This window comes from Hypoxylon trugodes (assembly GCF_022578975.1).
Source record: "Hypoxylon trugodes strain CBS 135444 unplaced genomic scaffold F4822scaffold_1, whole genome shotgun sequence".
Taxonomy (NCBI): Eukaryota; Fungi; Ascomycota; class Sordariomycetes; order Xylariales; family Hypoxylaceae; genus Hypoxylon; species Hypoxylon trugodes.
Window position 1 is genome coordinate 1,549,653 of NW_026250016.1, and position 258,967 is coordinate 1,808,619.

A 258,967-nucleotide genomic window follows, 5' to 3' on the forward strand; every position below is an offset into this window, starting at 1 on the left:
ATGGATTTTGACAGGGGAGTTCAAACCAAACCATGGACGAACCGCCTAGGGTACCTAGTAGAAAAAGGTTCGCCGACGGAGGAGATACACATAGATGTCTCGCAGTCTTTTTGTATGTGGCAAATAGAGAGAAAAAAGAAAGGTAGCGACTCATGTCATAGAAAACAAGTAGGTAACACGTACACGAAGGACACAGACACGAGGACACGAGGTGGTTACATACTGAATACACATAGTTAGCCTATGCGACCATTGGAGTCGCCGCATCGTGAGGCACATATGATCGCTGTCAGTCAAGCACCGTGCCATTGGCTCGCGGACGAGAGAAGTAGGGGAAGTCTTAACCAGGGGTTTGGGCACAACGAATGACTTTGAGAATGCATTGGATCTAGTAGGCCGTTGTGGTAGTGGGGAAATAATGGAATAAGGCTTTGAGATGGCGGGAAAATTGCTCATTTGGATGCAAAGTAACGGATTAGTCAACAATAATTACCTAAGCATGTACTGTTAGGTCCGTTCGGATCTCGTGTTCAGCCTGTATCGATGCACGACATAATGTCATACATGACAGAGCGTCAAAAGGACGGAAGATGTGTTTGTTCAAGAGCACCTATCTGCATACGGATTCGTGTGTGTGTAAAGAAGAAAGGCATTGGAGCTGCGGAGTCGTGGGGATGCTATGTGGGGGTTAAGGGGGTTAGGGGTTAGGGGGTACGTACACCCCGTAGAACTTATTAGAAGTTGTAAGGAACGATGCGGATAAATCGCGGAATCATGTAGTGTACAGGAGGAAACTACGGAGCTAAGTGCGGAATGAGAGAAAAGGAAGTGCCCAGGTGCTACCTACCTAGGTAGGTACCTAGGCATATTTAATAGTGAAAGGCAACTACCAGCCACAATCGGAGTTCCGACGGATGGCACAACCCACGACGGCCCCGATATCTTAAACCGTACATGTACTCATATACTCACTCATGAAGAAACCAATTAAAGCACATAAATGTTCTGTACGACAAAGTCAATCTCGCAGCTCTTTAGATTTCTTTTCCGTTTTTAAATAACATATCCCCGCTCAATCGCCATCGAATAAGCAAGGTTAAGTTCAATAGCACTTTTGTATATGAGCTTACATACATATATCCGCCCCATGTATGCGCCTGATGTCGTACAAGGCGGATCTATTCTTCACTGCAGTTCCCTAGGATCATCCATGTTGCCTTAATCTTTGAAACATAAGTCGCAATCTCGAAAGCCATACAGAAAGAGAGGACGGCTTCTCGTCGAAACGTTGGGACAGGACTAATAATGTTTCTCGTGGAACTCAAGATTATTAACTTCACAATATTGACATCGAGTCTAGAAGTAGGCACATAAATATCAGGCTAGAATGCAGTCGATATACATGTGATTGCTTCTTGGTGGCTTACCGCGCTCCAACGGGATAACCTCGAAAAAGACGTTGGCAGGGTTGAGGATGTGACAAGTGAGGAGATCAACGTGACGGAAACCCGGGAACCGGGTCTGCGCCATGGATCCGGATTCATTGACCTGCAGCTGTTCCGCTGTCGTTGTCTCTCCTTTTGTGCTCCCTCGATGCAATTGGACAAACGTCGCGCACACCACGTTAGGAAGCACAAGGCGCTTGGCCGGCGCACGGGATGGTTCAAGTCGACCACCCCAGCTTCTCGGGATTACGAAAGTACGGCCCTTGCTTAAATGGGGAAAGAGATCTGCAATACTTGGCAAACCACAAACTCCAGATCGTACCTACCTAGGTAATTTGTTGCTTGGGACCAACCGGATCGAAAAATCTCAAGCGCCCTAAACATCCGCGAAAAAGCCCACACACACCACACCAGAAAAAAAAAAAAAAAGGCGTGGGACCACTGCAGCAAGTAGTAGCTGTAATCTGATGAGATGCCAGGGAACTAGTTCACCGTGCCGAATGTGCGTGCGGTGAAAGTCCGCAGGAACCGACCTGTTGGTATTCAATGTGTTCCAACCCTCAAGTTTGTAAATTGAGCAGTGGCAATGGTGGCTTCTAATGTTGGATGCTACCTACCAATTGCATTGCTGTAACGTTTTCTCCAGACAAACAACAAATTTGTATCGTATGTTCATGCGCACTAATTGTCCGTATGGGTTGGATATAGAAGATATGCCTGACTATAATACCCGATCGCTAGGCCTGAAAAGCTCGTGATGCGGTAACATAGAGTTCGATAATTTCTGGTAACAATCATGAAAAGGCAAACTTCGTCGAACTCCACATTCATAAACTTGGTGTGGATATTATTCAGGTAGTAGAGAGGCTGGAGCAATGTTTTCGACGCTCTGTAAACTGTTTTCATTTTCGTGGTCGAGATGATCAAGATCTCCTCGTGACTAATTGGCATGACTCGAGCCTGAGCAAATATCATATTAGCGAAAAGCCGACACGATCTAGTACTACCCCTTATTTAGAAACAAAAATCTTCTATCATCTAAAACCTGTATAGTATTGTTCCCTCGATGTAGATTTGTTGGGGGCGGGGATGCTAGCGATTCAGTGCGAGGAGTTTGACAGTTGGTGAGGGGTGTATGGGGATCCAATCGCAATAGGCAATGGCTTGGAGGCATATCACGGCTCGGCACCGATCTGTCTTGCAGCTTTGGCTGGTGCGGATCGCCCACTGAGAACGGGGATTGGGGGGGGGCTTTTGCCAAAAGCATGCTAAATCCAACGAGGTTTGACAGCCGGCTAGAATGACCGCTCTAGAGGGGATCGCCGCGTACCCATCGGGGCGGGTGCCACTAGGGACACCCATCCCGTAGCATATAGTGCGCGCTATGCATTCCCGAATTGTTGTCGTCGCCGTCCTCTAACGGCAGTCTACCTTAGTTCGGGTAGAGAAAGTGGAAGACGCTATTTTGTGTTTCCATTTCCGCCATCATGTATGACTCGAGATCCCCCTGGTGATCATACCAGTTACCAAGACAGCGGAACGCATCTAGCATCTAAGTTACTCCTAGCCTCATGCAAGTCATGCTTGTCAATGCTAGGAGACACCCGGGCTGAGCTGTTTGTGTTTTTAATACCAAGGAATAGAGCGGCCATAATGTAGGGCGGTCTCAAATACTACGGCATTGCTTTGATCAGCGCTCGGTGTTTATTCTGAAGGCAAACCGCCACATGTCATTAGGGCTTTTCGCTTATGATTCTCCCTGAACTCTGCTGGACGTTTCCGATCCGCCGTGTGCATAGCCTGATTGGCTCCAAATCGGATCGTCATAAGATGTTTAAAGACTCGTCTTAGGCGGCTAGGTATCTATACTTGTAAATTTCAAACCCTGGCCAGTGCTAATTTCTACAACTTGTTTCGAGAATATAGCCTGAGGTCAGCCGTAGGTGGATTTTTATTTTTATTTTTTATACAGGATAAAAATTTGCACTGGCAAGGAACCGTAACGCTGGAGGGCCCACAGCATACGTGCTAGGTACCTAGGTAGGCTTGAAGCTACATTGCTACAGAACGTGCCCCTAAGCACGAGCGCCCAAGAATAAGACCTAGGCATGGGCTTTCAAACCACATCCGACAACATCCAAACTTAGCACCCACGGACTTTTTCTACACTTAAAAACTCCCGAACTAAACTAATAAGGCAAATAGCGGTATACAAATGCCGTATTTCATAGAATATATATACCTAGGTATCTATTGTCCCTGTCTTAACTTGACTTAATATCTGTGTGTACCTAAGCTCAAGGATGGGGGGGAAGGGGTCCTTGGCAAATTTCCCTCGGCTTTTAGATGGATTTTGCCTAACCAAAGCTCAGGGACAATACAAATTAGACCTGTCAGCAGCCCGTCCAATGGGTATTTACAGCGACATCTGACATGATTCAACACCCCTGGAATTTATCATATCACGACTCACTGACCCCCAACGCCATCGGGGGTATATTGATAAATACTGAAGAAATCATGCTGTCCTTAATTAGCTAGTGAAGAACCGTCCCCGTCTTAGCTTCGATTTGTATAGCAGTGAGGATCTGGATAAACCTTTATTGGGTAAAGGGGGCGATCAAAAAAAAGGGCAAGCATCACACACATGACGACATCCATTTTTGTTTCTTGCTCTACCGTGTGCTCAACGTCTTCTTAGTTCCAACTCATTCAACGTGAGTTATGGTCTGATTTTTGGATCCCAACACACAAGGCTCACCTATGAGGCTTATAGGAAGTAGACACCATTTTACCTTCCAAACAAAATAGTAACTTTTGGACGGTGCCAATTCCCCGGGCGCATCTGCGTCATACCATATGGTCTGAAGGGATGTAATGGGCCGATTTGCAGATGCGCGGAAACCTTCTTTTGAGTCGGCAAGATACATTTAGGTAGCTAGCCACTATTCTATGGCTTTAATAGCATCGATGCTTCAATTATAAAATAGCAATGCCTTGCTTCCTCCCTGTTGCGGGGAGCTTCAATCGCAACATTGATAGATGACTAGTTGGCTAGCATGTTTAAGCGGCACTTCCACATCAATCCGCAATTATACTTGTGAGTGAACGTATGCTAAAATTCCCGGCGTCTTCCATCTTGTCGTGAGTTGGTCACCAAGCGCCTCTTCTGCGCTGAACGGGTCCGGTCCCCATTATGTAGATCATCCTGTTTATAAGTAATTAGGTACCTAAGTACCTAGGTAGCCATAGTGAGATGGAAACAAGCTGCCAGGAGGGAATAATTCGATCCCGCCCTCTCCATAGTATGTATGAATGCACGTATGTATGCCAATGGTACGTTATGGTGTACCAGGTATGTAAGGTCCACCCCGGTACCATCTTCCTTTTCATCGGGCAATTTCATCTGGCACCAAAGCAATAACCGTCACGGTCCGGGGTCTGAACCCCTGTCTGCATATACTACACCACCAATGTACGTTGATACTACCACCGACGCTTTTGCCCTTCCTACTGTGGTCGTGTCACTCTGTTCCCCTACATCGAGTGCTCCATTACTATTGAGCCAAGCCTGTCGTCAAGAACCTAGACACTTAGACTGGCCAGACCCTTTAAACCATGTGCGCTCTCGGTAACCCAGTAAGTGACCTTAGTACATAGGGGTGGCACACCCCATAGAGCTACATCTGCTACATCTTTATGTATGTCGAATCTTTTTCAGTCCGTCGCCCGCAAAGGCAACGCCACACCATCAAGAGACTTGTCTGTGGGGAGGTGGGTACCAGACTAACCTGCGATATACACTAGGCCTCTCTTCGTCGTTCCCTGAACGCTGTCCTAGCATCTCTATGTCATCCTTGCTCATTCTTCGCGTCCTGGTCTCCTTACGGTTTAGTCAGTTCATCGAAACCACACCTCCACACACCTTCCATAGATCCAGTCTGTTATGTATCTTCGACATACATAGATGAGCGTTCCGCCTCCTTGTTCACGTTTCTTTGATGGCCTTCCGATTTTTTGGATTTTCCCTCATCTTTCAACCCACATTCACACGTTGTCTTAAGCTTATCTTCTGATACTTATATCATTTTGTCAAAACGCCACCATCTTCAAGATCGACTTTGGGAATTATAAGCACTACCCGTCGGCTCAAGCTAGTAATACTTTTGATAGGATACCGGATACCTTATGCAAATAGTCGATTGGCATTGAGATCGGAGCCGTTCCCTACGAGAAACTTTTTTCAACTTTGTCGTCGCTTCACCCCTATCTCTCTATCCGCATAACCGGTTCGACATAGCATTCTAGTATTCCAAACCATTAGGATTATGGCCCTTCAAGGCATCCAGATATAACCGTTGCCAATATCTATGCATCCGTTCCTCGACTAGGTATATATAAGTATCCCGTCATCCCGAACGGTTGCGTGAAGGCTAGGAAACGAAGGGTTTATTAGAACTTATAGTGCAACCCAACTAGTTGAGTTCCACTACTCATTTTTGCACGGAATATTGATCTCTTTTTATGTGCTTTGGAGGTAGGATAAGTCAATCCATTAAAACTTACGCATTGTTCGTAATATTTGCTAACTTTTGATAGACGCCGTTACGCCCAACCACTTGCTGTCATAGCGTAACTATTATATAAAGATGTCTACCCTCGCAATGCCTTCTCCGCCATACCAACATGGGTTTGCACACGGAATGGCTTGGCAAGATGTCCGACCTGAACCATCATCCAGGTCACGAGATAATAATATCGCTTTACCATCTATCAGACAGGTAGGACAATTCGCATCATCTTGAAGATTTCTTCTGATCGAAGAGCTAGGCATTTCCAGAACTTCAGCTACAAATACAAGAAGAGAAAATATCGCCTTCATCCAGTTCATTGTTCGAAAAGGGATCCAATAGTTGCGTAGCGCACAGAGATTACATTCATTCACCAACGTATCAAAAAAGACGTCGTTCGTCAATTTGGGATGGAGTGGAAGTTGAGAGAGTACATCCAGCCCCGAGACATAGCCGCCCCGGCTCGGCCAGCCATCGACCCCCTTCGCCATCTTCTTTCCTGCATACAGCCCCCAGAAGCACATGGACTACCCCGGTGGACCGAAGGAGATCCCCTTCTAGGACGTTTGCACTATCTTCCGGGCCGGGACGGATTGGACATGTCGAAATTCATCCAACTTTACCGAGCATGACGACGTTAAACTTCGGTCGAGGCTCCGGAGAGGATTATCCCCAGGAACAATTACGAACACCCAGCATTACGAGCAGCAACAGTTATGGGACAGACGGAGGTTCGCCTGCCTACGCACCCTCAAAATTTGGACAAGATTTTCATCACCCTAGCCGAATACAATCCCTCTCAGTAGGGTCAGCCCACCCCTTTGAAAGAACACGATTCTCACCGCCGAATTACTCACCGACAGCACCATACGGCCACCACCAATATCACGAAACATTTATGCGCATTCGCGATTACAGTATGGGGATGAATGGAGAAGGAAAACAACGGAAACGCCGCGGGAATTTACCAAAGGAAACTACAGACAAATTACGGATGTGGTTCCATGCCCATCTACACCACCCCTACCCGTCAGAAGAAGAGAAGCAAGACCTGATGAGAGAAACAGGTTTACAATTGAGTAAGTAGTGCCTTCTTGAATACATAAATCTGGTGTCTAAGGCGGTAGTCTATATGTATACACACTTGCTAACTTTCTACTTTCAAATAGATCAAATATCCAATTGGTTCATCAACGCAAGACGACGACAACTACCCGCAATGATTAACAATGCTCGCGCTGAGTCTGATGCCATGACAGTACGTGGAGAAAGCAAGTTAATACCATCGACGGAACGGAGCGAGTACGATGTGGACAACAAACCCCTCAGCGATAGCGAAGGAAGTACTTTCCAAGACTCCGAAATAGATTCGATAAAACGACGTAGGGTCACCCACGTCAACCGCGGCAGCATATGAAGTGTGGGAAAAAAAATCATAAGCATATCTGTATTACTAAGGGTGGTAATGTTTATGATACATAAAGCTTTTCGAGATTATCATTCGAATTATTGGTTTACTCTTTTGAAGATCACATATGAAATGGGCGTACGACATCTTTTTTTTCTTGTAACACTTTCCCAGGCAATTCAAAAACTGGGCATACGGGTCAAACCTGGTTGTTTCACGGTTCAGGCGTACAAGGGCATTAGATTAAGAGCTATGACGGTTTGGAAATGACCATCACAAGATACTGGACGGGATGTATATTACCCAGAATTGATTAGGGGATAGACTCATCAAAGCGAAGGGGTACGTGGATGTAGTTCTGTATGTGTAGATTTAGCCTCAACTGAAAATTGCACTATCCGGATGATACAAGATGTTGATTCTTAATATCGTTTACCGGGCCAAATACTTGCATCTACCTCCTTAGCTTCTTAACGGATCGTTTCCGACCCAAAGTGAACTAGGGATCCTCCAACCACAAGCCGGGGTCCGTTCCGAATGTTGTAAAAGAGATCTGCTCTTCACATCCAAGGTAGCTGCAGTAGCCCTCGAATTAGCATTTAAGAAGAATATATTGCTCTGCATATTGCCCCTTCCGATCGATAGATTAACTGCAGATGTCCGCGGCGGTGCAAAGCTGCCTTACTGGAAATCCGTTGGCTACCAAGCCCATCGTCATGACCACCTAATCTCGCCGCATCGCACAGTTTCATCAGTTAGGCAAGATTACAATTAGGTGGCGGCCCCATTCCATTAGAGATGGCGGATGACGACAGAGCTTGCAGAACAGCTGATGTGCCTTTGGTGCTTTGCTCCAGACTAAAAAGCTGTGAACCCGAAAAATGAGCTCACTTCTTTTTTGTAAGCAAATGTCGTGCCATCCCTTCGCCTTGTCGGGCCAGTCACGAAGTAGCCAAAGTGCCACTGGCTCGGTAGCTAGTTGTCCTCTAGCAAGTTTAGAGGACATAGAATAGACTCGTGATGGAACAGAGTGATAACATGGAATAAACTATAGACGGGCGCTTCCCGCTCCGTGTCCACGAATCTCGTCTGAGAGCTTGTGGCTAGATGCTTCTCTATCCCACCGCGCGTACTGTGATACACGGTCGCCTGCTACGGAGGTTGCCGTCTAGCGCCTAGGTGATCGAACCAGTCAATACCATATGTGGACTGGTGTACGTTAGCATGACATTTCAGATGTCTTAGTCTACAAGATAGCGTTGCCTCCCCTCCCTAGACTTTGTCTATTGACTAGAGTGTAAAATAATACGCTAAGAAGTATCTGACATCTATCTCGCCCACAGTCCACCTCGGATAAAGCTTTGCACAAAAGCCTTGTTTCTCCCATTTGTGTCTGCCAAACGTATCAGCCGTAGCACGGATCTCCGGCCGGCCTGCCCTTGATTTGAGACAAAATGGCGTTTTTTATTCGGACAAAAATCCGAGTCAATGTCTTTGGCGCTTAGGGAAGGGAAAAAAAGATCCCCTCTTTTTTTCAGCTAGTGATGTCTTGAAAGTTCTTCGATGGGGTCTTAGATATTGATGATGACATCTGAAACATCTCACTTGAGCCGCGCTGGAGAAAAAGACGGTTATATGTGTCGGTTATATGTCTTATCATCGTGTACCCCTGAAAGATACTTTGGCGGCAGCTTCATGACAATGCAGTCCCCTTTCTCCCCAACCACTCATAGCGCGGATGATATATATTAGATTCTTCGCTTGTGCCCCCTCCCCACCGAACTGAATATATTCACAATAAGGTGTTTTAAGGTCATAATGGACGAACTAGTGGCCTTGACTGATGGGCCTAGCAAGAGGTTTCGGACCAGTTTGAATTTAAACTCAAGATTTTGTCGTCTGAGGGTATTCATTATTATACAAAATATACGCCATAGCACAACGCCAGTCAGATGGATCAGACCTGGGTGACACGCTAAGGGGACCATCCGACACGAGAAACAAACTATATCCCATTGCTCGATGTGTAACCCAAATAACGTCTTCTCCTAGCATGGCAGTCGGCTTTGGAGTTTCCTATCCTAGACATCTACCTATCTAGGTACCCAAGGCAGTTCAATAAACCTTCACCAGCATCACCAATCAGTGACAGCAGGGCACAATTTAACGAGGGATTGTTCCTCCGGGGAAGTTGTTGATGAAGCTTTCTTGGCTAGGTGTTTCTTGCTCAGGCTGTTTGCTTTGACGTCCTCTATCGTCAAATTAATCATCAATCGGCACATAGGATATTGCGTGGGGGTTGGCGAATCCGTCTAGACACCACAATATCCAATTAAGTAACTATTTTATGATGGTTCTACACCGGTTATGTCGGCTTGCTTATTGCACTTACCGTGTGGGTGGGAGTGCCTCACGGCTTTAGAGGCGAAATAGTCTATATGACATCTGTATATGCCATTTAACCTAGTAGACTAAGGCAGCTTTGCTTCCCGTGGTCTCATTCATACTACCTACCTACTGAGACACGGTGGGCTAAGCAAGTACAAAATAGTAACTTTACACTTGGGGGCCAAGTTCTCCGAGCCAAAGAAAGACTTGCCTAGATGATGCCACAATCCGTTGTTAGAAGTTTTACTTGACCTTTGTAACGAGCTCTCTTGAATCGTGTCATCACCTTTGGCACGCTATCGTATACCCTATTTTTAAGCTCAAGATCAAACTGGAGTATAGCGGTAGAAACCGTTCCCCTAGATGGCGATCAGGTCTCTAAATACAGTATGGATTTCACAGCAGTCATGACTCGGAGGGGGCCGAATATGCGGCCGGATCATTGCCCCGGGAGCAAATAGCGGGCTTGTCAAAAAGAGAACCCCAAAGTCTCCAGACTATGTGCCATATTAGCTTGCATCTCTGTGCCGAGAAAAGCCTTCATCCTCCACACCACCCATCTAATCCTTCGAGACCACTTTAGACTCTTCAGAATTACCTACAACGGCAGCTCGACTGAACGTCCGTTACAAAACTAAGGTGACGACGGCGCCTTTGCCACTAAACTAAGCTTTAGCCAGCATAGGCACCGGCTTGTCTTCTAATTCGTTCCCAAAGTTCCCAGTTGTGGTCGCCGATCTTTTGATCTAAAACGATCTGCGCTTGTCACCCCGTCAGTTGCCTTTTCTTTCAGTCGAGCTATCTCCGGTTTGGCTTAGCAAGTAGAAGCGGGCCCGTCGTCAACCGTCGACTAGGGATACCTGGGTAGTTTCCCCTACTAGGTGGCAACCTTTTAGGAATTGTACCAGCCTACGTGCATTGGTGCGAGAATCGTCAGCTACTGTACGTGGTCGACAGCCTGGACGCCGCTTAGTCCCATCAGACTAGAATTTAAGTCTATTCGGCAACCCAGACACCCGGGTTTAGACGTAATCCGCGCTACTATACTGAACAATTAGTTCAGAATTTGATCTTGAGTGACTCCATACGGGTTCCTTTCAATGAATGACTGCATCGTAAGGCTTCAATGCATGTGTTTTTGCTTACGTGTTATGTACCTTGTGATCTGTAGGCTCCGTCGTGTCTGATACTGTATACGAGACGTGGATATCATATCATGGGTGTATACCTAAAAGTATGTGATAGGTCGTTTACTAGGCATTTTACTATGCTTGCAGGTTTCCATGTTCTGAATCGTAGCGTACCAATGTGTGGCTATTCCTGTAGGGAATACCTGCCCCTTTTAATAACCTGCCCTTGTGAGGAACCAAACATGTAGGATTGTTCATCTCCGTGTTATTTTTACACTACTGTACAAGGTTGTGAGATAGTGCTTGCCAAGAATGTGTTGGATAAGTCTACTTTATGTACAGACTCAGGATTTTGTTTTTCTACGGGAAAAACATATAAAATAGTGTAAGATTTACAAAGAAAAGAATATGAGATTGTAAAGATAAGTGAAAAATAGAGGAGTATAGGATAAGATCTTGACTTTTTAGTATTTATATAAACAAACATGCGTGTAAGCGAGTCCGGACCTCCGGGTTTATTCAGTTAAAATATTTATGCTACAAGTAGGATATACACAGTTATGCATGCCAAGATCTTATCCATATATCTTTTAACACAAACAAAAATTGTATTTATTCTCTGTTCTCTACCTAGGTACACTATAAAACCCCAAATGAATTAAACTATAATTTGAATAGGAGGATAAGAGACCATAAGACTAAGATAATTCTATAGAAAAACGCAACTATCTTACATCAGTATAATAAGACATGTTTCTATCGGAGTACGGAGTAATTACCATCCGATGGCGCTGCGTGATTACGTAGGTGGATACAAGTTGTAAGTGCGTACCTAGGTACCTAAGTGGATGCCTACCTGTTTGAACAAGCCTCTCCTTAAAGATTCAACTTGACATATACGGCTAGAGCACATGGAGGCACTTGAAAGCTGTGGCTACAATATCATTATAAAATAATTTTACCCCGTGGGCATCATGCTCGAAGATGGATCCGTAAATGAGGCCTCAGGCGCCCATGTCGGAGAGATTTTGGTGATTTGTAACCCCCCCCTGTTCACAACATTCAACCTACTAATGTTGGTAATTAAACAGTCGTGTGTCTCGTGCAGGTAATTGTTGGATTCACCTACCGCCATGGTCCCCGCCATTCTGGCTCGGTAACTGATTTCATGCAGAAATCGAAAACTTAAATGTGATCGTACCAAACCTCGTTGTAACCGTTGTGAGAAAGCCAAGGTTGAATGTATCTTCCCTGAGTCGCGGCGGAAACCAGCCTTCAAACGAAGAAATGTGAGAGAACTTGAGGCCCGCCTTGGTAGGTACCTCACTAGACTCCGTCGATTTAGACGGCATGAACTGAGATGAATGCGCAGCGCAAGTCGAAGTGCTTCTGTCGGAAGCGACCCAGAACAAACCCAAACACAATGAGGCCCCTGAGTCCGTCAACTTCAAATCCCCTGAGGTGGCCGACGATGTCATCTTTCAGGAGATGGACTTCACTGACCCCGAGATATCCTTCGATAATGGTACTGGGTACTCATATCAACAAGACCCGGGGGTGACGTTCTCGGCCGAGACATCAGATGTGCACGACCAGGAACAACCGTCTTTCTATGGCGACCTTATGGACCTCGGTGGGATATACGAGAGTTTGCCCCCTTTTGAGGTGATGGAAGAATTGTGAGTGATAGCAACGCGAAAATGCTTTGTACGGTCGCTTATAACGAACAGGAATCGAATCTACTTCGAGCGTCAGCAACATATGATACCTATAATTCACCCAACCCGTTACTTGCAAGCCTTTTATTCCGCCCCGCATATGAAGCCCCCTATGTGTCTTCAATATGCCATATGGGCTCTCGCTGCGCATGGTAGTCCGAAATATCAGGTCTACCACGAAATATTTTACCGACGCGCCCGGCAATACATCGAGGCGGATGAGATGAAGGTAAGTCCCATAATGTTGCATTCTCGCACTTTGTGTATCTGTGACTTATAAGTCAAAAGGGATATGGCGAGCATTTCATTACCGTTTTTCATGCTCAAGCATGGTGTGTAATATCTACATATGAAGCTAAGTCTATGTTGGTCACTCGAGCAGCTATGACTTCTTCTCGCGCGGTTCGGCTCGTGCAAATGATGGGTCTCCATCGGCTCGATGGTACCACAGAGGTATGTGACATCGAGGGATTTCGATTCATTTCGGCTCAACATAGGAGTCAAAGCTTCACGAGACCGCCAAACGGCAATTGCTGATACTCGATCCAGGAGACATGTCCAACTTTACTCCCCGCGAAAGATTGGACTGAATTGGAAGAACGACGTAGAGTTTTCTGGGGAATCTTTTGCATTGATAGCCATTGTTCTATCTCAACCGGATGGCCATTCCTTATTGACTCAGCAGAGGTGAGGCAGGATTATTGAAAAGGCAGGCTTGACTCTGAGCTAATGCGCTTTACAGGTTACAACTCATCTTCCGGCTGTAAGCCCTCCTTTCTGCATGTCATAAGTCTCCTCTACAGCCCCCTTTTACTAACTCTGATTCGAATGTGTAGCCAGAATCTGCGTTCCATAATGGCGAGGAGGTAGAGACATGTTATCTCCACGATGCCTTCAAGGGACACCAATATTCATCATTTGCTGGCGCTGTATTAGTATCCCACATGTAAGGATCCCGTCAGTCTCACTCAATCGCCTCCTACTTGCTAATTCATATCAAGATTCAATCAAATCCTTAAACATATCCACAAACCTAAAGCCAACGATAACACTGGCGACTATGAGTACGGTGAATACTGGAAGCGACATCGCGATATCGACAACAAACTTTCGGCCGCGTTCATGTTCCTACCGGAGTCATTTCGATTACCCGAGAATTATCGTAACCCGATTGCCGTACATACGAATCTCAACTTACATGCATCTATCATTTGCTTACACCACTCCGCGATTGACAGGATAGAGACCTACAAGCTACCAGAAAGCGCTAAGAAAATCAGCCAGGATCGTATGACTGCAGCGGCACAAGAAATTGTCAATATTATCAAACTGACTAGCCATGTCGGTTCAAACCCCGTAAGTAGTGCTTTCGACTGACAATAAATGGAATGTTACTACCAACAGACGCTGATACTGTCGCAGAAAAGCCCTCTAGCCGCATTGGCATTATATTGCGCTGCTTCAGTCTACGTCTACCTATGTACAGAGGTGCATACACCAAGTATCATCGATAGCCTTGAGTTCATAATCGCTGCGATGGAAGCCCTTGGAAGAGATCACGCAATCACCAATGCTTATCTACGCCAAGTTGTGGTCGACATCGAGCGGAATGATATCCGACATTTAGTCCGTCTACCTCGTCTCGACAACGACCCGACCGCCGAATTCACAACCCACCTCGCCCACAACATCCCTCTATTAGCCCGCTCTAAGATATCGCGGCACTCAAATCTACAACCACCCCTACCAGGGCGCCTACCGCTTGGAAAACCCCTCGGTCGTGTCGTCTTTACCAACGGCCACGACTGCGAGTACGGCACTTGGACATCCGATAGCCGCAGTCGGGGTTGGACAGTACAAGAATTCCAAATGCAAGCCCAATCCAAAGCTCAAAGCCAATCTTCCACCTCCTGCGAAAACCCCAACCACAAGAACCACAAAAACAAACGAAAACGCGCCTCCCCACCACACGGAGCTACCAGCACATTAGACGACAGTACTCCAGAAGCCACCGACGACCCGTCGCCCTCCTGGCCCTCCCAACCGGCAGACCACGTATCAACGAACCCCTCAACCCACCCCTCACCCCCCGACTCCCTAATGGCCGCTACAGCCACCCACGGCCCGGTATTCATGGGCGCAAGTTACGGCGTCGCACCGGGACAACCGCGATTAAAACTAGCACATCGCACCAGCTCGCCCCAAGTCAGTGCCGCCACATTAAAACAACAGACATCATTCCCACCGCCTTTCCCGGCTCCCTCTCCGACGTATTCCGTAGCGGATCACCAGGCTAGATGTGGAGCTTGGGGTGCAAGTGGAATGAACTCTCAATTTAGCGGGAATGCGAATGGAAATGGGAATGGGAATAAAGGCGTACCTTGGGGTTTCGTGGGTGGTGAAGGCCCGGGTGTGGATTGGGATGCGCTGGGTGCAAGTTTAGGGATAGATCCTCAGATCGCTGCGGATGTAGTGGGTTCGGGGGCGCGGGATGTTGGGGTAGAAGGGGATGGAGGGACGGGGTTTGATGTTAATGTTGGCTGATTAAATCGGTAAATATTTAGACGGGCTTCTGTGCAAATTGTTGGATATCGGTTGGTATGTGTGTATTTAAGCTATGATATCCCCTCAGCTTACTATTACGTGATATACAGATCCATTTAGTCTATTCAACTATGAAGTCAGAATGAATTGTGGTTTATCATATAAGCTTGCCTAGTAAAGAAAGAAAGAACCGAAGTTCATGAAAGAGTTCACTTGTTTACTTCCTGATGCGTGTATTCCCGCATCGGCGGTAGAGGCGGGTAATGCACGACGCTATATATGCAAATGCTAAAAGATATCAACTCATAATCGTCCAAATATCCCTGCTTCGATATGCTCCTATCCGGCCATGTGCGCATTCCTACCTAGGTATTCCTTGAATACCGTGTAATTACCGCGCTTTCACGCTTTCACGCCTTCACGCCCTAACCCCCTTTTACTCCCCCTATCCTTCCACCGTTCACGTCGGCGCTGTCAACACGGGTATAACAGGCTCAAAGCTCCAGTCAAAATCATCCAAGAAAGTCCAATCAATATTCTGCAACGTCTCATTCCCATTCCCAACCCCCGACAATCCAGCCGGCGTCTCACTTCCATTCATCCCTACACCCGCACCACTTGTCCCAGTCCCAGCACCGTTCCCTCCACTTGCAGTATTACAACCATGCGTAGCAGCCCCATTACTCCCCAGACACGTACAATGCGCCAGAGGCTGGTTCTTATACCTACAATTATGGACATGATCCGTCTTCCACCTCGTCATACAATCATAAGTTACACTCGCACTCAACCGATGCGAGAAACTCGACACAGGTTCCTCATTCCACTGCACCGTCGTCGAAGCTGCGCGTAACAATCTATCCGACCAAGATTCCAACAGATTCCCCAATCTAGTCGGTAGATCCGCATCGGCTACTTTAGCGCGCCTAGAAGCAGTAACCGCGTCAGAGGCAGATTTCTCGGCTTCGGTGCGGTCGATGAATTGCATGTATGAAGACCGTAGGAGGCGGTACACGACACAACCTGCGGCTAGGAGAGCGCGGAAGTAGAAGTGCGGCACGTGCCGTAGGAAATCGGTTTTCCGGTCGAGGTCGAGCGCCGAGCGCATGACGGCGCGTGCTGTGTTGTAGGCACGGAGGATGTTGCGTTTTAGGGCTTCCGGGTCGTAGCCTGGGAGGGGGATCATGTAGTAGGTCTGGATTTCGAGTTGGACTAGCAACGCATTGAAGCGGTCGAGCTCGTCTGGGGCCTATCAGTATACTACGGAGAACTGATGCTAATGGAGAAATATTAAAGGGAATAAGACACATACCTGCGCGTTCGGAACATATCAGGCCCCTCACAGCGTTCCACTCATCTTCCAACAGCTGAACTACTTGTGGCGAAACCCCTCGCGACTCTTCCAGGCACGCCGCCATCATTTTTGTCACATGATTAGAGAATTTCTGGCATTCTAAGAGAACGCGAAATGTAGATGGAACTTGAAATGGGGTTCGGCCATCGATGATATTCTGGATGGTTTGGTTGAATAGACCACCGACAGGTGGGATACCTAAAGATGATGATATCCTTTGGGCAATGATATTATATCCAGCCCAGGTGAAGGAAGCCTCTTCATCTGTGAAGGTGTTCTGGAAAACACCTTGACTGTACTCTGGATGATTTCCTTTCCCGCAGTGGATCCCCAGCTGAAGGGACGCATTCATGCAAGCCCCAGAGAACAACGCACTTGGATCGTTTACAAACCGTACTTCAGGGAATATCCATGCGCAGAGCAATATAAGGGCATTTATTGAAGAAATAGACAGAGGCCAGTTAGTGATAGCCGTGAAGGCATCTTTCTTGACCGATTCGGATAAAAAGGGGAAGACCGTAGAGGTCTTGGCATAGCGACGTGATGCTATGTAGATGATGGTCCAGAATAAGAATGGACAAGCTTCATAACACTTATTCGGATCTTTATGCCTTATGATTGGCATATATGGATGATAGCATTCGAAGTATCTAAGTACCAAGTATCAGAATTATGCGAATTTCTTCATATTTCAGGGACAGTTCAGCTCACTTATGAAAATAGTAATCAATATCTTCACCCGAGAACGGCTGTGACCCTAAAGCCCTAGGGAATGTGGGTTCAGTCGTAGGGGTCTGGCCAAGCGTGGTACTTGCGGGTGTATGTATTACGGAAGAGGGAGCAACTGTGGCGTTCACTGGCGTTGCAAGAGGAGGGGGGCGTATCTCTGCAGCGGCAGAGACGCTTGCCGGAGAGGGTACTCCAAATCGTGGCGTACTGTGTTCCTTAAAAGGGGTGAAGGTATCATTTTGCTCGGCACGTCCCACTGTCACAGTCGGGGATGAGGGATGTCCACCAACACTCTGCTTAATAGATTGGATTTCTTGTACTAACTCATCCAATTTACTATATGATCATTTAGTTTATTCAACCTATAAAATAGGCAGGGTGTTATACCTCTTTCGGCTTACTCTCTTATGAGTTTTATCCACCAGACACGTTAAGTGAAGCTTTGCGCAACGCTGGCATGGCTGAGAAGGATTCTGGCTCGGATTACACCGTACCTATCAAAACTGTCAATATACCATGCATTGAAGTGAAATATGGCATGATAAATAACTACAATAAGTGAGACATACCTTAGCATCACGGCAACTAGTACATGCAGTATTTCGCTTGATGCGACTAGATGGAGCCGGCGTGGGCGGCGATGTCTCTCGATTGGTATCCGGCATTGACATGAATGGTTCCTACGGCACCGATGGCGCGCTAATTAGGTGCGTTCTCCGGGCCCGAAGGGATACATGTGCATATATTAAAAAGTAATGTCGCCGTCGCACGAAGTCGACCTAGATGCCTGTAGAGAGAAGTGAATTAGAGGGAGTTAGCCGGTCGGCTACGCCATCGTTTATATTTGACCGATAATGGAATGCGGAGGCTTACGCCACGGGAAGTTCGGTGAGATATCGGTGCCGATCCCTGCAGCTTTCCACAGCCACATCTTGCTGAAGAGTCCACTCTAGGAGGTATACATTCTCCGAAGATACCTAGGTACATATAGATACTTGGTAAGGTACCTAGGTACTTACATATATATAAGTGATTCAAGGTTGTATTAGAAAAGAAAAAGAAAAAGAAATGTTACTTGAGGTCGATTCGAATTCAGTATCTCAAGAGCCAAAAAATTCAAACAACAGAAACAACAAATTCAGACAAGCTCAAACAAATTTTGAACACGCTCCAAGACATTGATTGCCTACACCAGTTCAGTACAGCAGTGCAGACACTCCAAAACGTCCCGAAGGACAATAGGCGGTTAGTTATGAGCACCTATAAACTCTATACAATTGTTACTAGCGCTATTAGGAAACGTTGTGTAGCACAATATGACCTTATGACATAGGTAAATTAGTAGGGGGTAAATGAAGGGGAGTGTTTGGGTTCCGAGGTTATCCGATAGAGAATCGCTTCGTTTACTTCTATATTTTCTGCTTCCATCATTAAGAGCTACATCATAATCTTCTATCTTTTACCACTTCCTCTCTGCAACACCTATCCACATACCCCATGCCAGGACCTTACCAACAATAGCTTCTCCTATCTGTTCTCTTGTGGTGGTCGCAGTCAACAAGCTAGGGTCTAATGGTTCTTTCAGAGCTACGACCTCGAAGAAATCTATAGAAAGTTGAGTTTTAACAACGTTGACATGATACTACAGTAATGAAAAGGTATGGCTTACATCTATGAGGTCCGTGGTTCAGAAGCGGCCTTGGTGGAATATATACATTACTATTCCTCGACCGACCGTAATGAAAACCACCCTTCAATCTTGCTTTGCTCTTATCCTCGATCTCGAAGTCAGCAGCATCGACACCTGTCTTTGAAGGTGCGATGCCTCCATAGATCCTACCATAGAAACAACAATTTAGTCATCAGTTCCCCCCCGGTCGGCAGATACGAACATAAAGGTATTGAAATATGCTCACCCGTGACAAATAGGCGTAGGTAACGGCGCGTCCGGATCCTCTGAAACCAACAGCCATTCCCTGACCTCCGTCGCGATATGTACTGGTGCTTCCCAGCGCAAAGAAGGGAATTTGCCTACGCCGTCGGCCGTGTACTCGACACCGAGTATCGAGTTAGTGGGGCCGCATTCGGGTGCTGTGACGGTGATCTCCTGTTTGTCCTGCAATTCAGCGAACGCAGGTCCCTTAAAGAAGCTCTTCGCATCGCGACCTTTGGCGTTTTTAAATAGCCAAGATAGAGTTACTTCTACGAGGGCGAGCATCTTCGTTTATAATATGGTTGCGGCGATCGATTAAGATATATTAGGTGGCTTGGCGTCAATCAGTGCAAAGTAAGTGAAGAATTTCATATGATTCCCTCCTTTTGAATCCTATGGTATTTAATATCGTATTTGAAGATTCCGGCATTACGAGGCTACGAATAGGATGATTCTAATGTTTGAAATTAGTAAAATTAGTTCCTCGAGAAAAAGAGTAAGCAAAACAGTATATCAATCGAGAACCCCGGTTCACGAACCTCGGAGCCGATCGCGCATATTCCCCAGGCAACGCCAAGCCGAATCCATCTTATCGACAACATCACCCCTGACCGCTTCGACACGCGCTATCAATCTACCAGCCTTTGCCTTCCCGCGACGCGATATATAGCACAATTGAACATTCGAGCGAATGTGGATCATGGATTATATGGATTTTAGTTGGTGGCCGTTATTCGGCAGGGAGGCTGAGATCGAGCCCGAGAACCTCGTACCTTCTCATCCGTATTATCCACTAGGTGTGAATATTACGGGATATGCGGCGAATGAAGCAACGGTCCCAATGCTTCTGGCATCCTTAGGTGGCATGCTAGGGTTTGCGATTCTGGGCGCATCTGCATTCGCTTTGAGATTCAATTCGAATTTGACAAAGTCGAATATTGCTCTGTTGGGTTGGTTTGTGATGAGTGAGTGGTTGACAATATGCGCACATGTGGCTAAGGCCCGTTCACTAATTCACGTCTGCAGACGGCTGCTTGCATTGCTTCTTTGAAGGTATCTAACGATTCTACTAAGACTCGTTCATTATTACACGTTGTTGAAGACTGCAGCTAAATTAGTTTAGGATACTTCGTTCTGAATCATGCTACCGTCGCCTCGTCACAGAATGTATTCGCACAGCTGTGGAAAGAATACGCACTGTCCGACTCACGATATCTGACTTCGGACTTCTTTATGCTTAGCGTTGAGAGCATCACGACAGTGAGTAAATTACGCCAATCAGAAGACTAAACCCCTTACTTTCGGTGTGAGCTTCTAGGTTGGGTGAATAGACGCTGATCTTGACAGTTTATCTGGGGACCTCTCTGCTTCGCCAATGCTATAGCAATCGCTCGAGGTAGTCCTTCTAGGCACGTACTGCGTATCATTGTTTGCATGGCCCACTTGTACGGTGTTGCGCTATACTATTCTACAAGTCTATGCGAAACCTATTTCACTGGCCGCTCTCATAGCCGGCCCGAGTTCCTCTACTTCTGGGTCTACTATGTTGGTTTTAACCTACCATGGGCTATCGTCCCAGCAGGTGAGTTATCTTTAACTTAGCCCCTTTTTCTAGAAGAGCCCAGAGCTAACTTCTTATAGTTCTCCTATTTGATAGCGCAAGAACTCTTACGAAGGCAGTAAGAGCCTTAGACAAGATTGATATCACGCTAGCGGCTCATCGCAGGACTCAGGATGCGTCAAATGGGACCATTGAGCCTAAAAAGACGAAGTAGGGATATAATTATGGGCGTATAAGCCGTAGAATGCGGCGATATTTCGTGCCACTATATACACCTCAATATAACCATTCCCATACCCAGTACTGTTGGTTAGATAATTTTGCATTTTAAGTAAAGCGAAGCTAATGTTGCTCGCAGAATCAATGTTGTTTTGAGGTATATGCTAAGGGCACCAATCTATCCTAACTCCAACGCAATGTCATTGATTACCCCCTGTCGGCTTCAAATGCGATATCATCAGCGGAATCACTACCAACGTAGCCTGATAGTAGGAAAAGCATGTGGATCGAGAACCATAACCAGCTATTCCACTCCGATCGCAAGATACACCTTTCTTCGTCCTCAGCGGCGCTTGAGGTCTAACCGGTTTATTGAATGTTCGATGAGAAGCCGGTGAGAAGCCGGTAATCAAATAATACTTCTGAATTATTCCTCCTAGCAAAGTAACATTCCCTGTGTCGTACATCTCATCTTACGTATTTGTTCATGAATCGCTTGTGGAAATCCGATCGTAGAAGATCGTTGATGAACTCCTTTTTCTTGCCCTTGTCTTCGGTCCCTCTCGCCTGGTTCTTGAAAACGACATCGTCGTCCCATCTGTCATAACCTAGTCAGCACAATACCAACGTAGTTCGCTTCATTTTGACGTACCTTCGCCTCATGTTGAAATTCTTAGGATTCAACAGCGGATTGCCCAGCGCAATATCTCGTTCTCGCTCCTCTTCTTCCGCCGCAGCTCTCTCTCGTTCTTCCTTTTCACGTTTCTCTGCTCGCTCGCGCCTGATCTTCTCAAGCTCCCGTTGCAACTCTGCCTCCTCATCTTCGTCGTCATCACTATCTTCTTCACTATCATCATCATCCTCGTCTTCTTCTGAATCCGCGTCTATATCACGCGACTCCTCTAATATGCGCCGCCGTTTGGCCTCCGGATCTTCTTCACCTCCGCCATCACCATCCGATTGCGATGTCAACTCTAGAGGTCGCTTCGCGGCGTTGGTAGTAGGTTCTGTCTCATCGGCAGCATCGGGTAGTGCACCGCCGTTCTGCTTCGCGAAGTGTGCGGCTTCAGCTGCGAGGAGTTCAGCACGTAGATCGCGTGGCTCGTCGGCATCGCCTCCTTGGCCGGGTTGACGGAACTTTAGCTTCGTGTGCGCTGGGAGGAGACGTTGGTGGTAGGCTGGTCCTCGGAGAGCTTCTTTTCCACGTGCCTGTTATTTCGTTAGTATGTGATGGTATTGGTATGGGTATTGATAGGATTATACTTACGGGATCGAAGGTGGGTCTGTGAGCGGTAGTCATCTTGAATTACCTCAAGATAGAACTACTAGATCATATGTGAAGAAATGAAGGTGTTGAATTAGAAGGTTAAGTAGAAAGTGTTAATTGAGATTGATGTTCTTAATAAAGTGTAAAGCTGGGATGGATGGATCCATGGATGCGACCGTTAAGTCGGTGTTTTAGTGCTCTAAAATGCCGACCTTGCAGGAAGCTAGTGATTCACCGCCCGGCAGAATCTGCAGTGGGAATTTTGAAGCTTCCATCATGAAATGTACACACCCCACCATGCCATCAAGCTATTGCACCTACTACCATTAAGACGAATTATGCAGTGAAACAGGAACGTATATCATTTCCACTTCTAATTTCTCTCTCCTATCATGCCTCGAGAGGCCGAGCCTTCACTCAATGAGCGCGCATTCGTAGTGCAGGCACTACAAGATGGCTTGCGTGTCGACGGCCGCGCCTTCGATCAATACCGAAAGCTCGAGCTCAAGTTTGGTGATCAATATGGAGTCGCAGATGTCACTCTAGGGAAGACAAGGCAAGTTATAATGTTATATACACACATGCATATTATATATAGCTTTGCTAACCGCAAATAGGATACTCGCGAAAGTATCAGCCGAAGTCACAACGCCTTACACTGATCGGCCGTTTGATGGCATATTCACCATCACAACCGAACTTAGTCCAATGGCATCGCCTGCCTTCGAAGTTAATAGACCCACAGAAACCGAAATCCTACTATCGAGATTACTAGAGAAAACAGTGCGCCGATCAAATGCTCTCGATACCGAATCATTATGCCTCGTTGCGGGTAAAAAATGTTGGTCTATAAGGGTAGATTTACATGTCCTCTCGCATGATGGCAACTTAATCGATGGATCTTGTTTTGCTGTCGTAGCAGCATTGCGCCACTTCAGAAAGCCAGATACCAGCATAGAGGGAGAGATATTGACTGTATACACACCCGCGGAAAGAGAGCCGGTTCCGTTAAGTTGGCTACATTCGCCATTCTGTGTCACATTCAGCTTCTATGGAGAAGGAGAGATTGCATTACTAGATACAACTCTCCTGGAGGAACAGTTAAGGGTCTCTAGCTGTACCATCAGCCTTAACAAACACGGAGAAATCTGCCAAATTGCGAAATTGGGTGGCACACCTGTAGACGCGGCTGCACTGCTTCAATGTGCAAGCGTTGCTCTTACCAAGGTCAAGGAGTTCTCCACGTTATTGGATCAGAAACTAGCCGATGACTCCAAGCGGAGGAATAAGGGCGGGCTCTTAGCAGAGCTATCCGCGGAGAACGAAAGATAGCAGATGAAAACTGCTGTTCATAGATGACCAAAAAATGATAAGATACCCATGCTCAAGAGGCCAGCCCTCCAAATGATCTCGAACTCGAACTCGAACTCGAACTTAAACTTGAACCGTGACTCCCAAACCCACAAACGCCTTGTCCATGACGCTGAATGCAAACCCGATCCCTCTTTATAACCAATCAACATAATGTAACGTAGAACCCTTTCTCCTTACTACCTCATCACTGGTGGCCTTGATTCCTTATTCCATTTTACCCTTGATCTCACCCAGTCAATTGCTTCCCTCACACCCGTTCCCGTCAACGCGCTCACAGGCAGTACTCTCGAGTCGCGAATACTCGACGCCTTCTCGCCCTCAAACACCTTCTTGACTAGACCCTCCTTTATGCGCACAACCTCAACACAATCCTCGCGATCCTGCTTATTGGCCAGTATAAGCAACGGCACACCTTCCGTCTCCGAATTCTGCAACACATCCTCAAGCACAAGTCTACACTCCTCCAACCGCCCCGAGCTATCATGCTCCAGGTTACCATCGCCGATGTCGGTGCTATCGATAATAAAAACGATGGCATGGCAGCTAGCATAGTAACTCTGCCATAACTTGCGCAGACTCAACTGGCCCCCGACGTCCCAGATTTTGAGATACATGTCGGGAAGGGTGAGTGTAGATACATTCTGCCCGACCGTAGGTACAGTCTTAAGTTTCGGGTCCGGGTGCTCGGGGAGGCAGAGCGATTTCGCTTGCTCGTGGAATGTGGTCTTGCCGGCGTTGTCGAGACCGAGGAGGATCACGGAGTATTCTTCGCGCCGGCGCGCCAGCAGGTAGAGGGATTTGGCTAGATGGTACATTGTTCTTTTTGAGGTGTCGCGAGCATCGGATAGGGGGGTAATCGGGAGATTTGTTTGTAGGTACTTGAGCCGGCGATAAGAATAGGTACCGTAGTAGTGGTGGCTTGAGGTGATGTTTTAGATGGGTTGACCAATGATTCGTCTCGTGGTTCGTGGTGTGTCAAATCAATTCGAAATTAACCTTGCAGAAGAGTCTAGTCTGCTTTGGGAATGGTCTATTGAAACGCGATGGTATACTTCCGAATTGGGTAATTACATTTAGCACGGATTTCTAGGAAGTTGTAATAGAACGTTACTTTATGTACCTAGGTATCTATTCTCGTTATTATTCTATCAGAAAAATCACATGTCTTATGTATCACAATAATTCAGACATTTAATGAGACTTGATATAGTGTGACAAATATTAAAGGTTGCTATATCATATTCTGTCGTGTTTCTGAATTCAACATGAAGATACATGCACCCAGGTATCGTGAACAATTCGGGCACCTTCAATTTTGGTATAGGTATACACACAAAAAGAAAGGGGCTGGGAGTTATCACTTCTATTTTTCTATAATATATGACTGGTTCTTTCCATAACGCCATGTCTCACTCTCGAACGGGAGCCTGCATGAAGGATAAATACATGTACATATACAATTAATGTCCAACAGAATTAATATAAAGAAGTTCTTAAAGTATATTCTTTTATACTATTCATAAGTGTTTTATGAAGCGACGATAATATGTTAATAAGTAAGGTTTAATCGCCGAGTAAATCGTTCTTGCCTTTTTACTGTTTCACCAGGAGCCTATCCGACGATAGCAAAAACATGACGTCATAACTATTTAGCGCCCAATCAGCCCGTGTCATCATCTTCTCTCCCTACCACCACTTACCACTTACCAAATTCCCCCCAGCCACGCCGTAACAAGTTGCATGTTCCCCCCTCGCTACCCATACCTTACCAAACTTCATACATACAAGCATCCATGCATTCTCATCATTACCTATCCTTGTAAATTCATCTAAAGTCTATCGTGTACTCCGTGTTATTCCGTTGTTTCGTAGATCTGTTATAATACGCCTGCCCTAATAGTCGATAGCCCAAAATGGCTCCGGTGCCATTTCAACATCCAGTTAGGTAGGCCTTGTGAAACGTCCATTCACTCATCAGCAGCCAACTCAATAATATCAAATACAGATACATCCCACTAGCTGCGGTTGGAACTCATCTCATATCGGTGGTATACTTGACATATGCTATTATTGCTAGCCTCTATACATCATATAAGTCATTAGGACCAGCTCAAGATACACGATCACGCCTTGCCCAGCGGAAGAGATTGGTTCCGGTTTTCGTCGGGTTAGCCGTTGCTGCTTTTTCGGTGGCGGCTTATACATCTGTGGCTTCAGCCATCTTGTCGTATAAGACGTGGGCATACGAACATGGTGTCGATCGACCGGAACAGTATGAACAGTATGGATGTTTCATTACTCTACATAATTATTAACCACATAGTGGTGTATATCTAACACAGCCTTAGATTTACCACCAAAGATGAGCTCTTCCCACCGCCCGAGAACACGAGGAGACTCGACTTGTCCTTTATTGCTCACTGGCTGAGTGACACACCAGTCTATTTCGATGCTCTTGAGATTGTCGCTGAGAAGGCTCGCCGCTTCTGGTGGAGCCAACAGATTGATGTTGCAACCGCGGCATTCAGTATATTATTATCCATCGAGGGGAGACGTCGAAAGATTCCCCTGAATGCTGCTTTCCTAATCCTGGCACATCTCGTGAACCTGTCATTCGCCCAGAATTTGTTCTACATCGCTCTTCTCTTGACCCCTACGCCACTATCATCTAGTAATGATGGTCTCGATTTACCAGTGGCGCCTAGGCGCCTCTCGGTATTCACTTGGATCCGTAACAATCTTGTTACGCCGAAACCTAGGAATTGGTATCCGCACCCGTCTCTACTTGTTACGGCCCTAGCCTTCAGCTACTCATCCATACTCTTGCTTCCCTATGCTGCGGAAACGCCGTCGTTTAGAACAATAGCCTTTCTTGGTCGAGCCTCAACTTTTCTACCCGTGATTCTTCCCGAGGTTGTACCAGTAAACTGGGGTAAGGTCCATTCACACCCCCATGGCGCCTATCGCTCACTCATAATAATATTTCGGACTGTTGCCGCCGCGTCATTTGCGATTCACGTCAAATCTAGCATTGCGGGATTGGCCTACAATGTTCCGAATTCAAGTCACCATCGTCATAGTGTCTTCCTACCTTGGGATGTAGAAGAGCGGACCACTTGGGAACGCAGTACTACAGCTCTTGTTAAGGTCTTGGGTTCTATAAACGACCATCCCGCCGTAACGGCCGTTGGTTGGGATGTGTTACTATGTACATTGAGCCTCGGCCTATGGGTTGCTACTCGCGCTACAAATGCTCAGGATGTCATTCAGTCAATCTTTCCAATTCCTAACTTACGCCGTAAGGTTGAACACTCGATCGAGGGGGGGATACCGAGCACCCCCGTCAAAGCCGATCCTGAGCCTGTCGAGGATATTACGCCGGAACACCATATGGTATTGAGACGCCGTGGCCGGTCAGCTAGAAGAGTAGGAAGCGTCGCAAGTTCAAGCGGACCTAGTGAGGATGGGTTTAGAACTCCCGCAAAGAGAAGAGGCCGGCCAAAAAAGTCCAAGCAACCCGAAGAAGAGAAATCGTATACGCCGTCTTCGTCGGAAGCCAGAGATTTGGTGGAAGGGGACGTCTTGCCTGCTAAGGAGTTGGACTGGGAAGATACTGCTCTGACTTGGGGCCTCGCCGCATTGCTCGGGCTTGGTTCCGCTTCTTCTAGTGTTTTTGGAGGGGAATGCATTTCGAGATAAGAAAGGGGTTGTTGGGGGAACAGAAAACAGGGTTAATGAAGCATAATCAAAAGCGGGAAGTTGAAGATTGATATGACGGCGTTGGGTGGGCAGCTTAAAACGCATATAGGACTTATAACGGCGCTCTTGGCGTAGCGACTCATACCAATCAACTAATAATGAGCGCACTGGTTTACTCAGTTTTATACATCTAAGTGACCGCGGGAGCTATCGTCGTCAGGACCCGCCGAGATCCCTTTATGTTTGTAGGCCCTTCAACTTTTTACCACGAACGCGTGGATCCGCTTATGTTCTGTTCCCCCGGTACATACTCCTCGTCTCTTTCCTTCTTAATCAACTAGTTCGTTGTCTGGAACGACGACATCATCTGACGAATAACCCAGTGCGCATAACCCTTTACACGCAATTTTTTTTTCATCCCACACAACCTAACAAACCATTTTTAGATTCCGCGTCACCAAGCCCTTTACTTTTCTTCCCAACTTCTTTCGGTTTCGAAGTATTACAACAATAACCGAAAAACATTTCAACAGATCTCTGGGTGGTAGTTTGCTCCGATCTACCACCGCCCCGTGGCCCTGAGGCTACGACGCGAGTCGATAACGTTGTTACTCTCATCAATAACCGTATGTTCTCGTCGATTATGAATTTGTTTGGGCATTGCTGACATCAAGGAGGGCATCGTGAAGACATCCCTCTGCTACTCGTACAGCAGCCATCAACGATCCGGTCCTTGAGGCCGCAAGAAATACGACTCATCCATTTACAAGAGACTTCTCTTCTCCCGAGAATCCATTCCTACTTCTATCTCCGCCATTTTGCCATTCTGGAATCAAGGAAAATACGCAAAAAACATCATTCAGTCCTCCCAAAGTTTCGAGCCCCCTCTACATATTCAACACACCAAACCACATTCCAGCTTAGCATTAAGCGTAACACCATCATCATGCCGACAAACTACACGGAGCTCGTAATCTGGGATTTCCAGGAGCGTTACGAGATTCCCCTGGTCGTCTGGGACATCCTCCGCTACTACGAGTATCTCGAACTCAACTACGGCACGGTTGATGTGCAACAGCAGATCGCAGCAGTGATTGGACGTGGCAATGGTCCTGGGTCAAACAGACACTGTTTTTTGTGGACGGCGGCTCGCTTGAAGGGCATCGTCCAAGAACGTCTCGCTGAAAACCCTGTTGTTAACGCCGAGACGGCGATCATTGCGGACTGCGCCTTTTTGATGTACGAGCTGTACATCTTGGGAGAAATGGCCCCTTTCTAATAAGGTCCCTCTTCACTTCACCGGGTTTCGAGATGTCTAGGGGTCTTGTTTTCGGGAGCATAGGAGTATGGGCGTATGAGAATAGAGGAGGAACAGAGTCATGATAGCTTTTAAAAGCTTCATGTATAAGTCCATAGGACGACAGAATTCCTCTTAATAAACCGAAGCTAACGCTGAGTAAACCATTCGCCTTGTAACCTACGCTGTGATAGCCATGCTATAACAAACCTCCATAAACGTAAACGTAAACATACTACCTTATCCCTTAAACGCTTACCTAGAGACCATTCATCTCCCCCTTCCGTTCAACTCCCCTATCCTCTCCCTACCTCCATCTACCAAGTATACACCCAATTCGCAACCCACAACACCAGCACAAACCCCAAGAACACCTTCTCCGTCATCCACCTCGCAAAAATCCCCGTAGCCCTATGTCCCAACGCCGCAACCCCCCCAAACGCCAGCGTAAACAACCCTACCTCCACCAATCCCCCCACCCTCCCCTCTAACGCCCCAATCCTCAGCTTCGCAGTCGCGTTCGCGCCAAGCCAAATATGGTACTGCAAGACATACGTCTCCAGCGCAACCCCGCCCAGCCTAGCAGGCAGTATCAAATACGCAGTTTTCGCCCTCCCCCTCAAGACCACGAAAGCCAGGACCGGGATCCAGGATATGTAAGGATGGAGGTTGTTATACTCGGATTTGGTGGGGAGGGTGGTTTGTGTTACGATGAGGAATTCTAGGATGCAGGCTGCGCATACGGAGTAGAATACCACGCGCCATTTCGGGGAGATGGGTGGGAAGTAGGGGGTTTGGTTTGGGGGGAGGATTGCGTGGGTGCGATGGTGGGATTCGGTGTGGATTAGGACGGCGACGGCGGAGCTGAGGAAGAGGATGTACCGGTCGAGACGCAGGCGGAAGCGCATTTCGGAGGCGTCCCAGGAGAGGCGGAAGATTGTGTGGGAGAGTTGGGCGAGGCTCTCGAGGATTCCTGGGGTTGAGAGGAATATGTCGGTTAGGATGGCGCTAGTTATGAGTTTTAAGATGAGCCAGCATGGACGTCGGTTCAGGCGGTTGAAGTATGCTAGGGTGCCGTGGAGGACGAGGTAGTAGAAAGATATCGCCGAGGCGAAGTAGTATGAGCTGTAGGTTGTGCCCATTACGTATGGGAGGAGAGCGCTGAGGAAGTTTAGACGGAAGAGGACGATCATCACGCGTCTGAGGGAGAAGTCGTTTGTCTTCAGGAGATAGAGAGTGTGTCCATACCCCGAGAGGTAGAAATAAGCGGATATGAAAACCCGGATGATCTTGTACACCCATAGGGTTTGGGAGGCGTGGTGATAGTGGTAGAGTAATATGAAGCCTTGCATCAGCCCTTTGATCTCATCGGAGTGGTCTCTCGACAAATATCCCGGCCCACGATAGCCCGGAGGATCTCGTTTAGTTTGATTCGTAGACCAAGAAAGGCCATCCGCAGTCTCACGACTTCTATGTAACGACAAGAAGCTAGCCACCAGCCATAGGAAGCATACAGCGAGGAACTCGTTTTGTTGATAGTGCCGTTCGACTTTTGCTATGAGATGTGTCCCGTCGCAGAAGCAGCTCCATATAAGAATGCCGAGGATGATTCTACTCGCTTTGACTGATTCGACTCGCCATCGGGGTAGTGCAGCTCTAATTCTATGGCGAAGGTACCGAGGGATAGTTATCGCTGTAAGGCTCCATACCCATAGGGCCATTTGGAAGGGGAGGTTTGGTGGATTCGCGACGCAGCAAGTGCCTCTGAAGGATCGTGACTTGGCTTTCGCTGCGGTATTGCAATGTGCATTGAGTATGACGTCGAGCTTATGTCCAACCGCAGCATTGGAAACATGTAAGCCATCGCTGCCATGATCTATCGTCTCCCGAAGCCACATTTTATTGAATACCCAGAGTATATGCGACCACTGGTCGAGTGAGACTTTCGAGAGGTAATCATTCATCTTTTCAATCTTCTCTGGTGTGATTGTCTTAAACCGATCAAAACGCATAACATCGTATTCAGGTCTATGGACTGGACTTAGAAGAACTTGGTTTGCAGCACCACGGAGGCCACGTGCTTTGCGTTTTGACGATGATGCCGCATCATCGTTTAAGTTTGACGAGAGGTACGGAAGGACGCCATTGATTCCACGCTTGAATAAATCCATATAGTCATCCTCCCCATATCGAGCAGCCCAAAGTCCTGGGGCACCTAGAACGATGAGCGTCGTAGGTAGTTCGCCCTTATTGCTAACATTTCCTGCGTTTAGGGTGTGGAAACTGTGCAATGTGTTGTTTAAAGTAGTAGTATTCAGCCAAGGGTCCCAAATATATTCGATATCGACATCATTGTCTTTAAACGAGAGATCTGTATGTTTGCCCTTAGTTGATCTCAGCACTATGTCCAACATCTCACTTTTCGCATGGATAGGATCAATCGATTTCGCGAAAGCCCAGAAAAGCTGCCGAATAGTAGAATCGCCTGCGAGGATGACCTTCCGGTGGGTTAGACAGTCGCGAACAGTTTCCTGAGAGTATTTCTCCATAAGGCAGTCTTTCGGTTCCCATATTTCGGCACTGAGCTCAGACAAAGGCGACCATTGCCCATCGTGTAGTAGAGCCTGACACCCGTAAGGATCATACTGTCCTGTCTGGTAATTAGAATTAAAGCAAGCCGAGATGGGGCACATCCGACCACTCAAGCTCAATTCTCATACCGATTTTATATTCTTGATATTGCTGGAGACCGAAAATCGCGGCAACAGCAAGTATAGTGATCCTAGTGATAGAGTGAGACCAAGTTAACGGTCTTAGTAGCCCTGGCATGGTGACAAATTTGAGACGATAACTAGGTACAATTTGGCTAGACGACACAAAGTCAAGATGGCGGCCATACTAGATGTCAGTCTAGAGGCTTGAATAGATGGAAGGGTGTTAGCATCGCATCAAATGTTCCTGCATACATAATGCAGCATTCTAAGGTATCTACAACCCGAACCTATAATTGAGCACCTACATGAAGGTAGTCTCAACTTCCCCAGCAAGTCAATCTTGGGGAAATAGAACCCCAGCAGCATTCTGCAACTTGCACCCATATCTAAAAATATCGAAGATAACATTGATATTGCCATAAAGTTATGTTAGAGAAAATGGAAGACTTGTAATAAACATTCATAACCTGCCCAAATAGGGGTTAGGGGGTGGCTCGAAGCCGAGATGTGGCTGTGCACAGCAAGCCCCACGATCAAATTTCGCCCAACAAAAATTCTCGTCGTTTTTTACAATTTCCTTCTTTCTCCCCATCAATCAATCAATCACTCACTCACGGCATCGGTGGTCTAATTGTCTTCAATTAACATCGCTTCTTTAAATCGCCACGCATCTAAATCGAAATGCGATGTAGATTAATTCTTCGCGTGCAACCAAAAGACGGCGTTTGCATCGGTAGGTGATTTGTAATTGCTGATTGTAATTGAGCTTTGGTGTGTGAAGCTATCGTCAGTCGAAGTGCTTTTTTGCCAGACTGGAAACCTAAACTTACATAAATTGTCTTTTGCCATTGCTCGACCAGGCTCGAACTTCAACACCTGATCTTGAGCCGGATACCTCATACGAGTGTATAAGACAAGAGTGAATTCTGCAACGATCTTTGAGTACGGGACCTCGTGGCCATTGGCATCGAGGCTCTCGTAATTTATCTGTTGTAACATTTTAAATCTTCACATGTAGCTTAGCAAATCTGGGAAGCTTGCTTTGTAAAGCTGTTTCTTAGCTTATATTCAATTAAAGTCTATCGAACCCTAATCGCGTTACAGTCTAAGGGCCTTCCATCAATAATCCGAAAAGGAAAAGCCTTCAAAGACATATTGTCGGCAGTGACTTCTGACTGCGATCCATAATACAAAACAATTACTAATCACACATCATTTAAAACCATCACATCCTTCAAGCGTACCATTCACCTGCAAGCCATCTGCTGTACAAGTCGAGGGAGCCCTCGGGCTGGTTGAACGGAACCATGTGTCCGGCTTGGTACACACGCGCGAATGTAAAGTTGCCACTGGACTTGATCTCACCGTACTTGTTAGATCCGGTAGTAAGATCATTGGTCTTAGCAGCATTGAAGTCCTTCTTGCCAGGCCACTCAAGTGCCTCGGACCAGGCCTTGTTGCCCAGCCAGTTGCAGATGAAGTCAGCGTCACCGGCATAGATTAGGACGGGGATCTCCTTAATGATATCAGGGACAAGACGGTGGAAGGGCTTGGACCAGTCACCCTGGAATAGGAAGTTTCGGTTGATATCCGTGTTGCAGCTCTCAAAGCCATCGACTTCAACACCGAGGGCCTTGAGGACCTTCTGTTGGTTTAAGTAATCGGCAATCCAAGCGGTCTCAGTGTAGCAGAGGTTGGCTTGGTCTTTGCACTTCTCCCGGATGTCGTACACGTTGTATCCGGTGCGTTGGTAAGGGCCCATCATAGCGTTGTTGCAGTAAATCGCACTAGGAACACATGACCACACGCTCTCAGACTCGTAGCAGCCAGAGATAAGCGACTGGCAACGCGGAAGAGCGTTGTCCATCGCTTGGCATTCGCTCTCATCGAGGACTGCGTCATATCCACCTTCACCACAGGCCATTGGGCGGTACTGAGCGTACTGAGTGTAGGGGTCCGTTAGACCATTACCGATGGCGACACTCTGCAGGTTGATGTTGCGGTTCTTGTGGGATAGAATCTCCGAGGTGAAGACTGGGATGTAGTGTCCGGCGTACGACTCGCCAGCAATGTGGAATGGTTGTTCGGCATACTCGGGGAAGTTGTGGAAGAATAGAGTCAGGAGAGCGTAGATATCCTTGCCTGCCGCGACGGTGTTATAGACGGGGTTGCTGCTGTAGGAGAAACCAGTGTTGACGGGTTGGTCGATGAAGATAACAGATGCATTGTTATTCCAGGAGTATTCGTTGTACTTGAGCGAGCCGTCCTTGTTGACGCTAGAGGGACCTAGTTCCATGAATAGTCCCATCATCGAGGAACAGCCAGGGCCACCGTTGAGCCATAGTACGACGGGGTCGGTCTTTGGGTTGTTTCGTGATTCAAAGAACCCTAGATGCAATCTGTTAGTGGATGCCAAATCTGAATCTTGATGAGCTCTGTTGCTTACAGTAGAATAGATGCTTATCGTTTGCCTCATCGTCAAGGTACCCACTGTACTGCTTGACCTTATCTACGCCGAGCTCGGATGGGTCGACCTTCTTCGCTCGCAAATTGTAGGCTTCGAGAGAACCTCCGACTTTTCTGTGTTTAACACCGTCGGTCTCAACCCACATACTTTGCACATCAGCGCCCTTGACGACGTGGTCCCATTCGCTATCAGGGCGACGTTTATGACTCTTGGGCATGGAGATAAGGCTGGCAGCCTTTTGGTAGAAACCAGGGACTAGCATGCTCATTTCATCCCAGAGAGCCCTAGCAGCAGAAGGCATCTCATCGTGAAATGTGCTGAGATGCTGCTGGGGATTCTTGACAGCATCGTTGTTACCACCAAGAACGTGTTGATCTTGCGCAAAGACGGCCGTGCTGGCGCCCAGTAGCAGGGCGGAGCTAGCTATTCTCATGATGGCGGTAGGGGATAGTCGGCTGAATTATCAAAATTCAAGACGACTATAATGTTGACGATGATAAAAATGGATGGTTAAGAGAAAGAAAGGATAAGATGGAATGGGATGGGATGGGGATGGGAGGGTTTTAAGAATGGGATTGGGGATGATGACGATGATACAAATAGGTAACAATTAGAAAGGTTGGGGACCTTGGAGCTCTAAGGTATGCGCTATTAGGTACCTAGGGACGCCGCTGCTAGGTACGGTATGCAGGCAGGTCCACCGGGTATTGCATGGGGGATGAAACGGGAAAGAGGACCCGGTTGGCTACTGTCCAGCCAACAGTCATGAGGCGTTCCGTTCGGTGCCTGAGAATAAGTAATTCCTTATTGCTTATTTCTATTATCTTCACGTTTTTAGTACGGTATTTAGACCCACAAATGTTAACACACGACTTTACCCAACCAATTCGCCTTGCTTAATGCAGATCCGATTACGCCAGCTGTTTATGCTATCGATACGGCTAAGCTGCGTGTCGTGTGATAGATGGATGGAGGGGTCCCATTAAGATAAGCCTCATCGGTCATTTCTTCTAATAGGTTGTATCCATGGATACCATTTCGGGTCTCGGGTCTCGGCTTGAATAGAACGAAATACATTCTTATCAGCAGTATTAATAAATTGGGATGAAAGCTCAAAACTGATTCATGTACTTCCGATATTTGATGTGAATTGGATACTCGATAGTTTTATCTAGGCTGGTGCCTGCAGAGAAACAAGCTAGGGGATGTACAGAATTCCACCGTATTATAAGTTAGGTTACGGGTGCAGCAAGATAAAGTGCAATGCTGAGTTGTTCCTGCGTCCCGTCCTTGCGTTCATGTGTCAGTAAGAGAGCGGAAGTACCTATGTTAAGTCCAGCAGCTTATTAGGTACATACCACATGCTTTCATTCTATGTGGGGAAAGGTGAAGCTTATTTCTCTGGAGAAACTACGGTTTTATGAAATTTTATACTGGGATGTGCATGTCATATCTGCAACATCAGAACTTTGTATGCACTCAACCAAATAACCGCAACAACATCTCGACCCCAAGAAAGCAACATGTCGCGACAAATAAATCAACCTGGTGCGTATTCTATTACCTCACCCGCCCTTTTTATTCTCTGGTAAACTGCACATGTACTAACTTCTCGCAGTATGTAATTAGACCCATACCCTCTTCTGCGTCTCCCCGCCCTCTTTGTGACGATCTATGCGCCCACGAAGACCCTGCGCCCAGACAAGGGAATGCTAACATAGCCATACCATAGTCCAACCAAATAAAACTCACCAACGTCTCCCTCGTACGTCTAAAGAAGGGAAAGAAGCGCTTCGAGATTGCCTGCTACAAGAACAAAGTACTAGAATGGCGATCAGGCATCGAGACTGACCTAGACGAAGTCCTACAAATCCCTAACGTCTTCCTTAATGTCTCAAAAGGACAGACAGCGCCATCCGCAGAGCTAGCGAAAGCGTTTGGCAAGGACAAGCCAGTCAACGATATCATCCTCGAGATATTGAATAAGGGCGAGCTACAAGTAGGCGAGAAGGAGCGGGCGGCGCAGTTAGACAGAGTACACAATGAGGTCATAAGTATAGTCGCAAGTAAGCTGGTGGATCCGCGGACGAAGAGGGTTTATACCACGGGTATGATAGAAAAGGCGTTGGATATGTTGAGTTCACAAGCACATCAGCAAGGCGACAAGAAAGCAACAGACACAGGAAGCGGCACGGGGACACCAGCAACGGGTGACGATGCAGAGGCTAAGCCGAGGGCGAAGGAGCATACATGGACAGGCGTAGTCACGACTAAGAGCGCAAAGAGCCAGGCACTAGAAGCTATGAAGGCTTTGATTGCGTTCCAGCCCATCCCGGTTTCGAGGGCGCGGATGCGGCTCCGGATTACATGCTCGACGAATGTGCTGAAGCAGGCAGTGAAGGCACCGAAGAGCGCGGATACAGAAGGAGAGCAAAAAGCACCTGGAACCGTGAAAGACAAGATTCTGAGTTACGTCGAGCAGGTAGAAACGCAAGACGTTCTCGGATCAGAGTGGGAGGTTGTTGGGTTTGTTGAGCCGGGTGCTTTTAAGGGTCTATCAGATTTCGTGGGCAACGAAACAAAAGGTCAAGGAAGAGTTGAGGTTCTTGATATGGCAGTTACCCATGAAGATTAAATACCCAGCCTTGTATCTGGCGTTCATGATAATGAACTTAATAATTATGCAACGACCTAGTAGAGTGGTGATGGACTCGGAAAATGGCATAGACAAAAGATACCCTAGAGCCAAGAATCTCATGGCAGAGCCAGCTTATTTTGCACGCATATAATCACGGAAGATCTTCACAATGAACACATATTAGAGTGTTGGTCACAATAATGTCTCTTTTTTCTCTAGAGTACACCTGCGACTTTCCGAAACCGATGAGCAATGTCCCCAAATCGCAAAGTAATTCAGTGAAAACGTTGATGCAGTAATTTCAGTCCAGCCTTCACGCCTGTCCATCCGCAATGAATGATCTGAACCAATGAAACCATGCCTCCACCACCATGTAATTTTTTAACCACCCTTCTTCTTGGAGACACCAACAGTCCGACCGCGACGACCGGTCGTCTTGGTGTGCTGACCACGAACACGGAGACCCCAGTAGTGTCGGAGACCACGGTGAGCGCGGATCTTCTTTAGGCGTTCGAGATCTTCACGGAGCTTGGAGTCGACACCGTTGGCCAAGAGTTGCGAGCTCTTGCCGTCACCGATATCGCGCTGTCGGTTAAGGAACCAGGTAGGGATCTTGTACTGAGTGGGGTTCTGGAGGATGGTGACGATTCGCTCAAGCTCTTCGGAGGTGAGTTCACCAGCGCTATGTCGATAATCAATTAGCCTACGATCCTCCTATTTCCATTTATGATAGTATAATCGTACCGCTTGTTTAGGTCGACATCGGCCTTCTTGCAGACCAAGTTGGAGTATCGTCGACCAACACCCTTGATTCGGGTCATGGCGTACATAACCTTCTCCTTTCCATCGACGTTCGTGTTGAGGAGACGCAAGATCTATTTGTGAGGGTCTGGTTAGCTAGGATTGTCTCGAAGGATGGTTGCGAATGCGATAGAGATCTTCAATAATTGATGATCAATCCGCGAAATCAAGAAGCGCAAGTATGTAAAAAATCAATTAAGGATATACTTACGAACTGGAAGTTCGTCTTCTCTCCCGAGACGAGCGACATGATGGGCAACTGTGTTGTTGAGTTGTTGCCTTGATGTCGTTCAGATTGGTTGTATCGTGAGTTGAAGGAAGAGAAAGATTGAAGGTTTGATTTTTCTGGTAGGCTCGCTTAATTAGGGTACACGCGGAAAAAGTTAGGGAGGGGTGCCGATTTCCATTTGTGCACTCGAGTCTCCAGTTTTATTTTGTGCGGACTTTCTAAGGGCCGAGCTAAAGTGCGCGCACGGACCACAAGTGCACGTGTGCTTAGCTCCCTGGCAGCAGTAAAAAATTTCTAGCTGTGCTCCAAACTTCTCAACTTAAACTTCCTCCATTATGCTGAATATTTCGACCTGCAATGATCATTCAGAATCGCCATGGCCTTGTCCGTTTCTTACAATTTGTGAGGCCATTGGAGAGATAGAGATCACTTGTCACAGGTTTCACTTGGGTTTGTATAGTCGTTGACTCCGTGACGCGAGGAAGATTTCGACCAACTGTACATTACGACCAGACTCAAGATTACCTACCTGGGTAGGTGCCATTCACGAGCAGGCCGATTATCATTCTATCTTGGCAGCTAAGATTGCGACTCGTTCACATCATCTACATTTGAATTATCTGGGTGTCTTCTGCCCAAGGTAGGTAACGTTTAACCTCCTTCAAATATGCCGGAATACCCGGTTGACGAAATGAGACATTATCAAACATCGATGAAGAGTTAGGTATCAATGTTTATATCTTATTTTCAACTACATATGGCCAGTGATGAACGATCTTACACAGTCTATGAGGATTTCTCTCTATATTGAGATTTCTCCAATGAGTTATCATTTACACTGAAAATTCTGAGGCCTTGATATTATTTCTGTTAGATCATAGCAAATATAACGCCGCTTCCGAGCGATTTCTTATGCGAACCGCCGCCAATATTCATGGCTTTTCCCAAACCTGTCAACCAATGTGTTTTTCCAATACACATATACCGCCAAACGCCAGTTGAAAGAGGCAACCCTCCTCAAAGGTATCATTACATTCGTCTTGTCGTTGCCCTAGCCCAAATAACCCAATTCCCAACATCGAGGAGCTCAGCTACTACTCGTCTGCTTATTTCTCTGACCTTTCTCGTGGGTCTTCTTGAGGTGGTTTGTGGACCAAAGCACTGTCGAATCGAGGATGTGTGTGGCCATGGTCAACGCTGGTATTCCTGGAAGCGCTGGGGCTTATGCCACTCATGCTACTTTGACCACCGTGGCTTGACTTCCGCTTCCCGAAGTTCCACTCAAAAGCATTCAATATCTTTTGATGTTCTAGATTTTGTTGGTTAAAGGGTCTGTTTAGATAGGCCAATTCATCCCGCTCGATAGATTTCTTGGGCTTATGGGATTTGAAACCTCCAGTCAAAGTCCGCATTAATCGAGATGGTGTCTTGGTAAGTTCTGAGGATCCATTGTCGGTTGGTGTTGTAGTGCCGTTTGAGCGGTTACCGCCTGAACTGGCTGAGGATTGTTTTCTGCTGGTGGGAAAGGTCCATCGTCCCAAAGCCATTATGAAGTGGCGATGTGTGATATGTGTGTCTTTTAAAGCTTTGTGCTTGAGCTGCTCCCAAATATCTGGGTACTCGGGACTCGTTCGTGTTATGATTACCCTATTCTTGAAGGGTATAATGATATTATCGTCACGAAGGATGAATGATATAGAAATCCAAAATGCAATAGTAGAAAAAGTCCCAGCAATCTGGTTATTCCTTTCGCTTTATTAGTTTATGAAACGGCTTTGAATGGCACAACGGTGGTCACACCCACCTACCTATCACATTACAATGGTGCTATGTACACTAGTATATACCTCTTAGGGCACTGCTAGGAGTACCGGTTAGGGGGTGTATGGGGCATATACCGATGCTTTTTTAGTCGATTTCGCGGGGTCGCCGGGGTCTAAGATCTGCTATAACCTTCTAACTCTGCGTAGCTCCATGTCCCCACGACGTCATCCTACCGATAAAGAAAGTCGCCGAGACCACCACTACCAACCACTACCTAACTAGAACCTTTTCTAGGTCGATTCTCTCCATCTTAGGACCTACATCTTTTCTCACCTTTTTGGTCACAGGCCAGTCTGGAATGCCTCGTGAGCTCTAGTACTCTCGCATCAATTTCTACATTGAGCATCGAGTGTGTTTACGGACGTTAGTACATCTTTTTTCCTTTGTTCGTACCCCAGACATACCCCAAGGCTTAACCGCAATTCGCAACCCGGGGCTGTGTATTCCCATCCATCCAGCCATTGTTTCCGGGTTCTTTGTCTATATACGTACGTACAGTACATATGGCAATGTCTCGGAATTTTGCTTCTCGGTGGCAATGCTGCATTGTACCCAATGTACACTGCCGAAGGAAGCTGTCTCCGTCTTTTCTGTTGGTCAGCAAGCATCCCGCTGTACGGCGACAAGCATCGGTGACCAGGTAGTGATCCTCTTAGTGGAGCGTTTTGTTGAGAGACTCGAGTAAGTAGAATACTCGAAGTCTTTTCGAAACAGTACCTAGATAGAATCGGACTTATCCGGAAACACAATTCGCTCTCACAATAAGTACTGCGATCGACAGAGGCGTTATTTGTACGAATTAGATGTCGTCGGTATTAATTTACTATGTAGCACCAGAGCACCAGAATAACCAACCCCCCCTTCACAGCTTCTCCCGCGTGCTACGAACATTGACAAGATTTCCCTCATCGTCAATTTCCATCACACATAGGATCAACGTATCTTTAAGTGCGCCAAGTCGGTATTTGTGATTGATTTCCTGATAGTCTTTATTCGCCGCCATGGATGCGAAATGCTGTACCGATGGATAATGCACGAATGCCACCTCTTCCCATCCGTGATCCTGCGCTTGGCCACCCGCCACCTTGCCGACTATTTTCACTCGTCCGCCGTGTTTCGAGCCTACCCTAGCTGCGAATTCGGTGCCGTATTTCTTATAGTCGTCTAATTTGCCCGAATTGAATGCGAGTAGATTTAGCATTGATACAGGATGACTCCTAATCTCAACCGGTAGCCCCGCGATCCATTCATTTAGCTCGGCGCTCCCTTCCAACTTCTGCGATGTAGCCGAGGGCGATACCTGGTGCGGTTCCGGCGGTGCGACCGATCCTGGAGCTGGGCGTAGCAGCTCCGTGTTTATAGCCGCATAGCCCGATAGCGCTTTCGATGAGACGCCGCAAGATGCGCTGAATATACCTTGGATGTCCGCTTGTGCCGATTGTGGGATCGAATCAGCCTCCTTCAAGATCAGAAAGAGATCCCAGCGGAGGTTCCGACTCAATAAGTGGCTGGCCGATAATTCTGTAGGTCGAATCATCCACCGGATGGCTCGCGCCTGGACAACAGGTTTGATGCCATTCTGACGGAGCTTCCTTAGGAATGAACCGACTGTAATACCATCTTTAAGGGAGATGATATGTAGGTGACAGAGAACCATTTGGATTATATCCCGTTCTATCCCTTTGGTTTCGTTAATCTGTTTACAGCATCGATCGCTACATAGATTATAGAATAAATAATATGTCAAGAGTCTTAGACGAAAGACTCCACCTCTGTTGACATATTAGATTATCCCGAGGTATACTAAAAGGGAAAGACAACTCTACCCCACCTAGTCCTATACGACAATGGAACAATCCTAGACCTACTATCGGACATCTGAGTGTTCCTCAAGATGAGGTATGACTAAAGCTACAAAGCTAACCCCAGCTACAGCTTCGAAGGTGAGCTTTAGAGCTACTGGATCATGCATGAGCACCGCGAGGTTGTAGTGCTACCTGAGTACCTGATTCTAGCTAGCACCGGGTACATCAGCGACACCATTGTACCAGAACCCCCTGCGTTTCAAAGATCAGAAACTGAACAACAGGTTTCAAGCATTTACACCATGACACCAGGCACGACAAGAGCAACGTCATTACGTCGATGAAAATGGTCTTAACGTATTATCATTTTCCCTTCAAGTGTCAAAGGACGCTAGACAACCCGAGGTCTCGATTCACCTCATCTTCAATGCTCCAATCCTATCCTGAGGAGAGCTTACATCATATGCAACTCCTTTTTTCAACTCATAAAAAAATGCAGGACGCCTAAGCCGAGATAGCTTTGATATTTTTGAACAAAACAATATACATGAACGTCCGCTGTGGGTATCTACTTTCTTAAATACAAGGAACAACAAGCGAGTGTCCCCGCGAGACTGGCTCGCTCGACATAATATGACTACAACTACCGATATTATTTATTCGCGCGGGTTTCCTATGCACCCGGTGCTTTTGGAGCAGCTGGTTGAGCAGGTTGAGCAGGTGCTGCGGCCGGAGCGGCAGCTGGCGCCGGTGCAGGTGCTGGTGCTGGGACAGGCGCAGCGACAACATTCGTCTCTTGCTTCTGCTTCACGATGTTAACCTGTCCATTGGCAACAGTAATCTGTTCAAACGACGTGAACGACTGCGAAACCAAATTGGCGAAAGCGTTTCCATTAGACTGATAGAAACCGCAATCTTGCAAGAACGAATCAGTGCTCTCGACGAACAAGTTCTTCTGGTTAGGCAGGATGATCGCAGCAGGATCAACGAATACGAGGTCGATAGCAGGCGCCTGCGCGCCGATAGGTAGGATCATGCTCTGGTTCACTTTGCCGAACGGCGCGGCGGGGTCTTGGCCCTCGATGGCGGGTGCGGCTGTTGGCTTTGTTACGGCGCTGGCGGCTTCGACACCGGCGAGGTCAACGGTTTGCGAGGCGCCGATGGTCATGGTTGCTGCGTCGGAGACCATGACCATGACTTGGTTGTCGGGCTTGCCGTTGTCGGCGACGAGTTGGTTGACCATGTATCGTTTCTGGTTACCCTTTTCGGCTCGTGCGTCGATGAGGGTTGATACGGTAACAATTACGGTGTTCTATTCACTCGTTAGTCCAGTACGAGCAGAATCGGATACCATGGCTAACTTACCACCTGTGCGAAGCGGGCCTTGAAGTGGTTCACCCGAATGTTGTTCTTGACCTCCTCTAGCTGGGTGATGAGAGCAACCTCCGCTTGTACAAGCTGAGCAAATTGCTGCTCAGCTAGTCTCTGCAGAGCGTCCAATTGCGCCTTGTTATCCTCCACAACGATGATGTTCGTCTCTTGAACTATCTGTTGGATAGTGAGAGGAGCACGTCGTGACCTCCACTTCAGACCCCTTTCGGGTGCTGAGAGTGCCTTATCGGTCGGTGCTGGGCAGGTTGTTAGTCGATGGTAGCCTTTGAATAGGAGCGCGTGAGTCTTACCTGAGGCAACGAGCGACGACAGACCCATCAAGGCCATACAAGCTTGCTTGAACTGCATTTTGATGAGTTGGCTTTCCAGAAGCAAAAAAGAATGAATAAGAAAAGCCTTTCAAAGGACTGTAATGAAGTTATAATTATGTATAAAGAACGGAATATCAAGACTACCTCTAGGGCGTCGAAGAAGAGAAGAAAAAATGAAAGAAAACGTAGAACGAAGCGGATGATCTACCAGTAAACGATCATACGAGTACTCATAAGGCGATCATTTTCTATGCGAAGGAAATCATTCTCTATCTATATATGCTTCCTACCTAGACGGCGATCTAACACCATGCTCTTTGGTTGATGATTCTCATGATCCCCTCTTCCCTCCGGATGGTCGACCATCCGGACAATCCTCAAAGCGCCAAGATCTTTAACCTCTCCCCTGTCCCAAATACCGCATCTCACAACCTGATTCGTCCGGCTGAGGCTCTGGGGTTGAGGCTCTTTAGTTTAAGCTTATCACTAAGGCGTCGGTTCTAGACTTGGCTCCTGAAGCTAAACTGCTATAAGGAGTCAAGGACCTGGTTCGGATGTCCTGTGCACTGTCTATCTAAGTCTTAAGAGGTTAACGTCTCTTACCGCACCCCAGATTCCAGCATAGCCTCAAAGAAATCCAGCAAATCAACAAGAGAACAATCCGACTTTTGAGATGACAAGCGGTGACAGGTGCTCCAGGTAGTTACCGAATATAGTGTGCCAAGAGCCAATCAGGAGGCGGCATATTCCCCTGCTTCAGGTGTGGTATATGGGGGCCTGTGCCATTCGAGACCCAGACGAAACGTCACTCGTCTTGGAAGAACTTCTCAGGGGTCAACGTAGCAACCAAACCTAAGACGAGTTTTTCTCTCAACGATTAAACGAACCCTTCACGGGGTAAGATGTCATGATCTGCTAAATCCCTTAGTGCGATCTCTTCAACCATGCGAAATGACTTCCGAAATTGGTTGGCTTGCTGTATGGTTAAAACTTCAATATCATGAAGTCCTACTCCAGAAGATGTGACACTACGCCAAGCGCTGTCACGTTGGAACTAGATTCTTGGTCTACTCCATACCAAGCTAGTCCTGTAATAGGACGTACTGTAGCGTGTTTATCATCGCGATATTCTTCACTATATTACAGCGGCTCCTGTTAGTGTTTTCGCTGTAGAGCCAAGGCAAAATCTTCATATTCCAAGGATTGATGCGCGTTGGCGTCTTGCATCGGATTGTTTTGCCGATTCCACAACGTTTTTGTTTAAATTTCCGGTATCCTAGTAGCTTTCTAGAGAACAGCCATGCCCTGGTTGACCGATCGACATGATCACCAAGCTGCTACTAACCCATCCCATCTCATCAGCCGTTCAGCCGTTCTAATGAGCAAACCTGAAGTCTAGTCTCTGCATACCCTCATCCTTGGTAGCCAGCACATAGTTTTCCTGCTCCTCGGATGTCATCGCATTCCACTTCCTATCTCTCAACTTATTCCGCCAGATATAAAACCCCTTCACAAAATAAAACAGCACAATGTTAAACACCGTAATACCTAGCAAGATCTTATTTCCGCGGCGGTAGAGCGGTTGGTCATCGTCGCGGTAGATATTACTCGAGATAATATTACCGCTCTGCACAAACATATTATACAACGCCGCAGATACCGCGCGTGTGCGCACCGCGTTGCTATTCTTTGCATTCCAGCCGACGAGGATCGCATGGCAGTACGGGTACGAAAGGAGACCCGTTAACATCGCGTAGCGCACCCAGGGAGATGCATTGTCGGGGAGTAGGACAAGCGCTAATACCCACGGGAATATCCATATGTTGGAGCTTGAGGATATGATCGAGCGCTCGTTAAAGCGGCGCGATACCCATGTTATGATGAGCAAGTTAACGGCAAAAAGGAATTGTGAAGGAATAGCGAGGAGGTTGGCGTCGAACACCGAGAATCCGATTTGCCGCAGGATATACGACAGGTAGTTGGTAGGTGCTCCTGGTGGAATGTATGTCGTTAAACCGATGATGTAGAGCGGCCACATCTCCCAGTCTTTGACGGCTCTAAAGAGCAGCGTGGGTCCGACAGCTTGCCGATTATTCATATCGCCCTTGCTCGGGTCATCGCGGAGGAGTCGGTTGACGAGTATCAATTCCTCGTGATCGGTGAACCAGCCGTTCTTACCCCGAAACCAATGTCGAGTCTGCGTAGGACCTGGCGGCATCAGACCCCATGAGAATATACCGATAATCAACGTTATTAGGCCTTCGATCAGGAACAACCACCGCCAACCGCTCCACCCGTTAATACCACGCATCTGGAGAATACCTGCGGCGAGCAGTGATCCGATGATGTTCACCGCACTAAGAGCCGTCCAGAACCATGCTAAGCGAAGGGGAAGTTCTCTACTCTTGTAAAAGTAGGTAAGCCAAAGCACGATATCGGGGATGAACCCTCCCATAAGGAGGCCAAGCAGCGCTTTAATGGCGTAGAAGCCAGCACGACTCTTGAGGAAAGCCTGCGATAATGCCACGACCGACCAGCACACCATAATTGTAGGAATCCACACATCGGCTCCAAGCTTCTTACTTATTAGTCCACTAGGTAATTCCGCGGCGAGGAAGCAAGCTAGGAATATCGTCTGCCCGTAATTAAAGTCGTTCGTGTTCATGCCTAAATCAAACGAATTCGTTAGCATTGCATACTTCCGCAAGAACCTCCCACCATCCATTATTCCCCCACAGCTAACGAACCATCCCCAATCAACGGGTGAGGGTGGCCTACCAATTTCCGGCAACATATTATCCGAAATAGCCCTATTTATATTCCTCCTATGCATATCCAACGCGCAAAACATAAGCCAAGCCCAGACCATAATCCGCATATCGATCTTCCGTACCAATCGTCGTTCCTCTTCCGCCGTCCACCGGTACTCCGGGTCGAAGCGATGTCGGTTCTCATATCGCGCCTTCTCGTACTTTAAACGCCAGTATTCAGCCACCGCCGGGTCGGAAAATACATGATCGTCGCCCGATCCATAGTCTTCGTTTTGACCCTTCGGTGTATCGCTTGAGTCCGTCGCGTCTTGCGAGTCGGTAGCGGTCTCCTTGGTTTCCGCTGGGTCTCGGTCCGAAATCTCGATGTTGTGCTTCAGCTCTTCCGCCATAGCTTTCTACGTACCCCAACACTCAAATCACAGCAATTGAGCATACAAGAAGAAAAAAACACCCAAAAAGGCACCTAAGCAATCAAGTAACAGTCCACAGCAGGAATCCTACTACAGTCTCACCACGCAGCATCTATCCATAGCACCACTCAATCTTCTCCGATTCCTACCTACAAAGGCATTATTTTATAAGGTACATACATACACACGCCCAGCTCATTCAACGCCTCCGATCGCCGCGGACGCATTCCGATGTAGTAGTACCGAGGCGCCACCTCCCAGCAATCACGTCATGCGGAGAGACGGACACTGGCTGCTGCGAGCTTATCTATTGCGCCATTCCAGGGGTCGATTGTGCGAGCGGATGGTCCTGCAGCTATGAACCCTATCAAGTACCCGAGACATCTACGCCAAGACTTTGAAAAAGTAATTTTCAGGTCTGTATCACCAGTTATGAATTTAGAAATTACCAATGCCAATACCTAGTAGCTGGTAATGATTTCCCGGGAATGTGTAGGCTGGCTCCGTCTTGGTTTAGTTTTGCGCCGGTTAGGGGCCGTTGGCGGCGGAGCGGACCCTTCCCGCTAAATCCACTTCATCGGTATCTAATCGGATTAGGGAAGGCGAAATACATAACTACCGGACGTATGGGTTAAAATAACGGCGACGTTCTAGTTAAGAAATCACTTATGGCGAATTGGCTCCTAGCTTGAGCTGGCTGAAGCATTAGTAAAAATGTGTAATTTTGCGCAATAGCCACAGAAAGAGTAATCTACGGACTACCCTTCCCTTAAGAAGCATCTTACTAAAACTGCTTTCGCTAGCAGTCCTCGCTGATCGTGACTGCGTACGGTTCCTCCCTATCGATCTGTCGACAAATATTAGGTTCCTTGCCCGCCTTAAAAGAGACTGCAATACAGTCAACGCCGTTGATGAGAAATGCAATATCCGAAAACTAAAACGTATTAACGTCCGCGTGGACGTTGATATCTGACCTTCGGGAATTCTAGCGGCAGCGCCAAGACCGCCACTTGCACATGTGTGCCTTTCTCTGCTCCCTTTGCATTTTTAACCTTGCCACCAATCTCGCGGAAGTATTGAGCGAATTGTTTCTCGTCAAGTCCAAGATCATATCGGATGCTAGCTGTATCGAAGCTGAAATTGGCTAAGACTGCCGCAAGGGCACAACAGTAAGTGTATGTTAGGTCGGTGTGGAATTTCCTCATCTCTCCATTAGACGAGAACTTGCGTCTAATATTCTCGACGACAGGTTCTGGTGCTGGTTTTAATATCTCTCGTAATTTATCCCTCGGTGGAATTCGCCTAGTACCTCTCTCCTTTCCTGGCCTGCTGCTCTTGGTAAATTTGATGAGGAAGTCTAGGTATCGAAGGGCTCGTAATCTGTGTACCGGATTCGGCCCTTCGTTGATAGGCACAAGTCGCCTCGCAATGAATTGAGTTGGCATTGGCACGCTTGTTCCCTTCTTAAGCTGATCCCGCCAGTCTTGGATGGGAATGGAGTTCAAGATCTCGCCTCCAATAAGCTCTTCGAGTGTGTATACGTCCTGGATCTCTTGAGCTTCGAAGTTTCCAGGGGGTACTGGTTTCGCTGCATCAGCGGCTGCTTGAAGATCTTCTTTAGACGCCATTCCTGATGTGACATCGTTTATAGACTCCATTAACGCTTGGGAAGAATTGCTAAGTTTCTGAGGGTTTCTGCCCGCCTCGGCCACGGCTCTCTCCGGAGCGATTGCATTTTCGGTAATTGCAGCAAGAGCCTTCTTTGCCTTCTTGGTTCCGAATGCCTCACCAAGATTGTTACGAAGTTCCATCATTGTCTGCGCAATAGTTAGATTTCCCTGATATAAAATATAGAAAGATGGTATTTGTACCTTAGAAGCCTGTCTTTCTGAAGTGTCTTCCTCGGGAGGTTTTTGTGTCCGAACTACACCTCGGACTGCCATTTTCTTGGCTTCTATTACAGCTAACTTGCCATTGCTCGGATCGAAGACTGCAATGTAATGCTTGAGATGCGACTCTCGACCACCAGGACCTTCTTCCTTTGCTGTATAATCTAACTTGCTATGAGAGGAGGAATGTAACATGAGGTTTAGAGGTTCGGCTCGCTTGCTTCGTTTTGCACTGGAGGGTTGTGGTTTGGTATAGGCTTGGAATTTCACAGAATCGGGAAGACAAAGACCAGGCGACGTTGCTACAGCGAGTTAGTGATGTTGGTGCGGATCTTGTGTTATAATATTGGGAAACCATACCTATCACCGGCGGGCATGTCTTCGCTTGCTGGATAGATGAGACCTTCACGATGCTAGATTGTGTCGGCTGTGAATCTTGAATAGCTACCTTTTTCTTCGGTCGCGAATTAGCATCCTCGCCACGTTTTCTCTTCTTTTCTTTGTGTTCCGCCATGATCGAGTCGTATTAGCCAAACTGGCTTCGTTTATTATGTTATCGGGATTTATTACGATTTTCTCGGCGTGGACTTAAAATTTTGACTGTAGGAATTGAGTCTGAACAGGATAAGAGAAAAAAAGAATATTTTGCCGTTCATGCAAGCCAATGGCCGATCAAGGAAGGCGGTGAGCACATACCCCACGGTGGGTACATAGGTAGGTACCCTTCAGTGCATAACTGTGGGCGTTAATCAGTGTCGCACAGATGCCCGTAAGTACCTAACCGCAAACGGTTTGAACGCTTTTAGAACACACTTGGTATGTACCTGGGCAGCTTGCTTGAACCTTTGCATGCCAACCGCCGTCAGCGACCTTTTTGTGCAACTGGGAGAAAATAGATAGCCCGGGAGAGCTACCAAAAGCTATGAAGAGGGGTAACCCTACAGACGTCATTGATACCTAAGTAATCTCGCTACTCGAACACCACACAATTACGAAGTCACAATTCATTAGAAGGCAGAGTAAATGGGATCAGACTTGCAAATCTATTGACTAGCAAATTGATCTTTTCTTCGTGCAATGATCATGAACTTATTCACAGTAATTCTGCTACTTCGTTCCGCGATGCGTAAACACAATCGTTGGTCCACTCGATGGTGATTGACCAGCTATCCTCCTTGTCCGGTTCATTGCCATCATTTCTGCCAAGCCTCCACAGTTCCAGCTTTTCTCGCGATGTTGGTTGTTTTGTTGTCTGTAGACATCGTCTAGAGTTGAGTTCCGAGTGCTAAATACGAACGTGTCGAGTGGGAGTAGTGATTGTCATGTGGCTTTAAGTTCTAGCGGGAGAGGCGCTGAGATCGAGTGGGTGATGCGTTTACTTGCTGTAAAAAGGAAGATCAATTAGTATCGGGCTGGCATACAGCTGTGTGGGAAAAGGATGCGATAACTTACCTGCGGGCTCTCATCTTTCTTCTCTTTCGCTTGAGGCGACGAACTCTCTTCTTTCTCCACTTAGCTCTCATCTTGGCGACTTAATCTGTTTATTGTTAGCTATTGTTGCTCTTATAATTGTGGTGGTGGTGGTGAATGATGGGTGCTAGGTGTTGGTGGATTATGGTGGCGACTGCGCGGGGAAGCTCGTGCGAGTCAACTATGCGCACAGACGAAAATACCAAAAACAATGCAAGAACAAGAGTAATCAATTGTTCTATGCTTCTTACAATTGAAATGCGAAAGGGGATTGAGCTATGTGAAGCTTTGAAAAGTACTTACAAGTTGCTTTGGATGAGTTGCTTTGATGATGAAGCTGTGGAAGAGGAAAGGAAATTTTGGGAGTGGCACGAATTGATGAAGTATGGTCGGGAAATTATGTTAGGGTTGTGACCGGCTAAAATTCGGGTAGAATACAGTGGGGCATTTGACATTTTACTGTGGTCATTGCACTGGTGCCTTCCTCGGTCAAGTTTGAAAGGAATCACATAGAACAACAACAAACTTTCTTGCATCCACAATGGCACTCGCCTAGCCTTTTAACGCGATTTCCTTAAAAAATAACATGCAGTGATTCTTAATATTGTCGCAGGTAGTGGTTCTTGCCTTTAGGCAGGACTTGTCCATATCAATATGGATTTCGAGGTAATCGCGATTCCTCATTTTTCGATTGACTTTTCATGTTAAAAAGTCAATTTTTCCACTGAATGTTCTTAGGTATCACGCTCTTCTCATAATACAAAGTTTTTTTTATTAGACAATGGAAGCCTATTGTTTATTCATCGTCTTGTTAGTGCAATTGTAACCCCTGATGCACTTCATATTATTGCTTCAAGGGGTAGTATCTCTACTACTGTCGCCTACAATTGATGAATTATTCACACCATGTGTCGCCCAGTCGCGTTGGTATCTTGCTGGGTAGATGCCAACCCACCACAGGATTGTGAACCTCCAAGTAAGGACTATAAATACTAAGCTACCTACTCTCATGTTCTATCGCAGAACCTAACGCACGTTTCTACTCCTAGGAGGTTTCCACGTAGGAGCGTCGTTAGTCGAAAAAGCTAGTCATCATAACTCTCAACTCTTCACAGATTTACCCCTATATCCTGGGCAGAACATTACCGTCGGAAGAGATCATCACGAGAAGTATGTGAAACATGCACATCGCTAATATTCATCTTCTTTGCTAAATACCGAAAGTGCTATCTCAATCAATCATCCCTATGTTTCGAAGAAGCATTTCGTTATTTATTCAGTCATCTATGACTTGGAAGACACCTCAAGTCAACCTCCTCAGATATATGTCCGAGATTGCCAGTCTTTGGACGGTACATATGTCGATGACGTCTGTATTGGCAATAAGAAAAACCCCTCAACAGGATTCTACCTTAGTCGAGATGTGGAAGTCACTATCAAACCTCATTGGAAATTCCGCATCTCCCTTTTAGATCACCCCGATCTAGAATCACCGCTTAGTGCAATTCAACTTCGAGAGTCCAGTGTAGGTTCAGCTAATAATCAAAGGTGCCCAGACAAAGTTAACCACGAAAACTATAGCTTTTTAATGATCGGTACATCATTACCAACCGAACGTTAGGTAGTGGGTCGTTCGCATCGGTTCACCTGGCTGTCGATGTAAATACAGGCAAGCAAGTTGCTTGCAAGATACACAACCTCGACCGCCTTCGTGAGTCCAAAGGCTCAGAATACTTAGTCAAGCGCGCAATAGACGAAACTGACATCCTCGGGAAGTTGAGACACGTAGGTGTTATTATTCTAGATTTTAAAAAGCAGACTGTTAATAATGCTGCAAGCCAAATCTGCCCACATTTGAGTATGCGTTTCGTTCTTCTCACACCCTATACGCCCTCACCGAGCTCGCAACTGGGGGAGACCTCTATTCAATGCGCCTTAAACACGGAGTCTTCGAGGAATATGATTGCAAGCCTATTATCCAACAGATAGTGAGCGCTATTCAATATCTTGTACGTTATATCAGGTGTCGATGCCTTCCATCCCTGCCCATGCCATTAAACGAAGTGAAACTAATTGCGCCACGGCAGCACAACGGTAACATCGCACATCGAGACCTAAAACCCGAGAACATATTGTTCATGATTGGGCCAGAATTGAACGGTAGACTAATCGTTGGAGATCTTGGCTTTGCAAAATCTCTGGCCTCGGGCAGAATGACTAGTCGAGTAGGGACTACACATTATATAGCGCCGTAAGTTTATATTATTCATTGTCCTAGGTTTTTGCTAACAGTTTATTAGTGAAGTCGATGGCCACCCCACGCATGGTTTGGCAGTAGACATGTGGTCTCTGGGAATGGTTACTATGTTCCTTGTAGTAGCGGACCACAATGCAATACCTAGCAGGTTCGCAACGATAAACCAAGCGGCCATCGACGGATGGCTTGACGCTGTGTTTAAGGATCGGTACCACGAGGACATCAGTAGTGAATGCCAGGATTTCATTAGGTCGTGCTTGATGTTTGAACCTCGACGAAGAATGAAGGCTTCTGATGCGATGCGTCATCGTTGGCTCCGCCGCCTAGGTAGAGGAGGGGCTAAATCATACAAGAAAGGAGATGCTGATACATGGAAGCCACCACATACAATATCACCACCCGTACAAGAACTTCCCGAGGTGGAAGATATTGAGGACAATATCCAACCAAGAGGGGACGACGCCGCCTACACGCCACCAACCACTAGGTCAGGTAAGAGACGATTCGCAGATGCGGGTGTGAGTGTGGGAAATTCTCAGAATCCGCAAGAATCGCCCTACTTTGAAGGGTCACAGCCACAGGTCCCTAAGCGACTAAAGACATCCGTCAATGAAAACAGATCCCTTCATGGATCTGAACGATCGGAGCCGTCTATCTATACAACTCCAAAGGGGCAGCGTACGGCTATAATAAGGGATCCATACTCCATTGATCAATGAGACCGGTTTTAATACGCTAGTCGTTACACCTGGACTTTGTCAACCCGAGGTACTACTAAGGGTATGCCGAGTAAGTCAAACAACCGCTTTCTACCAGCCAGCTTGTATCATCTTATTGTCTACCTGGCTTGGGAATGTAATTTAAAGAAGAAAAAATTAATTGTAGATTGCAAGTTATTGATCTCTTTCGCCGTTTCATTCCAATTCCTTTGTTCGTGAACTCGCCGAGTCGGCGTGTTTGTACAACACAAAAACAAAGACTCTGTTCCCATTGTCTATTGTTGTCTTGGATGCATACGAGGACAGATAAAAGGCAGGCCAATTCCAATATGCCACTCACCATCATCAGCATTATTCTCTACTGTATTCGAGTCTATTGTAAGTCTATTACACCTGGAAACACATAGTCATAATGCCGTCAGCTCAACAGCAAGATCTCGCCGGAATGAAGACCGAGCAACCCGCGAACACTAAAAACGTCGTGGGCAAGTCTCAAGAAAAGCCCTCTACAGGCAACGGAAATCCTCAGGAACCTCCAAAGCCGGGTGAGGAAGAAAAGGAACCCCCTCGGGACTCACTCACAGGTCGAACACTGGCCGACGATGGCGGATGCTGTCTAAGATGTACCGAAAAGGGGCTACGATGCACCCTTATGTTCCTCGGAATCGGTGGAGAGGACAAATGTTCGGCCTGCCGTCGCAACAAAGCCAAGTACTGTTTCCGCCTGCAGGCACCGTCGCGCCGAATTGGTTGGAGAGGTCCGCCTTGGAAGAACCCGAACTTCTTCACCATCGGTGAGCAGCCTACCCGCGAGGAAATGGAGCAGATTCTTCGAGACCACTACCTAGGCGAGGAGACTTGGCGCCATGGCATGTACATCAACGAGGCGGAGCGCAACTCGCTTGCTCTCCCTCCTTACAATGGCACCGACAGACCACTTGACGAGAGACCGGAGAACTGGAAGTCTGTGAATTGGCAGCATGTTCTTCCAACTTGGGAGAATCGCAGTCTTAAGCCTCGTCCGTTTAACACGGGAGAGGGGGAGTTCGATGATGGTATTCCGATTGATCATGGATTCCTTGTTGATGGTACGCTTGAGTACATGCGCGCCCGTAGGGGATATGAGCCCAGGACTGAGCATTTGAGTGAATATATGGATCTTGGAGAGACGTGGTGATGGTGATAAGATGATGAGATGAAAATTGGAATTAAAAAAAAAGGAGTTGTTAGAGGATAGAGGATGAGTTATTGTTTTATGTTATTGTTTCTTGTTAGGAGTACATAGTCACTGCATCACCAGTCTTTAATCCAAACCCCGTCATATCACAGATAGATATTTCAATTTCTCAATACAATCCTTGTTATATGTAATTGTTAAAGCCGTCTGGCTTCAATGCATTTGTTCAATCGAGTCGGAACAAGGTGTCTTTGTTAGTGCACGATGTAATGAATTGAGGATATGATGTCATAACCCAAATCCATCCATACAACTACCTAGGTACCTACTTAGGTACATATATAGGTAACAACCTAAAAAAATACATCACTATCGTCTCGCACCTTCCAAAGGTTAAAAAACACGTGATATACACGTGTTGATTACACGAGGCCATCGTGAGGCCAAACAAAATGGTAAAAGAAACTCCCCCGGACAGGTTTGAACTGTCAACCTCCTGATGGACTGAATTCCTACTGGAAATAACAGTCAGACGCTCTGCCAATTGAGCTACGGAGGAGAAGGAACGAACCAATCGGGGATTGGCGATGAATTCTCGGACTCTTAAAGGTGTCTATAATGTTTGTGTGGTGGGGTGCTATAGTGCTAGAATTGAGAGGTCCGTGCTTGTTACAGTATCCGGGCACAGTAAAACTTGTATGGGTTACTGTCTCGCTAGAAACAAAAGCAGTAGTACAAGCCAAGTTACAACCCACTCTTCTATCTATATTTAGAGCATCACCATGGTCCTCACGCTACAGATCGATACTATACAGGTTCAACCTTATATAAAACTCCTAGTAATGATACTTCTATATATTATGTAGAGCCAGTTTCTTCAATTGAGTAGTTACTTTCAATGGCTGACCTCGTCGGAATAGAAGAGACCAAGGCTCGAGAACTATCAAAGAAACATCAACCATAAGGAACCCAGAACCGAGTGAGCCGGTGAAGGATAAATTTGCTCCTACTTAGACTCTAGTAACAATAGTTTCATCCCATCTCTTCTTGAGAGGCTAGATCTAGTTGATCACGCGGAGAATCGTCAATGGCTAAATACACGTGTATTTCGGCGAAGAGGATCTCACCTCGACCATTTACCCGTCCTTGGCCTGGATATCGTTAATCTGAAAGAAGTTCACATACCCCACAACTAAGATGCGGAGGTGACATTTCGTGGAGCTTAAGATGACGACCGCATGGTTATCGAGGCGAACCGGTTACTCTCCACGTGTTGGAGGCGCTATATAGTGCTTTATAGTATATGCAGATGTCACCGTTAGAATACGGCAACGGTCTAGACCGAGGCATACAAATTTGTATGGCCTAGCCGGCAAATATCCATCATGCTGGCTCCTTTTCTATTTTGGGCTGTTCCATACTCTTAAAAACTGAGGAACGCCGGGATCAAATTGTGTCAATCATAGGTCTTTATTGAGCTACGAGGATAGTTTTAGCGTAACGAACATGAGGCTCACAGATCTTCTCGCTATCGTCGGCACCCTACCGCTGGTATCCGCGGCGCCATCATGGCTCCCGCTCACCCGCCGCCAGTCGGGATCGACCATCACCGTCGACTTGACCAAGACATACCAGACGATCGACGGCTTCGGGGCCTCGTTTGCGTTCCAACGGGCTAATTTGATCACTAACATGTCGGACAAGACCAAGCAACGGGAACTACTCGACCTACTCTTCAACACAACAACCGGTGCCGGTCTATCCATCATCCGAAATGGTATCGGTTCTAGCCCCGACAGCAGTTCCGACCACATGAACACATTCGCACCGAAAGACCCGGGCGGCCCAACGGCAGAGCCCCAGTATACCTGGGACGGAAAGGATTCTGGTCAACTCTGGCTCTCGCAGGAGGCGTATAATACCTACGGTATCCGTCAGATCTATGGTGATGCTTGGAGTGCTCCCGGATACATGAAGTCGAATGGTAACGAGGTTAATGGTGGCACGCTTTGCGGTGTTAGTGGGACGAACTGCCGTAGTGGTGATTGGAGGCAGGCGTATGCGAATTACTTGGTTCAATACGTGAAGTACTACGCTGAAGCTGGTGTTCCTGTTACGCGGTGAGTTTTCTTCTTCTTCTTCTTCTTCTTCTTATTTATCTTTCTTTCTTTCTTCTTGAAAAGAGGTGATTAAATATTTACGCAACTCTCGATCTGATATGTCTCTAGTATCGGTTTCCTCAACGAACCTGAGTTCTCCACGAGCTACGCCTCAATGAACTCCAACGGAGCACAAGCAGCCGACTTCATTAAAGTCTTACACGCTTCACTTGAAGCCGCAAACCTGACATCGCAAGTTGGTATCGGATGCTGTGAGTCCGAAGGTTGGGGTAACCAAGTAAACATGGTAAACGCTATCAAATCAGCAGGAGCAGAAGACCTTCTAGCCATGGTAACTTCTCACACCTACACCGGCGGTCCATCCGGTCCCATGAATACCCGCGTACCCGTCTGGCTCTCCGAGCAATGCGATCTCCAGGGCCAATGGAGTACATCATGGTACGGCGGTGGTGGCGCTGGTGAGGGCCTGACGTGGGCTAACAACATTTACAACGCGCTTGTTAATTATAACATCTCGGGATACCTATACTGGTATGGATATAAACCCAGATCTAAGTGTTGATTTTATTGGATACAAGTACTAACTGCAATTCTAGGGAGGGTGTACAATGGCCCTCACCAAACACAAACGAGAAACTAATCCGCGTCGACCAACAATCGCCCTACAACTACGTCGTCGCGCAACGTCTATGGGCCTTCGCCAACTGGAGCCGTTTCGTGCGTCCCGGCGCCATCCGCATCGGCAGCAGCGGTGGGTCAGGCGTTAAGAGCGCCGCCTTCAAAAACCTCGACGGGAGTATCGCGGTCGTTGTCATCAGCACAGGTGGATCGGCTAGTAATGTCAACATCAGCTTTACTGGTCTTGAGGGCAATGCGACTGAGGCTACGGGCTGGGTCTCGGATCAGACGCATAGTTGTGAGAAAATCAATGTTACGGTTGCGAATGGTGCGGTTAGTGGAAGTGTGGCTGCGCGCTCGATTACCACGTTTCATATCGTGAAACCGACGGTCCCGTTGGTGGAGAGGAGTGAGGAGAGTAAGAGAGGATGGCGGTTTGTGTAAGTTTTCAGGTTGGTAGGGTTTGTAGGCTTGAGTATCAAAAGTTTAGGTTGAGTTGCTAGCATATACTTCATGAATTTATGAATAAAAGTACATCTCCTAAGTAACCCTTGATGCAATGGATTGGTTGGACCACTGTCTTAGTCTAAGTAGATGGATCCCCAAGCAGTCCCGCAAGTGCGGCCTTTGTATCAGCACCTGTCTCCTTGACTAGCTTCGCTATCTCCCTGAACTCAGGAATTGAGGCGTCGCCCATGCACTCGTACAGCCAACTCTCGCTCGTCGTGACAATCGCCCCCTCGGAACGTAGTCGTGCCAGAGCGATAGGTATTTCCTGCGGATTACAACTACTCACACCATCTGCTAACACATACACTTTGTGTCCACGTGCCACTAGAGATGAGTGTTAGTAGCCTAGGAAGGGGAGTTAGGCGAGGGAAAGGGTGGGGTCCGAAATGCTAGGAATATCACATACGTAGATCTAGCGATGTCTGTGTAACGCATATATGTGACTCAATCCCTACAATCACAATCTCGTGCCCAGGGACGGGAAACGCCGAGGAGATCTCCGCCGCACCTAGCATGCTGAAGGCCGTCTTGTCGGCCTCGGTATAAGGCACTGCGCTAGCGGATATCTCCTTCTGTATCTCTGGTACTGTGGCCCCAAGCTTGGCCGCGATCTGCGTTGTCGCGAACACGGGGATGTTGAGGATCTTAGCTGCACGGAGGACTTTTTGCGTCGTTAGGACGCTAAATCAAGGGCGATACTTTCGTCAGTACCCATGCCTTTACCCAGATGACACTTAGTTTATAGTAGAAGACATACACTTTGTCGAACTGATGGATGGCATTGCGAAATTTGTCCTGTAAATCGCAGACACTACACAGTGCTCCAAGTCAATTCCACACTATTCAGCGAAACAACGCCAGCACCCTCTCATTTCTAGGATGGACTAACAAGATTGCTGGCTTTTCTGTAGCAAATCATCAGTTCCATACGCCTTTCCTGAGGGATTTATGAAAATAATGTGGCTTACTGTGGCGTAATCGTGAACCTGATTCCATGGTAGTAGTGGCGTCGATGGTTACGGACCTCCGATGGAGATAAAGAGATGAGGTTGTAATTGGACGTGGTCGAAGCCCCCTTGCAAATGCGAATTTACCGAATATTTTCGCGGAGCTCATGAGCGGTTGCTACGTGTACCGATATCAAAGTAATGACAAAGATGGGAATTCCGAACTTTGAGCGAAAGCCGATGAGAGCCAGGAGATATAAATGTGAATGCGGATGCGGGGAGCGGGAAAGGGAGCGGGAGCGGAAGTGGGGATGGTGTCAGGTACATTAGGTACTTACGTACCTAGGTAGATACTTAAGTAGGTACATGTACATAATGTACTTTCTCTTGAAATCATGAAGAACTTGATTGATGATATTATAATTGAGTTGGTATAGTGAATTTTATTTTCAAGGTACATCGTAATTGTTGAGAGATGAATACAATTATATCAAAAAGGAGGGAATTACAGCCCAGAGTGTGTACCCAAGAAATCTACCTCTATCCGTCATAGTATTAAGATATCTGGTATTCAAGATACCACCGAAACCTTTGCCCTCTTCAACCATCCTTGATCTCCTTTAACTGTGGCTTTTCTTACATTATACAATTCGTCGATAAATGCCGGGACAAAGGTACCTGGTCCTTTCACATCATCCCGTTCCGCTGCAATTTCCGCTGCGATGCTATACTGAAGCAAACCTGTTATCACTGCTGCAAGTTTGTCATTTGGGTGCGCCGCAATCATAGCAGAGATAGTTGTTCCAAGGCAACATCCTGTACCCGTTACCATGCCCAGGTACTCGTGGCCATTGTCTACGGCGTATACCGTGTCTCCAGCTGTGACTAAATCTGTCTTCCCGGTCATCACAACAACATGTCTACGGAGTTTGGCCAGCTCCTTAATTGCGGGCCCTAACTCCTTAAGGTTCTGATTACCGGGACCACTATCGACGCCTCGTTGCTGAATCTTGGATCCACCAGGTGTACAAGATAGAATTTCCGACTGGTTGCCCTTCAGAACATCCACGAAGCCACCGCCAAGGATAGTCTTAACAGCTGATCGCCTAATGGCAGTTGCTCCAGCACTGTTCGAGTCCTGTTAATTTACAATTCAGAGTTGGGAAGATGGGATGATAAGACTCACCCGACGGGATCGAACACCACCGGCTGCCCAGCATCGTTATACGCCTTCAGCGCCTTCAAATAATTCGTCAATCCATCCGGTGTAACCGTGCCCATATTTATGACTAGAGCGCCGCCTAACTGTGCTAGGTCCTTCGCCTCCTCTCCGTAGTTTGCCATGATCGGGCTCGCACCTACGCTTAAAGCCACATTTGCTGCGAAATTCTGTACCACCAAATTCGTCATGTTATGCGATAGCGGTTTCTTACCGTCTACGGATTTGATTATATATGGCACCAGGGACAAGATCTCCTGTGGCGACCTCGATTGCTGTCCTGGCACAACCGCAGATTTCGCAAATGCGGGAGGTGATTTGACGAGCTGAAGAAGCTCTTTTGAAACTGCTTCAGGGTCTTTGGCTGCCATGATAGCGCTCACGACCGCGACACCATCGAGTGATTTGCCGTTCCCTGCGCTCTGCCATACCACACGCGAGACATTGGATGCATTGATGCCACCAATACATACCGTTTTCACGGGCCATTTTTCAGCTGCGATCTTGAGGAGAACCTCCTGAAGACCTTCTATGCCAATGATGCTTTTTGTGTTCTCTTTTCTAAAGCTGTATTAGCGAATTATACAAGAGTGATGTTTCGAAGCTGGTCTTACGTAGCCGTGGCAAACACCGTCCCAACACCCAAGTAATCAGCTCCTCCTTTCGCTGCCACTTCTGCCTCAGCGACACTATTCGCCGTAACACCAATAATCTTATCCTCCCCTAAAAGCCTCCTTGCCGTCGGTAAATCTGTTCATCACCGAATTAGCGTGTCAATTCCTGTATTACTCCCTCACATACACCATCCCGCCACATCCTCCCCTACATATACATTACGTCATACCCAACCCTCCCCGAACCACCAAACCATCAAAGTAAACAGAAATATCTTAACTCAAAACTCACCAATATCATCCTGTCCAATATGCACGCCCTCACACCCAACCGCGAGCGCAACATCCACACGATCGTTAATCAACAGCGGAACATTGAACCTCCTCGTAATACCATGCAACTTCCTCGCTGTACTAATAAGAATCCCCGTATCACTCGTCTTATCGCGATACTGCACACACGTCACGCCGCCACGCAGTGCCTTCTCGACGACATCGCATAGATCAGCGTTACCTAGGATCGCCGGCGTCGAGTCCGTTACTAGGTATAGTGTATAGTCGACCTGTGGTTTTGGCATTTTCTCTTCTAAGATTACCCCTCACTTATTCACTTCTCTTTAGACGGATCGAGACGGGGATTAAAATATTAGATTAGATATAAAAAAGTGGCGAGGCTTTTAGCAATACGGAAACATTCCGTTTATACATCCATGATCTAATAAAGTTGTGCGACTTATTCCACCGCACCGTACTAAGCACGCAACTAGCGGGGCTAGCAGCTGTCCCCACGCCGTCGGATTTGACGTATTTTCTACGTTAGTTACCAAAGTACCTATTGCTAGTGAACATTAGGCTCAGGTACCCGACTTACAGAATACATCATAATACTGTAAATCCATAATGAAAACACACTTAAAAACGCTTCGTGTTAAATATTATTATTTTATTGAGCTTTGATTTTTATTGGCTTTTTCTTAATCATGTTCTACCTACAACAAGGTATAAGTAGAATCTCGCTGCGACTCATAATACGAGTCGACACGATACAACACGACAGAGCATCATATCAGAACATGAAACTCGGCAAACCATCATACAAGCATTACTCCATTCATCATAGTTGCGTGCACATTTCTGCAGGACCACCTAAAGTAAGGCATTCCTTAGGGAAGTACCCAAGGTCATTTACTCGGCCGCTGCAGTTGGCGTTCTCGGCTTGTTCGAAGAACTCATCCATGAGAAAGCCGAAGCGCTACCAATAGGATTGGTCGACGTACGAGGTGTTCCTGATACGCTCCGGGTCTCGCGGTTGGCTTGAGTTGGCTTCGTCTCCGCGCCTCCAATCGGCGTTCGCTTCGACTCCCACCGAATTGCAGAGCTGCCGCTGCTAGCGCTATCGGCTCCAACCTGGCTTTTGCGTCGAGGTTCGCCACTGCTTCTAGGTGGTGGCGCCGGTTCGTAGGATGCTCCCGTTCTCGCTGAAGATGACGTTGTTGATTTCATCGGCTTCAGAACCTTCATGTTCCGTCCTCCCCGTCCGGCAGGTTGATAACCACTTAGAAGAGCGTTTTCTTTTGGCTCATTGCCATTAACAGTAGGTCCGTGACGCCATGAATTCCAGATGCTTCCCGCTGCCGAAGTTCGACGTGAAGTATCACTCGCAGCATCATTTGCTTGAGCTTGGGAGTCCTTCGCGCTAGAGTCCGACATACTGGCTTCCTTATATTGTCTTTCGCCCTCACCGCCGTTTTCCGAGACACTGCTCGCTCCTGTGGTTGCAGCTTGTTGGCTTGCTTGTTCTGAGGCCGGTGATGCGAGTACCCGAGAATCATCGTCATCGCGCGACTCCTTCCCTTCGGCTCCGTCCGAATGCGCCGTAGTTGTCGATTGTGGCTTGCTGTCGCCCAAGATGAATGGTCGGGCGTTGGCATTCAGCTTCGGTTTCTCTGGGAAAATGGCCATTGTACGAATGTGTTTGAAAACACTATTATCCTCAGGGCGCACGAAGGGGACAGATAACTTCTCACGTTCGCTACCGTAAAGAGTCATCCGGTTCTGCGAGAACAGTACGTCGGCTGAATGCTCCCTTAGTGTCTCACTGCCTAGAAAAATACGGATCGCCTTTTTAGCTTCAACGTTCTCAGGTTGATCCATCCCCGCTACCTCAAAAGTGCAAGTAAGGCTCGGCATCTGTGGCGCTGGGCTCATTCCCCGAGAATTCGGTTGAGATACGGTTGCTTCCGTTAGGTACACAGGCAAACGAATCCGATGAATACCGTCCAAATCGCGATGAATATCGTCCACCAGGTCTAATTCCTTGATTAAAGAAAACTCGACGACCGACTTCTGCGATCCGGTACACACATCGGCGTAAAGCAGAGTATCGTGTGCAAAATTCGCTGTTAACCAACATCGAATAATTGAAGGCACAGATCCCAGTACGAACAAGCTCGGCGGTGGTTCCGGGATCCCGATCGGTGAATCGTCCTCCTGAGCACCGGGTGTGAACGTTGTATCCAAACCCAAACTGCTCCCACGACCGGAAGCAACGGAGTGGATCGAATGGATCGAATGCACCGAATGGCCAGCAGAACTATGTCTACCGTCCGATTTATGAGACAGCGAACGTTCCATCATGTTATTGTTGCCGAGAACACTACCGGGTCTGATGGGACCGAAGTCACCTGAATGCCGGCCGTTTTGTGCCCAACTCGAACCCTGAAGAGCACTTTCATCAAAGCGGACACTATTCGCTCTAGAAGCTGCACCACGTCTAGTAGGTTCGTCTTCGGCATCGAGGTGTAAGCTTCCTAGAAGGTTTTGGCCCTGCTCTTCGAAATCGTCGAATATCTCGTTCGGAGGCATCTGAAGTGGACCTAGACAAACACTATTAGTACAATCATAACGTCACAAATAAGTTGGTAGAGAACGAACCATGTTGCGGTGTACCACTCAGAGCACTAGGAAAAGGTGAGTTCCAAACAGATTTGATGGCAGCATCGTCAGCTTGGCGTTTCTCTAACCGGGAAAGTCTCTCGGCGTGATTGTTTTGTATCATTTGCATCTGTTTGACGTCCATATGGACATTGTAAAGCTCTTCACGAGAAACTGCAAAGCGGGAATCCATGCCCGTTGGGTTGACAAGCATACAGATCGAGAAGGCGATGTCGACGAAGGATTATGCACAGCTAAGAGCAGTATCGAATAGAAGCACGAGAGAGGCAAGCCGAGACGCTTGCGTTGTAGGTCGGAAAGGACGGAGTCGAAGAGTTGACGTCGAAAGAGCAAGGATAGCCCACTCGTAGCATTGGATGAAGACCCTTTACAAAGTTATAGCCCATCGACTTGATGTATAGACTCCAAAGAACGGTGCTTCGCGATGTGATTAACTCTCCCCGTTTGAATCGCTGTGGCCTCTATCCTTGATATATGAATGACAAGGTCCACCACCACCTCCTCATTGCAGAGGACCTAATGGTCACTTTGCGAAGCACCGTTCGGAAACAATTTTTTTCTAGCAATCCGAACGTGGTAGACGCTGATGATTATTATTATTGGGACTATTCGAGGTCGAAACACAGTGGCTTCCGGCGGACGTAGGGAGCGAGACGACGACGCGGCGGGGCAATGCTAACTCGGAATATCGGTCAGGCAGGTAGGCAAGTTTTGTGGTCGTGGGAATATAATATTCCAGAATGCTTCGCGGTTGAGCTGGAGCGAGGCGACTCTCTTGGCACCAAGACGGTCGGGATAGTAGCAGTATATTATTACGATCACGAATACAAGTTACAACTCCAAGCGAACTGTCTTTTTTTCTAAATGGACGAGGACAGGTTTGGTTTGGGTGTCGGAGGTGGCGACTGGAATTCGAAAGGGATCTACAGGTATACGACGTTTAAGTAATCGAGGTCGACGTCAGGGAAAAAAAAGCGACTGGGATAAAGAATAGGATAGCAGCAATTCAATCGACGTTCTAAGGTTTCAGAATGGCATCCGAGATCGATATATTGGTGGGGTGTGAATGTGAATGACGGTGGGAAGTATTAAGGCATTAATTTTACCTTACAAAGTGGAAGTGAGAGCAGATTGTATAAGAAAGAAGAGGAAGGAAATGTGCGTTAAGTTTCGTCGTGGATGTAGAAAAAATAATAAGCTTCTGAGAACAGGCGATTGCTAAGAATCTAGGTGATGATGATTTGGTTGTAAGTTTATGGATTTATGGATTCTCACACTATTACGCTCTTCACACAAAAAATGGTTGGTAGTACATAAGGAAGTACCTGCCTCTAGGTCGTAACGGTCGTTCACGTTCACAGGCACTTATCCACCATTGGATTCCCTTAGCGTGCATCAAACTTCAGTACGTACCACGCTATTGATAGGCAGGTATTTTCCTAAAGCACTGGCCAAGGAGCTGCCGCCTATAAAGAATGCCATACATCCTAGTAGTGACCCCTAGCTTAAAACTAGGATCTCCAACTAATACCTCACTTAAGGAACTTAATGAGCACTACCAGGGCCCATTCTTCCCCAATGCAACTGTGTATATAGAGGTAGGTACCTGATTGACACGGATACTTCAGAAGGATTCGCCTGCGTTAGTGTACTTCACTCCTGCATCGTTATGTTCTACATAACAACAATTAACTCCATCCATTATCGGTTGCACACTTCTCACATATACAATTGAATTAATTCGGAGGAGCAAAGGAGTCATATATATGAGTAACTTGGCTTTTCTATTTTCAGAAATCCTCCCAACCGATAGCATCTTGTTGTTTCTATGCTAGCTATGAGCGATTACAATGTACCAGGATTCAACTCCCGCCAACGCGGGAAGACTTCCTTTCCTTCGGGGAACGGATCGATATGTGGCTTGACAATATCAAAGAAGACCTTGTAGGCTTCTCCGCTCATGTGTAACCCATCTGGTAAAAGTTGTTCCAGGGCACCTCGCTTGCCTCCAGGATGCCCTAAAGGAGAACCATTCGCGTCGAAGTCCGGAGTCAGGGAAATGGCTTTATCCATAATTGCCTTTTGCAGATCGATAAGCACCACACCGGGAACCTCGGCGGCCACTTTTCGGGCAGTCTCAGAGTAAGCAGCGCTCACAGCCGCTTGCCTCGTCGATTGCGGGTGGCCTACGGCCGTGTCAAGAGGAGTAAGTCGAATCTCATCTAGTGGAGGTGGCGTGACCAGTAGGATCTTTGGATTGTGAGCTTTTATGTGATCGTGGGTGATGATCTTGATTAGGTTCTCTTTGTACTGCTCAATTGGAACCCCTTGAGTATTGGTCGGAATTGGGAGAGCCGCATCGTTCGCACCCAGTAGTACAAGCTATGCCATGCTGCGATTAGAATCCGGATACATTTCGACACCAAATACACAACAATGACACGACACGTAAGCTACCATTACTACTTACTAGGTATTCTATCTGAGGACCCGAGGATGATGGTGGTAAGAATATTTGGGGAAGGTATTCCAAGGCATTCTTAGTATTATAACCAGAGAAGCCCCTATTGATCACATCTAGGAATCGTATACAGTCTGCGAATTGATTAAAAATAATCGTACTTATTAATCTTATAGGGGTAGGGAACGTACGATGCTGTAGCGCTCCATGAAACGAGAAGCCACCTTGAACTTCACTGGCGTTTTGGAAGAGCGAGTCCCCAAATAGGACTATCTGGTTATATGGCTTCTATTTCGCACGTTAGATTAGATTTCAACTTATGCTACATGAGGAAGGGATATTTGGCATTGGAATACTCACAGCCATGGTTTCGAATGAGGATCCAGAAGGGGAAGTTGGTTATCTCGGTGAAGACTAGGAGGAGATTAGGACGGGTCACCCACAACAAAGCACCAGACGAGTTGGGACTAAAATAGTGGACAAAGTAATGAGGGGAGTTTTACTCAAAATTTCGTGACACATGCATGTCCTCATACTTTAGGTAGATAGGCACGGCCCGATCAATACGGATGTATTTCTGCCGAAGGTGTTAGAACAAGTTCCATGAAAGCGGCAACCAATCAGAGACTATTCACGCAGGAATTCCGGCTTCTTTCCGAGCATCGCCAGATCTCCGACATCGTCGTGCTGAAGAATTTACGTCTATTCATATATGTATATACTCTATGTAGATTGCTTATTTGCTCAATCATGTACCGGAAGCATTCGAATGGAACCTCTCTTAATTCTCTTAATTACCCTTCTGGAACCCTGTATGAACCGAGGGTTCGGGATATGGAAAGTTCATACCATCGAGACTATATCCTAAAAGTAGACTAGGCCTTTGCTATTACTTTACGGCGTTAACCCAGGAAACCGCGCTTAGATCGTTAGCTTAATAGGATACTTGGGTAGTATTATTTTCCTGCGGCGCGAGAACCAACAAGCCTGGAGTTGAAAATTAAAAAGGGAGACTCGAAGAGTTGACAAAGACGAGGCTATGAACAATAGCTGAGAAAGATTATCTATCGCTTTTGCTCTGAATAGAATAATTGTAAACATATAGTTGAGATTCACAAGTTATACGTCATCGAATTGGGGGTTCTAGGGTTATCAATTAACGTTTAGGATGCAGATAGGTACATGTAGTTTTCAACTAGAACATGCTGAAGTTAACTGAAGACGTTTTTTTTCCTGTCCTACCCGAGACTTGCGGTTATCTGCGCTTAAATCCGAGATAGTAGCATCCATGGCCTTGGGGATTTTAGTTGCTGATAATAATGGGCCTCTTTTTATCCAAGATCCGTGATTGGACAAAGATCTTATCGACAAATGCTACTGCTAAGAAACTTTGCTCCCCGCTAAAATTTTGGGAGAAAAGTTCAATTGCTTCCACCAAAATTCACGGCGCATTCTACCATTACAAGATGTTCTAAAGGTCTAGAAGACCATTTTCTAATGGAATTACAGACGCCAACACCACATATAACAAGATGACAACGGCATTGTCTGCGCAACTTGCGCAGATTGCTGCGAATTCGAAATCAACACTTGATGTAAAAGCGCAGAAAGCCGCCCATTCAAAGTCGTTGATCTTCGAGCCTCGAGTTGCCGCGTCGCAAAACTTCCAGACTTTATATGGTATCTGTCGCCAAGGATACGAGGAATTATGCCAATTAGATTCTCGATTTGTCCCTTATGGGACGACGATATTCAGCGAACAGAGCCAAGACGAAGATAGGGGGCAGATGACTGCTGCCGAAAATGAAGAGCTTAACAAGAAGATCGAATCTTTCCTCCGTCTCGCGGGTGCGCGATTGAGACTGATGCCAACTATCAAGGCTATAGAATGGCTCATCAGGAGGTTTAGGTATGCTCTTTAGGCACATACTACGGCATCATAGTTCTGACTTTGCGATAGGATCCACGAATACAACACTGCTATACTTATCTCGACTTTTCTACCATATCATACCATACCGGCGTTCGTGACACTCTTATCTATCCTCCCCAGCGACCTACCACATGTATACAAATTCTTAAACCCGTACATACAATCCTTAACCCAACTTCCAAGATCTATACTTGTCCACCAAGCTATACACCATCCCGAATTCCTCAGTACCCTCTCGACATATACGTTAGATGCCTGCAAGAATCAGCAGCACTACCCTGCTCTTATATCGTTCTGGGGTGGTATCGTGACCGAAGCAGTGAATGGGATGTTAGACAGAATGCGATCCGGCCGTCGTACTATCCAACGAAGCAACGACCAAACTCTATTACACCAAATAGGACCAACTCTCGGTGATGCTTTGGTCATGCACAAGGTTCCTGGTCTGCAAATAGCTTGCTATATGGTGATCTCCGTGTTCGTTGCAAAGGGCGATCTTGATGATGCCGCTATCAGTGCCTTGATGGAGCAGCTTGTAGCTGGATGGACAGCCGAGTCTCTGCGCCCCGGTCTTGTATGCCTCTCGATTCTGGCCCAGTACCGTTCCGCGAAGCAAATGTCTGGAAAAGTAACAAGGGCACTGCTTAAGGTACCCAATCTTTCTGACCTTCTTGTTGAGATTGGAAGAGAGCATAACATCGGGAAACTAGCAAACGGTCTCTCTCTAGCCTTGGTGGAAAGGGCGCACAAGAAAGGTGATATAAAGGGCTTATCAGTGGTTGAATCGCTTCTCTTGGGATCAATTCTCAATGATCAACAGTCAACGGTTGTTTTCAAGAGTTTATTACTAGCAGCTCACAAAGTTGAGGATAAAGTGGACGTGCAAGGAGAAGTGCGAAAAGCTCTCGCATCTATAATCATCAAGCTTTCGCAGTTGAATACAGATGCTGGGAAGCTCTTTACCCGAGCGATTGACGAAACCGAAATCGATGTGGATACCTTGGAACTGAGACTCGGAATTGACCTACGGCCGAACCTAGCCATAATAGAGCCCGAACCAGATGTCCCTATGGCGGATAATGAGCCTACGACAACGGCAGTAGACACATTCCTGTCTGCTCTTCAGCGAGTTAGCGGCATCACCACCTCGCCGTCAGATTCATGTCTTCGAGCCGATTCATCGAACGCGTTCGCTGATATCTGTTCTGTTTTCCTTTTTAGTGTTGCAGAGCCTGATAATCTCAGGTCTTTCGACAAACTTCCGCCTCTCCAGTATAGCTCAGCGAGTGAAACGCCTTTTTACTTTACGTTCCTCGTACGAATCTGGTGTGGTCCCTATCCAACTTTAACTCGTGTTGCTGCTCTGGATTTGGCAAAACAGCGTTTAAAAGAAGCTGACTGCAAGGCCGTTGATTTCCAAGCTCTTTTGCCATACAGCTTTGCAGCGCTAAATGATCCATCAAAAAAGGTTCGACGAGCTGCCGCAGACCTGATAGCCGTCTTAGAAACCTCTTTCTCAGAATTGGACAAGAAATCTGAGGACCATGGCCGATGGGCCAGTAACCATTTATACACCAGCGCTGATTCGTTGGAATGGATGCCCACAAATATTTCCCATAAATTATTGCGGAATGTCGTTACCCCTAGCCTTGAGGAATGCGTTCTAAATGCCGATTATATTATCGAAGTCTTACAAAGCGCCTTAAATGGTGGTTCGAAAACTAATGCTGATCAGGACAAGGATAAGAAGAGCCATCTTTCTCACGGAACGCGACGCTCTATTTTAACCTTCCTCGCTTCCCATATAATCTACACCCCGCTTTTACTCCTGAAAATTCGCCTTCTCGCCTCATTAAATCAGGTCAAGGGGGTATCGGGTACTACTCGTACTGAACTACTTTTACCCTTACTGAAATGGTGGTCATCGTTGTCTTCCGACGAGGCTACCCGCCTCTGCGCCGAAGAAAAAGTCGAAGAGGCAGCTTTGGATGAAAGCATCGCCCAAATAGTGCTTCCCAATGACAAGAGTGGCCTAGAGTTCTCATTGAATGTCGTGGGAACTCAGCAACTTGTAATAAGACCTAATCTTCTTCATGTCATCTTCTCGCGCATCCAGAATCTATGGCCAATCATGAAGACCGAGGCGAGGTACCTAGTCTCCAAGCGGATGCTTGAGCTATCACAAAAAGACCCGTCTAGTGATGGTGGAGCTGTTTCTAGCGAGGCTGGTAATCTCTTAAGAAACATTGAACTGTCGACGGATATACTCCTATTCTTCCTCGAGTCTTTACAACCTGCGGCAAAGATGGCTACGGAACCACCGTCAGGCAAACGTAGGAGAACAAGTTCCTCGGAAGCTCACCGTGGGTTCGGCACACAACCAACGCCAGAATTGACTGCGATGCTAAGACAAGTGACGTTTGTGTTGCAATTGGTCGAAGGATCTGATCCTGAAAAACACCCGGAGTTGCTCAATGCGCTATTCAACGCTCTATCCGAACTTCAACATTTTAGAGTGTTGGTTGGTTCGGAGCTCGGGTATCTTCAAAACCTCATTCTTCGAAGTCTGTTGGCTATGGTTCCTGCATACAAGAACAACCAGTCTCTCAAGATTGACAGCACAGGCGGGCATGGCGACCTCCTTGTTAACTGCATCCAGAAATCCTCTAGCCCCTCTGTACAAAACACCGCACTACTTCTTGTCGCAAGGTTAGCGAATGTTGCTCCCGATTTGGTGCTCAACAGCGTGATGCCCATTTTCACGCATATGGGGGGCTCGGTGCTTCGGCAAGGTGATGATTACTCGGCCCACGTAGTCAATCAGACGGTCAAAGAAGTTGTACCGCCGCTTATCCAATCACTTCGAAAGGGTAAGATCAGTCCACTGGCAGGAGCTTCTGAGCTTTTGCTCAGTTTTGTGACCGCATATGAGCATATACCATCGCATCGAAGGCTTGGCCTCTTCGTGTCTTTAGTGGAAACACTAGGTGCCGAGGAGTTTCTTTTCGCACTCTTGGCTATGCTTACACATATGTACGGCATTACCGACCAGGTATTGTCGTTTGCTACTGAAGTTTTCAACCACTTCACCGTCGAAATTCAGCTCCAGTCCTTGATCAAACATTTTGATCTTATTGGCGATGTCTTCCAGCCGAGACCTAGCCTATCTTCCGTTCTCCTTGGCACCAACGAGCAAGTTGATCGAGATCCTCAGAAGATTGGATTCCGTCAATTAAGCTTGATTCCCCAACTTCTATCTAGCAAGAAATTGATGTCGCAAATCGCCAAGCTAACTGAACGAGATGATATGGAAGCCTCAAAAGTCCGTGAGCTTTATTCGACGCTACTAGAAAATCTCCTAGTTCTGGCGGACTCCTTAAAACAACAAAAGAATCTCTACAACCGCTGCGGCGATGCGCTTTCGAAGCTTCTAAACCTCCTCTCTATTGGAGAGTTTATTAAAGCAGTTGAAACACTCTTGGATAAGCCCGATGTTGTCTTACGTCGGAAGGTTCTACGAGCCGTTGAGGTCCGAATCGATGAAGAGAGCCAGGCAGATGCCACTTCTAGAACGGCTCTACTTGCGTTCTTGCCACACCTAACGGCCATTATAAGGGTATCTGACGATATGGCTTACAAACACATAGCTGTAGGCTGTGTAGACAAGATATCCGAAAAGTATGGCAAGAAGGATCCAGAAACCGTTACCGCGGCCGCCTCGATCATTGCTAGCGATAAGTGCTTAGGTCAAGATGACACTCAACTTCGCATTATGGCGTTGCTCTGCCTGGCTTCCTTGGTTGACGTACTACAAGATGGCATTGTACCTGTTCTACCTTCTGCTATTCCAAAGGCGCTTGCGTATGTAGCAGAAAGCATTAAAAGCGAAACTCCAGGAGTGGAGCTCCATAATGCCAGTTATGCATTCATCGCTGCATTAGCACAGTATCTCCCTTATATGCTGTCTGGATCCTATTTGGGGCAACTCTTGGCAGTTTCTGGTGCATCTGCAAATTCTAGCCTAGGCAGCGATGCCAACGACGCGAGAGTACAGTGTCTACGACTACTTGCCAAGCAGGTGGACGCGAAAACGCTGTTTTCCGCCCTAGACCAGAACTGGGTCACAGCCACAGACTCAGGTTCCATTGTAAGTTGCCAGAACACAGCACATTACTATAATAGTACAACTAACATAATAATAGGCCACACGAGAGTATCTTGACGTCCTTGGCATCGCAATCGACAAGCATTATAAGGCAGACATTTCTAAGAATGTTGCTACCCTTTCAACCATATTCCTCAACACCTTCGATCTTTCTCGGCTGCTACATTCTAAGGGCGCTATTAACGACGACTTCGCTAGACAATTACCTCGCATCAAAGAAACGACTAATGAAGTAGCGCTAAAGATGATATACAAACTCAATGATGCCGCCTTCCGTCCTATCTTCTCGCAACTAATGGAGTGGACTATTTCATTACCGAAAAAGGATACCGAAGGCAGAAATCTTCGACTTCTCAGTGTTTACGGGTTTTTGCTCACTTTCTTCGGAAATCTCAAGTCTATTGTCACTAGCTACGCCTCTTACATCATTGACAGTGCTGTTGAGGTTCTCCGTACAGTAGATCCGAAGAAACCTGTGCAACACGAGCTTTGGCAGAAGGTTCTACAAACTCTCGCCAAGAGTTTTGAGCATGATCAGGACGATTTCTGGCAAGCCCCGGCCCACTTTGGCGCCATAGCACCCGTCCTTACCTCCCAATTTTCCCACGCTTCTTCTATTAAATTTGACTTGACGCATGATCTTGTACCTACAATCGTGGAACTAGCTGCCGCTGCCGACTCCCAAGAGCACCAGAAAGAATTAAACGGTGCTCTACTAAAGCATCTGCGTTCGGAACACACAGCCGTTCGTCTTGCGGTTGTAAAATGCGAGCAAGCCCTCGCAAGCAGGCTGGGTGAGGAGTGGCTGGCTATGCTACCGGAAATGCTCCCGTACATAAGCGAGCTGCAAGATGACGACGACGAAGACGTGGAGAGGGAGACAAATCGCTGGATTGTAGCGATAGAAGGCGTTTTGGGTGAGAGCTTGGACGCTATGTTACAGTAAGATACTAGATAGAATTGGGCTAAATAAAAAGCAAAATGTATTGTACAACCACACTTTGTTCAAGTGGCTTGAGTGATTTTTTTTCATCCCCACCGATATGCTGTCGGGGCCCGTCCCGTCTTTAGGATGTCTCTACTTTTACTATTATTCAGAATATCACATACAATTCAGGTCTCACGATAACATTAATAACCACAAGCACACAGTAATCCACGAGTTTATCGCATCATTGTAGATTGCATTATAGCTAGCCTAATCTGCTAGGTACCCTGATCTGATCTCATAACTCCATTTCGTGATTTCGTCCTAAGCCTAGCTTTTTTTTCCGCGCGACTCCTAATACACCTGCAAGAATAAAAATAAAAAGCAATTCATCCGAGATCATGTGGCTAACTCATCGGCCCTTATAACTCCGGAGTCGAAGAATCGGATATATCGTAGCCGAAATCATTCCCTGCTGTTGTTGGTCGATCCGCGATCCATGGCTGAAACTATCCGACAGGTAGGTCTGGAGCAGCGATGGAAAATGTCAGGCATGAAGGGTATAAGCGGTAGACGACACTCAGCCAAAATCCTTGAGCGGATATGAACGAACTCTGGCTTAGATGACTAAGGCGAGGGAGATTAGGGCTACGAGCATGACTACGCAGGATACGCCGGAGTAACCGTTGCCGTCTAGAGCCGGACCGTCGGATGTCATGGCTATGCTCATGGTTGGAATCGCGCCAGTGCTGGAGGCGGTGGCGTAGTCGTGTAACGCGCCGGTGCCGGTTGCGTTCATGGTGCTGTTGGTTGTGTTCCAGCTCATTGGGAGAGGGACGATGGTTCCTGGGGCGGTCGGGCCTAGGGGGAGGGTTTCTGGGATGCTGGTGTTGGTGTTGTTTACTCCGAAGGGGTAGAGAGACGCGGTGGCAGAGGCACTGAGATCGCTAACGCTGTGGGTGTGGAAGTGTTGTGTGGTCAGCGTGGTGATGATTGTGCTAACTACGATGCCGTAGCTGTCGTCATCGGATGAGGTACTGGACGCGGACGGAGGGGCAACGGTTACCGTGTAAACATGGGTTGAGTTGCATGGGGTCGCAGTCGTTGTGTTGAAAGGTATCGGGGCGACGGTGACGGTGTAGACGGGTGTCCCAGTGCAGGAAGTTGAGTTGCTGGAGGCAGTTCCGGTGATGCCGTCGACTGATCCAGTGCTCTTGGTGCCAGCGACTGTGGCTGTGTTGACACTACCAGGGATGACAACGGTGTAGGTGCTGATTGACTCAGAGGTGTAGATCTTGGTAGTGCTGTAAGTCAAGGGGACCGTCTCAGTGGTGCTAGAAGATGAGACTGAAGTCGACTCCGTAGATGTGCTGGGTGAACTAGACTGGAGGTAGACGGTGGAAACCACAGTGGCAGTTACGGTCTCGGTAGCAGGTGCACCGCTGCAGGCCTCAGTGGGAACAGTGGTCGATTGGGACTTGTGGATGACAGTGTATGAGGTACCAGTTGTGGTGTAGTAGAGGGTAGTGTCCCCTTCTCCGTAAATAGTTGTTGTCTGATCAACCGTAACAATCGGGGCAACAGTCTCTATCTCAGTAGTGGTATAACTGGTCGAGGTAGAGGTAGCACTACGGTTGGCAGCCTCAGTACTGTATGAGATATGTTAGCTTACATCTTGTTTAGTACGAAGGGGGGGTTGTTACTTACGCAGCAGTCGATATGACGATAGGAATGGCACTAGTGTGGGTGCAGTTATCCTCAGGCGTGACGGTTGCAGTAGTCGTAAAGTAGACGGTGCTGTGGGCGGTACGAGTGGTCGTGGCGTTACTGAAGATATACGAAAAGTTCGACTGAGAACTGGTAGTGGGAGCCGTTCCAGTGATACCATCAACGCTTCCAGTAGTCATAATCGGAAAGGGGGAGACCGTGATAGTGACATTAGCCGTCATATTCTGAGTGACGATACTGGTGGGCTCAACAGTAGTAGTGCTATTACCAAAGAAGTGAGTGGTAGAGATATTCATAGGAATTCCGGTACTAGTGCTCATGGTAGAGTTGACGTAGGAGGAAATAGTGCCGTTTGAAGAGAACACAGGGGCAACAGTAGTCGAGGCGCCAACTGAAGTCTCGGTCATGGTCATGTTCTTACTAACGGTAGTAGTCTCCAGAACAATAGTACTGTTGAAAACCTCGATGGTGTTGGTGCCAGTAGCCACAGATGAAGTCTCAGTGGTGTTGGTTCCGACCGAGGTAATCTTAGTAACAGAAGACGAAACAGTAGGGGTAACAGTAGACGGGACAGTGACCTGGGCAGTAGGAGTAACCGTGATGTGATCAATGACCGAAGAGCTGACGTGAACCGGGACAGTGGGATACTCAGTAAGAGTGATGGTAGGGTGCTCTTCTCCGTATGAATAGGCCTGACGACCCATGACCTTGGTACCAACAGCGTCATCGGGATGCTTAGGGGGGTTCTGGCCGTGAACCTCAACGTTGACTAAGAAAATGATTAGTTAGGAAATGATCCCCCGTAGGTTAAAATCAAGGGCATTTAATTTAAGTACTCACCGACAAAGCAGGTAGCGATGCCAACAACAATTAGAATCGCGATACCAGTGATGGCATAGCTGAACTTGTAGATAGCTAGGACTACCAGTTAGCTATTTCAATTGAACAATCTATGCATTTTTTTTATTGCGAAGGAGAATTAACTTACCAGAGCCAGCCTCTTGCTGATAGTCGCTGTCGGCGTCGTTCTCACTCTTCTTGGGAAGAGGGCGAAAAACGTCGCGGACGCGCTGGGCGAAGGGCTTTCCCACAGGAGTGGGTTGAGCGCCCTGCTTAGTCTCCGCAGGAGCAGACATCGTGAGATTGATCACAGTGATGAATCTAGACAAAGTTAGTCAATGTTTAATTTTTTAAGAGGTGAGTAGAGTGTATTGCGAAGTTCGTAGGAACTCAGTACAGATTTGTGGTGTTCGGAGAAATAATGGCATGAAGGCGTGGGTTCGATGGCGAGGAGACGGAGAAAATAAATTCGAGGTCGAGCAGGAAAAAAAAGGTAGGAGGAGAGGTAGGATAAGAAAATGGGATTGGGAAGAGATGAAGAAGAGAAATTTGGATTTGAAGTTGGAAAGAGATAGGGTGATGGGACGGGCGATGAAGGCGTGGATATAATATTTTCGACGCATTAATTTAGGTGGTGTAGGATGAGAATGAAATAATTACTTACCAAAAATTGTCGAACGAATTGGACTTTAGAGTCGTACTGATAGATGGAAAAGTTGAATTAGTACGTTGTATGTGATGTAGAAAATAAAAGAGTGTGGGAAGATGGATGTGAGAAAATGAGTGTGGAAAAACGAATGTGAGTAAAAACGAGTGTGGGTGGTGGGAAAAAAAGATTGAGGGATCAGGTTTGGTGGACGTAAAGAAGAGTCGAAGAATTTTGTAAGAGTGTAAAAGTTTCAGAAATGACAGTTGAATCAACTTGGTGGCCTATGCCAAATTGGGGGAAGAATTGGTTTTATATAGGAGGCAGGAGGTAAGGAAATTGTGAGTTTGGTAGAGGTGCAATAAAAAGGGTGATGGTTACGGATGTGCTAAATAAAATCGAGAAGAGACAATGAGGAAATATGCTTACAAACTTGACGAGTACTGGTGATGATTCTTCAAAAGTAGCAATAGAAATAGAGGAAGAGGAAAAATCCAAAGAGTTGGCGACGAAGATGTTCGGGTGGTGGTTTGGTAAGGAACGATGATGGTGATATCGAAAGTGGTTGGTGTTGATGCGAGAGAGGAAGGAGAAAGATCGAAACGAGACGAGATTAATATGTGCACCTACTAACCAGGGTGATTCTATTATCTAGGTAGAATCAGATCAACCAGTAATTCCTCTGAAAAAAATATTGATCAACGCTTCTGGTTGGCCGTCTATCTACTTAGGTAGGTAGTTTCCCCTAAATGAAGTTGCAAGGTTGACATCTATGGCTCGTCGCCCACCATAGTACACGTAATCAGTAGATACAATACTTCAACTAACCCTACTGCGTAAACTAGGACCGTACCCAGTTAATTATTTGACCAATTGTATTTTTACTTTATTCCAATTGATTCCTCTTTCGTCCCGTGCAAGTGACACCGCTCGGGTAAGTAATAGTACCTAGGTAACACTGGCAAACATAGAAACCAGCAAACCTCACTGGCCAGCCCCTTATAGCACAGGTACAAGGCCATATCATTAGTGAAAGATGATGCTGGTTTTAGCGTTTTTAAAACTGATACTATCCTGATCTGGACACATCTAGAGATTGCAATATTCAACATCCCGTCCTAGAGGCACAAGAAGCAACGGGAGTGCCGTGAAGTTTTAATGAATTGAAGATATATGTGTCTTCAAACTATATATACATAATTAGCTACCTTCTAGACATTTCGTGTATTATTTCAAATGGAAGTAGGTGCACTTCTTCTCATGATCACGCTCTTGATATTTAAGGAACCTATGATGCAGTTTCCCCTAACAACTACGCCTGTAAAAAAACAATAAGGTGTACTATTTCAAAGAGCCTACGGGATATAGGGCGTGGGCGATCATTATACGTGTAGTATTTTGCTGGAAGAGTAGGCGTTCAATTGTAATTAGTGGACGGTGTTGTCGAAGATGGTGAAGTGAGGTTCAAGGATCGATAGAGCCTCAGGTACGAAAAGGGGTACAAATCGACAGCGGGTACGACTGGTTGTAGCATAATGTACCTCCGAAGCATTGACGGAGAGGTGCAGGTACCTAGGTATCTAACTGCTCCGTGCGGAGATATCACACCGAAATCTATTGGTCCAAGCTTCTCTGTTTGGATAGCTAGGGTAGGTACCTCGCTAGTTCGTCCTTTCTCTGTACTGTTTTAGCCCCACACTACCGATTGTTTTACTAAAATCACCCTAGTGTGAAGCGCGTTGAAAATAAAAAAAAGAAGGTATCTAGGTATCCACCTGGGTACTGTATTAGTACACGCGACGCTTATGAAATTGATTGATTGATTGACCCTGTAGTAAAGCCAGTCGCGTAACACCTGCCCCGAGAAAAGACCATTTTATCGTCAAGTCCTTCCGGCACTCATTTGTCCCACCTTCTTTCCCTCACCTTCATTTAATTATTCGTTTGGGCGGGTTAACTTTTAATCGGCTGCCTCAAACCTTTAATTTTATCGATTTTTTACACTTTCTCTTGACGCGCGCCTGAGTCCATTGTCACGAACTCGCCAATCCGCCCCGCTTCCGACGAATCGAAGCCATACACCTCAAACGACACAACAACAAAATATTTCTCACTTGTATCAGCGAAGCATCTACAAATAATATAGAGCGATAAGCACCGACGACTTCGGTATGGCGCGTCGCAGGGACGAGGCCCCGGAGGAGGAAGATCAAGAGATGGAGGAAGAAGTTGTGAGCCTTCAATTTGACGAGCCTTTATCATGGCGCGCAGGAAGGCCAATTGCGACTGGCGAGCTTTTACGACGCCTCGAGAAGCTTTCGAAGGAATTGGTCGATCTAGACCAAGAAACAATTGAAAAGGAATCGTTGACCCATGTCGCGAAAGAGTTGGCTTCTCCCAATCTGCTTGCTCATAGGGAAGCGGGAGTAAAGGCCTATGCCGCGGCATGTTTAGTAGACATACTAAAATTATGCGCTCCCGAGGCACCTTTTACTCCAAAGCAATTGAAGGTTCGTCTGAGATGCTATCTCGATCATTGTAATTGCATTGATTCTGACAATTCAATCTTCACTTTAGGAAATCTTCACTCTCTTTGTAAAGACGATTCTCCCCGCACTTTGGGATCCGAGTAACGCATATAATACTCAACACAAATACGTCTTAACATCACTCGCCGAAGTCAAAAGTATCCTTTTAATTAACGATGTCACGAATGCGGAGGAACTTTTACTTCACCTATTCTCGTCATTTTTCGATGGAATCTCGCGTTCTTCGAAGGCGGCATCGGGAGAGCAAGTGGCGAAGGATGTGGAGTTCCATATGACGGATATTCTGGTCACGTTGGTCGAAGAAAGTCCCTCTCTTTCCCCGGCTGTGCTAGATGTCATAATGGCTCAATTCCTAAGAGCTGCCCCACCAGGAGGACACAAGGAAAAGGCAGACGCCAACGGAAAGCAGACGACGCTTTTGCCAAAGGAAGAGCCAGAGGCGTATGTGATGGCAAAGACTGTGTGCAATTCGTGCCCCGAGAAAATGGCACGTTACGTGGGCCAGTATTTCAGTGAGGTGATCATGGATGTCTCCGGAAACGCTGGACATGGGAACGGCCATAAGGATGACGATGGCTCAGACGATGATGAGGGTAATGGGGGTCCTTCCGAGTCGGATTTTAGGGAGTTGCGAAAAGCACACCAACTCTTACGCGAACTTTGGCGGGCAGCACCCACTGTCTTGCCAAATGTGATACCGCAAGTCGACGCCGAACTTTCCGCCGATAACATTCAATTGCGTTTGTTGGCAACTGAGACATTGGGGGATATGATATCTGGTGTTGGTGCTGCCGGACCACCTCCGCTCCCAGAACTCGACCCAGCGGCGTATCCCCCCCTAAAGTTGAACGATGAAATTCCGGATCATCCAGCAACGAGCATCCTCACTACGCCCATTTCACCCTTATCCTTCGCACAAACGCATTCCCAAGCATTCCACAATTTTGTCAGCAGGAAAAACGATAAGTCACTCCTTATTCGGGCAGCATGGACAACGGCAGCCGGTTACATTGTCTCGACCTTTGCGGGTGGTATTGGGCTTAGTCGGGAAGACGAGTCATTATTTGTGAATGGTCTACGCGACAAATTGAATGACAATGATGAGAAAGTTAGATTGGCTGCTGTGAAAGCTATTGAAACTTTCAGCTTTCGTGATATTATCACAAAATTAGCCGCTATTGGAGGTGCGAATAAGGAAGGGTCGGTCTTGTTTACACTCGCCGATCGTTGTCGAGATAAAAGACCATCCATCCGCGTCGAGGCTATGGCTCTTCTGGGGAAGCTTTGGGCTGTAGGCAGCGGTGAACTGGCTGCTGGGCAAGAATCGGTAGTTTCGGCATTATCCGGCATCCCGACTCGAATCTTTAATACGTTCTACGCAAACGATCTAGAGCTCAACGTATTGCTAGAGCGTGTGATCTTCGAATGCCTCGTCCCCCTTACCTTTCCTCCCCCACCCAAGACTAAGGGATCCAAGCCCTCGAATGGCAATTCGCAATCTCAGTCGGCCGTCGATACAGGCTACGATCAGGATAGGATCCGCGCTGAACGAATCCTTCTGCTCGTTAAAGATCTGGATGCGACTGCAAAGAAGGCATTTAATGCATTATTGGCGCGACAGCCACAGTTTTCTAGATTACTAGAAAACTTAGTACGCCAATGTGACCTATTCAACGGAGGTAACCCCGAGGGTAATGCGGACACGATCAACCAGAACTTGAAAAAGACGATCCAATACATGTGCCAATTCCTCCCCGACCAGATCAAGGTTGAAGCAGATCTACACAACTTTGCCAATTGGCATGATCGCCGCTGCTATCAACTTATTAAGTTTGTCGTATCTGCGGAGAGTGACTTTAAGACAATGCACCGAGCTGTCAAAGAATTTGTTAAAAGGGTCCAAGGGTCGCCTAAGCCTCACATGTTGGATACACTTTTACCTCTAATATACCGCTCGGCGTATATTATTTTAAATAAAAGTCACCTCTCGGCTTATATGGATTGTTCAAAGAGCGACAAGGATGGACTGGGACTTGCGGCCCAGGAGATCACCACCGAGATCTCCCAAACCAACCCCGATCTATTCAAAACTCACGTTGGGCAGCTTTGTAAAGATTTGGTAGATGGTGCGCCAAGTACTGACAAGGCGAACGAGGCTGTAATGGTCGAAACTCTGAAGGCTTGTTCCTCATATTCCAAGAAGTACCCCAAGGAACTTCCGGATGACAGGAAATTTATCCAAGCACTAATGAGTTACGCCTTGTATGGAAAACCAGCCAAAGCGGCCAAGTACGCGGTCAATGTCATAATGGCTAGGAAAGATGACAAGAGCTTGGTCTCGGCTACAGACCTGTTGCAGAGGACGATGAAAAATTGGAGTTACGATTCCCCTCATTTTCTCACCAAACTTGCCGCCGTTAGTCAACTAGAGCTTTTGACATCTAAAGTGACAGCCGATGCCAACGATCAAATTGTCGATACGGCGTTGGAGGATGTACTCCTTAAAGTCCGTACACCCGCCAAAGAGACGGATCCTGAGTGGGTTGATGATTCTGAACTTGACGAGGAATGTCAAATCAAATGCTGGGCTCTTAAGCTGGTGATAAATCGTCTTCGGGGCACTCAAGATGTGGAAGAGGCAAAGGAATTGGCGAAGCCAGTTTTCAAACTCCTACGAAGTCTCCTGAAGCACTCTGGCGAAATATGCAAGGTAGCGGATACGCCGAAGCACCACCAAGCTCGCTTGCGATTGCTCGCTGGACAGCTCTTCCTGAAGTTGTGTACTTCGAAACACTTTGAGGAGATCTTCTCACATGCCGACTTCAATCAACTTGCCTTCCTAACACAAGATCCGAGCGCCATGGTTCGTCGGCTATTTATCGAGAAGCTTCAGAAATATCTGGTGCAAAATAAGTTACGACCTAGATTCTACACCATGATCTTCCTAACAGCATTTGAACCTGACACCAATCTCAAGAACCAGATCGAAACATGGATACGGTCACGCGCTCGATTCTACCGAGATGCTAAGCACAGCGTTATGGAATCGACAATGGGCAGATTAATTTCCTTATTGGCGCACCACCCAGATTATGGGACCTCAGCGGATGATTTAATTGACCATGCAAGATACCTCCTCTACTACGTTAGCAACGTCGCCACGGAGGCTAACTTTGGTATGATATATAAATACGCCGAACGCGTAAAACAGACCAAGGATGGTATCAACCCTGAGGAGAGTGAAAGGCTCTACGTGGTTAGTGATTTGGCCCAAAATATTCTCAGAAGGTGGCAAGAAAAGAAAAATTGGATCTTCCAGGCGTATTCTGGCAAGGTTGGCTTACCTATGGGCTTGTACACGGCACTTCCTAGTCATGATGTGGCGCAAGAAATCGCAGAAAAGCAATTTCTTCCAGAGGGACTTGATGAGAAGCTTGATGAGCTGTTGAGGTCGGTGGATAAGAAAAAGGTAAGTTACATAATATTGCATCGCCCTTATTAATATTTTGAACTAACATGATTGGTTTCTAGAAGCGCCGGAATGTAGAAGAACGAGGCGAAGGGCAACCTGCCTCGAAGAAAGTCAGAACGACTGTGCCCAAGCCCACCAAAGCGAAAGCAACGCCGAAGGCTGCAAAGACCTCAAAGAAGCCAGCAGTCAAAACTTCGAAGATTTCGTCAAGAGCCAAGAAAGCTGCTACCTCATCATCACCTCCCGGAGACTCCGCAGATCGCAGGCGTAGCGGTCGTTCTAAGAAGAACTCGTCCTACATCGAGCGAGACTCTTCGGAGGATGATGAGGACATGTTGGAAGGTGTAGCAGAGTGGGATTACTACGATAACAGGGGTAATCGTATGCAAGAGGACGACCCAGAGACATCAGATCTCTCCGAAGTTGAGGAACAACCTCCGTCTGCAAACGAGGAAGACGACGTTGAAGAGGACAAAGCGGAAGTTCCCGAAAAAGCAGCCGAGGAGAGTGAGCTTAGTGATATCGAGGAGAACGAGGAGAATGAAGAAGAGGTTGCACCTCCATCACCGGCACCGAAGTCGAACGGGCGAAGAACTCGTACAGCCAGTTCCCCACCTGCTGCTAAGACGAAAACCTTAGTCTCGAGACCTGCTGTTAAAGCCAGCGCCGCTAAAGGAAAGTCGTCCGCCGCTGCAGGCAAGGCAAAAGCAAGGCCTACTCCAAAACCGACAAGAGCTGCTAGTACCCGTTCTACTAGGTCTAGGCGAGCGGTAACCCAAGATAAAGAGGAGGAGGATGCATGAAGCAGCGGGTCTAGATTGGGCCAGGCTTGGGCAACTTAGCACGATTTTGCGTTAGGTATGATGGCGTAAAGGATGCCAGGTTAGGATATTTGAACGTGGAATTATTTTATTGAACACCCTTCAACTATGGAAGGCAAACAATCATAGCAGAGGCAGGACGAAAAAAAAGACCTATGATAATGAGCAAGGCGATGATGGTTGGGCAAGGGGAACGCAGTGGTATTTGGTGGTCGTTTTGGCTCTTTTTATTAACTTCACCATTTGTTACTTTAGGTAAACCTATAGTTCTTTTTATACCCTTGGTCGTCTTATGGAGAGAATTACAAATACTCTTATCTACTTCATGAAATTTCCGTGGTGAATAGTTTTTTTTATAAAGCTACGTAGAAAATGGGATAAACCAGATGGTAATTTCGAGTAGTATATATTAGGGAAGAATCAGGTTTAGATAGATTCGCTACCTAGGTATTATATCACGATTTACTAGTCATCTATTCACGCATTAAAGCTGAATACGTATAAATTAGTAGATTTGATTATCCTGCGTATATAGCAGGCAAAAGCCAAGGTAGCTTAAAACAAATTTAACTCTAATGAAAAAGGAAGAGGTATCGAAAGAATCTACCTTATGGAAAGCCGATGGTATTCAGTTCCCTCCCTTTTTTCAATTCTACACAAACGCCATGAACCCATAAATTTCCTGGTGGGAACCCGCCGATTTCCGACGGCCTTTTGGATGAGTGATCCTGCTCTTAATTGTTATCATATCACCCCATGGCCATCTATTTGGTCATGACGAATATCCTCCGCTCAATATCACTTCCGGGCCTTATCACGGGCCTCGCGTGCCTTCCAATTATCTCTTACGTGCTTACTATGATTAAGCAACTCCTCGCGAGTAACCGCGTCCTTTATACTCTGAATCACACTGTTCACGACGGATATGTGGTTACCATCGGTTTTGTCGTCGCGGAATCGGTAAAACCGCCAACGCTTCTGGCTATCCATATACACTTCCACGATACGCTCGTCGAGAGCTTCACCTAAGGTCTTTAATATCTCCCACTCGTCGTCTTCGAGATGTAGGTTATCGAAGTAGCGGTAGCTGTTACTGCCGTAGTTGGCGAGGAGCTCGACGGGGGGTGTGCTGTCGTAGTCGATAAACGGCTCTGTGATGCCTTCGGCGCGCTCTTGTTCGTCGGGTTCCACTAGCGGAAACTTCAGGCGCCACATGAAGTCCACTGTGTTCTCGTCGGCGTCCTTCCACTTCAGGATATGGGGGTCGGTGCCGGGTTTGTACTCGCTATGGAGAGCCGTGAAAATGAGTCCGTCATTTTCGTGTTTCAGGTTTTTAATAACGTCCTCGAAGATCATACGGATACCGTAAGCCATTTGCATAGCCTTGAGGTCGATGAAGAAAGGCTGGTATTGGCGCTCCTCGGGGAAGTCGTCTAGTAGCTTCTTGTATGGCTTGAAGACCTGCTCTTGGAAATATCCTAGTCGCTTGGATAGCTCTCGCGACATCAGTGATTGACCGTCCATCGCGAGGCAATCGAAAACTAGGTATCGGGGCTCTTGGCGCCCGTCGGGTAGCCTGTCTACCACTAACTCTCCATCTAGTATTGTGCCGCGGTGGAAGGCTTGGTGGTTGCCGGGTAGGGGGAAATGGAGGGAGCCTGCTTGGATATACCAATATTCGTTCTTACGATCGATCAGGTAGTGAACCTCTTGGCCGTTCTCGTCGGCGGCTAGATAGAGTAGGTAGCGAATGCCATCGGACTTCTCGCAGACGTAGTAGCTATAGCGCAAAGCAGCGGTTAGCAGCTAGTTTCGTAATAGGTAATATGTTGATACGAGATAGAATCCGCCCACTTACTCTACTTGTAGTAACTCATCAAGGTGCTTGCGCGTGAAACTGACGGGTTGCGCACCGGGGAATGCGCTCGAGGTTCGGTGAAGTATATGGGCGACTTCTTGGCGTAGTCCTTGGACTACATCAGGAGGGGCCCGAATGCCGGGCTCGTCGATAGCGCGTATAGGTATATTCATGTTGACTTATTTATCTTCTAGTACATATGTATTCTCGAGAAGACGCGACAGTGGTAAGAATAGGGTTGTCGAGAATTATATTTTAATCGGCGATGCGATGCGACACGGTGAGGTGGAAGAATTAACTGAAAACAGAAATGGTGAAAGGACAAGGTGGAGGCGAAATAAAGGGGCGGGTGAGCTTCATCGCATTAAGAAATCATATTTATAGGAAGTCACGTCCGATAACAAGTCCATCCCAAAGTTAGATCTAATATTGAAGGCACGCATTGACGTTATTTATGAGTTTATTCCCATCATAGGCAGGCACGAGGCTGCCAAAATACAAATGTTGTTTCCGCCGCCGTGAACCTTATCGACTTTATCGGCGCCCTAGTCCCTGCAGGATCCATCGCTAAAGACCCGCTAAACCCACTGTAGCCATGCATGTGCAAGGGACTACTACCCTTCTGTAATTGGGGTAGCTCCTAAGCTTCACGACTACTGTAGACAATTTAACAATTAAAGCTCGCGACTTCTCACGATTGAAGTATAATTGCAATAGATATATATGAAGCACGTATTTTTGAATCCTCAATGGGGGTCACGAGTAATCGCATAAAAATGAATTAAGGAAAACAGCTCTTCAGAAAACCAGGTGACTAAGTGAACCTCAACGCTACATATGTACTTAGGTATCTAGGTACTATGCTTTCCGCTAAGATTGGACCGACCTTCAATCCCGTCTTTCAGCTACATCTCGCGAAAATTAGATAGAGCTTCAAAATGTGAGCCATTATATAGTAAATGTCTTAAATAGGATCAATTGTTAGACTTTCAGAATATGGGGGTTCTCTATGTAGATAGAGAAGGCTTATTATACGGTGTTGATATTGGTACAAACTCCGCGCTTCCCTTTAGTAGCTGGCACACATATTTAACAAACTCCCCGCGCCCACCGACCAAAAAATAGAAGAAATAAATAATTTGGTCGAGACGTTGCCCAACATCTAGGTTAGATCGGATCGTTCCTCAGATCGATAAAAACCATAGAAAAAACCTTTGAACACATAACTCCGTTACCCGCCATGTCTTTACGTCTCGCAGTCCTGGTGATATCTTCCGCTCCGTTTTTTCGCCGTCGAAGGGAATCCATGTAGCTAAATCCTGTGTTACTCGAGAAGATTACGCGGCCCCGCTCGGTTTGCCACTTTCCGCCGCTATTCGGAGTTCGACTTTCTCCTTGTGGACCTTGTTTTTCAGGTGAACCTCGAAATTGGATGCGGTGATATCGGGTCCTGGTGTGTATAGCTTACCCGGACAATCGAGACACCGGATTCGCGGGAGGAAGTAATATCGTAGATTCGGTGGGCCCTGCTCGCCTTGCTGTGGTAATGGAACCGGTGCGCCTGTATTGGAGTCGACGGCGCTATATCGCATGACTCCTTCAAACCTATCCTTCGCATATGCCGGTTCCTGCTTGAATTTATCAAGGGCCGCGACGAGCCATGTAGGGGGAGGTGGCTGTTAGAGGTATGTGAGTATGTGCTGGATCGCTAAAGGGGTATCAAGCTCTGGCAGTCTTTGATCATTGACTAGAGATCATAACGACTGCTGGAGAATTTAAAAATAGAGGGGTTGGGATGTTGGGATGGGTGGGGAAAATGTCTTACGGGAACTGGAGGAGCAGCCCCGGGGATCGGCGCTGGGGCTTCGACTCGACCGATCTGTCCTGGGGGTATACTGCTATTAGGTGTTGTCGCTGGGATTGCTAATGTCGTGGCGTTCGGTGTAGAAGGAGGTGGCATGCTATTCGAAGCAGAGGCGCTATGGCCACGGGCGTGAGTTTGAGGTGTCTGTGATCTGCCTGGTGTACCTTGCTTCAATCTAGAATCACGTAATAGGATTTTCCGTAGCTTTTCTCTGTTCGAAACCCGTAAAGTTACATGGAGTTGATGAGGTTCTTCGGTATCTTCCCTAGTTAGTTCGCGTCCAAATCTTCTAGATGTCCGGGTTTCATGATGATGTATCGTGGCCTCGGGAGTTTCAGAGCGGCCGAGGTTCGCCATTCGCTGTTGCGCGGCGGTCGCAGCACCTCTCATGCCTCTTGTTCGAGCCGTACCGGTCAGCTGTGAAGCTGCGGGCGAATCGGGACCTGAATCATCACTCGATTCAGACTCAGAGATGTCACCATCCCGTGCGCCTGGTCCTCTTCTTCGGCCTGTGCCCGGCGCTCCTGCGACTCTCTTATAGAGTCTACTATCTTCCACGTTTTCTGCCGCGCCAGGTAATGTGGATGATACGACAAGGGTGCGAATAGTCCGTTGCCTCTCCTTAAGATCAGGCAAGGACGGGCCACCCCGTCTATTTATGGATCTCTTCTGTCTTCTCTGCTCTCGGGAGAATACCATTTCATTTCTCTCCAGATCCGCCTCGCTAAGCTCGTATAGATATGGCGCATATTCCTTCGCTTGCTGTTGTGGTCGGAATACTGTAGGTAGAGGTGACGGGAGAAAGGCCATGACCAGATCTGGATCCTCGATTGGTCTGCCATCAAACGGATGTCCGATGCTGTACAAGCTTCGGGTAAATAATTGCGTCTGCTCCCGGATGCAGTGAGCAATGGCCGTCGTGAACTCCCCAGAAAGCGCGAGGTCCTTTGCCATACTTGCAGCAAACTCTTCGGGAGAGTTAAGGGGATTGTTGATCTCCCATTCAAACTGATCCACTAGTGTATGCTGTCCGATGGTAATATTTAACTTGACCAATATTCGCATCTCGTCGTTTTTCCATGCCGAATAGGGAAGTTCCGGATCTAAGGCATCCTCGTCGGAGAATACGAAAGGGTAAAAATCGGCGAGTTGCTCGTGCATCTGCTGGATGACTTGGTCGAAAACGGGTTGAGCGGCGGGGGCCTTGAGTCCCATATCCTCTACCAAATGCGCAGCGAACAGCTCAGCGCCGACAATTCTCTCGTGAAGATTCCACGTAAAGGTGTCGCGCAGCTTGATTTTGTCCCAATCCACATCTAACCGAACAGGAACCAATTCTTCATGCTGCTCTGCCTGCTGCTTCATATCCTTCCGCTTCCATTTCAGAGTCGGTGCTTGTCGTTTACCAGGCCTCGGTTTAAAACCAGGATACGTTAACCGCGCTTGTGGACCAATTTCCGTTCGCCCGTTACCGTAGCCAGCATATCCTTCACCATAAAGTCTACTAGGCGTGAATATCATCCGGTAGTCATTACGCAAGAGCTTATAATCGTTGATCAACTTGAACTGGTATTTGTTGTGCTCATTTTGCCGGTCTTTATCGCTAACCATAGCAGCGGAATGTATGTGGTCTCGAGCGATGGCCTGTGCAATCAGAACTTGTTTGAATGCATCTTTGTCGCGACCCGGGTGGTCGTTGGAGTTTGCATCGTCCGGCGCATCGGGTTTGTTCTTAGGTGTTGATGTTGCCGAATGATCAGATTTTGAGGTGGTAGAGGCTGCGCCGGCAGGGGTGGCGCTCGATGGAGCTGGTTCTGCATCTTGTTGAGTTGCCATAATTAAGTTGAAGCCTCACATGGAGTGAGGGATCCCACTTGACTTGACAATGATGGGGGTAGAGGGAAAAACACTTTCGGTTCGCCAATCGTCCTGTCGTATCGTATCGATTCGTTCCAAATTTGTATGTTATAAATCAAATTGCGAATTGGCGCCGCTAGTGCACAACGACCCGCAAATAGGATAGGTGGTTGGCGAACGAATCAATAGTATGGCGCGATGGTGGTGATGTTGTTGTGGTGTCGTCGCGATGGATTATCGAATTAAGCGCTCAACTTTTTTTTTAGGGGCAGAAACGTTCGTACCCGTGGCTCGTAGCTGATAGAAAGACAGGAAACCGCAACGGAGAAGAAGGAAGGCTGGACACGCGACGAACCGCGACCGAATAAGTTGAAGAGACTTGGATTTTCGCGCGCATCTCAGGCAAATTCTAAGTACCTTGCCCGAGATGGTTAAACCGACGTCCGTGCGTTTGTAGCATAAGCTATCGTTTAATGACTAGTGACTATGTTTAGTGCAAATGTCTGTATAAGCTTAATTACTCACTTTCATTACTTTCATATACTCTTTGTCAAGCATAATATCATACAGTGCTAACAGAAAATACACGGATCTGCAGCCCTGAACTGTAATTAAGGCGAAGAACGTCACCAGTCGATTGCTGCCCCTCTCCCGCTTGCTTCGCACAAAGCCCCGCAGCTTGACGAAAATACCAAATTATCTACCTCTACCTCTCTACCTTGATCCCACTTCCTGCTCCGAGTTTTCAACCCACCTTCGAAGTTCATACGTCCAAGGTCAACTCAATTCAATCATTCGGGACAGTATCAAGCAGTACGGTATAACAAACAGTCAACATGTCTGACGAGAAGGAAATTGGTTCGTTTATTTATTTCTATATTTTCCCCTTAGATCGCCTCGGCCAGAGCTGGCTGTAAACTACCCCGCTATTGGCTCTGCCCGTCGCTCGACCTAGCTTCCTCCCGCCCTCGCCCTTCCTCTAACCTCACGAGACTCGATAAAGTTGATTGGTAACTGACATGTATAACTCATAGACTACTCCCTGGCCAACCCGGATACCCTTACCAAGTATAGGGTCGCCGCTACCATATCGGAGAAGGTCCTTGCTGCCGTTACCAAGCTATGCATCGCTGGTGAGAAGATTGTTTCTATCTGCCAGCAGGGAGACAAGCTCATTGAGGAGGAGACGACTAAGGTTTACCGCGGAACCAAGCTAAAGGGTGAGTGCGAAACACAATGATCACTTTCGATGCGATTGACATGTTTGCTTACCTTGGTTATGTGCAGGTTTCGCTCACCCCACGACTGTATCGCCATCTTCTTACATAACACCATATACTCCATTAACATCCGATAGCGCCGAGGCGAACATCGAACTTCAGCCCGGTGAGCTCGTGAAGATTCAGCTTGGAGCGCAAGTTGATGGATTTGGTTCCATTGTTTGCGATACCGTCGTCGTTCCGTCTAAGGACCAGGCGCAAGATGCCATTACCGGCCGCACCGCCGACTTACTACTCGCTACACACTATGCCAACGAGCTTCTTCTACGACTTATGGTCCCTCCTGGATTGTTAGCAAGTGGAAGTGATGAGGAGAAAGCGAAGGCAGCTGCAGTCAAGCCCCCAACTCAGTCTAAGATCACCTCTCTTTTGGAGAAGGTTGCAAAAACTTATGAGGTTAACATAGTGGAGAGCACAACCTCATGGCTTTTTGACCGCAATGAGATCGAGGGCAAGAAGAAGATTGTCATTGCCCCCGCAGAAGGTACCAAGGGAGATGGTACGCCTGAGGTCGGCGAAGTATGGGGTGTAGAAGTGGGTATGAGCTTGGGTTCCGGCAAGGACAAAGCTATCGATCAACGAGCTACTCTTCTCCGCCGAACGAACAATACCTACATTCTGAAGTCACAGACGGCGCGCAAGACACTATCTACTATCCAAACCAAGTTTAGCCATTTCCCTTTCAGTCTGAGACAGCTCGAAGAGGAAGGTGGTGATACTAAATACAAGGTTGGCGTGTATGAAGGTGTTCGTCAAGGCGTGTTACGACAGTACGAATTAGTTGGTGATAAGGAAGGTGCTCCGGTAGCCAGACTATTAACTACCCTCGGTACGATTATAAAAATAGCCCAGCCCCCTTTTTTTCCCACTACTCACCTTATGCTAACACGTAAAATAGCGATTACAAAGAATGGTATCTCGAAATTGGGAGCACCACCGGCGCTAGACCTGAGCAAGGTCCAGTCGGATAAGAAGGTAACCGACGAGGAAATTCTCAAGATATTGGAACAACCACTTAGTAAGAATAAGGGCAAGAGTAAGAACAAGAAGAAGAAGAAGCCCGCCAAGAAGCCCGCCGGAGGGGGAGACGATGATGCAGAGGAAAGTGACGACGAGTAAAGTTATGATCTGCAACAGCTCAGATGCACTTGATGGGCAGACACACTGAAATTCAGCATTGCCTTGGTTTTTACATGGTATAAAACCAGTGGCGTGAGCCCCGTGCTCTTGCGTTCATCGTCAGCCGCTGTGGCTTTTATGTACCTGCAAGGTTCGGCGTCATTCTGACGTACCGTTGCTCCGAGTCACACCAAAATAAGCCAAACGCCGAAAAGCGCACAGTGGGCCTTGCGCAGCTGAGGGGAAATACTTTACTTAGGTGTGTTATTAGTTCCCATAGAGGAAAGAAAAAAAGGAACAAATAATAAAAAAGGAGAACAGCTATTAAGCTGAGAGATTATTACGGATGTCGACTGAATTACGTCTAGGAAATGAAGCTGGACATATTTGAGTGAAATCTTATGGTGACTTATCTCTTACTCCTTGACCGCTGGACCGGTGGCTTGATAGGCGCTATTGTGATATTACGAGTATTATAAGCGAAAAAAAATCTACGGTGACGATATGGCGTTCTAGGGGGCGGATTTAATGATGCAGGTTTGTGGGTTCGGGATTAAAAAGACACGGCGTGTCTCTCGCCTAGATACACTACCTAACTTACAGAACCGGAGTGTGAGTCAGGATCCCGGGCTCCTACGTGGCGTGATGAGCTTTGAAGCTGCAAAACGGCCAAGAGGGTAGATGCAGCAGGGTAATGTGGGGAGATAGGAAACAGAAATAAAAGAGCAGACGAGCGTGGAAATCTGTCGATGTTTTTTGGTTTTCCTCTTTTAATAAAAAAAGGGGCTATGTGACGACTAATGAGTGAGTTAGTTACTTAAATCAGGTAGGAAGTCCGAGTCTTTTTTTTCTCATTGTACTGTGTCTGTTCTCCTTAAAAAGTAGGAGGTAAGAGCGCTATGTACGATGAATTTTCAGGGGGGCGTGTACAGTAAGGGGAAGGGACGAGAGAAAAAAAATAAGAATGGGGAAACCATCATTTTTAAACCAATGATGGTGGGCATAATAACAAATACCTAGGTAGGGTTCAGCAACTTGAAAATAAAATACCGTGCAACAAAAAATAATTACCTTTATTTCATCCGATCAGAACGAGTAAGGATAGAAGAATTAGGAATTAGTCAAAAAAAAAATAATTGGAAGTAGGAAGGAGCACAGTACATACATACAGAAAAATATCTACCCAATCGGCGAAGAAGACAGTAACGTATCGATATCGATACAAGCGCTAAAACTTCCAAAATTTAGGGAGGTTAACAGTAGGCTGGTAGGCGACCTTGTAGCGGTATTAGCGGTATTAGGTGACCCCCCCCTGGTCTGTTACGGGTAAGGTTACGGGCGGACGCCGTCCACTTCCGAATTTTGGAGCTCTGGAATCCTCGCATAGCCCATAACCAGTAAACCCTCCCTTCGCCCTACCGCGTAGGACAAAAACACCATCAGCAAAAAAGCGCGACGAGTTCGCCGAGCCCGATAAATCAATCACAATTAATCGTAAGTTGCATTACGCTGATGTCAAACGAATAAATGCTAATACTTCTTAATAGCTGGTATAATTGATATTGATCCGGTGTTTCGCGCGGTACTGAAGCGCCTGCGAGGTTCCCTGGCAAAAGGGGTTGTTCGCCCTCAAACCTCGCCCCCCTTCCCCCCCCTCCTCTCCCCCCTTTGAAAATTCGGATAGGAAGAAACGAAAGAGTGGAATAGGAGGAGGAATAAAAAATTGGTCTGGTGGAAATTCGCGCATCATGTCGTCCAACCATAAACCCATCCGATCGCGCTTCTCCAGCCCGCTGCATTCGAGTTCGCCATCCGGTCATAATAGGGGACTTGCCGGGGAAGGTCAAAGAACGTTTATGCAGCGCTGGCTCGAGCCTCCGTTGCAAAACAAAGCAAGCTTTCAGGAGGCGGGATTGATAAGAGGAGGCGTAGTAGAAAATATGGCACCGTTAGGTACTTTGCCGAAGTCGATGATGCATAAGAAATCGCCCGTGAATGGGGATGCGGTGGCGCCCCCGCCGGTGAAAACTAGGATTGTGTTGAAGAAACCCTATACGAATTCCGCGACGAGGGAAAGTGTGCCGCGCATAAGGGAGCAAACACCAGCGGAGGAAGTGGAGGCTGCGGTAGATGCAGAAGCCGAGGCAGAGACGGAGGCAACGGAAGAAGCAGCGGACACGACAGAGGCAGAAACCGCAGATGTGGAAACAACGCCGCTTTCGCCGTTGTCCCAACCACTCCTTCCTATCCCGGTTATGGACGACGGTGCAGACGAGGATTATGTGCCTAAAAAATCAAAATCGCGGCCTTCCAACCATCGGGTTATCAACATTAGCCCCAGCAACCACGCAACAAGAAGACATTCATCCAGAAGACGGAGTGCGCGTACTAGCCCTACTCCCACTCCCACTCCTTCTCATTTAACAACCCCCGTCGGCAATCATCAGGCTGCAAACTCTTCTTCTACACCACTCAGTTCCGCTACTGCTGCTCCTGCTGCTGCGGTCAACCCTACTACTTCAATCACCTCCACTACAACAATTACTACACCTTTCAACTCTGCAGCATCTTCATCTTTCAACAATACTATATCCTTCAACTCCGCTACTACACCTTTCACTTCTACCCCTCTGATTCACTCAACTGCCGCACCCACAAATATCACGACAACCACAACAGCACCTAGTACTATCCGCGCGGTAACCCCACCCGGTTTTCAAGCACCTCCTTCTGTTTTAAATCGTGACGAACCAGATAAAGAATTGGCAGATAAAGTCGTGGAGGCTGCAGTAGATGAAGCACTTCTTCATTACCGCTATCCCACCGCTTGGGCACTTCGATTACTTTACGATGAAAATTCGTCAGACCCGCATTTTGTTTCTATGATTGAGGATATTTACTACCAACGCGCAGATATCGAGACGCAAAAAGAATTCAGTCGACTCGTCTACTACAAAAAAAAGGACGGTAAGAAGGAGAACAAAGGTTGCGATTATTTTGTACCGCCTTCGACAGATACCCGAGTGACTCCTCATAAACCCAAACCTGCACCCTACGGGGATCTCATCAGAATGGATCTTAGCACTTTTCATGAGCAACAAATCCATCATCATCAAGAAGATGATCATCTCGATGAGGAACTTCTTGAAGAAGGACACATTAATAAGAAGATCAAGCTTGATGAGGATGCCATTGAGGATGATGACGCTAGTACCAACACGCCTACTAAGGCAAATGGAACGGGAGATCACAAAGGTCTCACAAACACCAACAAGTCTCCGAACAAGTCTATCCGAGGCAGAAAGACAAGATCCGGATCTGCTAGCAGCTCATCTACTCTATCTTCAGTTCCTGACGATGTTCCGGATGACTACGAAGAATTCATGGATCAGGTGGATGACGACCTAAGTGTCGTGCGTCCCATGGCTGCCGAGCCAAATAATGCGCAAATCCCGGTAGGCTCAGCCCAGCCAATCAGCGACCAGGAGAAGAAACCCGCCGCCGCCAAAAAGAAGAATGGTGCATCACCCAAGCATCCTCTCTCGCAAAGTACACCTGCTCCTGCTCCTAATCCTACTTCTAACATTAACACCCCCCTCCCTCCCTCTCGCGACTCTAGCATGCCCGCCGCTATTGTCGTAAACGGTCATCAAGAATCTTCTAGGGCTAACAGCCTTGACATTCCGAAGTATCCTAGCAAATTTGGAGTGTTAGAAGAACTTCCCGATTCATTCCCTTACAAAAAGAAGTCTAAGAAGTGTGAGACCGCCAGCATTACTAAGGAGTCATCTGAAGACAGCTACATTCGTGATCACCTCGGAGAAGACGATTCATTGCCTTTCGAGCTGGCTGTGCCACCTCCGCCGCCTGCCATCGCGGCTGCGACAGAGCAGGGTCGCGCATCTCGAACGCCTGCTTTAAGTTCGCGAGCTGCCAGGGCGGCGAAAAGAAATCATGACGAACTCAATGAATCCATTTCGCCCACTGCGCTTTCATTCAAGACAGGCGATATTGACTCGTCCTTCTCCGCGCGAAACTCACGAGCTGCGACACCCTCATCTAACTTACGCTCTAGCAAAAAGACTCGAGCAGGTCTACGTGTGAAGACTTCGTAAGTCACTATTACTACCCTTTTTCATTTCTTCATTATCCACTACTGTGTGTTGCGTTGTGATGGGATCTTTTTTTTTCTCTTTTTTCCTCATTCACAGCGTGGTCCGACCGATTGCTGCTGTGCTGTCACAAAGCGAGCAAGGCCCAGCCAAGTGGCGATGTGGCACCACATGATCTCACGTTGGCCAAACCAAACTTCCACACAGAACCTCTCCATTCTATTCGCAAGGCCCATTCATGACATTATCTCTATCTGTCTATGCTATATATACATATATACATAGATGCACTTTTATCGCAGAGATATTCGTTGCTGACCACACCTTCTACATGACAGGCCGATGAAAAAGAAGAGCACAGCTGCGGGAATTCCTCGTAGTCATGGTGATCGTCCGAGCCCCGTGGGTAATGGACCCAACCACCAGGTGAGTAGCCAAAGAAAAAAAAAGCAAAATTCCAATTCACATCCATCCCCTTCCCCTCTTTGGTGAATGTTGCAACATATTTCGACTGCAAAATGCATCGCGACATATTCTTGTGCGGATTTGTCCCCTCATCCGTGGGCTAAGGGAGGAGGCTTGGCCCTAATACGGACACGGACAAACGCGAGCTCGGCTGGCGGGCGATTGGATCCTTCTAGATCCCTGCGCTTGGGCCCATGAACTCTCCTGCGTTTACATCATCCATCTCCAACCCCATGTTATGTTCGTGTCGATTGTGCTGACAGGATCATCTTCTAGGACGATAACGACGATTCCTGCTATACTTGCGGCTGCGATGGCGAGTTAGTTTGTTGTGATGGATGTCGTTTTTCTTTCCACTACATGTGCATCGATCCGCCTCTAGAGGAGGAGCCGTCAGTTGACGAGTGGTATTGCAACGAGTGCAAGACTCGACGCGGCCCTCCTCCCCCTCCTTACCCTTATGAAGATGACGAGCCTGTTATCTTCAAGGCACTACTTACGTCGCTGGAAGGCAAGAATCCTAGCTCGTTCCGTCTACCCGAAGACATACGGGATCTCTTTGAGGGTGTTCAAACGGGTTTGCGGGGTGACTACGAAGAGCCCGTTGCTCCGAAGCCCAAGTAAGTTCTTATCATATTTTTTCATGATCGATCATACAGCTAATACATTCGCTTTTTAGGACCAACAAGAAGACTGCCGATGAACCCTTTGATTTCTTCAAGGTTAGAAATGCTAATGGCCCGGTCTTGTGCCATCACTGCCACCGAGGTTCCATGGGCAATCGCCCCATTCTTCCTTGCTCTATCTGCGGTCTCAACTGGCATCTCGAATGCCTGGATCCTCCTCTAGCTGTTCCACCTGTCCCTCGGACCTGGAAATGCCCTTGCCATGTTGATGACATTCTTGCGAACCTTCCCGAGCGATTGGGACCTGCGCATCGTTATCGAAAGCTTAAGGATGCGCCCGTCATTGAACAGGTGTACAGCCGAGGACTTGCGAACAACGGATGGATTGAAATCGACAACGATGATAGTGATGATGATGACGAAGGCTGGCGGCAATATAGAGGATTTGGTCATGTCTTCCGATTATCTGAGAAGGGTATCAAGCAGGACTTTATCACCAAGTAAGACAATCACATGCGGATATTTGGATTTTTTGGAATGCTAACATATTACATAGTTTACGCAAGAAGCGACCGAGTGCCAATGCGCCTGTTAGCAACCCCAACCCTGTTCCTGCGTCTACATCGGCAGCTGCAGTTCAAGCTAGTGTGCCGACGTTGGAAGAGCAGCAGGTAGCTTTGAGCCTTGCTCAGCTAGCCCAAGGTGGTGCCAATGATGGCATGAGTATGCTGCACCAGGCCATGATTGTATGTCATATTCCTTTCGTTCTTTGTACTTAAAAATAAATAGCTAACAATTATATAGTCCGAAGCTAGTCCTGCTGTCATATCTATGATGGCGAGCGGAAGTGCTCAACATATTGCTAAGGGCAATCTGGCTTCTGTTGACAAGGTGTCACTTGAAGCTATGCTTGCGCAAGCCGAAGTCCTATCCAAGGGTATTCGAGATCTTCTCCAGAACAAGAGCAAGGAGAACCAGGAGGATACCACAAGTAATGTGGCAGTCAAGGAGACTAAGCGCAAGTCTCCCGTATCAGCAAACGAGAAGGCCATTGTTAAGGATGGCAAAGATGAAGATGCCGACACCAAGCCGGTCATGGACGATTCTGCGATGCAGATCGACTAAATATTTCCCCCCACCCACCTGAGATACAGCCGACGATGATTAGTCGGCAACCACGAACGATTCCGCAACGTAGACCGATATAATACCCCTTGCTTGCCGAACCCGTCATTTTTCCATTCGAGCATATCGGGCGTTTCTACTTGGGCTTTTGCCTCCCTCACACTTGTACATTCTGCATCTTTCTGTTGGACTCGACTCGCATCAGAGGTTCTACCTGGTTATCGTAGCCTCGTTTGGCCTTCTCTATAAGACGAGCATTGTAGGAATTGGTAGCTATTTGATTTTTTTACGCAGCAGCATCAATCGGTTGTTTTCCCACACCCTGGCCTTCTTACTATTACTACTATTATTATTAATTGTGACCCGCCACCGCCTTTTTTCTTCTTTTCGTTGTGATTCTTTCGGTTCGATGTGAAAAGTCGGGAATTTGCAAGGAGACTGGTTTTTTCTCAAATTCTTCGACATCGAACGGATGAATTATTAAGGGATTGATTTTTTTCCCAGTTGAGGTTTCTGTGGATGGACTGGGCACAGGTCACGGTGCGCCACGTCATGTTCCTGAGATATACAAACAAGCAAGGAGAAGATCGATCGGACCTTTTTCTTTTCATCCCCTTCTTCTACGACATGGATTGATTCGACTTACTACTTGATGTATTTGTACTCTACGCAGAGAAGAGGAGGCAGACAGAGGAGAGAAGCATATACGGCACGCAAGGAAGACGAGGATAGCAGCAAGTAAGCAGCAAGTTGTGGAAATAACGCTGGCAAGAAAGACCATGGTCGTTTGTGATATCCATCCTGAGGGACTTTCTACGTGTTGTTGCTTTTTTTTTTACTTCTATTCGTCTTGTTGTCCGTATTTGCAAAGGGAAGGAAAGGACAAGGGACATGGAAAGGGGCAAGGGAGTTACTTACATAGACGGACGGAAACGTTGATTGCCTCATTATTTTCCCCCATGCGCGTCCGCGCCCCCTCGGGCTGCCGGAGATGGAGGGAGGTTATATTGCACTGCACTGCGATTGTGTACCTAGGTTAGGTACTTTACTAGAGGACAGGAAGGGCGTATGGAAAGAATAGCTTTGATGTGTTTATATGTGCGTGGTTTCGTGTCTCTTCTTGCCTGTACATGTGATATCAGTACTAAACCAATATTCCGTTGTAACTCGTCCTATATTCTCTTCAGTCCTTTCTAACTTATTATTTTATCTGTTTTTCAGATGGCAACATGAAAGAGAACCAATAGTTCGTGCGAGTCATTAGGGCAAATATCACAAGATCGGCATTTATGCGAGGGGAGTGAGGGAAAAACTGGATCGGATCATCTTTGCTAAAGATGCTATTTTCCAAGGTTGCTACTTTTCTTAGTCTATCTTACTACGACTATAATAGTCGGTTTATCCGTCGTTTTCAACCACATAGTCGATGAGAAAGTTTTCTTGCTCTACTAATCCAAGATTTAGATGATGTCTATGAGGAGATAAGTACTGTACCCGTAATCGTAGGCCCTGTTTCCGCGATGCGGTTCAGGAACAATGTCGTCATGACTAACGCAGAGAGAGAATTTGGAGTTAGATAGTGGTCCGTCTATACAAACGGCGCCGGTTGGCCAAAATATTACTAATTTTACATCGTCTGATTCTTAGGTACCTGACTATCTACATACCCGACCACCTAAAGCCCACCGTCGCCTTCGAAAAAAAAAAAATTCACTAGATCGTAGATACCAAGATTTCCCACCGCACCGGACCTATACTACCGTCTCCAATTACCGGCCCTACTGATTTGGTACCTTAGGCTAGAAGGAACCAAAACCAAGCCAAACCAAACATTTTATTTATTTGGTGGCTAGAAAAGAAAACCGCTCTAGTAGGTGGTAGGTTGCCTCCGGGATCATCCCCCTTTACCCGAAACATCGAGGCCTGGCCTGTCGGTCGGCTAAGGGAAAAGAGAGACAGTCACGGGTATCCACTACCTAAGTAGGCATAAAGTAACCACGTCATAGTACATGGAAAGTGTATAATAGGTCGGAGAGAGGAAGAAAAGGAGAGAAATTTCTAGCCTTCTCCTAGGTGTAGGTGGCCGACACATGCAGATATTGGGTAGGCATGCGTAGGGAAAATAATATATACTAGCGAATTGTAATAAATAACTTCTCTATGTCATAACAGATGCTCAAGCTTTGCCCAAGTGCCCTACCGAATAATTTTATGATAGATCAGGCAGGACGAAACAAAAGCGCAAAATATCTAAGTAAAAAAGTCGTCGTATAAAGGGGAAAGGCCTCGTGATCTCATCGTCGGTACCACAAAACGACACCGAAAAGCGTAGGACCACATCCGAAAGCCTGTCGGGATCGTCACTATATGCCGAGTCGTATTGCAGGAAAAAAAGCAAGCGGTGACAAAGTCGCCTCGCCATAGAAAAGCCACTCCCTTCTCACCGCCTTTTATAACTCAAGTGTCACAACACAAGTAGTCGGACTATCACGGAAAACGAGGGGTAAAAATAGAAAAAATTCATTCGTCTCTTAAGGATATTTTTGCCCTATCCATTTACTTCACTAATGATTCTGTCCGTCTGTCCGTTCGCCCACTCAGCGTTTTAGGTAACGCGAATCCCTTTCCCCCCTTGCTTACGATGGGGTGAGCTGAGTTGTCACGAGGACTAAGATAGAAAAAAAAGCCAAGGCAAGCAAGTTTTCCATTGCGATAGGAGGCTTTGACACAATTCTCCGTACAACATCTCTCGCTCTATACCACTTTCACCTCATCAGCCCCAGGTTGCTTTTTCTCTATATCGCCTGCTAATGATAGAAAACCGCGTCAGAGTTCAATGAATCCGGTTGAACATCTGTCCGACCACCTGGAATAACTGGCTTTGTACATAATGACAAACGTGACGGAGTAGTCCTTCATCCGTGGATGCTTCCTCCAAGTGGAAACCTTGCCGTGAGGTGAAGTAGGCTAACCTCGAATCCATTTTCTGCAATAGCAAGATCGTGATCAGGAGATCAGCCATGTCTAAGAATCGCCTAAGGGATAACTGTTTTCAACGAAAGCAACTGTACGGAGATCCAAGTCAAGTACTGCCAGTGTGGTTTCCTGCCCTCCACAGCCGTACCGGGCCGGACTGCTATACCGGGTCTCGTGGATCACCACACAACAGCTCTTTTTTGCCACAAACTGATGATGAATATGAATCAAACATTTCAAGCCAACCAAACTCCCTTATCTGTACAACCGCGCAATTCGTCGGGGAAAATAGATGCACGAAGATGTAGAAACGCATCTAATCTCATGCGAAATAGTCAAGATGACCCTTTAGATCATCTCTGAAGCCGTTTGTCAGCATTGTTGCAACTCAAGGTCGAGGTGACCTCTTCCTTTGAGGGGGTTGACCTACGCGTCCGCGCCTGGCGTTGACTGGTTGCTCCTGCATATACGGGACGGCATTACCGTACCCGTAACCTCCCATGCCCATGCCCATACCGAATCCAGGGGGCGCGAATCCTGCGGGAGCCCCAGGCGGCTGGATGGGGCTACCATTTGCCGCGGCCTGACCACGGTACTGATCCATTGGTGGGTTTGGGTTATTATAACCCCCATAGCCTGCCTGCATAGGCGGGAAGTAATTGTTCATCGGTGGCGTCCCACGTGGGAGCATGTTCTGCTGGTACTGTAGCTGCTGCATGTTCGCCGGCGCCATCGATCCACTAGTAGCATTATACATTGGTCCTTGGACCCCATACGGCGGGAATGCAGACATTCCAGGCTCGACGCTCTCACTCCTGGGTGCGGGGAAGCCGCCCATATCGAAGTTCGAGTTGTTACTAGCAGGGTTGAGTGGGTTCAGGTATTGATTGCCATACTGAGAGTTCTGCTGTACGGCAGCGGCGTTAGCTTGGGCTTGGCGGGATCCGGGTCGTTGTCGTTCAATAGTCGCGTTGTTACCCACGGAATGATCTCGAGATCCACCTCCTCCGCCGCCAGTGCGAGTAGATAGACCAACTTCATCCATAAGCCTCTTATACCCTTGGTTGGGTTGTGCCTTGATACGAACAAGAACACTCTTCACGTTCTCCACTACTTGTCCCCTAATGCTCTCGTCAAAGAATGGCGTAGTTAGAACCTTGAAGATCAATGTAGCACCACAAGCGTGGTCGCTCAGGATAGCCTCCAGGATTTGGTCTTTGGGAGTAAAGAACAGAGCCTTAAGAATAGTGTCCCTTGCTTCTGGCTCGGACTTTTGGTTGATGACCTTCAGGACTGTCAGGTATGCAACCTTATGCGTGCAAAGGTGGACGAGATACGGAACTAGCTGTGGAGCTAGTACACTACGTCGTTGAGGGAATGTGCATGTGTCCAAAAACCAGGTCAACAAAAGAGCGCCGTTGGCATTGGTAGCTAGTTGCACACTGTGAAGAGCAATAGCCGCAGCAAGCATCCTCTGCTGGTCCTTCGTAGCATGGTGGCTTTCGAGACACGCTCGCATGGCTCGAGCACCATATCGACCTTGAGCAACTTCCCACATCCTGCTAAGCATGGTTTCAAAAATGAAATCATTGAACGGAGCGCCAAATTTGAGGCATCCTTGCAAAACGTAGTTGCCGTATTGATCGAGGAACAATGGCATAGTGTACGGTCGAAGATTCTGAACGATTAAGGTCATCTGATGGGGTGTCTTGCAGACGTCAATGATCTTTTGCGCAGCCCAGGTACCGTTCTTGTGGACACCGATTTCAGCCATGTGTGGTGAAATCTTGGCCAACATGAGATCTCGGATGTTGTCCGAGCAATGCTCGAACAATTTCTGGACGACTGTGTTACCCAGATAATCCGAAGATAGCTCTGCAATCTCAGGAAGCATCTCAGTAGCTATGTGCTCAATCTCTCCCTGAGATAAGCTTTGGTTGTCAATGCGTTTCCGGATATCCCTCAGCTTCGGTGCGTCATGGACCCTGGTGTGAGTTGGCTCGCGAATCGGGGGGATCTCGTCGATAAACGCGGTGTATTGAATAGCCTGTTGGAGATTGTGGGAGATACGGTAGGTGTCTTCGTCATTGGCACCAAAGGACTTCACAATCTGGAGAATGTCTCCTGTCATGTCACGTAGGGGTGGAATTACTGGCGCCGCATTCGTTGTGTTCGAGGCCGCCGCCGTGTTGTCACTCGTAGGAGCGACAGTATTAGGACTAGTTCCGTCCTGACTCTTTGCAAATGGGTCAGGGCTGGGACTTGGGAATACCCCATCATGACCAGGCGTGTTCGATGCGGAGGGAGGCTTTGCAAAGTTGATGCGAATAGGGCCAGCTCCAGGGAAGATCTCCTTACCATTCATGCTAGCCTTTGCCGAGATAGCGCTATCGATCCTCTCAAAATTGACAAAACCGCAGTTCTTGTGCGTCAGTACCCTCGCAGATAGGATAGGGCCATACGACTTAAACATCTCGGTTAGAGTTGACGTAGTTGTCGAGGTTGGGATGCTTCCAAGCCATAAGGCACTCGTAGGACCCTCAAGACCAGCCTCTTCCGCCGTCAACAACCCGTTGTTTCGACTATTCGACCTACCCAGATTCATCGCGGCTACAGCTGTGGGAAGGTCATCAAATTCCTTCTCTTCCGGTAGTCGAATTTCAGCAGCCGTCATAGAGCTGTCAAGGCGCGAAGGAGTAGGGTAGTAGTTTCGCATCAACCTTGAACCTGCTCCCTGCAAGTCTAAAACACCAGCGGTGCGGGCACGGGGTCGAGTAGATGACGCTTGAGAAGCAAATGCTTGGAGTCCTTGAACGGCCAAGTTGTGGTTATGGATAGCAGCATTAGTAGCAGCAAGCTGGTCCTGAAGATGCGCAGCGTATTGGCTCTCAAGTGCCATGCTGTCATCATCATACCCATCATCCTCCTCGTCCGCATACTTGTCTTTATTGTTGACCGAATAGGAACGGAATCGGTTGGCTTGCTTGAAGTCGGCAAGACCAGGCAAGTAAGGGGTGCTAGCCAACTGAGCACGAGCTGGCTGCGGTGTTTCGGCCAAACCTAGGTAATCAAGAGTCCTCATATGGACATCATTGTCACCTGGGCCCTCCTTCGAAAACGCAGACTGTGCTGGCGAGCTTGGTCCATTTGATCCGACGCTCGCTATGCTGGCGAGGGTGTTACCTCTCTCACGACCAGCACTTGGGTTCCATGTACTGAAAACCGAAGGGCCAAAAGGCGAGCTACTGCCTGGGCCGTGAGAAAAGGGACTGCGCTGTGGCATGGAACCGGCTCGGAGTCTTGACAGGAGGTGGGAAGAAGATCGGGAGGACTCCGGCGCATCGTTCAAATTTGGAGATGGCGATTTGAACGGGCTTTGGGATGGCGTCGGTCGGGTGGATTGGGAAGAGATTGAAGGGATGCTGAGCATACCACTCCCTATGCCACCAGCGGGGAATCGGGATGGAACAGTGCCGGCTCGTGCACGTCGTGTCGAGGGCAAGCTATCAGGAGTAGGGAGTTGCGCAAAGTCCGGGAATCCGTCCGTTGGCGACTCGGGGATATTCTCTCGTAGGGGCGTCGAATTACCGCTGGTTGGAGGACCACCCCAGGGGTTGTTCGATAGACCAGCAACACCTTCTTGGGCTTGAATTTCTCGGGCTCTACATTGGGATGGTTAGACATGTGCTAGGCGAAATAAAAGCATTGCGTAAATGCTAGGAGGCCTCAAGTATTACTGCAACATACCTCTTAGAGAAGAGCCTACTAGATCCGGCAGTCTCGTGCGAGGGAGAACCAGCCCCGGAACGCGTGGTGCCTGCCATCTTGCCAGGTGGATTCAAAACACCAGACATGCCGAATGGGGATCTAACGGTAGATGCGCCTGGAGAGTCGACCGGAGGTAGATTTGTGGTCGGCGAAGTAGAACGACCGTTGGCACTTTTAGGAGGATAGCCAATAGTCAAGTGTTCAGATCTAGCAGTTGACATTATCGATTATTCATCCGACCCTCATCAGGAGAAGCAACAGTAATGGCTCTCCACCGGATGATGTTAAAGGGCGATTTTTTTTTTAAAACTCCGTAATTGGTAAATAGGTAACGAAGCCGAAGAAAGCTCGGAATGACGCGGTGTCAAGCTGGCAGGGCGACTCTTAATCGTTACTTCTCGTCCTATAATAATTCGACGGTCAAGGCGACGGGGGTTAAACCAGCCACACCAGCAGCGATCGCCAGGTATGCTCGATAGATTAGAGGGTCGCACACGAAACCGCAGGAGAGAGAAAAAGGTACGCCAAAGAAATGAGCGAAGTATCGAAGGTAGTGATCCCACAAGTATACTTAATTTTTTTCTTCGTTCCGGCTTCTTGGGGTTATTACAATGATGCAAGCGACCGGGCCAGGTGGTCGGAAGCGGTGATAAATCTGATAGAACAAGTCTCAAATAAAAAGGGTCAAAGGTAGAAAAAATACAAGGGAATGTCGTAGCCTTTCGAGGACAATGTCCAAATCGAATTGGTGTTGAAATAGCGATTTTGTCGAGAGACGATTTTTGATTAGCCTGCCCTTTTTTTCTGTCGTATTTTTTCCCCTTCCTAGACGAAAACCCCCAGTTGAAGAATTGGTGGGAGGGAAGAAAAAAAAAAGAAGGGCCTGTTAGGACGATAAAACAAGTGACCAAACGGATCAGGATCAATATACAGGCTCCATTAAAGATCTACGTATGATCTAGAGGCGGGGGAATATGAAGGAGACTCGAGCCTGGAGAAGGGCATAAAAAAAGGGAAGAGGAGGAAAGGTTGGAGAGACTAGAGAGACTGTGATTCTCAGGAGGTTCAAAGAAGAAGTTAAGGTGGATTGTGGATTTGGGGACTGAATTGGCGGATTGGATGTGCGAAGGGAAAAAAAAAAAAAGTCAAGTCGAGGTACATGCGGTACAGGCGGTACAGCAGTACTTTACCAGTAACTACCTAAGTAGTGTACTGACTGTACAGCAAAGTCTAGCAGGCGGGCAGGTCGAGCAAGTGTAGCAAGTGCAAGCAACGCCAGAAGTACCCGTGGACAGCAGGGAATGGGTGGAAGGTACTATGGATTATAGTGGGGGCCGATGCTCTTATGCTCTCATTCTGCGCCCACTCTAGGACCTGGACATCTTCGGGTCGCGAATGCCTACTGTCTTGTCTTGTATCTTTTCTGTATCAAAAAGTACCACGCTTGTACCTTGCTTGGCATTCTGTAGCAGAAACCTTTAGTTGGGATGACATAATGACATATTTGGTACCTCCAATATTCAACAAGAGCAACCAACGTGCTAATGTATGTGGCTTTTGAAACGTAGGGATCGCCCTGATCAACTAAAAGCCCTCTTTTTATTTTTTTTTTACTGCCACCTCCAATCTTGACTCTTTTTTAATTTTTATTTAGACTTTGTTTCTCTACTAGGGATACCTCTAGGCTATTTAGGTCTCTTCGTCTGTTAAATGTTTGTTCTAGCAATTGAGTTTATCTATAAGTACCTAACCTATCGATAAGTTCCATTGCGACGTTGTAAAGAATAAATAAATAAAAAATAAAAAATGGGTTTCGTCTAGTTTCTTCCGCAGAGCCACCTCGTCCAGTCCAACAATTTATCTTTCATATAAATTGTATTTTGGATTAAACAAGTTGGAATTGATTGGGTTGCTTCATCAAGCGCGCTTCCACCTGTCCCTTTCTTCGGATTCTTTTTTTCTTAAAACAGGGGGTCAGCTAACCCATGATTGGTGAGAAGCAAGCCGTGGAAATTTTTAACAACTAGGGATTTCTCCGTTGAAGCGTCGATACCGATTTGGCAGTTTGGAAAGATGTGTCCTTGTGCAGGCATATACATTTGATATGTGTATTCGGGTATACATAACACATACGCATACGCATACGCATACATAACATACGTACGTACAAATCCCATAATCCCATACATACCTACATACAATACCGTACATATATCGGGAGAGGCGCGGTCGTCGTGCCCCGGTGCTGACGAAAGGGAACGAAAGGGAACGAGAATGACGACATCTCACCCACAAGTGCGTTGTAGCCAGCTATCGTATCGGATTCCACCAGGATATCGACGCCTTGGATCCAATTTTTCGATTGCATTGAACTTTGACGGACCCTACGATTCCTACGACTCCTACACTCATGCTTCTTTCTAGAATCCGCCTTTTTCTTAATGTTACCTACCAGCCTTAGGTACCTAGCAGACCAGATACTCCCCCACATTGTGTCTGTCTTGGGTAGCTTCCGTGCGAGGTACCTTTTTTTATTCCTAATTTTTAACGCTGTTTAAGCCTTGTATACTACAAGTTGGCCTCCTACATAGAACCAACACGGACTGTCCCTAAACCTTCAGCACCCATTACACGAGATGTGATACGGACACATGAGGCTAGTATCCTGCAAATTGGGATCCCAAAGCTCACCCCCAGCAAAAGAACGGCTCATGTACCTTAGGTAGGTAGTACAGTACAGCACAGTACTTATTCTATGCGCCAGTACCATATCTTACATGTCGGTACCTACTCGAATGGTCGAGTCAAAACAGACATAGTGTTTAAGTCGGCTTGAAACTAGCTGGCCTTGGCCACACGAATGCTCGATGTGGGATGAAACATCTAGCATCTTTCTCTTTCTGGAAGGAGATATAGGTACGGCTCCTTAACATTACATGGGATTACATGAGAAGCGGCGTCAAGTAGATGAAAGGGGTGGGCTTCCTTTTTGAATCTGAACCTCTCTAGAGTCTAGAGATGAGACACACAGACTACCTACCACAAACAACGTTGATTATCACAAACTACCACCGAGGAGCCGGGAACATATTAGTACGTTACTGTTCTATATCCCACATTTCCATGTAGTCCAAGAAACGTGGCATTATTATGGAAATCCATCCCTGACAAAGTTTGCTCCGTTAGCGAGTTAATGCAGGCGGAATTCCTATCACGAGGTAGATAGATGCTAGATACATATGCCTACTGTATGTACCTGAGGTAAGCTTTCATTTTCGCATGGGCTCCCCTAAGCTGGCGTCACTAGCTTGACCGGGCTTTTGAAGTTATCGCAGATGTGCCCTCTATAAATTCAGGGGTAATCACAGATCATCAGCACGTACATGGTGGCTCGTCTATCAGATACATATATCATCAAAGCCATTTATTGCTTTGTAATGTAAAATTGGATCGTCTTAACCTCGTTTGTGCCCATAAAGTGATATATCTCTTTCTGAAAGCTTCTTCTTGCATGTATATGTATATCCAGACATACATATACACACTAAAAGTACATGGCATACTATGTCAGAAACGAACATGCTTGACCCCTGGTCCTAGGTACCTACCGAACTGCCATGTACGTTTATTGTGGCTCGTGTGAGCCAAAGATGGGACCTCCTCACTACCGCCTTAAGATGTGCAGCTATTACTTCATGCTCTGGGGTCCTCACTGGAAGCCGAGGCACCAATCAGCATCCCGGACGACCCTCGGACGGGGGATCTGCTATGAAATCTGAAACGTCGCTCCAAGTTGCCCTCCAATCCCACTCCAATCCTCACGAGACTCCATTGGGTTGACCAGCAAAAGCCACCCTGCAAGCTTCGACATCCCGATGCGATGTGCGAAGTGCGCGAATCGTTCTCGGCATCGCATTGGACAAACCTATCCACGTAAATTGTACTACCGGAGACTAGATTTCTTTGTTCTTCCTCTCTATCCGAAGAGAAAAGAGAGAGGAGAGACATAGGTACGGATGTACTTATCAAGTTATTACCCCCTTTGGGAATACATACATACGACTTTTTCCCAATGACGATCCGGAAAACAGGATGCGTCCCATTCGCCAACTACCACTGCAACCCCCTCCGGCAAGCCCTTTTCGTATAGCTGTACATTACATATTAATATCGCTATCAATTCCACCTATCTCGGAACCGGGAAATACGATTTCCTCTTTCTAAACAATGTAGCCTATTACATCCTTTCCGTTACTGTCTTTGTGTTACCTAGTATGTAATAGGTATACGTGTGTATACGCAGAAGTATACATAGTAGACATAACCTGGCGGCCTGGTATACGTAACTCCTCACTCGACCTCCGATGTCAGGTCTATATTTAACTCATCTCAACTTAAGAAGTTTCGCTGACCTGCCCAGAGATCTTTATTTTCATGCGTGAAACAAACACAACGAGGCTTGTCTTCTCTTTTTTACTTTCCATCTCTACATTATTTCTCGGCTCCAGTTTCATCTTCTTCCCTGTCGTTAGGCTACGCCTCGCTAAGAAACATGGTTTATCTGATCCATCCCCGACCTCTTGATCGACACTGCATGATGCCATCTCTTTAACGCTTCTATTTCTGTTTCGCGCCAACACACCATGCTTAAGGCAGAATCGGAAAATCTCTTGATTCTCATCTGTTTTTTTCTTTCCCTATTTTCACATGCTCGTATGAGAATTTCTCTAAAAGGGAAAACCCGTTGATAACTAGGATGCAAGTCTGCCTAGATTGCTGTACTCTCACGCTTTAGGACGTGTAATGCCTATCGAACACGATATCAAAAGGAAACCATATGCCGACAATAACCAGAGTAACTACTCGAGCGCTTCCAAGCTAAAATCTATAAATCGAATGACATCCAAAAACCATATAAATCTCACATCCCTGAGCACATTTCCTTAGTCATAATCGTAGATACGACACGTTAATCAAGGATAATAACGGAATCACTAAGCCACCCATAACCCCATCCGAGCTAAATAGATCCTTGGTAAGAAGGGATGTGCATATCGGATTACGAATGCATACATACGGTCCCGTCTGATATATCCTCTTACGGCCGAATTTTTAGATCATATCTAGATTTCCAATCAGAACAAGGATACTAATTTGCTTTAGACGGCTGCAGGAGTCAAGCTTCGATGAGGGATTATACTTGAGATAATTATACCCTCCAGGAATACTTCATTGAGTTAGGCGTCCGCTTGAAATCCACAGATTGGAAAACAAGTCTACTAGCACTTAGGACGCTATGCATTACGAATAAACCAACTATCATGTGTTCGGAAGATCAACCATCCAGCGATTAACTCGGGCGTCTGAAAATAAGTAGAGCATAATAGAAATGAATGGGTATCAATTTCTCTAACAAGCTACCTATTCGTCTTTCTCTTTGAAGCGACGAGAATCCTAACCATATCTTCCCATCTCGCTATCTGATATACAACGCCCTTCCCTGGGCAATACATCACAAAATATGTGAACTCTCATAGCACTGCAAACACCTACTATAGAGCCCATTCGCCCTTATCATCTTCCGCCGTGATAAACGGCTCGTCAATACGTTTAATCGCGTAATCGCTACACAAAATGCTGTAGGTACCATTAGCCTCGTTGCCACTAGGATATATAGTAAAAAATAAAAATCAAGAAAGGGATATACGACTTACCAAGCAGAAGCCACCAACGCATCCAGCTCCGCAACCATAGCGTCCTTCTTCGAACCACTTACCAAGCCCTTACTAATCTGGACCTGGCACTCTCTAATACGCCTACTCTTCGCAACACCCGCCTGCTCGAGTACCTTCCTACCCAAACAATCCGAGTGAAACGCGTGTTGGCACGGGAACACAAAGAACTGTCTACTGAGCAGCGGCAGGGCGCAAACATAGCACTTCTCACCGGGCTCAACAATCGCGTACCTATGATCGAGGCCCTTGATATCGACCTTAATATTCGCTGCGGTCTGTGAACTCTCGTCCATTTCTTTCTTCAAGGAGTCGATGTTACGCGAGTAGTCCTCAAGTGCCTCGCAAATCTCGTCCTTGAAGTCGTCGATTACGACGAAATCCGGGAAGAATGGGATTAGGTCCTCGATCTTGAGAAGGTCGCATCGCTTCAAAAACTCTATCGCCGTCTTGATCCCGTTCGATTGTGAGATAACCTTCCGAGCAACCGCGAGCCAGAGCTTCTTCCGAAGGGTAGGGTTGGTCATAGGTCGGTCTGCGATGACGGAGGCGTATTCTATTTCATTATGCGAAAGGGCGAGATCGACGGCTTGGACGTATTGGCCCATATTGGTGTAGATGTGTACGCATGACAGGGTTCGCTTGTGCTGTATACATAAACGGAGAGCAAAATCGGGATCGAAATGAGGTTCCTCGCCTTGGGATTCGAGATACGCCAGTAGCCCGGACTCGTCTTTCGATGCTTGTGATGCATAGATAGATACGAGTGTATTGTGGACAGCCGCGTCTGTCGAGTGAACTTGGTTAATGACGAATTGTAGGTATCGGATGGCCTGGTTCTGGAGAAGCGTTCCGGTAAAGGTTCTATGGTAATCAAGAAGAGCCGGTATGATTTTCCTTGGCTCGAGTTTAGGATGTCGCATTAATATTTCCACCAGCTCGTGTCCAACATGTGTCATTAATACACTGCTGTACCGATAAAAGACTTCAGGATCCGTCTGCTTCTTGAGCACATTCAGAGTTTCCGTCCATCGTTCCCTCTGCACCCAATATGATAGGACATAATTATAATCGTTGACGGCGTTAGCGAAGAATAGAAGCTCGTCTTCTCGAGCATGACTGCTGATAACATCGTAGGTCGTCTTCCGATCTAGGTCAGATTTGTGCTTATTAACGAATCCGTGGAATTCGTTTCGAACAACGTCAAGTTGCTGCCGCGATTGTTTCCGGCTCTCATTTTCTGTCGACTCGGCTTCCATAGTAATAGAGTCTTCTAGAGAATTGAGTTTTGCCATGAATATCTCAACTAGCCACGTCGCTATCATCATTCTCTGCATAATGGATGCCTTCTTCAATGTCGTGAGTTTCGTGATAAGATACTTTCGTAAAGCATCGTTTTGGTTATGATCAATAAAGGCCAGAGCGACATCCTCGAAGGCCTTGCTGCTTTTACCGTATACACCGGCAGCTTCGACGAACAGGCCCTTTTCGACCAGATAGTCGCCCGATGCCGTTGAAACAGCATCCTTTTGCGCTGGAGTATGAGCATATTGCATAGCCCTATCAAACTGTTGTCTCTGAAGCATTATCCGCCATATATCTCGATCTTCGTCTCTAACAACGATCTCGAATATTTCTTGGGTAGTGAAAAGCCAGAATGTGTTTTTCTGTTGGTCGACATAGAGGCCTAAAGCTTTCTGCCCTTGGTCTAATATTGGTTGGTCATAGACGAGTGAACCAGTCAACCGGTTTATGGCTACAACACGGCCGCCAACTAGGCCGATAATATGCCATTGTGTTAGTGCGATCGCATCCACGAATTCTGAAGGCGTCTTCTTCCGTCCAGACGTCTCTGTTGTGACCACTTGTGATCTCGATAGAAGTTTAGATTCCGCGAACACCTTATTCCCGAAGTCGTTATTCAACGGGCCCGTCAGAAGTTTTCCGTGGTAGACGCCATGCGAAGAAAGCCACGCAAAGGCTCGTTCTGGGGCAAGGTTTTCGTATGCGTTGGTATCCGGAGAATCCGGCGATATAGCTAACATCGAAGGAGCGGGGGATGAGCCTCGAGAGATCTCATGTATAACCGGTTGCTCGGAGTCGAATAACCTCGTGTAGATCGAACCGCTACCTTCATGACCGCTTCGTCCGACTTTCCCAGCGAGGTGAAACAGACGGCCCTGCGTACTAATAACCACCCTCCTCATATCAATCTTCCCTCCTAGATTGTCAACCCATATTCCTGTAATTGGCCCATCTGGAAGCTTGTGTAACGCCTTTAAGTATTTCTCCTCTTTCCTGTAGAATTCGGTCGAGGTTTCGATGAACGTTTCGTATATGTTTCCATCGGAGGCACCTATTAGGATCTCGCGGGTCGTGGAGGTGGGTAGCGACGGGTTCCAAGCTACAGACTCAACTGGGACGCCGCGTAGCCTACTTAAAGGTCGGGGCTGTCGTGACTGTGTATGTAGGTAGTAGTTCTCGCCGAGGGAGGTACAAATAAGCAGATGAGAGGCTGTAGGGTCGAGGAATATGCGCCGGATAATGCCGACCTCGGAAACTCGTTTAGGAAGATCGATGTCTATTAGTACCATAGGTCAGTCCCAGCCCAAACAATGTAGCCCATTAAGAGGTGGCATAAGGCTCACCGTCTATATCCTCCGGTCGATTGAGATCTATGCGTAATATTCGTCCATTAGACAAGGCTAGTACTAGCACATTGTTGGAGACTTGGGCGGCAACGAAGTCGGCGGCGATAGAGAATTGGAGCTGTACCGGTTCGACATCGAAGATGGGCAAGCTCTCATCGGTAAGAGCGTGCACGCCGTTGGCAGCAGCGAAGCCGTTTGTTGCATCTAGCGCCATCGCAAGGTCTATCTTGTCATGTTGGAGAAATTGGAGTCGCGACAGGCCGCAAAGCTGTCTATGGGTTGTTGTGGTGAATTAGGTAGATAAAGAGAGAGTGAGAAAGTGAAGGTTAGGTAGTAACAATTTACGGCTTCGCCGACGCGTTGAAGCTCGGAAGGTACCTGACTTACATATGCATAATATACATAATGTCACATTACATAATATCGATAAGTTGTACGCGAAGCGGGGCATAATACACACATTATGCAAATGATAATGCAACAATAATGCATTTGCATAACATCACTTGACTCTGCTTATATGTATTGCTGTATTGTTCCTCGACAACTTTGAACATACAACACAAAGGATATCACTACGAATAAAAATTGAAGATTGTGCTGACTTAAAAATCCATGGTAACTACCTAATTAGGTACTTAAAGAACTCGCCGCCTCCATGCAATATGGGTTTGAGTAGTGGGTATACTATCGTCGGAATATATGGACAACCTCATGCTGGCAAGATCCTCCTCCTAATACTATGTTCAGAACAACCAGATATCGTAGATGGTTAGTCTACTTGATATCTTATTTACATGATAATAAATGTGTAAAATAAAAACAAATGGCCACCTCGGACTGAAAAGAGAGTTAGACTCCCTCAGCCTATGCTTTCCTATCGCTCTACCTCAACTTGGCGAGCATTATCTATGCCGAACTGCCCTAGTCATTCCATCCAAGGCATAAGTATCATAAACATCCTCCATTGTAGAAATTTTGATCTCTCAGTTTGCCTTAAATCCTCATTTGGCCTTCACTAGAAGAGAAAGTTGGGGTCTGCTGGTCCCTCAGTTTCCTTTTTTTTGGGTTCCTCTCATCGGAATATCGACTCTCATCTGCTTCTTAGATATCCCGTAGCCAGTGTGTTGTACACTTAATATTTGGTGTGTAGATAGTCCGTATAATAGGGGCATTTTAAGCGACTATTATGTTGTTGGGCTAGGCACTTAAGTATGTGATACATGTTGCTGTATCAACGTCGCTTCGTTCACTCGGTACCAGATACTGTCTCCGTCTCGGTTGGTTGTTTTTGCCCTACACTAGAGCCGAATAATTTGCTGCTTGTAGCACTTATCGGCCCATCGGATGGGAATGAACAATAGCCACTTTCCCCATCTGTCAGATTAGCTTCCTCTGTGTCGGTCTCTCCCATCATCTCCATGAGTTTTTGCTGCATCGTATTGCTGGGTATGGATGATATCCCTCTGGACCACCGGCTGTTAGGATTTGGCTTCCTTCCCTTTAGAACTCTGGCTTTAACGACGATGCCCCTCGCCCTCTTGGGATTCAGTGCCACCCCCATAAGCTCTTGGCCTATTATGTCGCAAGCTAATCGAACCTCACTGGCTTCCCATCCCTTGTATCTTGTTAGAAGCCTTAGACAAGTAGACTCCATTCCGTTCAACATTGCGAGAAGCCAGAACTTTCCAGTCGAGCCGTCTTCGGTTCTCAGAGGAATAGCATGCTCTGTCAATTGAACATCGACATAACCTGCATTAACTAAGAACCTTGGTTCAAGGTGAGAAACTCCACGAGGCCTTCCATGCAGGACACAAGCCTCATCAAGGTCTTGTGCTACCTTGTAGGCTATTGATCCAGGAGCGAATAGTGCCTGGAAATTGACCATCCGATCGTCGAAATCTAATACTTCAATCCATCCACCTGGTTTGATGCAACTAAATGCGGATCGATAGATGTACTGCCAATCAGAAAAGGATCCCGTCATATCTCGTAAATGTACTAAATCGTATTGGTTCGGTGGTCGTTCCCATTCTAATTCAGCGTCGTCGATTTCCCAGTAGACATTTTGAGGAACACGGCGTTCGAATATGTTCGAGATATCGGTTCCGGTTACTTCGCTGTCGGGATACAGCTCAGCCATCTCAATTGCCCATTCTCCAACGCCCGTCCCTATATCCAATATGTGTGTTGGTGCTTCCAAAGGTACACTCGTTAATTCGCCTTCGAATGTCTTGAGGTAAACTTGATTGATTAATTGCAGTCGAACTTGTTCGTCGTCGTCGTTTGGCATATAATAAGACCCGCAATACCGCCGTCCATTTTCCATGACATAGTTGAGATCCAATTCGTTGATTGACCGTGTCGAATCTCTGCATCAATAAATTAACATTCCCTCCGCATTGACCAGTAATCCAACAACAACTTACAATGTCTCTTCCTCGGGGGTATCATCGTCAAACGGCAATTCGATCCGATAGGCCCTAGAAACGGTCGGGTAATGACTCGGAGAATAGATAGAGGCGGTGTCGGCATGGCTCGTCGCTAACTCGTCGTGGGGACCTAATATGCGACTTTCCGGTTCCACGGCGCTCGCCGTCCACGAACTTAGATAGTCGCTCGAGTAATCTTCTGTGGAGATGTCGTTGTCCAGTTCCGGTACAGGAAGCTCCGAGATACCCACGCTACGGCGATTTTCGCTACTAACAGGACCGACGGACGAGTCCGTCACACTAGTTGCCTGCGACGGCATGGTTTCGGCTGGTACATTTGATACCTTGACCTTTCCCTTTTTTCCCTTTGCTCCTCTCTTCTTCTTCATCCCCGTCGAGGTCCTTAATTGACGGTGTGGGTATTACTCAGACTATTTCCTTCTCACTCCCTGGTGCATCTCATAATGTGTTGTTTGTCTTCGATAAATTAGAGGTCTGGGGGTAGGCTCGTAAATGAAGTATCTTGTCGTTTGTTTATTATGGCGCTGGACGAATTGGTAAACTTGCGAAAAACTAGGTTCTTGGCGCTTTCGATCGAGGATATTATGTTGCGGGCTCTGTTCGTTGATAAATCAAACGACAAATGACAGGTACTTTAGCGAACGAACGGGCGTTGACCACCAGGTGCGCTTAGATCGCAAGGCTAGCCGATCAAGAAGTCGCCATTCTGTCTTGCGTCGAATTAAAGGGGAATAATAGAGTCGTCGCTAGTTAGTGGAAACGAAGCGAGGGATTAGTTAGGAATGAATGTCTTGACAAGTTGGGGAAAATGGAGCACGAGGGAGAGCGGAGGACACTCGTGGGCGGATACGGCAACGATTGGCTACCGAACTGCTCATCCAACCAACATATGCAAACTGGTAGAAGGCCAAGTTGGGGGGAGTCTCTCAATCCAATGAGCGGTCTGGTCTGTACTGAAACGTGGAGTCGTAGACAGGGGATGAGCCACATGTCATTGCTCATCCATGCCAGTGGGAATATCGGCGTGGTATTCCCCTATTCCCTCCGCATAGTAATATCTACATATATACATACACTGCATATGTATGTTCATACATGTACGCTGGTACATAATATACATGTGTGTTATATTAGGAACTATATATGTATGTATGCACCCTTCATCCGAGCCTACGATTCTGGCGCTGGATCATCACGCCTCAAAAGCCACGAACGGCTCGTATTGGCTCCTTTTAATATATGCTAGACCCAAGAGTCACAAGGGTTCTCAATTTATTGGACCCGAACGGATGGGGCAAACCCGCACGCCCGGCCTTGGAAAATTGATCGGTGGGCTTGGACCGCTGGGAGCGGATACGGACCCCGAATTCCTATCAGTTAAGTGTTGAAGTACTACACACATTCTGAAGTATTTGATCAGTTCTCAAATTCTCAATCTAAATACCTAGACGTATAACCAGGTTATGCAAAAATACATGTACCTATGCAGTAAGATGAGAAAAAGGGGTTGTTTTTTGTGATGAGATTATATATACTTAGGTACATAGTAGCATTTTCCTTAATCGTACATAGTACCAAGATATTCCCATAACTCGAATGAAACCCGAGTATTCCTAGTCCGATCTATTCCGCTTTGGAATAAGCGACATGCGTGGATGCATTCTAAGAACATTCAACGCTTCGCAATGGATTTTATTGGTCTAACTAACCACATGCTTATGTAGTATGTAAGCGTCTACATGAGGAGGGTTACATAGGGGCAGTCTGATAGTCCGGTTATTGAAATCCTGACGGAAGTTCATCGACCCATCCGGTCAACATCCGGCCGCGGCCGCAACACGCGCCGAAATCAAACGCCGGCTCGGGGACGTCTTAAAGCTAAGATTTTGGACTGGGCAGTGGCTAGAATAATCGTGTTCAAGTAAGAGGCAATCCTATGAGTTTCATATAACCCTGTGGCCAAGTGAGAAGCATGGAAACAACAATTATTTATCCGCAATGTGTATATGTATGTCGAACCCCGACGGACATTGTCACGCCTACTGAATATGCACATTAATGAGTTGCAGCTTAGTCTAATTTAGAGTCGATATTGATTGTATAAAAATAGCGCACTAGTATTTAACTAGCAGCTTCTAATGATAACGGGATTCCTTCTTAGAACACTCGCATATTCCATCGTCTGTAAATCCCAATGAAATACCTAACGCTTTCTATCCCCACGGGACTCAAGAGGCCCGCCTTGTAAATATACCCTTGACTCTGGCAATGCATTCATCAATTCTTATCATAGTATCAAATATCGTCGTAGGCCATTCCTTCCGCATATATGCGAGTCTTGGCTCTAGACGTTAATCCGGTGATTTCCGTTTCCTTGGTATTTGCGGCTCGTCGCATATTTCCTCTTTGTCGGACACCACCTCGGCCTCGACGACAATTGGAAAAGGGCTGAGGACTTTACTAATGTCACCCCACCATTCTTCTCCAAAACGTCGATACCAGTCGACGGTGATTTTCAAGCCGTCGGCGAATGAAGTTTTTTGGTCCCAACCAAGACGTCGAAGTTTGGTGGCGTCAACAGCATATCGATGATCGTTAAAAGGTCTGTCATGTGTGTATTTCACCCACTTGTTGAAGTCATCTTGACTTTCGTGAGGAATATTCATCTCCTTCAACAGCATGTTACATAGTTGAATGTTTGATATTTCGTCATGCGATCCTACATTGTAAACTTGGCCGAGGGTTCCTTTATGTAAAATGGTGTCGAATGCGTCGGCCGCATCGCCGGCGTATAGATACCTTCGGGTAGGGCTCCCATCGCCGTGAAGCACTGTCGGTCTCTGACGATTCAATAGGCATATGAATTTAGGAATTATTTCTGTCCTGAGGTTAATAAACTGCGCTCTCCCCACATCCTCGGATGTTTGTCGCTTACTCTCAGGAAATTGATGCGGTCCATAAACATTGTTGCTTCTAACTATAATAACCGGGAGTTTGAAGCTCTTCATGTAAGAGTGCACAAGCATTTCTGCGGCAGCTTTACTTGCAGCATAGGGATTAGTCGGTGATAGGATGCTGGTTTCTAGTAAATCATCTTCATCATCCTTCACCTCGCCGTACACCTCGTCGGTAGATATATGGATAAACCGCTTCACGCCAACTTTCTTCGCGCTCTCTAGCATAACATGAGTGCCGTATACGTTTGTATGCGTGAATCCGTATGAATTTCCGAAACTTAAGTCGACGTGAGACTGGGCAGCGAAGTGGAATATTGTGTCGATGTTGAAGCGCTCCATACAATCGAGCACCTCGGAGGGGTTAGTAATATCGCCATGATAAAAAGTGAAATTTCGTTTGTCGTTGAGCATGCGAGTATTGTTCAACGAAGAGCAATAATCCAACTTGTCGAAGGACACAATATTGTAGGCTTCCGGATAAGTGAGTGTGAGATGACGGACAAGCCAACATGCGCTTCGGCCGTTTGTTAGCTGCAGCGTAGAACCTTGAAACTTGCAAAAACTCACATGAAGCCGGCGCCGCCAGTAATCATAATATTCTTGACATCCGGTAAAGATTCGTATTTGGTAGAACCTGTCAATACGGGAGCTTGTTTCCAGATTCCATAATCTTCAAAGAATCTGGGCTTTGCAGATTTGCTTCCGGGGGCTACATGAATATGTGGTAAGCGGTCTCAATCTGGCTCGGTGACGTCGTGGGCACACTTACAATGCATCCCATTGGTGCCATTCACATGTGGCGCCGTCATAGTGCGCCAAAGGTGGTTTCGGATTTCCGCCAATAGATCAGTCCGAGGCTTAAAAGTTGTGTAGAAAGGCTTCGAAACTTGTTCAATGAAGGAGTGGCTGGATGTGAAATATCATAAAATCTCAGGAGATATGTGTAACAAGGTCCATTATTTTTCTTTGCCTAACACAGGAGTTTTGCAGGGTGGACAGATATCCAGATGTCGATCTTTACAAGAGTCGGTTGCAAATCACAACTCGACGCAAGACAGTCTTTGGCTTGTCCGACACCTAAATCATGGAAGTTCGGATCGCAGGGATGGCAAACTAAAATAAAGCTGGGTTTCGTCTGATAGCTAATTGCAAACTGGACGTTTGTAGGCGCGCAAAGAATAGAAAATATGATCACCCATTGGTGGATTTGACCAGAAGAGTGTTCCAACTAAAATTGAAAGGACTAGCCTCGATTACTGCACGTTATTTTCGCTGAATAGAGTGTAATGACTGGGATACGGTCGAAAGAATGATCGGTTGTCACGAGCAAATTCCGTGACGTCGAAATGGGTACACGCCTACATGGACGTATTAACCATGATGTTGGGACGAGCGAAGACATTGACATGTCTTAAATATTTAAATGTTTGAATTTAAAAGTTGAATTTAACAGGTTATTACTTCCTAGTCTTAGTTCGTCACTTCTATTAGTCGGCAACGAGGTTACGCAGGTACGGATAAGTTTGCAGGACACAGTTGCCCCACTTGGTTAGGTACAAGAAGCGCAATATACATGTATATGTCTGCTCTATAAATTTAGAGACAAACTCAATTGATAACGATCGATTTTAACCTAGTCAAGTTTAATGAAATGCGAAGTATATCTGCAATTTTATATACAAATCACCTATAAATTACCCTCAGATTGTATCTTACTCCCTCATATGAATTGTATCACGTTCGTGTCCCGTCGATTTGTTGTTTACCAACCCCTGACTGACAACTGTTCCCGTTGTCCTTCTTCAAGTCCGCGTCGTAATACTCTTACCCGAGATTTGTGGTTCTTGGTAACACGTTGATAGAAACCCTCGAAACCGGATTAGCAACTCAAGCCGCAACGAGTCGGTCAAGTCCAGTAACACAGCACAGCAGACGGATAGACGATGATACTGTGTATTCTACAAGACACTTACAAATGGAAATCAACACGGTTATTCGGCAACTATGTGATCTATGCCAAGTAACAGCCTACCCAAAAAGATGACAAACTGCGAATATCATTTTAGTAAGACGTATATCAAATACGAATACCCGCCTTAGGGTACACATTGGACGCTTCAAGCTGAAATGCGTAATGTTTGCTCATCGCAGTTGTGTGCATATTTCTCTCCTCGTTGATAGCAGCGTCCCAACGAGCATGAGCATACCCATCTTTGGGATACTAAGATGAGCCGCGATCGAGTCTCACTTAAGGACCGTGCTGTGGCACCATACTTCTGACGTGGGCTGGTGGCGCACATAGCCTGCATTTGTTACAGATAATTGCGAAATTTATTGACGCCATTGTTAGAAGTAGATGATATGGTATTCGTAAGTCCCTTCACAATAAGACGGATCCTCATCTAACGTGGAATGAAACAGGGGGTCGATCGTGTGTCCTTGGCTAGATCTTCCAGCCCTTTAACTCCTTGTGGATGTTGATATCTGGTGAATATTAGATGGACGCAATTGATTCTAAATAAACCATCCTCTCGGATGTATCAACATGCCTGCAAGTCATTGGGAGAATGCTAAACTTGCAAGTCCATTCTATTTGAAGAGATCCCTTTCCACCTACAGATATGCATATTGGGTACATCTCGAGAAGTACGTGGCTTGCGTATCACAATAAGTTACGCTATCACTTCTATCCGATAAGGTACGTTATTGAGATGGCTTGCGAGATTATGAAGAGACATTAGGGGTGGTTTTGTCCTGTCTTAGACAAACCTAGCACGTGTATACTAAGAATTGTTTTGTACATCCACTTGTTTGGAGTCTTAATCATGGAAACATTTGACACAGAAGATATCAAAAAGTGCTTGCACCCCAAAAATACTTCTTACAGGAAGCTTGCAGTAGCACTGAACTAACCCTGGTCTGACCCCATTTATTAGACTGCCAATCCCGCATGCTACACCCTGTAATTCAATTGTTCGGCTGGTCGGCTCCCCCTGTAACACAATACTTAAACCGACCTGTTTCGCGCCCACGGGCGACCAAATTTCGTTTCCTGCATGCTATTAGGTACTTAAGGTTTAGTGGACTCCACGTTCCGTTCCCGCCTGGACGATCGGCTAAAATAGCAGCCACTAGGTACAACGAAACGGTTTCCCGCCCTCCGGGTTGCGTACGCAAACACCTAAATTGGTTGTATCGCATTCTTCTCCATTCCCGTTCTGGAATTTCACCCATCGTCATTCGGTTTTCGATTCGACCAGCTTGCCCCGCCAAAAAAAAAGAAAAGGCGAATACTTCCGTTCCGTTCCCTTCTTGCATCCACCGTTGCGAATACAGGTTATTCTCGATCGTAATCGGTTTTCCCTAATCTTTACTTTCCACATGCTCAGATTTACCGACTGTGGACGACGGCGAGCTGGGCAGGTCCCGTCACATGCATTGTGCAGTTCGGTATGGCATCCTTGAGCGCTCGCCCCGGACGGCCTTTATCCGCTGCGTCGTCCTTCGAATTACAAAATGAAAAGGATCGGCTTGGTAGCTTCGAGGGAATAGACAATGACCGCGGCTCTCAGCACACCGTAGTGGAGGAGGGTAATATCAGAGACGTTGAAGAAGGTACAAGGTTAGAGAAGGCGGCCGGTAGCCAGACCACTCGGAATTCGTCTAAGAGTAGCTTCGGATGGGCTGTATTCTGGATCGTAGTCAATACTTTAGCGACAATAGGCATTGTATGTTTATTCGCCTGCCAATTACCAGTCTCGCGAGCGTAACTGATTTCCATGGTTCGTTAGGTTTTCACGAACAAGGCCATATTTTCCGATCCTTCGTTGAAGCTTGCGCAGCTCACCTTTGCTGCATTTCACTTCTTTATGACATGGCTGCTTCTATTTACACTGTCGCGACCTCGATTCGCGTACTTCGTACCGCGCCGTATCGGTCTTCGAGAGATAATTCCTCTATCACTGGCCATGTCGCTTAATGTCATCCTACCGAATCTCTCATTAGCATTCTCTACCGTTACTTTCTACCAAGTCGCGCGGATTTTACTCACTCCTACCGTCGCAACTATGGACTTCGTTTTATACAAGTCTATTCTACCTCGAAATGCAATTCTAGCACTTATCCCTGCCTGCTTGGGAGTCGGTATGGTCTCTTATTATGACTCGCTTCCGACGCAGGACGCTAGCGTCAAAACCACATCAAGCTTGGGCGTTATGTTTGCCTTCTGTGGCATCTTCGCTTCGTCCCTCTATACGGTATGGATCAAGAGTTATCAGCGAAAGCTGCAAGTTTCGAGCATGCAGCTACTTTTTAACCAAGCGCCTGTGTCAGCATTCCTTCTACTTTACGCAATCCCTTTCATCGATACCTTTCCTACTTGGACAGAAGTCCCCGTCGGCCGTTGGTTGATGATATTAATGGTAAGCTAGAGACGCCTGTCACCTACCTACGTTTCTAGTCTACTAACACTTCTTAGTCTGGCGTGTTTGCTGCCTTAATCAACCTATCACAATTCTTCATAGTCGGCCAAACCGGCCCGGTCTCAAGCACGGTCGTCGGACACCTCAAAACATGCCTCATAGTTGCACTCGGCTGGGCTTCATCTGGAAGATCAGTTGGTGATAAGTCGGTGATAGGTGTCTTTATTGCGATAGCTGGAATTATCACGTAGGTTGATACGATCTCTATGTACTTACTAAACTAACATAACCTAGGTATTCGGCAGTAATGCTACGACAGGCAACTCGAACTCACAAATGAAGCTAGGAAGAAATAAGGAATGATTTTGGAGTTTGGGGAATTTGTACTAGAAGACGCCCATGGCCATTCCCGGGCAAAATTGATTCTACGGCATAATTCTAGGTGTTTTGGCTGCACCACAAGAGGTATTATTGGTGCGCCGTGGCTGTCGGCGTAAATTGGGAGGCTTAGAATTGCTTTTGCTATTGGAACGAGATAAATGAAGAGGGGGGTGGCTGCTTCGGAAAGGCCCCAAGTTTGTGGGATGTATACTATACCATTGATACCCATTATGCCTACAAGAGATTCTTTCGAGCTGCGTATCGACCGAATGATATTTCTGAGTTTATTACTTTATGAGTAAACTTCAGGTATGCCTCTAGCACAGTTGCGTGTACATGTGGACCCCAAAGCAGTCCGAATACGTCAAGACGGCCAGATTGTTAGCTCTTGACCGACTTTATGACTGAAGTAGGAGTCACAACGGCACGGATACGTACCTACACATCCGTATGTGGATGTAGGCATCAGGAAGCATGCTAACTTGAGTCATCTGTGATACTCCGCGTATATGTACTGATTCCTAATTGTTTCATCTACAAGCCGAATATCTATAATGAGCACTGGTCGTAAAATAGCTATTGTCAATCATAACACGAGGATTTTCCTATCTGTCGACCACTTTCCACTTTCGTTTGAAATGACAGACGGAAGATGGGCGCATGTAAAGTCAATCGTCGCGGCAAACGCAACAATCAAATACTGCTCCTACAAGGAAACATTGTGTATCCAGGTATCTGATATTTGCTTTCTTCGCAACGATGCACTCTGGCATCGATTACAATGAAAACAACAAAAATTTCACTCGCTACAATCCACAAGGGACGGTAGAAGAGGATCAACTCCACGGTGTGCAATGCAGGTCTCCCCTCTTTGACATCCTCATTCTTGATCGAGGAGGTCGCAAGCTAGGTAAGTTTAAGGAAGAAGGGGAAAAAAGAAGAACTGAAATTGTGGGAGGGAGGCCAGGTATTTATATGTTTGCTAACAGTGCATGTGTGTGGTTCCTTCCAAACTATAAAACGTACGGTACCTACCTAAACCTTAGGTGGTGTGTTTGTCCAGTGCAGGCTTCAATTACAGGGAGTTGCTACCGATGACATAATCTAAATTCTGCCGGTTTCTACCGCCCTGTACAATCAGCCCCACCACTGGGCTTTACTATTTAGTTGCGTCTGCCCTCCATTCCTTTTGACCTTTCCTCTTTCTATTTATCTTCAGCTCTCTTTGCCTTTTGGCTTAGATCAAGTGTAGTATCTGTTCTTTTCAGTTTAATATCTGAAATGGTCACATTGTGGCCAAATCACTTATTATTCTAATTTTTGCGCTGCGGGAGTGCATCCTCTGGGCTTGCCCATGATCACGACCACCGTGTCCCTGGTATTACACACTGCTTCCAGGCGATGCGAGCAACCATTTCATTGCGGTCCCTAGCTAGTCCTAGGGACGTGAAGAAGACTATTGCTCAAGCTAATGATTACTGTTAATGGATTTCAGGGTGGTAGGAATTCAATGTTGAATGGCGATGTCGAGGTATCTTTCGGCGTCCTCAATGAATACGGTTCCAGCATCGAAAGTCTTTAAAATACGAAAACCCCAGGCTACGATGGGTTTAACACTTGATATCGTACTAGGGATTTATCATAATCACATAGGTCCAATTAGACATGATTTCATATCTATGCACAACATGATAAATTGGCCTGTTCTCATTCATGAATCTAGCATCATAGTAGAAGCTGTACTTCAGCTTCCGAGGTCATCTCGGAGCTCAATAATAGGCTAGCCGTATTGGGGCCTGTAGATCCAGCTAAAATATAGGTACATATATCAGCACTGTAGGTACGTAGGTAGGTACGTAGATGAGCTAAGTAAGCGTGGTCCAAGTGCCTACCTAAAATCAAGACATGACCTCACGGAGCACCCACAATGCTCCAACAAGGCTTCCAGATTCCGCCAACCCACTCCAACTTAGACTATCTTCTTATTTCATAAGCTCAATTCGGTACCCCTACAGAAGCACTTATCGTCGTTTTTTTTTATTCGAGGCTGGCCCAAAAGTATCTTGAATCTATAAGGTTGGAAGACGATACCAACTTGAATCATTCTTCCCTAATTAAAAATTTAAAATATTCTCATCGTCACCCTGTTCCACTCTGTTCTATCCAATCTATCCCCTCCCCCGCCTTCTTCGTCATCAATTGTACCTGCGCACGTCGCGACACCCGGTTACCAACTGCACTTTGATTCACCTAGGAACCCGCGGCTTTTGATAACGCATTATTCCTCAGGCCACAGCTTTGTTTGGCACGTTACCGCGCGGACGCAAGTGATTCACCATGTGGAACGACGAGGAAGACAATAACCCTTACGGTACGAGTTTCGACCGTCGTGACTCTATTACTTCTTCCTCTGCGAACCCTACCTCCCCAGGTTCTCGCGACTGTAAGTTCCACACGCTTCTTCTTCCCCTACCTGGATCGAGGAAAAATAATGTGGGAAAACATAGCGTTGGATGACTCTCCTGACGAGGCTGATCCCGACTGGGAATATGTAGACCAACAAAATCGCTTCGAGACTCCGAACACTCCGTCCACTACCAGCGAAGATGCGCCGCCTCCCCCACAATACGGACAACAACTTGCTGATCCTGACAGCGATGAGGAATATGGATCTCAGTCTAGGGGCCAGGCGGTACCACGAAGGAAACCGGGTGGTTATGATAGCCGGATCGAGCAGATCCTCTATGAAAATCCCGAACTTCCTATCTTGATCACAGACGCCGGAAAGAGCATGGAAAATGGTGGAAAATATATTGTCTATACGATTAGAACAGGGGTGGGTTCTGTAAGAAATTCTCTTGCGACTTCTTTTACTCATATGGGATTTAGGATCTTGAAGTCCGGCGTCGATATTCCGAATTCGCATCGTTACGAGATGCGCTAACTAGACTCCATCCCACACTTATCATCCCTCCCATTCCCGAAAAGCACACGATGGCTGATTACGCCGCGAATCCAACAAATGCAAAGCAAGACCAGCAGATTATCGATTTGCGAAAACGCATGTTGGCTGTTTTCTTGAACCGTTGTCGACGGATGGAACAAGTTAGGGACGATGGTGTTCTATGGAGATTTCTTGACCCGAACGTCAGCTGGGTATGCTTGTGGTATTGGCTCCCTAACGCTGTGCTTTGACTAATTTGGCTTCAGAATGAAGTTCTACACTCACATCCTATTGTATCTATCCCGAAATCGATCATGAAGGCACCCCCTCTAGATACTGCAAACCCTTCGGCAGCACACTCATATCTTCCCGTACCAGCTACTTCAGCTAAGCTCAAGACGCCGGTAAACCCAACTCCAGGACCCGTATTCGACAGTTCCAGCACAGTTGCTTCTCAAATACTCCGCCGATTCCCGCCTGAAGCCCACGATTTGAATGAGCAGGAACTAGATCCTTATTTCATTACGTATGAGGCATCAATTAAAGAGCTAGAGCAAGCCTTGATGGGGCCCATGGAAAAGGTCAACCGGCGTACACTTAACCACTTAAGTTCTCTATCAACCGATCTATCAGATCTAGGCGCCAAATTCAACGCATTCGCCTTGTCCGAACCATCACCATCCCTCGCCGCAGCTATCGAGCGAGTCGGTCAAGCGGCGGATTCATCCTACATTGCGACAGAAGAATTATCAAGTTCTTTAGGAGCGAGCTTCGCCGAACCTATGAGAGAAAGTGCCCAATTTGCAGGGGTCGTCCGCACCGTCCTACGCTACAGAATTCTGAAAAGAGTCCAGCAGGAGATGGCTAATGATGAACTCTTAAAAAAGAAGGCTCTATTAGAACAATTAGAGAGTAGTGAGGCTGAAGCGAAGCGGATCGACCAATATCTGAGTAGTAGTCAGCAAATCGGAGGGGGCCACCAAGTTCACCCACCTCGACGATCTTCTAGTATGAAGGAAACTTCGACACAACACCATAGGGAAGGCAGCGTAGAAGACACAGCTTCTATCGACTCGGATTTTCCGCCCACCCATGCAGATGTGTCTTCGGCACCTTCGGCGAGAGTGGGAGTTCCTGAGCGTTCCGCCTCTAGTCCGAATCATAAGAAGGTTCCTAGCGGCAATTCCATCACGAACAAAATCTTCGGCCCAATACGTCATGCTATTCAAGGTGTTGCCGACGTGGACCCAGAGAGAACCCGCCGAGACGCCATAGGTAAAACACGGGAGAGTATAGAACAGTTAGAACAAGCTCAAGTCGCGGCCGCTCAAGACGTGAGGGACGCAAGTGCAAGTATCCTCCAAGATCTAAAGAGGTTCCAGAACGAGAAAGAGGACGATCTTAGACGATATATGGTAAGTCTATTCCAACATACTCGTTCCATAACTGGACATTTTGACTAACGATTATCTTAAGCTCGCCTATGCAAAGAGCCAAATAGAATGGGCGAAAAAGAACAAGGAAACTTGGGAAGAAGCAAAGGCAGAGGTCGAAAAAATCGATGAGACGTAGGGCGTCTTCGAAGAAGAGTGGCTGCAGCAGGGTTGTCTCAACGACATACATGAGGGGTGTATAGGAGAAGGTGACTTTATTGTTCTATAGCATCATCATAACGGTTTGCCTCATTCGGAATGGATAATTAATATGATGAACATACCCGAGATAACTCACGAGAGCCAGGTCAGGTCAGAGTCTACGAAATCGGGAGTTTGGGTGGTGATTTGATGCAACAATTTTTTACAATACAATACAATTCACGAAGTGTATTGGCATTACGTGTTAACGGCAATAGAGCTTAGATCTGACAAAGTATTTCAAAAGTCCAACAAATAGTCAAATAAACCAACGCGTACACAGACTCCTAGCTCCTGACGTATACACTACATACTCATACAACATAAGACTACTAACGATTGGCCCTCTCGTACTCTCGCGGAGATGTTCTATCCCGAGGAGATCTGCTAGATCAATACATGCATTGAGTGACATTCTCCTTAGACTTAGTCAACATCAGGATCCCAACAATGACACCGTAGAGGCCAAGGACCTCGGCGAAGATCAAGATCAAGACCATGCCGATGTATAAGCGCGGCTGTTGACTGCTAGCTCTCACTATACACCATTATTTCTATTAGTTCTGTGTTCCATTCGAGGATAGAATAACATCCGGGAAGAGGGGAACGGGAAGAAAGAGAACTAACCTCCCGCATCTCCTACTATGCCAATGGCAAAGCCGGCCGCGAGACCGCTGAGCCCAACGCTGATGCCGGCGCCAAGCTGTAGGAAGCCTTGATGTAGAGGTAGCTTCTCGACTAGGTCCTATGTCGGCGTTAGTTAACTCCTGCTACTTGTAGAAGGAGGCAGTAGTATAGCACGAGAGCAATATTGTCTCCGCGATATAGAAGGAAATGTACTCACACCTGCGATGATAACGCTGGCTACTAGTCCATAAACTGCGATGATAGGAGTTAGTAGGCGGATTTCCGGTTTAGGAAAATGTCGGGGTTGCTAAGATGTGTTTTGGGGGCGCGATAACACCTCGTGGAGCTCGATTAGGAAGCTCTGATGAGTGGAACTGGCCTAGAATGGGGAGAGGGATAGTTGCTTTTTTTCTGGATGTCAATGCTACTTACTGGATAGGATCTGGGCCATAATTGCGCAGAGGCTACGCGTACGCGTTGCATAGCGGATGTCAGCCTTGCTTTCTCCATTACTTCCGCACCAATGGCAACGTCGGTCAAAGTATAGTTGAGGGGAAGAAGATAGGATAAGTGTGGTGGGTAGGTAGGAAGACGTACGTGTTCTGCATCAGCCGATCCGGGCGGATGATGCCGGACGAGAAGATGGCACCGGCTGACTTGGCTGTCCCGTAGGATGCGCCTAGGACGGTGAAGACGATGGAGGCTGCGCAGCCCATCGCTCCGAAGAAAGACTATCCTATAGTTAGATGGCATGGAAAGGTGTACGAGTGATGGGAATAAGCCAAGCAAACTTCACACGTACGGCATATACTGGGCTGTACAGACGATCATCGAGTCAGCATGTTTAGTTAGGCATTATCAAAGGTGTGAGACAGACCAGCGTGCCTCGTACATGGCGTCAGTGAATGCGGTATTCATCTCAGACATTATCGCTTGTTGGGACATAGTATACTTTGATTATACAAATTGGAGATGGGTACAAGAAAATCAGTTGATTTAGTAGGTACTATAGCTAAACAAGCAGCAGTAGAAGCAACTATAATGTAACAGACGATGAGAAAAGCTACCTAGTATGTAATATGCTTCTTTCTCAGCAGAGCACGTCGTCTTATTGTACAACTCATAGGTTGATCAATCAGCCCCAGGCTGTCAATTCTTCCCGTACTACATCTCACTACTCATTCATTCGCCTGGCTTTTGGTGACGACGTAAGTTCGGATGAGGGGTTTGTAGGCAGAAAGATAAAGTATTGATTGATTGGTAGGTTGCTGGTATATAAGCGAAAGAAGCAAGTTTATATGGTAGGTACATGTAGATCTTGATGGAGTTAAAAAGGAGTTAAGAGAAAGCTGAATGGAGGCTTGGTATTGTATCTAGAGACAGCTAGCCACTGGAAGCGATCCGATACCTTTTAAATTGGAGTAAATTGTGGCTGGTGGAAACAATTTATTTTTAATATCGAGATGATAAGACATGTATATACGTACCTAGATACCTATGTACCTAATATAGTCAGCTCCCGAAATTCTAAGTTCTACTCCACTTGATCGTGGGCTACCCCATTAAGCTCATTAACATTCTTCTCACCTTCACCTAAAAAAAACTACCGACACTACCGACATTACCAAGACTAACTAACACAAGTCAAACGCTGCCTGTAACAACTCACCGCAATTCTAGGCAAATGGTCACCTAAAATAATTATGGTCAAAATCTGACGACCGACATAAGTCGTTTGTGAGTGTAGGTCAGAGGCTGTATTCAATGCTCCTTACTGCCTCGTCATTCCTTGCTTGGTTCCTTGAATATCAATTGGACCGTCACGGCCTCCCTTGTATTCAAGGCGATTCAAAGCAAATTGCAGGAATTGTGGGCTTGCGCGTTCACTGACAGAGCCTCAATACCTTAATCACTTTAATCGGTGAACGACAAACAACTCCATGTCGACTCCCGGCTCTCCGCTCTCTCATCTCAACTCCAATACCAACGATTCAGTCCAGTGACAGATCCCCCAACTTCACTCCGCCTTAGGAAATCGATTGTCTATTCGATCTGTTCTTACTGTTTGACTTTCACAATGGTAAAATGCTCGGCAGCCCGATTGACAACGGGGAGGCAATGAACAATATACTTTGAATCCCCAACAGCACCGAGGCTATGCGAGTTATTTTCAGCTCGTTGAAACACTGATGATTGGACGGCTACGAAGTACCCGGGCTCAGGGCTGTCGGATTGTTTGTTAGAAACCCCTTCGCGATGGGTCCTAACTAACAACTTGATACAACCAACCGTATCAGGATCTACGAGCCCTATGGAGTAATGGTTCCCTTGTACCATTGATTGTTCCGAGAGACGCTCGGCTTTGTTTTCAATTCTGGTCATGCTTTCTGTTAAGCCATTGAAGTTGCTTACGTTTCCTTCATTAACTCATTAGACTCGATGGGCAATTTGCCCAGCTTTTTTCTTTTCAACGTATGACCCTTATGACCTTCCACAGCCACCCCTGACTTACTCGCGGGCGAGAGATAATCGACTATTGTATCGTGGGACGCGCGTCAACCTGCGCCAAGCCCATACTCTTTTGTGCGGACTCCCCACCATACGTCCTCCCCTGTTCTTTTATTCTTCCTTGAGCGCCAAGTGACGATCGTTTATGATTTGATAACCCCCGGTTCATATGACAAGAAAAGACGTGCGCATATACTGCCATGTAGCACTGTATCTCTATCTATCGCACATAGGACCCTTCAACCTCAACCACCCTAGCCAAGACGGAGTGGCTCAGATATCTAACTTAGCATTCGTCACACTCGGGCGACTCTTTTCCCCGGGTCATTCTATTCTCACCACGCTGAGCAACTGGATTGCTTCTTTCCTTTCTCAACTAATTCATCATTCCATTCTTTTCCCCGCAACTTTACCATACCTTTTCCTATTTCCTATTCCCGTTTTTAGACTACTTTTAATACACACCCCCCTTTAGATCTGTTCTTAGCCCCGGCTGGCCACGCACGACTGACGAATCTGTTCCACTGTACTGGATACATCTTCTTGCCTTCTTTGCCGGACCCGGCTTACCATAAAGACTAAAAGCGACCCATTCGAATACACATTGATAATATACCTTCACTTCTATGCTTTGAACTATAGCGCTTTGTGTTGTTTGTTATCATCTGCTATTAGACCGGTGGGATAAGGAAGAAAAGATATCGACGATTTCTTAGCGATCACGCCGAGACGGCCTACACACTACCTCAATATGAAATCAACAACAACAGTTCTTGCCCTTGTCGCAAGTATATTAGCCATACCGGCAAATGCACGTAATATACCGGGTGGTATTAGCCAGCCGAAAGTCGTAAACCTATCTACGCAACGAAGAACAGTATCAAACCCTGTAAAACGGGATCGTATACGACGAAGAGATACTATTAAGGCGTCATTAGACAACGAGGTACGATTTGAGTATTTTTAGCTTTTGATTCCCCTTTTACTAACGAGCTGTCAAGGAAACACTATATTTCGTAAATGCCACACTAGGAACGCCGGCGCAGTCTGTGCGATTACACTTAGACACTGGTAGCAGTGATTTATGGGTAAATACGGGCGACTCGTCACTATGCTCTGAGGCGTCTAAACCTTGTGCCTTTGCTGGAACATACAACGCCAACTCTTCTTCCTCTTATAACTATGTCGGAAGTTGGTTCAATATTTCTTACGTCGATGGCTCCGGAGCCAGCGGAGACTATGTCACCGACACGATCACGATTGGCCAGACGACCTTAAGCGACTTCCAATTCGGTGTCGGTTACCAGAGTACCTCCGAGCAGGGCATACTTGGTATTGGTTATTCTACCAATGAAGTGCAAGTTGGAAGAGCGGGCAAGAAGGCATACGACAACCTACCGATGAAGATGGTCTCGGGTGGACAAATCTCACGGAACGCTTACAGCTTGTGGCTTAACGATCTCGATGCGAACACTGGCAGCATTCTATTCGGAGGTGTCGACACGGCGCAATACACTGGAAGCTTACAAACGCTACCGATCCAATCTAACGGCGGTGTCTTCTCAGAATTCCTCATTACACTTACCTCCCTATCAGTGGGCAGCACATCTATCGCTGATAACCAAGCTCTTGCGGTCTTGCTCGATTCGGGTTCCTCGCTTACTTACCTGCCTGATGACATGGTTAACAGCATTTACGAATCAGTCAATGCGCAATACGACTCGAGCCAGGGTGCCGCATATGTACCATGCACTCTTGCCAGTCAAACAACATCCGTGGACTTTACGTTCTCCGGTGTTAAGATCACCGTGGGAATGGACGAACTTGTACTAGACCTTGTGGCAGCGAACGGACAACGCCCGACTTTCTCGAACGGTGTCCAGGCCTGCCTATTCGGCATCTCGCCAGCCGGCTCGGGAACGAATGTTCTCGGCGACACATTCCTACGATCCGCTTACGTTGTCTTCGACCTCGAGAACAACGAGATCTCCCTTGCGCAGACGAATTTCAACACAACCGAATCGAAGGTCCAAGAGATTCCCAGCGGAACGGGCATTCCCGATGCCACTGCAGTCTCCAACTCTGTAGCCGCGACTGAAGGTGTCGTGAGAGGTAGCGGTAACGGCAATGCCGGCCTTGGTAACACCACTGGCGATGCCGTCATCGCAAGTGCCTCCATGGCCGCAGTCCTCTTCGTATCCTTCGGTGCCGCCGTCATGACTACGATATTATAAATATAAATATAGGTGGACGCAAAAGACTATAAATACGATAAGTGTTGTTCTGTTTTGGATTTGTTGCATGGCATACTCAGCATCGCAAGGCGTTTTGGGGACTCTTGATTTGGATACACATATCGGTCTATATGGGAATCTAGCGTGCCAACTTGGTTTTCATGGCATTTTGAGTACCGGTATAGACGACCGAGGGACTACAAAAATACTGACTGATTTGTATGATATGATATCTGCGAACTGGATGGATTGGGAAGGAAGAATAACCGTGTATTATATCACTGTCCCATTTGCATGACCACATACCACATATTTTACGACAAAGCGAAGCGTAGCGGAGGTCGTTAGGCGTTATAGCTATGAAATTTACGTCGTGTTTTTTGCTTTGTCAACTTTGATATTTGGATTTGCGGTGACTAGAATCGTTTAACTTTTGATTCTCATAGAAAACACACCTGTGTGGTGTAGTCCACAACTTTTCCTTCTCGTCTTTAGGACTGACGGCCTGATAGCTTTGAGTCCCTTTTCTTGCCTTCTGCGGCTAACCGGTAGGCTTTCCCCCTTATACCCCTCGAAAAAAACTCACTTGCGAATAACCAGTGCAACACTCCTTTTAGTTCCGATCCCTCCTCATTCCTCACCAACCCCTTTCCCCCCTCCAGTCCTTTCTATAACGCAACTCAACACTGCTTAGAAGCAGCAATCTTCGGATCCTTCCCCCTCCCCCTTAAATACCGATCACAATCCACCCCACGCTTCTCATCCCCATGCGCGTGCATATACGCATCGACCCAACACATCGGACACACAATATACGCCGCATTCGAAAAGGCGATAAAAGGCCGTCCTTCGCTGTTAGCGGTGTCTGCGTGGCAATCGCATGGGCACGGGACAGTTGGGATCACGTCTTCGAGATCGATATCTGCGTCTGCGTCTTGCGGTGTATAGTAGTTGTTGTTGTAAGTTTCTTGGTCGTTGTCGGAGTTGGATGGGGAGAGCGATATTGAAGATGAAGAATCTGAAAGTGTGGATGAGGGTGAGGCTTCGGAGGTGTCCATTGGGTCCTCGGTGTCGGGAGATGAAGAGGTTTCTTGGGTGCTTGGTGTGTCGGCCATGGCGACTGATGAGGTGTAGGAGCGGTGGCTGCGGGGGTGGGTTCTTAGTTGCGATATTTCTGAATTTTCCCACGGTGCGAAGGCTTGATTTTGGTTTGGAAAGGGTGGTGAGTTATCGGGGGACTCGTATGATAGTTCAGTGATGAATTCCCCTTCCGTTTCCATTCCAGCCTTGTTCATGTAGCGACGGTAGGCGGGGGCGTCGATATAAGAAGGAGGCCCGTCGGTGATAGTGGCTGGGGCAGGAGCTTCAGATAAAAACAACGATGCAAGTTTCTCCTCCTGTAGCTTTCTCTTACGACGTCTTCGCTCTTCGTTTGGGGATCGGGATCTTGAGGAAGAACCAGAAGACGGTTGTGGGGGAGAGCTATCAGCAATGTTCTCTTCGTCGGATGTTTCTATCTCCGTTGCGATCGCTTTCCCCTTTCCTCTTCCCTTTACTTTACGTCGGGCCATCTTTCCTCGTCAGCACTCCTTTTGGGGGGAAAGAGTGAAGTGATAAAGTTATTATATGCGGGTATTTACGCAGGCAATCCGCGTTGATTCAAGCCAAACAAATGGTAAAACATGCGTTTGATGGTCAAGCCTGTAATCGTGTTGGCTAGATAACCTAGAAGTAAACTTTACCACCATACCGGTAGAGGGTAGAAAAGGAAACGAAATGGTAGGAAGAGAGGAGGGAAACCGGTAATTTTCGTATGTGGCGTTAAAGAAGATGGAGATTGAAACGAGTATAATATATTCGACTAGGAAGACAAGGCGTTGTGCAACGTGCTGCCTGAAAATCTATAGACGAGAACAACAATCGTGATTCTCAATGAGGTTGGAGTTGCGAGGTGCCACAATGCGGATGAGGAAAAGCGATATATGAAAAGAAGTGTTAATACCTGGAGCGCCGTGAATCAATTCACGTCCAGGTTCGTTCGAATGGTTTGTGCTCCAAAAGTAAAGGTAGAACGTGAACATGAAATCTTTCTTTTGATATCGGGGTACGGGATGGCGCAGATCCGACTTAGCTATGCTCGATAGCTTCAGATATATTTGGTATATCTGCTTTCAGGCACAAGTTACATTTTATAGAAATAATATACGCATGAACATCATCATATTGTATTGGGAGTAGATAACGGTGGCAGGGTGTTATATCTATTTGCACTTTGTGTAGTCCGCACGGTCGCAAGGCCGGCGACAACCAGGCCCTCACTGTCCGTTAACGGCTGCGGGCGGTGACGATAGTTGGTATCTATAACTAGCTGACACTGTGTTAAACAATCTTGGGCTGAATAGCGACCAACAATAATCTTGAGAAGCGCAGCGAGCAAGAATTGAAAATTGAAATACCAATTCATATTAAAGTTGATATTGTCAATTTCTTTGTATACTGCCTTATAGTGGTGCTTGGGGGGCTGAATCAGGCCTTCCGTGGATGGCTTTCCGATGGTTAGGAATGCGGCCAAGCTATCAATACTTTTAAGAGCTCTCAACGCAGAATTAGCAAGATATTCGTTTCTTCGTCTTAGTGTCGTCACCTATAATGGATAAATGAGGTCCCAATCGAACGACTGTCGAACTGGACATACATCGTCAGAATCGTAATGGTATATTCCGACCGGATTGTGCATAGCTAGATCATAATCAACCAACCCCCTCTAGTACTCGAAGTCATCATCTACAGATGGTCCCTTATTATTTGTAACACTCTCCTGTTTCCTGTACATTTCCGCTACTTGACGACTGCTGGTTGCCTCATCAGGTTTTTTGTCGTCCCTTATCTTAATGAATCTTGGGAACCGTAAACTGATTCCCTTCTCGCCCGATGGGTCGATGTTCTCCTTCAAACCGGCTTTATACCTCGGGCTGAGAGTTAAATCTGCAGTCTTAACTTCCCATACATAACGGGGTTCGAGCCAGACGTCCGGTTGATGTTGTCCACCTGATGAGTGGGAGTAGAATGGCTTTGGTCGGTCGATAACTATTTCGGAGAGTTGCTTGTGAAGCTCTTCGAGGACTTGCTCCGAAAATCCAGTTCCAATATTGCAAATCGTTTCGTAGGTGTCGGTCGCTGGATTGTAACAAGCGAGAAGGAAAGCACCATACACGGATGTACGCTTGCCTCTGCCGTAATAAGCACCAAGTACCACAAGATCAAGCGAATCACCAACTCCTGATAGGTAGTCTTTCTTGATCTATTCTCCTGTTAGTAACGGTTACGGGTCGATTTGAAGCTGGATTCTCACCTTCAGCCAATTGCGACTTCGTTTGCTGGGCTCGTATCCACTCTCCGAACCATCAAGCATCTTGACCATCAAGCCCTCACAAGAAGCTTTGACACTTTCTTCCAAGAATGTCTGAATCTCCTCGAGCTCTCTGCCATTCATGTGGGTTGCGAAAGCAAACTCGCCTTCTACTGGTTGGAAAGCTTCATGAAGCAATTCGCGGCGTTCTCGGAGTGACTTCTCGACCACTGGCTCGCCATTCAAAAATAGCAAGTCAAAAGCGAAGACACAAACCTTGACTTTGACGTCCTCTAATTTGACGTCCTTCTTTTTCCTAGTCATTAGTTGTTGGAAAGGAAGCACCTTCTTCTCGGTAACATCCCAAGCGACAGTCTCGCAGTCTAGAACGAAACTCTTGGTGCCCTCTTTGACCCATGTATGAAGTTTTGCGAGAATATCGGGATATTTCTTGGATAAATCCTCCGAGTTTCGCGAGAAGATGGATGCAACACCCTTGGCAGCTTCCTTAGTAGCGCCAGGGAGAGCATCAATATACTCGTCTGAATGATCCTTGGCAACGTAATGAATTTGCGCCCTCTCACCATCATACTTGTATTCGCAGGTAAAAGTTTGATCCTCGAATCGATCCAAGACTTCTGTAATGGCTTTCGTTGGTTTCGCAAGCATAGGCTTTAGAGGTACTCCCGGGCGAAGTTTGCAAGTCTCCTTAAGTCTCATGATGCCATTCTTGACCATTGCTGGAACAATCACATCCCAGCTAGGAAGTTCACTACTATACGTTAGAATCGCAAATTAGAGGAATTGGATATCTCAACTGACCTGTATACTGTCTTCAACATGGCCTCCGCTTCTTCCATCTCCTTGGTGCTAGGTACTTTCCCTTTCTGGTCTGCTTCATGACATATCATAGCCTGTGCTATGGAGACGAGGACGGTCCTCTCTGCCAGGCCTAGTCTAAGCTTCCCCTCGAGGAATCGGATCAGGTATTTGGCTTCACTTGGGCCACCTTTATCCTTATGGATGTCGGCCTTGCCGGTGGAGTGAGCATCGGCAGAAGATAGTAGCTTTTTGATCCCATCAACTTTCCTGCCTTGAGCGCCGTTTCCAGTTACGGTTGCAATATCCATAAGACCTTTGTGTACGGCTCTGATAGTCAATGGCTTAGGCTTGAACATGGTTGGTTGGGTAGATCTGCTCTTGATAGCAACAAGACCCAAATCACCAATCTCTTTTTGATCTGCTTTGATAACTTGGAGACTACGCCCCGTAGTCTCGCCTATGGCCTTCATGATCAACGATTCGCCAATGCCTAGCTCAATACCGGCATAGTCTGGAGCCAATTTATTGATCATTAATAATACCGTGGGAAGGAAATCTTCGGGAGTAAGACGTAGGACTTGTCGGAGGAACAAGGAACAGTATTCTGTGATTTGAAGTCGTTTCGTTGTAAGTTCAACGAGAGAGAAGGTTGTACACAATGCGGCGTAGGGTACTGGTGCGCCGGGTTTCCAGTCAGGGTATGCGTCCTTTGGCTTGCTCTGTAGCTTAGTTTGAATCTTTTCTCGAGCTTTTGCTGCAACCTCTGGCTTCTCTTCCTCTTCATCCTCTTCCTCTGCCTCAGATGCTGATTCCGATGCTTCCTCCTTGATGTCATCCTCTTCTTCTTCTTGCTTAGGCGTTGGTTTTACCTTTTTCGTAGCGGCAGGCTTAGAAGGAGATTTCTTAGCTGTCGTCTTCTTATTGATAGACTGTGGCTTCGGTTTCGTTTGCTCGGCATCGGCCATAACCTCGTCTTCGTCATCTTCTTCTTCAACTCGAGGACGTCGACTCTTCCTTTGTCTTTTTACTACTGGTGCCTCCTCTTCGAGCTCTTCTTCAGATTCCTTAGCCTCGACCTTAACCTTTGTAGAGGATTGTTTCGCTTTGCTCTTTGGAGAGGCACCGGATCGAGTTCGCTTCTTCGTGTCTGATTATATCAAAAAAATCAGCACCATGATCGGGACCAGGGAATGCATTGTTCAGCGATTGATACCTTTCGTGGCATCACCATTTTCCTCCGCTTCAAAATCGGACTTCACTTTCGGCGAGGATGGTGCTTGAGCAGCTGGCTCTGGTTCTGGCTCTGTCTTTGGCTTTTTCGATTTCGTATTAAACGACAGCTTCGATTGCTGTGGTGCGGGCTTGGGGCCATTCGGCTGGCCGAAGAATTTTCTAAATGATCGTCAGCGATGTGCACGATATATATAACATCATATGCTAGGAAGCCCCACCCTAAGGTGGTCTGCGAAGATTTCACATACCCCAAGGTAGCTTGCTTGGGTGCCATTTTGAGTAATCGAATTGTCGTTCTCGCTGTGAATTGAAAGAAGAAACGACAAGAAGGCAAATTGGCAAACATCAATGTTCGGGGGAAGAAATGTGAAACTCTCAATTAAGTGTAACTTTCAATCCTATAGGCAACCACGTGCTATATCGACTTCGGGGGTGTGAATTAAATTGGCAGGCAGAAAAGCACGACCAGTGGCTAGCCATCGACGTGACGCGATTTCCTTAACTTTAACCGCGTTAAATGGAATAGTGACGCGAAAGTTGCAGGCATCCATACAGTGCGAACTTAAGCATCTCCAACTCCCATACGGTGACACAAGCTTTATCGATAAGAGGTAGGTACTTACACCTCGGCTTATAATCTACCGGCTTCGGCTTAAGCCCTCCTCTCTTGAGAAACTCCGTACTCCGGAAACTTGGAGTATCTCAATATGTATCTGGATATGTTAGATTCTACGACGACAATATGAATGTTCCTCGAGCGTCATTACGCCAATGGCAAAGACTCTCATGTCTACGCCCCTCGGCGCCCCGGGTTCACTTACCGGTGTGCCGTCGGAGCTATAGTGAATCCAAGGGCAGTCTCGCTTTCGATACCATAAGGTCTGAGATGTTGGGACGTAATAAGCAGTATAGTTGGGATGTTATGTCACCGACCAACTCATCGCTTCTCAATATTTCCCTAGCAGACTTTATACCAGAAAGCTGCCAAGCCCCTACATATCGGGCGGGTGCTAAGAGTATTGAGAAAGTCGACGCCACAGTCAAGTTACCGCAGGGCCACCATCTGGTATACTTCCCGCTGCAGAAACCGGTCTCGGAGTTATGTCCCGATATGACAGATCCTCTCCACAGCCCCGGCGGCCCATTTGAGCGGCGCATGTGGGCTGGTGGTTCCATTGAGTTTAACGATGACTTCCAGCTAGACTCAACGCCAGTCGTATGCGAAGAAGCTATCAACGATGTCACTATCAAAGGCATTGAAGGCCAAGAGAAGATATTCGTAGACGTGTTACGCGACTATATGAAGAAGCAAGACTTCGAGAGTTCCAAGTCCAAGAGGATAAGGGAACACCGAACCTTGGTCTTCATGCGTGGCGTGAATCCGGAGCAAGCTCGTGCCAGCCTACTCAAGGCGTCGGAAAAAAGGGGCAGGATTGTCAAGGGTAAGTCAGTATCGTATACACCCGTTATATTATGCATTTCTCGTACTTGGTTTTTTGGACTATGTGATTATGGCTGAGACTAGCAAAGTTCCCAATGCGCCCGACTTCTCTATCACCCTCACGCCAACGCCAACGCTTCTCTTCAACTACAGCGCATTAACCTTCAACGCGCACCTAATCCATCTAGACCCAGAATTCTGCCGCGAAGAAGAAGGTCATCCTAACCTACTAGTTCACGGTCCCCTGTCACTCACTCTAATGCTTTCCGTGCTTCGCTCACGTCTCGGAGCGGACGAGAAAGTGCACAGGATTGACTATCGCAACTTAGCTCCCCTTTACGTCAATAATCCCATGCGTGTCTGTGTTCGGCTCATTGGCGACGGGGATAGGTCAACAGGAGAAAAGACCCGAAAATGGGAGGTTTGGGCGGAGGGATATGACGGAGGCCTTAGTGTAAGGGGAACCGCCGTGACTGGGCCCAGCGCATAGAATAGGCGACGAGATCCTTTGCAGATCACATATGGTAAACCAATGATATCAAGCAGATAGCCCGATATTGAGAGCTCTTCCTTCAGAAGGCAAAGTATCACGTATAAGAAGCCGAGGATGAGGATTCAAAACATTCGACCTACGGTAACCCTCCGCCGTAACACGGCACACTCTGCGAAAACCCTCCGGCGCATTAATCGCGCAGCTTTGGGTATGACGGTTAGGACCACGATACTGTCTCATATTTGTACATACTGTAAAAAATAACTATGAGGTACATAGATCACATTCATTGCCAATTAGAAGTTGTTTTAAAAAATACCAGTAATAATATTGCTATTTTTTCTTATATCCCGATGTCCTCATAAGAGGTTATGCGATGCTTGGTGGTATACGCCTTCACGATACGGGGAATTCATAATAGTAGTAGGGTAATCGTGCCAGTTCATTTCCTCTCATGCCATGCATCTATCACCCTTTATCCCGTTGCAAGTGCGCTTCAAATGCCGCCCCGAAAAAGTTTTGCGTTTAACACAAGTTTAGAAAGTAGAAAAAGCAAGTAAAATATAGCAAAGCCCAGATACCTATTCCCCTTTTCGCCTCATTAATGCATCGGTATATATTCTCATGTCTGACCACGTGCGCAACTATAAAACTCCCATCACGGGTCATTATCCGATCATCTTTCAACTCATCCCTAGTGCTGAATTTTCTGAAAATTTTGGCTGCGGCTGTAGGCCTATCAGTAGCACTGCAGTAGATGCAAGGAACCTTGCGACACCATACAAGCGATAACAACCAGCAGTAAAAATATAAAGTCGGGTTGGTTGCCATTGATTAATCCTATTACCACGCGGACCGAATCCGACAATTTAGCAATGCATCGCCGATAACAGTGGTAGTAGTAAGTATTTTTAGGCTTAGGTGTCGATTTCGTGATGTTGAAAAGATGAATCGTTACAAAAAGGGGTATCGAGAAACAATTCTTTTGGACGATTTTAGAATCATGCTTGAAAAATCAAGTAATAGGGGCCAGGAAGGGACTGAGCATAAGTTCGTCTGCACTAGGACGCAAATTATGGTCAATCTCAAAGGTTTGGCTCAAGAACTTAATCGCCTCGGGGCTGGCATTCTCTGGGATGGTAGGAGCAGCTCTGCCTCCTCCAATCTTGAAGATAGCCTGCAACTGACTGCAGTCTGGGAAAGGATGGGTACCTGTCATCATTTCGACAACAAGGCAGCCAAGAGACCAAATATCAGCTTTGCGTGTGTAAGAAGTTTGCTTGACGACCTCAGGGGCCATCCAAAAGACAGAGCCTTGTAGTGACGGTCTATGCCTACTATTACCGGCACCACTTAGGATGTTGGAGGCCTCAAGCTTCTTGCTGATACCAAAATCAGAGATCTTGATCGTACCCTTGTTATCAACAAGGATATTGGCACCCTTGATATCACGATGGATGATATCTCGGTTGTGTAAGTACGAAAGCCCATTCAGAATTTGTCTGACAAAACTGCGGACTAGAGGCTCGGGGAGAGCACCATACGAGTTAAGCATCGTCTGGACAGAGCCGCCGGGAACGTATTCAAGGAAAATATTTAGGTGCTCGGTCGAGGAACTGCAGCCGAGATACTGCACAATGTTTGCGTGTCGAAGATCTCGAAGTAGACCAATTTCACGCTTCAGGGCCTCGATCATACTCTTCTTTCGGGCGTCGTTCGGGCTGTTGGCACCAGGCGATGGGGCCTCGACTTGCTTAACGGCAAGGAGTTCTCCTGTCACAGCATGAAGGGCAAGGTACACGCTACCAAACGATCCCTGGCCGATCAGAGCACCCTTCATCCACTTGTTATCATCCCACGATTCTCCTGCTAGGAAGCTCTGCAGTTCTTCATCGGCATCTTCGCCATCTTCACTAAGAGCTTGGCTGATCTCCTTCAGAGAACCAGAACCTTGAGTGCTGGTTTCGTCAAAGTAGCTGTGACGAACGTGTCCTTCAGGATCCGTGATACTAATAGGGTTACTATCAGAGCCGCTGTCCGCAAACGAGACGTAAGACTTGCGGTTAGGCTCGATAGGAGACTCCTCTTGAAGTGTATCTAGGACTGATGAGGCGACGGAATCACGGAATGAATGTGGCAGTCGGCTCTCGCGAGCTTTGACCTTGGCAAGCTGGCCGCTGTTCAACCATGAATCCGCAATTGTTGGGATAGGCGGTGCGTCTTGGATGCTGGATGCAAAGCTTAGATTGCTAGCAACACTAAGCCGGCTGTTCACTTTGCTCAAACGGGTGGATCTACGCATGGATAGTCGAGCTGTTCGGTCGATGTCTTCCCTTGGATGGTCGGGGAAGTAAGAGGTGAGATCCGAGGCAATCAATTCACTAGGCGGTCTCAAGCCACCAAACTGTCTCAAAATGCCCTTTCGTCTCGGGAAGGCTTTGGCCTCGTTAGAAGCAGGTCGTTCCAAGTCCCTGGCGGCATTGTGGAGATTCCTCTCACGATCTTGGAAGGATATCGGCGATAACGGCTGCTGGAGTCCTTCATTCCAGCTTTCACCTAGCAACTTCTGTACCTTCATCTGGCTTCTCTTGTCTTGCACGTTCTCGAGCGCACGTGCGTGGGTTTGTTGCGCTTCTTCCATCGCAATGGAGGCGGCTCGTTGCAATTCGGCTTCTCCCGGTTCTCCGGTAGGGACTCTTCGTAGGATGAGGCGGTTCCTCTCCGGTCGCTTTTGGTCCTTGATTATGCGCCATAATTCGGTATCGCCGAGACGCCGACACTGCTTAGGATCGGGGTCAATACCGGCTAATACCCAAAAACAGTAGTTGCGGTCATGGTCCTCTCGTAGGGCAAACTTTCGTAGGGTTACTCGCATAACTTCTTCGCAGGTGTTGCAGTCTGCGATCTTAACAACTTTCGTAACGCCGCCGGTGGAGATTACGCGGATGACATCTTGACCCTGTGGTAAAGCAGCCATCAGCGAACCATCCTGACTCGAGGTATTTCTCGTGTGGGTCATTACCAGACGACCCGACATAGTTGGTGAACTAGGTGCTCGACCGGTTGGGTTAGGCGTCGTGTTGCTCATATAAGGCTGGGCCGGTTGGTATCTCTGCTGTCTAGCAGTCCGGATATCAGGATTGGGTGGCAGGGGGGAACTAGGCCGCGAGGAGGGCTTTGCGATCTCAGTCATTGGGTTCATAGCTAGGCTCGACATGTCAATCTGCCTAGAATATCTCTTATTCGAGGACGAGGCAACAATACCACGACCCCCCGAGTTGAGAGGTCGTGGTGAGCCTGTCGAGGGTGGGGTGTATTGAGCATCCAATCCTCCAAATGAATCCTGTGGCTAAGTTAGAAGGCATTCTTAGCTAAGATCCCAAGAATTAATTCTCGAGACAATTTACATGCAAGCCGCATGTATCACTCGATGTGAACTCACTCGATTGCGCCTCTTCTGGTTAGCATACGCCTTCGTCCTCAATTTCTTGATGCCAAGAAATAATCGCACTCGGTCGCCGACTTTCTCAATACCCATCTCCTTCAGAACCTCCTTGTCCATCTCTAACAGGTTCTCACCGTTGACATTGTTCTTTCGGAATATCTTCTCGTACTCGCCGCACTTGACACTTCTCAGGTAATCGCAGACTTGGTCCTCAGTCCAATTCTTGACTGCGTCAGGGCCGTCGACGTCGGAAAATTCGGATTCAGTCGGGCTGGCGAAGGCTTGACCCGCAGCCAGGACGGCGGGGGCTCTTCTCGTTGGCGGCATATTTGACGACTGTGCGTTCGGAACCAATGTAGAATTCGACGAGGCCAGCGAAGCCGGGAAAGACGACTTCGAAGCTAGCATTGCCATTGTGAAATAAATGTGGAATTAAAAAAAAAAATGTCACGTACGCATTGGGGAAAGAATTGGAGGGGGGTGTGTGCGTAAGTGGAAGAGAAGACTGTTTCTTTACTCTCGACCTAATAAAAATGGCAGGTAGAATTGAACAAAGAAACGAAGGGTTCCCAACGGACAGCGTCGAAACCGAATAATAAATTAGGGGATGTTTCGCAAGTCTACCAGACTGCCAGAGTGTGCGTCGACGACAGAATAGAAAAGAAGTGGAGGGCGGATTTTTGAGAGGATTGGGATTGGGGAATTAACTGCAGGAGAGAGACGATTTACAGGTACATCTACCTATGTATGTACCTGAGCTTAGGTAGCGGGTTTAGAGTTCAAGGAGTTCAAGTGTTCGTCGGTGTTGGTGTAACTGGGCAAGGGTCTTTCTTAGTTGCAGGCTGACCCGCCCCACCTCCTTATAATAGGTACTTCCATCCATGGTACTGCACAGGGCACTATAGGTGTGTTGTAAGATGGAGCTGCCGCATGTACAGTAGGCATTCCATCCCATGTACTATGAAGCTGCGCCTACCTTTTTTACCATCTTTTGCCATTTAGAGATATTAGAGTTTGACAAGTTTGACAAGATTGACGGGCCCCGCCGAAGTTATTTTTCTTTTTTCTTCTTTTCTTTCCAACAATCTCATATGAATTATATTGGATGGAATGGATACAACAGCAGCTTGCTTGGTTGTAAATGTTTGTACAGTGATACTACTGTGTCGTACCAATTGTCTATATCTTCTTCTCGAATCATAATTGGCCCAAAAATAGTCTGGACGGCGGTAGCTGAAGTTGATAGTTTGAAACTCGTCAAGGAGTGCACGGCCTCTTGGATCATCAGAAAAAGTCCCGTCATCAACTCACCCACTATACTATTTACTATGATAGTATCGGTCTATGGGACGAGATTCGAGAACAATTCGTGTCGATTAGATACGTAATGTCGAATTTAACACGCCAGTGCGCACGATGCGTCGTGGATCCTCACATGATGATCAGTACAAACTAAACTGCCTCTCCATTTTGATGTCAACCCTATGATGCGAGATCAGGAAAACATTCCTTCGGGACGATGATTAGTGTACTCTATTGATTGCAACCACCTATTAATGGCCCGGATATACCTACCTAGGTACTACACAGCTACAATAGGCATAAGTGACATACAGCAGGTAGCAGGTGTTGGTATGTACTAGGCATGGTATGTTTGGGCGGCTACTCGTCTGTCATCACCCTCCGCCCCCATTTAGAAACGGCGTGCGTACCCCTTTTGGGTACATCCATACAGCTAATTTCCATTCAAGCAGCTGACAAAACCACCCGTGTCGGTGCTGCCATAAGCTACCTCCTACATACGGAGTAGTAATAAGGCAGCCGAGAAATGCCGCTCATGGGTACTCACAAGACATAAAAAACAAGGACATGAATTCGAGAGATCGTCATCCTTTCTTCGAGACGGTTTTAATCTGAGTGACTAGTGTTACGGGTGGCTTAACCCTATGATAAGCTATCACCAATCTTGACCGTTGAAGAAGATAGAAATAGCGGACAATATGAGACAAGGCGTCGGGGCGCCAGCAACGGCGTCGCGATTGATTGGACTACTAGGCTCTCACGCTACCATTAGCTACCATAGTATTCGCCATTCCCTCCGCCGCTCCAGCAGGCCAAATCCCCAAATCCCACCTAAAGCGTACAGGGGTAATATATTTTGGGGGTGGATTTACAGGGGGGCCAGGCTATGATCTCCAACCTGAAACCCTCCAAGTTTCGACCAGCCCGGATAAGCTGTGTACATCGCGGCGTCAAGCGGGCTTGGAAGCATTATTCTATCCTTCACCCGTCTCTTACCGGCAGTACGGTTTACGTATGTACCTATCTGCGTCCTTATGCTGCTGTGTAGAGTTAACAACGTCGCTTAATCCGAAAGAGTCATCCATTTTCTTGTTTCTTGTTTCCCGCTCTCTTGCCCTTCGGCCCTTACAGCGAGCGAGGCTACGTACATGTGATTCAATGATTTATGGCATTGAACGATCATCTTACTCCGTGCCGATCGGAGAAGAAAGCTGACTGCCATCGGTAAGGCATCCATCTCGGAATACTCCACCATAACATAGGCGTTGGTAGGACCAAATTACTACACTTAAGATATCGCAATCAGGAACAACATCAATAGCGACATAGCCATCCCATATCATAAACTTTTTTTTTTCTCAAGCATTAACTATATCGAACGAGCCATCGGCGCGTCCTGGGACGCGATCCTTCAGACATCACAACATCGCATTGAAAATTTGCCGCCAATACTACCAATCTTACTAAGTACCGGAGATAACGTGAGCTGACGAATTCGGTTGATTCGCCCGCTTCAGCCCACCGCGATAGTGTTTCTCCGTGAGATCGGGGTTCATGTACTAGATCATCAAAGAGATTAAGCTCATTGGACATTCAGGGCTCTCTTGCATAGTATGCCGAGTCCTTTTTTTTCAAGCAAGGGGTCAAATCCGATATCTAAGTCGATCTGGAACTTGGAAGCTATAGAAGTTTGCTAGTGTAGACCCGGGACCGAGTAACCAGCCCGTCCAGTGTATGATTTAAGGGATTCCGTGCTTAGTTCTGCATCTCTAGTGGACACAAAAGTCGTATTATGCTGTCGTCCGGGTCCCTTTGCTAGTTGCGGCTACTCATAACTTAGCCAGTTCTGGGCGTGGCAGCGTGGGTAGGACGAAGCAATTAGCGGTTCATTTAAATTGCATGGTACACAGCAACGAATTCCGAGATCCTCAAGGATGCGACTAGGATTGTCGTGATGAGTTGCTCGGATTCGTAAGATTATTCTCAGGCCTTAAAGACCTTACTTACTATATCACGCATATACTGTATGGAGTATATCAGCAGGTTCACGATGTTGAACCTAAGGTAAAACATCAAGTGTCATGTTACGCGCTCGAAGCCAAGGTATAGTTATTAAATTCAGGCTCACCGCACCAAGCTTCATCAAACTTTCTGTTCGTCAATACAGGGAGACCCCGACCAATGGACAGGGCGAAAGAGCTCCAAGCTTGTGGTTGGAGGATTGTTTACTTTTGAGAAACACGTGTGATGCCGGGCTGCCCTAGCTGTCCTGGATTGTTAGATGCATGAATAACATGGTATTTCCTAGTTTAGCACTGCAACAGCTAGCTGTAGGTGAACAAGAAGGATGGAAGCCAAGCCTATAGATCTTGAAATCGATCAACAATAATTAAAAGCCTCAAAACAAACTCGGGGTTTAAAAAACCTCACCGAAGGAATTCCTTATAATATATGAATTAAAATGAGTTTTTCGTATTGGTTCCATTGGCAGGTATAGAGTCATTTAAACCCCCAATTAACTAGACCGAATTGTCCGTCTATTATATTCTTCCCACTCATCGTCCCCCACGTAGAGGGCGCATGCTAGGTATTCTCCGATACGAGCCACCTCCACGTTTAAATACCTGACAATGGTTTCATCATAGGGGTGAATTTCCAACTATCGAATGAAGACCTAAGGAAGTTGATGAATTCCAGTTTAATAGTATATACCGAATTCAGTCAATTGCCGATATCCCTCTTCTTTGCTGAGTCGGCAATTCGTCTCTTTTCGATGTAATGCGTATAAACTAGAAAGATTATGACAACGAAACATCATCATCTATCGGGGTGTTACATAGTACCACAGGCAAAAACACTTTGATATTTACAAGGAAATCAATAAGTTGTGGTAATTCATTTAAATTCTCTCCATCAGAATGAGCACACGACAGCGCCATGCAGGTAACATGGGAGGGACAAGAGGTGTAGAAGTACTAATGGCTTTGGTTTATTGCTTGGTTTCCTTGCTGTCTCCTTCCACGTACGTAGTACGTGTAGGGAGAAAATAGAATACGTCACCGTTACAAAACCTGAATGGTCGCGGCTACAATTTAATTGGACGAGCCGGACCTTCCAACCCGGTTCGTAGCATCATCAGGCTTGTCAGGGCTTGTAAATAAGTATGCGTTAGCGGGTGGTTAGCAAGGGGTAGATCGCTGCAATACGCCTGCCTTTAGATGCCCGTAGATGTGCCTTACGGGGGGTAACTTAGGGCGGTTTAGAGGGGTACAGCATTGCGACAGAGCGAAACAAAATGGCCTAAAGTGCCCCAAAATGCGCCAAAATGCAGATAGCGAGGTGATACGGCGCCGTACCTTACCTTATCAGGCTTTGTTTCCAACTCCGGCACTGAACCCAACCGACGCTAAATTCTACGCCATCGATTTCTTGAAAGCTGATCGCGATACGTTTTAGGAACTTGGGGACGCACGGTTCCTACATGTCTAGCTAGCTGGCTTGACTTGCTAGACACTTGCCTCGGAACCTCCGCCGTGAACCAATTCTCTTTCTTTTTTTTCTTCTTGTATATTTGGTTCTAATATGATTTCCCGTCGACCTATATTCGACGGGAGAAGTTCGTTTTAATCAGTGATTGGTTTAGTTTAGGCCCTTTGGAACAATGGACGCGGCCCCTTGAAGTCCGTCCCGCTTCGTACCCATGCTTCCCGTCCCGTCGCTCCCGTCTTTTCCGATTTTCTCGCCGTCTCTGAGACCTCATACATAGCTTTACTTGCCTAGGTCTTAGGTACCTAGATAACACGGCATTGCTCCAATCTTTTACTTAGCTCTCATCCTGTTATGAGCCGACGGAAACCCACTGCCGACGTTGAGTCTTCTGATATTATTTTTGTTGTTGATGGAATGACGCTTTAGCGGGTGTTTACATCGTATTCTACGTGGCTGGGCCTCGGGTTTCACAAATTCAAAGCATGGATTTTAAGTCCGGTACTCCGAGAATGATTGAAGCGAGGGAACCACAGAAAGCTCAAAGACGCACATCATTCTCCGCTGTAAAGGCATTGCGATTAAGATCTCTTAGCATTAGCTCTCAGATCTCGAGCTCTTCCGAAACGGATATCTCTTCGCCCGTCACGACTCGCAGGAGGACTTTAACTAAGAATCGCACATTTGAGACGTTGAAGGAAGACCTAATTCGAAGACCATCCAAGTCATCTACTGAGGATAACACCGAACGGGCTTCTACTTCTACAAGACCCACAAGTCCGTCGGGCACTGGCAGTCAATGCGCTAGCATTTCCGGTGACTCCTTGACTGTTGTTAAGTCCGGTCCCCTCCAACCTGAGACATCTCTCCTCAAATCTAGAAAGGAATTTCTAGTATTAACGCCCTTAGCTTTGGTCAAATTCAAGGGCCGTTCCTCTGCGGTTGAACGATTCCCTCAAATTTCTCCCTTGGGTGGTGCCGTTGAAGCCCTATCTCCTGTTGACTCATCTAGCTCATTGAGAGAGTTGGGTAGCGGCGGGGAGCTACATGTTCCACTGGAGAAAATCGTGTCCGTTTTTAACAATGAGGGGACACGGCCATCGTTCGGCATCGAAGTATGGTGGAGCGATCAAAAGGGAGCTGCATTTGCATGTCTCCAATTGGACTTCAGCCTGCCAGATGATCGCGATGAATGGCTAAAGCAGATCCGTCATGCCATCAAAATACGGACCAAGTCAACTCTGGAGGATTCAGTCCCATCTGATACTGAAATCGTGTTAAGGCAAACGCTGGAGGCCCAAACCGGCAATACGCAAGTGGAAATATTTCCAGTGATTCCTCGGCGACCCTATGTGAAGCCAAGGGCAAACTCGGGCGAGATCAAGAAAGGGTGGCGGGATAATTCATCTTTTTATGTGGCATTTACGAAAAATTCATGTTATCTTGCTCAATTCACCAAATCCTCGGCTGGACAGAAAGTCAACCCAAGCCTAGTTAAATTTGGGTTAGTGACGCTTTCAAAAGTCAACGTCATTCTCAACGATGAGAGGTTTGACCTCGTATTTCGGTAAGGATACCTTGGGCCACTCTACCTCGCCTAGCAATCTCATGACTAGGGATACATTTCTAACAGACGCAGATTACCGTTGGAGAAGCCAAGGAAACTCGAACTTTCCAGCCGGCATCATCGAAGCATTTCGTCAAAATTATACAAGGCAGATACTTATCTGAAACCAGCTTGGCCATTATGGACTCGCCGTGAAGTATTCTTCATTGATGGTGAGGCCCCGCAAATGCCTCTTCCCAACGGGGAGGACTATGGTGGCTTCAGGACTACCTTGGAAGCGTTCATTCATGGCTACAACTGCTCCCCGGTCAACTGGACAGTCAAGTGGAAGGATGTGCGACATCCTCCTCAATTCTGCCTCCTTGCACCGAAGGAGAAGTCAAAATACACTGCATATCAACTATTGGCCGTCTTCCGAGCATTGCGCTTCAATGATTACTTCAAGTCGTTGTCATTCAAGGATGTCGATTTCTCTAGTCTCTCCGGCGTTTCTGATAACTCCGCGCGACTTGAGTCAACAGTGTGGCTCTCTCGAACAGGTTGGTGAACTAGATGTGGTATACAATTATTACGACCCCTTCGAACTAACCAAATTACAGGCAAACGTAGCCTTACGAAGGTTGAATTCGAACTTGTGGAAAATTCTTCCGTCTTATTTCAAGAAATGGTAGCTCTTCTACTCGGATCTGAGTCGATTCGAGATATCGATCTCAGTAACGTCTTGGCCAAAGAACCCACGGCACCAATAGAGAACGGACAAGCTCTTCCATCCCTTACTAACAGGGTATGTGAAGTTGTACCACCTGTTGTACTACTCTGGAAATCCTTACAGACTCGATGCAATTCGATAAATCTTAGCGGTAACCGTTTAGGTGTGCCTGACATTGCAGGTCTCTGTGAGTTCAACCTAAAGAAAGTAGCAACGAGTTTTAGCTAATGGACATATATAGCGCGAGTTCTGCAGAATAGACCAGATTTCCTGAAGGCATTCTCTATATCACGGTGTCATCTCGACGAGAATGCACTTGTACTCCTTTGGGAAGGGCTACACGAACAACGCTCATCTCTCGAAGTTCTTGATGTATCACATAACTCGGGCCGTATAGAGGCAGCAAAGGCCTCGGAAACGCTCAACGATGCGAAAAGACTGCGCCGCTTGAACCTCGCATATTCAATCAAGGGAAATCTAAGCTGCGCTTTGTTCCGACCTTGGAGTGCAACAGCAAGCTTCGAGCCGTGGCATCTGGAGGAACTAGATCTCTCCGGTTGGAAGGTAATGTTATACGCGAACCTTGCCAGAATCGTATTGACAATTTTGATAGGTTAACTTTGATACTCTCTGTGGCATCATGAAATTTGTTGAGCTCGATGAGTCTCGCAATCTACGTCGTCTCGCGCTCGTCAACTGCGGACTCTCAGGTGAAATGGCCACCGGAATTCTTTGCCGACTTGGTGCAGGTCGAGACATGCATTTACTATTGAGCGAGAATCCACTGGAGCTCGGCTCAACTGACTGGATCGATTTGATCCATGGGAACGAAGCGCCTAGAATGCTTCACCTTGATATGGTCGAGTTTCAGCACGAATCTAATTTTAATCGGCTACTAAAAGCACTTGTTCATAATAAGACGATCGAATTCTTGAGTATGGTGGGAACTGCACCACCAGATCGCGCAAGCTCTAAAACGTCAGAGCTACTTTCTCTTTTCTTTGAGCTAAACGATACATTGCGCTATCTAGATCTATCTGGGTATAGTGGCAAGCTGGAAGATGCTCACCTGGGTTGGGGACTAACCGGAGCGTTGGGCGGATTAACCAAAAATACCACACTACGCCAGCTTCGCGTTCGGAACCACGATATAGGCACGGCTGAGGATCTAAGCGAACTATGCCGCGTTCTTGCTTCGAACAAAGGACTCACCATGTTCGATTGCCAGCAAAATAGTTTCAACCACCATCAATTTGCGAAGCTAGTCCATGCGCTCAGCTTCAATCAACAAATCATATCATTTCCATTTTCCGATGCTGACAGGCAATATGCAGTCCAAAAAGAAAGGAACATGTTCCTTCGACAGCAAGCTCAGCCTAGTAAATCGTTTCAAGCCAAAATGCTGAAATCGGCCGAGGGCCGTCTGGATGGGCTGTTGAAATGGGTAGAAGAGTTCTGGAACTCCGAAGCTAAGAAGGCTCGTGAGATCTTAGAGAGGAATCGATTGAATCCTACCAACAAGTCATTCGAACTCGAAAGTCAATTTGTTGAAGCCTGGGAGGATGATACTCTTCCTTCGTGGTTCTATCCGATCTCCAAGAATCGTGATAAGAGAAAAGAAACATCTCATGCGACGTGATGGATCGAATGAGGAACATCTTTCAAACAAACTGCATAAACATACGCGCTGGCTTTAGCGCCGCGATCAGTCTTCAAACTGCTGATATGACATCTGTCGACACTTGACGGATTTACCCCAGGTGCTATCACTGCATACGGGAAGGATCTAAGTAGATCCCAACAGACTTCCGGGGTATGGTTGAGGATTCCCAATGGCCAAACGGGGCTCTCCTTCGTTTATCGGACATCTTGACACCTGTCTTTGCTTTGTAGAATTACTGTTGATAGACATGAGTTGGGTTGGTTTAGGGCGGGCGTTTTGTCAGGCGAACCGATTTAGTATACAAGAGATACCCAGCGGAAAATACGCGGAACTTTTTCGAAATTTACATACAATTTAAACACTCGTCAGGTGTGCTTCCTTCGCGTTATGCATGGTGCGATAGTGGCTAGATTAGATGGCATTCCATACATATATGTCATAACTTATTTAGCGCTCTCGTGAGACTGTCTAGAAAATTACTTCAATGGGACAGTTAGAAAGGTTGTAGAATGATGCATTTTCTAGTTAGTTGATCGTAGGGAATGGAGGATGCTGGAGTTGGCGCACGGTTGTAGCGCAGTGAACCATTCTGGATCGAGTAACCCGGAGTTGACAAGCCACCGCCCTCCTTCCATCGTCTATGGGGTTATGGAGATAGAAGCCCATGAGATAGATTCCTGGACCTCCGGATGAGGATCCAATCGCGGAATTTACAATAGTGATGGTCTAACATGCCTTATACGCCTTTAACGTCTGTTCTAATTCCGGCTTTGGAATGTTGCGGGAACTACCTAGGTAGTTACCTAAAGATCACATACCGATGATAAAGTGGCGTTTTTGGGCTTCGAATCCCCGCCTCTCCGGGTGCCTTTTCCAGGTGCTGTATGCGGTATGGCTCGGCGGCAAGGGATTCGCTGATCGCAACACCGATCAAGCTTCATTATTCATACGAACGACCTAACCAACAACAGTATATCAATCGCGGCGTGATTTTTCACATTCCATGCCTTCGATGGCGTAGTTAGCAGTGCGATGAACTAACACCAGCGCCTACGAAGAGCCGGGATGCGCATCCCTGGCTAGCATCCCTTTTCCCACGTGCGCACGCACAAACTTGCCTGCCTGGTTTTTCGAGTTCAGCTGAGGCGAGCCGAACCGGTGCGAATCAGGCATGGATATGTTCAGCTATGTATGGTTGGTACTTTTGTATGTTTAATGAGCGATGAGCTGGCAAGTTTGAGAGATACTGGGATACGGGGCGTTGATGATGAGGGAACTATTACTTTAGGTATCTTCGGTTTTTACAAACCCACTCACTGCCGACCGAGGTTATTCAGCGCATCATATGCCCGGCGCAAACCGCAAACCGTTCACATGTCTGCAGCAACACCGCTAGTCTCGATGCTTTAGACGCATAACATAGAGAGTCCACACTTATCCACGTTTGAAACGAATCTTCAAACAAGCGGTCATAATAAGACTACCTAAGCAAAAAGACTCATACACACTATCGTGAGGATTAGCCCAAGGCGTCATATAGCGAGGAACACGTGTTCGGTGGGACAAAACCAACTTCGCCCGTTTCGCGTGCGTGTCATAAGCCTTTAGTTCTCGACAAAATAACAAGAAATCTCCGCCACACATTCGCCTATACTGGGCCACAAGAGCACATTAGTCAAGCGCAAGTTAAATAACGTCGAATTAAATAAAAACAAATATAACAAAAATCCTGTATATTAGCCACGCACTTGCATACCCGCGACGCATGACTTGGGTAGGATCACCTCGGTTCCCTATACTGGGAACCGAGAACAGGAAATAGTTAACAGGGGAGAGAGGGCCTTCTTTCGTGTCGTAAGTGGCTATACTGCACGCGCTGGTATACCTATATCATGGGTACCTACGTACGTGTTCATAGCCGGATATCCACATGCGTAGGTGGGTTCGTAGAGTTCGTATGGCGTCCGCATAGAATAACAACATGGAAGCCTATAAAGAACCGAAAATACGTTCGTTTGTACCTGTCAGCATTTCCGGGGTGCAGGAAGGGAAGTCATACATTAGGAATGGTCATATGCAAATTTGACAGGCAGCTTACCTGATATAGCATGAAGACACATTCCAGCGTAGTATTTTAAAATCTAGCAAAGTCCAAATCTGGTGAAGATGAGTCAGATATTAAAAGCAGGACATATCCGAGTTGGAAAATGTTGGCGCTGTACCTGCATGAATGGGTCCTCGTTTCAATCCTACGTAAACACGGGAACGAATGTCACAGTAAGATCATTGGTTCAAAGATCAACAATTGTTGAAGAATCAAAGACGTCTGAAGCGTCGTATTTCGCATTTCTCGCTAACTTTTTCCCTGTCTCCCGTCTCTCGTAAAGTAACCCATCCCGCCAGTCTATCCTCTAAAGTGGTATATCCTCCCGTAAACTGCGCCCCGTGATAGTATCATGGGGTGGTTTTGATGACAAGAAAAAAACGTTGTACATAGTCTATCCGACAAATCATCGTGTCCCATTAGATCCTCCAGTCCACCCATAATACATGTAAAGCCTCGAAAACACGCAACCAGTGCCTTTTTGTTTTTTCGCTCTCGAAAACTTGTAGACCGTCTCCCGCGTAAATAAACAAGGGTATTTAAAAACGACGCAAACTTTTGTGTTTTTCTTCTTCTCCCTCAATAAGCGCCCAAGATACCGCAGTAAGAATGGCTGTGTGAAATGTGTGAAAAATCGTAAACTCCAAACTTTTTGAGGCCGTTTGCCTATTAACTCGTTGGTGACAACATGTAGCCGAAATTCTATACCCATTCTATATATCCGTAAAAAGAAAACAAACTAATGGCAGAAAACAAGGTGGGAAGTGAACAATGTGAACATATGAGAAAAATATATAATTTTTTAAATATACTTGGGTGAAATAGCTGAAGCCATCCAGCCCATATCGTTGACGAAGTCGTCAAAGCCTGCATCGAGTTCTGGACGACCGAGAAGGTGGCTGTTGCTAAGAGCGACACCGCTGTCCAATCTGGCGACCAGGTCTGGTGAACCAATTGCTGGCGGTTGCTTCTCAATGTGTGTCGCAGGTTGAGGTAGGCTGTAACCGGTGATTGGTGAGTTGACTTTCTTTCGGATGCTGCAAGCAGCTGCGCTTCCTCGCCTTAGTACCTCGGGGATATTTGCTTCATCGTCATCGTCCGTCTCATCGAAAAAGGACAGTTGGTTGAAGTCACGAGGCCCGGCCGATCGGGGAGACGCTGTAGGAGGCAAACTCGAGGCTGTCGAAATGGAAAAGTGTGATCGAGGAATGTCTCCTAACATGAGTGGTACATCAAGAGTGTCTGGTGACACCACTTCATCTTGCATAGTGTAAGAAGGAATCACAGCAGCTGTAGAAATTTTGTTATCGGCCTTCCCCGAGAAGGACATAGCGCTTCGTTGAATTGGCGGGGGCGATAGCATTGTGAATGGTGCATTTTCGGAGACCGCCGACGCCACAAAATCGTCATCATCCTCATTCTCCTCAATGATCTCATCAGGTATTATTAGTTTCGGTGATGGTTCCACGACAGGAGGCGTCTGGGGTAGGTCGTCGCACAGAAACCTCCTGAGCGACTCCGGCGACATGTCACGAGACCGTATGCTGCCAGACGGTGTAGTGCTTCTTACTTCGTCAAAGCGTCTGTTCTCTTCGGCGGTGTGGCTCTCAATTTCAATCTCGCTGCCGGCATCACTGTCTGGGCCGTATGACTTCTTGTGTTTGAAAAATCGCTTGGCAGCACAAGTCCAACTGGGTGCAGGTGAAAGAGAACGAGCTGATCGCTTGTGAACAAGCGACATGGCTGACGATGGGATAGGTGCTGGTGCCGGTGAAGATCCAACGCGGTGGTCAAGACCGTTGGGTACTGGTGGAGCTGGCCGAGGAGCCATGAACCTGTCCTTGGGATTCATCGTCTTGTAATCTGTTATTCGTAAAGAGTTCTCTGAAGCACTGCGAAATCTTGAGAGACGTTGTAGTGAAGGAACGTCTAAAGTATTGACGGTTTGGCCCGGAAGATAAGGGCACGCATTTGTCGTTGGCATGGAAGGGTCATGTGTCTCCGTGGAGCCGTCCAGCTCATACTTTTGAGTCCATTAGCAAAGAAAAATGTGATGTCTAAGACTCGTGACCCTAGACTTACATAGTAATAATAGCTCTGACCCATCTTTAATCCTCCGCTTCGTTCAAGGTTCCCCACTTGATCCCCATCGCAGATGATGTTGTCGAATGTGTGAACACCTCGCCACTGACTTCGGTCTCTTCGAATATCGCGCTCCATTATGTAGTAATTTGAGAAGTTGTCCCACGATCCAAGAAGGTGGACTGAAGATACGGAAGGATGTGTTTGACTATAAAGCTGGTAAGCTCCCCTGCAAGATCGAGTTGCACGGTAGGAAGGGAGATCGACAGATGATAAATAAACGAGGTAAACGAAAAAGGGAAGCTGACAACAGACTTAGATATATGTAACTACCACTTGGGAGATATACGTAGTATGTATTATGTAGTATGTAGTATGTGATGAGGCAGGGTGTGAAATGATCTCACTCAGTGACAACTCGTTTACTTTTGGAACGAGGACATGGGTGTAAGCGGATCAAAGGCCACTAGAGCACGTTGCTTTTGGAGGGATCTGACAGGAATAGTGGCTGGCTGCCCTCTTTTCAGGCACCCATAAAAAAATCCATAGCCTGAGGGTGGTGCTTCGTCTCCAACTATTCGGGTAAGCTCCATTGACAGGGCTGACAGGGTGTGTAATGTGTTTGTGTGTACAAATACGGGAATGTGTAGGGTGTGTAAAATAATGCAAATCCTCAGCCACGTATTTGTTGGCGGGCAATAATATCTGACCTTCACGTTGTACCCCTGTTCGGAGATGTGGTGCCGGATTTGGCAATCCTCCTCCCAATCCTAGTGCGGGTCAGGGGATTCTAGAATGATTAACGAATGTTGGCTGTTTCTTCTTTCTGGGTACGCCCAAAAGAATCGATCGAAATCGGTATTAACACCGATAAATATAGAAGCCGTAGATATAATGAAGAATAAATATAATGAATGCTCTAATGCGGGTGGAGTTTAATGTGGGAATATAGCAGCAACGAAAGCAACCAGACTCGGGTATTGGATATGTATAATGAATAATAATATAATAAAAGAATGCTAATGTTTCAATGCAATGCGATGCGATAGTATAATGTAAAAAACTCACAGCATAAATGTAAAGAGAGTCGTGGTTGGGTCCATGATGGAATTTTAAATGATGGTATTGTGCTGGACGCAGTGGAGATAGAGGAAGAGAGGGTCGAGAGGAATATTATACACCGGGTTTACACGGTGTAGTAATAGTCAAACACCAGAATACTAGCATCCAGTATCCAGTATCTAGTATTCTTGCCGCCGGTTTGAGTCGGGGTGTTTCTTAAGTTAGAATCGCACCACTGTGATCAACTGAAACGATTTCTAACTTGGTCTATAATGTTTCGATAGACGCAGGAACGCTGCAATTGTGCCAATGCGACTCTTCCACCTTGGGTAGGTGAAGGGAAATCCGCCAATGGTATTGGGCAGTTGGGGCTCACGGAAGCGCCGCAAAATGTGGAAACTGTTGAGTGACGGCGCCTAATAAAAGTAGACGAGCAAGAAAATGCGGGATCCAACGGTCCAGGGTCTGCCTGTCTCTTACAGCCAGCTTAGCTGCTTAGGTACAACGGGAGCAAGCGAACTGCAACGCAACAATGTAACGAATGTAAAAATGCGACTCAATAAGAACGAGTGTATGGTATGTAGTAGTGTAATAGTAGTGTAGTAGAAGTTTTACACAGATAGAAGTTGAATGCGTCGCTTGTCATATAGTTGGCGCTGTAGCAAAAAGCATCAGGGGACGATAAGGGGCTATTGAAAACTGAGACCCAATCACGATGATTTAACGGGGGGCGTACTCCAGGCCTGGGAATGGCGCTGTAAAAACTGCATTGATAAATTCAATTCATAGAGACTTGAAGCGGTCCTGATCTTCCTTATTCAATACGAAGAGGGTGGGACCTTTGTTTGAGAATTGCGACTCGAAGCACAATGAAAGAGTTGAACACTATTTACACTTATACTCTACATATACATGCATCCATCTACGTAGCAAGCAAACACTCACATACCTAGTGCTCAAGTGTTGTGCAATTATGCTGTGTGATGAAATACAGCAGATAGATTTGGCATAAAAACAGGATATAGAGCGAGTTATGATACTTGTAAGAGACAATTCGACCTTCTATGAGATCACTAGAACGCGGAGAAGTACAAGCATTAAGGGAGAAAAAAAAGAAAAGAAATAAAATGACGACAGTCTGATGAGATGACGAGATGTAGATCAATTCCCTAAATAAGGCATTGGGGGCATTAATTGAGGACGAAAAGGGGAAAAGGGGCACCCCGGGGATGGATATGATTGGTCAATGGCTCTGCGGTAGGTACGTACCTCCAATGCCCGCATGCGAATTGGATGTCTCTTTAATAACACGCCCGAAACCGTACAACGGGAAACCCCTAATCAATCTGAAATAGTAACATTGTTATCGTTACATTGTCTATTATTTTTGACTCTGTCAAGTTGAATATATCACAATTAGAAGAGAGGGATGCTTATATCTTGCGCAAGTATATATGTACCTCGGTAGATGTATGTGTGTATTGGTGTAGATATATACAGTACTTAAATACCTAGGTACATACATATATGTATGTATGTTTCGGCGTTATGCACTCGAATCACCGCTTGGCGGCATGAACACACCTCTATGGAAAGTTCGTTCTACCATCTAAAGATTTAATAAGACGGCAGTGGCTTGCATGAGAGTGTTACGGGCGAGCCGTACGAATGGTATGCCGCTAAATCAACCTAGCAGCCTAGTTAAATCTAGTTATGTTCGGCTGCGTAAAATATATGTAAGTAATTATTTCTCCAAGTCCAAAGAATTTTCTTTCTTTACCATCCAGCCCATCCCGTCTTTTCTCAGCCAATTAATGAAACCCAACCGACCACCTTCCAGACCAGACCATGTACACTATGTCTCAGACTGATGATGAACAACGAATGAGGCTTTTGAATGGACTTCTAAACCCTTATTATTTTCACCCAATTGGATTGTCCGCCTGCACCTGGACTGACAAGTCATCGGTGGATAATAATACTACTCGGCATTTTGAAGTTGCCTTGCTTTTCTTTTCTCATGAGCAGTAAACGTAAACAGATCAACTCGACCTGGTGCAACCTAGCATGATGAAACAATAGACCGGTAAAGCAATTAACCAAGCTCGGCTCAAGTCGTTCCAAATATTAAGAAACCACGTTTTCTATACAAGGCTACATCTCTTCGACAGAACTATTGGTCGAAAAAAGCAACTTGGATTGATTCTCCAGGGACAATTTCCCTACCGAAATCGTTGCGTTGTTCAATAATATTCCAATGTCGTACACGTTCATACAACACACTTTACGCGTAACATCCCTACATCCTTACATCCCTACCTTGGCGATAATTTAGAGATGAGAATTATGCGAGTGTGAACAGGGAAGCATAAAATGAATAATTCCGGCAATTCCGAGGATTTGAGGTAATAACCAAGAGATTGGTTCGCTGCTAGCAGCCGTGTGGCTTGCATTTCAAGCTTCAACCAGCAGCTAAAATTACAAAATTCTCAAAGGAAAAGCAACAATAAGATCATGAAGGGCTGAACTACTGACATGACGAAATTTTCATCTGTTTCGACGTCTACGCTATTCTCTACATAGTAGAGCATAGACCAAGCCAGCTGGTCCTTTAGTTATCTCCAGTGAAACATGACGATCTACAAGGGCGTATTTCAGCTTGGTCTGGAAGCCTATTGAGTCAATGAGCTTCCCAAGTTGCCGGGCCAGCGGGGTGATGCATATACTATCGTCACAAAACACTTCATCCCAGTCATGAAGGTACCGACGCGAATGTGACGAGGTTTCTCAAGGAACTGTATTACCATCGCCGATTACTGCAGTGAATATGTCACACCGAGTCATTTGATACCAAGACAATGCCATTAGCCCAGCCAGGTCTCAACTTCATCGACGTCTCCGTCGTTCCCTTTACAGCTCAAGAATCATAAATGTAGTAACCCAGGTCCCTTGCGAAGATTATTCTGCTTGGCATGGGGTAGGCTTCCGGCTGCTTCGGTACGGAAAAGCAATCTGCTCTTCCATCATGATTCATCATCATTATGGGTGAGCCACATTTCATCTTTCCCTGGAAGGAACGCGCTATGGTTGACGAAGCGAAGTCTATCGTTACGGCCTTAGCTGACCAACACTAGCTGATTACAAAATCTGGTTCATTGCTTTTTCAGGTACACGAGGCGTCGTGTCAACGGCAGTTCATTGTTGGCCCAGAATCTCGGGTCTAGGAATTGGGACATTTCCGACGCGATGCAAGCCTCATCCATCGTCCCAACTGTTTGGGTCAACGCCTTACTATGGACTATAGTCTGACAGACCCATCGCAGCTGAAAGATAGCCCTATCTCTAACTCATTTGTGATGTGGATATTCCAAGAAAAAAGCTCATTGTACGGAAGAAGTCTACTGCTGATGGCCTAAAGTGTCTTCCTTCTATCCAAGTTCGCGTTGGAGCGATGTTCACCGAACCATCTCGCCTCTACACAATGTCCACACTAGACCAAAAACCCTTCGGATCCGAATACGGTCTTCCAGCTCTGACAGGATGGTTTTGCTTTGGTGTAATAGTCGAAAAGCTTGATAATCTTACTTCCGGGATAGCTAATCCCCATGTGTCTTACCATTCGTCGTGCATCCGCGTAAACACGTCTATTGTGCCACTCACTCGCATTTTCGTGTCTTCGGACAGCTAGTCTTGTCCAAGTATGACACCCTGCGTTTGTACTATTGTTTAATAATCCTTCATGATGCAACGAAGTGTCTAATCCGCTAGGACGACGCCCATCATACACATGCTGATAAGTATTCTTTCTCGGATCTAAGATTGTCCCAGCTCGGAAGCATTGACGACGCCCATCAGGCGTTAGTTGGGTAGTCAAAAGTCCCAGACATACTTCTTCGGACATGCGGGCTAGAACATCAGCTGACTGGTATCAGGCGCAACTGCTTGTGCGTTCCGGTTTGAGCTGGTTTAGGCTTCCAGAATTTTTCCGTTCATGTGTTATGACTAGAGATTCCGGTATTGCAATGCTATACTAGCGATATTGATATTCAGCTTATGCTTTCACCACCAGAGGACGCCGCGGTCCAACATCGATTTACTATCGTTGGTTTGAATCCCCTTGCACCCGCTGCTTATCCGTCTGATATGCTCCGCGTTGTCCGCACGACAGCCGCGCAACTACCGCACGTTCCCCGCAAAGTCGCCCCTTAAAACAAGGCCTCAGTCGCCATGCTAAGTAATACCGGGTGATCCGCACCGGGGCTGTACGCCTGCTGTCATCTTGGGGTGCATGAAGGCCCGGCTCTTATAACCAATTGAGCTGTATAGACGGGTTGTTTCTCCTACTATCCGTACCAGACGATACTCGCTTGAGGTTTAGGCATTGTACGCCTATAGGGGGAAAGTTTACACGGATTAATTACCTCGATCCAAACCGAGTTCCGAACATACGAATACGTCTAGGACAAATCCCATCCCTTTCTCAACCGAACCAATTCCTGACTGGAACGTAGAACGGACCATGATTTACTACGGAGTAAGATCTCACGTGAGGTTTTAAGCCCAAACGACGGTGAGACTCCTGGCTCACCGAGAGATTAATCTTGTATCATACAATATGCAGGGTCTAATTGTCTTTAGTAATCTTTGACGTGTTGCTATCTTGGTCGTAGAGATCTACCCCTTACAACTTCTCATTAGTTACGGGTGGAATCGACAATAGGTCTGAAATAGCCATCTCCATAATCTATGAAACCAATATCACATTCCTTAGCTAATAATGCTCTAGGATATTTTCTTCTATCAGTGATACTCGGGTACCATATACTCTCGAACCTGGATCTCGAAGCAAGGCGAGACTAGCCACATTCTCGAGCAGCTTCCCCGAGACTTGTTGGGCATTGGTAGCATTATATTCTCCCCTGCGTACAAAATAGCGACAGTGCAGGGAGTGTCTATTGAGTATATTCGTGTTACTTGATCTACAGAGCTCAATGGTTCATATCTCATTTTAGCCTCGAACACCATGGAAGTCCTAGGATATGGAGTTACGAGCAGTTACAATGGTAACCAAAATGTAACTAGGTGGACCAGGTATTGTCACACGCACGTTTAGGCGTAATTTCCTACGGTACACATACGTCTCGTAGGGCAAGACCCTTACTTCAATGATGCCAACACCAACATTGTATCCAAAATCGATAGCACGGGGTTTCAAAGGCGCTCGTTTACCATCCGGTATCCCCTTACTTCCAGTTATTTTGAATATCCTAAGTATAGGTAGGAGATTAGATGTGCAGGCGATTTGATTTCCAGCATTCTAATCTTAATATATTACCTCACAGCCATAACATCTAGTCATTCTAACCTCCCCGCGTCTCGATTATCGACATATCTCAAGAGATACCGTGTATACAAGCATGGATTTAAATATAGTTACCTACTGTAGATTCTCAAATAACCATACCTACTTCTGGACTCGGAATCGGAGTATCTTGTTGGGACTTAATATCTTTAATATATGATATTATCAACCTATAATTAATATAGCTTCACTCGAATTCTGCATAATACATCCCCATTGTCTTCGACCCGGGGTAGGATGGTCGTTTAATTGAATTGTGAAGCGCTTTCCCGGATACGACTTAACGTCACCCTTACATGGAGTCGGAGCGGCGCGGATCCGAGTAGGGGAATATACCTAAGTAAACATCATTTCGTAAACAATATTTGATCTCATATCACGAGCATCATCTTCATTTCTTAAGTAATAGCATCAATTCATAATTATCGTGATTATATTGGTGTATACAATTGGATTGGAAATGGCGATAAGCAACCTCCCTACCATCCCCCTCGTCGTCTTCGGCGTCTTGGAGCCCGCGATGCTGTGTGTCCCCTTGTCCCCAATCCCAAACCCATCCCCGCCCTCATCTCTCTCACTCACACAATACTAACCTCTCCCAGGATATGGGCATACATAGTAGCCCTCCGGGACACACCATCCTTCTACATCGCCCAAGCACCCAACTTCCCCCTCCCCGCCGACGCGGAAGTCCCGCCTCACGGCCTGGTTCTCCTACTCCAGCTTGTGAACGTGTACGTCCTGCTCGCCGCGATCGCAGTCGTGTGTAGTTTCACGCCGCATGCTAGCGTGTCGCGGGGGTATCTAATTGCGGTCGCGTTTGCGGATTATGGGCATATTTGGGCGGTTTATAAGGCCCTGGGCGCGGAATTGTTTTGGGATGTGGGGAGTTGGAATGATAGTGAGTTTTTGTTTTGTCCTACCTTTTTTCTTGCGATGTTTTGTTTTTCTGCCTTTAGACTCAGGTTGTGGGTGGGGGGATTCTTATGCCTCTTAAGATGTGTTTAGTTTTGCGTATCCCCTGCTCGAGAAGTAGTCAATACTTCAAAGTACGCCAATATTTACCTAGGTACTAACTCAATTTAATAGTGATCTGGGGAAGCATCGCCGTGAGCGCGGTACTAAACGTACTCCGCTGGCTCACGGTCGCCGGCGCCTTCGGGGCGCTTCGGGATGCGCGGGACCCGACGGCGGCCGCGGCGGGGGTTACCAAGAAGAGGGCTTGAATTGGGATGCGCGGAACGCGTGCTTGGACTTTCGGGTCCGATCTTTGTGTTTGTGATTCGGATGTCCGAGCTCGGTGGTATGTTGATCTTCTCACCTCAATCTCATGTATGGTCGTATGTCAAGTTTTAGTTCTGTGTATGGAGCGTTTTGCCCCTTAGAAGCTATAATGTTTTGGTTACAAATTGAGTAAATTGAAATTAGTGTCGTGTGAGTTGATTGATCAGAATTCACGTGGAGAAGCGAGGGAAAATTGCTAGAGAAGGAGTCATGATATCATTGCTATGTAGTTGTATGATCTATCGTTCACCGCGCGATTTTCCATGCCACTATGGCTGTCAAGGACTTATGTCGCTATATTCCCCATAGGAACCTAAGTACATGGGAGCTATTGAAGCTTCTGAGATGTCGAGGCGGTAGCTGGAAGGATAGCGCTTCGCAACTGCTTCGTATTTTCGAGTCTTTCGTTCTATGTAGTCGAAATGGCCGGCTAGCGGTCTCACTCATAGCACTGTCTCATGTAGTTTGTTATAGCCTCATCAGAGCATACACGAAAGAGGTCCCATCCAGATGAAAAGCTTGCTAGATGTGAGATGAAGCGAACGTTGTTTGATCCAAAGTAGATATTTCCTTTAGCATTGTATCTTCTTATCTTGAATCTAATCTGCATATTTTCAAGATATAGCAGTATATAGGGTATAAACGACCGAGGTTGAGTGGTATTATGATTAATTATGGACTGTGACACTCGACTATCTCGAGTCAGGCTGCCAAGTACCTAGATTTTTGACCAGCATCCAACGCCATTACTCTCTCATCTGCACCACCTTGAGCTAGCTCTTTCGTTTGACCGCATTACTCATGTCTAATGCGCAAAGAGCCGGGTGCAACATTCAACGACATTACGCAACTTGAATGTTGGTACATGGGGGCCGGAAGCACGTTGCCCGAGCACCCCTTAGAAAAACACTTGTCGATTCGCAAAGTTCATCGACTTGAAGAAACGCCCATCCTATGCCTCCCTGGTGTATAGATCTCATGCCATCTCAACCCGATTCAATCCAGAATAACCTGATCGCGCCTTGGAAAAATAAATCAACGAACGTCCCTAGGATGATACAACGAATGTGTGCATGAAACAGGTGCGAGTATAACGGTGGCCTATTGGGCCTTTGTAGAGGCTTTCTTAGTTTCCGATTCCAAGGCTTCCTTCTCCTCAGCCTTGGTTCTCGATCGTTCGTACTTTAGTGTGGTGTCACCGTGCCACATGGTTCCCAATAGTCTATCCCAGAAAGTGAAGAACGGCTGGGCAAAGTTGGTCTTGATACCCCAGTTTTGGTGGTGGATATCGTGGTAGGCGGCGTTGTTCGAGGTAATGTGCTGGAGAGGGTCCCATGGTAGGGCGTATCCGCAGTGGTCGTCGACAGTCTTGATCGAAGACATAACCCAGAAAACCATTCCTTGTCGAGGAGTCATGAACGCGACCTTATACGCGAGACCCGCACCAGCTGTATCAAGAAGGAAACCTTCAACGGGGTGGTTGTACAGAGCGCCATAAGCATAGGGAACGTAGAGTCGGTGATGTCTCGCGTGGAAGGTGTCTAAAAGCTTGTTAGATATTATTATTCGTTAGGATGGGATGGGTTCAGGGTCACGAACTATAGAGCCACTTGTTCTGGTGCATCAATCGGTGGAGGAAATATTGCCATGTGTCTAGAACAGTAACACCGACGAAGAACTGGATGGCTGGGATGATAAGGTGGTAGATAGCTTTAGCGACTATAAGCTCCCAAGTGGCAAAAGCCGGTACAGGAATTCCGTCCGGTCCGGCAAGCTCGGAGGTGAGGAAGGGGTAGTGTCCTCCAGAGAGAGCGCCAGCTAGGAGTGGATGCGAAACAGCCATGTTCTTAGAAATGGTTGCAGCATTCAGTCCGAGCACACCTAACAAGGCAGGTAGAGCTCTTTGTGCCAAGCGAACCCTCGTCGCCCAGACGGCAACATCATATTCCTCCATTCCCATATATTGCGGCGGATCGGTCATACCCAGAACACCGGCCATGACGCCCTGGATGATCTGTTGAAAGATAACATCGCGTAAAACTTCGTATCGCGTGACCTTGTTGCGTTGAGAGATTTCGGCGGGCGTGTGGAGACGGTACTGGGGGAAGAAATCGTAGGTGTCGATTATATGGAAGAAGATGGATACAACCCAATAGGCGAGTGTAGGCGCGATAATTGATAAGTAGAAGTCGGGGAACCATGAGATTAGGTCTGGCGCAACGACGACCTCATAGGCCGGGAGCGGCGGGAGGTCCGTGGTGGATGTCATGTTATCAGCCATGACGGTGGACGTCATGCGCAGTATTAAGAGTTGAGAGTAAACCTCAGAATTACAGTAATAGTGAAGTATGTATAAGTTACTTAGTGGGGGGAAGAGATAGTGAGATAGAGAAGAAGGATCGTCACGAAGAGATAAAAAGGAGTGTAAGTAGTTAGATAATCTATCAAGAAGAAAAAGAAAAAAGGTAGTCGGTTGTTGTAGTTGTAGTGGTTGTAAGTGTTAGATGTAACGGTAGGGGGCGGGTTGAGGTCAATTAATTATTTTAATGCGAGTTCCCCCGAAAAAGGCGGATATAAAGTTTTTGGCGCGTTTTTTAGAGCTCTTGAGGGCGCAAAAATATGGGCAATTAAGGTCAATTTAGGTCCCTCAGTGGTCCGTCATCATTCCATTGTCAGTGCACTTTTTCTTTGGGCGAGGCGGGACCCCCTTTTTTATCAATTTTATCAATCTCGGTTGTATCCCATCCCGTCAAGTCCGAGATCACCTGTTTTTTTTCGGTCTCTCGGGAAGTACTATTGTACCTTCGTGTCATACAGAAAGATGCATCGAGTCCCTTATTTTCTTATTTCTTAATTAGGACTTTTGATTTATGTGAATGTGTTTGGTATTCCTTTAGTATTATATACATGCATGCTTGATAGCTACAGGTTTGTACCCTCCATACTTCTTAAGTTAAGCTCCCGTGTAGCTTAAGACATAGTGCAGAATGCATGCTGAACAAAAGTGGCAAGGTGGATATTTGCTGTATCAGTAGCCTACAATTTGCTGCTCGATTTCGGATTCATGCAGGTGAAAAGATTCGGGAACGGGATTGCCGTGGTACAAACATTTTGAACCTCCGGAAATACGATATCATCGAGGTACGTACATGTATTTAAGATGCGATGCTTTAAGATGTGAAGCAGGTGCTCACTCATACAAAGAACTTTAAGAAACATTTGGATTGAATTTGATACGATACTAAACTGATTCGTGAAGGAGCTCTGTGGCAAATACAGTATTTTCAAGGGTTAATGCCTTAAGATCTAGCCTATAGTGACTTAGTAAACTTAGTGACCTTACATATGTGGGTTCAGACAGAAACTTTACTCTATTCACTGTATTACCTTACATAATATTTGCATTAGATAATACACACATCTCATCCAGCCCATTTAAACTGTACATTTGTACCCACAGATCCCATCTAACAGGAAAAAAAAATACGGAGCAAAAAATTCTAGATCTAATCAACAACCTAAATTGGGCTTAGCGTGGTCGCCCCTCCATTTGACTTCTCACTTTTCCTCCTGCCCAAAATTTTAGAGGGTCTCCGCCAGTGGAAAATCTGCCCCTCATTATCTTCTGTCGCAAAAAGCCGTCCTCTTCTTCCTTTCGATTTCTTCTTTTTTTTCCATCGCCGATTCTCTCGACGACCACATCTCTTCCTATTCCTCCATCACTCACTCAAAGTCTTTACCTCTACCGTCAACATGATTATTTTCAGGGTAAGTCGTTATTTGCGACATCATCAAGCTGTCGGAACCCATTTCGCAAACATCTAGGTACTGACAACCCCTCCTCATGTAGGACGCTCTTACCGAGTCCAAGGACGAACTCCTGTCCGACTCCTTCAAGCTAAAGGAGGTCGACGGAGTCGCCTACGAGGCTGACTGCTCTATGATTGAGATCGGCGCTGTTTCTGTTGGTACGTATTCATCATCGGCCTCTTAGGCCATGTTTCGTTCAAGCAAAGATGTACCCAAATGCTGACGAAAATGCGTAGACACCGGTGCCAACGCTTCCGCCGAGGAGGCTGACGAGGGCATTGACGACTCTGCCCAGAAGGTGAACAACATCATTCACTCTTTCCGCCTGCAGCCGACCAGCTTCGACAAGGCCTCGTATCTCTCGTACCTCAAGGGTAAGATAAGACATTTCATTCCCATGCCAAGGCCTAAAGGAGCTTCAACTAATATTTGAATATAGGATACATGAAGAAGCTCGCCAAGCACCTTAAGGACAAGGGTGCTTCCGATGAGGAGGTCAAGGATTTCCAAACCAAGGCCTCAGGTTTCGCTAAGAAGATCGTGTCCAACTTCAAGGACTACGAGTTCTACACTGGCGAGTCCATGGATGTTGACGGAATGTGAGTACCTATACACTGTCTCTCCTCTCTTCGAACAAACCCATACTAAAAGTTATATCCTAGGGTTGTTCTCCTCAACTACCGTGAGGATGGTGTGACACCTTATGTCACCATCTGGAAGCACGGTTTGGATGAGATGAAGGTTTAAGGGCCTATTAATTAGGACACGAAAACCCATAATGAATACCACAAAACACGATCCATACCAAACGAGTCCACGTTTTTCTTTGTTTATAAAATGCGAATTTTAGGCTTTTTTACATAGATTCGTCTTTCTACGAACAGTACCCGGCGCATTAAGCAGCCGAAGCCTAAACAAAATGCGAATTTCTTGAGATACTCTTAGGAACAGACCCTTTTGATGGTATTGATATCCGATTTAACACTCTATGCTATTCCCAACGCCAGTGACCATGCAAACAATAAGTGGTACTTCGTAATTCTCACTAGTTAAACCTCGGTTTCGAAGCCATTGGTACAGGAGGCGGGCCGCTCGCCCCATTACTCGCCGTAGACAACTGAGGCTTCTTCGATGGCGGTGGAGGTGCAGGTTTCTTCTTCCCTATAACACCAGAGATTTGACTCATTGGCGACGTTGCCGTTGCCGGTCCCTGTCCGCCATCTCCCGCATCATTAAACCGCTGATTCAACCTATTCGCTGTACTTAATCCCGAAGCTACCTGATCCCCATGTCTCTGTTGGAAGTTATGTGCTGTCCCAGCAGCAGCCTTCGCGTCCGCAAATGAGACCGACGAAGGGTCTTTCTTGAAATTCGACGCCGTTCGTAGTGCTGCTTGCTTATCCGCCCATGACGTTCCCTGCATTGGCGTAGCCGTAGATTCTTGCTGTGAAGTTCCAGTGCCCAATTTAGAGAAACGACTCTGTAGCCCGCCAAGTCCATTCGATGGTTTCGGAGGCGATGCTGGGCGAGCCGGTGGTGGTGGTGGTGGACCTCCTCCTCCGATTCCGAATTCTGGGACTGATATTCCGGCTGCTCCTAGTCGGTCGACGGCGCCTTGGTTCAAGTAGCTTGGGGGTTGGCTACCGCCGGTTGAGATGGGGCTTTGTGTTTGTGCTGGAGAGGAGGTTCCGCTTCGTGGTGGGAGGCGAGGGGGTAGGGAGGGTGGACTGGCGGGTTTGATGGGGGATCGTGGGGGAGGGAGTGGTTCGCGTTTGTTGGGGCTGCTGTGTCGGAGGGGTGGGGGTGGGAGGTGGGTGGTTGATAGGCCTGTTGTGTTGAGGCGGTAGGGTTTTGGTTCGGTTGGTTGTTCTACTTGTGATTGATGTTGTTCCTGGATGCCGTAGGTTTGCCCGGCGTGGGATTGGTATTGTTGAGTAGTTGGGCTTGAAGTTTGGACGCTAGGACTTCCGCTTCCGCCGGTTGCAACATGCTTCGGTGGTGGGCCGAAGGACGAGGGATCGCGTAGTGAGGAGATCGGAGGGGCGGAATGGTTTGATGTCGAAGGTGATGAGGATTTGTCTCCTCTGCCGACGAGACCTTTCTAATGATAGCGTTAGCATACACTTAATAGTGGTTATTCCGGCGCGTCGTCAGTGTCTTACCACTTGGCCCTTTAACGAGGTCCCTTCTTTCTCGGGATGCCAGCCTTTCTTGACGATACCCTTCCAATCCGTCATCCTGGAGCTTCTTTTTCGCCTATGAGATTTGTTGACAGATAATCGTATGCATTGCCGTGTAGGACAAGATTGGAACTAGAATGGATCGACATCGTTTGTTGCACGATTCGTAATTGAAGTAGTCCACTTGTACTTGGATACATACGTGTAGAAGTGGTTCTAGGGATGACGTATGTGGGTTTGCAAAGCCACAGTATTTAGCTATAGGGGTAATCGTAGTTCCGGTGATTTTATTTATGAGAATCATGCATCTACCGTACATCATCAGAACTCCGTGACTCCGGGAGAGAAACTCCGGACGAAGATGCTTTCCTTTTCCTTTCCCACACAGGATTTCATAGAGCAACTCATTTTTCTAAGGAATTTATTTGGAAATATTTTTGATCGATGCGGGCCCATCACTCCACAGCCCCTCCAGTTTCCTAAATCGTCATGCCAGTGATATCTGCCTCTATCGGGCAGTGACATGCAGAGGAGTATCTCATCATAGTATTAGACTTCTCGGTTAATTGCAGAGATATGTTCGGTTGAGAGAACATATTCGCTATTGTGGGTGTTGGGAAATTCCTATACCCAGAAATGTCAGCTTACCAAGAGATCAATAGCGTCTACCTAGGTAATGGTCGTACTTATTGTCTTTGTACATATGCGTGAGGGAAAGACTGAAGTTGGATAAATCGAATATATCCACGAATTTGAACTGGAACATTCCGAATCTATTATCCTTGCACACCAAGTATTCTGTGCTATAGTTGTTCGTGGGCCCCTGTGTTCGTGTGATGCCGTCCCATTGCCAGTAATCCTGACAAGTGCAGGATTGGTTCGCATTGGGGTCGTCCCAGTTGACTAGAATAGGAGTTGAAGTCAGAAAGGATAAAATCAGAACTATCTATATGCAACTCACAGTTGATCGAACATCCAAACATTGGAGGACTCTTGTTTCCCTTATTGCATTCGACATGCATATTTGTGAGGTTGAAAGGTTCGAGTTGGAATTGGGCTAACTCTACGGGTTTATCAATTACGGCTCGATCGCTAATAGCGTCTTGAAGAAATGAGGGCCTGGCAACTGCATAGCTAATAGCGAGAGAAATGATGAGTAGGGCTTGCATCGTGGGTTGTGTGGGCTAGCGATGAGCTCTGGGGAGGCGGAGACAGGCCTTCAAGTTGTACCTAAGAGATTCAATAACTTCCCAGGCAGAACGATACAGACTATTTTAATGTATATTCAGTGGACGCCATGATAGAGCACCCGTCGAAGATATATATACTATCATTTCACCACTGCTTGGCTCATCAACTCTTGGTGGCAGTGCCAACGGTAGAAATCGCACGTATGCCTCGTATAACGGTTAAAATTACACAAAGTTTTCGGCCTTGAGAACCACGAGGTTGGCATGCGAGTAGCCGGCATCTTGCCTGGATAATTTGTACACGCATGAAAGAGACATTGATTCAATTTAGATCCCTCCTTGGTATTGGTTCTAGACCTGTGCTTGTACAACAAAAGCATACTATTCAACCAAGATAACTATCTCGATGTTCACTTCGGCTATCGAAAAAGCTAGATACCATAAATTTATAGGTGACGGATCTCGCTTCTGCGGTGTGTTGTTTGGAGGAGCACTCATCGTGGAACTGTGCAGGACCATAGCAAAGGGGGATTAAGTTACTCAAGTATGTGAAGTGAGATAGAACTGTGTGAAGAGTCCCAAAACTAGATCGAAAACGAAGAAAATAGAAGAGAGGCATCGCCTCTTTTGAACAAAGCACGTCACCGCAGCCTAGCATATGGAGTTACACGAATCCTCGGCTAACCGCCGTTGGATGTCATTTTTGTCATCCGAGATCTCCTTTTCATACTGAAGCGGTCAACTACTCCATGTTCATTCCTGGCTTATGCTAATTTGGGAACGAGGACAATTTGACCGCTTCATGTCGTGTCCCCCTTCGGCCTGCGGCTACACTCTACATCACGCGGGACGAATGTAGGCAACCTTTCAATATCGCCTACTCCGAGGTCAGATGCATGCGGAAGTTCTCCGATACTAGGAAAAATTCCCCGTTAGGGGTATCTTGAGCTACCTATCACTAACCCCCATATTGTGTCTCCAGCTCCCTCTTGTGCTAGACTATTCGGCGTAACTCGTAGGTCCCAGGCATAATCACATCTTCATTGGTACTTCTAGGCTTCTCTAGGCATGTTTGTATGTCGCTCCGGTAAACGTTGCACAAATCTAGGCATTCGATCGTTTGTCATGAGTTGAATCCCGTTTCGATTCGCTGCTAGTAGTAAGACAACCTTTCTTGTATCATATGATTCGATTCGCAAGAGCAAACATATAATTTGCTAACAATAAGTTAATCGTCGGGGGTTGTTCGATGCTCTACTCAAGAATTGATACCTCCAACGTTATTGTTTGAAGAGACCGATAGACCTAAGCCACCACGACATAGGTCGCGCGAGAAATTCGTTTAGAAAGTTTTTCCTCGTCTGAGTTAGACCCCAGGAAAATGACCAAATGTGACGTATGATTATACGGTAGCTACCGACGTCTATTGATAGTATTGACTTCAATACACGGATGCTAACTGGAGGTAATAGCACCGAAACATATTCAAGGCACGGTGGTCAGAATAATTAGAGATGGCTCGGTGAGGATAGATGCTGTCTGCGCTCAATTCGAGTATCCCCATATAGCTACTGACGCCTCATCTAATATGATCGTAATTGAGTACCGAGGAAGGAATCTTCTTCACATGCGATTAAATAACACGAACTATGACCGAAAACCGCAAATTAGCACAAGCTCTTCTTTGGATATCGGTAATGGGGGCTATTGGAATTCAATTTGGGAGTGGGTGTATAGTGGCAGTGTAAAGAGTTGTGGGTTATATACCGTAATTTTGGCCTAAGAGCTAGCCGGAGTTATTTCAGCACCGAGGGAGATCTGCGGATGTACAAAAGCCTATTTTGCTGTAGGTAGTCTCGTGTTGAGAGATTTGAACATATGATTGGTGGAGGCTTTGAAGAGACGCCTCACGCCTTTTTTTCATTGTGAAGGGGCTCTTGTCTCGGTGGTTAAGATAGACTCAAGTAACGTTAAGTTCTCCTACCCATGGGGGCCTTAGACGGGCCGAAGCGAAGAAAGAAGATCCATGGTTAATGATTACATTTTTATTATAACAGAGTGCAATATTCTAACAACCAATCCATCGTAGGCAAAGACCCAATGACGTATTTTAGATGGGTGAGCAAAGAATTTAAACGACCCCTGGATCAAATCTTACAAGTCAGATCTATAAATAGAACAATGCAGAGGGGAAGACTGGGACTAGCGCCTAATGAACCCCACTCACATTGTCCTACCCGAGTACCCTTAGACTTCCCCCATTGCTCCCCCAATTGCTCTGTAGTAGGATTTCTTACACGTAAATTACAAAAGTAAATACTTCTTTTTATTACCTATTAGTCAGCAAATGGTAGATGGGGGCTATATGCAGAGAACAAGCTACAGAAGAAGCGAATTGAATGTATAGTCGTAGGCAATGTAACTCGAAGTTAACTTAGAAGCCTTGATGCTTGTTTCTTTGCTAATGCGACTATACAAAGTACTAAACTATTACCGTCTTCAAGAGTGGATCGGCGACTTGGAAAAAAAACAAGAATAAGATATGCAAATGCGGTCTGATGTGAGAGGGATGTATCCCGAGGAGACCAATCAACTGTTGATTGGGGTTTCTCATCTTACACCTGTTCTTATCGGAATAGTTTAGAAATGATGTTGTGGCTGATACTGTCTGCTTTTGCTCTATGCGGTCTTTTCTCGCGCTGGGTAGAGCGTGGATCGACAGAGGGGTTAGTTTATAGAGATTTTCAAAGTCGCTTAACTCAACAAAAGCAAAAGTAAGAGAAGGTAGTAAGTAAGTACTTAAATGTACCTCCCTACCTAGGTGAATAGGCTTCTAATTACCGTACTTAATTAGGTAATATTCGTATATAAACACACCTTTAACTCATCCATGGCTTAGATAATTACATTGATGGTAAGGCATTTCCACTTATAGTTAGGCTGGGTAGGGCTGGGTAGGGTGCTTATAATGTAGTAATTTTTGATTAGGTAGGTACCTAAGCTACTAGGCAATTACTACCAACGTGTATAGGGAAAGAAGGACTCAGAGACGGGAAGGATAAGGAGAGAGAGTTTGGTAGAACGAGTGGAAACTGCCTATTGTAGAAAGCGCTATCACCAATCTGCCTTTCTTTTTCCCTTTAGGCATTTAGGATTAGAATTTGAGTTTCTAGTTTGATTACTACTGGCTACATGATACGATTTCTTATTTTTTTTTCTTCCCTCACGAATTTTCAAATTCCACGCTACTTATGCTACATATTTACATACTAAGGATTCTTTTGTTGTCAGCCTCTTCTCTAGACCCTCTTGGCGCTTTGTATATGTCGGTCTGCCCCATTTAGGTTATTTACCTCTTATTAATCTACTAATCCACTGTCTATCATCTGTTTGCTCTTTGTATGCTATCAGGGTTAGCAACGTTGAAATCTCTTTCTTTTAGCCCTATACCTAGTAACCCTGTCCTGGGCGCCCAAAGCAAGCTCCTTGTCAATTTTATGTCAGGTCAGGTCAGGTCGGGTCTTTTTCTTAACGCGCAGGTTTCGACGCCGATCGCGATTCGCGCAACCTATTGGGACTCGCGATAGCTCCGTCATCTGAGCCTGTCCTAGTCGAGAGGGGAGAAACGGCTGAACTCGATTATATTCTGAAACCTTACCCGTTTTAATATCTACATGAACGACCGCGGTATCATACCAAGTTCATCTTATCTTTTACGACGACCGCAGTTTACTTACGCTATAATTCATTCCCTTCCCCCCTGCTTCTTAGCTGTTAGCCGTTCGCCAAGCCAAGAAGCGGCAGCGGTAGCAGCAGTACGACCGAAGTAACTAGAGCAAAAAGCGGGAGAAGAAACATCGTCAGCACAGCCCCCCCACAAAGCGGGAATCCCTGCAACTGTAGGTAGCTTAGAGGGGTGCATAGTGTGAGGGCGCGCGAATCCAATCCCCCGGTGGTGCCCAGTAGTTTCAATCAGAATCAGCATAGGACGGGACGGGACGGTACATACCTGTCTACACCTCGAGCGCCAGAAATAAGCCAGATCGTTCTAATCTATCAAATCCTAATTTCCTGCACAAACTGTACAAGCCGGTCAACGTTGGCCATTCCTGTGCCCTTGCCTCGCGCTCTTGGGTTACCTAACCTACCTACTTGTCCGGACTCGCGGCTGTGCGAAAGACAAAAAAAGGCACTGAGTGAGAGAGCGCGCGCCTGAGATTATAGCGCCCAATTCCGTTAGGTTAGGGAAAAGAAAACTGACAATAGTACCATTATGCCCTCCTTCGGTCGCATTGGCAAGCATAGCAATCGTTCCCAGCATAACCTGGTCGAGCAACAGCAACAGCAGCAACTACAACAACAACAACAACATCACCACCTTCTTCAGCAGCAGCAACAACAACAGCAGCAGCATCATCAACAGCAAATTTCGGCTCATCAACAGCAGGCGGCGGGGAGTGGAGCTCCTGCACCGCCCCAGCGTCCTCGTCAACAGCAAGTCAGTACTACTGCTACTACTACTTCCACTGCTACTCCTATCTCTTCACCTGCACCCGGACCTGCAATAGCATCTGGCGGCCCCTTAAACCTTGGAGGTCGTCGACCATCAGGTGCTGGTATTCCCGTTTCCGCGACTGGTCCCGTATCTGTGCCTATACCGGTCCCGGAGTCTAACACCACACCACCATCAGCCTCAACAATCGGCCTCGGCTCTACTGAGTCTTTTCACCAGCAAACATCACCAGCTCAACACCAAGCCGATACTAGGACCACCCAACCACAACTACAACAACAAACTTCGCATAGCTCATCGCATCAGCATCATCACCCAAATCAGAATTCGCACGCACACCACCATCAATTAAGTGGGCAGCAACAAAGCCAGCACGGACAGCCCTTAGAGGCGTTCGCAAACAATCCCAATAATTTACCCACTAATACTTTACCCCTCAATCAAGCTGCTTACAGTGCGCGACAGCAACAACAGCAGCAGCAGCAGCAGCAACAACAACCCCACGATAATTTTGCCGAATTAGTCTCCCGCTCTCAATCTGCAAGACATTCCCAATTAAATCCTTTGCAGACACACCAAATATTTGGTCTCGCTTCTAACTCGGTCGACAACTTACCTCAGACCGTTTCTTCTCCCGTTGCCCCTCCAAACCAGCCATCCGTACCACCAGTTCCCGCCCCCACTGAGACTAAACGATCTGCTCGGAAGCTGATCAAGAATTTCATTGCTGGATCTTCTTCGTCTGCTAGTCGGCCCACCTCGGACCATTACCAGGACGCCGCCTACGACAACGGCTCTGGCTTGAGCCGCCGACCATCCAAGAGGGCGAGCAACACGCCTGTTGTTAGAGGGGTTCCTTTGTTGGCGCGGACTATCGACCATCCCGATTGGGTTCCTCCTCAAAGTACAAGCTCGCGCAGCCACCACTCGCCAGTCCAACCTGTATGCGATCTTGACGACCCCTACTATAATACCGCCCCTTCTAACCAAGAAATGTTTTTACAGAACCACACAGATCCAGTCCAGACTACTATAAGACAAGTCCCCACCGACGCCGACGCCGACGCCGACAACTCGCCCTACGCCCGTGAAGACCTCGCCTTCCATCAACAGCAGGCTATCGTCCAGCACCAAGCTCATCTACAAGCCCAAGCCCAGGCTCAAGCCCAAGCCCAAGCGGAGCAGCAGCAGCTATACGGAGGTCAGATCGTTGTCGACCCTTCCCAGAACCAGTACCAGTACGCACCCGGCTACGAGCAATATCAGGCAGGAACTCGTCGGCCATCTCTATTCACTAGCGGACATCTTAGTGCGGCAAGCTCGCAGCCGCCTAACCCAGAAACCGTTTCGCAGGTGTCACATGAGTCGCCTGAGCCCGATACGGATCAACACCAGCAACAACAACCACCTGTCGGCTCGCAGTCTGCACAGGATTCACCCGCCGTGAGTTTCGCGCAAGAGCTACAGAACTCACAGAACCAGCAGCAAGCTCCGACGTCAACGGGCCAGAACCAAAATATGGCACCGCCGCCGCCTGGAGGAACTGTACAAAGTCGTAGATCGGGTGATCACGAAAAACAGATGCGATCCGTTGAACCTCCTCCAGGCCCTCCACCTGGTTATAGGCACAGCCAAGGACCTATGAACGCAATGAACCCCCTACCGCCCACACCAGGTGCATCTGGTACACCACAGAATTACCGTGCCAGTGGTGTACAAGAAGGGCCCCGATTTGATGGACCTCCCCCCGAGGGCGGTCGAAATAGTCCCCAACAACCAGCAAATGCAGAGAGGGAGGCTGAGCCGGATAAGCAGTTTAAAGACCTATGTAGGAGACCCTCCCATGTCTAATGAGCAGGTTACTAACCCCGTCCCTAGTAACTAAGTATAAGAATGTCAAGAGACTCTACTTCGACGGCAAGGCCCAGATCGAACAGTTAACTTCCCAAGTTGAGCAATTGCAAAATGCGGTTGCAAACCAGAGAATGTCGCAGTCGCGAACGGCCCTTGACGATAACGAATATTCCACCAGATTTAACCGACTCAATGGCGCGATAAACAACTTGTCTTTCAACATTCGTAAAGACTGGAAAACGCTACCTGGTTGGATCGAGAGGTATGTTAGCCCGGAAGCGATCAAAACGGGCAAGCAAGAGATGACTGCAGTTGGACGGGCCGTCATCGTCCGGTGGATAGTAGAAGAAATCTTTAACAAGTGCTTCCATCCCTCGCTCGACTTTCATCTAAGCTCCCATTTGAAGCAAATAGAGCAGAACATTCGCAGATTTTCATACACGCTAAACAGCCAGGAAGAATACGATGCATTGACGGCAAAGGTTGTAAACTGGCGAATGGCTACTCTAGAAGGTCTCCAGCATATGCTTCAGGCACCCGAAAGCGGCGATTATCGGGTTGAATTTACCAAAATGGCTACTAATAATCTCACGGCGACTTTGTACCAGTATCTTACAGACCCGCCTCCGGCCGGCGTTGACGGTAGCGCATCGATGATTGTTGAATTGGCAGTGGGTATTGCGGCTAACCTTCCCTTGGAAAGCCGAGACGTAGCTATTACGTATCCCTTGCCTGGAGATCCTATACAACCCGACATCATGGAACCGGAAAAATCGGGATTACCCCCGCTACCAGACCCAGCGGAGGATACCGAGGAAGGGACCGACAAAGAAAGCGACAAGGCTTCGGCGTCGACATCAACAAAACGAGAGAAGACAAAAAGCGGTATGTTAACAATGCTCGCCGGGACCTACCCCGCGAGTAGGAAAGGTAGCGCGGCTTCAGTTCTTACTGACACGACAACATCGGCAGCAGCGGCGGCGCCGCCACCCCCAAAAGATGCCAGCAAGGTCCGGTTTGCGGGTTTCGTAGCAGTCGAAGTGCGAGGACGCCAGGTCTTGATGAAGGCTCCGGTATGGACTTTAGGTTGAAGGTGCTGCTCCTAAGTATTAGATGCTTAGTAGGGCTCGTGGCTCCGTTGCTTCATGGATAACATACCTAATTCGTTTCTCTTTTCCGCTTATAAAAAGGTTCGATGATTTAAAATATTACCCCTGAAGGAAGTGGGATAGGAGGAATAGGAGGCTTTGGGCTTTGAACGTTGTAGTCGATACCCCCCCAGCATAGAGGAGAATCGATTGCGTATTGTGGACGAGCTAAGCATCTAGTTAGTGAGGTATGAGATGAATTATGACGGGGTTGTACGTGGGGGAGATAGTTGACCTTCTCGTTGAACATATTTTAAAATACCTACCTATATATCCCCAAGAATTCTGCTTCCCGAACTCATAACGATTACCTATGCTGTTAACATTTCACTTGTGCAAGTCACGATTAAACACTAAGACATAATAGCTTAAAACTTGACTTGACCTAGTAAGTTACGAAGTAGGCGATGGAAGCGGTAGAAAAAGGCAGGGCAAATTTATTATGGTACAACCTCCAGCGCGCACGACGATGAAAAAAAGACTCCCTGATCAAACACAATCCCGGAAAAAAAAAACTCCTCTCGCCCTCCCCCCGCCGGGACCTGTTATGCACGCACGCCTTCACTCCTTGGGGCCAAACCTCAGACTTTCTTTCCAATGCTTCAGGCTTCCTGTCCTTATTGCAATGTTGTTTGAAGGGTTTTCAATCTTTTCTTTCGCCACTTTTAATCTGTGGATCGTATCGCCGATTAATTCAGCTACTAGCTAAGACTTGCTTTGCTTGCTGCTGTCGGGTATAGACGGAAGAATGTTGCGATTAGTAGACCTTGTACGACCAACGAGGCCTTGGAAAAAAGAAAAGCCAAGGCGGTCTGTTTAACCCCGCAAAACTTCTGTAGCCTGACTCGAAGAACTTTGTAATCGCAGAAGAAGACGCAATTGGAATGGATTTCACCAAGATACCAAGGCAAGAATGTCTTCATCGGACGAAAAAAAAAACTAGCGATGCGTGCGATAGGGAGGAAAAGTGCGAACTTTACTGATTGCCGCAGTACTGATCGTGAACTCATTAGCAGATCTGTTGATCTAGGATCGTACCAGGCGTGACATTCGTTTCCTCGTTTTCTGTTGCCAGATTTTCAAAATTTCAATCATGAAGGCTTCTGGTGTTGCCAATTTAGACGATCATACTCTTAGTTCTGGAATGAACGCGTCTGGACTCGGCACGCTTGCGAAGCATCTCCTCTCTCTTAAGGATGAGATCGCACCACTTGCGGCGACCGTTGGGCGCGCTGCCGTCGTCATCAACGCCGGCTCGACCGATAACGTCACCTAAAGCCTTCATCCATCCGTGCTTGTCCTCACGAGTATCGGCATAGAAGTCGATAATTTCACCGTTATTGAATCGAATGCGGAAGCCTTCTTCAACGAACATGTAACCTTCCTCTTCTTCGGCGAAAGCAGAGCGACGTCTCTTGCCATTACGACCGGTAGTCTCGGGATCGGTCAGTTGACGCCTGTCATCGATGAGTCGCTTGGCATTGGAAAGATTGATAGTGGCACGAGGCTGGCGTGTTGTCTCGTGGTACGCAGTGAGCTTGGTGCCGACTAGCTTAAAGTAGCGACGACGCCAGTACTGTTAATTCCTCAGGTTAGCATTTGAACGGTCTCTTTAGTAATCAATGATGGAATAGGCACTTACTGGGCAGTCACCGCCTTGCTGGCTTAGATGTCCCTCCCAGTTTTTGCTGAGTCTCTCTTCAGCTGCCTTCAACTCTCGGATACAGCTGCCCATGCTCTTAGGCATATCATCATCGGTAGATCCTCGAGGACGCGGTACGAAGAGCAGCTGTACCTCGAGTTTGCCAATCTTGTAAGGAGCCTTACGAACCACCGTGTTGCTAGAGATTCCAGTGCGCTTGCTCTTGACGCTACTGGCAAAGGCAGCTTCCTCAGCAGCCCACTCGTTGAAAGCCGCGATTTCAACCATGTACGGGCGTCCATAGCAGCGAGATTCGTGCTCCTTAAGGCACACATATGAGCGTGCGAAGGTTCCGTTCTCTGCGGTGAGAGGGGATAGTAGATCCCATGCGCTGGGTGGAGCGTTTCGTTGTTTGGTAGCGTCTCGCTGGGCTTGAGCGTATGCTTCTTCCTCTGCGCGTTGACGAGCTTCCATCTCCTTTCGCTTCTTCGGGCTAGCAAATACGCGAGAAAAGGCAGAAGTCTTAGGTTTTGATGCCTTAGCTACAGCAACTGGTGCTTGTTGAGGTGCGGGAGGTTCCAGCTTGACATTAAGAGTGAGTTGGAACTCTAGCTCATTAGGAACAACGAGCTCGAACTCTTGGCCGATAGGCGCGTTACGAGCTAACTCCAGCCAAGATGTAGTAACACAATGTACACCATTGTCGAGAGTCAAGCTGAACCAAGTTCGTTCATCTGGAAAAAATTAGCATCTGAGTTGAAGGGAGAATATATCACAGGAAAAGGAGACAAAAAGTAAGAAATGAATTGTCGAATAAGACTTACTCTTAGGTAGAGGTAGATCGAGATCCTTTACTCCCATCACCTTTACAAATAGTCGACCACGCTCACCGCACTCCTCAGTTGCCAATTCGGGGCCATCCTCCTCGGGTAGCGAGCTCATGGCTGTTGCGTTACTCTCTCGACCAGGCATAGGAGGTACTTGACCACCTATGCTCGGGCCATGTCGTTTTTTAATACTTCGCCTGTGCTTACCATTCCAAGGTTCGACAGTCCAAGATTGCGGTCGTTGTTGTTTGACAGGTGAATTACCAGCAGAACGTGTGCCAGGTCGGGCTTCCTCAGTGTCTTTGTCACTTGCAGTTACAAGCTTTGTATTTTGGCGCATAAGGTAACCTCGCTGTTGAGTAGTTTTAAAGTTAGTCTCGTAAGATGGTCGGGGGTAAGTGGGTTGTGTGTTTATTTTTTCACGAGTCAAGCCGGACACTTGTCTTGTCGGCCCAGCACCCGAACGGGGTTGATTTTGCGCAAGGGGGAGGGGTCCAACCTTTTGTGCCTCGATTACCCGCTCAAAATCCTGATCAAGGCTGAGGCCTAAGTCGAGATCTAATGTTAGGCTGCGTTGTTTAAAGCTTGGGTGGCGTTCTAAAAATTCATCACCAGTAGGGACGTCAAGGTTGTCAGGTGCAAGGTCGCGAGAGAGGCGGTTGCGATGTCGCTCAGGAATGGGCGGAACTTCAGGTGCCACTTCTCGGCTGACTTGTCTACGGGCCTCGCGCATAGCAATAATGTCTGACGGGGTCGCCGACGCGCGGGTCTTTAACTTAGAGCCGGACGCTCTAATGGTTGCTTCCCGCTCTGGAATTGCTGGGGATTCAATTAGTTGCTCCTCAACTTCTTCCTCCTCTAGTTCCTCTAGTTCCTCTTCGAATTCTTCCTCCTCCTCCTCTATGTCATCGTCAGAGACGGGGTGGTGGATTACAGATTCTGGGGTGCCAGGTTCATCGTCATATTCTTCTTCTGGTTCGCCCCACCCAGATCCGTCATACTCCGGTTTCGACATTGGTTTTTCTGGAGTGTACAGCCTCTGCATGTAAGCCTGGGCATCCGACATTTTGTGACTTTCAGAGTATGTCAACGCATCTACATCTTTAGGCTTTGGAAGCATGTGCGACTGCAAGCTTCGTGTGAAATCCGCATCCTTAGACGGATTGTTCACTTGAGGAAGCGTGGCACTAAAGTTTGTAATGGCACTGTCAGGTACCGGGCTAGCAGCTCGAGGAGTTGTGATGGACTCTTCTTCGGGCTGTGTTTCTGTTGACTCGATCTTGTCAATTTCGTCAGAGTAATGGCTGTCTGTGTCATCATCGTGATCATCCTTCTGAGAAGCGGTATCGCCATCTTCGTCATCCTCAGAACGCTGGTAAAGGTCATAGACATCAGCCTTGTCATCTTCACTCTCATGCGCGACATCGTGGACAATAACGCTGTCCTCGTTCGCCTCAGTAGCATCATCAAGAATAGAGTCCTCGATACTAGCGATAGGGACATCCGGATCATAAGGAGTGCTACGAGCAGGTCCCAATTCTGGACCTGGTGAGCTGAACGTCAAGTCGGCTTCCTGATCGAGCGCCTTATTGCCATTAACACGACGCAAGATGGACTGTCTGGAGATGCTGGGTAGCTGATAATCCATGTCAAGTCCTGACAGATCACCGACCGTGTCATCCTCTTCATTGGCTATAACGTCTGGGTCCTCGCGTTCTGGAGTAGGGCTCATAACTCTATCGCGAGCACCTGCTCGTCGCATGCGACGCTCTCGTTGTTGTTCAGCGAAAGTCTTAGCAGAGCTATCGGCTTTAGGGCTTGTCTCGTCGGAAAGCATCATGAGCTTCAATCGCTCCTCTAGAGACATATTGCCATTACCAATATTGTGGATCTCGGACTTGCTTACGGAAGCAGGGGGTGGGGAAGGGAGACTTCGAGGAGAGCCTAGCATGCGCTCTGCTGTAGCGGACAGTCCATTTGAGGACGAAGACTGAGATCGGGCATGGCCCATAGCACCGGGGAGGGGAGGGAGAGGTCGGTGATCTGTACTAGAAGCGGACGAATCTGTTCGAGAGTGCTGGGGGCGAGCGGCAGTTGGCGAAGACGGGAAGCCCTCAGGCATGGGGCTACTGTCGAAGCGAGCATCTCGATCTTGACGCCAATCATCCGGTCCAACAACGGGTGTCTTGTCCGTATCTTCTAGCGTCGCATCGAAGCTGTCATCCTGTCCTTCACCATCATCTCCTGGATAATGGTCGTAGACGTAGTCGTCCTCATCCTCGTCTTCAAAACTACCTTCACGAGAGTTGGTGCCAATGGAGGACAGGTCGGGAGTAGCCATTTCATATTCGTTGACTTGAGGAGGTGCAGCATCAAAGGTGACGGACTTAGCGTGGCGATGAAGAGATCTACCGCTAGGAAGCTCATGATCCTCAAATGATGGGTCCGAGAAGACATCAATACTCTGTGATTCTTGGCTGCTCTTAAGGCGTGTCGAAGAAAGTGACGACTTAATTGGAGAGGATTGCTCCTTGCTGGGTGATTGAGAACCAGCAGGACCTGGGGTCGGACGAGAGCTACCTTTTGTAGGGGTGTATAACGATATGCTGGTCTGACTTTCCGTGCGGCCGTGGCTCGATCGAAAGCCGGACACGCCAGTGCCGGCATAGGCATTGCCTTGAACTTTTGCGAGAGGGCGCTCGAGTGTCGGTACACGGGTCGGGTCGTATTCTTGCTTTTGTTCTCTGGCAAACATGGTACTGTTCTTTACGCGCGACGCTTTTTGCAGTCGCTCGATAGAGGAACGCCTGTTAGGCGACGGAGAACCGGTGCGACCACCATACAAGTCGTTCTCAGCGCGGCTGTGAACATTGCGATTTTGCCAAAATAGGCGGGGAGAAGCAGTACCGTCCAAAGGTGAGGATTGGAATGGAGATGAATCAGTGTTTAGAGCCATCTTCTGCGCCACGAGTGTTAGTAAACGATAGGGACTGAATCAACTTGAGTCTAGGGTTGGATTACCTTAGGGGATTGATTCCAGCTAGGTGAGTTTCTTCGCTGTTCGGTAGCTGAAATCTCAGACAACGGCCGAGGAATGCCACTCTTGGTGGGCGATGAAATAGGAGTACTGTTCTTGGAGATACGCAGAGGCTGCGTCACCTGGAGATCGACTGTGTTAATTCTTCGATGTTCATTTATTTCTTCATTCCTCCGATCCCTCGACTTTAAGAATTACTTACTGGCTGCTCGTCAGAAGCCATGTTGGCAGATAAATTTGCTAATGGTTTCCCAATTATCGCAAATTCATGTCTCCCCGAAGGAGAAATACAAAAGGAGTATTAAGACGATACGAATGGAATTGCGCGGTAGGAGCGCGGCGCACGGTGTACGATGCAAGACGCAAAGTATGGTTATGCAGAATAGAGAGTGAAAAAAGAGGCGTTCAAGAAATGTTTTGGTTGGCAGGTTATAGGGTTGGTACGGCGACGGACTGATTGGTCGAGTCGCAAATGGCACTGTTTACACGCGACGGTGGGAGCCGTGTGTGTGAAGTGTGAGACACAATTGGCCAAGTTCAGTTCAGAGAAGCGATGTTTGGAAAAGGTCAGATGCAAGAATGAATAAGGGATGCCAATGATATCGTCGCCGATCCAAAGCGGTCACCCTTTTGCGAGAAGAAAGATGAACAATGAAGGTATGTTGACGATGGCATTGGTCAACTTTCTAGATCATAGGTGCAAGGCCAGGAGGTTATTTGGTTATTTGGTTCCAAGGTTATTTGGATGGCAGCGGATGTAAACAAGACAAGGAAGAAGTGGGGAGTGAGGAGTGGGGGATAACAGCCAAGTCCTAATCCCCCCTCCACTAACTGTCACAAGCGCCCGCTGTTGTCCGCCGCTAAACCACCTAAAATACAGGGAATTGAGCCTAGTTAGGTTGTTCCTTCCAGGCTTGTTCCCGGTCGCCGTTGCCTGGTCAACGCTCCGGCGCACGAGCCAGTTAGAAGCCTGGGATCTTCTCGCTTGTCTCAAGTTGAATTAGTACATGTACACTGCATTATGCAATCCTTAGGTACCTGGCTGGAAAGAGCAAATCATCACCAAAGTTGTTCTTGCTATTGACTATCAAAGTAGTAAATAGATGTTGAGGTATAATATTCTTGCTTTTCCCCCTGTCATTTTGTTCTACTATCTACGTGGTTAAAAATGCGAGTAGGATAATGCATTGCGGTGTTACCAGTATGTACCTAGGTAGCTTATAGACGTATACAGAAGATGGTTAATTGTAAAGGTACTTGCCTCCTTAGTGCCTAGGTAGCTGAGCTTACCAAGATTAGTGGAAAAATAGAGGGCACTCAACAGCACTAACGGAAGTCAAACCTGCCTCTATTTAACCACCCAACCATGGAAAAGTGCGAAAGCTTAGACCACCCGAGCAAGTTGAATGATATGTCACTTCCCGTCTATGATTGGGTACATAAAACAATGTGCTTACTAGGACAATTAAACCGGTGTTACACAGCAGATATTATGTCTTAAAACTTACGAGAAATGGCGCGATAATAGCTGCGAGAACCTACTCTACTTCTGCACCACACAAGCACAATTGATCACATCATGTAATATAAAAGCAAAATTGTTGAACAAAGGAAGTCAATTTGATTATCTTCTCTTCCTGTAAGGACTGGTTGGTATCATGCACCCGCAGAGACGCCCAAAAATAGTTAAAAACACAAGATATCAAAAGAATAATAACCACCATTTTGTAACACCAAACCCCATAGCTCCTATATACTTGTCATCCATGATCCCTTATTCTTCTTCCTCAACAACCTGCTTCTGAGCAAGGTAGAAGCGGTCGCCGCCTTTGTCATCACGCTCGTGTTCAAGAGCGACCTTGCTCAAGTGAGTGAGGATGTTCTCCATCATCGTGTCCTGAGCGGACCTCTTCTTGCGGCCGAGGTCGTTTAGGCTCTTCATGCGTGTCATGGTCTGGTAGATAATAGCAATGACGATTACGCAGGCAATTGAGTACACCCAAACAACAACGATAGTTAGGATATCGGTAGCACCATTCTCAGATAACTTGGAAGAGATCGAAGCTGGGCTGGAGGGTTCACCGAATCCACCAGAAAACCAACCGAAACCGGCGAAGAGAGAGGCAAGGATATCGACACCGAAGATAGCACTGACTAATTGCCAAGATGGTCTAGTCTCGAAACCACGAGTGACAAAAATAAGCCAGTTCTCAGTGAGCGATACTTGTAAGAAGATAATCTCCTGGATGGATCCATAGTCTTGAACGACACCACCCTGAGGAAGCCAGAGCGTACCGCGGAGGATCCAAGTTCCAAGAGATAGCAGAGCACCCAAGACGATGCTAATGATCCAGATCTTAGGGAGTTGCCACTCTACGGGGCGCTTCTCGTAATGTGCAGTGTCATAAGCGACGGCAATAGTGGCCAAGTCAGCAAATAGGGCTAGGAAGACGATAAGATCGGCACGAATGGTCTCGTTGATGATAATCATTGAAGTAACCAAGTAGATCTCAAGGTGCAAGCAAAGAGCGATACGATATTGGATGTAGGCCTTCATTCGCTGGAAAATCTGGCGGGAAATCTTGATGGCGGAGACGATAGTGCTAAGACCTGGGGCGAGGAACACGATGTCGGCAGCGGCCTGGGCGGCTTCAGTAGCGCCTTCCACAGCAATACCGCAGTCAGACTTCTTTAATGACGGAGCGTCGTTGACACCATCACCAGTCATGGCCGTCAGGTGACCACGTTGCTGAAGCATTTCAACAACCTGGTATTTGTGTTCAGGGAACACCTCAGCAAATCCGTCAGCTCTCTCGCAAAGATCATGGATAGCAGTTCCAGCCATATCGCTATGAAGTAGCTTGTCCGAGTTGTACACCTTAGTTCCCAAGGCCAGCATACGGCACGTCTCCTTAGCAATAGCGATAGCATCACCAGTCAACATCTTGACAGACAAGCCAAGGGCCTGGGCCTCAGCAATAGTTTGAGCAGTATCAGCACGGGGAGGGTCAAAAAGAGAGATCATCCCAAGCATTTCCCATGGGCCATCTTCTTCCTGGACGGCGACAGCAAGAGAACGGAAACCGCGGCGCGCAAATTCGGTAGCCTTCTCTTTGAAGAGTGCGGATTGTTCCTCGCTGCAGTCGGTCAGAGCCAACACAGCCTTAGGGGCACCCTTAGCACATGTGTATTTTACACCGTTGTGGGTGCATACAGCAGTGATTCGCTTAGAGACGGGGTCAAAGGGGGTGAACTTCTCGGTCTTCCATCCTTCGCTGATCATTTCCTTTGCCTTAGGGTAACGCTTGAGAGTGAGAATGGTGATTTTGTCGATAGGGTCGAGGGCCTTGATGTTGTGCGATGAAGCTAGGGCAGCAACAGCCATCATCCAGTTGATGTCCACACCTTCCATAACGAAGGGCTCGCGAACGGAAAGTTGGTTGGCCGTTAGGGTACCAGTCTTATCAGAGCAAAGAATATCAACACCAGCGAGCGATTCGATAGCCGTCAGCTTTTGTACGATGGCTTTCTCCTTAGCGAGGTAGGCAGCACCAACAGCCAAAGTAGTGGTAGTAACGACAGGCAAACCAACGGGGACACCGATGATAAGAAGGATCAGAGCATAAGTCAGTAAGTTGTTGGAACTCTCCTCGGGTGCAACAATGTGGAGGTTGCGGTAGAAACCACCAACCCACGCAGCAAGAATCCAGAAAACGACGAGGACTAAAAGAGTAGTACCGATAGAGTCCATGATAGCCTTGAAGTGACCCGAATCCTTAGCACCCTGAACAAGGCTAGCAGTCTTGCCGACAAATGAAGCCTGAGCACCGGAAGTAACAACACCATAAGCCTTGCCACGTTTGCAGCCAGTCGTATAGTAAACGGTATCGGTCATGTACTTGTCGACCGCAAGAGATTCACCAGTGATAGCGCTCTGGTCGATGGCGACGATCGCGTGACCGATGTGAGGCGTTCCTTCATCATCACCCTCCTCAAATTTCTCCTGGCGTGGCGAAGTGACGTCTTGAGCCGAAAGCTCTGCCTGGTACTGAGCCTGTCCGTTGGGGTTATCATACTCGCAAATAAGACGAGCATCACCAGCAACAACGTAGCCTTCCTCAATAATAATCTGGTATAATTAGCACCTTGGGAAATTTTGCAAAACATTCGTTGATACTTACGATATCACCAGGCACAAGCTCCCTGGCCTTGATCTCCGTCTCCTTGCCATCTCGGACGACACGAGCCTTCATGGCAATATCTCCCTTCAAGCTGGCAACGACATCGGCAGCTTGCTTTTCTTGGTACCAACCGACGATAGCATTGAGCAACAGGATACCAATGATAATACCAGCGTCCAGCCAGTCTTGCATGCCCAAAGCTATGATCACGGCAACTTCCATGACTACCAAGGACGTTAGAATACGAGCATGCCGATATAGGAGAGCAGGTGAGACAAACCGTAGAGAACAGGCCCACGGAAGAAGCCGATGAACTTGAGAATCATGTTCTCCTTCTCAGTCGACAGCTCGTTCCATCCGGAGAATTTCCGTCTCCGTTCGACTTCCATCGATGAAAGACCATCTCTGATATCTGTGTTGAGCCAGTCACTCGGCGTCTCGAAATCGCTCAAAGCAGCACGAGCATAACCGCTTTTACCACCACGCCAGAATGCCCACCATGGCCTCTTCTGGTCCTGTTGTGAGAAGTCCTCCTCCCCCACTTCCGCATTAGGATCCCTATACGTATCAACATAACGAACCAAGCTAGCATATAAGTTAGTCGATGTCAGATACATATGTTCTGATAGAACTCACGCTCTGTACTCATCCAAGTACGGGTTGTCGCCATGGTTGTTAGTATCGACCGAGTTATTTCTCTGGGTCTCCGTCAAAAAACTACCCGCTTCTAGATCTTGGTTGGACGCCTCTTCGATGGTAGTATCGATATAGTTGGGCGGCGCCGCACCCCTTTGGTGGCTGCTAAAAACCTTGACCTTCTTGAAATTGGGTGCCATTGTGACCCTGAATACAGCCCAGCTGTAGAAAGAATTGAAAAGAAGGAGACGGGAAAAGGGGAAAAGAAAGCTGCGGAAGACGAGGGAGGAGGGGAGGATGGTGGAAGCGACGAGATAACACAAACTTCAACTGTGAAGGCTCGAGGACATAGTCGCTACTTATACGAAATCCTCGCGAGCAAGATAAGAAAATACGCGATGCTATCCATCACGAAACTCTTGGCTAGATACCCTGAAGCACCCCGGGAGAAGTCAATTTACCAGGAAGATTGCCCCACAGACGACTAGCTAAACAATAAAACTGCTTTTTTCGGTTCAAGGCGCCAATCTGAAGCTCGATGAGAAAGTAGCTACTAAGATTTTCATCCACCATGAAGCCTGGATATCAGACGAATTGGCCTATCACAGGCCTCGGAAATGTGGTATTAGAGTTAGGGGTCCCTCCGACGAAAAGGCCCGTGATATTATGTCGATCCGTTTCGAGTTGACCATTGCGGCTACTTCGAAAAGTCTCGACAGTGGTATTTAGCCAAGATGCGGCCAAAGACCGCGGCAATGAAAATGCCTCACCCGGTGCGGTTTACTGGAAATGATCGATCTAACTGACAGAAAGGTCTGGGTTTATCATTGAAGCGTACGTAGTCCCTGACTATAGTTTCAGCACTGATCAATATGAAACCGCCGCCCGTTGGACACGGAAGTATGGCACGTGACCAACAATATACTATATTTGATCCCAGCACTGAGGAAACAAACAAGAAGGCGTTGAAACGGAAACAATCTGTAGCCAAGCTGCCCGGTGGGTCTCCTCCAGAACGAATTGAAGCTTGAATTGCTCGTCTGGAACCTCGAGAAGACACAAGTGCCAAGGAGAATTCTATCAGCGATCATCGTCTCTAAAATAGATAAGACAAGATAGAAACGGCAACAAACAATATGCTATTAATAACCTGAGCTTGGCTTTCACAATAAATGTTTTGAATACCTGCGAAACTCCACGGACCGTCTGTTTTGATCCGAATTGTGAAGTTATTTGTTACCTACCGTAGGTTGGCATGAAGCTGTCTGTATCTATCAATAGCCACGACGAGCTTGGCAAGAAACGGCGATGCACTAAGCAAGCCATGATGAAGCCAAGTCTCGGGACATTTTCGAGCCTATCTTTTCGGTTATGCCGTCTCCAGCAAAGAAAAACTCCACTATAGCAATCAGAATAACCTACCTATATAGCCAACGATACTTCGATTATTGTCATTATTATAAGCCTATATGACGAAGATGCCAATAGGTAAACAGCTCGCATCGTCAAGGCTGCCCTAGACCGTCATAGAGGGTCTGAGAAATTGCTGTGGCTCCGTTGAATGCTCGAGCGTAGCAACTCAAAATTGGTTGCCCCAACAAGATTGCTACGACGATGGTAGTGTTTATCATATCGGCCTAACCGCATTACGACAGTGACCCGGACCTGGGGTAAGATAGATAGATCACTTTGCGGTTCGCGATATAGTTCGTTCTTGAGCTGGGTTGGTGAAACTCAATAGGATCAAATGGCTAGCTACTCTGCAACCTCACAAAGAGATAAAGAGGTCAATGTTTGGCTTCACTCGTGTGCAAATATTTGTGCTGCAGAATAAGAGGGAAATAAAACCTGGGGGAGAAGAGATCGTCGCACCAGTTATATCGAAGTAGACGTTGTAGGGGCATTCTTGGCCAAAACTCTTGGCTTTAGTAGTGCGGCGTCGCGGTATTGACCAATTGATTAAGCTAGTCGCCTACCAAAGCCAAGAGTACTAAGAGTGTCGACAGCCTCAGCAAGAAAAGCTTCATTATACATCGATACAGGCATGTTGGAATTGCCCGTGGGGGTAATCTAAACTGCCGGCTTGTCGATGGGGAATGGATGGAGAAATCATCTCATCACGCACTGCCGACCGAAAGTGAATAAAAGCACATTGTCATACATTATGTAAGCATATTAAGACATGTGATGATAAGATAACATACAGTGCGCATCCATGTACTCGCGCAGGAAGAGACACCGTAGATGGCCCATAGTAAATCGTAGCTTATTCGGCGAAATAGTTATTCCATACTCTACGTACATTACTGTATGAATGAATGATAAGATAAGGAATTATTTTTCCAGGTCTGTCGCTCTAAACATTTTACTGGCGAATCTTGGTGGGTGGTTATCGCCAAGGAAGCAGACATTTTCAATACCATTTATCTCTTCTTTTGCCACTACAATCATACGCCATGAAGCGCAAGTTGGACGAAAATAATGCGCCGGTATTAACTGCCGATACAGAAACAACAAGTGCAGGAGCGACATCCAGCACTTTCGCGAATCTCGGCTTAGACAGTAGACTCCTTCAAGCCACAGCAAGCCAGGATTGGCATACACCTACTTTGGTTCAGAGCAGAGCCATCCCCTTAGCCATTGATGGTTGCGATGTGTTAGCAAAGGCGAAAACGGGATCGGGGAAAACCGCCGCCTATACATTGCCTATACTCCAGGCCATCCTCAAGCGAAAGCAGGTATGCGACGACCCCGGCCAAAATATTTCTACATGTCGATAGCGTACTAAGATAGCAACTAACACCGGTGTAGACATCATCAGATTCCTATACAGCAGCCCTCATCCTGGTCCCTACAAACGAACTAGTGACCCAAGTTGCCAAAGTGCTTGAATCTCTCACCTCTTTCTGTTCTAGAGAGATCAAAATCTCTAAGCTATCCGACAAACTCTCCGATGCCGCACAACGAGCAGTCCTCTCCGATTCGCCGGACGTCGTAGTCGCAACCCCTGCAAGAGCATGGCATAACGTCAAGAACTCTACTCTGTCTTTGGAAAAACTCACACATTTGGTCCTAGACGAGGCAGATCTTGTGCTGTCATACGGCTATGATGAAGACCTACAAAACGTCGCATCATCGCTGCCGAAGGGACTACAAACAACTCTCATGAGTGCGACATTGACCCCCGAAGTCGATACCCTAAAAGGACTCTTCTGTCGGAATCCAACAATTCTAGACCTAGAAGAGCCTGACGAGGACGGAGGAGGAGTATCGCAATACGTAGTAAAGTATGCCAGTGTGTCTCCAAATTGAAATAGCAGTGCTAATAGGCGTATAGGTGCGGCGAGGATGAGAAATTTCTTCTCATCTATTGCATGGTTAAACTTGAATTGGTGAAAGGAAAGGCGATTATATTTGTTAGCGATGTCGATCGATGCTATCGGCTTAAGCTGTTTTTCGAGCAATTTGGCATCCGAAGCTGTCTATTAAATTCCGAGCTACCGGTCAATTGTCGAATACATGCTGTCGAAGAGTTCAACAGAGGTGTCTACAACATCATCATCGCCTCTGACGAAAACGAAGTGGTGGGCGATGAGAAAGATCAACCGAAACCGGACAGCGGAGAAGTTGCAAATGACGGCGAAACCTTAGAAACTAATGGGCAAGACACCACCCTTGCCCCGCGAACGAAGAAGCGCAAGTCCTCGCGGCGTGACAAGAATTACGGAGTGTCACGAGGAATTGACTTCAAGAATGTTGCAGTGGTCATCAATTTTGACCTTCCGTTATCTTCTCGCTCGTACTTACACAGAATTGGGCGGACGGCGCGCGCCGGGCAAACAGGCATGGCGTTGTCTTTCGTTGTTCCGAAAGAAAAATTCCGGAAACACATGCCTACAAGCATCGAAACAGCAGAAAACGATGAGAAGGTGTTAACTAAGATTATCAAGCAGCAAGCCAAGAAAGGACATGAGGTTAAGCCTTATAGCTTTGACATGAAGGCAGTTGAGGCATTCCGATATCGAATGAACGATGCCCTAAGGGCTGTTACGAAAGTCGCTGTTCGAGAAGCTCGACTACGAGAACTCAAACAAGAACTACTCAAAAGCGAAAGCCTGAAGCGCCATTTTGAGGAAAACCCCTTGGAGGTGCGACATCTCCGACACGATGTCGAACTCCGAACAACAAGGAGTCAACCTCATCTCAAGCACGTACCTGATTACCTGTTGCCAAAAGACGGAAAGAAGGCCATCACGCCGAACGAAGTCGGATTTGTGCCGTTCAAGAAGGTCCTTGATGGTAAGGGTAAGAGAAGCAAAATTTTCAAGAGCAAGGGCAGGAGGACAGGTGGTCGCAGGAGTGACCCCTTAAGATCATTCAAGGCAAGGTCTAAGACTAAGTAAGCTGATGTTAGTTCAGTTTAGGTGAGATATATCTTGCCATTATTCTCTCTTAGCTAGGCTCATAACCGCAGATACCCATCAATACAGAAAAACATTCTAACAATATTGGCGCGTATATGCGTTGCAAAAATTTTACAGCCTCTAGTACTTCTTTCTTCACAAGTGTCGCCGTTATCCCCCGTCTCTATATACAACCCATCTTGGACATACTTTCCTCAGCACTGTGCGTTACGTTCTAAGTGCTTATTAACTACTTAGATATCTAATTTGAAATGTTGCGAGGATATGTCGTCGGCTTCGCTTTTACTGCCCGTTCTTTCTACGTCGTCCGCATAGAATCCTTCGTTTTAAACGGACTACGTCGTACCCGCTGCCGGTCATCTTACGCCGATTTAGGGAGGCGGCGATTGCTAGGGAAGGAGCCCCTGTTGATCGTGTAATGCATCGTGTAACTCACCCAGTCTCTCTCATTAGTCTGGGCTATCCGCCCCTTTTCATCACGATATTACTCCCCAACTTCCTCGATTAACATAATAAGCATTAAATAACCCCGGCGGATTATAGTAACTCTTCTACACACAATACACATCCGAGGCACAACCGCAGCTCCTCACATCGTGGGTTATTATACCAAGCCCGCTGGGTTGTACGTAGTCGTTACGTATGTCCTTGAGGATATCAACGCCTACGGTCGGTTCTCTGAGGCGACTTCCTTTTGATGTAGAACTACTATCCCACGGCGAAGTAACGAGCCTATTGCTTCATCAGCCAGCTATCAAACAGAGTAGTCGTTACCCGCCGACTACCTCACGGCGAAGTAACGAGTCCATTGCTTCCTTGGCCAAATAGAGCAGTCGTTACTCGCCGACCAGTCCACACCTCCGCCTATTTAAATGGAGTCCTCGGCTGCTAATCGTAACAATCCTCCTTTGTTCCTCATTCACATGAATCTTCAAACCTGTCCCAATATCAATCAAAGCCAAACAACTCCTCATTAAGGCTTGGGGTCTTACCTCCAACCCGCCTCTTGGTCTCACCAACCTCAACGACGCTGCCCACCAATCGGCGTATGAGACCTTAAGCATAGGTCCTAGGCACGACGACATCAAACCCAACATCTCCGTCTGACGGTTCGCAACCTCTTCTACTATAAGCTAGGAGAACCGGTCCTCCCTAGATCTAGCGATTAGTAGCGACACTCCGCCAGTAAGTTGATTGTGCAACTCCTGTTGCTTTGTTACTCCCCTGTACATCCTCTTTCACATCCATACTCTCTCCAGTAATCCGCTTCCTCGATCGACAAGTCCTCTCCCCCTTTCTCACACAACATCTCATCCCGAATCGCGTATGCTAACACACATTAGCATGAAGAATGGGCCTTTTTTCTTTCTAAGGGGACCTCAATTTCTCTCTCCGAGGCGTATTGTAGGGCACTTTAACATATGAGCCCCTATTCGCTCGTTTCATTTAGGAAGCGCGCACTGTTGCCTGGTTGGCGATACTGGAGCTATTTCTAGAAGTATGCCAGTCAGAAGAGGTGGCTTGGGTGAGGAGATAATGGGGGCTAGTCAATCCATGCCGGCCATGGACGGGCGGTTTGGAGAAAGGCGTGCGTCACCGTCTGCTCAAGAGCTTCTTTGCTCTGTGGGCGGCGTAGAGAGAACTGAACAAGCTCACGACGGCCGACTTTGCGCATCTTCTGTAGACGCATATGGCGCCGGGATAGAAGGCGGTACGAGAGGGGAAAAGGGCGCGAGGGGTAACGTCTGTGCCGAGCTAGGCTACGATGGCAGCTCCTGCGGTAACAGCCAGTTAGACGAGAGTCTGACACCCCGGTCACACGACCTAGGCAGTCACAACAGTACATCGCGAGCATTCCCTGCGCAGGTAGTGTCTAAGGCTATGCCCCAAGACAATAAAGAAAGGCAAGAGCAGGTCTACACACAAAACCCTAACCATTCCACTTTTGCCCCAGAGGTCTGCCTACAAAAACCCAGTCTCTCTCTTCCACCAAGGTTTTGCACACCCAACCATAAACATTATCCCCTCTCCCCAGAAGTCTGCCCACCAAATTCCCACACTTCTAACCCTTTAGGAGATTCTACACATAACACCATCTCTTCTTCTACTCACCTAGAAGTCTACAACCAGAAGTCTTCCCTTCCACTCTCCCTGAAGCCTTACCCACAACATTCTCCTTCTGTTCTTGTAGACAAAAATTTCCTCCCCCCTTCACCATATTTTTTTTCTGAAGATAAAAATATCGGTGACTTTATTAATCCCCGTTTCATTCATACTAAACGACTCTATTGTTTATTACAACAAACACGCAAGCTCCCCATCATAACAAAACTACTAGAAAGACACGCTATCGACTTTGATAATCATCGTATCATCATGTCTGATATGCAGACTAACGTCGAGGCCGAGGCCATGGCCGAGGCTGAGGGTTCTCCCATGACCCAGGCTGTTTCCCGCAAGCGAGCGTCCTCAGTACCGGCCTCATGCCGCTACTTGCTCGCGGTCCCGGTCGTGCTCCCGGTTACAGTCCCAGCTGCACTCCCGGTCGCAGCCCCGGTCGCGGTTCCGGCTACGGCAGGGCGACCTGCCAAGAAAATCGGTAAGTATCACTCATATCCTAACCTTCTAGTTGAATATTCAGACTTGGATCTATACTTACTCTGGAGATATTTAGCCATTGAGAAGCTGAGCGGCATGGACGTTGCTGGAGACAACCCTGGCCAGGACGACAACGTCGACGACTACGTCGACGATGGCGACGAGGATGACGACGAGGTACGTAATCAGTCAATAATTTTATTATTTTGTTATGCGAAGCGCGTCTAACCAAAGGGATTGACTAGCAAGATCCTGTCCCCTTGGACCGCAAGCGTAAGCGTCCCGCTACCGCTACCGGCTCGGCCACCGCTCCTGGTGGTGATGCAGTCGACCAGACTACCGAGCCCGAGCAGCCCAAGTGCAAGAAGGGTGGTCCTCGTTTCCGTAAGTACTCCTAACACCCGGCCATAGTACGAAGACATCTTAAGCTTACACGCTGCTCATTTAGGCAAGCTCGTCATCAGTTCAAATGACAGAAAAAAGGTATGTACTATTTGCATAGAACGATGCCAGAAACAACCATGGTCCTCAGTGCTAATCATATATATTTGAGTAGGAGGAGAAGCCAGGTACCACGGCCGACAGATTTAACACCAAGGCCCGAAAGATCAAGATGCAGGCCATCAAGGAAGCTGTCAAGGCATCAACCACTCCCGCCCAGCAGGCGCAGATCGCTGAGCTAGCTACGACTAAGTATATCAGCCTAATGACTGCTGACATGCATGACGATCGCAACACCCAAGGCATGAAGGAGTACTGGAACGAGACCGCTACTCACCCGGATTTCGCACTTTGTAAGACGTCACATAATACTATTAGACAAAATCATCAGCATACTGACAATCCTAGAAATATCTCGCCCTCGCCGGCGTATTCTCACGCGGAAAGTTACCAGGCACATGAGTCTTTGGCACAAACAGAACCGACAGAATGTATTTTTGACGGATGGAAGTGGTCATACGGGATATGGTCACTAGTCAATAGCCACGCGGCAGACATCGGAAACGGAAATGAAATGATTAAAAAATACTTGACCGGCCCCTTCGCAACTCGTGAAACAGCCAACGCAAAACTTCATGAACTAACTAACTACGACCAGTTTGATGGCGGCCTAGCCGCAGTGGCTCGTAGACATGCCTATGAACAACCCGGCTCCAAGCTACTCAAGGTAGAGCTTACTCTCGCCACCGGTGAGGATCGTGTACTGTGGGTGGAACGCCGTCTCGTGAACGTCCAAACTGATTTCACCAAAAGGGAGCGCCGGCTGAAGAAGTGGTCAGCGGAACGGCCTAAACTGCCACATTACATAGTAGAGTGCGAATTTGTGATCCATGGAACTGGAGGGACGCCGCAGAAAGTGCCATCGTCACCTATCCACTGCGATGCCGCCATCGCCGACGAAGTCATCGGTACCCATAATGGCGAAATTGAACTCAATAGGCTGCCACTTATAACTTTTACGGATCGTGGACTCGCTAACGAGCACGCTGGTGAATTATTTCTACGCCACTCCGCTGTGAATGAAGCCATTCGCAAACCTCTCGATGATTTCTGGTGGGCGAACAACGCAGTTACGCTGCATACTGAAATTCAAAAAACCATCCGAGAACCTGGCAGATTGTACACTGTCGAGCTGTACACCGGCGATATGAATGTGCGCTTAGGATTCGATTTGATTAGAGTCGCCGTCCACGCTGTCGACGATGTTACTGGGCCACTCAACATTTAATACTACTTCCAAATTGTGATACTTAGGCTTTTCGCCTAGCTACGCTACATGGCTACAAGATGGTATGGGTGGGTGGTATGCTGCATTACTGTGTTTAGGACACATATGGTGTTCACGATATTTTCGCCGATGGGTTTCACGATGCATTGCAAAATAGTTTACTTTCGGAATTGGGGCACCGCAATTAGAGGCGTATCAATTCAAAATTGCGACTGACTAAAATTGTGATATGCGTTGATCTACAAAAGGCGACTACAATGGAATTGTTTCGAGGAATGGGTGTCCTCGATTGAGATACTATTTACATGATGGTGGCGAGGGGCGCGATTTGGCGCCTTTGCGGCCTCGTGCTGGCCTGAACGTGACGAGATGCGGCAGTGGCGCGAAAACGATTGATTGTGGGTAGTCAGAAAATGCGCATTGGGAGGGGGGGGCAGGTGCGGACCGGCAAGACCATAACAGAAGAAGACGGAAGGGTGCGGGGGACCTCGGAGGTGCCGACCGGAATATTTTCCTAATTGGGAAATACGGACCGGAGGTGAATGCCGGTCGCTGCCGGAATTCGGCCGGGTGAAGTAGGATGTGACTACTTCCGGCTTGCGGAAAGCGGAGGGAAGGAGCGTGAAAACTCGGAGGGGAAACTTCGACTCGTGGTTTCAGGGTCGTTCTAGCTTTCACTGTTGTTCTGTTGAAAAGGAAGGTGCACTTAGAGCGGAAAGTACGTGTTTACCTAGGTACCTACCAATACAACCAAGTCCACACACATCACTAAAATATAGGTTATCAAGAGTAAAATTATTCCCCGAAAATATTAACACAGTGACATGAAAGTACACAGACGCTTTAAGAGTTTGTACTTGTAAGTACCTTGGTACCTATTTAGGCAACGCCATCAACACAACATTTTAAACTTTCAGTACGCGTGAAAAGTTTTTTTCTCCCCCAAGTATATATGTATCTTAGGTGTGACTTGTTATGCTTTACAGAACCAGTATTTTCTTTGCTCTACAGTAATACATGTATGTCTCAACTCGGAATGCCTCTATCTACTGGGTTACACAAGTACATGTAGGTGTCATTTAGATATCTAGGTACTTAGGTACATAGGAGGTGCGCAGGATGTATCAGTGATTTAGACACTGTAAAAAATACCCAGGTACTTCTCCAACCCACCGCATTATATTACTGCCTAGCAGATGGGCAGGTACAGCTTATCACCATTATCGGCACACTGTATCAAGTATTTAAACCCTGCACTCTAGCTTTTACACGTTTACACCTAAAAAATACAACATCGAATACTCCAAACTTTTCTCTAGCCTACCTAGGTAGTAGGTACAAGCTGTCCTGCCTTCATAACCCTAACATATTAATTCGCACGCAAATTTAACACCAAGGTAATTGTCATAAGATAGATCAAAAAAATAGAATGTTGGCTAATCTGCCCTTCAATTGAGAATAGACTGGCAATGCAAGGTGTAAAATTTCAAAGATACATATGTACCACCTAACACCAAACACTGCCCTGCCCTCCAGACCGTACGTAAAAATTTCACCTTCGTCGAACGCCAAATATATTTAGCCAAGTCCTGTCGGGAGGACATTAATGCATCGTTTCGCCAGCTCCATCCTTTTATAATACAATTATACACAATGCAAGGCTACCTAGTGTGTATCATGCGAGGGCATTTCGTAAGTGCCCGTGATTCATTCCTATCGATGCCAACCCTTTGTCATGGCTCGTCAGTCTTTTGGCTTTTGGTTTTTATTGCATCGTTTTGAGAAAGCCATCTAAATCGAAGCTTTCCTCATACTGACGATTATCCCACAACTCCCCTAAATCATCTGCCCAGGCTCTCTTGCCTGGAGCCCTCACGTCGCCGGTTTCGACATCCACCATATCCTCCTCTCGTCCCTCAATATTGTTTTGAGGCTTATCGGAGATCAAGTTTGGTCCTGCATCGCCTAAATTGAAGAGATCTAATATTTGATCCGTGTCCATGGTACCCTTTGTGTAACGAATTAGTAATCACGCTTTATATGGTGAAAATGGAGACGGGAAAAGACTTACCAAGCCAGCGTTTTGTTGGTTCACTACGGTAGATGCTACATCTATCTTGAAGGCTTGAAGGCTGTATCGAATATTAGTAATAGTTGAGTTGACGTAGGAATTGGACTTACCTTAGAATCTTCTCCTCTAATGTACCTCTAGTAATTAGTCGATACACGTTGACGACCTTCTTTTGTCCTATTCGATGAGCACGGTCCATAGCTTGAAGGTCTCGTTGGGGATTCCAGTCGTGCTCGACGAAAATGACAGTATCTGCTCCTGTAAGATTGAGACCTAAACCACCGACGCTTGTGGTCAAGAGCAGACAGTCGTAGGATGGATCTTTATTGAATTTATTCACGATATCTTGTCTCTTGCCCGCTTCAACTGAGCCATCGAGTCGTAGGTATGAAACAGAAGGAAGCATATGCTTCAGTACCGTATTTTGGACCATGTCAAGCATCTCCTTCATCTGGCAGAAGATCAGGGCGCGATGCGGTTTGATTGGTTGATATAGTGGGTCATTCGAATCAGCGCCTTCAACACCGATACCGCAATCAACCAATAGATCTTTGAGGGCTGTCAACTTGGGCGCATGTACGGGATCTTCTATGCTGGTTCCTTTTTTCGAGAGGAAACGCTGTGTGTCTTCGTAGAGCTTATTACTAGGTGTCATAACCAGCGCCGGTGAGTTGCATAATTTTCGCATATATTGTAAGGCTTGGAAAATATGCTGCTTGGAGTCCTTATCTTCTTTTGCAGCATCCTCCGTAATCTTCTTGCCTTGCCTCTTTGTGAAATCTTCAAATAGTTTTCTTTGCAAATCGCTAAGATCGCAATAATAGTTCTGAAGAATCTTGGGAGGAAGATCATCGAGAACCTCTTCTTTCAGACGACGAAGCAAGAATGGTAAGACCTGTTTGTGTAAAGCCTCGATCGCCAACGCCCCGGCTTCCTGCTCCTTCGACGAGGCTTTACTGAATCGACTAGCTGCAATTGGCTTCGCGAATCGATCCAGGAATACCTTCTCAGCTCCGAGGAATCCTGGCATCAAGAAATCGAAGAGCGACCAGAGTTCCAGAACATTGTTTTGGATCGGAGTACCAGTGAGGATCAATCGGTGATTGCTGGCGAGCTTTTTGACGGATAGAGTAATCTTCGCCTTAGGGTTCTTAATCAAATGGCCTTCGTCAAGCACAATATAGTTCCAATTTTGCTTTTCGAGGTATTCGGTGTCATTGCGGCAGACTTCATACGAGGTAATGACGATGTCAGTAGATCCGAATCGAGCAGCTTTAGCTCTTCTCTCCGGGGGAGGGCCAACGAAAGCGGTGACATCCAAAAATGGAGCAAACGTCTTTAACTCTTGTTGCCAATGTCCCGAAAGTGTTGGCGGACAGACAATAAGAGATGGAAGTTTTCGGAAGTCTGGGGCGCCTGTTCTTTTGAATTCCTCCTCTCTGTTATAATGGTCACTTGCTACGATGCAAAGGGTTTGTAGCGTCTTTCCCAGACCCATATCATCGCAAAGAATACCGTGGAGATGGTACTTATTCAAGAAGTGAAGCCAATTTACACCTTCCTGTTGGTATGAGCGCAATTCGGCATTGATAGCGACGGGAATTTTGAAAGGCTCAACCTTCTTCGGGTCGAGAAGCTGCGCAATGAAGGTTCGTTCGCGGTCTCTTCCTTTTAGCAATTCCTCAGAGAGACCTGGTGGGTCTGGGATACCGGCTTCGAGGGGCACAAGCTTAACCAAAGTGGCAAAGGATGTAGTTGCAATAAGACGGATGTCATTGTCTGAGTCGCTCATGCGTCCTAGTACGGGTACAATGAGGAAAATAACATACGGTAGGATGCTATCGCCCATAACAGCAATTAGATGGTATATGGCCTCTATTGCACCTTGGCGGAACTGCAAGTCAATCGGGTTGTTGATAGAAGGCAGTACTTGCTCCACAAGGGCTGTCATACCCTCAACGGTAATGACGCTGCAGATAGTCGCTAAGCATTTCGCAGCCATGTACCTAAATACGGATAATTCCGAATGGAGAGACTTGATAATAAGCGGAACTTGTTGCATGACGAATGGGTGAAGTGCTGTGTTCAATGTCGGTGCCATGGTTCGAATGACTGACATAGCATCCACGATTTCTTGCCCAAAAACATCCTCAGGGTCTTTGGCTTCGGCAGGAAGCTCACCCGAGAAAGCTTTCACCAGGGGTTCTTCCATGAATGATCTTAACCTTGGGACTGTAGTAAATAGATCGGCGCCAAATGTGCAAGAGAGTATCTCAAGAGCTTCCTTCGCTCCTCGCCGAGTTATGCGAGCACCTTTGGCCTCCCGTGCGAACTTGGCAGCATCAGATCCGTGATCAACTCGGTCCTCTTCTTTTTGCATTGATAAGATGATGTTAGTCTTTGTTGCGTGGACTGGAAACTCGGGCGTCTCGGCAACTTCAACGCAAGAGAATTTGACAAGATTGGAAACAACTTTGTCTACAGGAGGCTGGCGGCCTTCCTCGGTGAGTTGTAGTATTAATCGGCCAATTGTGTCAGCGGAGCGCGTCTGGAGTTGTTGGTTCTCTTCCAATTTAATGCTATCCATGATCGCCTTGATTAAAGGATTCGCTTTCCTAGGAAGCACCTTCATTGCTATTAATGCGCAAGCTGCCGCGGCTTTGATACGAACGTCGCGCGTATCTTTGATAGCTTTAGCTTCTTCGATGGTCGTCAACGTACTTGCGCGAATTTCACTAAGCTGTTGGCTTGTAATCAAGCGCTGAGCTGGCGCCATGGCCCTCTTGAGACGGTCATAATCTTCGTTGATGCATTTGTCGGCTGTGGCCAAAGAGAAAGCCCCTGGTCCTGCCTCTGCCTCGCCTTGTACGACAACAGCGAGAGCCGGAAGCTTGTGTTGAGGTACCTTCCCATGATCCCTGAAGAGGTTCATGAGTTGTTGGCATTGCGATCGGACCCGTTGGATGTAACTAACTAGATCGCGATATTGGGAAGGACGATCGACTTTAATGATCTTTTGTAGTTCTTCAGTGTATCTTGATGACTCGACTTGGGTATTAGTGCAATTTCTAGCATATTCATCAATCACTATGCACGCCGCGAGTTGAGTCGAGGAAAACGATGATGTAAGACCCGGGATGAGTGTGGCATCATAGGACTCTAGATACTTCGGAGGCACGAGCGACATGATTAAGCCCATTGCCGCAGCAGCAGAAACACGGGAACGGATTAAGGTGTCCATGCCGACTAAGTCCACATCTCCTTGCATCATGTGACCATCGAGATCATGGGAATGGGTAGCGGGGACCGGATCGTCGACTTTGGTAGACTTCTTTCGCCTTTTCATAGCTCGTTCGCCATCGGGTTCGGAGCCCTTACGCGCGACCGCGGGGGCGAAGCCGGGTACTGAATAAGTACCACCTGAGGGTTTAACAAATAAAGCTCCACTCATGGGTATAGGGTGCCGAGATACTCCTACTGGATGTAGAGTAAGTTGCATAAGAGCATCGATATGAAGGGCAAATTCTTGAGCAAGATTGTCCGGGGTCTTGGCTAAGCATTTTACTAAAGCGGACCATAGCTCCATAGACATGCTTAGAGTCTCTTGGTCACGTTCCACAAGGATATTCTGGAACACCAATCGAAGGATTTTACCATCAAGCCAGCCTTGAGACTCTACACCAAGATTGACAAAAGTCATCAGCGCTTTTAGAACAGCGAGACGAACCGAAGTAATGGTATGTCGTAGGAATGGATATAGTCGTGGTACTAGGAGAGTGAAGGATCTTTCTTCGTCTTGCTCGGCGGAGTACTTCATTGCCTCTAGCACCTCTGGGAAGCCGCATAAAATAGCCAGAAGATCCATGATCTTACCGGTGCTAGCGCTCAGATCGTCACCCAGACTGGATAAGCTTTCCCATACTATGTTAATCAGCTCGTTAAGTGCCGCCGGCCGGAGTTGGACAAACTCCTGGGCCATGGGAATTAATGTTGCCGCACTAACAGATCGGACATCATCATCGCTATCTCCGAGCCCCTTCATTACTGCTTGGACTACGCCATCAATCATATCATTGTGCTGTAGCAATAAATCCTTCCTCACTGCGACAATATATCGAAGGCCGACCATGCCACCATGGCAGACGGCCCAGATTGGCCTATCCAGGCCGAGGTCCTGCTGTACCACCATCCTTAATAAGATCCGATATATGCTGTATACGGATTGCGGTGGCACATGTTTCAAGAATGAACCCAATGTCTGGCCAACTGTTTCTCGAATCGGTGCAACAGATGTATCCGAGGCATAATCGGTAAATCTGTCTAGCATGAGCACACAACAAAGTCGGCAAGCCATATCGTCAAGCCATTTCCTATTTAGCTTGTCGTTCTCGGCTCTTGACTTTCCTCTTAATCGACCGGCTCCGGCACCGTGCACTCGAAGGATTTCTCGCAGGCCCAATGAAGCACCATGACGTGTCTCCCACTGCGCATCGAATATATCGATTTTGAGAAACTCACATAGACGTTCGTACGGCCATTCTGATCCTTGAAGTTCGTCTTCTGCCTCGATTTCTGTTTTGATTGGGACCACGGGACCCTTGAACTCCGAGACAATTTTGGTATCTTCGTCAACGTCTGCTGGTCGTTCGAGGCTAAAGTAGTCGGTCTTCCCATTCTTCTTAGATTCTGCGTCCGGCATAGGGGTATCGTCGAATCCTTCTGACCCGGCGGTATAGGATCGACGTATAGATAAATCACCAAAACCACCTTTGCCCTGTGCCGCCTTTTGCGCATCCCGCTTACGTTTTCGTTTAAGCTGGTTGAGCTGTCGGGCACTGAGACCCGATTCCTCGGTCGGTTGGTTAGGTGCAGAGTTAGTGGTACTATCCCGACGAGACAAGCCATTGTTAGAGTTAGGATCTTGCGGTGTGAAAGGACTGGCCGACTTTTCAGTAGCTATCGGGATCTCTTCATCTTCGAATCTTCTGCCTAGAAGCCCGAGGCGACCTATGAGAGTCTTCTTCTGATGAGCTAGTCGTGCCTGAGGTTCAAGACTTGCAAGTCCGTAATCTACATTGCCAGTCCTCAATAAATCTCGACCGTACTTAAGGATCGTCGAGACGTCTAACGCCTCTGGCTTGAAGCACTCATCTGATGAGAAAGAGGACACATCGTCTTCCTCTTTCTTCACAAAGCCGTCCCCTCCAAAAGGTTCTTCCTTCTTAGCTGTCGTAGGATCCTCATCTTCGTTGGGATCGTAGAAAGGGGCATTTTCAATAATCCTGCCAAGGGCCTTGGCTGCGGTAGCTCGGGTATCCCAGTCCTTGTGGCGCAGATAAGGTACGACTCTGGATAGCAAATTGAATAATTCCTCAGGGTGCGTTTTTTGCCAATCAGCTAGTTGGCTAACAGCAGTATCCTTGATTAGTTTTGTGCTACCTGTCTCGAGGATCCTATAAAGGGTTAGTGATAAGATTATAAAATGAAAGTCGGTGAAAGTCGATGTGTCATAGTCTGGTCAACTCTTGGCTGCACAGAATCTGCGCCACCAAAGCCCCAATAAGCAAGGGTTGTGGTAGTAGTCATTCTTCCTCGATAATAGTAAATGAGAACTTACGTGACTAGACGATCGAGCCTGTGGTACAATACATGGGTTAGTTCATCTCCTTGATCTACTTTTTGAAAAGATAGGTAAGAACTCACCTAGACGTCATTTTCGCAAATCACACCGAGGCTAGAGGCCTAATACCCGGCAGAAATTCATCTCATAATAGTATTCTATAAGTGTTGGTCAGTACTGTGAATTCTATAAGCATACAATTTACTAATGCTGGTACATAAGAGAGCGACTTGGATTATAATTGGATGGGCGATATTCAACGCAAACCTTTGTGTCTTGTCTTGAACACACATGTCTATTGTAATCTGATTACAAGTAGAAAGGCTATTGTGATTGGATGGACGCTACTTGTGTAGTCTTTAACCAATGCGACATTAGTCGGCCTACGTGACTAAGCCTCCCAAAAGAAATCTATGTGTCTTTGGGGAAGTTGAATTAATGAAAAACACTTGTTCCTAATGGCGGTAGATACGTTGGGTGGGGGTAATCTTTATACAATGGAATCGTGTTCTATCATCCACGTTGGCCATTGTGAAGAATAGATATGTGATTGATAGATTGATAGACATTGGTAGGTTGAAAGGGTATGTGCAACATTGGGCGGCAAGATAGTGCTAAATCAGTTCAAATGGAAGGCGTAGAGATAAAAAAAAAAAAAAAAAAATCAAGTAGATAATGAATGGGCCAAAAAAGGAAAAGTAGATACATACCCTGCAGGTAATATCGCGATGCTAACGATCAGCGATGCGGCAAACTGTGTAAGTCCCGTTGTAACGGAACGGGCGTACGTAGGCGATCGGCTTATGTATGAAAGGAAAAAGATCAAACAAAGTATGTAGTAGCAACCATCAAACCAATGGAATAATGGATAATGACGTCGGAAAAGGCTTAGGCGAGAATGGATTGACAGATGGATTTGTCTGTCGGGTCGCAGGGCTTATTGAGATGTATTTATAGAAAAGCGAGGTTAGAGGTCAGAGGTGTAGATAGAGCTGATGGAGTTGTTTTTTCGCCGACGCGGCTGTCGAGTTTGTCGCATCTATTATTTGAATACGGTAGTTACCTAAAAAAGAGGCCCTAGCGATTGGAACTGCCTTCAACTTATTCAATCAATCATAGGCGGAAAGGTGGATGCAGAATTATTAACTATTTGCCGTTTTAACACAGTAGGAACAGTAGGGAGATAGTAAGTAATTGCGACCTTTTTGGTGGTACGTGCACTGGGTTGATTGATTGATTGACCTTTCCTTGATTGCTTTTAGGTTGGCAGGTTGGGGGTTGGGGGCCGGGGGGGTCTCTGTTGTGCCTGTCAGAAAGAAAAATGACGGGATGTGCAGCAGCAGGTCGGTCGTCGCAGATGAGGGCACCGGCTTCCTTAATATTTCTGTACCTATGGATACTTTTATACACGTTTGGATCCGCCTTGGGGGGCCCCTGTTGGCCTAAGCTCCGACAGTCAGATAGCTACCTTTCCTAATTGGGTAAGCACCACCAGCTGGCAGCAACTGTGTAGGGCTTGAGTCAGGCCTGTCGGTCTTGAATAAGCTCAGATCCACGCGTTGAAGCTTTTCACATTGAAGAGAGAACCTGTAACCTTACCAGCAACAGTTTTTGGATTACAGCATCATGATGGCTATAAGCACCTGATTTTACGGAGAACATCCTCTCAGAAAATCAAATTAAAACTACTTGCCGCACATACCATTACTTCAGCCTTCTACTCATAGATGCCACGCAGGAAAATAATAACGACAAGGCAATGTCTGATAAGTAGGGAGGTCAATTTCGGTCGCTGCAATCAAGGTGTTTTCCTCCCTTGTATCTTTGTACTTGCATCCTTTGCCTTTCCGAGTGCGTACTCTCTCGCTTAATTCCCTAGCGTCTCCAGACTCCACGCTAAAGGCTAAAGCCGTAAAAGACCCACTCTTTGAGAAAATATGGTGGCTTGTTGGAATGACGAGTTTTCGCAGATTCCCTTACGGAGGGTGATAGGTTGGTCCTACCTGCATTTGTATTGATTCAATGTTCTTGGAGGTATACACTTACGTCCTATGTATTTAGGTAGGTATGTGTTCGAATGATGGAAACGATGATTTTAATTCAAGAATGCATTTATTATTAGCACATATTATTGGATGATTTATCTTCTCCGAAGTTTTTTCTATTTCTGTGGTCGTCATCACCTTAAACCATATCTAGCATTGAAAGTATCCATGAGTTTCTCCCTCATCTCAGACCCTAGCACCTTATAGTTTGTACGGATACCTAGGTATGTACCTAGATAGGCGTGAATTGGTCTGGTAGGTACAAATGAAAGCCTGCGGTTTCTGTGCCGCAAGCTTGGCGCGATCGACTAAATTGCCCGGGGGTAGCAACGGGGCCGATCAAGACACCAATATGGAAAACCACCTGTACGTTTTGGTCCTAGTCATCCGCACATCACGATATCCATCTAACCAGCCAGAGGATCGCAACGGCTTAATGAAACGTTCAATCGGTGAGTGCAGAAAGACGCCATACCTGCTCCAATTAGGTATTTTCGAAATCCAAACCAAGGTGTAGGGGTACGCGCTGTAGATATTACTGTGCCTACCTAGATACCCTAGGTTAGGTGGGTAGGCAGCTAATTTATGAAGAATATCCACGTTCCCTGTTTAATCGGAGTTTTCCAGCCTCTACTTCGTACTTAGGTACATATTCATTTAGGTAATGCATGTTCCCGTGGATAAAATTTCTTTGATTCCAGGGATTAGGTATACACGCCGTATCGACGATGCAAAAGGGCTACAAAGAACGTGATGCTACGGACTATTGGAGAAAAAAAGGAAGAAGGACGAAAAAAAGAACTCAATGCTCCCTGTTAATGCAAGTGTGTGATGTGATGCTAAAAATGTCTCAAAGTGCATGAGAATCGCTAGCAATAAGGCTCCGAGGACAGCCGTGTATGACATCCAAAGATGTGTTCAACATGTCAATGCAAGGTTGTTAGGTAATCACCTACTACCGTGTATCCGGGCAGCCGGCTTCCAGACTTCCTGATGACCATCGAAAACGAATGGATTGGGTCGCTTCATTGATGCTGGGTAGTATCTGTCCGGGGCAGGACTGGGCTCCATATCATCCAATACGTGTAACATATACTGTACTTACATGTGCACCCAGGCAGGCATACATAGATGCCTAGCAATAGCCTGACAAGATATAAGTATGCCTATAGAAATCCTATCTACCTAGGTAGAGAACTCGCAATAAGTATAGTTTACAAAAGGTGAATGTTATATGTAGATACCTGGGAACATGTAAGTGATGTCTAGAGGGATACGGGTAACGACAAAAAGAATCCCGAGTCGATTTAAATAGGCATTATCCGAGTCAATAGTGTCGAAGTATAGCCAGGTATGAAACAGACAGGGGAGAATTAGATTGAAAAAAATAATAAAATAAAAGAGCTTTGAGATGTACCAAGGTATCCGAGTCTGTGAAACCTCAAAACATGTGACCATAGCCACAGATCAATCAAGCCACAGCATTTCACACCAATAATCGTGGCTTGACTCTTGCCTAAGATCCCACCTAAGACCTAACTAAATCAAATCCCCCACCCCCGAAATCAGCGCGCCTCGAAACGCGTCGGCAATACAATTTACGTGACGCTTTGGAGATTTGACGAACATTTTCTCCTTCACGTAGTCGTCGCAACATCCCCAAATTCCCATTCCCCAATCTGCGACTCTTCCGCGACTAATATTTTGATATTGGATTCGAGCTGCCCGACCGGCAGCGCCCATCGTGACCATGTATATCAAGCAGATCATCATTCAAGGCTTTAAGAGGTACGCGCTGATGAGACCCCAAAATTTCAGGAGGAATTCCCACAAAGCGATGCTAACACCTGGATAGCTACAAGGACCAGACGGTCATGGAGCCCTTTTCGCCCGGTACGAATGTTATTGTCGGTCGCAATGGTTCTGGGAAAAGTAATTTCTTCGCTGCGATACGATTCGTTCTCAGCGATGCCTACACCCAAATGAGTCGCGAGGAACGACAAGCATTACTGCACGAAGGCTCGGGCTCCGCCGTCATGTCCGCCTACGTTGAAGTCATTTTCGACAATAGCGACGATCGATTCCCGACCGGAAACAAAGAAGTTATTCTGCGACGTACGATCGGTTTAAAGAAGGATGAATACTCGGTCGATAAAAAAGTTTCCACCAAAGCAGATGTTGCAAACTTACTAGAGGCTGCTGGGTTCTCGAGGTCAAATCCTTACTACATTGTCCCGCAAGGTCGCGTCACGGCTCTTACCAACATGAAAGAGTCTGAACGGTTAAACCTATTAAAGGAGGTTGCCGGAACCCAAGTCTACGAGTCTCGCCGAGCTGAATCGCTCAAGATTATGACGGAAACCAACAACAAGAGAGAGAAGATTGACGAACTCCTAGATTATATCAAGGAACGCCTTAATGAGCTAGAGGAAGAGAAGGAGGAGCTACGGGGTTACCAGGATAAGGACCGTGAGCGGAGATGCTTAGAATACGCGTATTATCACAAGGATCAAGTCGCTACCCAAGAAGCCCTCGAAGAACTAGAGGAATCACGTCAAGGCGGCATTGAAGATACGGATGATAACCGCGAGGCTTATAACGAGGGTGTGAAAGTCATCGCTACGTTGGATGCCGAAATACACAAACTTCAGCAACAAATGGAACTACTCCGTATAGACCGTCGACAGCTAGATGAGGATCGTCGAGAGAGTGCTAAAGCAATAGCGAACGCCGAATTAATTTCTAAGAGTCTGAACGATGGCCAGTCGGCCCAGGAGCAAGCCAGACAACAGCACGATGCGGAGCTAGAGGAAGTGAAAGCAGCAATAGCGAAGAGGGAAGCCGAACTCAAGAAAATAATGCCCGACTTCGAGAAGGCGAAACGAAACGAAGACCAGACCAAACAAGCTCTAGAAACAGCAGAGGCTAGCCGACAACGTCTCTTTACAAAGCAGACTCGAGGAAGCCAATTCAAAAGCAAAGCAGAGCGAGATGCATGGTTACGGAAAGAAATAGACGAGCTTAACGTGACGTTAAGTCAACAAAGAGCAAATCGGCTCGATGCTGACGAAGAAGTAAAAGACATCCAGAATGGAATTCAACAGCTTGAGGACGAGATCACGACGCTGCGACAGAGAAATGAAGGGTTTGGTGGTGACCGACTTGCTCTCGCCGAAGAAGTTACCAGCGCGAAAGATGTTCTCGACAGATTGAATGAGGAGAGGAAGTCACTCCGCAGAGAAGACGACAAACTCGACACTATAATTTCAAATGCTCGAGGCGAACTAGATAATGCTGAACGAGAATTGTCCTATACCATGGACCGAGTCACTGCTCGAGGTTTAGCGACTATACAACAATTGAAGCGCAAAGAGGATATTCCCGGTGCATATGGCACATTAGCTGAGCTCCTGGACGTTAGCGAAGCATATCGGTTACCCGTAGAACAGGTTGCTGGGGCCAGCTTGTTCCATTACGTGGTTGATAACGATGATACTGCAACATACCTGGCCAATACGCTTCAGAAGTCATATGGAGGTAGACTCACATTCATGCCTCTATCCAAATTAAGACCACGGAATCCGAACCTTCCTAGAGCCAACGATGCTGTTCCTTTACTTAGCAAGATCAAGTTTAACCCTGAATACGAAAAAGCTTTCCAGCAAGTCTTCGGCAACACGATTATTTGCCCTAATCTGACTATCGCCGGGCAATACGCGCGAAGCCATGGCGTACATGGTGTAACCCCAGATGGAGACACCTCTAACAAACGTGGTGCCATGACGGGTGGTTATATCGATACCCGCAAATCGCGCTTGGAGGCCGTTCGGGCTGTCAATAAGTGGAGAGGAGAACACGAACAATTGAGATCCCAAGCAGCCGATATTCGAAGGAAAATAGAACAGAAGGACCAAGAGATCACCAAGGCGCTAGGCGAGGAGCGTAGACTAGCCCAGCGACTCCGACAGATGGAGGACGGCTACGGACCACTTCGCGCAGAACTAAATGCTAAGAATAGCCAAGTGGGTCGTGGAAGGGATCGACTCGAAGCTGCGATCAAGCGGCGAGAAATCGTCGAAAGAAACATGAAGCAGTTCCAAGATAACCTAAGTGCACACGAGGCCGAATTAGCTTCAGACTTTAAGAAGACTTTGACAGCCAATGAGGAGAAACAACTCGAGAGCTTAGGGGCCAGCGTACAAGAGCTGCAGAAAGAATGGAACAAGATCAGTAACAAGAGGAGAGAGTTTGAAAGCCGTAAGAGGAAAATAGAGCTGGATCTTCGTACGAATCTTCAACTCAAACTTGATCAACTCACCAGCCAAGCATTCGAGACTGCTTCTAGTGGTAGCAGCAGTTTAGCAGAAGCTAGGAGGGAACTTAAGAAGGCCAAAGCTACCGCGGATTCGGTTAAGCAAAAAATCAAGGCAAACGACGCACAAATCGATAAGGCTGAATCCAGAATCAGTGAGCTAGAACAGCAGAAAACAGACAAAGAGACGCAACTGCAAGAGATCGCAAGAGAAATTAAGAAACAGGAGAAGAGAATGGATAAGAATAGACAGATGAAGGCTCTGTTGACGACAAGAGCGACAGAGTTAGCCAAGAACATCCGCGACCTTGGTGTCTTGCCGGAAGAAGCCTTCGAGAAATATGAGAGACTAGAACACCCAACCGTAAGTCCAATCCCGGATAGCATACGTATAATTACCTGCTAACATTGCATCATAGGTCGTCTCACGTCTGAAGAAAGTCAACGACGCGCTGAAGAAGTACAAGCACGTCAACAAGAAGGCCTTCGAGCAATACAATAGCTTCACCAATCAACAGGATCAACTGCTAAAGCGTCGCAAGGAACTCGACCAATCCCAAGCTTCTATCGAGGACCTAGTGGCTCATCTCGATCAGCGTAAGGATGAAGCCATTGAGCGAACATTCAAGCAGGTATCCAAGGAATTTGCCACTATCTTCCAACGCCTAGTACCTGCCGGTCATGGTCGTCTAGTGATCCAGCGCAGAGCTGATCGGAGAGTCGACCCAGTGGACGACTCCGACGAGGAACAACGTAGTAGCGTTGAGAACTACACTGGTGTCGGTATCAGTGTCTCTTTCAACTCCAAAACCGCAGACGAGCAGCAGCGCATCCAACAGCTTTCTGGTGGTCAAAAGAGTGAGTATATTAATCCTCAATTTTGTTTCTGTTCCAGGCTAACCGGTATACTTAGGTCTATGCGCTCTCTGTCTGATTTTCGCTCTCCAACAGACAGAATCCAGTCCTATGGTTATTTTCGACGAGGTCGATGCCAATCTAGATGCCCAGTACAGAACCGCAGTCGCGGGACTTCTCCAGTCCATTTCGTCCGAAGCCGGCACCCAATTCATTTGCACCACTTTCCGACCGGAGATTGTGCACGTCGCTGATAGGTGCTACGGTGTCTTGTTTAGGAACAAGAACAGTACCATCAATTGCGTTACCACGGAGCAGGCTTTAGATTTCGTCGAGGGACAAGCACCTAGGTAAACGGTTGTTACACAACAGTGCGGGGTAGAAAAGAGGGAGGCTGGACGACATGGGTATTTCGTGTGTATATGATTCCCGGTGAAGGAGTTTTATAGCTTAGGTATACCATAGGAGGCTAGAGAGACAGTCGGAGTCGCTAGATGATGGCCTCATTACTACTACTGTACGATGTACGAGGGAAGGCTTATGTGTATGTTGTGAAAGGTTTATTGCTAATGAATGTTGCCCATACCAAACCAGACTTTTCTTTGATACGGGTGTTCCTAATGTGATATTGATGTGATAGCGGAAATTATTGAGTCTCACGCTACGAGACGTTGCCAATCATGGACATTTGACATCTAATACGTATCCTATTATTCCCAACCTCCTCTCCATTTTAGATCAACCGCCTGCGGGTGGAAATTTGTGGCGCCTTGGGTTACTCAAAACATCATCGGTTAGTTTCGGTTCACCGGAGTATCATTTCGCTATCTACCTAAGTACCTAAACATCGATGTACCCAAGCGAACGAAGATAATAATTTACCAACCCGCCTACGAAGATCTTATATCATATCAATATCCAACATATCACAAACCAATCAAGCCTCAGAGCTCAAACTCATCGCCACAAGCTGTCCCGTCCAACCAACATCCTCACCACCAATCTTCTGAATCGGCGCCTCGATAGCAATAGGCGCCCACACGAACGATACGCCGTTGATCCCCAAGACAGCCAGGAACTCCTGTTCTTCAGCAGCAGCACTTGACAGGGGCGCGTCCAGAGTCGTCTCCTGGATACTTGCGAAAGTCCGGTTGCCGCGTCCGATAACGTTCAAGTTAACCCACGTGCCCACAGGGATTGTAGAGTTCAGTCTATAGTAATTTCCTGATGCGAGTAAGGTAAGGTTCGGGGTTAGTAGAAGCGAGGAGTCGCCGCCGGATATGATGGTAGCGTCTTGGCTTGCCTCGTCAATGCGTAATTTTAGTGAGAGCGTATAATCGCGGCCCTTAGACAAGAGGGGTGTTTCTACAGAGCACGAGGAGCTGATATTTAAGGTCGACTCTGCGGTAAGCGGGCAGTTCGTCGTGGCGTCGTATCCGTTACCAGAATGATCGAGGACGGCAAGGTCGTTCCACACAGCTATTGGTGTGAACAGGTCTCTGTTAACCATAGATCCTGCGGTATAGTTGAATATAATCGAGCCAGTGGATGGGATTGCCCGGTCTAAGTTCTGGCCGGGTATGTTTGGGTGCAGAGTCGCAAACGCCGAAGAGAATTCAGATTCTGAGAGATCGCCTCCCCATTGCTTGTCCGCTAGTGCGGGAATTCCATCTCTCCAGGCATAATAAGCCTCGGAGTATACGGATGCGTTCGCGCCGTAGTCATTCCACAGAGGTGTCACGGCTCCCAGGACTAGAGAATTGTTTTTCTCCGGGTTATTGGCGGCGACCTTGGCATCAAAGACGAAGGGTTGCCATATTCCACCAGTTGCCGGATTTCCGTTGAATGTCCGAGCTACGTTGATAACTTGCGGGTAGCTTGCGGAGTATTTATTAACAGTATAATAAGTATCATCGGAGTTTAAAACGGAGTAATTGTTCAATATGTAGTCGCGGTACGGGTTATCGGCAGAGAAAGTCCAATGTTGTACCGAAACGTTCTGGTAGATGTTGCTGTATTCAGGTTTAGGTGGAAAAGTGCCCCAGATACGAATAGATTTTCCAGACACTTCGTCGATATAAGCGGACATTTCGTTCACGAATCGATTATACTCATTGGGGTCGCCAGTATACTCATCTGCGCCAATTGAAACTGTTTTTGAATGGAACCAGTCAAGAAAGGTACTCCAGATAGTCTTCATCGTAGGTATGGTCTCCGGATGTGAGATATTTAATAACGATAAGTCATTGCTAAGTCCAAGTTCCGGCTTCCATTGTACTATCACCAGTGAGTGCCCGGGCGCCTCTATCTCGGGAATGACGGTCACTCCACGGGAGGCACAGCTTGATTGGATATCTTCAAACTGGTCCTTCGTATAAGACTCGTTCTTGTATTTGCTCAGGCCAGCAAGATCCTCTGAATCGGACCATAAACGAAACCAAGCATCCAGTTGCAAAGATTGCTCTCTTGAGTAGAGGTTGACGTTATTGTATAGATTATCGCTTAAGTGTATGTGAAAGGTATTTTGCTTGAAAAAGCTCATATAAGAGCACAATTCAATAATAAACTATTTATTCTTGGTTAGCCCCGAAAATTCGCATTTATATCATCTGGGCATGTCTGAACTCGACATCAATGAGACGGAGTGGGAGCTAGTTAATTGTATAGAAGCTTTGCTAGACCTTGTCGCAACGATATGTATCACAGAGTTTACATACCTCCGATGGGTAATAATGACGAGCGGCATCAAGCATCATGCCTCGGATTTTCCACCCAGGCGCACCGTCTGCTTGGCCATACGGTAGTGAGCCATTTGACAGTATTGCCTGTTGCAAGACAGTCCTTGTACCCCACCAGGCACCTAAAGGACTGGCTCCAGAGATGATGATGCTTGAAGAATTGATCGAGAGTGTGTATCCTTCGGAAGTTTGAGCACCAGCCACATCAGTATACTTAATAGGATCACCGAGGGTGAGAAATATGGCGTCTGATGTTGGCTCATCGCCAGTTGAGACGTCAATATCTAAGTTCAAGGTGTTGTGTAAGTCATCCGCAAACGTTTCGGCGAAGTCTTTCAGAGTTGGTGGGATTAGAGTCTCGCCAGTCTCATCACGGTTTTCCGAGAACTTTGAGTCTACCACTAGGGACTTAAGGGATGATATCGAGTAAGATCCATCACTAGACGTGGTGAAAGGAATCGTAGGTATCCCTACGATCCTTGAAGCTACGAGACTAGCTTATGAGAAGTCAGTCTATGAGGCGGTCTGAACAGTTACATGGTATATACGAACCATTATAATATGTAATCCACCACACAAGACACGAAAAAAGTGACATCGTTATACCGGTTAAATACTATTGGTGATTATGTCTCATTAAGAATGTAGGTTATGATTCAATAGGTATTGTAGGGGATAAGATAGCTTCTACCTGATCGGCTCTGTATCGTGACAGACTTGTTATTATATCTAGGTTATCTATGATCACAGACTGCAGCATTCCATGCAGGGAGATCTGTTTCCCTGTTCCTCGTCATCTTGGAGGCAAGGCGAATCATATTGTTCTCAGGGTATTGAAGTTACCCAGCTGGATGATCGCTTGAAGGGTCATGTAACCTTGGAGAGCGGGGCTGATAAGGGCTTGTAAATAGTCGGCGATATTAAAGCCTTGATGATATTGATTGTTGTCAACTCATGGAGTAGGTAGGGTAGCAATGAGAACGGTAGATGTCAATCTATTGCCCAACCTGTTCTTGGATGTTCGAGTTGAGAAGCCCTGAGAGATGTACCTAGGTACCTGGTGCAGAAAAGAGGAGATCCAGCCACACACGTAGTATGACACCAAGATTACCTAAGCTAACGAGGGGCGCTGCCCTAAAATTTGCGATAAGATAAGATGGTGGGGGTACTTGAGTATTTCGCGTGTGTAACTTTGTATCTCTTCTTCGCAATTGACTTTACCATCTTCATCGGTCCGTCATAATTGTACATACACTTGAATAACCTCTATCGAGTCGCCAGAGAAGCCTTTGATAACAGAAAATAATAATTTCCGATCGTATTCTCCAGAAACACGCGCATTATGGAGTCCGACACGTCCGCGGCGGTACCTCCCAAATCGAATGAGGATGTCCATGATGAGTCACTCAATCAGGCTCCAGAACATGAGGACAGCGACTTGGACTCTGTCTTCGACGATGACGACGACTTAGACGGCGAGCTTGGCCCCGACGGAGAGCCCGACATATCAAGAAACTACAATCGACAACGACCTTTACATACCAACCAACAAAAACCTACTGCCAACACCGCTGCCAATGTCGATGACCAGATCGCCGCCCTTTCGAAACATGCCGCTAAGATCCGACTTGACGATGTCAAAGAAGGTCAAGATCGTGACAAGGACAAGGCCGACAGGGCTACTAGCGAGCAGGTCCTCGATCAGAGAACTCGTATGATCCTCTACCAGATGATCAACCGCGGAGTAGTCAGCGAAATACATGGTGCCATCAGTACAGGAAAGGAAGCCAATGTATATGGCGCTGTCGCGTATCCCGATCTCAATGGCCCATCCGTCCAGCGAGCCGTCAAGGTTTACAAGACGGCCATTCTAAGCTTTAAGGACCGAGAGAGGTACATCACCGGCGAACACCGATTCAAGTCTGGCGTAGACAAGGGAAATAATAGGAAGATGGTCAAGTTATGGGCGGAGAAAGAGTTCCGCAATCTAAGGAGAATTCACTCTGCTTCTATTCCTTGTCCCGAACCCATACAACTCAAGCTTCACGTCCTTGTGATGAGTTTCCTTGGAGATAGAAAGGGCTATGCTTACCCGAGATTACGAGACGCTGCTATCGCCGAAGATGACGCCGATCAAGTATGGAGGCAACTTTACATTCAACTACTTGGCATCATGCGACGAATGTACCAGATTTGCAGATTGGTACACGCGGATTTAAGTGAATACAATATTCTATACAACGACAGACAACTCTACATCATCGATGTTTCACAAAGTGTTGAGCATGACCACCCTCGGTCGCTTGAATTCTTACGAATGGATATCAAGAATACGGGTGATTTCTTCCGCAGAAAAGGAATTGATACATTATCCGACCGAACTGTCTTTGATTTTATCATAAAGTCTGAGGGTGCGGTAGAAGAGCCTAGTCTCTCAGAAGCAATTGAACAATTGTACACATCAAGGGAACCATCTACAAACGACGAGACGGCAACAGCCGAGCAAGAAGTTGATAACGAGGTGTTCCGGAACCAATACATCCCTCAAACCCTAGAGCAAGTGTATGATATCGAAAAGGATGCGGAGGCGATCGGTGAGGGCGAGGGAGGGAAGCTCGTCTATCGAAATCTTCTAGCAGACCAAGTAGTAATGAAGCCAGTTGCGGAAGACATAAGTTCGGGAGATGAATCGGATGACGAAGGGGCGGCTCTTGATGACGAGTCTGGGAGTGACGATGAAAGCAAATTCTCGAAGGGAACACCTCGGGGTAAACGGTTCGAGGATAAGGAGGAGAAGAAGGTATGTTACATCCCGATACGATACAAACTGTTTCACTCTCCTAGCTGTTTGTATCGTCACATCCTATCCCTTCTAGAGTCACATGTGCTAACGGCAGGCAGCAACGCAAACATGCTGTCAAGGAAGCAAAGGCCGAGAAGCGGAAGGAAAAGATGCCAAAGCATATCAAGAAACGCCTCGTGGCTACAAGCTCTAGAAAGAACAGGTAGACTTGAAGCTAAAACTGGAATATAAAAAAAAGGCATCGCGCTAAATCTCTCCGCGTGTGCAAACGACGACGTGACACATCATCGTGCTACCTCTTAACCTCCCTTTCTATAGCAATCTCACCGAATCAAGCAGGATTCACGATAGGAGGTAAGTTTGCCAGTTCCTTCAAAACCGCCCCAGCAATCAAATGATGAAATCTTGACGCGCACGGCCTGGACTAGGCTTACTGTGTTTTTGCCGCTTTCCTGGTAATAACCGTGGCTCGGTCCTCGCCCCCAACGCACGCCCTGAGCTAGCCCTTTACAGAAGGGTTGAATGCGGATCAAAGAGAGCCCTGATGATTGCCTTTTATTGTTTGTATTTTTTTACGTCTGATCCTTTGTATCTTCGGTGAAATACCCCTTAAGATCACCAGGACTGTTCCCGGGGTAAGATGGGGTGAGGTTGGGATGGATGAGATTTGCAAAACTATCTACCTAGTAGGTTTCTAGTCAAATTTGATGAAGATAAATGAGGCTGTAGTTAAGGGCGTTCTAGCTCTGCATGTCTTGTTCTAGTAGACTCTAGCTTCGGTAGAACGAGATTGCTCTCAAAGGAAATGCGGTGTCTATCTAGATCATAGCTAGTGCTATCCAACTGGGCGGGTCTAAGGGGTACCCTTAATTTTCTTAGCCCTATGTTTTACCAGGGCTTCTTTGAAGCAAGTTGTAGTTCAAATTAGCTAGCTATACACGGAGCTTATCTTCCTCAACGGGACAAAAGCAAAAAGGTGTGTACTGTATAGCTAACACGGGCTTAACTGTATCAATGTGAGACACAGTATCAAAATGTATAATGTATGACTATTCGTACAGTGGTCACTTTCTTTTTGTGCCACCGTGATAGGCGGTTAGGTACCTAGATAAGTACACATCTCAGTAGGCTTCAAGCACTATCATCATTGTAAAACTCGTATGATATGTTCGGTATATAATAAATTTCGCCCATCGTTACCCAAGTCGCAATTACATAACAAAGTAGTCTATCTAGAATTCAAACGAAGGGGGTATGTACGAAATAAGTCTATGTGATATCCAACACCCTAATTCAACCCATCTATCGTACCTACGTAGTCATCCTCCCGTTCCTCCTTGGCCTGTGTTGCCAATCCGAATGTACCATCTCTCCTCCCACTCTCCTATGCACCACTGTAGTTGATACTGCCGACTCGAAAAAACGACGACAGATGCTGTACTGTAGTCTTAATATGTCCATAAAAATTCCTCGCAAGCTGTAGAATATGATTGATTGTAATCATCCCTAAGCAACCGCATCTTATAAACAACGCTTTGCGCTCTACTCCTTTTGATTCCCCGCACTATAAGCAACTTCGTGACACGTTCCACATGACGTAGCGTCATCCTCATCTCGCTATACCGACACTCCCTCTCCTACCCATCAACATTTCCATCTCAATTAAATCAACAGCATATTCGGGTTCACCTTCTAATGTCTCTCGTATCAAGTCCACCGCTGCTGTTGTTGCTGTAGACTGGTTCTCGGATGATCCGGACGAGACTTGAATTTCGACATGCGGATCCGCGCCATGTTGAAGTAGCGTTTTAATGGCCGCAACCCATCTCTCTCGGTTTAGCATCAATCTTGCGCTCGACGACGTCTCTAACAAATGTGTCATAGTTACACTTCCTCTTGAGAAGTAATGTCGTCCTGCCTTTAGTGCTTTCACCCACATCTTATCATCGTCTTTGGGCGATGCACCCGCATCGAACAGGATGTCTAGGAACCGCGAGTCCGGCATATCGCGGTGGAAGTCCCAATAATCGCCACCAGTACCCGCGCAAGCACTAAAACCATCGGCCTTAGGGCTGACAACAAAAGGTAACAGTTCTTGGGCTTTCTTCTTCCTTGCCTCCTTGTCCAAGGCTTTCAATTTCGCAGCAGTATATCGGACTAAGTTGGCCTGGAGGGTAAGTGTTAGGAAATCCTTTCGCTTTGGCGGCTTGCCAGCATCCATTGGTTCGTAGCTTGCCCAATGTTTTCGACAATAGTTGGGAAGCCTCGTTTCGTACCAATCGGGGTCCTCGTGGAGTGGTTTATGGCTTTGCAAAGCTGACACCCAAGCTCGCTGGCATGTAATATCTAGTTCGTCTAGTAGCTCGCAGTATTTTCGTAGGTCGGGAACGTCGCTATCGATCCTCTCGGCGTATCGCAATGCGTTCGCAATGAGTAACCAGGCGTCGGGTCGGAATCGCCAGCTAGGCCACGCCAATATCGGAGGTCGAATAGCTTCGAATGCCTTCATATGTCTAGCACATCCACTAAGCAGCGAAAAATCAAGCTCCATGCTGTCGTGAGGTATGCATCCTGGGAGTCGCTGCCAGATATCTTTTCGGCGGACCCATTCCTTAGCGGTTTGATGAACAAAAACCACCCGTTGGCTCGTCTCAGAAGTGTTAGAGTTGGAAGATGGACCTGTCTCAGCAACTAGAAGGCCGGCGCAGCAGGTGTGTAAACGTCGTTGCATGTGATCGGATAAGTGTTGAATCGATGCTTTGTCGTATGGGTGCCGGTCATCGAAAATAATCCTTAGATCCCTAGCTGTTGGGTGTAGGTAACCTTCCTCGGAGAAAGCAAGTGTGACTAAAGTGGGAGGCTGTTGTGCCTTAAGAACAAGATGAAAGATCCTAGACGCGTAGTGCTGGTATTCGGGACTCAGGTTTTCGAGCATACGCATATACAAGCCGTCAGGCCCTCCAAGGTGTGCTGGTAAAGAATTTAACATGCCTCTTAAAGTACGCAAACTGCAACCGACCACCATGTCTATCGCCAACCTAGCCCAGAGGATGTCGCCCTGGCTTTTTTGTGCTAACTCCTTGCAGAGATTCTTAGTATCGGGTAAACCGGGCGCTTCGTCTTCTAGTCGACCGGCCACGTACTGTGCGATCGAGCGCTCGGTGTGTTCTTGGAGTTTGATTCTTGGGAAGTCGACAAAAGCTTCTTCGAACGCGGGGAGCTCGCGGGATGTTACGACGAATTTGATAACGTCTTTATTAGCCATACTGCCAACCAATTTCGCTATTTCCACATGCGAATCTTTAGCCCATTTACTTTGCCCCCATGACTCGTCGCCGGTATCCTTGTCGTAAGTAATATCGAGGTCCTCTGGTTCATAGTGATCCTTCCGCTCCATGATGCGGTATTCGTCGAGGCCATCAATGAAAATGAAAAGGCGCAGGGTTTCCGACATGTGAGCGAAGAGAGAGTAGAAGCCCTGGTTAAGATTGCTGATGCTTGTAAATAATACAGGCGGCGGCCAAGAGCAGTCGTAGAAACTGGGGAATGCGATTCTAATAAGGTCGCGCCTCGTGGATAAAATCTGGTATAGAATGCTGCGCAAGAAACCTTCGTACGACTTTTGAATTCGGTTACCTCCTTCGAACATAAAGAAGCAAGCCATGTACAAGTCTCCATCACTGGCCCAGCCATCAAGGAGTCGTTGCTTCACCTTTTCAGATTGCCATACGTATTTTAACAGCGTCGACTTGCCGGACCCTGCATTTCCACTAATCCACTGAATATTGATGTTAACATTTATCCTAGCAAACATTTTGCACGAAGGCTACTATGTTCATTGCAATCTCCGTACATAGGAATCTAAGGGGTAATAAAACTTACCAAAACGGGATCCTTAGACTTGAGGAAATTAGTAAATGGAGATAAGTTGGGTTGAAGAATCCATTCGCACGTCTGGCCGTAAGCAGGATCTATTCGGGATTCACGCTCGTTCATCGTGTCGTAATAAAGCGAATTAAGGATTTCTAAAGATTCGAATGTTAGTGGTGACTGAACCATATATATACTAATATTGAGCTGAAGTACCTTGGTTTCGGGGTTCTCTCGCTTCAACTTCTGCGGGCGTTGGGCCGGATGATACTTTAGAAATCCACGACATCATCTGCCCATAGCCTGGTTCGTCTCGACTCTTGAATCTTGCAAGATCTAAATGGTTCACAATCAGATCGTGCCTCGTCACGTTGAAACTCTCGTATCCCGCCGAATCCCTTGGGACAATCATTTGTATTGTTCCTTTCCCAAGTTCCATTCCATCGGCATCCTTTGCGAGCTCAGCTGAAGCTGTTATCGTTGACGGTAACTTCTCTCTGATACACACCACCCTTATATCTCTCGAGATCATCAGAAATGTGCTGTGCAGATTCTCAAAGGCTTTGTCGCTTTCTCTGAATGCACGCTGGAGTTGGGTAGTCGGCATAGTTGGCGATAAGAGTGCGGTTGCGGCTATACATTCGCCTAAGGAACGCTTTCCACCCCTTACATGAGGCGTACCGAGAAAAACACACCCAATAGTCCGCGGATACACATTTCCTAGCTCGACGTGCGCGCCGTAGATTCGTGACATTGCCGCTGTGACTAGAGCTTCTTTGATGACAATTCCGCCCAAACCGTGACCTATGAAGATAATAGGTCGGGTTATACCGCTTCGAAGGCGCGAAATATCCGCCAGAAGGCTCTCAGCTTGGTCAGAAAAGGTGCCATTGCTACTTAGTGCACCACCCCATCCCCAAGCAATGACTCTCGAGTCCGACATATCCTGCCCGAGGAGATCGCGCGGGTAACAAACACCTCCTTTCGTCCATGTCCCCGTTCGTGAGCCAAATAATCCATGGACGAAGACGATATCCAGCCCTTCTTCGCCATTGTGGGTTCCATCGTAGAGGACAAGAGGCCCTCGCCCATCCGCTCGTACTAGAACTTTTTCGCGCGAGTCCAAAGTCGAACTGCTCGACCGCCCCACACGATCCAGGCGCAGACTAGACGTCGACGATGACTCTTTCGACGATCCACGGGCGGCGCGAGCTATCCTAGCCAACGTCTCTTTGATCCTGTTCATTGTTCATTGACATTTATCCCCCTCTCTCTCAACATGGCGGAAGAGTATGTTTTGGGGACCAAATCGTGCAAATAGTGGAAGAAAAGAGAAAGAAAAAAAACTTTTCTTTCAAGTCATAGAGTTCTGGTGTTTCGAAACATGCCCGATCAGACTTTACCCATGAACATTGGCCAGGGTAAACGACAGCAACCCACGCCCGGGAGTTCATTCGCCTTGCTAGTCGACGGAAGCTTGCCGTTGGAGCCGTTTACTAATTGACTGGCCTGCCTGGTTGAGGATAGCCAGACAAAGGCAAGGGAAATGGTTCTGCGGAGCTCGCTGAGGCCAGGCAGCCTATACCGGTATGCAGGTTTCCCATATCCCTGTCAGGTCTCTTTCCTGTTGAGCCCTGTTTCTGTTTCTGGACCCAGTTCTAGCCCTGGTTTTTGACACCACCTCTTGGCGCACATGGGCGCAGGTGCAGATGTTGGAACAGGCCATGGAAATGATACATAGTATACTGCATGTCATTTTCTACCCGTTTTCTACCCGTTTGCCCGTCATTGTGACTTTAAGGATTTTTTCCCCCTTCTCTTTCCGTTTGCCACCCAACGAAAGGGAGGATCAATGAAGATCGGGGGCCAGGGTTGTATACATGAAGGATAAAAGTCCTTAGTGAGGGAATAAAAACGAAAAGTCGGGAAAAAGTGTCGGGGGGCTGAAAAGGGGCCAAAATTAACATTCTCTTTATTTTCATATTGCTATCTAACCTGAATAAGCTTATGTCCTTGAAGTGCATATAGCTCTATATATACATATGCAGACGAAAGCTACCCCCTCCGTATGTCTAAGGAAGTATACATTAAGCACGTTCGGTGTGTGTGACCAATTAGACTAGATTGCATCATGTACAAAAAACAGGGGTCTTCTTCTATACCTAATCGGGTAATTTCAACGGTCAAATGTATTACTCATTGACTCCGCTCTTTCGGGTGATACAGAAGGTCTCCGTGGCATTCGGAACGTCAGCTGACCACCCGAGACCCCGGAACGAACCGTTGCGTTCTGTTCAGTGTCTCGCATAAAAAAAACCTGGATTAAGCGGATATCACTCGCATCCTCGTCCGGAGGCATGGAGCGGCTCGAAATTCAACGTAACCCATCCTTCCTAAGAGCTGACAGGTAAACCCCCACGAAGGACGAAAGAAGAAAGAAGAGACTCCTAATCAAAGTAAAACATTCTAAATTAGGTCAACTTCCCTGGTACAGTATGGGACATACGATATCGTACTGTCTCATGGCTCAATAAAGCAAAAACTCCACGCGAAGCTCCTAAATACCAGAGTGGACCCTTGAACTGACGTGCCCCCCTGCTGAAGCCCCGGTTATCATCAAACTTTTATCAAGGTTGTTCGAATGTGGTGTAGAACAATCCCGAGTTCACATTCGCCAGCAAGAACTAACTACAAACACTATCTAATTGTACTTACATTAGTACTCACCTTCGGATCCGTCCCAGTTCCGCAATCATGTGTTGGCATATACTAAACCCAACGTACATGAGCATCCGCATAGGTTATGCACCAAGAAATATGCATACCAGGCTTAATTGCCCCTTACTTGGTAATTGGAACTATTATATTCGATTATTGTTCTTTACTGGGTTTACCAGATGCCCACTAGTTAAGGCAGTCTAACGTGGTATTCATCTAGTCCGATTTCTCACCTCTAGTAATGCCCTCATTTCCGTCACGAAGGAAGCGCCCAGCCAACTCGACACCCTTGCGGGCAACAGGATCAGAACCATTCTAGGTGGAGGTTTTTTGCCTCCTTCTATACTACTTAGCGGGTGGTAAACCAGGTATCGAACGGTCGAAAACTGGTTGTCTATGTCACATAGAGTTAGCAGATTTGCCGGGCCGTTATTTACTCGCAGCCGGTTATTGTTTGTGTGGTCCGAATTATCGTAGCATTGGATAGTCTACGGAGCCGTGTAACCCAACTCACATTATCTCTCGCAATGTTGCAGTGTTAGGTCGTAAGATAATTGATCGCTTACCTTTGTTAGCCATTAGCCATACCTAGTTTGACGCCGTACGAAGGGATCCGTCCAATATTGGTTGCAACTAGGTAGAGACGGGTAGATTGCGAACAAATAGCTTCGGGTCGTCCCATGGGACAACACATACCAAGAGCCCTTACCTACAGTCCGGTCACGCAGGATCGACCTGCGTTTGTCTCCTCATGCGTGTCTTATATTCACCTCACTAGACCTCTTCGACTATCGTGCCTGAGAAGTGTCACACCTTCTTGCCGTTTCTGGACATCAACCCGCGTTGGACTGGCCGATAGGTTGCCGTCGCTGACCAGAGTTGCAGAAGATTGTCAGTTATTGGATATCGATACCTTCGAATGTGCAGCCGGTTCTCATCACATGCAACCTACCTAAGTTGGGTGAGACTTAGACCATCGGTTGGAACTGGGCGGATCGCCATCGTCTTCTCACACATTTATAGGAGAGGAACCCCGAGTTATTCGCAATATGTTCGTCAAACACCAAAGAACAATTCTCTCCTAAACTCAAGAAGCAGAATATCAGAAAAAACATGACTTCCAAGAAGATGACGACTCTTATTAGACTTGCGCGGCGGACGCGTACAAAGTTTTTATCTTTATTGTTCCCCTGCCCCTTCCCCTGGACGCAAAATGATCTCCAATACATTCCCGATGATTCTAGTTCCCAGCAAGGTCTTTGCGGTGAAGCTTTGGTCCTAGCTTCGCAGCTTGATAGCAAGACCTTCCGCCTGCCAAACCTATGGGAGGTCTTCTCTGAATGGCCACTCAAAGAGAACCCACACGTAAAGAGGCTCGAGGGTCTCGTTAATTCAATGCTCGAGCGCATCGTCACCAATGAGAGGAAACTCAAGGCCTTGAAGCAGGCTAACTTCGCTCGTCTCATTTCCCTGTAAGTCCTAAGCCACCCTTGTCTATACTCCCAAACTATTCATCTAATCTCATGGCTCGATATAGATGGTATCCTGACGCGGAATGGCCCGAGCTTGAGATTGCTACAGCTTATTCTGTCTGGATATTCGTGTGGGACGATGAAGTCGACGCTGGTGACACTGACGTGTCACACGATGAGGAGTTGTCGAGAGCCTACTACCAAAAGTCCCTCGATACCATCCACCACCTCTTAGGTCTTGACACCCAAGGACAAAAATTCGTGGATGAAAAACAGGCTTTACATCCTAACATGGTTTTATTTACCGATGCCGCTCGCGGTATACGTAGCGCAGCAGATCGAATTCAGCGAGAACGGTTTTATCATGAGTTAGAGCATTTCATGATTCAAGTGGGTGTGGAGCATAGCCATCGAATGAGAGGTTCCATCCCAACGGTAGAAAAGTACCTGGAGATACGCTCCGGCTCTGTCGGTTGTGCCCCTCAAATAGCCATTACCGAGTAAGTGAAAAGACACATGCAATATTATAGGTCTTATTACTTACAACCTGCCTAGTTTGATGCTTAAGGTTAGACTACCCGAGTCCATCATGGAGTCCGCACCCATGAAAGGACTTTGGAAGGAAACAGTTATTATATGTCTTATTCTTAACGATATTTATTCAGCACAAAAAGAAATAGTAAGTTTATGCCGTAATAACCGATTTCGAGCTGTAAATACTGACAATCCCTTTAGGCACAAGCATCGCTCTTGAACCTCGTGCCGGTCATGTTCAAGAACTGCAATCCAGAAAAACAAAGTCTCGATTTAGTAACTCATGGTATTGAAGAGACTTTACGTACGACCATGAGGAGATTCGAAGAAGCAGCAACGGCCCTCAGCGGGATGGCGTCTCATGATGTGCAACTAGACAAGGATGTACAGGCTTTCATAAAGTGGTGCCGCTATTTTATCACCGGGGTATTACAATGGAGTCTAGAATCCAAACGATATGGTATGGCGGAATGTTTACACGATGATGGATCTCTCAGCATAGTACTTTAGACAAATCTAACTAGATACACGATATACACGTTCATTCAATGAAAGCACAAATTTCATTATCATCTAAGTAGGCATACATAAAGAATATATAAAAATAAATCATCTACATTGGATCATCTTAGTAGATTCCTCATAAGTTGTGACTTGCGAGAATACCCTAGTTGAAGAGGCAAGGGGTTAGGGTTCACGAGACTTGACGGACCCCATTTTGCGGATACACTAGAAGATGAACATGAAGCTAAAAATTACTCTAGTACGAAGACAACGTAGACTCCGCTTGCGTAGTCGTTAGTCCTATCTAACCGAAGGCTGACGCCGTCCCACACGTTGGCACGGTTCTATTCCTTGCTGCATGTGAGAGGACCGCAATTACAGGGCCCCCTTTCCTGGACTTCGGGCTGGTCCCGCAGCCCAGCACCCAGCCACGGACGCAGAAGGCTTGTCAGCCGGGTAGACCAGCTCAGCTAAGAGAGGAAGGGATTAGAATGTGATGTGTCGCGACGATTTGTTTGCAAGAATCACGTTGAAATTGGTGGGATCAGCGTCACCGCCATTGTTGGGTCTGGTATGAAGCACCCTGGTCCTTGAAATCCTTACCGAGCTGCTAGCCGCCGACGCTATGGTCCGAAGCTGAAGTGAAAATGGTGCGGCCCGGGCCGGGTTCTTCGAGAAAAACATACGTACCGTCAGACCCGATGAAATGCACGAAGAACGCGAACGGGACGCTGCACAAGTGGTTGATCAAAGAGGTTGCAGTGTCAGTGCGCTGCCCCCTTGCAAAATGCCGTATTATATACGGTATTATTGCAGATGTAACTAATCCCCGTAACTTGTGACTGCAACGATATGTTGGATACAAAAGCGGTTGAGCCTCCCCGCGGAGTGCCACCCGATTAGTTCTGCTCACGTCATCCTGGGGGTCGCTGAACCATCTCTACGGTACTGGAAAAGGATGTCCGACATCGTCGTACCAATTACTAAAAAGGGGGGAAGTAGTCAGCATTATAACCTCAGCAACTATTATACACCAGGATCTTATCAAATCATTAATCCACACAGTTACGACTCTATACAACGTAGTAATGGTCTTTATAGTCGCATAGTCGCAGGACCAACATTTCTACTATTCCTAACAATTGTAACTCTTAATGTCTATTGCGGGTTCATACAGTGGTTGGAAGAGCCTACCTACGTGATAGGTAGCACTGTTGGGAAAAGAAACGAAAAAAAATTATGCGACTTGATCCTTCAAGATATTTTCATAGCAACATTAATATATTCAATTCTCACCAATGCATTACTTTTATTTCCCAGGACATCTCTCGAATGTGACTTTAAAGTAACAATTCGTGTAAAAATTATGCGAGACAACTGGCGAGACTTGAGGGCTTCGAAATGAATGGACACGCAGCTTGAGTTCAGAGAAAGGATTAACGGGAGCTTACACGACCTTGAGTAACCCATACCGAAGAGCCTACGCAGAAGTCCGTCTTAATTTCGTATAGCGGAGACTTACAGCCCCGTTGATGGAATCGTTCCATTCGAACCGCCATAACACGTAATAAAGAAAGACTTCAGGGTTCCACCAGCTTACAACACTGCACCTAACCTTTCAAAATTCGTATATTCGTTATCGTCCACGTGGTAGTAGCAATGAGAATAGTCCTGCGCTTCACCGAATTGCTTAGGTGTCAGCCAAGGCTGTTCCTCACAACACTATAGTCTCATGAGTTCTAGCTTACGACAGACGCTCCTTTGGGGGTGTTATACTACTGATGGGATGTCTATCCTGGAACTCCACTATACTTGGTAGAAGAATGGGTTGTCATGGTCCCCTCCCCCTTTCCTGCCTTGTCGATGTTTGAGCACCGTGCCTTGATTTTTCCCTTGTCTTTTCGTTCTCATCGACAAGGGAACCACTAACTTGGGTTATCTTGGGCTAGCCTTGACTATCAAGAGTGTCCGTTTTAGACTATCCTCTACACCGAGTTAATCTCATGGACTGATAGAAGGACATGCGCGAAATTTAATTGATACTTTTGTAACTTTTTGCCTGTAAAAATGTAAAATAAGAAACTTATAATATTATAATCATGCTTACGCTATCAGGAATCCTAATTGTTATGCACGGCTGAGGTAATGCGCTGAATTATTTTGTTGTAGTCATGCCTGTTATTTCAATTGAAAAGAATATTGTCGATCATTTAGTATACGGTCGGGACTATAATGTAGAAAATTAGTATACTATCCTTAGGTAACCTCGGAGTGTTACCCTATTCAGGTCCGAATCCTTCGAGTCCCTGTGTTTCGAATAGCACCCCCTAGAATGACTATAGGGCCACGGCGGGGTAGAAGAGAAAGTGGTATTGCGTTGTGATCAACTGTTATGTTGCGAGGCACCTAACAACGGGTCCAAACGCAGAAAAGAAGTCTTTCGGGTATTCAGTAAAACTAGTTAATACGTATATACGAATTGAGGAGGGAATGGAGGGTAAAACTCTTGTACTCGTTCAACCTTCAATCCAGTCTGGACGCCACAAAACCATTTTCCATTCTACATCTCTCTTCCCTTTTTCCTATCCATCAGTCATTCATCGAGACGACAAAAGAACGAATTGAAATGGCATGCCGGCTTTAATTCAATTGTGCTTCCCCAAACGCCATCCTATGCTTTAAAGAAATAGACCCATTCTCATGCGATGCTCATGCCATTGGTTCCTTGAGGATGCGCATCGAGATCTATATCCTCAACTAAGGTACGTTGGTGGGCACTCTCCCTCACTAAATTTCCGAAGTATTTGAGCGCCACCTCACTTTCCCCGCGGACCTTTACAGTTTCTTCACGGCGTGTCCCGAGCTCCTCAACAGACCGCGTCAAGTTAACCCGAAGATTGTCCGCAGGGATTCGGAGAACCTTGCGCACAGAACCCACGATACGGGTACTGTTTGTATGGACATAATCAGTTGCGGCGATTTGTGTTGAAATCTTCTCGGATAGACGATGGGGTAGCGAATGTGGAACTTGCTGGACGACGTACGCAGCAGCGGAGACGACTGTAGGATTTCATAGTAAGTATCAATTCAAGATGAATGTGGCAAAATAGAACGTACCTGCAAGGACTAAGCCGGGGATAATCAGCTTTCGGAGATTGTCATTTCCAATAATTTTCATCGCAGTCACAGTGTGGTCCATCCACCCCATACCACCAATCATACGTCCACCAAGAGTAGTAGCGACGGTCAACGCCAAACCAGTACCGGCGAATTTCTCCTGGCGTTGTAAAAGAGTAGACCAGTCGACGAAATCCCACAGCTCAATGGAAACGTCAATTTCCTTAGCTGTCGCATCACGTCTCCTTTGGAACATGACGTTAGGGCGGAAGTTGAGATCGTGAAAGTCGTTGCCGAGATGCATTAAACCAAGCTGCTTAATAACATTGACCCCACCGACAGCCTTCGTTCTCGCATAATCTTCGCAGGACGTGACCGAAGACGAGATTTGAGATAGCATAGCTTCTTTCAAGTCTTCGGCATACTGGAAAGCAAAGAAGGGGCCTGGATACGGCACACCGAGGTTGTCCTCACCGGCGTGGGTAATAACCGAGTTAAGAGTTGTCCGAGTATGGTCGTAGACGTCCTTGCAAGTTTCCTCGATGGTTTGGTCCACTTCGTCGCCAACCTCGGCATTCGCTTTCTTAGAAGACTCAAGCAGAGGTTCGATCTCCTCCAAGTCCCTTGTGACTCGTTCCAATTCCGATTGAGCTACGTCGGAATTGACCGTAGCAAGTACATTCACATCGTTGAGGATGTTGAGGAGATATGTCTTGGCAGGTGCAAGCTTAGATCGTGCTCGCTTTTCCAGTACAAACCGTCTTAGGGACTGTTCTAACTTCTCGAAGTCCTGGATCTTTTCTTTCTCCTTGCCCTTCCCCTTGGGGTCGTCACTAGGATCATCTCCGCCTCCGCTTGCGCTACCACTTCCTCCTCCGTCAGGACCGCCAGGGGGCGACGGGACTGTCGGAATAGCATTGCTAGATACGAAGTGGACGAGCTCGGTGGACTCCTTGAATGTACGAGGGCTTAGACCGTAAACCTGGTCTAATATCATCTTCTGGCACCGTTCCTTGTCCCGAATCAGATCGTAACCATTGACAACCATAAAGATGTAGGCTTTCTCCGCGGCCGCGGCCCAGATGAACTCCTTTGCGGACTGGGTGAAGTGATTCGCAGCAGAGACCACAAAAACAACAACGTCAATTTCTTCCTGTCGTGCAAACACAGCAGTTGTTTTAGTCGTGTCGGAATTGAGGCCTGGTGCGTCAATCAATGCAATGTCGACCACGCCGTTATTCAGCAATGATTCATCGATCGTTCGCACATCCTTAATGTAGACTTTGCATTGCATGTAGGTGGCATTGTCGATAACAATATTCTCTAGCTCACGCAGGGGAAAAACGTCATAGGTTGATTCGTCATGTCGGTTGTAAACTGTATCCATATGGACTGCATGTACTTCCTCAACACCGGCGTTCTCTCTCGCATCCAGAACCTCGCAGAAAATGCTTGTGCAAGGTTGTTGGTCCTCTGGAAGGACCTTGCGGCGCAATAGCGCATTGCAAAATGTTGACTTTCCAGCGTTTAGATCTCCAGTAATCAGAACCTTGCTGGAGGTATCCTCAATTCTTTCGCGAAGCAAGCGTAAATGCTTGATACTAGACCGAATCTTCCCGTCAAGGAGTGCAGCGATAGATCCTTTCTCGAGAGAGTGGACCAATTCAGTTTGGTGCATAGAACCTAATTTGAGGTCTAACTTCAAGACGGAAAATTCCTGAGCAATCTGTGGTGTAAACAGTCTGGGGCTGTCTGCTACATTCTTGTCCTCGGCGTCTCTGCTAGATTCAGCTGATTCGTGGTCTTCGACGGTGGTCATAGATCGTCGCAAAGGTCGAGCATGTTGGGGAGAAGATGGCTCTCCAGCCATAGAGAAGGCATGTTGTAACCCAGGACGAGACGAGGGTCGTTCGGACGAAGATATTTCGGGTCGCTGAACAGAAGGATAGTGCGCAGGCCAAGTAACATTGGTTTCTTGAAGGGTTTCGAGTAGCTCAACAACTCTGCTGATGGAACGATTAAGGGCGGCTCGGTGTTGGTTATACCATAGCTGAGAAATAGCAGCGACTTGGGTTCGGTGATCAGTCTCCGGGTTGCCGGTTGATCGTCGTGATAGCGGCATATCCCTCGATACGGCCGGATCGGATCGGGGGGAACCAAGAGGTCGTCTCGAAGATCCAACATCATCTCCTGCGACACTTCCACCATAACCAGAATCATCATCTATAAGTGACTGTAGTCGCGCGGCATGTTGTGATGTCGAACCGCTGCCGACGGTCATATAACCAGGCCTTCCGGAAGCAGACGGAGATGGTGCATTTTCTTGCTCACGATCCCATCCGCGTCCACTAGGGGACTTGCCTTTCGAGGCAAAATAATCTTGACTCATTGCTATCGTTAAATATCTTTTATTTTTAATTCATAAACATTACGGGCACCGAAAATCGTGGGCGGAGCTCGATTGACTAGTGCGCGTCCAGTTGTTGGGTCGTAAGGTAGTTAAATGAGTTAAATGATCTGGAGATTCCTTAGGTTTAGTGTGGTGGGTGATGATACTTTTTTTCCAGTGAATGAAGAGGCGAAATTAGCGGTATGCTTGGTAATAGACGCGGGCTTGTGATTGGATAAAAATTCCGTGAATTGTATGGGCAATGCAATTCTGTGTAACAACAATTCATCATATGTGCATAAAACTAGTATAACTTGTACCTAGGTAGTGAATCCCCACCTGCTTTGCAGCATCTGCGTTTGCGTTTGAGGTCATTATGCCTGAGTCCCCAGTGAAAGTTGATAACGCGACCAGGAAATGTACCTAGGTACCTACTGTACGTACTTCTTTTATCGTCACTTATCGATCCGCTCAAGGTTGCCATTTGGTGCTTCGGCTTGGCAACTTTGGAACTTACTTACATATACCAACCAATACGTTACCTACCACTACGAATAACTACGAACCGAGGCGGACGCGTAACCATAAGGCTTCTATTGGCATAAGATCTCCTCAAACTTCCTAACCCGACAGCACATTCGTTGACAACGCTCATTCCCGCTATCGCAAACCATCCGCCTCTTTACTACTCAACACAAACCACTCTATTTACAAAGTGTTTCGCTTTCCACAGCCATGAATGTAAGCCGCTGTCTCGTCCCAACTCTTGAAATAGCTGGTTACGCGATATCCGATGGCTAATTATCCACGATTAGATCCTAGAATGGGCCTTCGGCAAACGCATAACGCCCGCCGAGCGTCTGCGCAAGAACCAGCGAATGATCGACAAGGCAATCCGAGAACTAGATCAAGTACGAGTCAAACTAGAGAAACAAGAGAAAACTCTGGTCGGTCAGATTAAACAGAGCGCGCAGAAGGGGCAGATGGGAGCAGCTAAGATCCAGGCAAAGGATCTCGTACGTACGAGAAGGTGAGAAATCCGTTGCGATCACGGGAGAGTAGATTTGGGACATAGCTAACCTGGTCTTCTGTCCGTTTATAGATACATCGAGAAGTTTTACGGAATGAGAAGTCAACTACAAAAGATATCCTTACGATTACAGGTTCGTCATTCCCAGCAACCTATCCATACTACTATACTCACAAGAATGCAACATTAGACCCACCGAACCAACGAGCAGATGATGCAAGCCATGAAAGGAGCTACGGTCGCTTTAGGCAGCATGAACCGGTCGATGAACTTACCCGCATTACAACGCATCGCTATGGAATTCGAACGAGAGACTGCAATCATGGACGAGCGACAAGAAATGATGGATGATGCGATCGACGATGCTATGGACGTGGGTATTGAAGAGGAAGGCGACGAAGTCGTAGAACAAGTCCTGGAGGAGATCGGTGTTGACCTTAACCAAGCTGTAAGAACCCTATCAAAATTATACTACAAGCCCCAGGATCTAACAAGGAGTAGTTCGGCGAGACACCGACGGGTCTTCAATCCGAAAAAGTTGCCGACGGTCGGGTTGCCCAAGCCATTGGTGGCCCTAGTGGCGGCGGTGGGGGAGACCCGGGAGACGATGATCTTCAAGCCCGCCTCGATAGCCTAAGGAAGTAGGCTTGGGTTATAACTAGAGTTGCGACTGCGTTGACAAGGGGTTTGCTAAGACTGGATTGAAATCATTACAGAACAATTGCGTGTAATTCTGAGCATGGAGCGAGGAACTTTGGGGGTTTATTTGCTTTACTAATACTATGATACAGTATCTTGCCTTGGAATAAGTAATGCAGATTATGAACATAGATCACCCGAGTACCATACGCAGTATCTCAAGCACACCCTCTTTATCTAGGGGGGCTGGGTTGCTTTTAACCCATCGGTCCTTTAGACTATGTTCAGCAATGTTTTCGAGCTTGTCTTCTCCGATACCAAACTCTTTCAGCGTCCGCGGCATATCAAGGGTACGGATGATAGCGTCCATCAGGTCACCAAGATCAGCTATCTCTCTTTTTAAACCCCTCTGGCTGAATATTTCCCGAGCTTTGGGGTCTTCCCAGAGGAGCTTGATAATAGCGTTTTGTCGCTCAACGTTGGCGCCCTTCTTGTAGTTGTATTTGCATACAGCAGGGTTAAGAATGCAGCTGGTCTCGCCGTGACCTACGCCCGCTGGTCCTAGCTGATGACCAATACCGTCTACAACGCATCGAGTCAGTGGCTACTCTTTCCCATAATCTCAGATTTTGTATGTAGAAGTATGTCTCATAGAGGTGGGGGTAAAGGAGGGGGTCAAAGAGGCTTGTAATTCACATACGACTCGCTCCTAATGGCACACCTCTACTAGATGCGCTCATAGCATCTCGAGCCCCCAATTGGCATTCTAGCCTCGCCTCGAGATCCTTGGGGTTTTGTTTGCTTTTTATCAGACCGGGTATCAGTTTAGCTAACCCGTTTTTAGCGTCTCGGTCTGCATCGTCATCACTCTTCAGAGAGCAAAGCGTTTCCACGCAATGATCTACAGCCTTAACGCCGGTACTCAGCCAAACTTTCTCAGGGGTTGTCGTAGTGAGCTCCGGGTCGAGGATGATCAAGGCGGGTCCCTGCAAGGCTCCCGAAAAGGAGAATTTCTGTCCTGTTTCGTCGTTTGTGGCGCCTGCAAATGGGGAGTATTCGCCACCCGATAGCGACGTAGGAATGCAAACAACCGGAACCTTCGATGACTCAATGCCGTCACGCTTCCGCGAGCTCGTAGGACAGAGGGTGTCCAGCTCAGCATGAGTCGACACATCATTCGCCAGCGCCTTATAGGTATTTAGCAACAAATCGACCTTGCCCATACTGCTAGTAGCTGGGCGTATACATACAAATGATACCATCTTGGCCGCATCTGTGAGACTCCCTGCGCCTAGTGTAACGATCAAATCCGCACCACAATTCTTTGTGCCGGCCACAATTTCAAGTATCTCGGACCAAAGAGAATGGGGCTTCATGCCAATCCTGACACCAGCGAATTTACTACCCAAGGCCCGTTTAAGCCCATCGTAGTATGCCGTGTTATTCGCTAGGGACCTAGAGCAAATAACATAAATCCTAGACGCATGGAAAGTATCATCCGCATGCTTAAGAAGTGAATCGGCGAATGGCGACCCGTAGCTTAGAAGCGGTCGGTCCCGACCCGCGAAAGCCGGTCCAAATGTCTCGGACATGCTAGACAGTGCTAAATGTTCCGTGTACAGGGTATAACAAAAGTAACAAGATAGTAGTGAAGTGAACAGATTCTCGTATACTTCCAGGGACGTAGCCAGGCTTTTAAAAGAATACTATAAAGTATATACATCAGAGCATTGGTATGAGTATTATTAATATAGTATGCGGATATTTCTCATTCCCAGGTTACTGACAATACCATATTGGCCGTACAGCGCACTTCCGGTTATACTAAGTACATATGTATTCCACTTGGTGAGTTAGTGTGCCTCGGCATTTGTGTTTGTTATTCAATGGCATCCCTCTTTTTTAATATAGTCTTCTTTAAGTCAGAGTGTGACGAGCCTGTATGAGGTAGGAGAGTCGTCATCGTAAGATTTTGAAGTGGATTCCGACTATATAGACACAGATACCTACCTGCATCGATAGTATATTCAAAAGAAGAATAAGCATATTCGATGGATTGGAGAAGACGATGCGCACCCATTTCTGATTCTATATATATGTAATCCGTTGTGTAACCATGTACGTCTTTATTCTGATAGGCTATTTAGTATTGGAGAAGCGTTGAAGGTGCTACTTTTATGGTAGTAGTGGTAGTAACTAGCAAGTTGTCGGGTACACCTACCTGTATTTAGACCCGGATCTTGCCAAATCGTAGCTCCGAAGCGTCGCCGCGGCTTCCATTATATGGGTCAGATGCACAGGCCAACAGACCTAGCGCATTTCCAGGTAGGGGTCGGGCAGGTAGATTCTCCCCCCCTCGTTCTTCTAATTCCGTTACATCACACCCCACGATTTATCAGCCAAGTCCAACCTTACAACACAACGCAATCATCATAAGTCGCTATTCAAATTTTGCGACTAACCTTGGAAATCCTGTGATATCCCTCTCAGCATTTTATGTACATGCCAGATACACGCTTGGTTCAGGTTAGTGAAGACTGAAATCCTACGTATTCCCAGTATTCCTAGCATTCATCCGTCTACATAATCCACCCATCCATTCTCTCTTCAGTGACAAGTACAGTACAATACAGTAACATACACAACTTTGCTGGTTGTCCTCTCTACCACCTTACCACCTTCTCAAACACCGTACCCGCCTCTACCTACCTACTTAATCTATTTCTATCCTACCTTACCTTACTCGACGTACCTAATCACATCCGCGCTTGTTTTGCGACAGCCCAATCACCTCTCGCTGTCCTACTGTCACCCTCTTGGTCTCCCCATCTCTATCTGTACCTATTTTATATTTGTACCATTGCCAATTCTAGTGGTCCTTAGACATTCCCATCTTCCTTTGGCTCTGGTACTTTTTTACGGCTAAACCCTCTACATCCGCCCGACCACAGGATTTCCTATGAGCATCAACACTATTGTATTCTGACTAAAGTACCCAACCTAGGTCTCTAGCCTCTCTTAGCGTCCCACCTCGTCCCAAGAACTCCGGTTTGAATACTTTGTATATGACGACAGCTTTGTACTTGCTTCACCATCCCGTCTGCCCACTTCTTTGACGCTACTTTATACAGACGCTTTGTTCTGTATCTCATCCGCCGCCCCCTCAATCGATCGATATCTCAAAGACAAGGGAGGATCTACATCTCTCTCCGCATCCGCTTAAAAACTTCGGCGCATCCTCTCATATTGACCAAGTAGCACCCTTTCTGCCATCGACGAAACCCAACCTTCGAAAACCTGGCAGGAAACAAGCGACGCAGTCTCTCTTCGCAGGGAGGTCTGCTTAATAGAATGTTTGGCGGCGGTTCTAGTTCCTCTGCGGCGAAATCTGAGCCCGCCGTCGCCGATTCAGGAAAAACAGACAAGAAATCACCATCACCAGATCGAAAACCCGACTCTACTTCGGCCGGTGGTACCCCAACGAAGTCACCCGATCAAGCTGCTAGCGGCGAGAAACGTAGTGGAAATGGTAGCCCTCCTGGGCGACAAAACCCGGATACGGGCAATTCAGAGAAGAAGCGCAGAAGTTCTGGTGTTGGAAGCAAAGCGAGCAGTCTTATAGCCAGCGCCAAGAACAGTTTGAATTTTTCACAAGTTGGCCGATCGAACAGTGATGTTAGCAACCATACACCTCTACAGAAGCTAGGAAAACAAGATCAGTCACTTGCAGTGCCTCAAGGCCAGCATAACAACTCAGCTGGCGAATCTCTTCCAGGCCCGCGATCCACCTTCCGTGTTGGCGTTTGGGAAGATAGGAACAAAAAATGTCGCCGAACAATGGAAGATACGCATGCCTTCCTCTACAACTTTTTACATACCCCAGCTCCCCTTCTCGTCGCAGATTCGGGCAACAAGAGCCTGAAATCCCAAAAATCTACATCCGAGGATGCCGACCCACCAGCTGAGTCTAGCTCACAGGACGTGATTGAAACCGACAACGGTTACTTCGCGATATTCGACGGGCATGCTGGTACTTTCGCCGCGGATTGGTGCGGCAAAAAGTTGCATCTAATTCTTGAAGATATTATAAGGCGAAATCCTAATGTCCCTATTCCCGAGCTTTTAGACCAGACCTTTACCAATGTTGATCAACAACTCGAGAAGCTGCCTCTTAAGAATAGTGGCTGTACCGCGGCGATTGCCGTCTTGCGCTGGGAAGATCGAGTTCCTAGTACTAACTCTGCAACTGGTTCCCAGGCTATCGCTCCAGCAGCTGCTGCTGCTTCCAAGGCAACAGATGCTTCAAAACCCAAAGAAGCTAGACCTGAAAACGATGGTCCTAACAATGCGATAGTTGAATCAGCCCATGCAAGACTGAAAGGTACTGCGGTGCGGCAGCGGGTACTTTACACCGCAAACGTAGGTGACGCTAGGATCATTTTATGTAGAGCTGGTAAAGCATTGCGTCTCTCATATGACCACAAGGGTAGTGATGAGAACGAAGGAAAGCGTATTGCAAATGCTGGAGGTCTCATCCTCAATAACCGAGTCAATGGAGTATTGGCTGTTACCCGAGCGCTTGGAGATACGTACATGAAAGATCTCGTGACAGGACACCCGTACACCACCGAGACTGTCATCCAGCCCGAAGTAGATGAGTTTATCATCATCGCTTGCGATGGAGTAAGTTTTCAAAATACCCAACCTATTTATAGAAATATCGCTAACAGATGCCAAGCTCTGGGATGTTTGCAACGACCAAGATGCGGTTGACCTCATTCGTGACGAGCAAGACCCCGCGACAGCTTCTAAGAAGCTCGTGGACCATGCTTTGGCCCGTTTTAGTACGGATAATTTGTCATGTATGATTGTTCGATTTGACAAGGCGGCCCTACTAGAACATCACAACAACAAAGATAACCCTATCGGCGTGGAAGGGGACAGTACTGGTACGAGTGGTAAAGTCAGCGAAGCCGACAGGATCGTAAGCTCTACTAAACAGAAGATTGCTGAAGGTGACACCCCAGCCATTGGCATTTCGGCTAGTAACAGCGGCCGCGGTCACGATCTTATACCTATTGATGACGGTAGCGATACCTTCAAACCGACTATCATCGAAGGCCCAGTTGAAGAGGAGCCTCCTTCCTTGGAAGATAGCGATGCGCCAGAGGTTACCACGGATGCCATACCGAATCCGAGTGGCCTTGTTACGCCGGAATCCACGTCTCCGAACACCGCCGAGCCTCCATCAAAATCCTGATCACGGATTTTCTTATCGGGGAATTAGTATATCGCTGCGCCATACCTACCAACAACCGCGAGCTCACTTCCTGAAGCTACTAACCAATTTCTACGCACACAATACGTTGGCACTTTCGTTATTAGGGTGGTAAATTGTAATCACGCTTTACGTCTCTAGCGTGATGTACGATATCGGAGGTGAAGCGAGGGAATACACAGTGGCAATGTTGTCGGTTGAGACGGCAGTGAGGTCATGGCTATGGTCGGGTCGGGTTCTTGTATGAGAAACAATCTAAGGAGTAGACGGAATCCCAATCATGACAGGCTATGGTGGGGGATGAGCCGCAAAGCTCGCCGGGGATACTTGGTGCGCGTTGCATTGCCTTATGGGGGGTGGTTGGTGTACGGTACCAGGCTAGCAAGTACAACATGCAAATGAATTTTCTAGGCGATATGAAACGAAAAATCAATCTTACGACGTACATGAAAGAATACAATAAAAGGAAATTCAGTGAAAACGGTCAAGATACAACTAGTCTTAGAGGCAGGCCGTCTGTGTTCCTTCCGTACTCCTATTAAAATTTTGATATTTCTTTGTTACTGACCTCCTAGCTATTTCCCTGTTATGCTGATGGGTGCATTCTGGCATTGGGCTTGCTCTTGTTAATTGATGTCTCGGGTGATGACTGTACATGTAGATTGCGCTTTTTTAGGTAGGGCGATTAGTCCGTGGCTTATTTTATGACTGGGCGTCGGCACGGAGTGTGATACATCGGATATCGAAACCCAAGGAAACAAGATGATCGAGGTCGATAGGATCAAGAAGATGGGAAGATATATATTGTTTCTATGATCACTTTAAAGCTATTCGAATCACATGTCTGTATCTCGACAGAAATTTACGGTTCATGTAAGGTTCTTACATCATGCCCGTAAAGATAGAACATACATGTATGTCGTGATGTATCGAACTATTATATACCTAGGTAAGGTATTACCTTGATGGTAATACCTATAAAAGCCTTGTTAAACCCACCCCCCTGGTAAATAACGTCAGTATCCTTTCTGTGCGTAGATTTCCGTTGACCCAACCCCCATCCTTGTCGTTCCGCTTCTACGCCACTATGGACGGCCAAATATTGCTGGGTTTGGTATAGCTATGTGACGCTTTGACACAGATGCACAATTGGATGCGCTCTGAAATCCTACTACGTAGAGCTAACTTGGCAAATGTGTGTTGACCTGCCAGTTCTGATCGCGAAGGAAGATGCAGGCCAAAGGTCAGAGGTTGGAAGCTTTTGAAGTTATTGAGGACTAACTTATAAGAGAATCCATGTCTTACGAATTCCGTCGATGTCTTTTCGTGTAGGAGAGACATGACGTTACGACTGCATGCCGACGAAGTTACACTTATGTCGGTGGTATGGATTGCCGATCTTGCAGCATCGCGATCCCGGGTACAAGCAGGCTGGAAGGTACAAGCCTGGTTTTTCAGGTTCAATCATTTTTTGTAGAAGAATTTATTTATCGTCATATTTTACGGGCGATTTTGACTACCGGAATTCCTAGTGCACATGGAAGGGTTGCAATCTACGTGCCGGGCCTGCATATGCTATATGCAGGAGGAGGGTTCGCCAATTATATTGCGAACGGGTTCACTGGTCTACTACGTAAAGAGAGCCGTTGTCTCAGAGGATGAAGAAGAATTTGAACTGCCTAATACTTCTATGGACAAGCTTGCTTTTAAACAGGAACTCGACGTGTAAGGCTGTGGTTCATGTCGACCGATATCGATGACTTGCAGACAGACACGAGAGTCTCTGACTATCCGACTATCCGAATCGAATATAATATGCAAGACATTTCATCTATCGAGACGAAGCCATATGATGATGATGTACGACAGCGCGGGTTGTTCCGAGTCGCGACGATGTTACCCTCCTGCCATAGTATACATTTGGAATAGTATTCTGGATGTCCTTCTACGGACTTGGTTATCTTTTGTTGGCTGGCTGACGGATGTAGGAAAACGGAACGATAAATTACCATCACTTGGAAGGCTTGAGAAGGAAGACCAATAGAGGAAAGGTTCGAAATCTTACCCCTGAATGACAGTATGCGCATCCCGTCCATAGACTGTATTTTTCATTTAATGGTAAGAGTAGATTGGCTACACATTACTTACGTACAGCTTCAAGGTTCCAGTGCATGGCCTATGCGCTCCAGTGCGGGGCCCCCTTAGCGGCGGGCTGCAGTGAAGATGTCCAGTTCCGTTGCTCAGTTGAAACCTACAACTAGAATCCCGCTAATGCAAGGTGCTGAAGAGATTTGGTGATTTGGTGATTTGGTGCCTCTTCCGTTGTTCGTCAATTTTGTTTGCCCAATTGTTATGTACCTAAAAACTTAAATGCTTCCTACAACAAGGATCATTAATGAATCCATCCAAGGCAATCCTATTCTAGCTTTACCCTAACTCCAAATACGGGAAAGCTTAGAAAACGTTCGACCTTCAATTGGAATGGACTGAAAATAGTAAGGTGCGTTAAGAAAGTGTACTATCCGACTTCTGTAAAGGAGGTTGCAAGTACCGTAATAAGGTATCCTTATTTGAAAGTTCCTAATAGCCTCTACCATATAGCACCTACTTTGGATGGGCTAATCTCCTGCTAGGGTGCCCAGATGCCTACTTGTAGGTACATATGTAGGTACATATTCAGGTACCTAACACCTGAGATAGGTGCATAATTCCGATAGGTATCCCCTATTTTCTTTCCCCGACCACCAATCATCATTAGTTTGCCTTTAACCTTACCACTACAACATTTCCTCTCACTCGATCCTTTTCTAAACCTGCAACACCTATCCCATATTTCGTCTTGTTTTTCGATTCTCGTCAACCCCCCTTGTTGGTGTATACTTCGTATATCACTCACTCATAAACTACGGAAAGTAGGGTTATCTTTTCCGATTTTGCTTTTCACTTTTACCGTCACTCTTTTTAATATAATTCATTTCTTGCTTGACCATCTCGTGTGTTATAAGCTGCTCACTCATTACTTTTCTGTGTCTCTTGTCCTACCTAAAGTGTATATTCATCTTCTAACGCTCGGGCTTCTGGGCCGCTCACCCCCTGATCCCTGAATCTCTCGACATACCTACTAGCGTGTAGTTAGGTTAGTACGGTATTATTATCCTTTCAACCCCTATCGAAATTTCCCGCCCCCTGGTCGAACCCCATACTGTTATCCCGCCTTTTTCGTTTCAACCGATTCAACTCTCCTTCATCCAGTGTGTCGTGTGTCGTGCTAGCTATGCGAAATCGTTTTCGGCATCAACAATTCTAATCGATATTCTGTAAACCATTCATAGACTGCGAATGGTGGTGATGTCTCAATGTCGAACCAGATTGCCGGTCCCTTGAATTGGCTCTGGTTCTGGACCACCATTCTGATCCTTCCGATATCTAAACTACCAATAAGGGCGCTGTAAGCCGGCAAGATCTTTCTCGACGTATACGAATCTTGCGAAATCCGATTTTTTCTAGCGCAACCTTCCAGATCTTGCTCGGTCAGCCGTCGCCGAGGACGACATTTCTCCAGTAGATATGTCGTTGAATGGGCTGGACGATGCGAAGGTTAAAGAGGCCTACGAAGTCGCTGTTATCGAGCCAGGAGGATGGTACGAGAATTTCTTTCTTTTTTCCCACCCTTGAGTAAATTTTGTTCCTATATACATCAATTGCGACAACGCTATACTCAATTATAGTGTCCCTCTTTGCTGGGTTACCTCTGTTTGCGCCACTAACTTAAACGTAATTGCGAATAGGTTTCTTCTCAAGTATACCAACCGTGATGAGGTCGAATTGTATGAACGTGGGAATGGCGGTATCGTCGATGTCCGAGGTGCAATCGCAAAATATGAGGAACCATCGCCCCTGTATGGCTTATTAAGATACAGACGAAGAAGCGTTATATTGAAATACCAACCCGATGATTGCTCTAGGCTTATTCAAGGTAAGAAGCTACCCCATATCCTTGGTAATATTTTATGTGTGGGATTGGATGAAGATCACTGGACCGTGAGATATAAGACAAAACAAGGGAAACTTGCTAATTTGATACCCATTTTACCATATACAGTTCGCGCAGCGGTGCATTTTAATGCGGTCTGTGAACGATTTTCGCCTTACGATACGACTTTTGAGATTTCGGTAGCCAAAGATCTAAAGGACAGTAAACTTTCTGCGGCCTGCTCACTGCATGCCGCCTCCGGCTCAGCTTCATCATCTTCGAGTTCCTTGCGCCGACGGCGATTGAATGAAATTGCAGAGGAAGAAGAGGAGGAGGAAAGAGAAAGAAAAAGGCAATCGACAGTCAAAGAGGAGGGAAATCGTGCATCATCTGTATATTCGTTACCCGTTCGCCCAACGTCCTCAGAACAGCCCGCGGTTTTCGACCGTCAACAAATTGGTGCCGCTCAAGACGCGAACTTTGCCTCGACAACCAATGTTCCCGAATTCACTGGAGTAAACAGACCCGTTTCGCCTAGCAAATCAGAATCCGCCCCTCGTCTATCATCCCAATCCACAAGACCCGATTTATACAGCTATTCAACATACACTTATGGCAAACCCAAAGTAAAACTTGGGCCCCGACCATCCTTAGATGTAAACAAGAGACCATCAACGGCTGGAAACTTTCGTCCCACAGCGGCTTTGCCAGCAGGTTTCAAGTTTTTCTCCAAAGGAAACAAGAAAAGACATTCTCAAGATCTGAGTCAGATCGAGAAAGCCCAAGAAACTGCGCCAGAGACTGTTGACACCACTGTGACAAAATCTATCCCAATCCCGGAAGTTCCTAAAGACACGAATCTTCAGCTTCCACCGCGACCCGCGACAAGCTCTGGGGCATCTATAAAATCTACCACACAGCCCTTAGCTCCATTATCAACCAAAGAAGTAAAAATGACACCTGAAAAGGCCCGCCTTATGAAGGCGATGAAGCTGAGGGAAAAGAAAAAGATGCAGAATTCCACAGCTCTGGAACAGACCTCAGCTTTAGATAAAGCACCCACAAATGAAGAAAAGGAGGAGACCCATACCGAACCCAAAGATTCTTTACACATTAGCGATAATGTCAGCCACCGAACCATATCACATGCAGATTCTGGCATTGCGATCGACCCGCCCACACCAATGACGATCAACACGGAAGACACATCAGACTCGCATCCAAATTCACCCACAGCCGCAACATTGTCGGAGATAGGGGCATCTACAAAAGCATCTTCTTTGTCCGAATCGACAGACGAAACTGTCCTAGAAGCAAAAGAAACGACTCAAGAGTCTGAACGAATGGGTCATAAAGAGGAATCCAAAAGTTTTCTAGGGAATGAGGGTCTACCAATTAGCGCTGTGGAGACAGCAGTGGATGAAGGGTCACAGGCTGAGACGCAGATCACCCTTGTCTCAGATACAACAAATATCAAAGACATTGAGGAATCTTCCAACATTCCAGAACCTATCCACTCTACACAAACAACAGAATCTGCGATCCGAGAATCTATAGAGATAGATGATTCAACCGACTTTATCTCGCAGACTCACCCTGCGAGTGAAGAGAATCCAATTAAGTCGCCTTGGGGGCTACCCGTTTCAAAGTTCTCTTCCAACGAACCGAAGACACCTACTTCGACAAGGTCACCAACAACATCGCCGACAACTCCTAGCCTAAGGTCGAAATTCTCCGTACCCGACATTACTATCCCTATCGGGCCCATTCCTCCTCTACCAGACACTTCCTCTACGTTACTGGAAGAAGACCACCAGCAAATAAGAGCCGAATACTCTCCCAAATCGGACCCGAACATTGGGCTGTCTACTCAGAAACACGCCAAGCGCAAGACCGTCGTCGGACCCATTCGAACCGATCTGACAAAGACCACTCCTCTCTCTGAGGTTTCCGACCCTCTCCTTGACGATGACCTAATGGATGAGCTACAATCAGCGACGTTACAGGAGGCCAAACCTATGCTTGTTTCGAAGTCACCTATTACGCCTGTCTTCCCCAACTCCAGTCCCCTCAAACCAGCTGCACAATTATCTCGTACAGTCTCGAACCCAATGCGTGGGCCGCTCCTAGTACCTGGCGATGTATCACAAAGTAGTGCTAGAAGTGTATCCGCAGGTGGCGCGGCCTACCTACACACAATTACTCGACAGTCATCAAATGCCGGCCTGCAAGCTAAGAAGAGTAATCTCGGATCGAGCATTTCACAAAGGATAAAAGCCTTGGAAAAGCTTTCGGGTAGCACTAGTACCGAGGATCTTCGTCCTAAAACTGCGACTCCCTCTTCAACTTTCTTTAGTGTTCGAAAGCAGAGCGTAAGGGATCCTTCAAGATCTCCTTCGATAGTAGATCGTGCAAGTACTTTAGCTGGGCATACACCCACTACACCCGAACAGTCGAGAGAAGTTACTCCCGAAACTCCAAATGGCAGCGGTCGCGAAAGGCGCGAAAGGTCTTTGTCGGTAGCTAGCCGACTAAGCATGTTCGAAAGCCAATCCCAGACCCTACACCGAGGGCGCCCAGAATCAATACAAGTTACTGCGAGGATAATTCGCGATCCGAGTCAAAGCCTACCGAGGAAACCCGATGCGAACGCGAACGTCGGCGATTACCCTCAGCTTGAATTGAAGCAATCGCCATTAGTGGTTGATCTACAAAGAACAGAAGCATCTCAGCCAGTGCCTGGGCCCGAGCCCATCAAAGCATCAAAGGAGACAATACAAGAGAGACGCGATAGAAAGAGTATATCAGATGATGGCGAGAAGGCGCGTAGACGGTCATCCTTGAGTATTGTTAAGGATTTCATCAAGGATCGCCGGGCATCAATTGCAAGCAAATCAACTGATAATCTGACAATCATGTCACCTAACGGAGCTAAGTCTCCTAATAGGCCACCCTCTACTCACCAAAATGCCGGTGGTATCGCGCGACGCCTGTCAATTTCAAGCCGCCGCTCATCATTTACTCGTGACCGAGACAATTCGTCGCTCGCTTCACCCGCCGTCTTCAGTGATAGTGGTTCTGGGGACGATGATAAGAACTCGAGCGACAAGAAGTCTAAGAAGCGAGCGTCTCGCTTTATCAGACGCCTCTCGAACTCGCTTAGCGGGAACCGCAAAGCTGCTAGTCCTAGCATCTCTCCGACCGTTGCCGAAGAAGATGCCGACCAGCTTGCTGCCGCGTCAATGACCGATGTCTCTCTTTCCCAGCCCGCTGTTGTGGCATATATGGGAGATGTCAATGTGCAGTTCCCGGACAATTTACTGTGGAAGCGCCGCAGCATGTGCCTAGATACACAAGGATTCCTTTTCTTGAGCGCCGTCCAAGGTGTCTCAACAAGCGTTAAAGATAAGGCTGGCGCAGGCGTTAAGCGCTACCACCTAAGCGACTTCCGCTTACCTTATATCCCTGACGTTGAAATTCAAGAGCTGCCCAACAGCGTCGTCTTAGATCTACTAGAAGGCTCTTGCCTGCAGATTGCCTGCGAAGACCGAGCCGGTCAAATGAGTATATTACATGGTAAGTTCTACGAAATTCGCGACTTTTTCCTGTTATACGTTGAATCATGCACTAACATCCATCCGCAGCTCTACAAGATGCACACCGAAGCCACAGCTCCTTCGGACAATAAGCTTTCGAGATCTCTACTACGACTGCAATTCACCTTCTTTCAAACCTCCCCTAAAACTTTTCCTTGATTACGACAGATACCCAAGCCTCTTTACAACATTGTGCCAGTAAAACGCATTCACTATTTTCCTTTTGTGTACCTGGATTCGTACAGTCTGACGACGACCGCCGTTTCATTCCGGCAGTAATTGCCATACATGTTTCCACATTCGACAAAAATTTATACGTCCTAGGAGGACATACCGTTGTTTAGTAACCTTGCTCTTCAATTTTTTTGTACTTTGAAGATTTCTTTTCTCGCGGTGTGAGAAAATGATACCAGCTATTGGGAGATATATTGAGGAGGAAGGCTGTCGTGTTTTCTTGCATCTCGCCACTGGTGGGAAAGGTGTTGTTGATGCTTACTCTTGAAAAAAGGGGAGGTTCGTGGAGAATGACGGGCCAGAGACTGTAAAACAAACAAGGGTTGTTTAGTATTATGTATGGTGTACATAGCACACACAGTATTGGCGTGCGTCAATAAGCATCACAATGTGTATTTGTTAATGTTAAGAATAAATACATAAATAAAATAACTAATGAAGTGTACCTGCCGTAACCTAAACTTGTGAAGGTTTTCTTCTAATTAGCCAAAGTTCGTCAAAGTTGAGTCAACTTCCTAAGGTTTTCTGACAATGGCGCCACAATGTGTTATCGTGACTTCCCCGACTGAGCCGGGGTAGCCTTTATTGGAAACTCAACCATAAACAAGACAAACCATAATTCATTGTCTATTGAACTCACTCAACAATAAACTTCATAAGAAATTATATAAAACAATCCTTTATTCCCCAATCTCAACTTTTCCCAATGAACAATCAATTCGTTTGCCAACGTAGCAGATCGTATCTTTCTGATGCCCAATTGGATAAGTACCTCACTCGAGGCCCAATTCCATGACAGCCGAACATTCCTTGACAATACACACTACACAACACTCATCACCATAATTGCCTACCCAATCGCTCTATTTAATACCTCGTAAATAATTCCATCCAAATCAATTCACTCTACACCAATCTCATCCCCACACAAATCATTATGCCGAATCACAACACACAGGAGGGCATGAACCGCCCAAATATCACACATCTTAAGAGCATTCTCCGAAATCGAATAGGAGACGATAGCAGCGAAATGGTGTCGTGCACGGAAGACAGACACCGATGCCGCGCCCTGACTGTCACATTCAACGACGCGAAGCTCGCCAGCGATGCCGAGACGGGCTTTCACTACTTCCCTAGCGCTAGATCGCGCAAGGAGTACGTAGCTGATGTCCAGACACGCAAAGCTGCAGAGCTACTCGAGTTTTTCAGGAACCTACGGAATTCTCAAGTTAGAGGGCCTGCAGACGAAGAGGACGAGAGCGACAGGGGCGACAGTAGTGAAGATGAGGACACCGAGGACGAAGGTGACGACTATGATGATGACTACAAGGACGAGGACGAGGACGAGGACGCGGACGAGGGCCAAGATACGGACGATCCCGACACAGATGATGATGATCTCGAAATTGTCTTCGAAGATGATCCTAACCCGAGCCTTGGAAAAGGCCTCGAGAGTCTCATAGAAAAGATAAGATCTAATGAGTAAAACAGCCTTTTCCCGTGATTACTTTATCCCTATGGTGAGTGACTAGTGATATTCTCTTTTGGCTGCTGTTGGACTTCGTTGAGTAACAAGTGATACAGATGACTCCTCGACCACACATGCAACATACGACCTGTCTTTGGCGTGACACCAATCGTCCTTAGGTACGATGCTTCCATCCTTCTTTGCCTGTATAGCTTTACTTGTATCCCTGGGCCATCTACACCCTATCTAACACAAAGAACAACACTATAGGAATAGACGAGCGTCATAATTCATTAGATAGTGTTTGCACATACAGATGGGCTATAGCCTAATCTCAAACGCAAAAGGTACTTCCGGCCACGGTCCTGTTTGACTGCCATTTTACGAAGGCATCTACAGGAAACAAACCGCCAGTTTCGCCCCCTCAACTCCTTGTCGTTATGTCTGTGCATGAAAAAGCGCAGGATTAAGAAGTTATATCTGGAGAGTGAAAGAGGTGGGGGCACATCAAACCCCCGAGATGGTTTCCCCCTTCCCCGTCAATTCACCACATATGAGTCTCATGAGCTCATCCATTTCTGGATTATCTAGATGAGATGAGCCAGTACTAGATATCTTTGACTCGACTGCTACGAGTTTCCAAGTTGAACCCTAAAAAGAATTGTTTCTCGAGCTAGTCAGCTTTGCGTCCAGTCTCACGTCTCAGGAGACTTGTTGGGGGTCCGGTTTATCATGGCATTGGCCGAATGAAGGCGGATGCCTATGAGGACGCGAAGATACCCTATGCCCCAACCATAGTATTGACTTCGACAATCAGAGCCGATCTGGGATCAACTTCGTATCTTGTAGCGCTCAATGCGTAGTTCTCTAACAAGATGCGATCACTCAGAGCAATAACTTTACGGCGGTTGTGGAAACAATCACGTCAGCTTCAGGAACTGGCGAGTTGGTTCGTACGAGGACGTTGTATCGGAGTTGCTCGTCTACGGCCTCATCTGTGGAAGGGACTTTCGTTCTTGGGAAAATGTTTACCTTGGTCATACTTGGTATGGGTTGTATCAGAGTTGGCTTGATATTGGTTAAGTGTTGAATAAAGGTTTTGGTTCAATTCTCGTTAGGCCTATTGGGTATCCCCCATTCTTCACTTTTTCTATTGCCAATTCTCATATAATAGCCTGCCTAATTACATGAACCTAATAGACACCGTCATGAAGCGGATTGATAAGCATGCATAATATATACGACTTCCATTCCGTGGCTTCAAGTTATTTGCATGTCCTATTTACAACGTGGCAAGGCAAGTGAAAAAAGTGCTCTTCTATGAATGCCACGTAACACCACTCGTCACTTTAGAGCCGAGGGCTCAGGGACCAGCCTCAGTAGATCCTATCGAATCTTACTCAGGTCATAGTCTGCGGGGTACATCATCGAGGGTGTTACACAAGCCCCTCGTAAAATCCTGGTTGAACAAATACGTGTAGATGACGTCGCTACATAGAGGGTACATAAGCGAATAAATAGAAATATATAGGAAATGAGTAGTATATCCAACTCTAATAGACATAGATATAGTCTTTCAAGTAAACTAACTCACGTCTTTGTCTCTCCGTCTAAATATATCCTTAACCAAGAGATGGTTACACAACCAATTCATTGAACCTCATTGGTTAAGGCAGGTTGGGTATCCTCTAAACACCTTAGCTTTGAGCTCTTGCACGGTGATTAGTAGATAGATAATCTTGACTCTCTTTTAGATAGTAGCTCCGTCTCTATTCGAGACGTCTTCAACCGAACTGTCTCGACACCCACCCTAGAAGTATAGAAGAAGCAAAATGGGGAGAGCTTTTAGCACAATCCACAATACCCCTCTTAACCGACGCCACCATTTCTAATAGATACTCCGTACTCCATCGCGAGGCTCCGAATTCACAATGCTCAGCTACTTAAGCAAGTACCTAAATAGAGTAGTATTCCCAGATGCGGCTCTCCCCGGAAGCTGAGGATTGCGTATGACGCCACAACCCCGCTGCTCGCAAAAAGAAAAAAAGCCGCGGCGAAATATGAGGATTACGTGATACAGGTAGAAATGTTAGGTAGACACACAGACACAGTACCTCGAAGCTGACCGCATCTTATTTCGATGGAGCTTGTTCGTATTGCCCTAGCAAACCCCCCCAATAACAAAGCGAGATTGCATCTAGTCAGCATGCAATGCTACAGTACATCACCTTCCTATCCAACCGTCGGCTTGCTTTTTCGACAAGTTTATTACCCTATTCAGCAAGTAGTTTGATTAGAACCAGGCGCGCAATGCTTATTCCAATGACATCCTTGACATACCCGAGCTGATGTTCTCTTTATGCCTGGTGATTGCATCAGCACCCGATAGTCGGGTTTCCCAATCACTTTTTGTTCTTCATGATGCGTGATTGCCAACAATTATTTCCTACTTTCTGTTTATCGGTGCTCTGATCGGTATCAGTTTGTTCCACAGACAACATGAAGCTGCGTTGGTTGTCAATTGGCCTCTTGGCTCTCCTCTCGCAGGATGCCAAGGCATTACAAATAAGGCGAGATACGCCTCGAGATCAGCTCGATTACGATGTCCACTATTTCGACCAGAAAATTAACCATTTTCTTAACTCGGAGCAGTTCACCAAGTCCGATCTAAGCCATGGCACCTTTAAGCAACGATACTATTTCGATAGTTCGTATTACAAGCCAGGTTAATATCCTATATAATTCGCACTCTTGATGTAGCAATACTAACGCTTTTATAGGTGGTCCCGTGTATCTTTACATATCTGGAGAGACGAGCGGACCTAGCAGGTTCTCTAACTTACAAACCGGTATCATCCAGATTTTGATGGAAGCTACCAATGGCTTAGGTATGCAACATAAAGATAAGAGAACAAGAAAAGGACAAGCACTGATTTAACTTGAAGGTGTTATTCTTGAGAACCGTTACTATGGAGAATCATACCCTTTCAACACCAGCACCACAGATGAGCTATTGTTTCTCACAACAAACCAAACAATAGCTGACAACGCCAACTTCGCTCAAAATGCCGTATTTCCTGGAGTCCCTGGTAACCTGACCGCCCCCAGCACCCCGTGGATCGTGTATGGTGGTAGCTTGGCGGGACTTCAGACAGCTTTGACCATCAAGGTGCATGGAGACGTCCTCTATGGAGGCATTGCTGCTTCGGCCCCGATCAAGGTGAATGTGGGCTACCCCGAGTGGTATAACCCGATTCAGAAATACGCACCTCAGGACTGTGTCACTCGAATCAATGGGATTATCGAGAAATTCGATTCGCTCATCGCTAGCAACAATACCAAAGCGATCAACAAGTTCAAGGCTCTGTTCGGACTTGAGGTGCTAACAGATAACCGCGATTTTGCAGCAGCCATTGCGGTACGTTTTGCATCCCGACGCCTGTTTTCGGTAGGTATGGCTTTTCCTTGGTCTGTGACTAATTAGATGTATAGGATCCTATCGGAAACCCAGGATTCTATCACTCGAATACTTGGCAAGAACTGAACTGGAACTCTACTTACGGATCCAGAGATTTCTTCTACTTCTGCGGAAATGTCTCTGACATCGACGCCCCGGCGGAGATCTCTCATGTAGACTGGACGTTGGCAGATTACACCAATGGAGAGCCTTGGGTGTAAGTTTTACCTTCACTTGAGTGGCTCTTCGAGGAGACTATAGTGTCTATTGATTGTCTCTCATATTGAGTTCTTGGCTGACTCTAGTTTTCCCTATAGCGGTCTTGGTGGTTACGCCAACTACATCAAGACGTACACTCTTCCCCTGTGCCCTTTTGGGGACTACAACAGCAACGACTGTTGGGTGAGTAACTGGGGCAAATTGTTTAACGCGAGTAGTGACTGACATTCTCTTTACAGGGAACCCAGAACGAAACGGCTTGGGCCAGTGTGGAGAACACTGCTACACGCTCATATCTGTACACTAGCTGCATAGAACAGGTGAGACCCCCGTAGCGTGGCTTCGTACTTCAGCACGAGTTAACATATGATAATCTTAGGGCGCATACATCGAAGGGCCAAAGGAGGGACCAGCTCTATTGTCTAGTGTCATAGATACCAGTTATGAGCAACAGGTATGTACCACTGAGTCCTTTTTCTGGGAGTCTCCTCAAGCCCTTAAAGATATTTCACTCAATAAAATAAGCAATACTAACTTTTTATTGCAGTGGTGCACTTGGGCTTTCCCCGAAGGAATTTACAACGCGATCCCGTCAAGCCCGAACGTAGGCGTTTACGATGACTATGGTGGATTCAACTTCAGCGCCGACAGGCTGGCATTCATCGATGGTGATCAAGTACGTATTCCCAAATACAAAACGCCCGTATTTGTCTGATATACTAATGGATACCCTAGGATGTGTGGAATGATCTATGCTATCACTCCAACTTCGCACCAGCGCGAACAGTGTCGTCCGACCTACACCCGGAGTACTTGATTACCGGAGCAGGTCACCACTGGGATTCCTATGGTATCTTGGATGTCGATGCTGAGCCTCAGTTCATCCGCGAGGCGCACTTATGGCAGATTAAAACTGTGAAGAAGTGGCTTAAGACTTTTGATGACTGGAAGAAGTCGAAGGGGATCTAATAGCAAAGGCTTATTTATGCCACTGCCTTCGAGATAATGATTATATCTAATGGGTTGGATATAGACGTCTGAGACGGCGAATATTACGCTTAATGTGTATAACTAATAGCGGATAGAAAAAGTAGTCTATACAGACGCCATTTGGGTTATAGGTATAGAATGAACATTGGCCAAGAGAACCTTCTCAGGACTCCGAATGTGAGAAATACGAGCATGGCAAAAGGGGCTTGAAGCTAATCGACCTCATGAGCTCCATCTGATGCGTAACAAATTAGTTGAGAGATACTTGCTTACTGGCATCTTAAATGTTTTCAGCACGGCGCTTTCAGCTTGGCATGTCATCACACGAGCTCAGGTTCTGAAACTGTTGAGAGGAATGTTGATGAGGTAATGATGATAAATATAGCGTCTAGGCTGTTGGGTAATCTAGGAATCTGAGAAACGGGGCTCGTCGATTTGACCAAAACTGCGACTAGCAATGAATCAACCATGTAGAAGATTGTCTATTATATCAGAAATCCCTAGGTAGATCTAGAGTTGAAGCAATTCGTGCTATGCGATTGATTGGATGGTCAGACCCAATTTTTGTGGAGATACAGTAGCACCACATAAAGCCGTTATATACCCTAATAAAACCTATTCAGTCAATCAACAATGGGTGCATGGCCTAATGGTAAGGCGTCAGATTTCGGTATTCAGGTCTTTGATCTGTGAATGCAATCTCTGAAGATTGCAGGTTCGATCCCTGCTGTGCTCGATTCACTTTTTGTCATTTTTCATTATTTCTCCTGGCTAATCTTGCCAAATTCGGTAATCATAAATCTCCGTGTCTGCATGCACATTTCTTTTTTATCTTTATTCGAGTACATCTGTACTTTGTCTACCCATTTTAATTTTTTTTCGACGTATCAACTTAAAGATTGAGAGGAGAGAACCAAGGTGTTCGTGATGTAGTTTGCAGTTTCCAATTCAATTCCATGCCACTTCACTGCAGGAACTATTCTTCGCTAATGTGCGCATTTAAAATGAACCTACGACAACCGCAAGTTCCTTCCCTTTGTCTTCCTTCCGTGAGTGTCGCCCCGCTTTGTATCGGTATTTATGATGACCGAGATCGGCCCACTAATCTTTTTTTCATTTTCATTTTCATTTTCGTGGGTTTATCAATATGATAATCAATCAACCAACCATTCCTGACTTACAAAGACTTTTTCATTTGTGCTTTGGTTACAAGACCTTAGGTACCTACACACCGCCGGGAGAGACCCACGACGGCGGATCAAGGACAAGTACGTAGGCGTCCCTTGAGTCACGCAGCTAGTGTATCGACAATTGCTGCCATCCGTGTGCTACCAGGTTACTGCCGTTTTATTACTCGTGCCACCTTGGCTGGATAGTTCTCTCTAAGCTGCTGGTTGATATAACCAGCTATCCACTCCTTTCATACACACTTTCTAGGTTTGTGTTGTTGTAGCTTGGCAATTCGAATAGAGCCTCGTCTTTCAGCATGTCTGCCTCTTTACCTGGCAATCGAGAGTTGCCCGAGTCGCAATATGACTTAAGCACATATTGGGGCCGTGTCAAGCAGACGGCTACCATCACCGACCCGAGGTATGATAAGAATTGATTATTACCTCGTGCTGTGTTCCATTGGTTATTGTATAGAACATTCTAACGTGGATTCGTTATCGTAGAACTCTTCTTGCCGGAAAACATGGCCTCGAGCACGCCAAGAAGTTGATAGTGGCGTACAAGCAGGGCGAAATCAAAGACATGACGCCTGATTTATGGAAGGCCAAGAAGATTGTTGACTCTACATTACATCCTGGTATGATAGCTCGAATTTGGAGTGTCTCGTAACTTTGCGCAGTCGAGTTAACACAATTGGATAGATACCGGAGAGCCAGTTCTCTTGCCTTTCCGCATGTCCTGCTTTGCGCTGTCGAACTTAGTCGTCACGGTGGGAATGCTCACACCGGGATTAAAGGTATACAACTCACCTCTACCATAGCTAGCTTGAAGGAAAGCATGCTCACACGATTCGCGATAATAGACAACCGGAACAGTGCTATGGCAGATCACCAACCAATCCCTCAACGTCGCCATCAATTACGCGAACGCGAATAAGTCCACCCCGCTTTCATATTCGAAAATCACACAATCCTACTTCCTCGCAGTCGGCGCATCTTGCTCTGTAGCCATTGGCTTGAATTCGCTAGTACCCCGCTTGAAGCGATTCTCGCCGTCCACAAAGCTTATTCTTGGCCGTCTCGTCCCGTTCGCGGCTGTGGCGTCTGCGGGTGTGTTGAACGTGTTCCTCATGCGTGGGGAGGAAATACGGACTGGAATTGACGTATTCCCCGTGCTTTCGGAGGCGGATAAGACGAAGTTGGCTGAGGAGGGTAAGGCTGAGAGTAGTGTGCCGAGTCTAGGGAAGAGTAAGAAGGCGGCGACATTGGCGGTTGGCGAGACGGCGTTGAGTCGTGTTTTCAATTGCACTCCGATTATGGTGGTGCCGCCGTTGTTGTTGGTGCGATTGCAGCGCACTAAGTGGTTAAAGAAGAATCCGCGCTTCACGATGCCGGTTAACCTAGGTCTAATTCTAGGTATGAGTTATCTTGCGCTACCGTTCGCGCTCGCAGCGTTCCCCCAGCGCCAGAGGATTAGCGCGGAGAGCTTGGAGGAGGAATTCCATGGTCGGGGAGGCGAGAGGGGATTGGTCGTGTTTAATCGTGGAATCTAAGAATGCCTGGGTATCTATGTATGCATCGTTCGCGGCGTTAATGGTTAGGCAGAGCTCCTCGTATGGCGGGCTAGGTATACTAGGCGTTTCTGTGAGGAACTTCACGATCACACCTACTCCTGGCAATTTGGTCTAAGGGGAAGGAAGATAAGTTTTGCGGGTAGACATAAAACGAGTCGCAACTCGTTGAAGCGCTATTGCGCATCAAATGTAAGATTTAGACTAGTACTTGACTCGATGGGCGACGTGAGAGTTTCTTGCGACCTACCTGCCTCCTTGAGTTTCACTATGCGAAAGAACGTAGAAGAAAATGCATGGAATGGAAACGGATATCGAAACCAAATTGTAGTCAGTAACATCTGCCTTTAAAAGATGCGAGGGGAATGTCGCGTTTCCGGGTCTCAGCTTGGATCACCAAACCGTCTGAACATTCGCTGCTGCGGCTTCGCGCGTCTGGTTACAAGTTAGGGGTCCTTGCACCCCTGGCTGTGACGATCGGGGATGACAGCTGGGGTTCTATTTCTTCTCTTTTAAAGGAGGGGCATGATTCCTTGGATGGGTTTGGAGACCCTGTAACAACGTGCTGCCTAACGTGTAGGGGTCTAGATATATAGGTACCTGATAGAGATAGTGATGCTGCTACAGGAACGTATTACACCATACTTTAGTTGGCAAATCCTTTTGATATCTTGGTCATTCGGTTGATGGGGGGTACTTTTGTGGTGGGACGCTGGCCCCGTTTTGCATCCTATTTACGCGAAAATAAAAGGACCGGAAGTGCTGGGAAACAGGGATGAGATCATTGTACTGGTTTCTTGGTAATTAATATTCAGCCCATCGGATCTTTGGAAGCGTCAGACATACATAGTAAGTTTAAGTGAGGGGTGAAATAAAAAGAAAAATAAGAAAAAAGGAAGTTCTAGCTGAAGTTAGGTACTGACACGAAAAGGATTCAACGGCGAAGGCTGACTGTTTAGGGGGCTATCTAACCGCTGTAGGTAGGTACATCGTTGTTAGTAATCTGTAATATTCCTGGGAGTCCTGTTATTTTACGATGCTATTTTGAATTTCTACCTATCCAATGCATTTCAATGTAATAGATTCGATGTGTTCCCTAATTCATGTGATCAGGAGAGGGTGTAGTACTTCGCTATAAGCCGATTTATCCAGGCGAAGCCGCTGGAGGAGCTGTGCACATTACATGCGTGCCCAGGCACAATACCTACATGTTCGACTCGGTCTAATAAATATGTACCGTCAGATAACACCACTTTGAAGTGGGGTTCATGGGAATAGTTGTGACATACTTTAGAATATCGATTCGTTCCTAACATTCATTATTCACCTATTTTTATAGATTGGTTATTGCTCTACTGTTAGATAGGTAGACGGGATTCCCGCTTGATCGCTATGTCATCATACGGGACAACCCATGGTTCTCAAGAAACAGATGACGGATAAAAATGTCTCAAATCGAGAACGTTTTATAAAAAGTCAAATGACACACGGTCCAATAGGGGTTTCCTTTCGGGAAAAGGAGGGTGATTTCATGAAGACGTGGACATACTCGACTACGTAAAAAAAGGAATGTATAATAAGAAAGTATCGATCAATAGAAAAATATAAGAAGAATGACATTGCTAAAAATTTAAGTTTATAAGTCACGGTGTTATGGCATGTTCTTGATCTTTTTTTCGCCACGCCAATAAAACTGTACATATGTATCTATCATCTGAACCATTAAACTATCTTCCCTCAAGGTTGACAGGTCATAGGTCTTAGTTTCTTGTCAAAGACTATAGGACAACAAGCCGCGAGGCAGAAGGCAGAGTTTTTGAATATGTCTCTGCCTGAAAAGGCTATGAGCCCAACTACAACAACAACAGGAAATAGGAAAATGTAAATGTTCGTTGTATTATAATCCCGTACAGTATAACCCAGGAATATACCTAGGTACGTACCTATACGGGCAAGTATCTGCTGTATCTACTGCACCTGTAAGTCAACATGGAAATTTTGTCAGCCGAATGTTGGCCCGTAGTTCCGCCTCTCCCTTGAATGCAGCTATACATGCAATATGCAGAGTCCGGAAAAAATGACTCTGTGTCCAGTTAAACTAGGCGTATTTTGACATCAATGCCTATGATGTTATGAAAGCCTTGCAATGCAGGTTGTAGACAAGTATTAAATTTTTATGTAACTTGTATGAAATGTGACTTAGTATTCGTTTTTTTATTAAGTCGATAAAATCAACGATTAGTTATTGTGAAATGTGAACTAGCACCACTTTCGAAATCGAGAAGGGTTGGCTGTTGATCGTTGGTAAATTCGGTTTGCTCAAATTATAGGAGCCGAAAAACTCCTACGAGTTAGACTGAAATTTGTAAGAATAGCCAGACATTCCCACGCTTGTTGTAGACATGCCCACTAGGATCGCGGACTGCCACGCGGCACGAAATCCCCTCGCTTACCTACCTAGGTACCTATTACGAAGGGTACTTTTTGATTCTCATCTTCTTAATAGTCAGCTAAGGACCCAACTTCGTCCTCGCTCGTCGAACAGAAAATAATAATAAGGCTGCAAGCAAGATCCATGATGATAGGTGCATACTTCTTCTACGATACTTGGGTACCTAGGCGACCACTTCGAAGTGAGAACGAGGGATAATGGATGAGGGGAACAAAAACTAGTGCTGCACAGTTGCTGCAAGAGATGCATAGGCGACACTAGAGAAGGCAACGTAGATTTGGGCGAGCCGAACCATTAGTACCAATAGTAGTGTGGCGATATTTGCCGTCTGCGCCTCGGGAGTCGTGTTGACGATAGCGATCAGTAGGAAGTATATAGTATATAAGGGTCCCTAAATGGGTCTGGCGGAATTCTCATGTAATGTAGTATTCCAGAAAAGGGCTCCACCGACCGACCAATCAATCGTCTTATGTTATTTGTACCATCCCTTTCCATCTAGAAGGGACTCTGTTGATGTAAGAGAAGAAATCGGAATGCAAGTAGAGGGATGGATAATATTTGGTAGCTGATTTCGAATAGACAATTTAAACATTAAAGGACTGTAGTTGGTAAATGAGTATTGTGATAGTATCTTGGCCATGATTAAATTGGGTGGAGAGGAAGATATTTATATGAAGGGATAACTTTGAAATGATTCAGCAGTCGATATAGGATTGTATGACAGTACATATGTATGACTGTATGACATGAATGAGGATGCACAAGTTCGCTGCTGTGGTCTTCTGTGGTTGCCGTATCGACAAGACAAGAATTAAAGTGATAGCAAATACCCTAGAAATAATATCCGTTGCCATGATACGTGAAATTGGGGCTAGTACCATCTTAAGTAAGTTAGAACTCGGAGTTGGAGAGAGAGGAAACTGAAAAAAAGGGTCCGTGTGTGTATGAGATCATACTGTATTAGATCCGGAAACGTCACACCTATTTTACCCCAGTTTTATTATACTTTACGTCTAAAATGTCTAAAATGTCAAGCCG

At 46.9% G+C, this 258,967-nt stretch overlaps 70 protein-coding genes and 2 non-coding genes across 72 annotated transcripts; 34 read left to right on the forward strand and 38 right to left on the reverse strand.

The window, feature by feature from the left end:
• Positions 1–5,627: 5,627 nt before the first annotated feature.
• On the forward strand, positions 5,628–7,660 carry F4822DRAFT_16468 (uncharacterized protein). The gene is made up of 5 exons (XM_051453195.1): positions 5,628–5,836; positions 5,925–5,982; positions 6,045–6,226; positions 6,276–7,095; positions 7,186–7,660. The coding sequence occupies exons 3-5, from the start codon at positions 6,095–6,097 to the stop codon at positions 7,431–7,433; spliced, it is 1,200 nt and encodes a 399-aa protein (XP_051319323.1). The 5' UTR covers positions 5,628–5,836; positions 5,925–5,982; positions 6,045–6,094; the 3' UTR covers positions 7,434–7,660.
• Positions 7,661–11,806: 4,146 nt separating this feature from the next.
• Positions 11,807–15,348, forward strand: F4822DRAFT_385011 (fungal-specific transcription factor domain-containing protein). Its single transcript, XM_051456587.1, has 11 exons — positions 11,807–11,973; positions 12,034–12,050; positions 12,117–12,256; positions 12,315–12,621; positions 12,673–12,889; positions 12,949–13,113; positions 13,210–13,347; positions 13,403–13,423; positions 13,497–13,606; positions 13,662–14,016; positions 14,083–15,348. The coding sequence occupies exons 1-11, from the start codon at positions 11,917–11,919 to the stop codon at positions 15,202–15,204; spliced, it is 2,649 nt and encodes an 882-aa protein (XP_051319324.1). The 5' UTR covers positions 11,807–11,916; the 3' UTR covers positions 15,205–15,348.
• On the reverse strand, positions 15,349–18,134 carry F4822DRAFT_385015 (uncharacterized protein). Its single transcript, XM_051456588.1, has 5 exons — positions 17,857–18,134; positions 17,675–17,781; positions 17,270–17,623; positions 16,517–17,208; positions 15,349–16,446 (listed from the first exon to the last, which is right to left on the reverse strand). The coding sequence occupies exons 1-5, from the start codon at positions 17,956–17,958 to the stop codon at positions 15,665–15,667; spliced, it is 2,037 nt and encodes a 678-aa protein (XP_051319325.1). The 5' UTR covers positions 17,959–18,134; the 3' UTR covers positions 15,349–15,664.
• Positions 18,135–18,348: 214 nt separating this feature from the next.
• Positions 18,349–19,690, reverse strand: F4822DRAFT_385018 (PEBP-like protein). The gene is made up of 2 exons (XM_051456589.1): positions 19,204–19,690; positions 18,349–19,123 (listed from the first exon to the last, which is right to left on the reverse strand). Exons 1-2 carry the CDS (start codon positions 19,503–19,505, stop codon positions 18,910–18,912), a joined length of 516 nt encoding a protein of 171 aa, XP_051319326.1. The 5' UTR covers positions 19,506–19,690; the 3' UTR covers positions 18,349–18,909.
• Positions 19,691–19,767: 77 nt separating this feature from the next.
• Positions 19,768–21,098, forward strand: F4822DRAFT_16610 (EBP-domain-containing protein). The gene is made up of 5 exons (XM_051453214.1): positions 19,768–20,185; positions 20,247–20,273; positions 20,344–20,480; positions 20,568–20,802; positions 20,862–21,098. Exons 1-5 carry the CDS (start codon positions 19,912–19,914, stop codon positions 20,993–20,995), a joined length of 807 nt encoding a protein of 268 aa, XP_051319327.1. The 5' UTR covers positions 19,768–19,911; the 3' UTR covers positions 20,996–21,098.
• Positions 21,099–21,433: 335 nt separating this feature from the next.
• Positions 21,434–22,405, reverse strand: F4822DRAFT_16614 (Pre-mRNA-splicing factor Cwf15/Cwc15). Its single transcript, XM_051453215.1, has 3 exons — positions 22,268–22,405; positions 21,653–22,209; positions 21,434–21,598 (listed from the first exon to the last, which is right to left on the reverse strand). The coding sequence occupies exons 1-3, from the start codon at positions 22,298–22,300 to the stop codon at positions 21,469–21,471; spliced, it is 720 nt and encodes a 239-aa protein (XP_051319328.1). The 5' UTR covers positions 22,301–22,405; the 3' UTR covers positions 21,434–21,468.
• A 152-nt stretch (positions 22,406–22,557) lies between these two features.
• F4822DRAFT_16690 (ribosomal protein S5 domain 2-like protein) lies at positions 22,558–23,708 on the forward strand. Its single transcript, XM_051453224.1, has 2 exons — positions 22,558–22,823; positions 22,885–23,708. The coding sequence occupies exons 1-2, from the start codon at positions 22,660–22,662 to the stop codon at positions 23,597–23,599; spliced, it is 879 nt and encodes a 292-aa protein (XP_051319329.1). The 5' UTR covers positions 22,558–22,659; the 3' UTR covers positions 23,600–23,708.
• On the reverse strand, positions 23,678–24,536 carry F4822DRAFT_16695 (P-loop containing nucleoside triphosphate hydrolase protein). Its single transcript, XM_051453225.1, has one exon. The coding sequence runs from the start codon at positions 24,454–24,456 to the stop codon at positions 23,818–23,820; it is 639 nt and encodes a 212-aa protein (XP_051319330.1). The 5' UTR covers positions 24,457–24,536; the 3' UTR covers positions 23,678–23,817.
• Positions 24,537–25,164: 628 nt separating this feature from the next.
• On the forward strand, positions 25,165–27,509 carry F4822DRAFT_16706 (uncharacterized protein). The gene is made up of 3 exons (XM_051453228.1): positions 25,165–25,586; positions 25,647–25,922; positions 25,990–27,509. The coding sequence occupies exons 1-3, from the start codon at positions 25,555–25,557 to the stop codon at positions 27,338–27,340; spliced, it is 1,659 nt and encodes a 552-aa protein (XP_051319331.1). The 5' UTR covers positions 25,165–25,554; the 3' UTR covers positions 27,341–27,509.
• Positions 27,510–28,817: 1,308 nt separating this feature from the next.
• On the reverse strand, positions 28,818–31,466 carry F4822DRAFT_439607 (Cas1p-domain-containing protein; the record flags this gene model as incomplete). The annotated part of the gene is made up of 2 exons (XM_051462652.1): positions 28,818–31,287; positions 31,358–31,466. 2 exons carry the CDS (start codon positions 31,464–31,466, stop codon positions 28,955–28,957), a joined length of 2,442 nt encoding a protein of 813 aa, XP_051319332.1. The 3' UTR covers positions 28,818–28,954.
• A 920-nt stretch (positions 31,467–32,386) lies between these two features.
• F4822DRAFT_385035 (Alpha/Beta hydrolase protein) lies at positions 32,387–34,933 on the reverse strand. The gene is made up of 2 exons (XM_051456590.1): positions 33,798–34,933; positions 32,387–33,739 (listed from the first exon to the last, which is right to left on the reverse strand). Exons 1-2 carry the CDS (start codon positions 34,249–34,251, stop codon positions 32,586–32,588), a joined length of 1,608 nt encoding a protein of 535 aa, XP_051319333.1. The 5' UTR covers positions 34,252–34,933; the 3' UTR covers positions 32,387–32,585.
• F4822DRAFT_385036 (UPF0023 family protein) lies at positions 34,934–36,721 on the forward strand. Its single transcript, XM_051456591.1, has 2 exons — positions 34,934–35,365; positions 35,551–36,721. Exons 1-2 carry the CDS (start codon positions 35,342–35,344, stop codon positions 36,451–36,453), a joined length of 927 nt encoding a protein of 308 aa, XP_051319334.1. The 5' UTR covers positions 34,934–35,341; the 3' UTR covers positions 36,454–36,721.
• On the reverse strand, positions 36,643–37,642 carry F4822DRAFT_385042 (ribosomal protein S13). Its single transcript, XM_051456592.1, has 3 exons — positions 37,469–37,642; positions 37,201–37,331; positions 36,643–37,138 (listed from the first exon to the last, which is right to left on the reverse strand). Exons 1-3 carry the CDS (start codon positions 37,505–37,507, stop codon positions 36,838–36,840), a joined length of 471 nt encoding a protein of 156 aa, XP_051319335.1. The 5' UTR covers positions 37,508–37,642; the 3' UTR covers positions 36,643–36,837.
• A 950-nt stretch (positions 37,643–38,592) lies between these two features.
• On the reverse strand, positions 38,593–39,033 carry F4822DRAFT_424032 (uncharacterized protein; the record flags this gene model as incomplete). The annotated part of the gene is made up of 1 exon (XM_051460081.1): positions 38,593–39,033. The coding sequence occupies one exon, from the start codon at positions 39,031–39,033 to the stop codon at positions 38,593–38,595; it is 441 nt and encodes a 146-aa protein (XP_051319336.1).
• Positions 39,034–40,045: 1,012 nt separating this feature from the next.
• On the reverse strand, positions 40,046–41,121 carry F4822DRAFT_16780 (uncharacterized protein). The gene has a single exon (XM_051453242.1). The coding sequence runs from the start codon at positions 40,965–40,967 to the stop codon at positions 40,173–40,175; it is 795 nt and encodes a 264-aa protein (XP_051319337.1). The 5' UTR covers positions 40,968–41,121; the 3' UTR covers positions 40,046–40,172.
• A 502-nt stretch (positions 41,122–41,623) lies between these two features.
• F4822DRAFT_16778 (uncharacterized protein) lies at positions 41,624–42,998 on the reverse strand. Its single transcript, XM_051453240.1, has 3 exons — positions 42,798–42,998; positions 42,481–42,743; positions 41,624–42,427 (listed from the first exon to the last, which is right to left on the reverse strand). The coding sequence occupies exons 1-3, from the start codon at positions 42,853–42,855 to the stop codon at positions 41,789–41,791; spliced, it is 960 nt and encodes a 319-aa protein (XP_051319338.1). The 5' UTR covers positions 42,856–42,998; the 3' UTR covers positions 41,624–41,788.
• A 1,195-nt stretch (positions 42,999–44,193) lies between these two features.
• F4822DRAFT_435694 (MFS general substrate transporter) lies at positions 44,194–45,978 on the reverse strand (the record flags this gene model as incomplete). Its single annotated transcript, XM_051462228.1, has 2 exons — positions 44,194–45,485; positions 45,597–45,978. 2 exons carry the CDS (start codon positions 45,976–45,978, stop codon positions 44,194–44,196), a joined length of 1,674 nt encoding a protein of 557 aa, XP_051319339.1.
• A 482-nt stretch (positions 45,979–46,460) lies between these two features.
• F4822DRAFT_16899 (RNA polymerase I associated factor, A49-like protein) lies at positions 46,461–48,533 on the reverse strand. Its single transcript, XM_051453260.1, has 3 exons — positions 48,249–48,533; positions 47,871–48,190; positions 46,461–47,816 (listed from the first exon to the last, which is right to left on the reverse strand). Exons 1-3 carry the CDS (start codon positions 48,400–48,402, stop codon positions 46,944–46,946), a joined length of 1,347 nt encoding a protein of 448 aa, XP_051319340.1. The 5' UTR covers positions 48,403–48,533; the 3' UTR covers positions 46,461–46,943.
• A 1,340-nt stretch (positions 48,534–49,873) lies between these two features.
• On the forward strand, positions 49,874–52,527 carry F4822DRAFT_385050 (kinase-like protein). The gene is made up of 8 exons (XM_051456593.1): positions 49,874–50,024; positions 50,097–50,334; positions 50,408–50,528; positions 50,583–50,883; positions 50,940–51,143; positions 51,197–51,367; positions 51,446–51,609; positions 51,659–52,527. The coding sequence occupies exons 2-8, from the start codon at positions 50,265–50,267 to the stop codon at positions 52,332–52,334; spliced, it is 1,707 nt and encodes a 568-aa protein (XP_051319341.1). The 5' UTR covers positions 49,874–50,024; positions 50,097–50,264; the 3' UTR covers positions 52,335–52,527.
• Positions 52,528–52,540: 13 nt separating this feature from the next.
• F4822DRAFT_16952 (uncharacterized protein) lies at positions 52,541–53,915 on the forward strand. The gene has a single exon (XM_051453267.1). It carries the CDS (start codon positions 52,747–52,749, stop codon positions 53,509–53,511), a length of 765 nt encoding a protein of 254 aa, XP_051319342.1. The 5' UTR covers positions 52,541–52,746; the 3' UTR covers positions 53,512–53,915.
• Positions 53,916–53,976: 61 nt separating this feature from the next.
• On the reverse strand, positions 53,977–54,070 carry F4822DRAFT_t11. The gene has a single exon. It is a non-coding gene; the product is annotated as a tRNA-Asn (tRNA).
• Positions 54,071–54,289: 219 nt separating this feature from the next.
• F4822DRAFT_385056 (glycoside hydrolase family 30 protein) lies at positions 54,290–56,781 on the forward strand. Its single transcript, XM_051456594.1, has 3 exons — positions 54,290–55,631; positions 55,740–56,162; positions 56,228–56,781. The coding sequence occupies exons 1-3, from the start codon at positions 55,018–55,020 to the stop codon at positions 56,691–56,693; spliced, it is 1,503 nt and encodes a 500-aa protein (XP_051319343.1). The 5' UTR covers positions 54,290–55,017; the 3' UTR covers positions 56,694–56,781.
• F4822DRAFT_17009 (Isochorismatase hydrolase) lies at positions 56,730–57,950 on the reverse strand. The gene is made up of 5 exons (XM_051453273.1): positions 57,728–57,950; positions 57,649–57,664; positions 57,517–57,570; positions 57,166–57,440; positions 56,730–57,083 (listed from the first exon to the last, which is right to left on the reverse strand). Exons 1-5 carry the CDS (start codon positions 57,873–57,875, stop codon positions 56,836–56,838), a joined length of 741 nt encoding a protein of 246 aa, XP_051319344.1. The 5' UTR covers positions 57,876–57,950; the 3' UTR covers positions 56,730–56,835.
• A 205-nt stretch (positions 57,951–58,155) lies between these two features.
• Positions 58,156–60,445, reverse strand: F4822DRAFT_17140 (TMP-TENI-domain-containing protein). The gene is made up of 4 exons (XM_051453296.1): positions 59,832–60,445; positions 59,540–59,675; positions 58,893–59,486; positions 58,156–58,833 (listed from the first exon to the last, which is right to left on the reverse strand). The coding sequence occupies exons 1-4, from the start codon at positions 60,115–60,117 to the stop codon at positions 58,278–58,280; spliced, it is 1,572 nt and encodes a 523-aa protein (XP_051319345.1). The 5' UTR covers positions 60,118–60,445; the 3' UTR covers positions 58,156–58,277.
• A 1-nt stretch (position 60,446) lies between these two features.
• On the reverse strand, positions 60,447–62,926 carry F4822DRAFT_17139 (uncharacterized protein). The gene is made up of 2 exons (XM_051453295.1): positions 62,474–62,926; positions 60,447–62,415 (listed from the first exon to the last, which is right to left on the reverse strand). Exons 1-2 carry the CDS (start codon positions 62,685–62,687, stop codon positions 60,725–60,727), a joined length of 1,905 nt encoding a protein of 634 aa, XP_051319346.1. The 5' UTR covers positions 62,688–62,926; the 3' UTR covers positions 60,447–60,724.
• Positions 62,927–64,036: 1,110 nt separating this feature from the next.
• On the reverse strand, positions 64,037–65,582 carry F4822DRAFT_385068 (SGNH hydrolase). The gene is made up of 4 exons (XM_051456596.1): positions 65,316–65,582; positions 65,147–65,243; positions 64,965–65,089; positions 64,037–64,876 (listed from the first exon to the last, which is right to left on the reverse strand). The coding sequence occupies exons 1-4, from the start codon at positions 65,319–65,321 to the stop codon at positions 64,340–64,342; spliced, it is 765 nt and encodes a 254-aa protein (XP_051319347.1). The 5' UTR covers positions 65,322–65,582; the 3' UTR covers positions 64,037–64,339.
• An 806-nt stretch (positions 65,583–66,388) lies between these two features.
• On the forward strand, positions 66,389–72,115 carry F4822DRAFT_385072 (uncharacterized protein). The gene is made up of 3 exons (XM_051456597.1): positions 66,389–66,864; positions 66,916–71,035; positions 71,091–72,115. Exons 1-3 carry the CDS (start codon positions 66,488–66,490, stop codon positions 71,997–71,999), a joined length of 5,406 nt encoding a protein of 1,801 aa, XP_051319348.1. The 5' UTR covers positions 66,389–66,487; the 3' UTR covers positions 72,000–72,115.
• A 5,134-nt stretch (positions 72,116–77,249) lies between these two features.
• Positions 77,250–82,106, forward strand: F4822DRAFT_17236 (armadillo-type protein). The gene is made up of 3 exons (XM_051453307.1): positions 77,250–77,705; positions 77,773–81,213; positions 81,276–82,106. Exons 1-3 carry the CDS (start codon positions 77,367–77,369, stop codon positions 82,017–82,019), a joined length of 4,524 nt encoding a protein of 1,507 aa, XP_051319349.1. The 5' UTR covers positions 77,250–77,366; the 3' UTR covers positions 82,020–82,106.
• Positions 82,107–82,521: 415 nt separating this feature from the next.
• Positions 82,522–84,385, reverse strand: F4822DRAFT_385081 (mRNA capping enzyme, alpha subunit). The gene is made up of 2 exons (XM_051456598.1): positions 83,896–84,385; positions 82,522–83,817 (listed from the first exon to the last, which is right to left on the reverse strand). Exons 1-2 carry the CDS (start codon positions 84,066–84,068, stop codon positions 82,836–82,838), a joined length of 1,155 nt encoding a protein of 384 aa, XP_051319350.1. The 5' UTR covers positions 84,069–84,385; the 3' UTR covers positions 82,522–82,835.
• Positions 84,386–84,850: 465 nt separating this feature from the next.
• F4822DRAFT_385084 (SNF5-domain-containing protein) lies at positions 84,851–88,044 on the reverse strand. The gene is made up of 2 exons (XM_051456599.1): positions 85,721–88,044; positions 84,851–85,571 (listed from the first exon to the last, which is right to left on the reverse strand). The coding sequence occupies exons 1-2, from the start codon at positions 87,593–87,595 to the stop codon at positions 85,233–85,235; spliced, it is 2,214 nt and encodes a 737-aa protein (XP_051319351.1). The 5' UTR covers positions 87,596–88,044; the 3' UTR covers positions 84,851–85,232.
• A 224-nt stretch (positions 88,045–88,268) lies between these two features.
• Positions 88,269–90,464, forward strand: F4822DRAFT_17266 (Creatinase/aminopeptidase). The gene is made up of 4 exons (XM_051453312.1): positions 88,269–88,474; positions 88,651–88,836; positions 88,904–89,725; positions 89,795–90,464. The coding sequence occupies exons 1-4, from the start codon at positions 88,453–88,455 to the stop codon at positions 90,013–90,015; spliced, it is 1,251 nt and encodes a 416-aa protein (XP_051319352.1). The 5' UTR covers positions 88,269–88,452; the 3' UTR covers positions 90,016–90,464.
• Positions 90,465–91,408: 944 nt separating this feature from the next.
• On the forward strand, positions 91,409–96,480 carry F4822DRAFT_17293 (uncharacterized protein). Its single transcript, XM_051453316.1, has 7 exons — positions 91,409–91,509; positions 91,563–94,126; positions 94,466–94,553; positions 94,869–95,212; positions 95,272–95,718; positions 95,775–95,964; positions 96,023–96,480. Exons 2-7 carry the CDS (start codon positions 91,764–91,766, stop codon positions 96,341–96,343), a joined length of 3,753 nt encoding a protein of 1,250 aa, XP_051319353.1. The 5' UTR covers positions 91,409–91,509; positions 91,563–91,763; the 3' UTR covers positions 96,344–96,480.
• A 3,227-nt stretch (positions 96,481–99,707) lies between these two features.
• F4822DRAFT_424051 (uncharacterized protein) lies at positions 99,708–103,308 on the reverse strand (the record flags this gene model as incomplete). The annotated part of the gene is made up of 2 exons (XM_051460082.1): positions 99,708–102,981; positions 103,067–103,308. 2 exons carry the CDS (start codon positions 103,306–103,308, stop codon positions 99,708–99,710), a joined length of 3,516 nt encoding a protein of 1,171 aa, XP_051319354.1.
• Positions 103,309–108,468: 5,160 nt separating this feature from the next.
• Positions 108,469–111,823, reverse strand: F4822DRAFT_385093 (Pep3/Vps18/deep orange family-domain-containing protein). Its single transcript, XM_051456600.1, has 3 exons — positions 111,468–111,823; positions 108,802–111,400; positions 108,469–108,724 (listed from the first exon to the last, which is right to left on the reverse strand). Exons 1-3 carry the CDS (start codon positions 111,682–111,684, stop codon positions 108,640–108,642), a joined length of 2,901 nt encoding a protein of 966 aa, XP_051319355.1. The 5' UTR covers positions 111,685–111,823; the 3' UTR covers positions 108,469–108,639.
• An 896-nt stretch (positions 111,824–112,719) lies between these two features.
• On the reverse strand, positions 112,720–114,222 carry F4822DRAFT_424053 (S-adenosyl-L-methionine-dependent methyltransferase; the record flags this gene model as incomplete). Its single annotated transcript, XM_051460083.1, has 2 exons — positions 112,720–113,842; positions 113,900–114,222. The coding sequence occupies 2 exons, from the start codon at positions 114,220–114,222 to the stop codon at positions 112,720–112,722; spliced, it is 1,446 nt and encodes a 481-aa protein (XP_051319356.1).
• A 2,052-nt stretch (positions 114,223–116,274) lies between these two features.
• F4822DRAFT_424054 (NAD(P)-binding protein) lies at positions 116,275–117,689 on the reverse strand (the record flags this gene model as incomplete). Its single annotated transcript, XM_051460084.1, has 3 exons — positions 116,275–117,394; positions 117,448–117,589; positions 117,650–117,689. 3 exons carry the CDS (start codon positions 117,687–117,689, stop codon positions 116,275–116,277), a joined length of 1,302 nt encoding a protein of 433 aa, XP_051319357.1.
• Positions 117,690–119,747: 2,058 nt separating this feature from the next.
• Positions 119,748–121,964, forward strand: F4822DRAFT_385101 (uncharacterized protein). Its single transcript, XM_051456601.1, has 4 exons — positions 119,748–120,608; positions 120,672–121,301; positions 121,358–121,548; positions 121,596–121,964. The coding sequence occupies exons 1-4, from the start codon at positions 120,333–120,335 to the stop codon at positions 121,639–121,641; spliced, it is 1,143 nt and encodes a 380-aa protein (XP_051319358.1). The 5' UTR covers positions 119,748–120,332; the 3' UTR covers positions 121,642–121,964.
• A 1,920-nt stretch (positions 121,965–123,884) lies between these two features.
• Positions 123,885–126,359, forward strand: F4822DRAFT_17818 (uncharacterized protein). Its single transcript, XM_051453376.1, has 5 exons — positions 123,885–124,125; positions 124,190–124,518; positions 124,572–124,838; positions 124,893–126,041; positions 126,103–126,359. The coding sequence occupies exons 1-5, from the start codon at positions 124,020–124,022 to the stop codon at positions 126,196–126,198; spliced, it is 1,947 nt and encodes a 648-aa protein (XP_051319359.1). The 5' UTR covers positions 123,885–124,019; the 3' UTR covers positions 126,199–126,359.
• Positions 126,305–127,814, reverse strand: F4822DRAFT_439619 (V-type ATPase; the record flags this gene model as incomplete). The annotated part of the gene is made up of 7 exons (XM_051462653.1): positions 126,305–126,798; positions 126,888–127,005; positions 127,105–127,139; positions 127,320–127,351; positions 127,485–127,618; positions 127,690–127,702; positions 127,765–127,814. The coding sequence occupies 7 exons, from the start codon at positions 127,812–127,814 to the stop codon at positions 126,653–126,655; spliced, it is 528 nt and encodes a 175-aa protein (XP_051319360.1). The 3' UTR covers positions 126,305–126,652.
• A 1,530-nt stretch (positions 127,815–129,344) lies between these two features.
• F4822DRAFT_385149 (uncharacterized protein) lies at positions 129,345–130,342 on the forward strand. The gene has a single exon (XM_051456603.1). It carries the CDS (start codon positions 129,565–129,567, stop codon positions 129,868–129,870), a length of 306 nt encoding a protein of 101 aa, XP_051319361.1. The 5' UTR covers positions 129,345–129,564; the 3' UTR covers positions 129,871–130,342.
• Positions 129,975–132,021, forward strand: F4822DRAFT_385159 (acid protease). The gene is made up of 2 exons (XM_051456604.1): positions 129,975–130,341; positions 130,397–132,021. The coding sequence occupies exons 1-2, from the start codon at positions 130,147–130,149 to the stop codon at positions 131,627–131,629; spliced, it is 1,428 nt and encodes a 475-aa protein (XP_051319362.1). The 5' UTR covers positions 129,975–130,146; the 3' UTR covers positions 131,630–132,021.
• F4822DRAFT_385160 (uncharacterized protein) lies at positions 132,022–133,872 on the reverse strand. The gene has a single exon (XM_051456605.1). It carries the CDS (start codon positions 133,198–133,200, stop codon positions 132,310–132,312), a length of 891 nt encoding a protein of 296 aa, XP_051319363.1. The 5' UTR covers positions 133,201–133,872; the 3' UTR covers positions 132,022–132,309.
• On the reverse strand, positions 133,873–137,542 carry F4822DRAFT_385161 (ATP-dependent DNA ligase). The gene is made up of 5 exons (XM_051456606.1): positions 137,282–137,542; positions 137,014–137,192; positions 135,801–136,947; positions 134,982–135,750; positions 133,873–134,930 (listed from the first exon to the last, which is right to left on the reverse strand). Exons 1-5 carry the CDS (start codon positions 137,377–137,379, stop codon positions 134,394–134,396), a joined length of 2,730 nt encoding a protein of 909 aa, XP_051319364.1. The 5' UTR covers positions 137,380–137,542; the 3' UTR covers positions 133,873–134,393.
• Positions 137,543–137,677: 135 nt separating this feature from the next.
• Positions 137,678–139,284, forward strand: F4822DRAFT_385163 (uncharacterized protein). The gene is made up of 2 exons (XM_051456607.1): positions 137,678–138,475; positions 138,564–139,284. The coding sequence occupies exons 1-2, from the start codon at positions 137,776–137,778 to the stop codon at positions 138,962–138,964; spliced, it is 1,101 nt and encodes a 366-aa protein (XP_051319365.1). The 5' UTR covers positions 137,678–137,775; the 3' UTR covers positions 138,965–139,284.
• Positions 139,285–143,215, reverse strand: F4822DRAFT_385167 (kinase-like domain-containing protein). The gene is made up of 2 exons (XM_051456608.1): positions 142,410–143,215; positions 139,285–142,310 (listed from the first exon to the last, which is right to left on the reverse strand). The coding sequence occupies exons 1-2, from the start codon at positions 142,824–142,826 to the stop codon at positions 139,983–139,985; spliced, it is 2,745 nt and encodes a 914-aa protein (XP_051319366.1). The 5' UTR covers positions 142,827–143,215; the 3' UTR covers positions 139,285–139,982.
• Positions 143,216–147,580: 4,365 nt separating this feature from the next.
• Positions 147,581–151,212, forward strand: F4822DRAFT_18045 (RNI-like protein). The gene is made up of 5 exons (XM_051453407.1): positions 147,581–148,767; positions 148,840–149,306; positions 149,367–149,663; positions 149,718–150,040; positions 150,090–151,212. The coding sequence occupies exons 1-5, from the start codon at positions 147,686–147,688 to the stop codon at positions 151,113–151,115; spliced, it is 3,195 nt and encodes a 1,064-aa protein (XP_051319367.1). The 5' UTR covers positions 147,581–147,685; the 3' UTR covers positions 151,116–151,212.
• A 2,833-nt stretch (positions 151,213–154,045) lies between these two features.
• Positions 154,046–155,463, reverse strand: F4822DRAFT_424064 (uncharacterized protein; the record flags this gene model as incomplete). The annotated part of the gene is made up of 2 exons (XM_051460085.1): positions 154,046–155,266; positions 155,326–155,463. 2 exons carry the CDS (start codon positions 155,461–155,463, stop codon positions 154,046–154,048), a joined length of 1,359 nt encoding a protein of 452 aa, XP_051319368.1.
• Positions 155,464–162,075: 6,612 nt separating this feature from the next.
• Positions 162,076–163,228, forward strand: F4822DRAFT_385182 (uncharacterized protein). Its single transcript, XM_051456609.1, has 3 exons — positions 162,076–162,274; positions 162,352–162,650; positions 162,839–163,228. Exons 1-3 carry the CDS (start codon positions 162,210–162,212, stop codon positions 162,973–162,975), a joined length of 501 nt encoding a protein of 166 aa, XP_051319369.1. The 5' UTR covers positions 162,076–162,209; the 3' UTR covers positions 162,976–163,228.
• Positions 163,229–164,070: 842 nt separating this feature from the next.
• F4822DRAFT_18121 (fatty acid hydroxylase superfamily-domain-containing protein) lies at positions 164,071–165,718 on the reverse strand. Its single transcript, XM_051453416.1, has 2 exons — positions 164,633–165,718; positions 164,071–164,574 (listed from the first exon to the last, which is right to left on the reverse strand). The coding sequence occupies exons 1-2, from the start codon at positions 165,327–165,329 to the stop codon at positions 164,135–164,137; spliced, it is 1,137 nt and encodes a 378-aa protein (XP_051319370.1). The 5' UTR covers positions 165,330–165,718; the 3' UTR covers positions 164,071–164,134.
• A 749-nt stretch (positions 165,719–166,467) lies between these two features.
• On the forward strand, positions 166,468–167,832 carry F4822DRAFT_385187 (translationally-controlled tumor protein). Its single transcript, XM_051456610.1, has 5 exons — positions 166,468–166,801; positions 166,884–167,001; positions 167,080–167,217; positions 167,283–167,442; positions 167,506–167,832. Exons 1-5 carry the CDS (start codon positions 166,787–166,789, stop codon positions 167,588–167,590), a joined length of 516 nt encoding a protein of 171 aa, XP_051319371.1. The 5' UTR covers positions 166,468–166,786; the 3' UTR covers positions 167,591–167,832.
• Positions 167,833–169,218, reverse strand: F4822DRAFT_385189 (uncharacterized protein; the record flags this gene model as incomplete). The annotated part of the gene is made up of 2 exons (XM_051456611.1): positions 169,006–169,218; positions 167,833–168,944 (listed from the first exon to the last, which is right to left on the reverse strand). Coding segments are annotated over exons 1-2 (1,127 nt in total), but the record flags the coding sequence as incomplete, so codon positions are not given.
• Positions 169,219–169,502: 284 nt separating this feature from the next.
• On the reverse strand, positions 169,503–170,192 carry F4822DRAFT_424069 (uncharacterized protein; the record flags this gene model as incomplete). The annotated part of the gene is made up of 3 exons (XM_051460086.1): positions 169,503–169,647; positions 169,710–169,926; positions 169,985–170,192. 3 exons carry the CDS (start codon positions 170,190–170,192, stop codon positions 169,503–169,505), a joined length of 570 nt encoding a protein of 189 aa, XP_051319373.1.
• Positions 170,193–174,486: 4,294 nt separating this feature from the next.
• F4822DRAFT_424070 (uncharacterized protein) lies at positions 174,487–177,671 on the forward strand (the record flags this gene model as incomplete). Its single annotated transcript, XM_051460087.1, has 2 exons — positions 174,487–176,554; positions 176,605–177,671. 2 exons carry the CDS (start codon positions 174,487–174,489, stop codon positions 177,669–177,671), a joined length of 3,135 nt encoding a protein of 1,044 aa, XP_051319374.1.
• Positions 177,672–178,845: 1,174 nt separating this feature from the next.
• F4822DRAFT_424071 (DUF1709-domain-containing protein) lies at positions 178,846–183,457 on the reverse strand (the record flags this gene model as incomplete). The annotated part of the gene is made up of 5 exons (XM_051460088.1): positions 178,846–179,304; positions 179,371–180,104; positions 180,195–183,156; positions 183,219–183,356; positions 183,437–183,457. The coding sequence occupies 5 exons, from the start codon at positions 183,455–183,457 to the stop codon at positions 178,846–178,848; spliced, it is 4,314 nt and encodes a 1,437-aa protein (XP_051319375.1).
• A 1,485-nt stretch (positions 183,458–184,942) lies between these two features.
• F4822DRAFT_18369 (plasma membrane H+-ATPase) lies at positions 184,943–188,579 on the reverse strand. The gene is made up of 4 exons (XM_051453443.1): positions 188,052–188,579; positions 187,696–188,000; positions 187,416–187,639; positions 184,943–187,363 (listed from the first exon to the last, which is right to left on the reverse strand). Exons 1-4 carry the CDS (start codon positions 188,249–188,251, stop codon positions 185,009–185,011), a joined length of 3,084 nt encoding a protein of 1,027 aa, XP_051319376.1. The 5' UTR covers positions 188,252–188,579; the 3' UTR covers positions 184,943–185,008.
• A 1,750-nt stretch (positions 188,580–190,329) lies between these two features.
• Positions 190,330–192,590, forward strand: F4822DRAFT_18393 (DEAD-domain-containing protein). Its single transcript, XM_051453446.1, has 3 exons — positions 190,330–190,789; positions 190,863–191,338; positions 191,389–192,590. Exons 1-3 carry the CDS (start codon positions 190,508–190,510, stop codon positions 192,452–192,454), a joined length of 1,824 nt encoding a protein of 607 aa, XP_051319377.1. The 5' UTR covers positions 190,330–190,507; the 3' UTR covers positions 192,455–192,590.
• A 1,263-nt stretch (positions 192,591–193,853) lies between these two features.
• F4822DRAFT_439625 (uncharacterized protein) lies at positions 193,854–196,816 on the forward strand. The gene is made up of 5 exons (XM_051462654.1): positions 193,854–195,074; positions 195,150–195,250; positions 195,319–195,457; positions 195,522–195,556; positions 195,630–196,816. Exons 1-5 carry the CDS (start codon positions 193,976–193,978, stop codon positions 196,800–196,802), a joined length of 2,547 nt encoding a protein of 848 aa, XP_051319378.1. The 5' UTR covers positions 193,854–193,975; the 3' UTR covers positions 196,803–196,816.
• Positions 196,817–198,218: 1,402 nt separating this feature from the next.
• F4822DRAFT_385221 (uncharacterized protein) lies at positions 198,219–205,226 on the reverse strand. Its single transcript, XM_051456612.1, has 5 exons — positions 204,577–205,226; positions 204,491–204,508; positions 198,984–204,326; positions 198,874–198,934; positions 198,219–198,810 (listed from the first exon to the last, which is right to left on the reverse strand). The coding sequence occupies exons 1-5, from the start codon at positions 204,585–204,587 to the stop codon at positions 198,568–198,570; spliced, it is 5,676 nt and encodes a 1,891-aa protein (XP_051319379.1). The 5' UTR covers positions 204,588–205,226; the 3' UTR covers positions 198,219–198,567.
• Positions 205,227–208,288: 3,062 nt separating this feature from the next.
• Positions 208,289–212,059, forward strand: F4822DRAFT_435709 (RecF/RecN/SMC protein; the record flags this gene model as incomplete). The annotated part of the gene is made up of 4 exons (XM_051462229.1): positions 208,289–208,326; positions 208,394–211,214; positions 211,270–211,708; positions 211,764–212,059. 4 exons carry the CDS (start codon positions 208,289–208,291, stop codon positions 212,057–212,059), a joined length of 3,594 nt encoding a protein of 1,197 aa, XP_051319380.1.
• Positions 212,060–212,484: 425 nt separating this feature from the next.
• On the reverse strand, positions 212,485–215,266 carry F4822DRAFT_18481 (glycoside hydrolase family 20 protein). The gene is made up of 3 exons (XM_051453462.1): positions 214,996–215,266; positions 214,423–214,940; positions 212,485–214,271 (listed from the first exon to the last, which is right to left on the reverse strand). Exons 1-3 carry the CDS (start codon positions 215,039–215,041, stop codon positions 212,643–212,645), a joined length of 2,193 nt encoding a protein of 730 aa, XP_051319381.1. The 5' UTR covers positions 215,042–215,266; the 3' UTR covers positions 212,485–212,642.
• Positions 215,267–215,785: 519 nt separating this feature from the next.
• F4822DRAFT_424078 (Serine/threonine-protein kinase Rio1) lies at positions 215,786–217,452 on the forward strand (the record flags this gene model as incomplete). Its single annotated transcript, XM_051460089.1, has 2 exons — positions 215,786–217,243; positions 217,345–217,452. The coding sequence occupies 2 exons, from the start codon at positions 215,786–215,788 to the stop codon at positions 217,450–217,452; spliced, it is 1,566 nt and encodes a 521-aa protein (XP_051319382.1).
• Positions 217,453–218,689: 1,237 nt separating this feature from the next.
• Positions 218,690–222,528, reverse strand: F4822DRAFT_18521 (uncharacterized protein). The gene is made up of 3 exons (XM_051453464.1): positions 221,333–222,528; positions 221,129–221,271; positions 218,690–221,024 (listed from the first exon to the last, which is right to left on the reverse strand). The coding sequence occupies exons 1-3, from the start codon at positions 222,360–222,362 to the stop codon at positions 218,856–218,858; spliced, it is 3,342 nt and encodes a 1,113-aa protein (XP_051319383.1). The 5' UTR covers positions 222,363–222,528; the 3' UTR covers positions 218,690–218,855.
• Positions 222,529–224,345: 1,817 nt separating this feature from the next.
• On the forward strand, positions 224,346–226,379 carry F4822DRAFT_385234 (terpenoid synthase). The gene is made up of 4 exons (XM_051456613.1): positions 224,346–225,306; positions 225,372–225,806; positions 225,862–225,985; positions 226,042–226,379. Exons 1-4 carry the CDS (start codon positions 224,948–224,950, stop codon positions 226,348–226,350), a joined length of 1,227 nt encoding a protein of 408 aa, XP_051319384.1. The 5' UTR covers positions 224,346–224,947; the 3' UTR covers positions 226,351–226,379.
• A 2,331-nt stretch (positions 226,380–228,710) lies between these two features.
• Positions 228,711–232,002, reverse strand: F4822DRAFT_18551 (uncharacterized protein). Its single transcript, XM_051453472.1, has 2 exons — positions 229,462–232,002; positions 228,711–229,404 (listed from the first exon to the last, which is right to left on the reverse strand). Exons 1-2 carry the CDS (start codon positions 231,848–231,850, stop codon positions 229,043–229,045), a joined length of 2,751 nt encoding a protein of 916 aa, XP_051319385.1. The 5' UTR covers positions 231,851–232,002; the 3' UTR covers positions 228,711–229,042.
• A 458-nt stretch (positions 232,003–232,460) lies between these two features.
• Positions 232,461–233,609, forward strand: F4822DRAFT_18561 (Snf7-domain-containing protein). The gene is made up of 5 exons (XM_051453474.1): positions 232,461–232,591; positions 232,666–232,880; positions 232,953–233,013; positions 233,071–233,328; positions 233,382–233,609. Exons 1-5 carry the CDS (start codon positions 232,586–232,588, stop codon positions 233,523–233,525), a joined length of 684 nt encoding a protein of 227 aa, XP_051319386.1. The 5' UTR covers positions 232,461–232,585; the 3' UTR covers positions 233,526–233,609.
• Positions 233,610–233,614: 5 nt separating this feature from the next.
• F4822DRAFT_18572 (putative Fe-containing alcohol dehydrogenase) lies at positions 233,615–235,254 on the reverse strand. Its single transcript, XM_051453475.1, has 3 exons — positions 234,770–235,254; positions 234,220–234,706; positions 233,615–234,101 (listed from the first exon to the last, which is right to left on the reverse strand). Exons 1-3 carry the CDS (start codon positions 235,109–235,111, stop codon positions 233,713–233,715), a joined length of 1,218 nt encoding a protein of 405 aa, XP_051319387.1. The 5' UTR covers positions 235,112–235,254; the 3' UTR covers positions 233,615–233,712.
• Positions 235,255–236,460: 1,206 nt separating this feature from the next.
• F4822DRAFT_18630 (PP2C-domain-containing protein) lies at positions 236,461–238,933 on the forward strand. The gene is made up of 2 exons (XM_051453484.1): positions 236,461–238,202; positions 238,258–238,933. The coding sequence occupies exons 1-2, from the start codon at positions 236,871–236,873 to the stop codon at positions 238,777–238,779; spliced, it is 1,854 nt and encodes a 617-aa protein (XP_051319388.1). The 5' UTR covers positions 236,461–236,870; the 3' UTR covers positions 238,780–238,933.
• Positions 238,934–243,506: 4,573 nt separating this feature from the next.
• Positions 243,507–247,065, forward strand: F4822DRAFT_18659 (uncharacterized protein). Its single transcript, XM_051453487.1, has 2 exons — positions 243,507–246,346; positions 246,415–247,065. Exons 1-2 carry the CDS (start codon positions 243,724–243,726, stop codon positions 246,456–246,458), a joined length of 2,667 nt encoding a protein of 888 aa, XP_051319389.1. The 5' UTR covers positions 243,507–243,723; the 3' UTR covers positions 246,459–247,065.
• A 1-nt stretch (position 247,066) lies between these two features.
• F4822DRAFT_18660 (uncharacterized protein) lies at positions 247,067–248,257 on the forward strand. The gene is made up of 2 exons (XM_051453489.1): positions 247,067–248,123; positions 248,188–248,257. The coding sequence occupies exon 1, from the start codon at positions 247,538–247,540 to the stop codon at positions 248,087–248,089; it is 552 nt and encodes a 183-aa protein (XP_051319390.1). The 5' UTR covers positions 247,067–247,537; the 3' UTR covers positions 248,090–248,123; positions 248,188–248,257.
• A 1,600-nt stretch (positions 248,258–249,857) lies between these two features.
• On the forward strand, positions 249,858–252,887 carry F4822DRAFT_18671 (peptidase S28). Its single transcript, XM_051453491.1, has 9 exons — positions 249,858–250,796; positions 250,852–250,959; positions 251,017–251,489; positions 251,564–251,745; positions 251,846–251,930; positions 251,987–252,067; positions 252,127–252,201; positions 252,295–252,423; positions 252,483–252,887. Exons 1-9 carry the CDS (start codon positions 250,571–250,573, stop codon positions 252,714–252,716), a joined length of 1,593 nt encoding a protein of 530 aa, XP_051319391.1. The 5' UTR covers positions 249,858–250,570; the 3' UTR covers positions 252,717–252,887.
• Positions 252,888–253,372: 485 nt separating this feature from the next.
• Positions 253,373–253,473, forward strand: F4822DRAFT_t3. The gene has a single exon. It is a non-coding gene; the product is annotated as a tRNA-Arg (tRNA).
• A 583-nt stretch (positions 253,474–254,056) lies between these two features.
• On the forward strand, positions 254,057–255,651 carry F4822DRAFT_18809 (Tricarboxylate/iron carrier). The gene is made up of 4 exons (XM_051453510.1): positions 254,057–254,327; positions 254,411–254,544; positions 254,609–254,703; positions 254,770–255,651. The coding sequence occupies exons 1-4, from the start codon at positions 254,224–254,226 to the stop codon at positions 255,457–255,459; spliced, it is 1,023 nt and encodes a 340-aa protein (XP_051319392.1). The 5' UTR covers positions 254,057–254,223; the 3' UTR covers positions 255,460–255,651.
• Positions 255,652–258,967: the final 3,316 nt, after the last annotated feature.

What these genes read in the sequence shown, in the direction of transcription:
- F4822DRAFT_16468 (XM_051453195.1), top strand. Translation starts at nt 6,095, where the DNA reads ATGTCTACCCTCGCAATGCCTTCTCCGCCATACCAACATGGGTTTGCA. An exon ending in CTTTACCATCTATCAGACAG is followed by an intron (nt 6,227 to 6,275) that starts GTAGGACAATTC and finishes TCGAAGAGCTAG; the next exon opens with GCATTTCCAGAACTTCAGCT. An exon ending in AGAAACAGGTTTACAATTGA is followed by an intron (nt 7,096 to 7,185) that starts GTAAGTAGTGCC and finishes ACTTTCAAATAG; the next exon opens with ATCAAATATCCAATTGGTTC.
- F4822DRAFT_385011 (XM_051456587.1), top strand. Translation starts at nt 11,917, where the DNA reads ATGCTCGAAGATGGATCCGTAAATGAGGCCTCAGGCGCCCATGTCGGA. An exon ending in TTTGAGGTGATGGAAGAATT is followed by an intron (nt 12,622 to 12,672) that starts GTGAGTGATAGC and finishes TATAACGAACAG; the next exon opens with GAATCGAATCTACTTCGAGC. An exon ending in TCGAGGCGGATGAGATGAAG is followed by an intron (nt 12,890 to 12,948) that starts GTAAGTCCCATA and finishes ATAAGTCAAAAG; the next exon opens with GGATATGGCGAGCATTTCAT.
- F4822DRAFT_385015 (XM_051456588.1), bottom strand. Translation starts at nt 17,958, where the DNA reads ATGTCAATGCCGGATACCAATCGAGAGACATCGCCGCCCACGCCGGCT. An exon ending in ATTGATTACTATTTTCATAA is followed by an intron (nt 17,209 to 17,269) that starts GTGAGCTGAACT and finishes CTTGGTACTTAG; the next exon opens with ATACTTCGAATGCTATCATC. An exon ending in GATATGTTCCGAACGCGCAG is followed by an intron (nt 16,447 to 16,516) that starts GTATGTGTCTTA and finishes GATAGGCCCCAG; the next exon opens with ACGAGCTCGACCGCTTCAAT.
- F4822DRAFT_385018 (XM_051456589.1), bottom strand. Translation starts at nt 19,505, where the DNA reads ATGCTCGCCCTCGTAGAAGTAACTCTATCTTGGCTATTTAAAAACGCC. An exon ending in CCTACGCCTATTTGTCACGG is followed by an intron (nt 19,124 to 19,203) that starts GTGAGCATATTT and finishes TTTCTATGGTAG; the next exon opens with GATCTATGGAGGCATCGCAC.
- F4822DRAFT_16610 (XM_051453214.1), top strand. Translation starts at nt 19,912, where the DNA reads ATGTGGATCATGGATTATATGGATTTTAGTTGGTGGCCGTTATTCGGC. An exon ending in CTTGCATTGCTTCTTTGAAG is followed by an intron (nt 20,274 to 20,343) that starts GTATCTAACGAT and finishes AAATTAGTTTAG; the next exon opens with GATACTTCGTTCTGAATCAT. An exon ending in ATGGGCTATCGTCCCAGCAG is followed by an intron (nt 20,803 to 20,861) that starts GTGAGTTATCTT and finishes AACTTCTTATAG; the next exon opens with TTCTCCTATTTGATAGCGCA.
- F4822DRAFT_16614 (XM_051453215.1), bottom strand. Translation starts at nt 22,300, where the DNA reads ATGACTACCGCTCACAGACCCACCTTCGATCCC. An exon ending in ACAGACCCACCTTCGATCCC is followed by an intron (nt 22,210 to 22,267) that starts GTAAGTATAATC and finishes ACGAAATAACAG; the next exon opens with GCACGTGGAAAAGAAGCTCT. An exon ending in AATTTCAACATGAGGCGAAG is followed by an intron (nt 21,599 to 21,652) that starts GTACGTCAAAAT and finishes AGGTTATGACAG; the next exon opens with ATGGGACGACGATGTCGTTT.
- F4822DRAFT_16690 (XM_051453224.1), top strand. Translation starts at nt 22,660, where the DNA reads ATGCCTCGAGAGGCCGAGCCTTCACTCAATGAGCGCGCATTCGTAGTG. An exon ending in GTCACTCTAGGGAAGACAAG is followed by an intron (nt 22,824 to 22,884) that starts GCAAGTTATAAT and finishes AACCGCAAATAG; the next exon opens with GATACTCGCGAAAGTATCAG.
- F4822DRAFT_16695 (XM_051453225.1), bottom strand. Translation starts at nt 24,456, where the DNA reads ATGTACCATCTAGCCAAATCCCTCTACCTGCTGGCGCGCCGGCGCGAA.
- F4822DRAFT_16706 (XM_051453228.1), top strand. Translation starts at nt 25,555, where the DNA reads ATGGCTCCGGTGCCATTTCAACATCCAGTTAG. An exon ending in CCATTTCAACATCCAGTTAG is followed by an intron (nt 25,587 to 25,646) that starts GTAGGCCTTGTG and finishes TATCAAATACAG; the next exon opens with ATACATCCCACTAGCTGCGG. An exon ending in CGACCGGAACAGTATGAACA is followed by an intron (nt 25,923 to 25,989) that starts GTATGGATGTTT and finishes ACACAGCCTTAG; the next exon opens with ATTTACCACCAAAGATGAGC.
- F4822DRAFT_385035 (XM_051456590.1), bottom strand. Translation starts at nt 34,251, where the DNA reads ATGAGAATAGCTAGCTCCGCCCTGCTACTGGGCGCCAGCACGGCCGTC. An exon ending in CGATAAGCATCTATTCTACT is followed by an intron (nt 33,740 to 33,797) that starts GTAAGCAACAGA and finishes GATTGCATCTAG; the next exon opens with GGTTCTTTGAATCACGAAAC.
- F4822DRAFT_385036 (XM_051456591.1), top strand. Translation starts at nt 35,342, where the DNA reads ATGTCGCGACAAATAAATCAACCT. An exon ending in CGCGACAAATAAATCAACCT is followed by an intron (nt 35,366 to 35,550) that starts GGTGCGTATTCT and finishes GCCATACCATAG; the next exon opens with TCCAACCAAATAAAACTCAC.
- F4822DRAFT_385042 (XM_051456592.1), bottom strand. Translation starts at nt 37,507, where the DNA reads ATGTCGCTCGTCTCGGGAGAGAAGACGAACTTCCAGTTC. An exon ending in AGAAGACGAACTTCCAGTTC is followed by an intron (nt 37,332 to 37,468) that starts GTAAGTATATCC and finishes CCTCACAAATAG; the next exon opens with ATCTTGCGTCTCCTCAACAC. An exon ending in GATGTCGACCTAAACAAGCG is followed by an intron (nt 37,139 to 37,200) that starts GTACGATTATAC and finishes TTATCGACATAG; the next exon opens with CGCTGGTGAACTCACCTCCG.
- F4822DRAFT_16780 (XM_051453242.1), bottom strand. Translation starts at nt 40,967, where the DNA reads ATGGTTCTCTGTCACCTACATATCATCTCCCTTAAAGATGGTATTACA.
- F4822DRAFT_16778 (XM_051453240.1), bottom strand. Translation starts at nt 42,855, where the DNA reads ATGCAGTTCAAGCAAGCTTGTATGGCCTTGATGGGTCTGTCGTCGCTC. An exon ending in GTCGTCGCTCGTTGCCTCAG is followed by an intron (nt 42,744 to 42,797) that starts GTAAGACTCACG and finishes CAACCTGCCCAG; the next exon opens with CACCGACCGATAAGGCACTC. An exon ending in AGGCCCGCTTCGCACAGGTG is followed by an intron (nt 42,428 to 42,480) that starts GTAAGTTAGCCA and finishes ACGAGTGAATAG; the next exon opens with AACACCGTAATTGTTACCGT.
- F4822DRAFT_16899 (XM_051453260.1), bottom strand. Translation starts at nt 48,402, where the DNA reads ATGGCGGAACACAAAGAAAAGAAGAGAAAACGTGGCGAGGATGCTAAT. An exon ending in GACATGCCCGCCGGTGATAG is followed by an intron (nt 48,191 to 48,248) that starts GTATGGTTTCCC and finishes AACTCGCTGTAG; the next exon opens with CAACGTCGCCTGGTCTTTGT. An exon ending in CAGAAAGACAGGCTTCTAAG is followed by an intron (nt 47,817 to 47,870) that starts GTACAAATACCA and finishes ACTATTGCGCAG; the next exon opens with ACAATGATGGAACTTCGTAA.
- F4822DRAFT_385050 (XM_051456593.1), top strand. Translation starts at nt 50,265, where the DNA reads ATGTGTCGCCCAGTCGCGTTGGTATCTTGCTGGGTAGATGCCAACCCA. An exon ending in ACAGGATTGTGAACCTCCAA is followed by an intron (nt 50,335 to 50,407) that starts GTAAGGACTATA and finishes TTCTACTCCTAG; the next exon opens with GAGGTTTCCACGTAGGAGCG. An exon ending in TTCAACTTCGAGAGTCCAGT is followed by an intron (nt 50,884 to 50,939) that starts GTAGGTTCAGCT and finishes CGAAAACTATAG; the next exon opens with CTTTTTAATGATCGGTACAT.
- F4822DRAFT_16952 (XM_051453267.1), top strand. Translation starts at nt 52,747, where the DNA reads ATGCCGTCAGCTCAACAGCAAGATCTCGCCGGAATGAAGACCGAGCAA.
- F4822DRAFT_385056 (XM_051456594.1), top strand. Translation starts at nt 55,018, where the DNA reads ATGAGGCTCACAGATCTTCTCGCTATCGTCGGCACCCTACCGCTGGTA. An exon ending in GCTGGTGTTCCTGTTACGCG is followed by an intron (nt 55,632 to 55,739) that starts GTGAGTTTTCTT and finishes ATATGTCTCTAG; the next exon opens with TATCGGTTTCCTCAACGAAC. An exon ending in ATCTCGGGATACCTATACTG is followed by an intron (nt 56,163 to 56,227) that starts GTATGGATATAA and finishes CTGCAATTCTAG; the next exon opens with GGAGGGTGTACAATGGCCCT.
- F4822DRAFT_17009 (XM_051453273.1), bottom strand. Translation starts at nt 57,875, where the DNA reads ATGAGCTCCGCGAAAATATTCGGTAAATTCGCATTTGCAAGGGGGCTT. An exon ending in ATCCATCAGTTCGACAAAGT is followed by an intron (nt 57,441 to 57,516) that starts GTATGTCTTCTA and finishes CCCTTGATTTAG; the next exon opens with CGTCCTAACGACGCAAAAAG. An exon ending in ACAGACATCGCTAGATCTAC is followed by an intron (nt 57,084 to 57,165) that starts GTATGTGATATT and finishes ACTCATCTCTAG; the next exon opens with TGGCACGTGGACACAAAGTG.
- F4822DRAFT_17140 (XM_051453296.1), bottom strand. Translation starts at nt 60,117, where the DNA reads ATGCCAAAACCACAGGTCGACTATACACTATACCTAGTAACGGACTCG. An exon ending in TATTGGACAGGATGATATTG is followed by an intron (nt 59,676 to 59,831) that starts GTGAGTTTTGAG and finishes GGTGATGAACAG; the next exon opens with ATTTACCGACGGCAAGGAGG. An exon ending in ACGGTGTTTGCCACGGCTAC is followed by an intron (nt 59,487 to 59,539) that starts GTAAGACCAGCT and finishes ATACAGCTTTAG; the next exon opens with AAAAGAGAACACAAAAAGCA.
- F4822DRAFT_17139 (XM_051453295.1), bottom strand. Translation starts at nt 62,687, where the DNA reads ATGCTTGTCAACCCAACGGGCATGGATTCCCGCTTTGCAGTTTCTCGT. An exon ending in GAGTGGTACACCGCAACATG is followed by an intron (nt 62,416 to 62,473) that starts GTTCGTTCTCTA and finishes GTGTTTGTCTAG; the next exon opens with GTCCACTTCAGATGCCTCCG.
- F4822DRAFT_385068 (XM_051456596.1), bottom strand. An exon ending in TCATGGAGCGCTACAGCATC is followed by an intron (nt 65,090 to 65,146) that starts GTACGTTCCCTA and finishes ATCAATTCGCAG; the next exon opens with ACTGTATACGATTCCTAGAT. An exon ending in GTCCTCAGATAGAATACCTA is followed by an intron (nt 64,877 to 64,964) that starts GTAAGTAGTAAT and finishes AGCATGGCATAG; the next exon opens with CTTGTACTACTGGGTGCGAA.
- F4822DRAFT_385072 (XM_051456597.1), top strand. Translation starts at nt 66,488, where the DNA reads ATGACAACGGCATTGTCTGCGCAACTTGCGCAGATTGCTGCGAATTCG. An exon ending in TGGCTCATCAGGAGGTTTAG is followed by an intron (nt 66,865 to 66,915) that starts GTATGCTCTTTA and finishes ACTTTGCGATAG; the next exon opens with GATCCACGAATACAACACTG. An exon ending in CCACAGACTCAGGTTCCATT is followed by an intron (nt 71,036 to 71,090) that starts GTAAGTTGCCAG and finishes ACATAATAATAG; the next exon opens with GCCACACGAGAGTATCTTGA.
- F4822DRAFT_17236 (XM_051453307.1), top strand. Translation starts at nt 77,367, where the DNA reads ATGGCGCGTCGCAGGGACGAGGCCCCGGAGGAGGAAGATCAAGAGATG. An exon ending in TTACTCCAAAGCAATTGAAG is followed by an intron (nt 77,706 to 77,772) that starts GTTCGTCTGAGA and finishes TCTTCACTTTAG; the next exon opens with GAAATCTTCACTCTCTTTGT. An exon ending in GGTCGGTGGATAAGAAAAAG is followed by an intron (nt 81,214 to 81,275) that starts GTAAGTTACATA and finishes ATTGGTTTCTAG; the next exon opens with AAGCGCCGGAATGTAGAAGA.
- F4822DRAFT_385081 (XM_051456598.1), bottom strand. Translation starts at nt 84,068, where the DNA reads ATGAATATACCTATACGCGCTATCGACGAGCCCGGCATTCGGGCCCCT. An exon ending in GATGAGTTACTACAAGTAGA is followed by an intron (nt 83,818 to 83,895) that starts GTAAGTGGGCGG and finishes TTTGCGCTATAG; the next exon opens with CTACTACGTCTGCGAGAAGT.
- F4822DRAFT_385084 (XM_051456599.1), bottom strand. Translation starts at nt 87,595, where the DNA reads ATGGCAACTCAACAAGATGCAGAACCAGCTCCATCGAGCGCCACCCCT. An exon ending in GGGCTGCTCCTCCAGTTCCC is followed by an intron (nt 85,572 to 85,720) that starts GTAAGACATTTT and finishes TACCTCTAACAG; the next exon opens with CCACCTCCCCCTACATGGCT.
- F4822DRAFT_17266 (XM_051453312.1), top strand. Translation starts at nt 88,453, where the DNA reads ATGTCTGACGAGAAGGAAATTG. An exon ending in GTCTGACGAGAAGGAAATTG is followed by an intron (nt 88,475 to 88,650) that starts GTTCGTTTATTT and finishes TATAACTCATAG; the next exon opens with ACTACTCCCTGGCCAACCCG. An exon ending in CCGCGGAACCAAGCTAAAGG is followed by an intron (nt 88,837 to 88,903) that starts GTGAGTGCGAAA and finishes GGTTATGTGCAG; the next exon opens with GTTTCGCTCACCCCACGACT.
- F4822DRAFT_17293 (XM_051453316.1), top strand. Translation starts at nt 91,764, where the DNA reads ATGTCGTCCAACCATAAACCCATCCGATCGCGCTTCTCCAGCCCGCTG. An exon ending in AAGCAGGACTTTATCACCAA is followed by an intron (nt 95,719 to 95,774) that starts GTAAGACAATCA and finishes CATATTACATAG; the next exon opens with TTTACGCAAGAAGCGACCGA. An exon ending in TGCTGCACCAGGCCATGATT is followed by an intron (nt 95,965 to 96,022) that starts GTATGTCATATT and finishes ACAATTATATAG; the next exon opens with TCCGAAGCTAGTCCTGCTGT.
- F4822DRAFT_385093 (XM_051456600.1), bottom strand. Translation starts at nt 111,684, where the DNA reads ATGGCGCTAGATGCAACAAACGGCTTCGCTGCTGCCAACGGCGTGCAC. An exon ending in TCGACCGGAGGATATAGACG is followed by an intron (nt 111,401 to 111,467) that starts GTGAGCCTTATG and finishes TGGTACTAATAG; the next exon opens with ACATCGATCTTCCTAAACGA. An exon ending in GCGTTGGTGGCTTCTGCTTG is followed by an intron (nt 108,725 to 108,801) that starts GTAAGTCGTATA and finishes TGGTACCTACAG; the next exon opens with CATTTTGTGTAGCGATTACG.
- F4822DRAFT_385101 (XM_051456601.1), top strand. Translation starts at nt 120,333, where the DNA reads ATGGCATCCTTGAGCGCTCGCCCCGGACGGCCTTTATCCGCTGCGTCG. An exon ending in CTTTAGCGACAATAGGCATT is followed by an intron (nt 120,609 to 120,671) that starts GTATGTTTATTC and finishes ATGGTTCGTTAG; the next exon opens with GTTTTCACGAACAAGGCCAT. An exon ending in GTTGGTTGATGATATTAATG is followed by an intron (nt 121,302 to 121,357) that starts GTAAGCTAGAGA and finishes AACACTTCTTAG; the next exon opens with TCTGGCGTGTTTGCTGCCTT.
- F4822DRAFT_17818 (XM_051453376.1), top strand. Translation starts at nt 124,020, where the DNA reads ATGTGGAACGACGAGGAAGACAATAACCCTTACGGTACGAGTTTCGAC. An exon ending in CTCCCCAGGTTCTCGCGACT is followed by an intron (nt 124,126 to 124,189) that starts GTAAGTTCCACA and finishes GGGAAAACATAG; the next exon opens with CGTTGGATGACTCTCCTGAC. An exon ending in TTGACCCGAACGTCAGCTGG is followed by an intron (nt 124,839 to 124,892) that starts GTATGCTTGTGG and finishes ATTTGGCTTCAG; the next exon opens with AATGAAGTTCTACACTCACA.
- F4822DRAFT_385149 (XM_051456603.1), top strand. Translation starts at nt 129,565, where the DNA reads ATGACAAGAAAAGACGTGCGCATATACTGCCATGTAGCACTGTATCTC.
- F4822DRAFT_385159 (XM_051456604.1), top strand. Translation starts at nt 130,147, where the DNA reads ATGAAATCAACAACAACAGTTCTTGCCCTTGTCGCAAGTATATTAGCC. An exon ending in AGGCGTCATTAGACAACGAG is followed by an intron (nt 130,342 to 130,396) that starts GTACGATTTGAG and finishes CGAGCTGTCAAG; the next exon opens with GAAACACTATATTTCGTAAA.
- F4822DRAFT_385160 (XM_051456605.1), bottom strand. Translation starts at nt 133,200, where the DNA reads ATGGCCCGACGTAAAGTAAAGGGAAGAGGAAAGGGGAAAGCGATCGCA.
- F4822DRAFT_385161 (XM_051456606.1), bottom strand. Translation starts at nt 137,379, where the DNA reads ATGTTTGCCAATTTGCCTTCTTGTCGTTTCTTCTTTCAATTCACAGCG. An exon ending in CCCAAGCAAGCTACCTTGGG is followed by an intron (nt 137,193 to 137,281) that starts GTATGTGAAATC and finishes ACGATCATTTAG; the next exon opens with AAAATTCTTCGGCCAGCCGA. An exon ending in AAATGGTGATGCCACGAAAG is followed by an intron (nt 136,948 to 137,013) that starts GTATCAATCGCT and finishes TGATATAATCAG; the next exon opens with ACACGAAGAAGCGAACTCGA.
- F4822DRAFT_385163 (XM_051456607.1), top strand. Translation starts at nt 137,776, where the DNA reads ATGAATGTTCCTCGAGCGTCATTACGCCAATGGCAAAGACTCTCATGT. An exon ending in AAGGGGCAGGATTGTCAAGG is followed by an intron (nt 138,476 to 138,563) that starts GTAAGTCAGTAT and finishes AGACTAGCAAAG; the next exon opens with TTCCCAATGCGCCCGACTTC.
- F4822DRAFT_385167 (XM_051456608.1), bottom strand. Translation starts at nt 142,826, where the DNA reads ATGGCAATGCTAGCTTCGAAGTCGTCTTTCCCGGCTTCGCTGGCCTCG. An exon ending in ACCAGAAGAGGCGCAATCGA is followed by an intron (nt 142,311 to 142,409) that starts GTGAGTTCACAT and finishes ACTTAGCCACAG; the next exon opens with GATTCATTTGGAGGATTGGA.
- F4822DRAFT_18045 (XM_051453407.1), top strand. Translation starts at nt 147,686, where the DNA reads ATGGATTTTAAGTCCGGTACTCCGAGAATGATTGAAGCGAGGGAACCA. An exon ending in AGGTTTGACCTCGTATTTCG is followed by an intron (nt 148,768 to 148,839) that starts GTAAGGATACCT and finishes TAACAGACGCAG; the next exon opens with ATTACCGTTGGAGAAGCCAA. An exon ending in AGTGTGGCTCTCTCGAACAG is followed by an intron (nt 149,307 to 149,366) that starts GTTGGTGAACTA and finishes ACCAAATTACAG; the next exon opens with GCAAACGTAGCCTTACGAAG.
- F4822DRAFT_385182 (XM_051456609.1), top strand. Translation starts at nt 162,210, where the DNA reads ATGGCGATAAGCAACCTCCCTACCATCCCCCTCGTCGTCTTCGGCGTC. An exon ending in GTCTTGGAGCCCGCGATGCT is followed by an intron (nt 162,275 to 162,351) that starts GTGTGTCCCCTT and finishes AACCTCTCCCAG; the next exon opens with GATATGGGCATACATAGTAG. An exon ending in TGTGGGGAGTTGGAATGATA is followed by an intron (nt 162,651 to 162,838) that starts GTGAGTTTTTGT and finishes TCAATTTAATAG; the next exon opens with TGATCTGGGGAAGCATCGCC.
- F4822DRAFT_18121 (XM_051453416.1), bottom strand. Translation starts at nt 165,329, where the DNA reads ATGACGTCCACCGTCATGGCTGATAACATGACATCCACCACGGACCTC. An exon ending in CCAGAACAAGTGGCTCTATA is followed by an intron (nt 164,575 to 164,632) that starts GTTCGTGACCCT and finishes ACAAGCTTTTAG; the next exon opens with ACACCTTCCACGCGAGACAT.
- F4822DRAFT_385187 (XM_051456610.1), top strand. An exon ending in GATCGGCGCTGTTTCTGTTG is followed by an intron (nt 167,002 to 167,079) that starts GTACGTATTCAT and finishes GAAAATGCGTAG; the next exon opens with ACACCGGTGCCAACGCTTCC. An exon ending in TCCATGGATGTTGACGGAAT is followed by an intron (nt 167,443 to 167,505) that starts GTGAGTACCTAT and finishes GTTATATCCTAG; the next exon opens with GGTTGTTCTCCTCAACTACC.
- F4822DRAFT_18369 (XM_051453443.1), bottom strand. Translation starts at nt 188,251, where the DNA reads ATGGCACCCAATTTCAAGAAGGTCAAGGTTTTTAGCAGCCACCAAAGG. An exon ending in TACTTGGATGAGTACAGAGC is followed by an intron (nt 188,001 to 188,051) that starts GTGAGTTCTATC and finishes CTTATATGCTAG; the next exon opens with CTTGGTTCGTTATGTTGATA. An exon ending in AGCTTGTGCCTGGTGATATC is followed by an intron (nt 187,364 to 187,415) that starts GTAAGTATCAAC and finishes TAATTATACCAG; the next exon opens with ATTATTATTGAGGAAGGCTA.
- F4822DRAFT_18393 (XM_051453446.1), top strand. Translation starts at nt 190,508, where the DNA reads ATGAAGCGCAAGTTGGACGAAAATAATGCGCCGGTATTAACTGCCGAT. An exon ending in CCATCCTCAAGCGAAAGCAG is followed by an intron (nt 190,790 to 190,862) that starts GTATGCGACGAC and finishes ACACCGGTGTAG; the next exon opens with ACATCATCAGATTCCTATAC. An exon ending in GTATCGCAATACGTAGTAAA is followed by an intron (nt 191,339 to 191,388) that starts GTATGCCAGTGT and finishes ATAGGCGTATAG; the next exon opens with GTGCGGCGAGGATGAGAAAT.
- F4822DRAFT_439625 (XM_051462654.1), top strand. Translation starts at nt 193,976, where the DNA reads ATGCCAGTCAGAAGAGGTGGCTTGGGTGAGGAGATAATGGGGGCTAGT. An exon ending in GCGACCTGCCAAGAAAATCG is followed by an intron (nt 195,075 to 195,149) that starts GTAAGTATCACT and finishes GGAGATATTTAG; the next exon opens with CCATTGAGAAGCTGAGCGGC. An exon ending in GTTCAAATGACAGAAAAAAG is followed by an intron (nt 195,557 to 195,629) that starts GTATGTACTATT and finishes ATATTTGAGTAG; the next exon opens with GAGGAGAAGCCAGGTACCAC.
- F4822DRAFT_385221 (XM_051456612.1), bottom strand. An exon ending in TTAGAGGAGAAGATTCTAAG is followed by an intron (nt 198,935 to 198,983) that starts GTAAGTCCAATT and finishes TATTCGATACAG; the next exon opens with CCTTCAAGCCTTCAAGATAG. An exon ending in ACCAACAAAACGCTGGCTTG is followed by an intron (nt 198,811 to 198,873) that starts GTAAGTCTTTTC and finishes CGTTACACAAAG; the next exon opens with GGTACCATGGACACGGATCA.
- F4822DRAFT_18481 (XM_051453462.1), bottom strand. Translation starts at nt 215,041, where the DNA reads ATGTCACTTTTTTCGTGTCTTGTGTGGTGGATTACATATTATAATG. An exon ending in GTGGATTACATATTATAATG is followed by an intron (nt 214,941 to 214,995) that starts GTTCGTATATAC and finishes ACTTCTCATAAG; the next exon opens with CTAGTCTCGTAGCTTCAAGG. An exon ending in GTCATTATTACCCATCGGAG is followed by an intron (nt 214,272 to 214,422) that starts GTATGTAAACTC and finishes AAGAATAAATAG; the next exon opens with TTTATTATTGAATTGTGCTC.
- F4822DRAFT_18521 (XM_051453464.1), bottom strand. Translation starts at nt 222,362, where the DNA reads ATGAACAGGATCAAAGAGACGTTGGCTAGGATAGCTCGCGCCGCCCGT. An exon ending in GAGAGAACCCCGAAACCAAG is followed by an intron (nt 221,272 to 221,332) that starts GTACTTCAGCTC and finishes TCGAATCTTTAG; the next exon opens with AAATCCTTAATTCGCTTTAT. An exon ending in AGTCTAAGGATCCCGTTTTG is followed by an intron (nt 221,025 to 221,128) that starts GTAAGTTTTATT and finishes ATCAATATTCAG; the next exon opens with TGGATTAGTGGAAATGCAGG.
- F4822DRAFT_385234 (XM_051456613.1), top strand. Translation starts at nt 224,948, where the DNA reads ATGACTTCCAAGAAGATGACGACTCTTATTAGACTTGCGCGGCGGACG. An exon ending in TTCGCTCGTCTCATTTCCCT is followed by an intron (nt 225,307 to 225,371) that starts GTAAGTCCTAAG and finishes GGCTCGATATAG; the next exon opens with ATGGTATCCTGACGCGGAAT. An exon ending in ATTCAGCACAAAAAGAAATA is followed by an intron (nt 225,986 to 226,041) that starts GTAAGTTTATGC and finishes CAATCCCTTTAG; the next exon opens with GCACAAGCATCGCTCTTGAA.
- F4822DRAFT_18551 (XM_051453472.1), bottom strand. Translation starts at nt 231,850, where the DNA reads ATGAGTCAAGATTATTTTGCCTCGAAAGGCAAGTCCCCTAGTGGACGC. An exon ending in CCCCGGCTTAGTCCTTGCAG is followed by an intron (nt 229,405 to 229,461) that starts GTACGTTCTATT and finishes GAAATCCTACAG; the next exon opens with TCGTCTCCGCTGCTGCGTAC.
- F4822DRAFT_18561 (XM_051453474.1), top strand. An exon ending in GATCTCGTACGTACGAGAAG is followed by an intron (nt 232,881 to 232,952) that starts GTGAGAAATCCG and finishes GTCCGTTTATAG; the next exon opens with ATACATCGAGAAGTTTTACG. An exon ending in AGATATCCTTACGATTACAG is followed by an intron (nt 233,014 to 233,070) that starts GTTCGTCATTCC and finishes ATGCAACATTAG; the next exon opens with ACCCACCGAACCAACGAGCA.
- F4822DRAFT_18572 (XM_051453475.1), bottom strand. Translation starts at nt 235,111, where the DNA reads ATGTCCGAGACATTTGGACCGGCTTTCGCGGGTCGGGACCGACCGCTT. An exon ending in CGGCCAAGATGGTATCATTT is followed by an intron (nt 234,707 to 234,769) that starts GTATGTATACGC and finishes AATACCTATAAG; the next exon opens with GCGCTGGCGAATGATGTGTC. An exon ending in TGTGCCATTAGGAGCGAGTC is followed by an intron (nt 234,102 to 234,219) that starts GTATGTGAATTA and finishes GATGCGTTGTAG; the next exon opens with ACGGTATTGGTCATCAGCTA.
- F4822DRAFT_18630 (XM_051453484.1), top strand. Translation starts at nt 236,871, where the DNA reads ATGTTTGGCGGCGGTTCTAGTTCCTCTGCGGCGAAATCTGAGCCCGCC. An exon ending in TCATCATCGCTTGCGATGGA is followed by an intron (nt 238,203 to 238,257) that starts GTAAGTTTTCAA and finishes ACAGATGCCAAG; the next exon opens with CTCTGGGATGTTTGCAACGA.
- F4822DRAFT_18659 (XM_051453487.1), top strand. Translation starts at nt 243,724, where the DNA reads ATGACACCTGAAAAGGCCCGCCTTATGAAGGCGATGAAGCTGAGGGAA. An exon ending in TCAAATGAGTATATTACATG is followed by an intron (nt 246,347 to 246,414) that starts GTAAGTTCTACG and finishes ATCCATCCGCAG; the next exon opens with CTCTACAAGATGCACACCGA.
- F4822DRAFT_18660 (XM_051453489.1), top strand. Translation starts at nt 247,538, where the DNA reads ATGCCGAATCACAACACACAGGAGGGCATGAACCGCCCAAATATCACA.
- F4822DRAFT_18671 (XM_051453491.1), top strand. Translation starts at nt 250,571, where the DNA reads ATGAAGCTGCGTTGGTTGTCAATTGGCCTCTTGGCTCTCCTCTCGCAG. An exon ending in ACCAATGGAGAGCCTTGGGT is followed by an intron (nt 251,746 to 251,845) that starts GTAAGTTTTACC and finishes TTTTCCCTATAG; the next exon opens with CGGTCTTGGTGGTTACGCCA. An exon ending in CATTCATCGATGGTGATCAA is followed by an intron (nt 252,424 to 252,482) that starts GTACGTATTCCC and finishes TGGATACCCTAG; the next exon opens with GATGTGTGGAATGATCTATG.
- F4822DRAFT_18809 (XM_051453510.1), top strand. Translation starts at nt 254,224, where the DNA reads ATGTCTGCCTCTTTACCTGGCAATCGAGAGTTGCCCGAGTCGCAATAT. An exon ending in GCTACCATCACCGACCCGAG is followed by an intron (nt 254,328 to 254,410) that starts GTATGATAAGAA and finishes TCGTTATCGTAG; the next exon opens with AACTCTTCTTGCCGGAAAAC. An exon ending in TGCTCACACCGGGATTAAAG is followed by an intron (nt 254,704 to 254,769) that starts GTATACAACTCA and finishes TCGCGATAATAG; the next exon opens with ACAACCGGAACAGTGCTATG.